Consider the following 262,677-nt stretch of genomic DNA (forward strand, 5'->3'; position numbering starts at 1 on the left):
TTGATACCTCTGCTTCGTTGAGAATTATTTCCCCTTTTTACCGCACTTCATCTGGCACCCGAAGTGCTGGGGAAGATCCTTTCAAAAGGGAGGCCCCCTTCTTGTCTAATCGACTGTAGCTTTATTTAGACATCACACAGGCCGTTCCCATTGACCTGTATGTGTGAGAGAGACAGGGAGTAGGAAAACAACCGGCACTGACACAATGACGCCTCTGTGGCCCTCACTGTACCACGCTGACGACAATGCTGGCAGGTGATGACTGGAATCCCCAACAAACCCAAGCTACCAAAAAAAAAGTGGGGGCACAGAGATGTACCACAACCAGCAACAGTGTTTCTGAGGCCTAGCAATTAGGCTTGGTGCTGGTAATTCATTGTAGTTCGAAATCTAGCCATGCCCCCATTTTCATTTTGTTTACAGACTCTCTATAGCATGGAAGCACAGTGTCACTAATGCAAAGCACAGCTCTTACATAACCCTCTTGCTGATTTGGTGCTCATCCACATTAGCACAAGGATGTTAACTTTGAAGAAAAACTTTTTACTACATAAGATTTACTCACAGTTTGCAGGAGAATCAAGGCTTTTTTTTCTTGACACACATGCACATATTTTGACTGATATATAACAGCTTACTGTGATAGCCTGAGAATTTCTTGTAGGAAGAACTCCCACAGGGTGATTTCTTCTGGCTTTATCAGGCCCTAGAGAGTGCTTGTATTCTCTGAAATTAATAAGAGGCCAATGTAGCTTTTGTACTGAACCATAATTTGTAAACCAGTCATTTTTAACCAAAACAAATGTGCTCTTTTGTGATGCAAAATAGCATAAAATGTGTAAAAATATACTTCCATTATCATCTCAGCCAGTGAGCTCAACAGAAAGAACAACCGGCTTTAAGTAAATTAATTTCTAATATATTCCATCAAAGGCCATAAATGTTCACATTTCTAGCCTGGAAACAGAGAACCTGGGTAGTATTCATTTATTAATTAATTGCCTGTAACTGCTTATCCAGTCCACAGTGGGTCCACACCCCTCATCAGAATCACTGGACGCAAGGCGGGAATACACCCTGGAGGGGGCGCCAGTTCTTCACAGGGCAACACAGACACATACATTCACTCACACACTCACACCTACGGACACTTTTGAGTCGCCAATCCACCTACCAACGTGTGTTTTTGGACTGTGGGAGGAAACCCACACAGACACAGGGAGAACACACCACACTCCTCACAGACGGTCACCCGGAGGAAATCCACGCTGACACGGGGAGAACACAACACACTCCTCACAGATAGTCACCCGGAGGAACTCCACACAGACACAGGGAGAACACACCACACTCCTCACAGACAGTCACCCAGAGGAAACCCACGCAGACACAGAGAGAACACACCACACTCCTCACAGACAGTCACCCGGAGAAAACCCACGCTGACACAGGGAGAACACACCACACTCCTCACAGACAGTCACCCAGAGGAAACCCACGCAGACACAGGGAGAACACACCACACTCCTCACAGACAGTCACCCGGAGGAAACCCACGCAGACACAGGGAGAACACACCACACTCCTCACAGACAGTCACCCGGAGCGGGAATCGAACCCACAACCTCCAGGTCCCTGAAGCTGTGTGACTGCGACACTACCTGCTGTGCCACCCCCCAGGTAGAATGTTTACCATAAAATTACAGCTTTAAAATCACTGGGATGCTTCACGTACCTGTAGTAGGGAGAATAGAGCCTCTGTCACTGCTACTCAGAGCTCAGCCCTAAAGAATCTGCAGAGGAGGGTTCTAATTTCCTCAGAACTTTGGAGAATAGATTTGCTCTGATGACTTGAAATGACTAGGTGCTCAGTGCTAGCCATTAGCAAGTGCAGCAGGCTAGTTTGTCTTCAGCCTTAAGGTTAGTTTGCTCTTCATGTCAGATTTGAAAACACAATTTGCAGTCATGTAAGACAGTACATTTTGTATGCTTAATATACATCTGATATAAGTCTGAAACACAATTTGACACTTATCCCACAGTTCTTTTGAAATTCAAGGTATTTTTCGGTAGTTGAAACTTAATTAGGAGGTACAAAAAAAGGTTTATAAGTTCTGGTCTGCGTGTGGAATGTCTTTGGGCAATAACGCAATAATTACCCATGTAACCGTCCTTTGGGATTAAAAGTTAAATAACAGCATGCTCATTGTTTTGATTAGACTGAAATCTTACACCCTCTAGTGGTCACAAAAAGACCTGCTTGCTTATGACACACAAAAAAAATAAATAAAAAAACATTTAAAAATTTACAGCAAAAATGCAACAAATAAGTTTTGAATGGAAACTGGGTTTAATGTCCTTCCCGTGGAGAAAACATTTTGCATCTGTTATGTTTTTGTTTTTTTAATTTCAAATTAAAGTTAATTACAACAGATAAAGAAGAAACATGTTCTAACTTTTAAGATAGGCTTTATTTACACCATCTTCACCATTAATGATGTTCTGAGTGGTGAACCCATACAGACGAAAGCAGTGATGCAGTACTGTGGTTTGTACACGTTAGAGGATGTGCCAGGAATGAAATAAACAGTCAAACCCTTGGCTGAGCATTATGTCACTATCACACAGCTCTAGGGTTTGGAGCTGGTTCAAACTATGCCTTTGGTCATTTTCTGAGGATTTTTGTTTGTTCTCCCCATGCCGAGTGGGTTCTTCCCCCAACCCAGGTGTTCCAGTTTTGTCTCACTGTCAAAAGAGCATTTACTGGCAGGTGGTGTGACTGATATTGTCCACAGGTGTGAATGTGAGAACGTGTGATGGACTAGTGCACCGAGGGTGTGTTCTTGTCTGGCGCCCAGTGATTCTCGGCAGGCTCCTGAACCATCGCAAACTTGATCAGGATGAAGAGGTTACAGTAGCTTGCTTCTGCTAATTGTAGAATTCTGTGCAAATACAACTGCATTTCCTAGCGGTGGACCTTAAGGTGCTGTTCAACAGACCACTCCCTTAAAAAAGGTACAGTCAAAAAGGTCAAGGGGGCGGCGGTGGGTCATCAGTAAGTTTAATCACCCCAGCTTTAAACCTGAATATTTGAAATCAGAAACCTGGAGTAACATTTTCCCAACCTCCAACTTCAGTCTTAAATGTTGGTTGCTTGTTGTGTTTTCACAATCAAAGTAAATAAAAACACTGGCTTGTGTTTAGGTCTGGGCTCTGTGGCGGCAAGTCCATTGTTAAGAGCACCAGCTGCCTCTCAGTTTGATTTATTACATGCCATTTGTCCCCACCCTTTTTTGACACATCCAGGAGTGAAGCTTGACTTCCAACTCTCATTTTCCACTCAACTTTTTCCAAACTCTTGATCTTCTTTAAAACATACTGATTGGAAAACAAGCATGACTTCTGCACACTGTAAATAGCCATAATAGAAAGAATGGGGTACACAAAGTTTGAATAGCTCAGAACCTTTATTCAGAGGGCAAAAGGAGTTCAATATAAAACTTGTGGGTTCTCTTTTTGCGATGACAACTTTGGAGCCAACAAAGGAGAACTGTTTCCCTTTTAACGTGGCAAACCCCACTGCGTAACAAAGCATTTAATGCTTCAATTTCCTTAAAATTAACCTCTCCCAAAGTCCTCCACAGCATGTCCCACCCTCCTCAAACACTCTCAGCAACGTCTTGTCCTCCATTTCCCTCAAAAGTTTTCCTATTTGCTACATCTTTGCCGTTTTTAAAAAGTAAACAAACGCAAAACATCCTTCAAAAAATAAAACTGAGCGACCACAATTTTCGGCTTTTTTTTTTTTTTAACATTTACAGTATATATAAATACTTACATTAATATTTTACAAGAAAAACCGAATTTAGTAGAGAAAGAAAATTAAGCAGAGGAAAACTTTGGAGGGGGTCAGGGAGGGTAGGGAGAAATTGAGTGAGAGAAAATGTGTGTGTTTGTGTGTGTGTATATATTTATATATATATATATAATAAAATATTTTTCAGGCCAGCTGCAGGGCTGAAGTATGAGAAATGTACTGTCCACATTTCCAGTTTCTGGTCAGTTGGCCCAATAGGGAGAGCTGCTGTAACTGGACTTGCCCTGGTTTTTCTGCATGCTGCTGGACTGACTGCGCTGGCCCTGAGGAGAGAAAAACATCCAATACCAACATCTTAGACTTCTGGGATGTAATATTTAGCTGTAGCATACCACTGCTAAAATTCTCATAAGCAACGTTCAGTTATCAGACAAATATATACCTATTCTAGTAACAGAAATCAATCATCACTAACGAGCAAAAAGACTGTCCACCTCATTAACCACAAATTGTCAAAAGATTAAACTGTGTCCGTACGTCCCCAACTTTCCCCCCAATATACTGACAAAGTGTAGACTCAAAAATGACAATACCAAATTTAAAATTACTCAAGTAATATCTTGACTTCTCAATTAGAAATTTAACGAAAGGTCAGCATATGCTTTCCTCCACTGTAAAAGTACATCCCACAAGGTTATATGTGTGTATACCTGTGTGTCCTGGGCCATATGGTGGTGTAACAGCTGAGAGGGGGGTTGCTGATGGGGGGGCAGGATGTGGAGGAAGGGGGCTGGTGCGTAGCCGGGGGCTCCTCCAGGGTTCAGGGGGCCAGTTCCTCCCAGAGCAGACGGCAGGCTGAATGTTGGAGGGGTCGCCGCAGGGAAGCCCTGCTTATCAAATGACTGGGACACAAAGCCAAAAAGGATTACAATAGGTTGATCCCCTCACCCTACAGTCATCCGAATGTATAATTTATTTATTTACACATTTCTGTGTGTTATTGCTTCCCACTACATTAAACTGCTGTGGATGTGCTCTTCAAAAGCTTCGCACCCTTACCTGGGTCTTGCTGTACACTGCTGCACTGAGATCAGAGTTGGCTGACCCTGATAATCCAGGTGCTGTGGAGAGACAGGTTTAAAATCAGCTTTGCTTTTATTCCAATTCCTCATATTTAATCGACTGTACCATTACATCATTTCAAAAGTACAGGATATGATATTCTCAGGAAAGCATATCGGTTAAATTAATGCCTAGGAGCAACATGTAGGACCTTTCACTGTGTTGTTGCATGGCTTGGCCTGTGACTGAGCGTTGCCCCCATATCCGCCTTTCCCATAATCTGCACCTGCATGAGCCTGTGACAGGTCATCAAAACCTGCAGACAGGGAAAGCAATTTTTAAAAACCAGTCTGTGATCAACATTCAGCTACAATGTATGCCTTCTAAAATAATTAATTTCTGTGCATATACATATTAAAAGTCAACAACAGTAAATTCTCTTGAATTGCAGTGAGTGGCAGCTGACCTGAGGCATATGCATGCTGGCTGTAACTGGCCTGGTGCTGGTACTGGGCAGATGGCCCCAGGCCATGCTGCTTTGCCGAGGCTTGGGGCATGAAGACAGTGGGACCATACTGGAAGGCACTGGGCATGCCAGGCATTCCAGTATAGTAGGGCAGGCTTGTGTACCCATAACCGGGGGGCAGAGGCGGGTTCAGGAAAGCCTGGCCGGGGTTCTGTGGGGCCTGCGTCTGGGGCGGAACAGTGCCTTGCTCGGCTTGGGATGGAACGACAGAGGAGAGGCTGGTGGTGGGTGCTGGAGAAGCCGCTTCACCACGGGCAAATTTGTTGGGTTCACCTTCAAGACACACGGGTTATGACAGAGAGAGCGTAGACGTTATTCCCTTAGCACAAAGGCTAACATAAGCATGAGATGAAAACAGTTTTAGGAGTAATACAAGAAATCACACAAACCACGGCACTCCAATATAAAATCGGTATTTACCTGAGTAAGGGTTGTTGGCTAATCCCCCATCTCGGGCAGCGAGGGGGTTGGTGCCAGGGAACGTTGTCATCCCATAATAATCCTGCAGACAAGTGCAGAAGTCACAAAAGCACTGGGGCTAACACAAAAGCTTCAATCCAAACCAGTTCTCTCTCTCTCTCTCACACACATACTATGGGTGGTAACTTCCAAGGACTCCACAGTTGAAGTTCTGATTCAACTGCATCTCAGTTTTATAAATTCAAGTTTCTATTATGTTCATCCCACTAGTCTTTATAAGTGAGGTATGGAGTACATTTAATACTCACCATGGGCAGACGTGACTGCATCATCTGCAAGTCTTCATAACCATAAATCTGCTTTAGAGCAAGAGACACACAAATAATTGGGAAATTAAAATGATCTTTAATATATTTCATGGTATTATGACAAGAATAATTTGACATGGCCAGGACAATATTACACAGCATATGTTCATCATGAGATGAGATGAAAAATGTGTGATTCGTTCACTAACAGCTGACTTACTGGATATGCAGGGAGCAGTCCCCCAGGACCCATGATGTATTGATTAGCCAAGAGGGGAGGTACACCTTGGGCCAGATTGGGAGGGGCTTTTGCTGTGAAGTGAAAAAGTAACAACCACTGATTGCAGTCCAGCTTATTGCACATTTAAGTAAACATGCATTTCTAATGCTAGTTTTTAGTAGCGGCGTACCAGTGGTGGTGTTCTGTAGTGGTGCGGAGCGACCAGTGGAGGGAGCAGAGGGACCGTTGGTGGTGAGGCCAGGTGCACCAGTGCTTAGGCCATTGGAGCTGACAACTGAGCTTACAGAGCTGACCACTGATCCCGAGGAGTAAGCTGAAGAATTTCCACTGACATCACTGGCCATCTGAGACTGAGGAAGAGATTTCACTTTCACCATTTGTTTGAATTCACAAACTTCAATAAGAGCACACACTTACTGAAAAAGGGAGACCAGGAGGACAAGAGAGAGAGGGAGAAAGACTTACGCCAAGGGATGAGCTGGTGGAGGGAGCAGAGCCCAATGTTGTTCCACTGCTCACATGACTAAGAAGAGAAAAAGATTAACAACATAAGGCAGACATACAATCTCTTTTGTATTACGCACACTGGATCATTTGCGACAATGTTACTATCTATGGTGAACGTTACCTGCTGAGTGAAGGAAGAGCAGTGGTGGGAGCAGGCGCTGGTGCAGAAGATGAGGACGATGGTAAAGTTGCAGAGGCCAGGCCATTCTCAGAGGGCAGAGTTGTGGACACGGATTGTGGAGTGCTTGATGGAACAGCTACAGAAAAAACAGCAACTTGTATAAACTTCAAAAGACACTCGTGTCTTTGAGATATACAATAAATTCTTAGCAGTGCTCAAATACCAGAAACGTACCTTCCTGTGCACTGGAGGGCCGTACATCTTCAAATCCATTCTGCGGGAAAATACAAGCAGAGTTTGAAATCTGTAAATTGATGTGTGAGGAATAGGAGCCCTATTCAACACTGCTAGATCTGAGCTAGCTATGTTTTAAGAGGCTCAGCAACAAAAAGGCAGTACAACTTGCTGATTATGAAAAGCAGTCATGCTCCTGGCACATACTGTGAGAGATGTGGCAGAAGTGGTGGTGGTATCCTTGTTAAGGCTGGAGGGTTCTGTCCTAGACAAGGTGGGGGCAGTAGCCGTAACAGCGGGTAAGCCCAGAGAAGGAGATGGATATCTAGGTTCCACTGCTGCTGTAGACAGAGCAGGAGGAAGACCACCCAAGGGCTCACTGAAGAGAAGAGAATAAACTGAGTAAATGCATCTTTTAATCAGCTGATGAGTTTATACACTTTTCCCCCCCACATTGACCATTAGCTGGTACCCAAATATCACCACCTTGTATTAAGTACTTAAATAAAAAAAAAACCCACATCCATCTTCTCACAGGCTCACATGATCCCTACCTGACAGTGCTGCTGAGTTTAGAGTACAAGCTGCTTTGAGGCTGTTGACAAGTTGGAGCGTTTTCAAGACTACTTGCTTCTGACTGGCTGGGGCTATCCACAGCAGCCTCTGAGGCAAAATCCAGGGCACCAAACTGGACATTCAGTCCAGACACATCAGCAGATCCAGGCATCTCCACTGCTGAAGCAGGGATCTGAAAACAAGGAAATTACTGTAAATTTCCACTCCACTTATATTGCATATCATTTCATAAAACAATCCAATGTGTTACATAAACAATACAGGGGATTAACACCAGGTGTTCGACATAGGAGTGTGTAGATTTACATTACAGTCTTGGGTCTTGGAAGTACAGAATTAATTGCTCGTTTGCTGCTTTACTGTTCATAGTTACAAGCCGCTAACTACACTAGAACAAAGCATGTCCTTACCTTAGAGGGAGGAGGCAGCCTGCGTCTCTGTGGTCTGATGTGCTTGGGCTGAGAGGGTTCTGCCATGGTAGGGGCACTGAGCTCCCCCAAAGGTTTTGGGGCAGGGGAAGGAATATTGCGAGAGGGTAGTGGAGGGGAGGGGTCTCGTCCCTGAGCCAGCAGGTCCGATTGGAGAGTAGGGTTCTGGTGCTGGGTCAGTTGACTGAGAATAGGAGAGGGGTCCGGCTGGGCCTTCAAATCCACTTCAAGAAGCACAGAAAAGATTTGACAGGGCGTTCAATACAGTTTTACAATACAGCTTCATGTAATATGGCGTCATACTATTTGTGAACAAACCAGAAGTGTGACCAACTGATTCATACAGTAAGACTGTAACAGAACTGTGCATGTGTCAAACCATTTATCTGGCAACTCACAGTGACTCGCTGTAACAGGAATCTCCAGCTTGGCTTCGCTCACAGCCATGGGCGCAGGTGCAGGTGGGGAGGGAGCACTGGAATCCCCAGCAGAGTTGCTGTTGTTCAGGGCAACTGGCGTCTGATTGGGCAGAGGGGCGAATCGAGGGGTATTGATAGGCTCAGCTTTCTGAAAATCAGGTTGGGGCATTCGGGATGATCCCAAGGACTAAAAAGTAAAAAAGGATATTTTTGAAAAATGTATGTGTACTTTTTTCAAAAGAGAAAAAAAACAAACAAACAGGGCTGTCTGAGCACTGATTGTGCATTTTACAGTTAACTGGTCAGATACAACAAACAATGCTGTGTAACTTTAGGCTTTGTGCTATTGTTGCTATGCATCATGCAACAAGCTCTGTCTTGCTCCAAGGTAGAAATGCTGCTTCCTCTCCACTGTATATCGCCTTACATGTTATGTTAAAATATAAACCTATAGAACAAGAGATAGCCAACCTAATCTTACATTTCACAAATCAAACTTATGCTTGTCTGTGGCAACTGGATCAATATGAAGATGGCTACTATTAAAATTCTCGTTAATTCAATGGAAGTCCCACTTAGAATCAGCAAACCTAAAACCAACAAACAGTACCAGCAATAGTAAAAACAGCTGAACAGAGATGTGTGTATTTTACATAAACACACACACAAATTTAACAACTGTCATTCTCAGCTTTGCACCGATCAACAGTAATTAACATTTATATTCGTTGTGTTTTTAAATGTTCTCACCGACGCAGCATGAGCATAAGTGCCGGCAGCAGCAGAGGCATAGCTGTTGGCAGCAGCCGAGGCATAGCTGTGAGTGCTTGTGCGGCTTGTCTGCTGCTGAGAGTTGGTAAACACCAGGCTCTGTGTGAGCGGCTCCGGGGATGCCAGCTCCAACTCAGAGTCCACCTCTGCTGCTTTGGGCAACAAAGAACTCAGATCCACCCTGGGGGGAAAGGAATAAAAAGAAGGGGGAAGGAAAAAAAAAAAAAAAAAAAAAAAAAAAAAAGATTTTAAGTGGTATTTCAGTCAGGTAGCACAGTTAATTCCTTAATCTATTACTTTTAGCAACAAACCTCTTGAAATACACTTTACATTTAGATTATTTTACATTTAAATAGCAGCTTAGGTTTTAGTTAAAAACAACAACAACAATAATAGACAGGTGTGAATAAGATAGTGGAGCAGAGCTCTTACCCTTGTCCAGGGGATATGCGGTTCTCTGGTGCAAGTGCAAAGGAGGCAGTGAACACTTTGGTCTCAGTAAGCTATAAAATGGAGGAAATATCACATTTGGAAATATGCCGAGAACTATGCAAATTTAAAAATATTTAAAAGCCACCACAGAATCTAGGATAAGCAAAACATGTGCTTTAATGGGGAATTAAGTATTCAAAGATAGTAACTCACATCTTCATTCCAGTCTTCTACCCATTCGTCCAGATTTTTCCAAGCTCCTAAAATGGCAGAGCAACACACACTGAAAACAAACCCACTAGACTCTTTTCAAGCAGACTAAACAAAAATAAATAAATAAATAAAATACTAAAATATATTAAAGTTTACTTTACTTATTTTTTGTCTTTTGGTATGACCCATAATCACAAGAGCACATATAATACCTGCAGCATCAGTAGTGTCATTGACCGCCTCTCCTACTTCACCAGAGCCAGTGTATTCAGCAGGGTTAAACGTCCTGAACATCAAAGAGTAAGTGATGAGACGAAAGATAACACTACAACTCTTTCACCTTAAGCAGTTTATATTGGAAAAAATAAAGCCAGGAGCATGTGATCTCAATAACCAATGGCTCCAAGACCAAAACTGGTCCAAGACCTCATTTCAGATCTCTTGAGAAAACGTTCCCTCGACACAGAGTCAAGGGAACAGAAGAAGAATTAGCTCCATATTCACCCCATTCCCTGAGAGAACCTATTCACACCAGTTCCTCTTCCTCTCCCTCTGCTTCCAGCTCCTACCACACATAAAAAGAAGGGAGGGAAAAAAAAAATGTTATACATAGGCATTTCAGAACAATTACATGAACATTAGAGACAATTCAATGATTAAAATGTCCCAGATTGGAGCAAATTCTGGTAAATGTTGAATGGCATACATCAATATTGTGTTTCCCAAGAATTTGCTCACTTTTTTGGGAAATTCTCAAGTTATCAAAATCACATATCACACCCCCCACCCCCCCAATGCAGTAATAGCTGCCTGCTCTGTGCCTCCAGCTAACCTTCAACTGTAAATGAGCCCATTTGCTCCAACATGTTTTGAGCATTCACTTAATATTAACAATATAGTTATGAGGTGCATTTATTTAAGAATTAGAGTGTTTCTGAGCAAAGAAAACATCAGCTGCAAGTGCAACATGGTCCTCTGGGTTAAGTTCTGTGGAAAGGTCACAGTGAATCTTTCCCCTAGCTTGTTAAATTTGCCCAAAGTAGATTAATTATGTTTACAAGGAGCAGCATGACATGCCCTGCTGATAAGCTCCCATTGATAAAGCAATTTTAGTTTTAAACAGAGACAGCACATACAAATATGAGGAAAGAAAACTAATTATGCTAACTAATTTAATTAAATAAAAACTTAAACCACTTCAGATTGTGTATCATTTTGCAACAAACAGAATCCAAGAAAGCTGCAGTATCTATGAACACAGGAACATCAAACCAGATCACCCCTGATCCTGATAAAGCATGACCTCCAATTTAAGGAAGCAAAAATATAATATGCACCAAGTTTAGGGGTAAAACAAAACATCAACCCCTATTAATACAGGCTCAATCTGAATCACACCTATAATAGTAATCTTGAGGAAAACAAAGTGAAAAAATTTATTTACATTTCAACTGCTGTAGCCTGCTTCTCACACATATATGAAAACATTAAATGAATGCATTAAATGAAGCCATTTATTTTTCTTTGCCTAGATTTCTCTCTTTTTCTTCCTTTGGCATCAACTCAAACTCCATACATTCCTCTTATCTAGTGTCCTACCAACGACAGTTACAGGGCAACATAAATAGTAACATAGCAACCAGCTCCTTTCCACAACTTAGGGCACCAACGGCGAAATTCTAGAAGAGGGCTCCTGCCATCTAGACATGACAGAGTTAGTTTTGTTTGAAACTGTACAAGTTCAAGTCAGAACAGAAAGAACCTTTCAAAAGGTTAAAAATTAACAGGGGTCCACTAAGGTAATTCAGAATAAACATAGGTACGAGGCACACTAGAGTAAGTCAAGTGAAGTGTGTATGTACTGACCTCTCCCTCTTCCTCTACGTCCGCGCTCTCCTCCTCTTTCTCCAAGAGCAGTGTCAGTGCCGTTCTCGTCTGAGCGACCTGAACAAAAATAATTTATTAATCTTCAGCTCAAAAATAGTCAGGTAGTCGAGACAATGTCAAGCACTAATACACCACAATATATATATAAAAATAAATTATATAACAGATATTGAAGAAAAGGAGCTTGTGTTGATATTTCAAAGAAAGCAAGGTGTATAATCCAGTCACCATGACTAACTCAATCCATTTTGCTTGATTAGCCTGTTCAATCATCTCTTTCACAAGCCTGAGTAGAGCAGTTCGTCATTTCTGGGCAAGTTTGAGTCAGATGTTCACTCATCTCTGGTCTTTATAGAGTGGTGGCAGTCACTGAATTTATAACCAACAGAATCTGAACTGTAACCGCCAATTAACCCAAATAAACAGTGGAGATGAACTTATACTATAAGTAATTGTTACTTAACAATTGTAATTGTTAGCTGAAACCCTACTCAGGTACTGGTCAGTTCTTACTCCAGCTGCAGAAAGTGTGAAAACTTCCGGTGGGCATTTATATAGCAGAACTCTTTAACAGGACCATTCCTTAAACAACACATACCTTCCTGGATGCGAGTGGCTCCACGGCCACGTCTGTTTGGCCCCCCACGGCCTCTCCCCTCCTTGTCCATCCTTTTCTCTTTGTTCTCTGCTGGAACCACTTCTTTTACTACACTCTTCTTTTTCCCCACCGTTTCCCATGAGTCCTGACCAAACACAGACGAAGAGGAAATAACGTGTTATAATTCATCATCATTACATTATTATAGCATTCCATCTATGCTTACGTTTCTTTACCGGTCAAAGTTAATGCTTACGAAACATGTCATGTCTGGCCCCTGAACTTTAAAAGAGGCTCTTTCATCCATGTTCAATTTAATAGAGATATCTTGGAATAGCTCTCCCAATGAAATTATGAAGTAAATATTGTTATTTCATAAAATGACCAAACCTAATAAACCTCAGACAGAAACATGTGGCATTTACCTTGACAGTGACCTCCTCTAACAGGAAGTTGATGGCCCTGTTGACATCCCCGTTGCAATCGTGAAGAGCTACCATGCACTCATCCTGATTTCGGCCTGTGACCTCAATGAGCTACAGAAACAGAGGACAGAAAGAATGGATAGACAGCACTCGTCAATCAGATGAATGGAGGAATAGTTTTGCCAGAAAAAACAACATTTACGGCAAAACCAATGAATGTTCAAAAAGAGAGCTTTAGTTTTAAGGAGGACACAATCTTTTAAAAAGATCAACAACAATAGTGCTGTAGTAATAATGTATATAGCCCCTTTTTGACCAAATGAACTTGGATTAGAAATTTTATCTTAAATTTGATCCATTCTGAATTCTTAGAAACTTTTTAAAATCCATTGAACCAGCTCACATTTGTACCCGTTTTGAGTGGAACCAAGGCTGCACAGAGATGCTGTGTTTTCAACAAGACACTGTCAGAGCTGTAGATAAATGGATAATCAAAAAAGATCTCATGGGTTCCCTAGTGTTTACAGCAATTCCAGATAAATATTCCTTGATTGGAGGGGGGAGTATTTTCCTGTTTTTATTTTTAAATTTCTTTTTGAAAGCAGATACAGACACCAACAACCTACTATTCTTTGGTTCTAGCTAGAAACAAACCTTTCGTGCTCTGGAACCTATTTATGTTGGTCGAAATGTTCAAAATAGGGTATGTGAACCCATTCCATGTTGGTGTGAAAAAAAAAAAAAACACTTATAGGCTGTGAAGCTACTGTAATTACAACATCTTGATGTAAATCAGATAACATTCTTTAAGTGATTTAAACAAATTTAAAAACCCAAAAACAAACAAAGGAGGATCTATGATGTCAGACAGGCAGCTTTAACACAATCTGTCAGCTCTCAAATCCATTAGCAATCAAAGTAGTTTTTAAAAATCAAGAGACTGATTTGTCTGATCAAACAGTTTTGTTAACAGGGGAAAAATGAAAACAACACTGGTCACTTCAGCTACAATTCCTGTTCTTTCAGTGGCCATAAAATGTTGTTCCCAGCAGGACCAGGCAGAAGGCGATTTCCATTGCTGATATGAAAAGTGGGGTTTTATGACAACATCTGTAGTTTTGCTCACCTGTTTAATCTTCCCTTCAAAGTCTGCATCATTTTTGTCATAAATCATCTGCGCAAGACGAATCTGTTCTGCTGTGGCCTGTACAGAATCACAGGGGAGAAAATTTAAGCCTTGCTTTACAATATAGTCCAGCTGAACTACTGATGTAGATGCTTGTAGCATATCTGGAACCACTCTTGGGTTTGTGAGGCGTGTCTACATGCAATTAGTATGCATAAACAATACATACCTGAATCTGTTTCTGTGGCTGTGTGGTGTGTGTGGTCTGTGGCTGCACTCGGTCCCGATTGCCTCGGGCAGCATCAGCAACCACTGAAGTCATCATAAACAGTATATACAAAATAATGTATGTACAAAGTAGAAAAGTCTGGGGTGGGAGGGGGGAAAAAAAGAGACACAGAATGAGTGCCAGGCAAATCCCCCGTCACCTCTTTTTAAACAGAAACAATGTGAGAAATGCCCGCAAGACGTTTTGTAAATAGAAGTCAGCAACAGGTGCAAAAGCAGCAGTCGGGCTGGTGGTCTGCTCTGACACTGCTGGGGTCACTGTAAGACTATCATCTAAGCTATTGGGCTTCTGCTTAAATATAGCCATCCAAACATGGCCAAAGGATGGTGTTCGCTTACATCAAGCTCCAGCACATCAGCACCACTAGTTTACTCCTCCCTCAGAGTTAATCTCTGTCAAAAACAACAGGTTGACTTCCAGAAGAACAGAGGTTCATAAATGTATTCCAATTAACATTACATATTGTACTGTACTATGAAAAAAAACAGCTTAGCTATATCCAGATAGTCCAGTGTAGGTCTAATATAAAGACTAATACCTTCAGCAATGAGGTGCACACTTCGGTATTTACAATTTGGTGCATTATTTGGGTGTAGCAGCTACCATTTAATGACTCACATAATGCACTAAATAAGGAGTAGTTTAAGACTCTGCCGTACTCTCATGGCATACGTAATTAGCCTAGAAAGCTTTTATTAGAACCTATAGTTCTGGTTTCATTTTTACTTTGACAAATAAGGAGGGGGGTGGGGTTCATCTATAAAAGAAGTCAGGCAAATGCGAACCCGACTGCATATATCACATAAAACCCCAAACTAAACAATCCTACCTAAGCGCAGAAAGCGACACAAAGAAAAGTTAACGCTTGGTAGCTACATGGGTAGGTCTGGAACAGCATACTCACTATGTAGTGTACTAAATACGTAGCTAGCTATTGAAGCTGGATTTTACACAATGCGATAAATAGTTCAAAACCGGGTGGTACAGTTTGCGGATTAATAGAAAACGATTTCGATTCGAACACATACTTTTACTCGTAAATCAGTAGCTTACACTCAGGCATAGTGCACTGCATAGGGAGTAGGAATCCGATTGAGACTCACCCTAAATTTAACGGTCAATAATTATACGTAGCATCTTAATTCACTTCTTTAAACAAACGACGTTGGTTTATTACAGTTAAACGTGGTCTAACATTGGTCACCTCACATACATATGATGTGAAAGTTAAATATCAACAGCTGGTATATGGCTAACGTTAACTTCACAAGTGACGAACCTAAAGTTGTCGTCTTATATTAATATTTCAGCAGGGTTTTAACGGTCAGATTTATCCGTTGGGTGTAAAGGTTTAAATTCGCCGTGAACGTACAGGTACCTGCTGAACCAGTTAAGGTGGTACGACAACTAGATTAAGAAGCTAACGCCAGCTTTAAAGCTGAGCAACAGAAAGCAACACCCGTTGACCCAACTCGGCTTTATGCTAAAGCTAGGCTAAATAAGCTAGCAGCTTTGCTAACGTTAGCCGGTTCGCAAACTTGGCACAGAAGTTTCAGTTACTCTCAAACCGTTTGCGTCGTTCGAACAAAACCAAAGTTTTCGACTAAAAACAACTAAATACCCACACATCTTTTATCATTTGACAGTGAAAACAGACAAACTTGGTATCCGCTGGCGACACGAGGCTGAAAGTTGCTTCGAATTTTCCGTTCCACCTTAAATGGACATAATGGGACTAATGGCAACATTTAAGGTGGAACGTTGGAATTGTGTTAAGAAGCCAGTTTCAGCACCACGCTAGAACCAAAATCTCGCCGACAACAACGCTTAGGTCCGGTCCTGTATCTCCGTGTTGGACGGAATGTATTCCGAATGACTTCGATTCGTTCTCCGTAGCAGGAATGGCGACATAATCCCGCAGTTTTAAATAAATAAGCGAATTGTTGGAAATTGTTATTTCTCTTCGAAGAGCATACACGTACCCTCTCCGCTCCCTCCGCGTTATGTGGACGTGAACGTGTGAGTGCGTGTATTAATATGTGTGTGTGTGTGTTTACCTGAACACACTCCTCTCACACACACGAGTGCACTGACTCACACACAGCAGGAAACCCCCCTCTTCACGGTCAAAATAAAAGACCTGGGAGAATGAAAATAAGGCAGGTCTAATTGGATATTAAAGAGCCAATAACGTATATTTTTCATCGTAATTTTCACTCTGGTGTCGACTTATGGTGGCATTTGGGGTATTAAAGTCCCAAAACATTAATATTGATTTTCTTAAAATTAAAATAATCTTCACAAATTAAACTGAAATGTTTGTTTTCCTCACTGCATATTTAAGATTCATATGTTAATGATCTCTATTCTGATTGGTCAAAATTAATTTTTTTGCAAAATATATCCACTTCATGTAAGCACACAAATTTATGTTGTGGCATATCAAAAATATGTGCCCCAAAATAAATAAATAAATAAATAAATATAAATGGGGTTTGGGTGGGAGCAAACCATCTCAGCAAACAGCTTGATTAGCACCATGCGGAGGGTGTTTTGATGATATTCAGTTCTGCTGGGGTATACCCTAAAGCAGGATTACTCAGTTTAGCTAAACAACTTGAGTCCAATGTGAAGTCAGTCCAAAAGGAAGAGAGCTGAGGGATATTCCTACTGGAAAACCCCCAATCTGTGTTTTAAGCTGGACTAGGTGATTGTCTTAAAAACTCTTTTTGTTATATTTCTTGAAATTCTCTTTACATCCTGATAGCAAGTGATAGTAATTGAAACGCTCTGACTGCACAAATTAAAAACGCACCTTTTCTGCATAAGCCACAGGGCCATACAAGTGATATCCAACCATTTCATTCAAAACAAATGAAATTATTTGATGGCTTACCTGCCTGTCTTCTACAGAAACATTTGGACTGAGAAAAAACTATGGAGGGAGAAGGCTTTCTAATAACAGTGGTGGGATGTAGCCAGAGGCCAAACCAGAGGGAACACTGGTATAGATGTTTGGGGTTTTCTCACATGTGAAAGAGTCATGAGGTAGGTGCATTGTGATTGAAGGCAAGGCGTTGTGCTCCTCTCTCTGAGGGACTTGGGGTGTCTACCCACCAGAGGCTAACAGGGAGTCATGAAACGTATTCCCAAAATGTATTTCAGTTGGGACACTACGGCTTCTCTGTCAGACTACAAATGTGCCTGAAATTATGTTCCGTCAAGGGTCAAAAAGTTCAAAACATTTTAGCTTTTGCTGCAACGGACTCTGACGTCAAAGGCACATCAACCAATAGAAACAAGGAATTTCAGGCACAGGTCGACGACAGATGAAAATCCAAAATGGAGGCTTGGTGTTCAAACTGCCATCTTACTTCAGAGTAGTTAGATTTCGGCTTTTTAAAATGGTGGTTGTGGTGTATTAGATTGTTTAGCCATTTAAAGCCACTGACCAACACACCTTTACCAACACACTCGTGGTGTCAGTTAGCACTACTCTGGGTCTGTTTGGATCTACTTTCTTATTTCATGGCCCTATATTCAATTTCAGAATACTATATGGCACTGTATGTAGCAAAATAAACAAAGATTTGTTTGTTATGCTTCACTGTAATGGAATGCTATAAAACGAGTTTTTTGACAGCAGCAGCTTCATCCATTTATCCAAACAAAACACAGACCAATCAACTGGTCATTGCTTATCAGCAGAGAGCCTGTTGTATTGCACCATCTTTTTATTTTCCCCTCCTACTGAAAGCACTGTGTCAACAGAAATGTTGGTCAGATATCAGTTTGAGTTCACTTGGTGACTTTTTTGGGGCCCCTGACCAGTTCAGATATTCAGTTTCTGCTGTTTATGACCAGGGTTTCAAAGAAGAACTGACCTCAGAGCAGTGTAAAAACTATGAAATCCTATTCCGGTAACACTTTGGGTCATTTTCTATACGGGACTCATACTTGTGGTCTCAAATTTTGGTCAACCATGGTAGTACTTGGGTCGCTCTTTCTAGCTTCAATCCTGGTGGATGCCGTAATGTTGACCCCTCAGTTTTCCATGGAAAAGGTAAGTGAATGTAAAAGTAGGTTAAGCTTATTATTTTCTTGTGTTTTTGCCACTGAAAGAAGTATTAACTTACACTGTAACATTAAATCCATCAGGTTGTTTCTAAGCTCACCATCCATTCTCTCACCATACAGAAGCACTTTGTAGTTCTACAATTACAGACTGTAGTGCATCTGTTGTTATGCATACTTTATTTGCCCCTTTCAACCTGTTCTTCAATGATCAGGACTTGCACAGGACCACCACAGAGCAGGTATTATTTGGGGTGTGAGTAATTCTCAGCGCTGCACTGACACTGACATAGTATTTGTTGTATGAGTGGATCAGACTCAGCAATTCTGATGGAGTGGTGGCCCAGTGCTGGTCCTGACTATTTAAGTACTAATTATGCAGAGCAACATGGACCAAAATCTGCAGTCTAAGAACTACAAAGTGGTGTTGTATGCTCTGAAACAAGTTTTGTGTAAATGTGTCCATCTTAAATTTTGCAGGAATTTTTAAAGTCACTGGTACCTCAGGATGTATTCTACTACTTTAATACTATTTCAATGGCACCAGGTAAGACCACTGTCATTCTAAACATATTTAAACATATTAAATGCTACGCATAAGTTACTAGGCTATACCTAAACATACAGTTTAATACAATGCTACTCTTTTCCTCAGGTTCTGACTTTGAACTAGTGTGGGTGAGATGCACCAGTAGAAAGCCCTGGCAGTGCTCATTTCAAGCCCAGAGAAAGCACTTCCAAATTGGCCAGAGCAAGGAGGAGCAGTCCCTCTCCTGTCCTTCCAGCATGGAGACGGCCATTAATTCCACACTCAGTGTAGTACAGAAGAGAGAGAACGTGTGTTGTGAGCGACTTCACCTGCTGAAACCAGAAAGCACTAGAACTCTCCTCTCCATGTGCAATGGAAAGATTGTGAGATGTTTACATTTTTCCTTTTTCCATGACTAAACAAGATGCTAGCCAATTAAAAAAGGAATATCGCTTAAGTTACAGAGTCAGGCATTCATGTCTCTTATTCCAGGATGTTGAGATCCAATTAAACAAGACCTAGATTAGTGGAACTGGCAATGAATTTGGTTTAAAACATTCCTCACTGAAGCTTTTTTTTGTTCATCGGATCATTGTTTTTGAGCTTCTATACCAAGGATCTCATGCTCTCTTGTAACCTTGTGTTTGGTTTACATATACAATCTGTCCAGTTATGGCGGGTTCTCTTCTTTCCAGCAAGGTATGTTTCTCTTCCAACCTGGTAACAGGAAGCTATATATTCGTCCACTGCTCCAAATACACTTGGACCACTTGAGAAGCTCTGTGGTCCCACCTCCAGGCGTTCCACATCTGGTGATTCCCTCACCTGTTAGGACACGGTATAGACGTGCAGAAAGTGAGTGAGCTTCTTACTTCAGATCTGTAGACCAAACATACCAGTCAATTACACTATATGGATTATTTGATAATAACTTAAGGTAATTTAACACAATGCATAGTATTCATTTTTGGAACATAACATGAATCTTCTCCCATTTAGGTCACCACCGGGTTCCAAGGTCATTTCCAAGGGCAGAGATCAGTCATTTGGAGCTGCTGGTTGTTGTGGGTCCTGATGTTCATGAGGTGCACAAGCAGGACACAGAGAGATACATCCTCACCAACCTGAACATTGTAAGTGCAGAGAGTTTGTTATGGAGTATTTTGTTGGTGCGTTATAACCCAGCACATAATAAGTACATTTAGCACATAGAAATAAAACCTGACAAATGTCCTAAGATCATCATGTTCTATGTCAAGCATCAGTTAGATGAGTTTAGAGTCTCATACCACTGGGCTGTGGAGCAGTGAAACTCCATACCATTCTTGTAGCCAAATCTTGCATCAAATCCTCACTGAAATGTTCTTTAATATTGTGTCTGTTTGTTTCTGCAGGCCTCAGAGTTGTTAAGAGACGTCACTCTGGGGGCAAATTTAAGAGTTCACCTGGTCCGTATGATCATTCTCACTGAACCAGAGGTAACTTCACTGTGACTACACGTTCAAACACTGAATAAACCATTTCCACAGTGCGGGACTTAACCAATGGCAAGATTTCTCTTATTTACAGCCAGAGATTCAGATCTCTGACAACATCACCTCCTCTATCAGGAGTGTGTGCGCGTGGGGTCGTAAAGTCAACCCACCGACGGATACGGAACCTCTGCATGCAGATCTGCTTCTGTATATCACCAGGTAAGGACCCTGGACTTGGCCTATGACTCACTCACTCAATCATGTAGCTTTTGTTTGTTTGTAAAAGCTTTGCATCAGTTACACTGCACCTTTTGTTATTGTTTATTTCTATTTACCGAGTTACTCACTCCTCAGTATTCCCCACAAGGTTTGATCTAGTGCTGCCCAGTGGAAATAAACAGGTGAGGGGCGTAACCCAACTGGGCGGAGTATGTTCTAGCCAATGGAATTGTGTCATTACGGAAGATACAGGCTTTGACCTTGGTATTACCATTGCACATGAGATTGGACATAGGTAAGAAACTTTGGTTTATGCATGAACTCTGACTGAAATTCATACGATGTAAGCTTAACTAACTAATAAGCTAACAATATATGTGAAAAAAGATATTTGTTATTTTTCTTATTTCTAAAATGAATTCACATAAATGGAAGGAAGAATCACATTCATTTAAAAAAACCCTGATTGAACCCCCATTTTATGCTTGGGGTTGGCCATGTTTAAAATGTTTAATACTCAATCTCTGACACATCCAGGCCAATAGGTGTCAGTGTGATGACTGGTTAAAACACTGTGTTTTTGTTGTTGTTTATTTCTATTTATTGGTTTTCTCACTTCTCAGTATTCCCCACAAGGTGAAGAAGAAGAATTTTTTAAAGAAAATCACTGGTGTGATTTTACAGAATTTTACATATAGTATCAATATATTTATCCGTTTTTTAAGCGTTCTCAAAATAAAGTTTTATTTGAAAATGGCATTTACGCAATGTTAAAAAATTTAAATAGAAAATCATTGTTGCCATTTATTGCTGACATAATTAAAGTGGTAAGTGGTGGTAACTTGGATTTTTTTTATTTGTTTTATTTTAACACAGTTTTGGCGTAAACCATGATGGAATAGGTAACACATGCAGCAGTGGTGGGTTCATAATGGCATCTGATGGTGGTTACAACAGCGTGGATCTTACCTGGTCCCAATGTAGCAGAGACCAGCTTTTTAACTTTTACAGGTACAAGATTTATTAGTGATATAATATATATAACTTACTATAATAATTATGATAATAAAATATCACTTGCTGTAGTGCAGGTAAAGCCGACTGTGTGAAGGATGTCCCAGTGCTGGGAGGTTCTCTACAGGAGTGGAGGCCTGGGCTTTATTATGGAGTGGACGATCAATGTCGCATTGCATTTGGAAGCACAGCCACTGCCTGCTCTTTCACTAACAATGACATGGTGAGAGGAAGCCATGATCTGATATGACTAATATGACTATGTCATGGCTATAAATCAGCAGTAGGATTATTGATTGCTGAAAGTATGCAATTTGGCAAAGAACTGCCTTGTCAGTTTTTTTGTTTATTTCTATATGTATAATTTTATAATATTTTTCTAACAATTTAGGCTACGTGTCGAGTTCTGTCCTGCCACATCATCCCTGGTGACCGCAGCTCTTGTACTCGACTTCTTGTACCTCTGTTGGATGGAACTGAATGTGGACCAAACCAGGTAAAAGCAATGCCAGTGAGAGTAAAATTGATCATGATTTTTATTACCCATTAATGGATTATTCTCATTAGACATTGGGAATGAATGCTAATTAGCCATTAGCTTTCATTAGTGTTAGCGCTGTTTTCCATGTAGCTCCTTTTGCAAAACTAAATAATATCTAGTAAGAATTTGGTCACATGTTCAGAACTTTGCTTGTGCGCCAGTAATATATATAATGTGCCCTGTGTTTTGTCTCAGTGGTGTCTGAAAGGTCGCTGTGTGTCTCCATCCAAACTGAGCTCGCCTGTGGTAGTTCATGGCTCCTGGTCGTCCTGGTCTGAATTCTCCCTTTGCTCACGCTCCTGTGGAGGAGGAGTCACATACCGCAAGAGGGAATGCAACAATCCTAGGTGTGTGTTTGTATGTTAATTGGTTGTTGTGTGTATTTCTTCACTGTTGGGATAAAACGTTATACCTCTGAAATAGTAACTTTCAAAAGAAGGAAAACCCCTTCGTAGATCTTAATGAACATTTAAAACGATTGTTTTGATTGGCAAGCAATGTGTTGTTAATCTTCATTAATCACACAGCCATCAAAGCGTTAATTCTTTTGCTAAATGTGTGTTAAATTGCAGACCAGCATTTGGAGGGAGAGACTGCGAGGGAGAGGGCATAGCAGCTGAACTTTGTCATCGAGAGGTACAGTTCCACTGGTCATGTTTACATGAGGACTCTATAGGTCAGTTAATTTTAATGGCACATAGTTTGCTTTTAATTTTTTGCAGGTGTTTTGCTTACATTAAAAGCAATAGACTCATTGTGGTAGTTGATTGTAGCATAGTATTGGAAGTATACAAAAATTATTAATAATTTCAAGCTTATATTTGAATGCTTGAGTTTGATTTAAAGGCCCTATTAATATACATATAAGTTATTTTACTAAGAGTGCAAATAGTGACTTAATTTTATAACCAGTATGTGGGGCAGCACAGTGGTGGAACAGGTAGTGTTACAGTCATAGAGTTCCAAGGTCCGGGGGCTGTGGGGACCCTGAGATTAGGGAAATGACTGAATAAATGATTAAATGAAAGAATGAATGAACCATTATATGGGTCAAGCATTGAGTTACAGAGTTTGCTGTGAATTCAAGTCATGTTCCGAGTTCGTTTTGGCTGATGACTCAATGACAGAATTGTTTCAATGTTTTTCAGCCCTGTGAGAGAACTCAGTTTGAGTTCATGGCCCAGCAGTGCTCAGATACAGATCACCAGCCTCTCTCGCTATCTGCAACTTCACATACAGTCTACTCCTGGATGCCTGCAGTTGGTTTCAGCTCAGGTCAGATAAACAGTAAAATACTTACCAAATATAATCTATTATCTTAGACTAAAGAATTATTCCAGCAGGTAGTATCACAGTCAGAAAGCTCCAGGGACCTGGAGGTTGTGGGTTAAAGTTCCTCCGGGTGACTGTCTGTGAGGAGTTGGTGTGTTCTCCCTGTGTCTGTGTGGGTTTCCTCCGGGTGACTGTCTATGAGGAGTTGGTGTGTTCTCCCTGTGTCTACGTGGGTTTCCTCCGGGTGACTCTCTGTGAGGAGCGTGGTGTGTTCTCCCTGTGTCTGCGTGGGTTTCCTCCGGGTGACTGTCTGTGAGGAGCGTGGTGTGTTCTCCCTGTGTCTGCGTGGGTTTCCTCCGGGTGACTGTCTGTGAGGTGTGTGGTGTGTTCTCTCTGTGTCTGCATGGGTTTCCTCCGAGTGACTTTCTGTGAGGAGTGTGGTGTGTTCTCCCTGTGTCTGCATAGGTTTCCTCCAGGTGCTCTGGGTCCACCCATGTTCCAAAAGCACACGCTGTTAGGTGGATTGGCGACACAAGTGTCCATAGGTGTGAGTGAATATTTGTATGTGTGTGTGTCGCCCTGTGAAGGACTGGCGCCCCCTCCAGGGTGTGTTCCTGCCTTGCACCCAGTGATTCCGGGTAGGCTCAGGACCCACCGTGACCCTGAACTGGATAAGTGGTTACAGACAATGAATGAATGAATGAATGAATATTTACACTGGGCTTTGTGATTCCTATTACAAAACATCTCTGTCTGTCTTTCTGTCACTCTGTCTCTCAGGTGACGCTCAGTGTAAGCTGGTATGTCGCTCACGTGAGCAAGACTTCATGGTCAGTCGTGGCACTCAGTTCGTTGATGGGACACGTTGTGAACCAGATGACGTTGTACCTAGTGGCTCAGTTACTGCCTGCCTCAGGGGGAAGTGCCAGGTAACACTGTGAAAGCCTGTGTCGAATAATACAAAGGCATCAAGCTTGTCAAGTGGGCTTGTAATTTGCTCACTCACTCATTCAGATTTAACAAAATGTTACACAAGGCCATATAATGTGTATTCAGTGCTTTATAATGTATTAAGATACTTTTAATCACTTATATCTATAAAAAATGGTTTATTTTGTTGGTGTCCAGACTGTTATTAAACAATAGTGTTTATGGATTTGTAAATTCTAGTAAAAAATGTATGATATCTGTTCAGGTGTTTGGCTGCGATGGAGTGCTGCACTCTGGGAAGGTGGAGGATGTGTGTGGAGTTTGTGGAGGAAATGGCTCCTCCTGTCAATTTATCTCTGGCTCCTTTACAGGTGGAGAAGCCCAAGGTATGGCACTGAATTCTGAAAATGTCTCATGTACAGTTAATTTTCTTTTACACCAAGTAATTTCTTTTTCTTTTCTTTCCTTTCTTTCCAGAATATGTTACTTTTTTCATAGTGCCAGCGAATGCCTCATATGTACGTGTGATTAACTCAAAGCCAGTTTTCACACATTTGGGTAAGTCTGGGAATAAGCATCAGAAGCAAAGTTTTTTTTTGCTTCTAAAAATGAAAGAAAATTGTGTTAAGAAACATAAAAAATACATCAAAGTGGTTTGTGATGATTTTGTGTAGCGGTGCTGGTGAATGGTGAATATATATTGGCTGGACACGGGGATATTGCATTAAACACCACCCACCCCTCACCTCTGGAAGAGAGCCACATGAACTACCATCTCTACCTCACACCTGACCAGCTTCCCAATATAGAGCAGCTCATTTTCTCTGGACCAATAACAGACAAAATCCACATACAGGTGGGTGTGTCAGTACATACTTTTTATATTAATGAATTTATTAGCAGTCACACAGCTCCAGGGACTTGGAGGTTGTGGGTTCGAGTCCCATTCAGGGTGACTGTCTGTGAGGAGTTTGGTGTGTTCTTCCTGTGTCCGCGTGGGTTTCCTCCGGGTGACTGTCTGTGAAGAGTGTGGTGTGTTCTCCCTGAGTCCGTGTGGGTTTCCTCCCAGGGTCCAAAAACACACGTTGGTTGGTGGATTGGCATCTTAAAAGTGTCCATAGGTGTGAGTGACTGTGTAAGTGTGTGTCGCCCTGTGAAGGACTGGCGCCCCCTCCAGGGTGTGTTCCCTCCTCGCGCACAATGATTCCTGGTAGGCGCCAGACCCACAGTGACCCTGAACTGGATAACTGGTTACAGACAATGAATGAATAGTTTGCTGGATATTTCAGGGTTAGAAATGCATCTGTTTGCCTCATTGTATTAATAAAAGCTGTAATGACATGTATACTCAGTGTCTTATACTCTCGGTTATTTGTTTTCCCAGGTCTATAGAAAATATGGGAAGGAGTATGGAGATGTCACAAGTCCAGACATCACCTATCAATACTATGTGCCTGATACGGTTCCCATAGAGAAGGTCATTGAAGGGCAATGGTCCACCATAATATCACCCTGTTCTGTTACCTGTGGTACAGGTAAAAATGAATAAATAAAGAATCTAATTAATTATTTTACAAATTTCAAAAACCTACAAGAATATCTGAGTGGCAGTATGTATGATTCATTGTATAGAAAGCTGCCTTTTACCCCACACGTGTTTAGGCAGATCGCAGATATACCAGAATGGAACAAATAACCATTACTTTTTTTAAATCTATTGTTTCTAAAATTATATATTTGTATTAAGCATTCAAATCTGATCACGTAAACAATGCTAGCTAATAAGATACTAGCTGCTGAGACCTAGCTGAAGTCTTTCCTACTGCACTAGTGCCTCTTCATATATCAGAAGAATATTTAGAAGTCGACTTTCTTACCTCATTGTTATACTACATACCATAACATATGTCTGCACATAGGGATCCAGAGAGTTAGTCAGGAGTGTGTTGACGTGAACACTCAGGAACATCTGGAGGATCAGCTTTGTGGCTCACGTCCTCCACGCCCACCTCCACTCCAGCCTTGCTTCCAAACTGACTGCCCGCCTAGGTACAGTCCACCAAAAATCTCACTTAAACATGTCTGAGGTGTTAAACAAGCCTTGGAGCTTAATTTCTCCAGTGCTGAGGGGTTTTATGCCCCTCTAGCCAACCCTTGCCACTGAGACTGGTGACCTTTAACTCATGTACCTTTGCTCCACATTGTAACATTACATTTAATACTTTTCTGTGAATTGCCTGTATCAGCATAGCTGATTTCACTGATTAAAATGGATGTATATAAGCATTTATATTAGCACAATTGGACAAGCCATATCTTGTAGACAATCTTTGCTCTATGTAAGTGCCACTGTACATTTTTGCAGTTGGGTGCTAGGTGAGTTTGGGCCCTGCAGTGTCCCCTGTGGTCTTGGGGAGCGAGTCCGGACTGTGGCCTGCATGCAGAAGCAAGGGACAGAAACAGTGTCACTGCCAGATTCTGAATGTTATCAGTCTAAACCCCCAGCAACAGAAACCTGCAACACTCATCTCTGTCCCGTCAGGTAACTGTCTGAATGGTGTTTCAACAAACTCTCAGTGATGAACAGTGTGCAAATCTAATAAACAAGCTGCTGGAGTTCACAGAACATTGGAGTGACTATTGCATACACTACATTCGTGTGTGTCGCAGATGGCTGGTATCAAAGCCGGGTGAATGTTCAGCGATATGTGGTCCAGGTGAGGCTCAGAGAGCAGTATCCTGTGTCCGTTCTCACAGTGGAGCTGATTTAGAGGTGGAAGAAAGCCTCTGCCCACAACCCAAACCTTCTGAACATGTGCCCTGTGTGGTGGATGTATGCCCTATTGGCTGGGAGACTCATAGGGAGGTATAGCAAAGAATAAAAAATAACAACACCTTGTGACATTACCTGTGTTCTCATTAAATGGTCAAACTGTAAATATAATGTATATAAATCTATCTTCCTCCAGAATCGTAGTGGGTCACTTCTTATTAAGCCACGTTCCAAAATGATTCCAGTATATGTGTGGAGCCCAGTGATTAGCCGCTGCACTAAAACATGTGGGAGTGGTATGTAAATCAAAATCTAATGTTCTTTGCTCATTGTAAAAGCGTGTTTGTCCTTGTTTATTATAAGTATCTAAGTAGGGTTCAAAATGTACCAGTCAATTCCCAGTCCATACTTTATAGCACCACTTGTGGTTTTGTTAAATGTGAGTGAGTGAAGGAGTGAGTTAGCGACATTGCAACACCATACTGAGTCTGGGTTCTAGATGATTGTTCATAATTTTTGATGCACTTCTTTGCAGGAACACAGCAGGTTTGGTTCTCCTGTGTGGACCACCAGTCACGGCTAGAAGTTCCAGAGTTCCTATGTGACCGTTTCAGCAAGCCAAAGCCATATACACAACCCTGTGCCCAGTCACCATGCCCTGCTATGTGCGTGTACCTGAACCAATATATAATGCTTGGAGTGTTAGCATTGTTAGCTATAATGCCTTCACATTTGTTTTGTGAAAGATTTTACTCATAGAAAGTTGTAGAATGTTTTTGGTCAACTCATGATGCGCAAACACTTATACAGAGCAACAAACAACTTCAGTTGTGTTACAGATGTTCAAATATGCAGTGTTAGGTGTCTTACCCAAAGACTCAAGTTTGTTTACCTGGATGGGGGAGCACCTGTTATGTGTTACCCACTTTGCTGTGCCAACAGTTGTTCACAATAGTGTTATTAATCTCCAAATGTAACTAAATTGGCCCTGCAGAAACACTCCACGTGCAAAAGATTTGTGTCATTGCGTTGACGTGATCCTCCCATGCCATTTTTCCTTTGCCCGCTAGGTGGCGGTACATACAGGGAGTGTGCAGTGTGTCGTGTGGAGGTGGGGTGGCTAGGAGAGTGCTCTACTGTGCTGAGCAGAACCCAGAAGCAGATATGGCCACAGAAGCTATGCTGGCAGACTCAGCCTGTCTGGGTGCCCCTAGACCCCTAGAGGTTGTGGCCTGTAACACTGAGCCCTGTCCAGCAAGGTGAGACCACATCTGGACAAACATGTGTCCCAAACTGGAATGATTACAATATTAGACAAAAACTGGTTGTTGGATATTTCTTCAAAAACAGGAACCAAGTGTTAAGAAAAGGATTAAAACTGTGATAAAGGAAATCATGAACATTTGAATTTGTGTGTAGAGGCTGAGGCTTTTTAAAAAGAATTAGATTACTTGTATTTAATGGTCATTTTGAATACTTTTAGGTTCTTTTACTTTTAGGCATTCTTTTAGGTGGTCCTACATAAACAATGTGGTACATTGATGAGAACAGTTTATTTTAATAGGACATATTCATATGACAATTCACAATGAATGTCTGTACAATCCTATTGGGAATTTTGTGCTGCAGGTGGCAGGTGGGGGAGCAGAGTCCGTGTTCAGTGTCCTGTGGTCTGGGTGTGGCACTGAGGAGGGTGTGGTGTGTACAGTTTGTTGGAGGAGTGGAGACAGAGGTGGAGGAAGAGAGGTGTGATGCAGGAAAGAAGCCTCCACTCTCTGTGCCCTGCATCACCCAGGCTTGCTCCTTCCACTGGGATGTACAGGAGTGGAGCGAGGTACAAAGCTACCAAACTCTATACGTCCCTGTCACAACAATCCATTTATTTTCCATTTATTTTCATTTTCTCACATGCTACTAATAAAAAAAACAGCTCTAATTTACATTGTGTAAAAGAGAACATCTAGGATTGTGTGGAAACTTGGTTTTAAGCTCCTTTTTTTTTAAAGTGGAACGGTGTATTCGAGGGGAAGTGTTTAACGTGGATGAAGTTTAACTTGTCTGACAGTCCAGACAGAGAGCATGTATCAGTCCACTGGCATAAAAAGGCTAGCACACCACTGACTGTAGACCACTGCTAATTTTTAATCTCCTCAGATTTTAAATTCACAGGGACTTTTATTCTGGAAAACAAACTAACACAAATATTACCAACTGTGAGAGATACAATAATGAGTATAAATCTGATATAAAATGATTATGATAAAATGTTGACACTGTGCTGGATTAAAAATATTTACTGATCTTATTTATAAAGAATAACAAAAAGAACCTAATGAATGAAAAAAATATATAAATTGGACTGTGAATGGAAAAGTGCTAAAATGTAGCATTTTGTCTAAAATTCTGTTTAATCAGCAGTGGTCCATCCAGAAAAATATGTGCAAAACACTAGTGGACCTCCAACTTTGCCCTCAGTGGGACAGCAGTGGTCCGCCATCTCCTTGCTGTCAAGGAGTGTTAATTCATTGTTTTTATCGCCACAGAAACGCATTTGTAACTTGAGTTGTTTAGTTTTGTAGCACTTTCGCTAATGCAGTTAGCCATCTCCAAACGAGAGAGAGAGAGAGGTTTATTTTACAATCGTGAACTACATGGTTAAAGTTTAATGATGAATGTAACAACATTTATCTTGAATGTAAATTTGTACTTGAACCTGTAAAGTGCTGTTTTATAGATACAAGGTTATTTCCTGACAGTGGTATTTTGTTGGGGTCCAATCCCATGTCTGAAATTTCTCTTGCAGCTCTATTCCTCATAGCTTATCTCTTTCTCCTGTAGTGTTCTGTGTCCTGTGGTTATGGGATCCAATCCCGGACAGTGTCATGCCTCGGTCCGTCTAGCCCTCTGCCCCTCAGCCCACTGCTCTGCATCCACCTGCCCAAGCCGATCACCATCCAGGCCTGCTTTAGTTCTGACTGCTCCACACCATCCAGCCCCACCCAAGGGCAGAGCAGCGCTGTCACCCAAGCCCCAAAGCTCCAGCAGAGGAAGGTGGACCTGAGGAAGAGAATCAAACCCACACCTTCTGGAGGAACTGCGATAAGCAGGATCTCTGATGTTATACCTACAGTTCCAGTGTCAAAGAGTGCCACACTACCGACAACACAAACCCCAAAGAGCAGTTAAGTGGAAGAACACCTGTACCATGCTTTATTAGGATTACTTAAAGAACAGAACAGAATGCCAAACCTACACAATGACTAAAGGTTGGGGGGGAAATGTGGTGAAAATAAATGGAATATAACGGTAGGTAGGTGACAGAACTTGTCAGTTCTCTATTAAAAACAAACACATTGTCTTCATGTCCAGGTGTGTGTGGACAGCTCTTTGTTCAGGACTCAGCAACCATTGACTTAAGGAATGTTACTGAGAGAAGGTGTTTCTTCGCCATTGGTCGTCCTCTTGATGAAGTCATCAGAATCACTATAGAGTCCAGTTCTCTTAACTGCAGACAGAGTGAGTGACTTACTAGGTTCAATTTAAAAATATTAGGCTGGGGTTTGGTTTAAAAGTGAATGTTGTGTGTGTGTGTGTGTGTGTTTAGGGGAAAACCTGGCCCTTTATGAGAGACGATCTCTGAGGCGTTTCTGTGAAAGGATGGCAGGGAAATTGGTGACATCATTTTCTAACGTTCTGCTGGTTCGTCAAAGCCGTTTAAACCCTGGGAATGGAGTGGTTCTGTCCTATCAGAGTGAGAAGAACACTAAGAAAAGTCATGAAGGTTTGGCTGACAAAAATACTCACAATAATCAAAAATATATCTGGTGTCTGAAGTATGCTTTGTTCAAAAATGGGACATAATTAGAGACCACCCTTCATTTACTGAATTCCATTTTCATGCTGTAAAAGCTTCCATTAGCTTTTAACTTTTGTTTTATCTTCAGTTTTTATTTAAGGAATGGTAATCCTTTTTCTCGTAACTATTTATTAAATGTGGAGAGGACCTTGTGTTTTGTCAGGGATAGTACTCATTACTACTCCAATCCTCCAGATTGCGACGTCCAGCTGTTCTCAATGTCGGGACTGATTGAGAATCCAGTTAGAAATGTGTCATCCTCGTTCTCCAGCAGTCAGTCCTGTCGAGTGTTCATCGATGCACCCCCTGCTTTGAAGATAAACATCAGAGCACTGTCTGTGTTCAATAGAACCTCCTCAGACTCTACATATGTTCTGGTAAGAGATTCTGTGGCTCGTTTATATTGCATGGTAATTGGTAAGCACTCATCTAGATAAACTTACGATTTTAGTTATTTTACAGATGTAGACGATTGTAGTGTTGGGAGTCTTGCCCAAGGACTCTGACTGGTGTAATGCAGCTGCCTGATTCAGGAACTGAACCTCAACTTGTCACATGTTGGACATCAGTGTTATATACTACACTGTATAAAATGTTTCTGTCCCAACATGAACATTCCTAGTTCATACGCATGCCTGCCTATTTCTTTACCATTTATAAGTCTACAGTTCTATAAGTCTATAGTTAAATGAACAGGAGTAAAACAGGCAGAAGCATAACACAACAGGGAGGGCATTGCTGATGTTTGTGGCCACAGTGAAGCACGAGTTTGCCAAAAAAGTCACGCTACGTCTGTTTTTGATTTCCCAGATCCGGGATGTGGACGCTGTTAAAACCACAGTTTTCAAAGGGACCCAGCTTTTCCAGTGGAGCTCAACAGGGAGCAGAGCTGAAGTGGAATTCCATGGGGAATATCAGACTATGAAGGGAACATTTCGAGCAGAGTATTCCTATGTTCAACCAGAGGAAGCTAAACTCATGTAACCCTTTCATGTAACGCCCATACTTACTCTAAATTGATGAGAACCCACACATTTCGTCATCTTATGGACAAAAAAAGTGTTCATTAACGTTTAGCAATAGTTTTGGCTGTTTTTATTAAGTACAATCATCCTGTATAAGGCCCACACTCAGTTGCATAAAAACAAAAGCAAACAGATTGAATTATACAATTTCTTTGTATTCACATAGACCCTGTAAATGTATCTTTTTTTTCGCATTTTGTAAAAACATTATAGATTATGTGCATTGTGTTCAAAGGTTATCTCAATAAATACATAGAAATAGATGTACATACAGCAGACCTTTTAAAGAAGATTTAATGCTAAAATCAGAAAAATACAAGTGCAATAAGGAATCAAAAGACATGGTGTAGACTTACAGCAAACCTTCAGCCAAAAATCAGGAAACTCAACCAAAATGGAAAATACCGAGGGCGTATTTTCAATGGGTTTTCAACGTTCTACTAGTGAATTTTCCACCAACCCTTAGGTAAAATGGGACAAATGTTGTGGGACAAACACTTCAGTACTGGCAGCCTGTTTAGAGAAATAAGGGAAAGAGAAGAGTCTGTTCTTGTGCGTTCTGTGTCTGATGACACCATGCAGGTGCAGTAAATATCATTGTATAGAACCTTCTTCAGTCTGGAGAGCTTTTATTCAGGTCTTTATTGGCTTGTTCCTTTCTCCAGTACAAAGCTTCACTCTTTGGGCTTGGGTGTCTGAATTAGAAGATCCTTCATGTCAAGCAATGCCTCCTCCAGGGACCGGGCTAGTTTGGTGGCATTGGTTTCCTCGCAGCTGTTAAAAGCTGTAACAGCAACATTGATGTGGTCATCCATTGGGTTGTAGCAGACCCCATAACCATCTGGTACCATGGGCCCAATACTCATAACACAGTCTGTCTTAGATCCAACCTGGAAAGGACATAACAGCACCACCTTGAGTTTCTTGTAATCATGTGCAGATAAGTCTTCATACTGGGGAGTCATACTGATTGAGATTTAGCTACTGGGTGGAACTGGCAGTGACTGAAAACTGGTGAGGTCATTTTAATGAACAAAAATTAAATAGCGTATTGCTTTGAAGCTTCATGACTGAGATTTCAGAACACAATAACATGCAGTAGCTTTCAGATCTTCATCTAAAAACAGAGACAAGAAAGTCATACCTGGCTGGTGAAGAGGTTAAAATGCATGGCCACAGCATAGGATGTATCCATGAAGATTTCAGGTAGAGAAGTGAGGTCCTCAATGGCTTGCATCTTCAGCCCCAGCAGATGTCTGTCTATCGCCTGCCCATGTATAGCCTGAATACAGATTAATAGAAAGAGAAGAGATAACTGCTTTGCATTTTCTATGGGATCTTGCTCTCTTTGTTATATAAATAAATAAAGAGAATGAGCTGTTTTATCATAAAACGCTCACCATGTGTGTGTAATCCCGATGGACTTTGATGGCCTTCTGCAAAAGTGCAAGCTTCTCTGTATTCTGCCAAAAAAAATGAACTGTTTAATTTTTCTCACTAAAAGGAGGAACCTGAAAGTGTCACAATCAGTTAAAGCATTTGCAATGCTATAATTCATACAGTAAATGTGCACAAGTCAGCCACCCTGCATTTTTAAAGCAAGGGAAACACAAATCTGTGAAAGAAAACAACATTTAAAGGCTAAGCACCAGTTAATGGACCTCCATGAATATTTCACATTATTTTAGTTCCTGACATATATAAGTATGAATTAAAATGAAAATAGCAGCTTAATTTGCTTTAAAACTGACAATTTTATTAAATTGACGGAAAAACCCGAGCTCGCTACGGAAATTCTTGAACCCAACCGTGACGTCACTGGTGGACAACAGCTGAACAACGCCGCGGTAAAACACCGTTATGACTGACTGTTATGACAGTATCTAGCTAAATAACCAACATTATTCATGACAATAGCCTAGCAATAAGCTAAACTCAAATTTAGAGGTACCGTTATTCTTGTAAATGTGATCGAAGTCGAACTCGAATTCATCCGACACCATAAACCTCCGTAATGCAACTACGTAGCCGAGTGTAATCTGAGCCACCGAGTTTAGCAAGTCAAGCTAATGCCTATTCGAGTTTCCGAACACCGTTGGGGGTGGGGACCAACGGTCTTTTAAACCTTATTCCTTGAATTAGTAAGAAATACTGACTATCAATAAACACAAGTTAGGAACTCAAATTCCACTGCATTTATTTGTTTGACACATTCATATAGCTTGTGCTTAGCCTTTAAAAAAAATGAGATAAAGGGACATTTACTGACACCTACTGGCCTGGCTGTGTCTTGAGATTCTGTACTAGGCCTATTTCAAACATGGCCGCCCCCATGTGGGCCTTGTTTACATGGAGCATAAACTTGTTCATTCAGGGATGACAAATCAGATTGATTATTTATCTCATGTGAGTTGCATTTTAAGGAAAAGAAAATGTATAAATTAATGAATAAACAGTTGCAGAAGTATTCATTGTTCATTTTTGTTGTAAGAAGGACTTTAGACATTTGTGTGTCAATTACACAAATGAAGGGCGGTTGCTGACATTTGCTCATTCCTCTACGTTAGAACATTTTACACATAACTGACCTGTTTGGACTGGTCATCCATAGCTTGTACAAATTTGAGAGACTCGCTGGACGTTGTGCGGATGGCCTCAGTTCTGCCCAGTTTAAACATTCGTAAAGAAGCGCTCTCATATGTAGGGCAGCACACCTTGTACATCCTAACACAACACAACACAACAAGCTAATGACTAGTGAATGGGTTGATAAAGGTCTTCAAAGAACAATTAAGTCCTACAGGACTGGGGTTGCTACAGTGCTTGAATTTAATCTCTCAATTATACAATTAAGTTCATGGTTAGTTATGCCCGACAAAACACTTATTCCTATCTGTAAAATTGTACGATTTAAATAGGGTGACCAGATCTGAGATGGTGAAAAAGAGGACGCGTCTTGGTGGGGGGGTCTCGCCCCTCGCTGCCGTTGTATGCTTAGCTGAACCTATGTGTGCTTTTAGGTCCTTTACACCTTTATTTGCTACACAAAACATGGGAATTTGTTTCTTGATTCATCCGAGAACTTACATTTATGTTTCGGCATAGCTGCTCGAGATGAGTACATGAGCTTTGCCTGACGTAAACAAGGACTACTGACGTGCAGACTGACCAATTAAATGTTTACAGAGAAGGTTATCGACCAATAACGGTAGCGCTACAGTCAGACCGTCCAATCAGAAGATTTTAAGCTACTTCACCACGCCCCCTTCTCACTCAAGTGAATCAATCGGAGTAGGGGAGGGCGGGACTAGTTTGTGAACGAAACTTCTCGAAGTTCTATGTAAGCTCTAGAAAAACTAAATCCCGGATGTTTGTGAAAGTCTAAAAAAGAGGATATGTCCGGGTAAAAGAGGACGTCTGGTCACCCTAGATTTAAATAACAAATCTTTTCACATATCAAATGGATTTAAAGTTAAGAATCAAACTCCTTTAAAAAAGCTATGAATGTGAAATGACTCTAAAAAATGATTCTTTTGTTAGAGGTGACAATGATACAGAGTAAATGATAACCTAATGTTAAAAAACGGTCCAGTCCTAGCAGTCATTCACCAATTACATTGCTAATAATGAAGGAAGGCTAACAGTGGCTACTTCCCATTAGCCAAATGAGAGCATGCTTGCTAACATCCCATTCACTGCCAGACAGTAAACAAGCTGTTACTGATAAAAGAAATAGATAGAAAAGAAGATAATTTGCCAATCAGATTATTTAGCTGCTAGTATTTTCATATAACCCCCCAATGGCTTTAGCTAGGCTAAAATGTCTGGATGAGACATTTATGAGGCACATAGATCTTTCTCTAGAAGCACAATAGTGTGAAACCATGTAACTGCAAACACATGCAAGAACAGGCTTTTCTGATTTTCCATGATGCCCGTGCTCACGAACCATGTGGTGAATATTTCCAAATGCATCATTAACTCTTACTATTTGCAATCTATGCACACCTGTAGTACGCCAGCTGCAGAGCCATTTGGATGAAGGCGTCTGGACTTGTTTTACAGGACTTGAGGTATTTTCTTCCATAGTGACAGAAGTTGAGCACCCGAACATCCAGGTCATGAACCATTCTGCACAGCAGGACGACTCCAGTTACAACTCATCAATCTTTCATGGGGAAGTAAATGCCACACTCTCCCTTACATTAATTCACTGTTATTGTTCTGTAGATATTAAACCCAAGAAGCTAAATATAATGGCATAAGGAAAATATAAGGAATGTACTTTTCCCCACAATGACACACATGACATTCATCCATCCAATTATAAACATTTTAAAAACATTAAGCAACTGTAGTGGTGTATTGCCCACAGTTTCTCATTGGTATAACAGTGTGCTTGCCTGAGTGGGGAAATGAACCCTGTTCTGCCTTATGGTGCCCTTTGCCATACCAACTTCATTTAAATTTTATGAGTGAGGAATTATTGCTATCAAACTGCACCATGCATTTGTTATGAATCCTAAGGTTTACCTCTAATTTTATGAATTGTGAGAAACAGATTTGAAAGGTGCTCACATGTTCATGTTCTGCTTGGCTTTCTCAATGTCCTTCTTGGTTTCAGGTGTTATGTTGAAGCGCAGTTTTCGTGGCATAGGCAATGGAATCATTGGAGCACGCACCCTGTCTGTTTTGTTCCTGTTGGGAACATGCTAAAGGGATTATTATGAAAATAACTTTTTTGATAAAAGAAAAAGAAGATGAACCAAGTCAAAACCAAAGCTAAACACAAGAGCTTGATATTCATTCATTCATTGTCTGTATCCGCTTATCCAGTTCAGGGTCAAGGTGGGTCCGGAGTCTTCCCGGAATCATTGGGCGCAACGCGGGAACACACCCTGGAGGGGACGCCAGTCCTTCACCGGACGACACACACACACACACCTGTGGACACTTTTGAGTTGCCAATCCACCTTTTTGGACCGTGGGAAGAAACCCACGCAGACACGGAGAGAACACACCAAACTCCTCACAGACAGTCACCCAGAGTGGGACTCGAACCCACAACCTCCAGGTCCCTGGAGCTGTGTGACTGTGACACCTACCTGCTGTGACTGCGATACTTCTCTGTGTTCTCATTCTCATCTGTGATCACTGAACACATGAACCTATAAACCTGAGCACATGGACATCTTTAAAAAAAATAATAATAAACTGTGACTATACAGAAGACTCTTACATATACTCCACCACATGGTCCACTAGGTACACGATAGGTGGCCCCTCAGCTGGAGCGTGTTCATAGGTCAGTCCACACGATCCATCCTCCCCCACTATAAACTACAGAGAATTTGAAAGAGACTCACAAAATAAACAAAATAAAGCAGCATTTCACAGTTAAACCCCAAACGTACGATTACCCAACGGGATTGTTCCTCAGCTGTTTTCTTATTGGACCAGCTTCACACAAGACTTAGTTTATCAAGCCAAACTGAGAAATCCAAAAATAAAAGCCTATAAAAAACACCACCACCATCAACCTTTATAAGAAACAACAGATGGAAGGCTAACTTTAGCCTAATATTTACAGATTTAGCCTTCCTTCCTATATATAATGAGCTATGCATGATAAATATGTAACTGCTGCTCTGTTTAAGGTGGAATTGTGGTAAAAATGTAATTGCTACATTATTTGCTTTGGTGTAAAATTCCATTAAGAAGTTAACTTCGGCTTTGTTAGTAAATATGTCATTGCCTTGAATTACTGTCATCATTGTATTTGTTTATTGCTATGTTTTTCAGTTTTTGGCTCAAATGTGGTTTAGATTTTGCCACAGATTCTCCTTTCTCTCTCTTGTTGTGGCACTGACCTGCAGTGTTTTATCAAACCAGCGATTTCCACTGTTCCAGCGACTCCCTCCTCCATGCAGCATCTGAGCAGCCACTTTACTGTAATAAATATCCTCTGACACTCTGGGCATCGGGGCATCCAGACATACCAAAAAGATACTCTTCTGAATGGCCCGCACTGACTCCTTATTCGTCTTATCTGTAATAAACACACACACACACAGTGTTTAGAATCACCAGTACCATCAGTGAGGTCCAGCAGTGACTCAAGCTCCCTTTGCGGATGACCTTTGATGAGGTTGTTGTAGGCCTTTCCCCAGGTGTTGCGGTGGTTTGATGTGAGGATCCCAATGGGCTCTTTATTGGTTTGTAAAGAAGAGTTCCAGATCTTCTCCAATTGCATATGGATCTGATCCACCGTCAAAGGAGTGCCATCACTGTTGTACACGTCCAGAACAAAAAACTGAGTAAGGGAGAAGGAGAAATACCTTGTATCTCTGAAATGGTACATTTTTAGGAGAAGGAAAAGCACATTTATAACGATAGTAATATAAAACAGTTGTGCTCCAAGACATTTTAACACATTTCCTTCATCATAAACCTTTCCCAAATTCCAAACGGCAGCTGGAGTTTTTAGATTTAAAATAATTATAAGTGGAAATAAATAAACACATCTTCTATAAGAAAATACTATGGCTTTTTGAACATTGTGAATGCACTATATCTATTTATACATAATATTCCCAAAAGTCAACTGAAGTAACAAAATGAATTAATTAATTCAGTGTCTGTAATCGCTTATCAAGTTCAAGGTCGCATATGCAGGGTCGCGTTCAGGGACACATTAATTGGAATTAATTAAACAATAAATGTTCCTTAATGTGTACAAGCTACAGTTCATGTTTTATTTTATTTTTTTTATTTGTATTTTGACTTCCCAGCCTTGTCATTCAGAATAACCAGGGTCACACTTTCTGCTGGAGCTCACCTGGAAGTTGTGAACTACCGTGATGTGTGTTGAAGGACCTTTTCCAGAGCCGTAGTTCATCACCGTGTCTTTTTTTGGGGCTGGAATTCGACATGATGAAAGCACCTGGTAATACTGGTCCATACATAGAGGCTTTCCTCCCAGGTATTCAGCAGGCAGAGTTTCACTGTAAACAAGGCTCATGCAAATCAGTGGACCATAATAAAATTAAAAATAGTAATAATAAAAATGAAAATCAGCTGTGTGAATAACAAATGTTAAGGACTCACCTGTCAATCATTCTTTTAAAGTCCAAAACCCCAGCGATCAGTTTGGCAGCAAACCTGTTTAAACAAAGCCTTCAGTTTGTTGCATTATATGACTTTCACTTTAACCTCTTAAGAATCTTCTATTACACACATGTTTATGTTTACACAGGCTTATGTTTGTGTACATATGAATGACTTAATTACATATCACTAATTGCTTTGAGGAATTTGGAAAAATCTGTGTAATTCCTTTAATGCCAGTCAGTTTCAATTTTAGTACATTTTAAATAAGAATTAGGATATAAAAAGCATGAGATTATAAAGTGTTAATTAAGTCTAAAACCCTCATAGTGGCAGTGTAAAAATATATGAAGTATTGGAGGTAATTCTAGTCATGTGTAAAATATTAATAACCTGACTACTGTTAAACACTAAATCAAACAGCAAAAATACTCTTAGAATTAGAAATGCTTGGGCCCCGTAATTGCTGATATTGGCAATTCACACAACTTCCTATGTGTCAACAACACAACCCCAAGGGACAAGGTACACAAACAGATTTAGGGTCAAGTGGAAAGGAGGGTCATGGTTGAAATGGAGGTTTAACACCCTTCTCTGTTCCCTATCTGAAGCCTGGCACAGATCTTGACCACAGATCATTCAGCAAAACTGCTACGTGCAATGAACGGTGCTTAAAATAACCATAGGTAAAGGATAAGCGTGTTTAAAGGTCAACATGCAACTTAAACCCCATCAAATCTCTATATCAACATACAGCAGTACATTTCCGCTCTTGCAGTACAGAAGAGAGTAATAAACCTCTTTTCAGGAAACTGTAAACCATGCTTTCTGAAAGATCAGCAAAATTAAAATGTCAGTGCTATTAAACCCTATGCCATCCTGTCAGAGATAAAATGTCCTGTACAGGTACATTGTGATCAAGGGATTATCTACATAATGAGTGTACCTCATCTGTCCCTGCTGGTCTTGGAAGTGCATAGGGGGCAAGACCACCCCTGGGCTGGTGTACACAGCTACGGGCATGTGGGAGTCCAGGTAGGCTGACTGCATCCACCACTCAGAAAGCTGCAGCAGACAATAAATGCATTTTGTACAACATTAATGACATGTGAATATAGGTAAAGCTATGTGATATAGACATAAATCATGGACAAAAACCAAGCTCAGGGATGCCACACTGTTGAAACAAGAAGTGATGAATTCTAAAGAAAACCTGTCCTGCTCAAATAGCCACGAAATAATTTTTTTTCTGTATTTTCGAGGCTGTTAAAAAGTCCTTTGAATACATTTTACAGATTATGTAGATCTTAAAGAGACATTTAAAATGATGTTTAACTTCATTATGATGATAGAAGTGCTCAGTAGCTGTACACTAAACATCTTAAGCATTTGTGTTTTTAATAGCTGGCAGTGAAGACCTTTCTATGCGTCGTGATTTATTTTCTTCGCTGAATAGTTATGGATGTCAGGCGCAGATGTGCATACCCAGTTCTCAGTTTTACGAGCCCTTCGCTCCAGGCCCCTCTGCAGCCTCTCTCCCACACCTCCGCAGCGCAGGAATTCAGACACGAGAGCTCGTGTGTGCTCCAGCTCTTCTTCAGTGACGAGCGGCTCCAGCACGGCCAGGTAACGCTCACAGGTCTGCCGGAGTGGGGGGACAGGGAGCTTGGGAAGACCCTCCTGATGAGAAATGGAGCGAATGGAGAGCTGGACCCCCACCACAGGCCTCACTAAGCAAGTGGGCACCCCACCACCTGCCCTGGCCTAGGAACAGGAAAAGGAGTTCACATTTCTCTTTTTTAAAGGAGAGTAATGATTTATTTTTTTTTTAAAGTCAGTATCCTAGATACAGAAATCACAATAATTCCAATATTCATATTAAAATAATATTTCTGTGTAACTTAAGTACCTTTTATTAGTGAAAATAAATAATTATCAGAGTCAGAAAATACAACATGTAAAATTATGAGATTTCACAATTGAAAAATAAATCACTTTAAAGAAGTGGTATGTCAGGACCATTTTGATTTGATTCCCAGTGATACTCCTCTCAGGCTGGATGTTTTAGTGAGTACATTAGCCTCTGCATGTGTTGGCTGGGCCTCTCTCCACTCTGCAGTTCCATCTCTTTGATCACAATCCTAGCCAGTGCAAGAATATGCCAGCTGATGTGACAGATGTGGACAGTTGCCATTCTCCTTTGGTGCATTAAGCTGTTAAGTGGCCTTTCATTAGCCACAGTTTGAAAATAAGAGGTTGGTAGGTCTCCTCCCTCCATCCCACCCTCCTGAGGCTCACTGATGTGTGGATTGGGAAATGATTACTTTAGTAAACAATTCTAAAGCAAAAAGGGGGATAATCAAAATATTTCAATGTGTCTTGTTTTAATAATAACATATCATCACTGTTTTTAATTCTACAATATTTTTATAAGATTGGTATGGTGATTTTTTTAATGATGTATATTTTAAAGGAGGTTTTGATGTGATAGCTGCTAATAACAAAGCATTAGATACAAGTTGTTAGCAGAGTATCCCAAACTACAGTACAAGCAGTTGTATTTTAACGTTACTTCACTGGTTGTCCTCAATTTGTCAGATCAAATTTGCTCCCCTTCACGTCACAAAAACAATTCAATGTGAACTGCTTTACCAGCTTAGCTTCCATATATGGCTAATATGACCCGAGGATACCTGTGAACTGTACATTTGGATACTCTAACAAGCAGGTTCACGTCCCACAGCAAAGTCAGTCATTGAAAATAAGGACTTATTGCTGGGTATACAATGTCTTAAGCCCTTTAAGTGTGGTTTATATAAATCTCTCCAGGATTAAACTCTGACTTTATTCAGTAGCTGGAGGGTCTAGATTGTGTTGACACGTATTGACAGAAATGTACAAAGAAAGGGTTTATTTATAATTGAAACCAGTGAGTCAGTCTATCAGACAAGACAAAAAGACTGTTGCAGACCAGCCCACTAGACAGACCGACAACAATATGACACAGTCTGAAGAGCTAAGCTAAGCTACAGTAGTTAACCACTTTAAATGGGACCTGTTTGTGTCTGGAGGCTATAACAGTATTCAGAAGCTAAGTAAAGATCCAGGATGTTTGGAGACCTCTGACCTCTGATGTCAAGTGTCAAATGCTGGTAAAAATTCTGACACCAATATCAGTCTGTAAAGCATATAATTAAGCCATTCAAGGGGAGTTAACCAGTTAAAAGACAGTCTGAGAGCAAACTGAAAGAAAAAAACAGTTTTCAGTAGTTGAGTAGAGGCAAGTCCAGGATTTGTTTGGAGTCAGTGTGCCAAACTGTCTCACGCCTCTCTGCTGGTAATGTGATATCAGAGCTTCAGAAAAACTCTGTCATACTCTCAGTGAGTCTGACTTACTTTAGAAAGGTCAGTCCACAGCTTCACACTCTCTGTTCTTTGATTCCCAAAGTATAAACACAGGAGAAATCAGACTTTTCCATCTTATTCACTGCTGAGGCACCCAAACAACAGAAAAAAACAGACAAAACATCGACCAAAACCCGACTGTTGACTGTAAACAGATTCTATATGTCAATAAACACAGGTTAAAGGACTAAAACACATTTCATTGCTCCTTATCCGAGGCTCACACTGGTCTAAGTCAGTAGGCGAGGGTGGAGCAGGGAGAACTCTAGCCTCGACTCCCAGGCTCGTTTGTGCTGTCTGCAGAGTGCGGAGGGTCGTGTTCACTCACCGCGGCTCTCGCCAGGACGCTCAGCATGATTTCAGCCGCAGATCCGCTGAGTTTAAACACGGACTGTGGGGGAAAAGTCGCTCTGACATTCTGCGGTCCAAGGACGAGCTCTGAACTAAGTTTGAGTCAAAGTTTTGCGCACACTCGCGCCCTCCTCAGGCCAACATTGAGTACTGCATCTGTGCCCAACTGTTTGTGGAACACCTGTTCATACAACAGTTCTTCTGAAATGAAGGGCAGGCCTATTGTGCTGCGGTAACAAGACTTTTCGATAGCTTTCTGGAACATGGCTGTGAGGAGTTGTGTGCTTTAAGCCACAAGAGCATTATTGGTTAGTTCTGGATCACAAACTTCAATTTAACTCATCCCAGAGGTACTGGATGTTGCTCCCTCTGTCTAAACTAAAACTCCTGTTCCACTTTCCAAGGCTAGAGAGATTTATATCACCTGACATTAAACATGGGGGTCTTTTTTCCCCAATATGTTATGTTCAGCAAATAAACAATAATTGTGCAGTGTGTACATCTGTGTTCTCTGTATAATTACAAATATTAATTTTACAAATTAAACAGAACCTGTCATTTGGCCAATTGTCAAATATTTTGCACACAAAACACACCAGCATCCTCAAGTGGATTAAAACCAGCATAGTCAATTTAACTGCAGTTGCCTATCTGTGTGTGTTATTGCACTTCATCCATAATCCCAAACAGTGCCCTTAGGCATTGAGCCACCAATCCACCTACCAATGTGTGTTTTAGGGCCGTGGGAGGAAACCGGAGCACCCGGAGGAAACCCACGCGGACACAGGGAGAACACACCACACTCCTCACAGACAGTCACCCGGAGGAAACCCACGCAGACACAGAGAGAACACACCACACTCCTCACAGACAGTCACCCGGCGGAAACCCACGCAGACACAGGGAGAACACACCACACTCCTCACAGACAGTCACCCGGAGGAAACCCACACAGACACAGAGAGAACACACCACACTCCTCACAGACAGTCACCCGGAGGAAACCCACACAGACACAGAGAGAACACACCAAACTCCTCACAGACAGTCACCCGGAGGAAACCCACGCAGACACAGAGAGAACACACCAAACTCCTCACAGACAGTCACCCCAAGACTCTTGAGCTGTTTGACAGCAACACTACCTGTTATGCCAGGATGCCACCCCTGTTGCGTTACCTTAACACCTTTATTTTGTTCAGCTACAATTTATTAATAGAATGCTTTTTATATTATTGTTGTCTCAAGACATTTGACAGAATTCTGGATATTTATCCTCAGCGAGGATAAAAACAACAATTCTAGCCCAGAGTGCCATTTTATAAGTCAGTTTCCAAGACAGAATACACTGATGATTAAATATTTTAAAATAATTTTCTGCATAATGTACATTTAATTTGTGCTACTTTGAAGAAAAAAAACGCCTACCGCACCTTTAACGCCTCCCCACTCTGACTCAAGTGGCTCCCTATGTAGTGCGCACTAACATATTTATATGAACAAAAACAGTACGCAACATATCTTACAAATAAGTTTTAAGGGATTTACACATGTGTACACAGTTCTGTGCCGGCCAAACAGAGCACTGTTTTGGACGAAAAGGCCAAAATGCCAGAACAAACATAGTTAGCTACGTAGGGTTTAGAAGGTTATTTGGAATATACCCTCAGACTGATGTCATCAGCGCGCGCCCGTAAACAACACGCCGCTCACATGGCTAAACTCCTACTTGTCGTAGCTTCATATTTTTAACAATGTTTCTGATATTAACCCAGATTTAAACTTAGGAAGTTTCCTTTTTTCTCCGTGGCTTTGAGAGTCCAGGTGCAGTCTAGGGCACTGCATACTGTTTATTCTTTGTCTGGAGTAGACTTATATTGCAGTAATGGCACTGTTCACCATTAACCGGTAAGTACTGTAAATCTGATCAGCGATTGTTTATTGATTGTACACTTAGTAAGTCATACTGAAAATTTTCTCATAACAGTTAACGCCTGTCCTAATTATGACGTACTAATCTAATCTCAATTACCAGATGCTGTCTCAATGATATTGTATCTCGTACTATCTCATAATTAGGTCCTAATCTCACTCTAAATTAATTTTGACTTGCTGTTGCATTATAGTGGGCCAATAATTGTCATTCTATGTCAAGATAAACTGTCATGACTTAGTATCTCATGATTATAATGTACCTCATGAGATATGAGATTCTGACAAAGTATCTTGTTTTTAATCTCATTTAGTTATTTAGAAATTATATATATATACAGGGGTTGGACAATAAAACTGAAACACCTGTCATTTTAGTCTGGGAGGTTTCATGGCTAAATTGGAGCAGCCTAGTGGCCAATTTTCATTAATTGCACATTGCACCAGTAAGAGCAGAGTGTGAAAATTCAGTTAGCAGAGGGTAAGAGCACATTTTTGCTCACAGCATTGCAATGCACACAACATTATGGGTGACATACCAGAGTTCAAAAGAGGACAAATTGTTGGTGCACATCTTGCTGGCGAATCTGTGACCAAGACAGCAAGTCTTTGTGATGTATCAAGAGCCACGGTATCAAGGGTAATGTCAGCGTACCACCAAGAAGGACGAAACACATCCAACAGGATTAACTGTGGACGCAAGAGGAAGCTGTCTGAAAGGGATGTTCGGGTGCTGACCCGGATTGTATCCAAAAAACATAAAACCACGGCTGCCCAAATCACGGCAGAATTAAATGTGCACCTCAACTCTCCTGTTTCCACCAGAACTGTCCGTCGGGAGCTCCGCAGGGTCAATATACACGGCCGGGCTGCTGTAGCCAAACCTTTGGTCACTCATGCCAATGACAGACGTCGGTTTCAATGGTGCAAGGAGCGCAAGTCTTGGGCTGTGGACAATGTGAAGCATGCATTGTTCTTTGATGAGTCCACCTTTACTGTTTTCCCCACATCCGGGATAGTTACGGTGTGGAGAAGCCCAAAAGAAGTGTACCACCCAGACTGTTGCATGCCCAGAGTGAAGCATGGGGGTGGATCAGTGCTGGTTTGGGCTGCCATATCATGGCATTCCCTTGGCACATACTTGTGCTAGATGGGTGCGTCACTGCCAAGGACTCCAGAACCGTTGTGGAGGACCATGTGCATCCAATGATTCAAACATTGTATCCTGAAGGCGGTGCCGTGTATCAGGACGACAATGCACCAATACACACAGCAAGACTGGTGAAAGATTGGTCTCATCTCATGATCCTGAAATACTGCCACATATATCAGTTGCATCATGCTTTTTCCTCAAGATATTCTATTTAATACGCATGTATGTTATATCTCCTCATGATTTATTGTGTTTCTACCTACTATCTCTTAACTGTGAAATGTTTCTCACGTATGTGATCCTAACTCTGACTTACTATGTCATTACTGTGGGATCATATTTCATGATTATGATTTCCTTTGCCATTTTATGGACACAAATGATAAAATATGGAAATTAGTTGTGTGTGTTCTGTAGTAGCTATGTCTCAATTACATGCTTCACACATTTGTTGTTAAATTTTCTCAGGTATCTGGGAGAAGAGGAGGAAAATGAATCAACCACAGAGTCACGATCCAAAGCCCTGCTGGCCGAGCTCCAGAAACAAGCCAAAGCCAGAGAACGGCACAGTCTGATAGCTAAAGACACTATCACAGGTCAGGAAGACATAAAAACCAATAAAAGATCACATGAACAAGGAGAGAAAAAGGAGAAACAGCACAAAAAGAAGAGGAAGGGATGCAGTGAGCAACTGGATGATGCAGAAGACACATTTGTCGCTGAGGAACACAATGTGTTATTCACAAATGACACTACAACAAAGAAAAAGAAGAAAAAAGAAAAAAAGACCACAGCTGTCGAAATGGAGGGAGAAGGTATTATTTGTGTTTGGATGTTTGTATAAAACTCTGTCCTAAATCTTAATTTTTCAGATTATTCAGTGTCCAGCATTATTTAAATCAGTGATTTCTTACCCAGATACACAGCATTAATTATGCATCTACATCAAACTATCATTGATAATCCCTGTGATGTAAACCAGTGATGACTACTAGCATACCCACAGATCTAGCCGCTAATAGATTCAGTCTAACATTATTCTTACCTAATATAATCCTTACTACAGTTGTTAAATATTACAAAGGAAACGTAAAGGTTTTTCTGTCTTTGCTCAGCTCTAAGTGGATGCCAGTATTATACCCATGTGGCCAGAGTAAAGAAGCTAATCTCAAGCATCTATATTTCATGCTAATGTTAGCAATTAGCTCATTGTTCTTTGTTTATTCATATAATTTGAGAAACCAATTCTTTCCATGATACTGATGATTTGATGATAGTTAGTTATAGGGCAACAGACATATTTTCTAGCAATACAATTAGCTAGCTTCCTTTCTTCTGAAGTCCCAAATAAATAAATACAAATTCAGAAGAGCTGATCCACTATAATTCACCCAAAAATCTCTCCCAGCTTTAAGATATGTCATGAGCAGGTGGTCCTCCTAGTTTTGAAAAAGGAATGTTTTACTCTAGACACTAATGTGGCATAATTGTATTTTTTTAAATAAGCTTGTTATAGCAGCAATTAAAAGTTTTGGTTTGTCCACAGTGTTATCTCAGGACATAACTTTACTTCTCTTTGATATATTTCAGTAGATCCTCAGTCTGATGTGTGTGTTGAAGCGGTGAAAGAGCCTGAGATTGAAAGTGAAAGAGGAGACATTGAAGAAGCCCAAAAACCTTCCAACGGTGAGCCTGATCAGCCAATCACAGGGTCAGGAAAGAGCTCCTCAGACACCAGCTTTCATGTCCTGGGGGACTTTGAGAATAAGATCGTTTCGAAGGTATGTATAAAAAAAATAACCTATTGATAATTGTGAGGGGCGGCACGGTGGCACAGCAGGTAGTGTCGCAGTAACACAGCTCCAGGGACCTGGAGGTTGTTGGTTCGATTCCCGCTCCGGGTGACTGTCTGTGAGGAGTGTGGTGTGTTCTCCCTGTGTCTGCATGGGTTTCCTCCGGGTGACTGTCTGTGAGGAGTGTGGTGTGTTCTCCCTGTGTCTGCATGGGTTTCCTCCGGGTGACTGTCTGTGAGGAGTGTGGTGTGTTCTCCCTGTGTCTGTGTGGGTTTCCTCCAGGTGACTGTCTGTGAGGAGTGTGGTGTGTTCTCCCTGTCTGCGTGGGTTTCCTCCGGGTGACTGTCTGTGAGGAGTTGGTGTGTTCTCCCCATGTCCGCGTGGGTTTCCTCCGGGTGACTGTCTGTGAGGAGTGTGGTGTGTTCTCCCTGTCTGCGTGGGTTTCCTCCGGGTGACTGTCTGTGAGGAGTGTGGTGTGTTCTCCCTGTCTGCGTGGGTTTCCTCCGGGTGACTGTCTGTGAGGAGTGTGGTGTGTTCTCCCTGTCTGCGTGGGTTTCCTCCGGGTGACTGTCTGTGAGGAGTGTGGTGTGTTCTCCCTGTCTGCGTGGGTTTCCTCCGGGTGACTGTCTGTGAGGAGTGTGGTGTGTTCTCCCTGTCTGCGTGGGTTTCCTCTGGGTGACTGTCTGTGAGGAGTTGGTGTGTTCTCCCCGTGTCCGCGTGGGTTTCCTCTGGGTGACTGTCTGTGAGGAGTTGGTGTGTTCTCCCGTGTCCTCGTGGGTTTCCTCCGGGTGCTCTGGTTTCCTCCCACAGTCCAAACGTGGGACAGAAATGAGTGTTGTGTATTGTTTACATTTATTACATTTGACAGATGGTCTTCTTCAGGACAACTTATATTCATGTGTTAGGACCCTAACCCTAACCCCAGTTTTTGTCCCATGTTCTTTTTAAGCTTACAGAATGATACACATTTGTGAAATAGACACACATGAACACTTTGCACTCACTTTTGTGTTAAAGTCAGATAAAATGGACAGAATGTATTTCAGTATTTTACATACTAGGAGGACGGGTGGTGTGTAACCAATTATTTAAAAAAAAAAATCATGCACGGGACTTCTTTTTGTTCCTGAAATTGATTATCTCTATCTATATTGGCCAATGTTTATTCACTATAAAGTAGTATCATGCCTGTTTTTGTTTTCTTGTAGGTCCACAGGGTCTTACCAAAGTGGCTGGCTGAGCCAGATGTGATTGAGAGAGATATTAAGAGTAACCTGGTCCCTATCTGTGAAGTGGTGTGTATCTGTCCCCTGCTACAGAAGAAACTGGAGGCCAATGGGATTAAGAATTTTTTCCCAGGTGAGAGAAAGGGGCAGGGGCAGGGAGAATGAGTGATTGAGGGATAGACAAATAGAGAGAGACAAAAGTAGAAAAAGACAGAGACCCATATGAAACATTACCTGAATAAAACATTAATTTAATCTATATAGTATAATAATCGATATAGATATCCTCCTCAGGATCTTTACATTAAAAGACATTTTGCCTATTTATTGATTTAAAAAATATGTTCTCCTGTTCATGTTCAGTTCAAGCTGAGGTTATTCCTGCTGTGTTAGAGACTGTGAATTCGGGGCTGCTGATTGGTCGTGGCGGCTACAGGCCCAGAGACTTCTGTGTGTCAGCTCCTACAGGAAGTGGAAAAACACTTGCTTTTGTTATACCTGTAATACAGGTGAGAACTTTCTTATTTAAACACTGTCAGTCAGAACAAAAGCATATATATATGCAGAACGGTAATATAGCAAAATTCTATTCTGAATAATTTTGGCGCAATTTTGGAGGTCTTTTTATTTTTATTTGCATAATATATACAAAGACTTGAGGGGAAAAAAAACACCCCACTGAGGTCTCCAGTGTTAAACCCTTTCTGCATCAAACTAGAACTTGATTCTTCAGATAATGAATGGTAAACAGATAATATGTAAATATAGCTAAGATTATATAAACATATTCAATTGTACAAATAAAAGGCAAAAGGTAAAAGCAACCCAAGATAATTAAATGAGTCATCCTTAGTGTATTAGATATTGACATAGTTTCCAAACTGCTGACTAATCCACAGTGTCCATATTATCTATATAAATCAAAACAGGTTGCCAGATACTATTAAATTTACCACTTCACCCTGCCAAAGTGTATCAAATTTTTTCTAAAACCAAAAACTGCATTATGTCATTCACCCAATTTTTCTAAGTAGGAGGGTTTTTCTTTTTCCACTTGAGTAATATAAGACGTCTTGCCACTAATGTGGCAAATGCTACCACCTTTGAGTCTGATTTCTTCAAATGAAGCTCTTTAGGGGTCACCCCAAATATTGCTGCTATAGGAGAAGGTTGGAATAGCTGTTCAAACACCCCTGAGAAAAAGTCAAAGATATAATTTCAAAAGACAGCTAGTTTTGGACAAAACGAGAACATGTGTCGCTATTCCTGTTTGACATCTGTCACATGTTGGAATCATATTTTGAACAAATTTGGCCAGCCTAGCCTTAATCCAATGTAATTTTAGCGCAGCCTTGTGGAGAATTTTCTTCCTGCTGAACATGAGTGAGTGAGTGAATCACAAGCCAGGTTCATGATGTGGTTTGTGTGTCCCTGCTTTGCACCCTGTGATTGCAATTGGGCTCCGGACCCAACACGATCCTGACCCTGACCCTGACCCTGAACAAGTTGTTACAGAAGATTTTTGTTCCATTCAGCACTTAAAAAACATCAAAAATTGTAATAGCTAGGTAATTGTTGCAAATTTGATATAGAATGATTTTACAAACACAGAATGATTAATCTGTGTGACTCAATAGCTTTGAGTAGCATTTTGTACATGAAGCTAAGTAAATCAAATGCAAACTACCTCTGTTTATTCTCCATTTTAATGATTTCTGCAGGCTCTGTTGACGCGGGTGGTTTGTGAAGTTCGAGCCTTGGTTGTGTTACCCACTAAAGAGCTGGCTCAGCAGGTTCCCTTCACCATCTACACGCATTTCTGATGTTATTCATTTTTTAGATGTCTATTTTAGACCTCATCTCACTGTGTTGTGTTAATCGTAGTATGGTTCTCACATGCAGGTGTATAAAGTTTTCTGCTCCTATGCTGAAGGAACTGGGCTGAAAGTGGTGCTTGTCGCAGGGCAGAAAGCATTTGCCGCAGAACAGGCAGCACTCTCAGAAACCAAGTGAGAATCTATGAATGAGTTTTAATGTAGTAGTTTCCCAAGTTGGCCTTATACTTTTATTCACTGTTGTCTTCTCTCTGTCACCAGAGAAGGCCTGTGGCGCAGCCTGGCAGATATCGTTGTGGCGACGCCAGGTCGTCTTGTGGATCACATAAACAAAAACAACGATTTTAGCCTCCAGCATCTTCGCTTTCTGGTGAGAATATTCTGATCCATGTAACATAAGCTATGATGCATTATTGTCTTAGTAAAGGCAAATGGGAGTCTTACATATAAGTTTAAGTCATGCAGGATGTCATACAGCATGGGTGGATATTGCTGGCCTTATTTGAACAGTATTAATTTTAAACCTGGATGTGAGGTTTTGTAGTTGTCACCAGACATCCTTGGTTATTTTAGTCCTGAATGCATAAACATATGTAGTCAAACACTGAGCTTTAAATCTATGTCCTTCAGATCATTGACGAGGCAGACCGAATGATTGACAGCATGCACCAGGCCTGGCTCAATCAGGTCATCAAAGCAGTGTACAAATGTGGGAGTGGCTCACATACGTCAATCTTCAAGAGGGTGGAGCCAGGACCCATAACAGTGGCAAGGTGTGATCTTGTAAATGAATAAAATAATGAATAAATTAATAATATCTTTATTTAGGGGCGGCACGGTGGTGCAGCAGGTAGTGTCGCAGTCACACAGCTCCAGGGACCTGGAGGTTGTGGGTTTGATTCCCGCTCCGGGTGACTGTCTGTGAGGAGTTGGGGTGTTCTCCCTGTGTGCGTGTTGCCTCCAGGGTGTGTTCCCCGCCTTGCGCCAAATGATTCCATGTAGGCTCTGGACCTACGGCGACCCTGAACTGGATAAGGGTTACAGATAATGAATGAATGAATGAATATCTTTATTTAAACAACAGTAAATAATATGTATTGGTAACATTATAAATACATGTTGCCAGCTCCTGAAAGGAACCGTGGATTTAGCGCTAGCGCTAGTTAATATTTGTGTGTCTCTGTCAGTCTGTCTCCTCCTCAGATGCCTTTGCAGAAGCTTCTGTTCTCTGCGACTTTGACCCAGAATCCAGAGAAACTGCAGCAGCTGGGGCTCCATCAGCCACGACTATTCAGCTCCACACACACCTCCGCACAGCATGGCACACACACTGAGGAGAAATTCAACTTCCCCCAGGGCCTCACAGTGAGCATTAAACAATTAAACCTGTATAAAAAAAAAAACTTTTCAACAGAGCAGTGCGCTTGTGGTACAAGAGTGTCCAGAATTACAGTAATTACACGTTATTTTTGATAATTCGTAGGTGCCTCCTACTTTAAATATGGTCGCTTTCAGAATCTCTATGTCCTATACTTCCCTCGAAGCACAGGCAGACACTAGTGGTTTCCACCGTGAAAAGTAAAAACGTATTTTTTACGTAAGAACTGAGCTTGCACACACATTCAAAATTGTGATTAGTGAATTTTACATTAAATTATGTATAATATTCAAACTTCAATACTTTCAGTCTTACAAAGTAAACAATATGCAAACTTAAACATATCTTACATGTATACTATATGATTGCAGTTACACATCCAGTCCTCTGTGTGTCAGCACAAAGGCTTTAAAGGAAATGACAGAATGCACCTTTAAATTCATATAAAAATCACTGTATCACCTAACCCTGGCTGAAGTCCTGTTGTGTGACTGCAGGAGTACTACGTCTGCTGCACTATGAGTAAGAAGCCCCTCCTCATCCTCCACTTTCTGCTCAGACTCAAGTTTCATCCAGCTTTATGCTTCACAAACTCCAGAGAAGCAGCGCACAGGTGATATCTGCTCCAGATGTTTATTTGTTACAGTTAATGCTCATTAGTATGAAATATTTAGCTGTGTTAGCTTTGATGTAAAATATCAAAAATACTCAGTGAGCCTCCCGTACTGTTTACAGTGTTGGAAAAGGTTTTGGGGGTTTGTTGTTTGCAAATTTAAGTTCAAATATTCAATTTATATTCACTCTTCTACTGACTATAATGAGTGTAGAATCAGTTTTTAGAAAAACTGAAAGAATTTCTACTTTTTTTTTTTTTTTTTTAAACAGAGGAATTGTTAAAAGCAAATTATATTTTTATGATAAGGTTTTTTCCTTCTCCTGTAAAGTTACTCCTTTTGGAGATGTTTTTCATTGGACAGTGATGATATGTAATAATTAATCTGAAATGTGCCTTTTTACTGTTGTTTTTTTGTTTTTTTTTAGGGAAGAGAAGGAACTGCCTCAATGTTTCTCAAGTGTTTCTCTTTCTTATTTCCTCTCAGGCTCTTCTTGCTGGTGAAGCTCTTTGGAGGAGTGGAAGTGGCAGAATTTTCCTCCAGACTCAGTCCCGGTGAGAGGCAGAAAACCCTAAGGAGTTTTGAACAGGGGAAGATTGCACTGTATGTATGATTTCACCAGTAAACACAACCTAGGTTTCGATAAGCAATTTGCAACTGTAGTACAGTGAAATTCTCTGTCTCTTTCTTTCTCTCTTTCTCTTTCTTTCTTTCTTTCTCTCTCTCTGTTTCTTTCTTTCTTTCTCTCTTTCTCTCTCTCTCTCTCTCTCTCTCTCTAGGTTGATCAGCACTGATGCTGCTGCCAGAGGAATCGACATCAGTGGAGTTAAATGTGTGATTAATTATGATGCACCGCAGTACATCAGGACATATATCCACAGGCATGTCTCCTCAATTATTTATCTTCTTGAATTATAACTGGAACCATAAGTAGACATCTAAGAATTATGCTAAAACCAACTGCTCAATATATGAAACTCTCAGAACATCTTGCAGATTATTAAGGGACGCTGTAACCAAGACAAAAAAAAGTATAACAATGCCTAGACTAGCAGTCAGCATTTTATAACTCCGCAGGGATTTCTTGTGGTTGTATGATGTATTTGTATACTGGGTATCATTAGGAAAGTACAAAACAATATTGGGTCATTATCTGTGAGGTTTGGATGTGTCCTCCCTGTGTCTGCATTGGTTTCCTCTGATTTCCTGCCACAGTTTTAGGTTGACATGCCCATTTATGGGAGGTTTAGAAACAAAACTCCAGACAATTCTCTATGGATTTTTATACTTATATGGCGTTTGATCATTGTATTGTACCATTTTAAATTGTTTTAATCATTTTTAATCATTTAACTCTTTATGTATTTCCTTTTACAGCAATATTTTAATTGTGTTATTGTACTTCTATGATTTTATTCTGGCTTTTAATTTAACTGTTTCTTCTGTAAAGCACTTTGAATTGCTTTTGTATGAAAGGTGCCCTATAAATAAACTTGCCTTGTTTCAGAGTGGGAAGAACAGCAAGAGCAGGGAAAGCTGGAGTGGCTTTCACATTTCTTTTAGGAATTCAGGTAAGACTTAATTTGGGCTACATGGCTGTCACCATTTATTCCAATGAGTTTTGTTCATTCTTTGGTGCATATTTGGCTTCTTGTATGTTTGTGTGTGGTTTTGTGCTTGAGTGTAGGAGAAAAGCTTTAAAGAAATGGTGCTGAACGCTGGGAGTCCTGGTCTACTCAAACAAACTATTAAACCTGAGAGTCTGAAGGTCATGGAAAGCCGCTATGAAGAAGTATTAGTTGAACTTGGCAAAGCCATAAAGGTAAATACTTTAAAATCTCGATCTCAAAGTTATTTTTACCACTTTATTTATAAAATATATAGTTTGACATTTTTCTATGAATTGCTTTGGAGTCTCTGAATGAACCAGTTTACCCTCCAGAGCAGGGCTAACACATCCAGGTCAGTAGGTGTCAGATTAATGGCTGCTTCATAAGATCAATAGCAATCATTTGAGAAAGAAGTAAATATTGCTTTTAAAATCCTTATACGGTCACTGACCTCTGACCATTTTACACACTCATAATTAACTTTCAAAACCTTTTGAAAAGAAAGATAAACAGTATATAGAGTATAGAATACACAGGAAGTAAGGCTAAGACGTATTACACAATAGGTGTGTCAATAGACAGCTCTGAAAAGATCTTGAGTGTAAATCTGCATTGTTTGAATGTCTTTGTTTTCTCAAGGAGGAGAAAGCCCTGAAGCGTTTCTAAGAGGATGGTGACCAAGAGCTGACTAGCAAAAATACATTTGTCTGTTAAGTTTTTTTATTTTGAATAAAATACTATAATACCAGAAAATGAGTTTCTTGCCTTAAATGTGAAAAAAAATTTTTACCAAATAAATGTAAGTAATAAACAAAATTTAAGTTTAATTTTTAACACAAATACTATTTACAAATAATTCATTCATTCATTCATTCATTATCTGTAAGTGCTTATGCAGTTCAGGGTCGCGGTGGGTCCAGAGCCTACCTGGAATCATTGGGCGCAAGGCGGGAATACACCCTGGAGGGGGCGCCAGTCCTTCACAGGGCAACACACGCATTCACTCACACCTACGGACACTTTTAAGTCACCAATCCACCTACCAACGTGTGTTTTTGGACTGTGGGAGGAAACCGGAGCACCCAGAGGAAACCCACGCAGATACAGGGAGAACACACCACACTCCTCACAGACAGTCACCCGGAGGAAACCCACACAGACACAGAGAGAACACACCACACTCTTCACAGACAGTCACCTGGAGAAAACCCATGCAGACACAGGAGAACACACCACTCTCCTCACAGACAGTCACCTGGAGGAAACCCACAGGGAGAACACGCCACACTCCTCACAGACAGTCACCCGGAGGAAACCCACGCAGACACACGGAGAACACACAACACTCCTCACAGACAGTCACCCGGAGGAAACCCACGCGGACACGGGGAGAACAGGTTCAATAAACTCCTCACAGACAGTTACCCGGAGCGGGAATGGAACCCACAACCTCCAGGTCCCTGGAGCTGTGTGACTGCGACACCTACCTCCTGCGCCACCATGCCACCCCTATTTACAAATAATTGCGCTTTTAATTTGTAATGCAAAATTAGAGAACAACTCTAATACACAATAACCATTAAGTAATCGTAATGAATAAATTAATGCAGGGAGAGAGGTATATTCATATATACATTTGTGTTTAGCTCATCTAAAATGCAGCGCTCCCTAACATCCCAAATATAAATATATTTGGTTTTCACATATGCGTGGTGGTGAACACACAGACACACTAATTATTAGTGGAAATGAACACACACCTGGAGAGGCAGGCAGCCACCTCAGCACCTGGGGAGCAATTAGGGGTTAGTTGCCTTGCCTAGGGCACTCCATCTGTGATTGTTGGCGGATAAGAATGAGCTGTTCTTTCACTCCCCATCCCTGTTTTTTTCCCCTGGCTGTCTAGGAGATCAAACCAGTGACCTTTAAAGCCCATATTGAACTTTTATCTGGCTCTAGAAATATCACTCTAGGAAATGATTAATTGCTTTTACATGTGAATGTTAGCTCTGAACATACTATTATAGTGTTAATGTGGTGCTTAAGTCAATACATTTCTATGCTTTATCAGAGATTGACTGAAGTAGATATAGCCTGTAGACATTTCAGTTTAAATGGTGAAATGGCTGACTTTCGAGAGGGCAGGGGTGATACAGAAACCACATCCCCTTTGCCTAGTTTATCAAAGCTATAGGTATACCACATTCCCCATCAGATAACCAATGAATCATGTAACCACAGAACAGCCACAGAAATGACTACATTTCAAAACTAACCAGTGAGATGAATCACAGAGTGCCTGCATTGAACTGTAAAGTAGTTATGCCAAACATCACTTAATCCTAATCCCTGCCGCTATCATTCTGCTTCACAAACAAGCCAAAGGTTAACTTACAGAAAATTCTGTTGTTGTTGTTTTTTTTGGAATTTAAGGGGTTTAAGAAGCCCTAGATTTACTTATCAGATAATGCACAGTTGTTTGTATCCATCCATTGATTCAGTTGTAGTGTGATTCGTTCAAAAGAATCGATACGGTGCGAGTCGACTCTCTGCTGTTGTTTCTGATGCGAATCAAATCAGAAGCGATCAGTAACGGACGGAGAGACCTGAGAGAAAGCGGATTATCGATTATGTTGACGTTTGTGGGGTTTAGCTGACCTAACTCCTCGGTGATATACAGTGTTAAGGTAAATTACGTGATAATATCTCGATATTTATTGATAAAGCTGAGATTAGATAGCCCCCCTGATTGATTAGCTCGATGGGTAGCGTTAACGTTACATGAATCGTACTGTTAGTTCGCTAACGTTATAGATGTATTTAAACGAGATGTATTTGAGGTTAGCGTCGTTTTCAGTTTGTTTTTATAACTTTAGCAGCGCGTATGGGCTCAGGTAATGTTTCAACAGCGCCTTTATTTTATGCTTGTTTCGTGGAAGCAGCATTAGCACAGTCCGCTAGCGATGAATTGTTGACGTGTTGCCTCCGAGGAAGTTGCTCTTGCTTTTGTACGAAATTTAAGTTCCACCTTAAATGGTGCAGCTGCTCCATTCAGTGCATAAAGGAGCCATTGGAACTGATGCGCTGTTTAAGGTGGAACGTAGCATTCGGAACGTAGCCAAAATTTTGTAGTCTCCCCATTTAATGTTTCTTTTCAGCCCAATTTAATGTGTACCCATTTCTGAATTTCAGTTGCGCTCACGGAGTTTGTACACTTCATAGAACAGCCTGAAAGGGAAGGGGATAATCTGGAGTAGCTGCACATGAGCTTAAAGTCACAATTCTTAATGCCAAGAGTCGGCCTGGGGGGTATGAAAACACTGTGATGTGAAGCAGTGGAAGTGTAATTGATAAATCCCCGGGGGTGTCTTTGGCCTAAACAAATTCTTCTGTGTTATCACTTTGTGTTTTTAAATTAAATTTTTTTACTGAGGCTTTTAATAGGTCAGTGAATGTACTACTCTTCATTTATTGAAATGCAAAGTGCTGCAGGTTTGAACCATGTTATTATAATGTCCTGTAATATCACAATCCTACACAGGGATATTTTGGGCTGGGTCTCTTGCACTTGTGTTGAAAAATGCAGTAACCCAGTTTTTGTGGTTTTTCCAAGCAGGCTGTAGATCCATTTACTCTCATGCAAATCAGTGAACCTCCACCTAATTCTCTAAATAAAGCTGGCCACAGTAGCGTTCAAGGGCAGCGACAAAGGCTGCTTCAGTTTGGTATTTGCTAAGGCTTTCAGACACTAACAATAGAACCTTTAAGTGCCAAGGACGTGATGTGCTTTCTTCTTTGACCAAGAGAAAGTCTCTCTGTATCTATTGCTTTGCTTGTAGGGCCCTCTCTGATTGTGTGTTTCTTGGATCTCTGCGATGATGGGGGCTCTGGTAAATGGACGTCGTGGAGGACGTTCTCCGTCGTTGCTCATGGCTGCTCTCATTGCCTGTGTCCTTCTGCTCGGCTTTAACTACTGGGTCTCCAGCTCAAGAAACGTGGAGCTACAGGTTGTCACCCCATCCCATCCCATCACATCACTCTCTCTGTGGAATGGTCTTAGATTTCACTTTCATTGTGTTGTGGAAGAGCACTCGGCCTGTTCTAGTTGTGGGAATTAGAATGGCATGCAATCTGAGGGAAATTGGTTGTAAAAAGGTTGATTTTGCAGTGGCTAAGTGTCCTATTTGCCACAGGGAGTCTACCTCTTGTAACAGTTAGAACGTTGACTACATTCCTATTGCCTCTTTTACACATGAACTACAGAGAATCTCTCGAGAGGTCCCAGAGTATCTGATCCAAACATGTCTCAGAGTGGTTCTTCCACACATGCAACTCACAGTGGGAGGGGTTTCTGTGTCAGACGTGCTCTTGTGTCGGCAAATGTGCTGATTGAAGTGTAGATCTGCACCTGTGCAGGGGAAACTCAGGAGAATTAGCAGATGTGTTCACTTTCCTTGGAATCATTACTAGGGGGAATAGTGGGGCAAAGTCAGCGGAATGTCTAGAACCCTTCTGGGATACCATGCACAGTGTACTTATGAGATACGTGGTAGGAAAGCAGCTAAGAAAACACACTATAATGAACATACAGTGATGAGATATTAATTATTTGTATTTGGTGTAGACTGAATAGATTTATATTATTCCAACTCACAGGTTTTAATCCGAATCACACGTATGTGCTTAAATAATAAATGAATAGTTCATCTGGCTTAGAGATCATATGGAAAATGACTGAAAAACAAAAGGATGCTTGTGCAACATCACCAATATATACATTCCACAAATTGAAAGGTTTTTTACTGAAGACATATTGGGCCTTAAACCTGAAGGAATTCATAGCATTGCCAGCTAATCATAGAGGAAGTATGTTAAGATCTGAAGTGGAAAAAATACACATTCTCTTTTATCAGGAGTGGCACAAAGCTGGTTATTCACACTCAGCCCAGTTACGTTACATAGCTTTGCCCTTTTTTGCATGGGTTTGTTAATTTGCTGCTCGTTGAATTACCTGTAGGTTACCAAAAACACTGTCTGGTCGTACAACTCAGGCTTTACTGATATAACACAGGGTGCTATTATCAATGGAGTGTTTTAGTTACAAAGATAACATTCAGGAGTCGAACTGGAGTGGAAAAGGAAGATGTAGAACCAAAAAAAGGATTTAAAGGTCAAATTAGGGAAATATATTACATTTTACTAGTAATTAATCACATTAACATACTACTTTTACTTCGCTATCATACTCATCTCTACCTGGGTATGGGTGTGTGTGTGTATTCATGTGTGTTTAGGCTAAGTTGTTGGAGCTGGAGGAGCATGTACGACAGACATCTGCTGAGAGAGAGAGGGAGGAGCTGGGGAGGAGCGAAGCAGAAAAACAGCTCAGACAACAAGCAGAGCAAATTAACCTATTGAAAAATAACCACCAGCAACAACAAGTGAGTACCCAGAGTGTGTGGAATCAAGAGAAGGTATACGCACACCAGTGTTATGAGTTAGGTACCGTCAAACACATGCATACAAATACCCTAGAGGCCTAGAGGAGTAAACAACACCATATGGTGACTACATAACTAGTTTATTCTTGATGGAAAGATAGTCCCAGAAGAAAAGACTCCCTGAGGCCAGATCTAAGCCAAATCAAACACATCTGAACGTGTTACAGAAGCTTTGTTGTGTGGTTTATTCTCTTAATCAGATATGCAAAGCATCATTTGACTATGTCAGTGCTGACTATTAATACTATCGCATTGTAGGGGAATCTGCTACTCAACATTTCCAGTAGTGCCAAGAGTGTTCAGGAGATGAAAAGTAAGTATAATAGTAATCTGACCTGAGCTAGATGTCAACAGGAGTGTGTTGCAAGAGATGTATGCAAATCATTCAATTAAATGCAAAATTAAACCCTACTGATGTGTGAATTATACTAGTAGGAGGATAGCTTGAAGGTAACTACTGATTTAAAAAATACTCTCACAGGAAACATTTCTCTAGAGATTATCAGACCGCCTCATACATCTTTAATGATGTTGTGCTCACAAGATTTCAAACTGCAAACGAGGGTATGACGACGGTGATATAAATAATTTATAAACATATAGAATGGTTAATTTCAGTGTTACAGAATGTTAATTTGCATGTACTTATTTTCACCAGTTATATGAAAAACATATAACATTCCTATTTAAAAAAACAAACAAACAAACAAAATAATACTTGTGACCACTGCAGTTTAATCTGAAATCTTATTTGAAGTGGTATTGAAAAATGACTTAAAAGATATAAACAACGATTTCTACAGATGACCTTTGAATAACCTTTTGTATTTGTGTTATTTATTTATCTTTTCCCTTCCTAGTCCAGATGAAAAGTCTGCTGGAAGAACTCGGTAAAGTGCAGAAGGATCTGCAGTTCTGTGAGAATAACATGAACACACTGAATAAGAAGCTCACTTATGACATGTAGGTTTCAGAATATTAATATGTAGCTAAACTGATAACATTACAGTAACAGTAACGAACAAAGGTTTTCTGAACACAAGGACTGTAGTAAGACAAAGTAATGTCTTACAGAATGTCCACTGCTTTGGTATTTTAGATTTTGTGTGCATCTGTGTTCGCAGGACTCAGTGCAATACCCAGATCTTGGCCGCAAAGGAGGAATGCAGTGAAAAGATAGCAGCAGCTAAACAAGAGATGCAGAAAAAGTATGAAAATCAGATTTCACAACCATCAGTTCAGGTAACTTTACAGCTTTCTCACAATAGCTTTTGCTTCCTTGCAGATTAAAATGTTAATGCAACACTAGGTAGTATTTGTACCTTAAAATTACAGCTTCAATAGAGAAGTAATAAGGAGAGTAGTGTCTTTATTTAAGGACAGTGGTTTTAAAAGGAAATGCCCTCAGCAACTGTAGGGGGAGCCCTGGAGCAAAAATACCAAATACTATGTTGTGTTACTTTAAATAGGGAGTCCATCAGTTTTTTGCTAGTATGGGCCACGCCCTATAGTATGGAACGGGGGGGGGGCGAACTCAGAGGAATTTGGGATGGAGTTCGGAGCGGTTTTGAGTGTGTGTAGAACCAGGCCCCCCGTTAGAAGATTACATTTAGAAGAGGGAGGAGATGGGGAGGAGGTGGGAGCGACTTGATTGTCATGGAGATTACGTGAGGTTGAAGGGTATAAATAGGCCTGGGGGGAGGAGCATGGGCGTGGCCCAACTCCCAAAATTCTGTTATAGTATAACTTCAATTTGCTAGTATGGGCCATGCTCTATAGTATGGAACGGGGTGGCGAACTCAGAGGAATTTGGGATGGAGTTCGGAGCGGTTTTGAGCGTGTGTAGAACCAGGCCCCCAAAAGTTACAGGGAAGCGATACGTTTGTGAGCTTCGAAAAGATCACGGATATGGGTGCGGATGTATAGATGATGTGCTTGGGAGGTCCATCGGCCGAGTAACCATGCCTAATAATCATGTTTGCAGTGACTTAGTGTGAAATAATCCTTTGTAGGAAGCAGTCAGAAATGTTCACAGTGGTGATAATGGGGACCAGATATCAGGAATAATGTAGAAACCTGTAAATATATATTTTATTGCAAGTTTTTTTTTGTCCACAATATTGAAGAGACACTGTATAAAAATTGTTGATGTTGTTTCCTACAAGATACGTTAATTCAACTGTACTTAAAAATAATAATAAAATGGCTGTGTTTGTGTTGTTGGCACCTCCTGATTCCATTGAGAACCAATGTAAATAAATCAGAATTGTTTTGTTTGTGTGTAACCTTGTTTCCATTTCAACAATCGATTGTTCAGTTTTAAAATCTTTCATTGGCTGTTGTATTTGCGCATGAAAATACATGTTTAACTCTGTGTTTCTCGTCCAGCTACAGGACACTGCACCCTCAGTTCAGAAAGACACCGTCTCAAGGCCTGTATCTGAACTTGCAGCTGGAAATGACTTGGACAAAAGTGAAGGAAAAGTCTTGAACACACAACCAGCTCTGGATTTGAAGCCCAAAATGAATGACGACATCAAAACCACAGAGGCACTAGCAGATAATGGTACATATCAGTGGTACATATTTGATTATAAATGAAGATAGGGTGTAATCAGATATCCATTAAGTACTGATTCTGTATCATTTCAGCTTGGCTCTGCTTTTAGGTTAAAACTGGGCAGAGCAGAATGTCCAGTTCCTGTGATAATATACAGAGCACATTGTGTTTATTACTGTTCAAATATACTTAGAACAGGTAGCGATGTGTTTCAAAAGTACCCAAGATCAGAACCTGTTTTGTTCCAGCAGGGTAAACACTAAAATGTATTGCGAACATTTGTGTGTAGCTTTAAGGCAGGGCATATATACGTGGCAGTTAAATATAATTGAAAACAAATACTACACTATCTTATGCCTCTCACAGTGATTTCCAAATCTCCTTAATGCAAATATTTGAGTTGTTTTAATTCACAATAATGTTTTTATCACAAAAAACAACAGTATTTTGGGTGCCTTTTCAATAGTTGGAGTTAAATGGATTCACGTAAAGCAGCTAACAGACGTCTGACTTATTACTGTAACATAGTTAGAGGGCAGTAATGAGCATTGTTTTTTTTGCTTGAGTTAGAGACCTCAGTTGCAGCAGATAATTTTGATTTTTATCTGAAGATTAATGTAGGAGTCTCAGATATTTAAAAAGATCCATTTTGATTATTAAGCACAATTAATAGTGATTGCAGTTGTTTTTTTTTCTCACATTTGACTCAATTATTATTATTTAATATTAATTAATGTAATCACTGGTTGTTGTTCAGGAGGGTCACTGTTTTTAGCAGTTTACAGCTATATATTATCTGTGTCGTGGAAGTGCTTACAGCTTAAAAGTTACTACTCTGACCTCTCTAATTCTATGCAAAACATATTTGCGGGCATGAAAAGAACACTATCTCTTTCATCTGCTTCATCAAAAGCTTTGGAGAAGCTCAAGTCACCGTCGATTTCCAAGCCCTCCAATCAGAACATGACCCTAAACAACCTGGGCAATGAGGAGGCCCTAGAAGGAGTAATGGACATCAAAGGAGGAGACCTGAAAGCTGCCGGTAAGCATTAATTTGTGTAGCCACATTTTTTATTTTTATTTTCGATTTACACACAGACACCACCCACACACCTGACACACTCTTCCTTCTGCAGATGCTCTGTTGGATGCTGCAGTGAACAAAGTGGGGAAGGAAGATGAGGCCGTAGAGTACAACAATGAAGGTGAAATTGAGGAACGACTATCTCAAGGGAAAGGTGCAGATCTTTTCACTTATTAAAATCACTTTTTACAGTTTTTTGGGTGGAAAACTACGACAGAAGTCGACAGAATGGAACCGTCCGCAACGAGAGTACATTAAAGCAGCTGAATTCAGTGAATTCTGTTATCACTAAATGAGATGTATAGAAGTCTTCGGACATAGTGTAACGTCACATCATTTGTAATGATGTGTTTGTGATGTTCCGAGAGTGGACTGTATTATTGGTTGTTTTGTGTTTGTGTAGATGACAAAGCAGATGCACAGGAGGAGGAGCTGCAAGACTACATCGGTGACGACGAGAACGAGCCAGAGTCTGAAGCTGAGAAACAAGCAGAGCTTGCACAAGAGTAACACACACACACACACACACCCTCGTGCCTGGTGACAGAGGATACACTCCATTCAGCTCGGAGCTCTGTGCTCCAGCTGGTCAGTCAGTGAGTGACCGCTCCACCCTGTCATTAAACCAACATTAATCTGTGTACATGGGTGTGCGTCAAAGGCTGAACTTGTCCGACATTTCTCTTAACGACCCAGTTGTGACCCAGCACAGTTTCATCATTGTTTTATTTTCCAGTCTGTATATATTTGACACAACAGAAAGCTTTGTAACTCCAGCCTTGATCATTCCAGGCCAGTCCGAAATGAATGAATGTACAAACTCTACATGTATGCCTTTAAAATGCTTACTTGAAATTTTGACTCACTGTGCTACTGTTTTTTACACTGTGCTGTTTTTCCTCCCAAAAAAAAATCAGCAAATCAGTGCAACATTTCAGTTCATGGCTTTCTTGTTAGAAATGCATCCTTTAAAAGTGCCGAATTGTTGGTCAGTAGCTGAATCCAGGTTTTAAAAGCTTTGAAGAGCTATCACTCTCCTTGTTAGTATAAAGAAAAAAAAATCTTTTTACATTTAACACAACTTAGTAAACCAATCAAACGGAAGGACTGTTCAATTTCAGATAAACTAGTAAAACCAAGTAAAACATGTAATTATTTTAAGTATTTTAGCAAGATCCTATAATTGTTCGTCTGCTCTTTGAGACAGATAATTGTATTTTTTTTGTTCCGGAAGATATTCTGGCTTGTGTGTTGTTTTTTTCCCCTAATATTTTTTAATAATTTTTATTTGAATTCTCTTTGCAGTGTATATGTTGTATTTGTGCATTTTCCAGCCTTAGTTTCAGAAGACATTTTTAAGCTGTGATTTATCATTCAATAAAATCTAACAAATCAGACAAGTTTCATGATTTCATTTTTCATGATCTGTATTATCAAAAATAAGAGGCTGATTTAAAAAAACCAAAAAAAAAAACCACCTCAAACAGTTTTAATGGAAAACACAAAAAGCTCTGAAAAAGAATTTATCAAGATTTGCTTTTGCATTTTGGAACTCAGCACTTCACACTCCGTGATAATTTCATGATGAATGGACTATAAGAACTGCTCCAAAATTAATTAAAAAAAATTAAGTAAATATTAAAAAATTATTATAAATTAAGTAAAAAGGTTAAGCAGGTTATTTTCTTCTCTTGTAAAGTTATTTTGGGAGGTACATGTTTTTGATAGGTGAGATATGCAACTTAGTCCCTGCCACTCGCCTGAGCTGGAAGCACAATCGTCTAAGTTGATTATATTCATTCCTTAGAGTATGTTGTAAAAAAAAAAAAAAAAATCATTGCCTGTCTGATTTAAGGGAGATAGTGTCACACAGCTCCAGGGTCGTGAGGTTGTGGGTTCGAGTCCCGCTCCGGATGACTGTGAGGAGTTTTGTGTGTTCTCCCTGTGTCTGCATGGGTTTCCTCCCACAGTTCAAAAACACACGTTGGTAGGTGGATTGGCGACTCAAGTGTCAGAGTGTGTGAGTGAATGTGAATGAGTGGTGCCCCCTCCAGGGTGTATTCCTGCCTTGCGCCCAATGATTCCAGGTAGGCTCTGGACCCACCGCGACCCTGAACTGGATAAGCGGTTACAGATAATGATTAACAAATGGATGAAATCAGACATTCATTGTTTTTTTGGGAAAAATAAAAAACTTAAAAGCACCGCGACCCTGAAATGGAAAAGAAAATGTATGCATGTATGTAAAAAACTTAAAAGCTCAAATGCTCAGTCATGGCATTGGCTGCTTATTTCCCTCATGATAGTAAACAACAGCACATAGACAATTTAACAATCGATTGATTTTTTAAAAAAAAATAATCCAAGAAATCAGTCCAGAGTGGCATTTGTCATTTAAAAACTAAAACATCCCAAAGAGAAGTTGTGAAGTCTGAGATGAACTTTTAATTCAAAAGTAACAAATGACACATTTATACACATGCAAATCACAGATCTCTTTCAGGTTGGATAAACCGCAATGCGCGACTGAGTAGAAAACTGGTATTTTAATATGAAATTACAATTATTAAGTAACAGAAGCCTTGATCTATAGTTACTTCTACCATTTTGTAATTATCATTCATTCTTTTGACAAAAGAGCTGTTCTCAGAAAGGAACAGAGTTGAGACGTGGGACCAGGCAGAGTTGTAACCTTAAACGAATGGCTGAAGTCCAGCTTGAAGAAAAATGGCCCAGTTTACTCGTGCGACATTACAGCCGTAGAATACAGAGAAGAATGATTTCAGACTGTCGGGACACTGAGTTCTTGAAGTTAAATAATTTTAACTATAGGGAAATACTTGTGTGCGGAGAAGTCAAACTCAGGAAGGGCCTGTAAGAAAAGAAATGAGAATGGAGTTAAAACTACTGCATTGTTTATGGGCATCAAAAGAGCAGTGAACGATTCTTTTTATTTATTTTTATATTTTTTACTTTTCAACTAACTGCTGAGATGAAGTATAAATTTGCTTTACACTGCCAGGTTATTCTCCACAGAGTAGGACAGATCCCACACATGAGAGAATCAATTTTTAAAATAGAATTAGAAGAGAATCTCTGTACATTCAGGTCACAAGTTGTCAATATAATTAAGCAATACTGCAAATTTTATCAAGGTTGGTTTTGGCATGACACGAAGTGGACTCGAGTGGCTTATTGCCTTTATAAAATGGCATTCAACATAAAATACAAAAAAAAAAACGTAAATGTTGAGTTCATAAATGTATTTGTTCATGAACAAACATTCACAATAAAGTATTCTTCCGCCACACAGTGTAGTCCATTAATGGTGAACACTGTTGCTAAGCAATATGAGGGTGATGCATAGCCACTCAATTGAACAAAATATGTTCACGTATATTCTGGTTTTTTTTAGTTGAGTAGAAATACGTACATTTCTGTCCTCTTTCTTAAGGGACTCTTATTCTAAAGGAGATGCTGCAGGAAGTATGGGTCTAGCCTTGGAATGTATTTTTAGCCTTTAGCTCATGAAATTGGCTATGTAGCATTAGCTTTACCAAGCACTGTAATGTCTCCTGATTTCATACTGTTCTTGGATATTTGAATAAAACAGTGACAGGGAACTCCAGTGTTCATAAATCTCATGTGTGTCCCCCAATATATCAAGATTTAAAAGTGTCAATTTTTATAATACTGCAATCTAGCTCACAACCAAGGTTTAAAACAGTGGCGTGTTAATATGGAATTCAGATGTATATATCGTGTATTTTATGATGGATGCGGCTCGGCCAATCAGATTTTAGGACTGGAACTATCTGTTATATAATGATAAGAAGAATCATTGAAGGAAATTGCTTCTATAATACATTACGAAGTGGTTTTATTGATAAAGTGTATGGAAAGTGTAGCTATCTACCTTGGTGTCCTTCTTGTGTCCTCCTGCTAGGAGCTTCATCACCACAATGTTCGGTTTGGCCACTTTTAAAATACGGTTTACCTACAGGTTCCCACAAGAATAAACACAAGAACAATATTAGTGCTGTTTCTTACAGCTTTATGTTTGACAAAAATATTAAAACAAATGATAAGTCTCATTTTCCTTTGAATATTTGTCAATAGTTTGGGACTTACTATCTCATAATTACTGCTTACTGTCGTATAACTACAGTAAAATTGCTTTTTCAAAATTATAAACTAATATCAATAAATTATGATACAGTATCCATGTGAAAATAAGTGTGAACTACAAGATACGAGCTGCCTGTATACAGGTCCACACTGTATTAATTTCATTATATTTGGCAGCTGATTTAGAGCACTTACTGAACAATAAATAATAATAGATTGATAAACTGATGAATAACTGTATAAATCTCCCGCAGTGTAAGGGGTGAAGGTTGACATAATACAGCTGTTGTTCTTGCCTCTGCATCAGGGCTGGCAACGTTTTCCAGTATAAGTTTGGCCTGCTGGAAGTGTTTGCTGGCCGCCATATACAGGTCTGCTGACCGTGGAGGAGGACTGTACTTCTTCAGGTCTGACATTTCCTGCACAAACACAGCATAGAACAACCATACTCAGCCCTGAACCAGCATATTCAGTATTGGAAAACCATATTAGGCATTGAATAACTGTACGGAGCAGCCATTTAATAACCATAAATAATGCAGAAATGTCAACAGGTGTGAGATGGTCAGATTGGTCAGAATAAGATCCGGTACCTTAAACTGGATGTAGTGAACTGGAGGAGGGGTGACCACACTGTTGAAGGGAGCAAAGCGATGCTCGTAGCGAACCTGCTCACTGTCCAGCTCAAACTGAGGCTTCCGCACTTTCCCATCCATATCCAGAGCTATCATTGTCTAAAGAGTAAAGATTATAATCAATCATATCAAGAGGTCTGTATTATTAACTTTTAGACTTGACAGGATAGTGTGTGTGTGTGTGTGTGTATACACACATGTATATCTACAAGAATTTACCTTGTACATGCCAGCACACATGTTCTGATAGGCCTGGCTCATGGTGATCTCTTTCCCCAAAGGTCGAGCTGAAAAGAGAACCGCCAGACCATTACACTCACTAAACAAACACATTCATTCAATATATAAACACCCCCTAGTGCCGTTTCAGACAAAGTTCCCAAAGCCTGGTACAGGGCAGCTGCACCTTTCTTCTTCTTCTTGCTCTTCTTGCTGCTACGTCCTTTCTGCTGCTGCTCTTCCAGAATACGCTCCTCTGCCATCTGAGAACTGTCTGCCCGGCTCAGAGTGGACATCAGCCAGGCGTACAGGAACTCCGACAAGTACCTGGACAGGAGAATTTATAAAAACGTTTTTGACACTGAGTTAAAATTAAAAAATAATATACTTCTGAGTATCTTTACCCTCAGGAATCAAACCAATGCAACTGGATGCAACCAATCACAGTAAAGTGGGTGGGGCTTATACTCATTACCAAGCTCAAATTAATTAAAACATTCATTCATTATCTGTAACTGCTTATCCACTTCAGGGTTGCGGTGGGTCAGGAGCCTACTCTGAGTCACTGGGTGCAAGGCAGGAACACACCCTGAAGGGGGCGCCAGTCCTTCACAGGGTGACACAGTCACACACACCTACGGACACTTTTGAGTCGCCAATCCACCTACCAACGTGTGTTTTTGGACCGCGGGAGGAAACCAGAGCACCCGGAGGAAACCCACGCAGACACAGGGAGAACACACCACACTCCTCACACACAGTCACCCGGAGGAAACCCACGCAGACACAGGGAGAAAACACCACACTCCTCACAGACAGTCACCCGGAGCGGGACTCGAACCCACAACCTCCAGGTCCCTACATGCTGCGCCACCCTGCCACCCAGTAGATATAGTTGTTCACAAAAGAGTTGGTGTTTGTGTTATAGTGGTATATGGGACTGATTAATAAATGTATTAGTACTTTTGCAAAAGTATTGGTGATGCTATTAAGGTGGCACATGGGATCGACTAGTACTAATACTCATGCAGAATGCAACTGTCTGTGTTAAGGTAGTATTTAGACTGACCAGTAGAGGTAATAGTGCTCATGCAGAAGTGTTTGTGTTGGTGTTAAGGTGATCTGTGGTATTAACCAGTACATTTTTTTGTAGGTTTTGTGCAGAAGTGTTGGTGTTGATGTTAAGGCGGTGTGTGGGACTGACCAGTAGATATAGTAGTACTCGTGCATGCTGTAGAGCTCCAGTTCAAAGCCGCTGAGCAGGTACTGGATCATTATGCGCAGGTTGTGATAGAGAACCCAGGTTCCCAGACAAGCTAAGTGCTGCCTCTGAGGTTCCAGTTTCATCAGCAGACCATGAAGAGCAGCATCTACTTTCTCAGCCTATACACATAAAAACAAACAAACACAGAACCACATGAATTTCACTAAACTGCAAACATGACACCAACGGTACCATGTTAAATCATCATTTACTGGTTGTCACTTGAATAACATATAACCAGCTAAACATTTGAAATATTAGATATTTATTAGTAGATTCAAGATGGAGTCTACTGTCAAGAAATATTTTTTAAATGTAAAACAGCATAATTTACATTCTACTGGACACACACACACCTCATCCTGGAGAGTGGCAAACTCCTCTAAGATGTGTCCCAGCTTGTCTCTTTGTCGTGCTCTGTTGTGGCCGTGAATCTGGATCAGACTGCAGAACGGCTGTGAGGAGATCTACCATATTAGCGCATTGCAATTCATAGTTTTCACAAAATTACGTAGTAAACTCAGACTTATAATTGCAGATATTTCACAGTTTTAAAGGTGATAAAGAGTGTTGTAATGTTTCATACCCTAGAGCAGTGCGTTACGAAGGAGTCAATGAAGTCTTTGGCTTGGTGGTTGTTGTACAGACTGCACCTGTAGACATAACACCACTTAGCACCAGACATAGAAACCAAAACATCTGTGGAATACTCTCAGTACACCAGCCAGAAACGGATGTTTGTTGCTCACAAGCCATCAGCAATAAGCCAAAAAAATTATTTAGCTTGAGGTCTTTTAAGGCAAGTGAACTCATATTGAATTTAGATGCTACTGCTACATCTGTACCAACATTATATAAAAGCATTAGTATATGAAACACTACAAAATCTACAGGTGCCTATTACTTTTGTTGTTGCACAGTTTATTCATGATATTTTAATATCGGATAGTTTAAGAAATTGGAATTCCAGTTTCACAAATACAAAAGCAGATGCCATTTATGTGGTTAATAGGACTTTGGCTGATAGAAAGCACTCATATTAGGCGTGGGCAATTAATCTAAAACTAATCGAAACTAATCTAATTGACAATCTTGTCTATAAATCAATTATATGCATTTTTTTTTTTACATTTTTTTTATTCTGTTATGTCCCCAATGTGTTTATGCACTGTCCCTTTAAAACCACACTACAACACTGTAGTCAAGTGATTCTGCCACATGGAAGCAACAGGGAAGAGAGCCTAAACACAGAGGCCAACTGAGCGACTCGAGCAGCTCGTACCAAAGAAAAACATAGCATCTGTGTTTTAGATGTGTTTTGCTTTGCCTTTAAGACGGCACTGAACAAAAAGAAGTCAGATGTAAACATTGTGAAAACACAGTTTCAGCGACCAAATCACACACCAAATATGAACAGTGCTCAAAAAACAAGAGAGGAACAAGCTCCCAGCAACATTAGGAAAAATAACCCAGATTTGATACTGGAGCATACTGGAGTCACTGAACTGAGGGTCAAAAATACAAAAACAAAATAATCGTGCATTAATCGTAATCGTGATATCGATTTGCACTAACTCATATTAATATGTCTTTAGTCCGTATTTACATGATCATGAATTCTGCACTTACTGAAATAGCTTGAATTTTATTGAAAGATACTGAATTACTATGAAGGCGGCACGGTGGTGCCCGCTCCAGGTGACTGTCTGTGAGAAGTTTGGTGTGTTCTCCCTGTGTCCGGGTGGGTTTCCTCCAGGTGACTGTCTGTGAGGAGTGTGGTGTGTTCTCTCTGTGACCGGGTGGGTTTCCTCCGGGTGACTGTCTGTGAGGAGTGTGGTGTGTTCTCCCCGTGTCTGCGTGGGTTTCCTCCAGGTGACTGTCTGTGAGGAGTGTGGTGTGTTCTCCCCGTGTCCGGGTGGGTTTCCTCCAGGTGACTGTCTGTGAGGAGTGTGGTGTGTTCTCTCTGTGTCCGGGTGGGTTTCCTCCAGGTGACTGTCTGTGAGGAGTGTGGTGTGTTCTCCCCGTGTCCGGGTGGGTTTCCTCCAGGTGACTGTCTGTGAGGAGTTGGTGTGTTCTCCCTGTGTCAGTGTGGGTTTCCTCCGGGTGCTCCGCTTTCCTCCCACAGTCCAAAAACACACGTTGGTAGGTAGATTGGCGACTCAAAAGTGTTTGAATGTGTGAGTGTGTTGCCCTGTGAAGGACTGGCGCCCCCTCCAGGGTGTATTCCCGCCTTGCGCCCAATGATTCCAGGTAGGCTCTGGACCCACCACGACCCTGAACTGGATAAGTGCTTACAGATAATGAATGAATATATCCTTCCCAAATACACTTGGTATATTTATTTTGTTTTTCTGTCTTTTTCGGTTACAGCACTGAGTGTTTTTAGCTGTAATTGTTGTCTGAGTAAGATGACAAAGCAGTTTTGTAAGACACTCTGGATAAGATCATTAGCTGTAAATATAATTTGAATAATTCCACTTAGTCCACTTCCACTTTAAAAAAGAGTAATTTTTGAAAGATATCGGACCCAGCCATAAAAGATTCCTGATTGGTGCACTTCAAATCTCTATACATATGCAAATACACTCTGTGGTCATGTTTTACCACCATAGGAAAAAAGGTGTCAAATTCCCAGTGAATACCTGGTTAAAAAGTAAATTAATGGTGTAAAAAAAATTTGGAAGAGCATGTGGCTAAAAACTTTTGTATATGAAATGCAGTTAGGGTTATATGACTATGTACTCAGCCAGACTCACTTTGGGGACAGGACAGGGGGACTGACAAAATAGCGGAGAGCATCTTTGATCATGTCCTGCATCAGGTGAGTCCCAAACACCTTTTTGTTGTCAATCAGAAACGTGGTCTAAACAAATAGACAAACAAATCAACAATCAATAAATAGAGGTGCCTTGACTATGCTGCAAACAGTGAGATGAAACTGTATTAATAGATTGTTATTGCATACCTGTAATAATGATCTGGAGAGTACACAAGGTGACTGCTCACTAAACTCACAAAAGAAATCCTGAGGAAACACACTCAGTTAACTAATGTGAAATCAATGTCTCAAGAGCAGGTGTAATGGTAATACTCTGTCCATTTTTAAGTTTGAAACTGCCTTACCAGGATGCTGTGCAGGTTGGTGGTGTTGATGACCTCGCACACTGTCTTTATGCGGTCGATGAGTTTGCTGAAGTAGTTGACCATCTCCTCACGTTTGATGATCTTGGCGTAGCGGGGGAAAGTGGGCGGCAGCAGGCGCTGATTCACCAGCGGCTCAAAGCCCATCATGATTGGATGATCTAGAAGAGACAAAGAGAAGCAGACCTGTGTTGTCTATGGTTTGTTCTTTAAATAAGTCCAGGTTTCTGTATTTGAATGCTGTATGAGAGAATCTCCATGACTAAAAGTTGTGTTGAATAATTGTGCATGTGTATATCACCTCCTTTAGTGGTGTCGTTCTGAGACTGAATGCCGTACTGGATGGTAGAGTGTATCGCAGGCAGGAGGTCGGCTGCTTGGGTCATCAGCTTCTGAGCTTCACTCACTGCACTTGTCTGAAAAGTTGACAGTTAATCAATCAATCACTATAGACCACCCAAGTCATGCTTACTTGTTTTCAGTCGGCTTTACACCCATATTAAGATTTCTGGGTCTATGAGGGGTGTTAAATAAGTTGTTGATATGAAGCTAATCTACTATTCCTGCAGGTAAATGTATAAAGGTTCTGGGAAGTGGCACTCTCTGAGAGGCTATAAAGAAAATATTAACTTGGTTTTAAATAGATCTATGGGCTATACAAACATGTTCATGCTTCACTGTTTACGGTATTTAACAAAAACGTAAAATATGCCGGTGGTAGTGTTATTGTGTGAACATAGTGGCAGCATTTAAAATGGAACTGAAATGTTGAAGAACTCAACTTAGCACTTGGAAATAACTACGTCATTTTTTAAGGTGGTATGAAATAGTAAGCAACTTTTAGACTGTACTGTATATCAGTATATTTTCACTTTTCAGCTTCAAAGTATATGACACTGTGGCACTGCAAGGCCATGAAGAGCCACCTTTAAATATACACCCGCAGTTTGACCTCTGTTTCACCTCACTGCTGTTCCCACAGCACAGTCTTATGGAGTGTTTTTTTTTCCTCTTTTAATTTCCTGAAGGATAGTTTCCCTTCATCTTCTGATGATACACAAACTCTCTCTAACTCGAGACGAGGGGGGCCTTCGTTAACTTGCAGGGCCGTACACAACGTATAGGGCGGTCCGGCTCCGCCTGTACAAACACCTTCACGAATGCCAGGGTGGAGCTATGCTAATTTCCCAAGTGTGACGTTACAATAAGGGAGCCATCCAAAAGGCTCATAGAAGCATATGATTCCTGACACCAAACTCTTTCAACTGACTCACAGAAAACAGATGGATGTTTTTTTTTTTTGAGTGTTTATAGGAGCAGTAGAGTCCCAAGTGGAAATACAAAAGCATTCAAAAAGTGAATTTTGCATATGTTCCCTTTGTAATTCAGAGGATGCAATAAAATTCATTCAAAGTCAAAATACGAATAACACTGCTCTGAAATCAATTTGCATAAGTCTATTTTTAACATTAGATTCTCAGATAAAACCAGAGCAATTTACATACTACATATGACAACGCTGGAGGCTTTGGGGCGTTTCATAGAGGTTGCCAGTGTTTTTGATGTCAATACATGCCACAGCATTGCAAACTCACATACAGCAAAACTGATATAACCTCATAATTCAGAGGATCCATCTACGTTCAATGTTCCAGTACGTAACAGTGGTAAAAATGCCCTAACGTACTCATGAATGACACAATTCATACCTCTTTCTTTGTAAAGGATATGAGAGCTGTGAGGAGGAGGCGGGTAAATTTAATTCTGCTGAATAAAGCCAGACACTGTTGATGCTGGGAGGAGACACAAGGATGTTTAGGTGTTATTATAGTGCATGGAATAGTAGTGTACCTTAATAAGTGAATAGCCAGCATTACAATGGAAATCTTACATCCAGCTCCACCTCAGGGTCCCGCTGCTCCCCCTGTCGAATGCGTGTGCTCTAGGAAAGACAGAGATGAAATGTAAGATATATATCAGTTTATAATCATTATGCAAGGGATGTTCTATTGTTCTGTTCAGTGTGTGTTAATTGAGCCTCATGTTGTACCTTCACTTTCCTCTGTAGCTCATCTTCAACATCCTTTAGCATTCCTATAGCAAATAAAAAGAGGAGGGATAAAATGTGCATAAGGGAACTAGATGACAAGTTCTGGTGCTAAAATAGCATATGCTACCTGTCACTCTCAGGTCTGTCACATTGTTGGCCATTTTGAAGCCATACGTCATGGCCTGGAAATCCTCCTGAATTCAGAAAAATAAGAACGTGTGTCCATTCAGTCTTCTCCCTTATAACATTTCTGGTACAACTCACACCTCTAAAATAAGGCAAATAAAATGGCAAAAAATAATAATAATGAGTAACTGTCACCTCCTCAAAGACTGCTGCCTTGTTGACTTTCTCACGGGCAATGTCGCACACTTTGAGGATACCGAGGGCAAAGGCTTTCAGGGCTGGGTCCTGGATCAGCTCAGGGTTATGAACATACAGACATGTAAAAACAGTCTGTGCCAGAGAATGCCCCTCCAGCCATGTGATCTATAGATTTACAGAGAGAACCAATCAAAAACGTCATGAAAATAATATAAATAATAATCTAAATGATAACTTTATGATAAATATTCAGGCTAAGCTTAAGTGTTGCTAACCAAGCAGCAGAAACATGTGTCCACTATTCCAATCAGCTCAGGTAGAGACAGGTCCTTCACTCGGATCGCTTCGTCCTACAGACCCAGGGACGCAGTCATGAATATAACAAATTAACTGATAAAACAACAACACAAATTGTGTAGTTATGGAAGAACATCTGATGCTGAACCTTCACAGCCTGTTCAAAATTCAGAACTTTCCGGTTCACTTGGTTCCCGATCATGCCAGCATCCATTTTAGGGTCCATCATCTCAATGGCAGACATGGCCTCAAAGAGGCCAAACCTGAAAACAAATGGAGTATTCGATAATATTGATACAGCAGCTTATAGTTGGACCTAAAGGCCCATATTCATAGATAAAATGTTCAACATCCCTGGTCCAATGACAAGAGGTTATAAGTTAACATCTAAGGAGAATAGTGAATACTCACAATTTGTCATGAAGCAGCTCCCCTAGCTTGAGTTCTGTATAAATGAAGAAAAATGATAATTTTAAATAAAACCTATAAAGGTTTATATGGGAACAAGTGCCCTGAAAAGTCTCTGCATAATATAACTTGCAAATAATATCAATATGATGACGCTTTTTATTTCATCACTTAGGGTTTACACGTGTATAATGAAGGATGTATCTCTGGAGGATTGTATCTGGAGCCGACCAACCCACAAACCGTGAAACAAGACTCTCCCGTACGTTTTTTGTGGGCCGCCAAATATGGGATAAAATGTGCCTTTCTGATTTTGCTGTCTTCTGTCGCCAAATGTGGATACTTCATAATTGTACCTCCCCCTCATCTAAGTATCTCCGATCTATGTGCCGAGCCCGTGTTTACGTGAGAGCACAAGACAAGTTTCGATTTATTAAATAGACACAGTGAGAGTGGAGAAATGAAACAAAAAAAAAAAACCAGCAAAGAATGAAGAGTAGTTGCATCAATCACAAAACAATGAATACTAGATAAAAAAAAGACAACAGAGTTAAAACAGGTAAATCTAGAGCATGTGAACACTACTGCTTGTTTGTGGCCTATGTGTGGCTCATTTTTAATTAAAGAAACAGGTGCTGAAACTGGTCATCCTGGGGAGGTCTGTTTAGACAGGGGAAAACAGTATTGTGAGGTTTGATTGTTGCATTTTGACCAAAACATGTCCAAAATATTAAATTAAGAAACTGTGTTGACTTGTGGAAAACAGGGAGAATATATCAGCTTTAAAGACCATGCAATTAGTTGTTAAATCCTGTCCAATGGCTTTTATTACAGCCTATTTCAAGACAAGTTCTTCTGTTATGTACACAGAAGAGTAGAAAAACGATTGTCTGTGGTAAGTGGCCCTGCTCTACATATGAGTTTAGGTTGAAAAAATGCTGCACTATTTCAGTGACATCCCTTTTAAGTCATATCCCCTACACTGACTGGCCCAGATTACAAAATCTGATTACTGTGACAAACATAAGCATAATAAATAATGTTCTCAAGGTTTCTCAGAGCTCAGTGGAAAAAAAAGGCTATTCTGGGAGAGATCTTATGTCCTGAGAGAGTCCTGTGGTATCACAGCTGCCTCTGGTGGTTCCAATAACAACAGAAAGCTTGGAAACTGGTCAGGTTCTGGGTCTCGGTCTGTTGAGTAAAAATGGTCTTTCTGCCAGGGGTCCAGGAGAGAGTTAGGATGGCTCTCCCACTTCCCCTTTATGATAGTGTGATACTAGCGAATGTGTGTTAGCTGTTAGCTAACAGCTCCATGTTACATCCAGAACTAGGAGGAAAAACATTTTCCCCACACACCTTTACAGGACCCTTTGAAGTCCTGGGTGATGTCCACCCAGTTGGCATTGTTCCTCATCTTCTCTGGGATGCCAAGACCCCACCCGCCTTCATCCTCCTCAACTGACGACTTCATCACCATGGAGGCGGCTGCCAACACAACAATCAAGCACAGCTTCACGTTAACCAGAGGTCTAGAGACACCTGTTAGCACAGAGACATTAGTAGAGCTGTAAATACAAGAGAATCATGCATTTTCTCCCCAATTATTTGTATCAAATCCCACCCTTTCAGCAAATCTCCCTTCATCACACACAGCAGCAACAGCCCATGGAAGGTGGAGGAAAAATCTCCTCCAAAGACACAAGGCCATTGCTTCTTTGCAAACTACAGCTAATGGAATGTCACTGAAGAGTTTAGAGCATCTGAGGCATCTGCAAACTGTCCCGATTTGCCACATCAGCTGAGAGACACCCTTTCTTGCTAGTACCCAGGGCAATGGTGGGGAGAGGAAGCCACCCTGTTCTGCCAGACAGCAAAGTGTAATTCATGTTCTGTAACACTCACATATGGTTCTTCAGAATTGAATGTTGATTGCAACACTTTCATTTATAATATTAATTCTGCAGGAGCTGTATACATTTAGTTTACAAGCGTATTTATCACATAAAAAATGAAAAGCCATAAAGCAATATTTGAAGTTTTAAGTTCTGAAATGCTGTCATTTGAACATTTGAGGGCTTTAAGCCAAAGTGTCTTTAAATAGCTTGAGGTAGAACTGAAAATAGCCAAATTTGGAGTGGACTGTGGGTAGTGGGAAAGCTCAGTGTGTGCTCAGAGGGTCCCAGAAAGGAAACATATCTTAACTTAATTTTCTTTGATTTTGCTATGGCAAATCTCCATAATATTTAATCTGTCATTATTTTTGGAATGCTCTCTACATTTACAGATGCCAGCTCTCCAGATGTGGTCATGTTGTTGTAAGGTACTAACAGATCAACTTTTCTGAATAGTTTTTAAGGCCTGATCAGTGCTACTGTAGAGGACATTAGCTTTATTTGTTGCTCGATTCCTGCTCTGGGTGACTGTTTGTGAGGAGTTGGTGTGTTCTCCCTGTGTCTGCGTGGGTTTCCTCCGGGTGACTATCTGTGAGGAGTGTGGTGTGTTCTCCCCGTGTCCGCGTGGGTTTCCTCCGGGTGCTCCGGTTTCCTCCCACAGCCCAAAAACACACGTTGGTAGGTGGATTGGCGACTCAAAAGTGTCCGTAGGTGTGAGTCAATGTGTGTGAGTGAATGTGCGTGTTGCCCTGTGAAGGACTGGCGCCCCCTCCAGGGTGTATTCCCGTCTTGCGCCCAGTGATTCCAGGTAGGCCCTGGACCCGCCGTGACACTGAACTGGATAAGCGGTTACAGATAATGAATGAATGAATGATATTAACATTCCATTCAAACATGTTATTGTAGATAAAACATAAAAACAAAATATCTGTATAGAATTGATCCTTGTAAACAACATCTTACTGATTACTTTAGAATGTAAACTACTGTATAGGGACATAGCCTAAACTGTGGAAAAGGTACAGCACATAGTTTAAGTTCAGTTTAGAAAGGAAGCTGAAATAGTGTACTAGAAATTTGCAGGAAAAATGTTATATTTCAACGTGATCCCTGTAATAGATGTGTTACTTTAATTAAGAAAATGAACAAACCATGTCATTTGAATTAAGTGTCTATAGAGGCCTGATCCTTCCAGCTTTACTTGACATCTTTAAGAAATTGAATGAAAATATGAGACAGAACTGAGTCTAAAACAGAAAATTATTACTCAGCGCCGTACAAGAATCCCCTGACATACACTGATCAGCCAGTAGATTAAAGTGGCCTCCTTGTTTCTTAATTCATTATCCAGTTCATCACCTCAGCAGACCACTTTGGAGTCCTACAATCACAGAATGTTGCTCTACATTGTTAGGGCCCTTTCACTGTGTTCTTTAAATGGTCCTGACCCCCACAAGACATTATTAGACCAGCAGTGACAAAGACATGGTGGTGGTTGTGTGAGTGAATCAGACACAGCAGTGCTGCTGGAGTTTGAAACCCCACAGTGTCTTTGCTGAATAATCCACCAACCAAAACTAACCAGACAACTGAGGAAGGACAAGAGAACAACTAAGACAAGCTGTCAACTGATGACTTTCTGTCTGAGCTGTGTCTAATAGAGTGGACAGTGAGTGAGCACGTTTTTTAAATGGACAGCAGCACTGCTGTATCTGAGACAACTGTATTAACACAACAAAACCATGTTAGTGTGACTGCAGTCCTCAGAATGATCCATGATCCACTATTCAAATCATACCTGCTCTGTGGGGTGCCTGACTTTTGAAAGAACAGAATACAAGGTGTCTCATAAATTATGCAGAGAAATATAAATAGAAGGATTACATTATGTAATTGCAGAAATGCAAACTACATTTCTATGATCAGTGGAGCTGATAAACTGGACAATAAACTTTGAAACAATGATCATTTGAATGCTTTGGTTAATAAGTGAATATCTACAATATTACAATGAATTTAAAAAGCTGGGGGCTTCGAAAAAAAATATTTTCTGTTCATTTAAATAAAAAGCACAATATCAAGTGACAGGGGCGCGCCATTTAAAGGGAAGAAACCCAAAGGTAGGTGTAATGTAAAATGGCTGTGTTTGTTTGTATGCCTGTATATCTACAGTGTGTCTGACATTCAGTGACTAGCATCTCGCAGCTAACAACCAAACTACAGCCACAATTACAGCCCAAATCCACGAGTTATAGCCACACTCTTCATCCCAGACTCCGACATATAAACCGCACGTTTCTTTACCAGTTACCAACAGCGAAATCTATGAAGAAAATAGAATAAATACCTTATAATCTAGTGGCTAACTCCGTTACAACCACTCATCACCGCTTCTAATGGGCACTAGTGAACAGCGTCAAACACGAACTGCATCATGGGATTTGTAGTCCCACGCAGGTCAAAATTTAAAGGCAGTATTTCTCATCCAGTAAAGGCAAGAAATTATGTCACTGTGTTGTTCATAGTAAGTTACCAAGTTGTTCATGCCCCAAAGTATCTACTATCACGCTGAATAGTATGTAAATAAATAGTGCACCACTAATGTGTTCATTAGTGTAGAACATAAAGTACAGAAGTGTGTTGATTAACACACAGCCTTTGGCTATTTTGCATATTATAAGCACAGTGAGTTTTATATATATTGCCAACTTGTAAATTACTAATACAATAATATATATACCAATAACTTTAATATATTTATTATAATGCAATTTCCAAATTAATCCACGAGGAAGTCCAATATCAACCTGTGGGTAACTCCACTAAAGCATGATGTAGGATTTAGCTAAATTAACCCAGAGCTGAGTACAGACCAAAGGCTTAAAGATCCTGTCTAGTGCTAGAAGACACATGATGAGCAAAAAGCTGTCAATGCCTTAGCTGAGTGTTTCCAATTTGAAACTGCAGTGTTGCAAAGACAATCTCAGACAGCCTGGGTTTCTGATGTCATAAACCTAAGGAACCAATCCAGTCAGCTTCTAGGGCAGGGCTGAGCTGCACACAAATGGAAGACCAGTAGATTGACTAGAGGAGGATGGGTCACCCCTTGTGAGCCTTGGTTCCTCCCAAGGTGTCTTCCTCAGCTGGGGGAGTTTTTCCTTGCCACTGTTGCCCCTGGTTTGCTCACTTGAGGGTTTTACATTTTGTTTTTACATTTCATGTCAAATCTTTGTCTTACTGGAATTCTGTGAAGCCGCTTTGTGACAATATCAGTTGTGAAAAGCGCTATATAAATAAATTTGATTTGATTTGAAGAGGGGTGGGTGGAGAGGAATAATAGAAAATGTATAAATTACAGAACAACAAAGAATTTGTTCAGTTATCTAAGGATATTGAGAAGAATCTGGTACCAACCTCTGTTGTTCAAACCAGCTTACAATAAAACAATTTGTTCCCTTTTATTGTGTTTATGTTTATTAACATTTATTCTAATGATATGTGGTGTTTTTACAATCACAAACTCATTTAATATGAAGATACATGTTTTAATGTGTTTAATAATTATTTATAGCCTAGCGCAATCTGCTTCTCAGTCAAGAAAAATCTAACAATATCCAGGCGACATTACATTTAATTTATGGTAGATTTTTAAGTCATGTCTCACACAGTGTCGGTTCGTAGTTGTTTCCTAGATCGTCATACACATGGGATGGCTTTCCGAATCCAGATATTCTGGAGTCGACTCCAATTCTGATTCAGTTCTGGATGAATCATTAGAGTCGATTCCAAGTGTGGAAGTTTTTTCCCCCCAGTCCTTAATACCCAAAACCAAGACGTACAGAAGTGATCCATCAGTGCAAAAATACAGCATTAATTCATGTTTCATTACGTTTTATTGTTGAATTATACAAGGGCTGCATGTTGGTGGAAAAGGTAGTGTCTTTGCCACACAATTCCAGGGTCTTTGGGTCCGGGGTTCCATCCTCGCTCAGTCAGTTTTTGAGGAATTTGGTGTCTTTTTTCATGGGTTTCCTCCAGGTGTGAAGGGGTTTGCTGTCACAACATAAAAACATATTGTTGCTGTTCAACTAAAAACATTTATCTGCCAAAATAGTGGCTTTACAGTAGAAGGAACAAAAAACAACACTTCTTAACTTTCAGTGGAAATCAGTGTAAAAATGGACTCATCCATTCACCATGACATTTTCACAGTGTGAAGGATAGCTGCTGTGTTCAAATGAGTTAAAACTATGTGTTAAAAAAAATGGAGATACTGTACATGTTTTTAATTGGACAACAACTGTTGGTAGGTCAAGTGTTTGTGGGAAATTGTCCAAAGATGTGAGGGTGTGAGTGAAGGGGTGAATGTTGGCTTGTGTCCAGTGAGTCCAGGAAGGCCCTGGACCTACTTTAACTCAGATCAGGATCCAGATGACGCGGTTACAAAAAATGAATGAATAACACAAAAGGAAGCACAATGGTGCTACAATAAACAGCTACAAACCTCCTGGGTCTCGGGTTCAATCCTTGTCTCCCGGGTCACTCTTTGTGAGGAGTTTGATGTTTTCTCTGTGTGTGGGATTGAGTTTTTTCTCCAAGTGCTTCAGTTTCCTCCCAAACCAAACACACAGGTTGTACAAAGCTGTCTGCAGTTGTGGGTGAGTCGAAGTATAGGCTCACAAACACGAGAATCGAAACATTTGTGGAGTCGACTCCCGGCCCTAACAGATGGATTGCCTTGAAATAATAACAACAGGGCGTTGCAAGCAGCTGCTTGAGATAACAGAGGGAAAGGGCCGTTGCACTGAAATGGAGAAGCGTTTTAATGCCTTACAGGTCGGTATATACGCCTCTGTTGTTATACTTTATTCCAAGCTTTTAATGATTGTTGCCTCAGTGTTATATTTTCGGGCTAGTTTGTTAGCAACTGGCTAAAGCAGGTGCAAATGACACATAGAGTTAGCTTCGTTTTCGACAGCTTCTTAGAGCAAATTTTCGTTCCACCTTAAGTGGTGCAGCAGTTACGTTTATGCGCCTTGGGCACCGTGAGCGTCTGAAAGTAACCTGCACTATTTAAGGTGGAACGTAGAATTCCGGTAAGAAGCTGAAGAAAAGGAAGCCAACTTATGGCTTGACATAGCAACCAGCTTTTATGACTATGACAGCAGTCGGGATAAATTAAAAAGCGCTGGAATTGTTTAGTTTGTCGAAGTTATTGCTGTATTTTTTTAATCTATTACTCAGATTTTGTGTTCAAACTGCCTGACACGGCTATCCTTGCCTTATTACACGAGCTATCTATATAACAAGAGGATTGTCTGATTTACTTTAATATCATTAACATATATTTTTGCCTGCACTTTATAAAATTACCTTTAGTAACATCAAGAAATCTTTACAACCAAGGTCGGATAGTTTTGTATGATTTTTTGCATCATATACGATACACTATGGCTGTGTCTCAAATGTCTCCATGCTCCCTATGAAGTGCACTATTAGTCGCCATGTAACCATGGTTACTGTTCCCAAACAGTTCACTAATTGTTAGGTGGCGATAAAAGGTGAATATGATGCCCTCTTGGGCCGTGAAAACCATTATTTAATAACCCACATTATGCACTGCATAGTAGGGACGGAAGCTGTTCGAGATATAGCACATAATTCTGAATTATATAAGATAGACGTTTTTGTAACAAGCTATAACATGTTTTGTTTGGTCATATTTTGTCTTTTGCAGTGTGAATGATTTCTGTGTGGGTGGTGAGACATGAATAAAACCAAAATGACTACAGAAAAAGGGTTGGTGACCACTTACATACACAGTACAGATAATTACTAGGCTATTTAAACACAAAAGACCCATATCCTTTATTATGTATGTACTTTATTATTGTCCCCTGAGGTGAACTTAGGAGGATTCCTCAGTTAGAGCATGAAAAAAAAGCCACAATTCTTTATAAGACCATTGTATGAGCTCTCTATATCACTTGCAATTCAACAGGCTGTTTCTTTAAAACAGTTTATATGTAAATGATCTATCTTATGATTGGCCACCCAGATTGTAAACATACATAGGTTAAGATGTAAAATATCCCATGCCATTCCATTAGAGTTTCACATAGGTCCCACACCACTCGTTTCCTACCTGCAACCACAACGTTCCTATAATCATCTGCCTTTGGCCATTTAAATCCCTACCCCGTACCAGTAGGGTTGCTGTGCCCATTTATGATATGATCAGCAACCAAGTACACCAAACGCCAAAGCCTACTCATTGGGCCTGGCCCCTGTGTATTCACCTCAACCACTGCATTGCTAGCTCTTCACAGGGGTTATCACCTCTCCTCCTCAGTGTTTTGCTGAATTACGCCCCCAACACGTCCAGAAGGCTCAACACTGAAGTCTGGTGTCCCAGACCAACCCTGCTGACTAATCCACACTGGTGACTAAGGCCTAGCCCCACTGGCACCGTTAATGCATGCTCAATGTCATCAGTTTTATGTGGTCTTAACATTCGATCAACTAACTGCACTATCACAAACAGTAAATCCACACTGGCCTCTCAGGTGCCAAAGGCTGTATTGTGTTTCATTCATAGAGTCCAGGCTGAACAACGTGTTCTTGAGCTGTTGGCTCAATAGACATCTGAAAGTTTCATTAATTTGCATTAATTTTTCTCATAGTGAAAGCCAGCTTAAGCCTGTATTATATAATGTAGGAATTATGGTGGCCACAGAAATGTGATAGCTTTTGTGACAATTAATTAGTTATAAATCATGAAGCTTTCCTTACCTGTTATTGTTGTGTATCTGTGCAGTATTCCCAGCAGTTCCCGGGTGCTGATGTTGCTGGGACAGCTGGAGAGGTTGAATGGAGAGGCTGTGGTCACTGACACTGAGGCTATCAGACAGGTCACAGGCAAAATCCTGCACCTCATTCAGACTCAAGGTGAGACCCACACCTCACAAAACACATTCCAGGTACAGAGAGTTTTATGACTGGGGGACATTGGTTATTTACAAATGCTGGACATAACTTGGCCCACTAAATACTCTGCAGATTTTATGTGAAAACGTGTTTGTATAATTCTTAATTTTACCATTGTTTTGGTCAGACACCAGGTGTTTATTGCATTCTGTTTAAAGTACAATGTAAATGTAAGCATTGTGTTGAACATCTTGTATTCTGTTCATCTCTCTCTCTTTGCTGTGTTTTGCAACGTTGGACTTAAAATAACTAACAAACGGCACCCAAGGCTATATTTGGCACTTTGTCCTTGAAGTATGTTATGTCTTAGAACAGCACAAAAACATCAATTAATAAACACCTTAGTTTAGACTGATCCTTAAAGCCTATACCAGATGATGCTCATGGGGATACATTAGACCTCTGTCTATCTCCAGTTCTCTCTCTGACACACACACACACACACACACACACAATCCTAAATAAAAGTAACAAAGAGCATGAAGATATTTAATTTGTGCTTTTCTGACATCACTTTGATTTAGCATTGGTCTGGTCTGCAACCAAATCTGCTGAGCTCTGATAGGTCAGGCTAACTTTAAATTCATCTCTTTCATCAAGATTTCATTGCTTGTTAGCTACATCATTTTAGACAATCAACTTTTCTTGGTCGAGCTTGAAGAAAATTGTGCTCCACTCTTGCATTAAAAACCATAAAAACACTCTTTTGTTCTGTATAGAGTCCATTTTGACATATTTACATTTAATAAGCATATATCAGTTGTTTAACTCAAATTTACTCTAATTAAACTGCAGCTGCTCAAAAGGCCCATTGGCCACCTTCTCCAGCCAAGACCCCTACTGGGATCAGTTAAGACGTCCAGCTGATGATGACCCAGCTAACTGTAACTGTATATGTTTCATAACCCCCATGGCTTCACTGTCTGTGGACAGAAGACCAACCCCCGCCTCATCTTCCCACCCCCAAAACTGCAGGGTGGAGGATTTAGAAATGTTCCATATGCCTATATACTTTCCTCCCTTGCCCTCTTAATACTTTGACCTCTTTTTCTCAGTAACCATCTCCTCTCTTGTTCTGTCACACACACTCCGCTCTGTCCGGCATGTCCGTCATTACTGTGACCTGTCAACATAGCTGCAAAAATTAGTACAGTGGGCGGGGCTGCGGCCAGAGGAAAGGTTTTTGAGTTCCAGTTTTGTGAGCATTAATCTGGTGGGCTTCGGTGGGTAAAAGCTAGAGATGGACTACAGCAGAAATAGAAGGATGGACAAACAAAACTGGCTTCCTTCCAGCCCCGGTAAGCTCAGAGACCGTGGGTTTCAGAATAATATACACCTCATTGCTGCAGGAAATGGACATTAACCATGTTACTGTACCATGCATCTGTTTGACTTTGAAAGAAATCAATAGCTCTGCTATGTAATGCTTGGCTGCTCTTATTGACTGCATGTAAAAGGATTGTTTTTTAAGACCATACATACATTGTTATGCGGGTAATGTAATGTTGTTTGGGTTTGCATCTGAATTAGTCCCACATGTTATATGTGAAGCACAGCATTTAACAGGCTGAATGTTCTCTGCTTGCTTATCAATACGTATATCTTCTGGATCTTCCCAAAAATCTAGTTTTCTATCATTGATATTTCTGGCTTTGTTTACCCTGAAAGTTATATCAGTTGTTTTTTTAGACACAGCATAGACATTGAAATTTGCAAGTGGTAAAATGCAATTTGCATGGTCAGTCTAGAGTCACAATAACTTGCATAGCCATATTTGTAGTCACAGTAATAAGGTGTGAGTTCACTGAGGACAGGAAGTCAAGAAGCTCCAATCCAGAATTCTGAAAATACACTTAAAATCTGATCCAACTGGTCACCACTTAAAAAAGCCTTTGTGTACTGGCAACTAAATGTTTTGTCTAGTTGTACACAATCCCAGACAAAACAGCCACCTTTATTTGAGCTTAGTTAACTTTACTGCCTTCTGAAACGTGATAACATTTTCAGATTATTTTTCAGATATTGCAGATGTTTGAAAACTGTGCAAAGTTCACTTCACTATTGCAAGACTATTAGTAAACTACTACTAATAAGGCAAATTACTTCCTTACATTGCAAATTACAACACAAATATATAATGGAAAATATATGTATATCATGGTAACATGTTTGCATTTAGTGCTGGTAATTTTGTGCCTGGGAAGGTCGCGTGTAGGGTAAGTGCAGGTCAGGGAGGATTGAATGGTCTCCAGAAACAGCTCACGTTCTTGTGTTCTCGGTATTTCAATTGCACAGCATGTTTTTATTTATGTCTTCAAATCAGCAGCTTAGGCTTGTAACATGTTCATATCTATCTATCTCTCGCTCTCTCTCTCTCTCTCTCTCTCTCAGTATATGTATATACACTGTCACTTACTATTAATCAATATATATTATTTAGTTTTGTCTAAGTTTTGTCTAGTTTGTCTTATTCTCTTTATCTCTCTCTTGCTAATTTTCACTCATTTTTTACTGACTCCTTTTTAACATCTTTTTTTTTTTTTTTTTTTTTTACATCTTTCTCATTAGCTATGTCTCTGTCTTCTCTTTCCCTCTTTTAGGTTTACCTTTATTGCTGTTTCTCTCTTTTTTATTTCTCTATTTCCTAAGTCTCTGAAGTTTGAATTAATGAATGTTACGCCTCTCTGTGGTGGGCATCTTGATTGCATTTAATCTAGACGTTCAGTAGTCTGTATGTTTTCTTTATAGTGTTCCCTTTTTGATATTTCTGAAGTTGTTTTGAAGCTGCGCACTGTTATGGAGATTCTGTTGTGGTGTTGTGTCTGTGGAGATGTGATGAAATGGAGTATGTTTCCATTGTGGTCCTCATACTATTTATAGTTCTTGTCATCGCTTGCTTGCAATGTCAACAAACTCAAATCAAAAGGACACATGGCTAACATCTAGTTTATTCTTAATACACTCAAGGGAAGGTCTAGTTATGTCAATAAAATAATTCCTCAGGCACGTGTAAAAGTGGTTACTTAAAATGCTGCTTCAGAGTCATTGACTAAATTGCAGTAAAACTTCATAGTTCATCCAGCATCTGTCAGTATAAAAGCTAAAATGGGTTAGGGCCTATTCTTCTCATTTTATAGATACTCAGATATACATAAAATCTTTAATGTTCTTTAGTGAGCAACAGATAATCAGGAGGGTCATGTTTCAGTATCAAAAAAAGAAAGAAACATGCATTTAAAAAAAATTATTATAATTGTCAACAATACAAATCAGTACTTGTTGTGGCTACTGTATGTTTTAATAAGTTTTTAAAATCTAATATTTTTGCATATCTCCAAAGTTCATTCAGTGAAGTCGGTTGTATTTCCTGTACATACAAAAAATCTCAAATATATTCACTGATATTGGGACCTCGTTTGTGGGCAGTCTATTGTTTAGCGAATGCTAGATAAAAAGATGCCTTATTTTTGTTTATATTCTTTTCTCTCTAATGGATCTTTGGCACCTTCATTCAGACTTCATACCGTTTAGTTGGTTTTTCGCAAAGAAGCACGGACAGGCACCTGTTGTTGTGGGGCTTGATGTTATTGCACTAACTCTCAAGTATTAAATATATAATTACTGTTTATTTGTTACAGGAATTTTTTTAGTGGTCTACTTGGTCTTTCCATATCAGCTGTTAGGAGTCTCTTGGAGAAGCCATTAACTTAATACCAATTTGGAATATGAAACGTAAATAAATGAAAACAGTCTTTAGCAATGTTTATCTAATGGAAAGCTATTTAGCATTGCTGTTCTTCTTATCCCACTTGTCTGTTATAACCCTCTTCATACTTTGCTCTAACCTTGTTCGGAGGACATTTTGTTTTGTGCTGTTTTAAGCACTAATGTCCAAAATGAAATGCATGACTTGAAAATTGTTTACTTGTTCCATTGGCTTGTGGCTAGCAAAAAAAATGTCACCCCCCTCTGGTCTTAGAACTCACTCTAGAATGGCTCATATGATTGAGAAAGGCTTTGCAAGCATGTCAGTGAACTCTTGGGTTTCAAAGACAGTTCCCTAAGCACATTTCTTGAATGAAACTCAAACTACAAACTGAAATGTTCAACATTAAAAGAAAGTGACAGCCAGAAAAACGATACATTTAAGAGCAAATGTTAATATTTTATGCAAAACAAATTTGCCCAATTTTCTCTTTATCCTATAACCTGTAATTAGGTATCTGAGGTTAGCTTCTTTAGTTGTGCACTAAAGCTACAAGGTGGATGTAGCTAACAAGTAACAGGAGCCACATTAATGAACATCACCATGTTCCAGTAGCATTGTTATCTCAAGCCGTGTCGAGTTGTTAAGCAGTATCAAATAGACCTGCTCCTGTTGTGTCTGACACTGTGGCCTTGTTTACACTTGGCATTAACAACTAATCACTGTGATCAGGAGTGGAAGGTGATCTGATCATCATCCCCTCAACATACTGGAGGTTTGCACTTGTAGTTTCTGATTATAGAGTTTTATTGGAAGCAATTTTTATCTAAAAGGAATTAAGTAAATTAAATTACATGACTCAAAGAGGCTGAAGACAAGCACATGCTTCCTCTGTGAAGCCCACCCCTGTTTGTTTTCAAATGGTTACAAGTGCAACATTGTTGGACACCTTAAAACGCGTTGCCCAGTTCTGCAATGATAGTTAACAGATGTCCAAATTGGCTTGCACTATGCCAAGTGATGAGGGCAGAAGTAGTTTTGAAAACATTTATTTGGTCTTTACTACGTTACACAAGAGCTCATCTGTGCAGTTATGCTGGGCCATCATTTTCATATTTGCTCCTAGACATTTCTATATGAAATGAAATACATAAGTCTTGCAGTCTCACATTGCAGTTAAATTGTTGGATTAATCCCTGGCACAATTTTTATTTTGTGGTCCAAGTGTCAATCATCGATCTACCCATGCTCATATTAGGCCTGTCCTAGATACTGCTTTCATACCCTAGCATGATTACATGATTTCAGGACCTGTTTAAGACATTTATAGTCTACATTTGTCCAGTCAAATCCTTACTGGACTCTGTATTTGGCCTCAGTTTCTAAATTAATTGTGTTATTACAAAAACAATTAAGTTAATATGCATTAACATTGAATATTTATCTTGTAACTTATTTGTTAAACTTCCAGGGTGTATTTTCTCCCTGTTTTTACCTACTCTCCCAGCTTTTTAACAATTGGATCAGTTATTTCTGATCATAGCTGTTATTTCCCTGCTGTCGTTTCAGAGAAGACCCGTAAAGAGATCATGACTAAAGGCTCCAGTGGGATGGAGGTCATTCTGTCTTCTCTAGAGGTAAACTCCTCGCCCTAAGAAAAGACTCTGACATGACTTTGTCTTTCTTTGATTCATTGTCGGTACAGGCTCGTGTTGTAACGCTTAACTCATGTAATCTCTTACAGAACACACGGGACTTGCACACAATCCTAAACATCCTGTGTATTTTGAATGAGCTGCTGACAGTGGGTGAGTACAGTGAGACAGTTTTATCTCTTGTCTATGAATGACTTTGTTGTCTGCATGTGGTGTGTTTTTTGAAGCATGCGGATATATTTACTTCAAATTTTCACGTTGTGTTTGACTTCATTCTAATCTCTATGAAGTGCAATGAAAAGTGATGTGGCTGACAGTAAGTAAGAAAGAAAGGTGAATTCTGTTCTGGGTTTAGTTTGGTTTCTTAGCTTTTCATAAGTGTGCACAGAACCTTGCAATGACTTTTAAGTAAGTTTTACTTGGAAATGTAAGATATCTCAACAGCAGTGAGATATAGGATGATGAAAGAATATATTACAGCTGTAAAAAAAAACCTTCACATATTGTAAAATAAGATAAGAAAAAACACACAAGTCACGTCTGTGGTGTGTTGTGTTTGGGACTGTAGGTGGGGGTCGCAGGATTGGAGTGTTTGTGTCTAAAGGAGGAACAGCCGTTCTCCTGCAGTTACTTGTCCACTCTGGCAGAGAACCCACTCCCAGTGAAGAGCTCATGCTGCAGTTACACTCTCTAGTGGCCAAAGTTGGACCTAAAGGTATAAGAGCTAGATGTCAACATGTGCTTCACTGTGCTACTCACCAACCAGACAGACACAGACAGACAGACAGACAGACACAGACAGACAGACAGACACACACACACACACACACACACACAGACAGACAGACAGACACACACAGACAGACACACAGACACACAGACAGACAGACACAGACACACAGACAGACACACACACAGACAGACACACACACAGACAGACACACACACAGACAGACACACACACACAGACAGACACACACACACACACACACACAGACAGACAGACACACAGACACAGACACAGACACACACACACAGACACAGACACACACACACAGACACACACAGACACACACACACACACAGACAGACACACACACACACACACACAGACACACACACACACTGACAGACACACTGACAGACACAGACACAGACACACACAGACAGACACAGACACACACAGACAGACACACACACACACAGACAGACACACACACACACAGACAGACACACACACACACTGACAGACACACACACACACTGACAGACACACACACACACACACACAGACACACACACACACAGACACACACACAGACACACACACAGACACAGACACAGACACACACACAGACACAGACACACACACAGACACAGACAGACACACACACACACACACACACAGACAGACACACACACACACACACAGACACAGACAGACACACACACACAGACAGACACACACACACAGACACAGACAAAGACACACACACAGACAGACAGACACACACAGACACACAGACACACAGACACACACACAGACAGACAGACACACAGACAGACAGACACACACACAGACAGACAGACACACACACACACATACATACATACATACATTATTGATCCCCAGGGGAAATTTACTCTTAGCCCTGATATACCAGTGTCTTCTTTTTAACTGACAAGTGGCTTTTCTTAGTTCTCAAGAGCCCATGTTATTGATAGTGGTACTTTGAGGTTTTTTTATATATATATATATATATGACTCTCAAAATGTTTTACTTCTGTTTTTAAAGTGAGCTTATACCTAAAAAACTCTATACTGTAACAATAAATTGTTGTTGTTGTGGTTATTATCCTAATTATATTGTCACATTTTAGACAGGAAGTTTGGAATAAAAGCGCGCCTGAATGGGGCTCTGAATGTGACTGTGAATCTACTGAAGCAAAATCTGCAGAACCACAAACTCCTGCTGCCGTGTTTGCAGGTGCTCCGTGTCTACTCCAGCAACTGTGAGTGCAAGAATTAAATCAGAGAGTTTGATAACACATGCAACATTATTTTAGTTACTGACATAAGTATGAATTAAAATGAAAATAGCAGCTTAATTTGCTTTAAAACTGACAATTTTATTAAACTCAAATGTAGAGGTACCGTTATTCTTGTAAATGTGATCGAAGTCGAACTCGAATTCATCCGACACTATAAACCTCCGTAATGCAGCTACGTAGCCGAGTATAATCTGAGCCACCGAGTTAAGCAAGTCAAGCTAATGTTAACTAAGGCTCTTGAACACCTTTCGTTGGTGTCCTTACATGCCCATATTGTTGGAAAAGCGCCAGTGAAATGAGCTACAGATAACGGAGTGAGCGGATGGTCCTTTCCAAAGTGCCCGTTTAAAGTTGACAAATTTAGTCCATTTTCTGGATATTTTGGGATCTTTGGGTCATTTGTTCACAGATGTCCCACTGTACATTGAATGATTGCAGCCAAAAACAACACACCTTTTCATCATTTTGCATTAAATAAAGTGCAGCTTCTAGAGTTGTTGTCCACCATCTACGTCACAGGCAAGACGCCTATTAGAGTTTCCGAACACCGTTGGGGGGAGGGGGGGCAACAGTCTTTTAAACCTTATTCCTTGAATTAGTAAGAAATAACATGTTTTCTGACTATCAATAAACACAAAATTAGGAACTCAAATTCCACTGTATTTATTTGTTTGACACTTTCACAGAGCTGGAGCTTAGCCTTAAATAGGAGATTGCGAGTTCTGTGTGTCTTACCCTCTTGATGGCCCCGCACCTCCCCATCATTCAGCACAATGCAAGCCAGTGTGGGCATTTGTAAGCTTACCTTGTAGAATAGGGCATTTAGTATTCTGTTCCTAGCATGTTGGAGGAGAACAAGTGGAATGGGTGGTAACTATATTGGCCAGAAAATAACAAAACTAAAAATGTAAATTAGGGACTTAAATTTGATGTACTTTCGAATGTTTCATAAAATTCATAATAATGTTATGGGTATTGCATTTGATCAAAAATGCATTTGGCATAAAACCATGCCATATATTTCCAATAATGTAGTAAAGATTTACATTATTTGTAAACATTTTTTTACATTACTTAATGTTTCTAAACGATTAAAACTGAATTGTAAATGTTACTGGTTTCTAATTTTTTTTCTGGGTTATTTTCCTGGGTTTGTTTTTATAGCTGTAAATGCTGTTTCACTGGGAAAGAGTGGAGTTGTAGAGCTACTGTTCAGAGTCATTGGACCCTACAGCAAAAAGAACACCACTCTGCTGAAGTATGTATTGACTTATATAATAATGTGATTGGTAAAAATATAAAATATAAAAAAACAAGCCAGATACTATAGTGTTTTCATTATTGTTAATACTATGCAGCACTCAAAAGCTGGATTTATTTATGACCTTGCTTTGTTTGCAGGGTGGCCCTTGATACATTGGCAGCATTGCTGAAATCAAGTAAGACCATGATGTATTGACTGTTAATATAGAATATCTTAAAGGTATTGTGTAGATAAGGCATTCATTTATGGGATATGAATAAATGAGTGTAGTTACTAACTAATGTTTTTGCTAACTATGTTTATTACATGGATATTCTATTGTTATGAATTGTAATTTATACATTTTGCCTGTCTTGTTTATTTGAGATAAATGTGTAATTTGACTTCTTGATAGATTTGTGTAGGATGTAAAAGACAACTTTTGAGATTTGGCATTGGTTTAAACTCCATGTATTGATTGTATTCTTGAATTTATAAGCTAATGATCTGTTACATGTGAGCGTCATGATTATGAAAATCACAGTATCGCTTAGGCCTTCGTTTTTCTACTCTTTTTATAGAGATGAATGCCCGGCGGGCAGTGGACAGGGCATATGTGCCCTCTTTGCTTGCCATCTTTCAGGACTGGCACCGTAATGACACCCGCCACAGACACATGTTGATCCGCAAGAGCATTCTGGGATGCATCAAAAACATCACCAATATTAAACTGGGCAGAAAAGCTTTTATTGATGCAGATGGAATGAAAATTCTCTACAGCACCTCGACAGTAAGAAATTGCAGCATTCCTTTCAATATTATGTACTGTATTTAAATCCATTTTAACAATATTCTGAATGGGAAACAAAGTAATGTCATTCTTCATCGTATGTTAGCTGCCCTTTTTAGAAAAACAGACAATACACACAAATTTGACACGGCTTTGTCTGTTCTGGTAGAAATATTTGCCCATTGAATTTTATTTTAATGTAGTATTTATTTAATATAATAACACAGATCATCAAAGAAAAGAGGGAAATGTTCTCAAATGCCATTAAAATAAATGTCTATCACAGATTACACTGTTTTTTTTTTTGTTGAGCAGGAGTGTCTTCCTGTTCGGACACTGGATCCTTTAGTAAACACCTCAAGTCTGATAATGAGAAAATGCTTCCCAAAGAACCGCTTGCCTCTGCCCACCATTAAGTGTGTCTTTCATTACCCGCTACCACACGTTCCAGCTAGTGGACCAGTGGCTCAACTCTACAGCCAGCCACCAGGAGGTAGTCAGTTCTACTAGTTTGATTTGACTTTTTCATTAAAATGTTGCTACGTAAAGTTCCTTATAATAAAGCTTTATATGTATGGAGTATGTGCTGTTTATATAAAGAATCTAGAAACATTGAAGCTAATGAATTGAATATCTTCGTGAAACAAAAACCAACACGTTTACATATAGTTGTCTATTCAGTGTTAACACTTTTTAAGTTAGGCATAGTGTAGACAGCCTAATACAACAGAGGTTTGATACATAAACGTAAGTCCTAAAGACACAAAATAACCAAAATTTGGGTCATAAATCCACACAAAATAGACCCCAGGAGGCAAACGAAACACTATAAATATTTTGACCCTGGCCAAATAGCTGTGTGTGATAGGTCTTTTCTTTAATGTTTCAGTGGATGATGTTGTAGATGAAAGTGACGACAACGAGGACACAGAGGTTGACACTGAAAATGATACTGAGAATGAGGAAGATGAGAAGGACTATAAAGGACAGGTGATTTCTTCTCTAATACAGCAGCACCTGCAGTTACAGTTCAAAGGACACTTGATCTTGCTTGTATTGATCAAACTATAACTCTGCTGATTGCTGTTTTTATTAACACCAAATGTTTCTGTCACTAAGAATTTCACCACTAAATAAAAGTATTTTAATGACAAAATATAGCAAAAATATTTAAAAAAAAAAAATAAAAGCTGTATTATTTTCTACAGAACGATGACATCGAGACAGATCTCAACAAACTGAGACCCAGGCAGGTCTTATCACGGCCATTTGAAGAACTGAGAGTTTATGAGCGCTTTTTTAAGGAATTCTCAGAAGATTTTCAGGTAAATGCTTTGTTGTCCATTTGTATTGTCCCCATACATATTTGCCATATCGAAATGATGAGTATTTAATGTGCTCATTATTTACTTTTCATGCAACATACTGATGATTTAAATATTCACTCAGTCTTAAAACCAACTAGTTATAGCTATGTCCTCAACCAGAAAAAGGTTCCCAAAGGCATCACATAAAATTACGTTAATTTTTAAAGAAACACTAACATTGGGATTCTTGCCCAAGGACTCTTGTGGGTATAGTGTTGACCCCAGTCTGCAGTCAGTGTGAAGGCCAGCTGCTATAGTTCTGACTAAAATTAGTGTGTTTTTTTTTTTTGGTACAGGAATATGATTTTGAGAGCAGTAGACCTACATCTCATTCTGCTGCTAATGCCCCCAAGCCCCACCGATCTATCATCATCCCCACAGCTCAACCCACTGCCGGACCTTGGGCTGAAAATCCCAGGAACCAAGCCCTGCAGCCAATTAAAGATGAACCACCCCAGATAAAAGACACTCCAGTAAGCCTGGACAGTATCTCCGTCTCCAAAGCCCCAGAGAGTAAACTAGAGCTGGAGCTGGTGCAGGGTTTGAGTCAGCTGCTTATGGATGGTCCTGAGTCCGTGAATGGAGGCTGCGGGATTGGGGGGTCTCAGGAGGATGGTGTGGAGCAGGCGGTGTTGGAGGTGCCAGACACAGCCGCCCTTCTGCCTCTGCATGATCCTGACATGTACCTGGAGATGGTGAAGGGAACCCACTCTGTGCCTGGCTACACTGAGGTGGCCTACCCAGATTACTTTGGCCATGTGGCGCCTAACTTCAGGGAGCCTATGTTAGAGAGAGTTTATGGAGTGCAGAGGTGAGTAAACAACAGCATACATTCATTCATGTTAAGCATATTGAGTTTGTGCTGCTTTCACCATTCCAGAGCATTTAGCATCTTGTTATTTGGGGAGGCCTAAGATGTTACATTGGGACTGACTGAGAAAAATATAGTTTAAAAAAATTGTCCTGTGTAATTTTTGTTCTTCAGTGTTTGTCAGAAGACCAAAAGCAAAGAAAGACAAGGCAAAACAAGGAAAGGCAGGCCAGGCAGAGGCAAAACAAGGAAAGGCAGGCTAGACAAAGGCAACACAAGGAAAGGCAGGCCAGGCAAAGGCAAAACAAGGAAAGGCAGGCCAGGCAAAGGCAAAACAAGGAAAGGCAGGCCAGGCAAAGGCAAAACAAGGAAAGGCAGGCCAGGCAAAGGCAAAACAAGGAAAGGCAGGCCAGGCAAAGGCAAAACAAGGAAAGGCAGTCCAGGCAAAGGCAAAACAAGGAAAGGCAGGCCAGGCAAAGGCAAAACAAGGAAAGGCAGGCCAGGCAAAGGCAAAACAAGGAAAGGCAGGCCAGGCAAAGGCAAAACAAGGAAAGGCAGGCCAGGCAAAGGCAAAACAAGGAAAGGCAGGCCAGGCAAAGGCAAAACAAGGAAAGGCAGGCCAGGCAAAGGCAAAACAAGGAAAGGCAGGCCAGGCAAAGGCAAGCCAGGGCCAGGAAAGTCAAGGTAAGGCAATTCAACTTATTTATATAGCAAACTTCATACACAAAGGCAAGTCAAAGTGCACATATATTAAATATATTTTGCTTAAGTAGAATAAAATTTGTAGCATCATGTGATTTGGGGTGTTCTCCCTGTGTCCGCGTGGGTTTCCTCCCACAGTGCAAAAACACACGTTGGTAGGTGGATTGGCATCTCAAGAGTGTCCATAGGTGTGTGTGCGCGAGTGTGTGTATTTCCCTGTGAAAAACTGGCGCCCCCTCCAGGGTGTATTCCCGCCTTGCACCCAATGATTCCAGGTAGGCTCTGGACCCACCACAACCCTGAACTGGATAAGCGCTTACAGATAATGAATGAATGAATGTGATTTGGGGAGTTCTAGCTAAGATGTGGAATTAGGACGGACTAAACTAGGTTTAAAAAGTAGGAAACCAAAAACACCCTGCGTAATTTATGATTTTCAGTATTTGGCAGAAGGGCCAGAGCAAGGAAAAGCCAGGCCAAACAAAGAAAGGCAAGGCAAGGAAAAAAGTTAGTAATATAACACATTTCATACACAAAGACTATACAAGAGAATAAAGACAGTGTTTTAGTTAAATTAAAATAGAAAAAAGTCTATAAAGACTTGATTAAGATTAACGCTGGTATGTGGCCTGAAACCTGACTGAAAACTGCCAAAGCAGCTACTGGATCTTAAATTATTTAGCTGATCGAACACAACATTTTTATTGACTTTACCTAAGAAAAGGAGGTTTGAAATGAGTTTGTTCAGCACAGATACATCCACATTCTGTTATAAGAAGTGCTTGAACACTGTGGTTTTCTGGGAGCATGTGAAGAAACCTGAATTGAGGGAACCGTTTGCACTTTTTGCCTTTTTTTCTTTGAGAAAACTTTCCTGGTAATGGGTCAAGCAAGTCGACAGTGAGGAACTGAGTGTAGGAGTTATTAATATATTCTTTTAACGTATTATAGTTTGGTCTTTGTGTCATTGTTATGTTCAGATGCTACTAGATCTTAAATGAACACAGGAGCAGTACTAAGATGTCTTGCTGACTTCAATCAGGTCTAGTGTGTGATCTTGATTGTAGGTGGGCCCATTTATATGCCCATATATGGAGATGGTGAAAGCAAATTGTAGTGTTTTGAAAGCATTTTGGAGTCTGTAAGGAGTTAGCCAACTGCGTTTAAGGTTTAACTTTCTGTTCAATCCAAGGAACTCCCCTAGTGTTACGTATGCACTGGTGTTTCTCTTTAAAAAAGACTAACTACTCTACTACTTTTCCATGGTGTTTATTGCCCATGTGCTTTGTCTGGTGGGGCTTGAATAGCCCTTTTTTTTAGTGAAAAACTGGCAGTGAATGAGGTACAGAACTCAGTCCCGGCACATACAAGGTTCTCCACCTGCTCTGAGAAGCCTATATCGGGTGACAGTCAGGAGTGAAGTTAAGCTTATGTTCAGTTCTGGTGAATCTGGGAAATGCTGAGGGCGCTGGGCTGTGGGGAGTACAGGCTGGACCCTCCTTGTCTATGTGCATTTGCTCAACATGGTTGTTTGTCATGGAGAAGTGAAATCAACCACTCTACTTGCAACTAGGGCTGGACAATAATTCAGTATCAATATATATCACAATATAAAATGTTTCAACAACTGATGATCTTCACATTTCCAATTTTTCACACCTTTTCAGTATTTCATTATACGTCTTTTACAGCATCTGTCACTGACTGATATTAATTACAGGGCACTGTTGTCAGTTCAGTGCACTCAATTTTAAATTTAGTTTAAAAACATAAATTGTTTGAGAAAGTCATTAGGTTTATGTTTCATGGTGATGTCATGTTTCTTGTTTGTTTTTGAACGTTTTTCAGGCGATTTAATAACGGTGATATCGTTATCAGAATTATATCGTATCGACCGGGATTAAGAAATATATTGTGATATAAATCTTGGCCGTATCGTCCAGCCCTACCTGCAACCAAAATCTCAAAACTTAACCTGAGGGATGAGCATGGTAGGCAGTTGCGCTGAGGCTGCATTTGAGCAGGGGGAGTTTCCTCATTCCCTCTTGGAGTTGCTTTCCCGTTGCTAAAGCTGGGTCATGGCACTACTGTTACATGCATGCGCCTGGGTTTTTATTTATGTGCAAGCTTTGGAACTATATAAACACTAAAAGGTGTGTATATATCTTTTTTTTTTTTTTCCCCAAAAGGACAAAGATTTTCCAGGACATTGAGAGGCTCATTCACCCTGCTGATATAGTGGACAAACTTGTATATGACCTTGACATGCAGAGGTCAGTTAATACTTTAAATAATAATTGACATTTTATGTGTCGAAAAAGAATTAGCACCGTATATTCACTGTCTTAAGAAAGCCAAAAGACTCTTGTTTTTGTTTTTTTTAAGGTGCCCGGTTATAGATGATGGAGATTGCCTCAAGTTCAACTCGCAGTTTGAATCTGGCAACCTACGGAAAGCTATTCAAGTCAGAAAGTAAGAATGATTAGTTAATCATACCTTCAGTTTATGTTAATTACATTTGTGTGTCATAATGATATTTGTATTTGAAAGAAATGGCATGGCCAAGGATTAATAATCTGAAGTATTTTACATGTCACCGTTTATTAATAAAAAAAACCTGTGCACCAATAAAATTGATTAGAATTAAACTGTATATACTGTAAAAATAGCATGAACTATTCTTTTTCACTCTGTGGTATTATTTAATCTCTTTTGTAGGTTCGAGTATGACTTGGTGCTGAACTCAGACATCAACAGTAATCACTATCACCAGTGGTTCTACTTTGAAGTAAGCAGTATGCGTGTGGGAGTGCCCTATCGTTTCAACATCATCAACTGTGAGAAATCCAACAGCCAGTTCAACTATGGTAAGCCACTGAACAAATGACATTAAGCTGGGGTTATACTGCATGATTTCTAGATGTAACCCCTGTTCTCAGTCAAGCTGCCTCTATTCTGGCTGGCTCTAGACTGCAGATTAGTCTAGTGTGTGTCTATACGGTCTGTATGTTGCCTTCTAATCACCTCTAACTCCCTCTGAAGTCTGTACATCCACGCTAATGCCATCTGTCCATATGCAACCTCACCTGAAGAGTTTTTGTCCTTTTTTGTTTTTATTTTTTTTGTGTGTCAGTGCAAATGGTGGAGTGGACATTAACTGCAGCGAGCTATTGAACTTCCATGTTTTGTTTCCAACATAAAATGTGTTTGGGGGTTATTCTGTTCAACAGAAATTTGAATTTGGTTCATATATTATCAATCACTGGTCATTTCTGAGTGATACACATTTTTAAAATCAGAACAAATTAATGTAGTACAAATGTACTGTACCCAAGTCTTTCAAGCACATCTTAGCACTTAGTACTTTTTTGGGAAAATAAAACATAGTTTATTGCTTTACAGCAAATGTAGTCAGCCAAGATGCTTAGCCTATGTTGGGTGTTCCCCCAATTTTGCTCCTGTTTGTCTTGGCTGATAGTGAAACATTGTGTACATTATTTTTAGATGCAAAGCACCTTGTGGACTTAGCTGGACATGTATGCACTCACATTTATCAAAATGTTCCATAAGCAGTGCTTTAAGAGCCTTGCATCAGTGACAATCTGACCCTTGCTAGCAAGAGGATCACTAAAAAACATGAAATTATGGATTTTAACAAACCTGTTAATATGCTTTTCCAACTGGTTTTCAAGAACCTCATCAGTGTGTATAGATACACATGTGTGCCCTCTTGTGGCAGGCATGCAGGTGCTGATGTACTCTGTTCAGGATGCCATCAGTGGAAGCCCTCGTTGGGTTCGTACTGGATATGACATCTGCTACTACAAGTAAGTGCTGAATTTTGCTTAAAAAAATGAAATCTTAAAGTGGATACAGTCCTTTTAAATATTTATGCAGCTATCGGCATCAGCCCAGAACAGAAAGTGCATCTCTAGTGATTCATAGTACGCAAGGTTGTAACATAAGGATGGCATTAGCTAAATTCTGCCTGTTGTTGTGTGTTAATGCTGCTATTTACTCTTTTCCTCATAGGAACCATTTTTCACGAAGCTCCATTGCAGCTGGTGGTCAAAAGGGCAAATCCTACTACACCATGACTTTTACTGTGACCTTCCGGCACAAGGATGACGTCTGTTACTTCGCCTACCATTATCCATACACCTACTCTACTCTGAAGGTATTACCTCCAGTTTTTTACGCTTTTAGACAGTTTTTGACACAGAATGTATCAAGATATACATATTTTCTATTGAACTGATTCTGTTAAAAATCATTCATTCATTCATTATCTGTAACCCGGTGCGGTGGGTCCAGAGCCTACCTGGAATCATTGGGCGCAAGGCGGGAATACACCCTGGAGGGGGCGCTAGTCCTTCACAGGGCAACACAGACACACACACATTCGCTCACACACTCACACCTACTGACACTTTTGAGTCGCCAATCCACCTACCAACGTGTGTTTTTGGACTGTGGGGGGAAACCGGAGCACCCAGAGGAAACCCACGCAGACAGAGAGAACACACCACACTCCTCACAGACAGTCACCCGGAGGAAACCCACGCAGACACAGGGAGAACACACCACACTCCTCACAGACAGTCACCCGGAGCGGGAATCGAACCCACAACCTCCAGGCCCCTGGAGCTGTGTGTGACTGCGCCCTTGTTAAAAATCATTGAAAATAAATAATGACAAACAAACACCCCAGGATGTACCCTACTTTAACAAGAAAGTGTAGTGTGTGCTATTTTTTAGGGCTATGGTTGATGTAATGTTTGTGTGATTGTGTGTCTTAGATGCACCTCCAGAAGCTGAGTGGTTTGCGCACTCCTCAGATCTACTATAGACAGGATCAACTGTGTGAGACACTGGGAGGAAACGGCTGCCCTCTGCTGACTATCACCGCCATGCCAGAGTCCACCAGCAATGACCACATCTGCCAGTTCAGTACGTCTCTGAGTCCTGCTCGCGCAGATGCATTTTTGCTATTTAGTTCAGAATTTTCACAGCATGACTCTACTATTTTTAACATTTCAGATTAAATAAATATTTGTACCCTTTGCATGAAACTTTACAAATTCACAAATCTTTTAAATTACCGCTTAAAGCATTTGTCCTGAAAGGTACAAAAACAACCAGCTGTTCCCATCATACTGACCACAAATGAATAAACACATCTGCCATAGAACTTATCCCTGGGTTTTTTTCCGTTCTTTTTAGGAAACCGGCCGGTGGTGTTCCTGTCAGCAAGAGTTCACCCAGGAGAGACCAACGCCAGCTGGGTGATGAAGGGCACTCTGGAGTTCCTCATGAGCTCCAGCCCTCTGGCACAGAGCCTGAGAGAGAGCTACATCTTCAAAGTCGTCCCCATGCTCAACCCAGACGGAGTCATCAACGGCAAGTATGTCCACACACACACACACGTAAAGAGCCAACAAGACACAGACAGACACACCCAATCACAGTTGGTTAGAATTCTCTCTCTTTTTACAAAGATGTTTTGGTCAGTTCCTATATTTGTTCTAATCATATTTGTTATTATTTAATCATTATTTTGTTATGTATTTGTTTCTTTCTCTCATGACCCCCACCACCTCTCTGTAGTCACAGGTGTTCTCTGAGTGGTGAGGATTTGAACAGACAGTGGTTGATCCCCAGTGTAGAATTGCACCCCACCATCTACCACACCAAGAGTCTGCTGCAGTACCTCACTGCGATAGGAAGAACTCCACTGGTGAGATACTGTTTATGCCTGATTTTTTTTTTTTTTTCTTGTTTTATGTTCTCGCACTATGTGGACCTTGATCGTTTCACACAATGTAGGCGTTCAGACAAACATTTCAAGTTTTGGGCACTTGCTAACCAGCAAAGACAGTAGTTTGCTTCTGTTAAGGCCTTTTCACACCGAGTTCGGTATTTATGCAAGAAAAAAACACGTCATTTTGAAAACCAACACACGTATATTAACAGTGTCCTTCACAGTCAGAGTCTGAAGCTGATGGGCATCGACGCTGCATCAGAGTTTGAATTAGAACCTGTTTATTTTCTGCTTTTGAAGGATGAATGCGTTAATCGGACGACCAATCAGAGCGCCGTTGTCATGGTTACAGACCAAACAAACGAGCAGGATGGCAGTGGCGGTACAGCTCGTCTTGTCCGTAGCAGAACACGAAAACTTAAAACATAACCAACGCGCCGAGAGCTAAAAGGTGGAGGTTAAAAGAAAATATAATTCCTTTTAATGAGAAGAGCAACAAGCAGAGCCTCAAACTCCCCCAGTGACCTTCGGAAACACTGCTGAGCTCCCCGTGTTGTTCTGGAGACTGGGGCAGATTCAGCTTGGCGTTTAGTTGCAGTGTTTATAGTAAAATGACAAATTCATCATTGTTGTTACTCAATAAATCTACTTCTTCCTCCTCTTCCAGCGTCTTCCCCTGGTTTCAGAGCGCTGAGGGAAAAAACACACCAGATGTGGTGTGAAGGTTCCACTGCGTTAAAAATTGCATCTGTTTTTTACGTGCAAAAAAACTTACTTGGTGTGGAAAATTCTTTTGTCCTAACAGAACTTCTCATATGAACTCCTCTGATGATTTGTAAGAAGGAAACATTGTTTTCATACTACATGTATGTTAGAGGGTTTAAGTGTGTGCATCCGTTACGTGTCCGTATGTTGCTGTACGTTAACACCGTATATATCCTGCTTATTAATTATCTGTGTGTAGGTTTTCTGTGATTACCATGGTCATTCACGCAAGAAGAATGTGTTCATGTATGGGTGCAGCATAAAGGAGACAGTGTGGCAGACCAGCGTCAACACTAGCTCCTGTGACCTGCAGGAGGACCTGGGCTACAGGGTAAAACACAAGCACACAAACACATTCACACACAAAACCTCTCATAATGACAAAACATAGAGTATAGAGATCCAAACAGGTACTACATTAAAGGCTAAACACCACTTAATGGACCTCCTTGAATATTTCACATTATTTTAGTTACTGACATATATAAGTATGAATTAAAATGAAAATAGCAGCTTAATTTGCTTTAAAACCCCCGAAAATCCCGAGCTCGCTACGGAAATTCTTGAACGCAACTGTGACGTCACTGGTGGACAACAGCTGAACAACGCCACGGTAAAACACTGTTATGACTGACTGTTATGACAGTATCTAGCTAGCTAAATAACCAACATTATTCATGACAATAGCCTAGCAATAAGCTAAAGTCAAATTTAGAGGTACCGTTATTCTTGTAAATGTGATCGAAGTCGAACCCGAATTCATCCGACACTATAAACCTCCGTAATGCAGCTACGTAGCCGAGTATAATCTGAGCCACCGAGTTTAGCGAGTCAAGCTAACGTTAACTAACACCAACTAAAACAGGCGAAGTGAGTGTCCTTACCCTGTTTACCTCCATGTTACAGAGGCTCTTGAACACCTTTCGTTGGTGTCCTTACATGCCCATATTGTTGGAAAAGCGTTAAATTAAGTGCAGCTTCTAGAGTTGTTGTCCACCATCTACGTCACAGGCGAGACGCCTATTAGAGTTTCCGAACACCTTTTGGGGGGGGGACCAACGGTCTTTTAAACCTTATTCCTTGAATTAGTAAGAAATAACATGTTTTCTGACTATCAATAAACACAAGTTAGGAACTCAAATTCCACTGTATTTATTTGTTTGACACTTTCATAGAGCTGGTGCTTAGCCTTTTAAAGGAAAAGGCTTTTCACTGTTTCAGTAGGAACAGTGATTATTAGGACATTATTAGGACCACTGGAAAGGTACTGTTTTTAAGTGGATGTGATTTCTTGGTGTTTGTTAGACTTTGCCGAAGCTGCTGTCTCAGTTGGCACCTGCCTTCAGCCTGGCCAGCTGCAGCTTTGTGGTGGAACGCTCTAAAGAGTCCACGGCTCGTGTGGTAGTGTGGAGGGAAATCGGCGTCCAGCGCAGCTACACCATGGAAAGCACGCTTTGTGGCTGTGACCAGGGCAAATACAAGGTACAAGTTAGTGTTTGTTGAAAACATTTCATCAACATTACATGCCAGAAGTGTTGTTTTTGTTGTTTTGTCCAAATGAAACTCCAATAAAAATATTCAGAGGAGTGACACACACATATCTGGGCCCATATTTATGATATTTGTCAAAGTAATAATGCTAGTTTGGAATAATTTCTGCCTGGTGGAAACAGACAGCTGGTCTAAGATCTTGACAGATACAAACCCACTTATATATGTGTTCCTAATATGAATATATGGCAATGCACCTAATATATATTACATATCCATATATATCATAGTGTTGCTGCCCAGTTAAAAAAATGTATCTCACAAAATAGTAACTTTACAGGAGAAGGGATATACCTCCTTAACATTCAATGGAAGTCAATGTAAAAAGATTTTTATTCCAAGATGTTTTGGAGCATTTCTATTGGTGCAACACAGCTCCAGGGTCGTGGGGTTGTGGGTTCGGGTCCCATTCAGGGTGACTGTCTGTGAAGAGCTTGCTGTGTTCTCCCTGTGTCTGCGTGGGTTTCCTCTGGGTGACTGTCTGTGAGGAGTGTGGTGTGTTCTCCCTGTGTCTGCGTGGGTTTCCTCCGGGTGACTGTCTGTGAGGAGTGTGGTGTGTTCTCCCTGTGTCTGCGTGGGTTTCCTCCGGGTGACTGTCTGTGAGAAGCTTAGTGTGTTCTCCCTGTGTCTGCGTGGGTTTGCTCCGGGTGCTTCAGGCCAAAAACGCGGATTGGCAATGCAAATGTGTCCATATGTGTGAGTGTCTGTCGCCATGTGAAGGATTGGCGTTCCCTCCAGGGTGTGTTTCCGCCTTGTGTCCAATGTTTCCTGGTAGGCTCCGGACCCAACACGAGCCTGAACTTGGTAAACGCTTGCAGATGATGGATGAATGCATGAATTAGTTCTATTGGTTTATTAATAATTTATTCATTATTCATACATGGGCTGTGAGAATCATGGGATTAGAATTATTGTGTTAGTTTTTGTTCTTGTTCTGTTGTTATACCACACTGAAAAGTCTTGAAAGGTCAGTGTATGTTCAAACTAATGACTGATGTGCGTCATTTACAAATCGGTACCTAAACCTTTGAGGCAGAAACACTGGATAATGATAATAAACTCTTTTAGTGTAGAAAAACTTTAGTACTGTTCATAATTCTGCGTAAATTTTCTAAAAAGACATTTACAGCCCTAAGTAAATTTAATACTGCGCCTTTTAGAGCTGATATACATATACCAGTGCCTTGAGACCTATCTACTCAAAATTGCTTCCTGGTGCTGGGTTTCAGTTCATGGAAATTTATGTGGCTACTATTATATTTGCCCTGTATGAAATAGGTTTCTGTTAGGAATATTCTCCATGGCCCTAATTTCCGATGTCCATAAGGCTAGTCCAGGATTTGTGATGAATTTCATATGTGCTTTGGACACTGGGGTCAGAAGGAAGAGGAAAACGAAGGATAGCAAACCAGGAGTGGAGAGAAAGAAAAGGAAAGATGTTCTCCACTAGATGGGGCCGAAGGAGAGTAAATGAAGGCGACTATGATGATGCTGTTGAAATCCCTGGTGTGTAAAGCGGTGACTCATTCTCGGTGTTTCTCTCGACAGGGCACATAATGGCTCCCCAAGAGAGAGTAAAGCAACATGGCTGAAGCATTGGCTTTCTAGAGTGATTGTATATTTTCTCTCTATGACGCTTTCCTCGCACTGTAGAGGTTTGACCGTAGGTCTCAGGGGGACGGGCATTGCGCAAATTGCACACAAACCCCTGGAGGAAGCAAGGGTCAAGTGCTTCAGATCAAAGCACGCAGCCCTTCTGCTGCCTGTTAGTTCATCCTTTCCTCCAGCAATTTGAACCAACGTATGGTCCTCAAGTGGATTTCAGTAACTGCCACATGTTCCAGATGACCATAATTTTCCAGGTTTCAGCATACAGAATGAAACTGGTCATTTTACCCTGTTGTTTCGTCCAAAAAAAAAAAAAAAGATTTTTTATGATCAAAGGTTTTATTGTATTTATAAAACAAGGAACAGTGTTATAGTCCAATAAATTGTTTGGAAAATGATTTAAATAATATTCCCCATGATTTTTTTTACTTTCTAGGAAAAGAAATATAGAAAGATTAGAAGAAAAGAGAAAATAAGATTTAAAAAAGGGGGGGGGGCAATTGAACATCCATCCATCCATTCATTATCTGTAACTCTTATCCAGTTCAGGGTCACGGTGGGTCCAGAGCCTACCTGGAGTCATTGGGCGCAAGGCAGGAATACACCCTGGAGGGGGTGCCAGTCCTTCACAGGGCAACACACACACACACACATTCACTCACACACTCACACCTACGGACACTTTTGAGTCGCCAATCCACCTACCAACGTGTGTTTTTGGACCGTGGGAGGAAACCAGAGCACCCGGAGGAAACCCACACAGACACAGGGAGAACACACCACACTCCTCACAGTCACCCGGAGGAAACCCACACAGACACAGAGAGAACACACCACACTCCTCACAGACAGTCACCCGAAGGAAACCCATGCAGACACAGAGAGAACACACCACACTCCTCACAGACAGTCACCCGGAGGAAACCCACACAGACACAGAGAGAACACACCACACTCCTCACAGACAGTCACCCGAAGGAAACCCATGCAGACACAGAGAGAACACACCACACTCCTCACAGACAGTCACCCGGAGGAAACCCACGCAGACACAGAGAGAACACACCACACTCCTCACAGACAGTCACCCGAAGGAAACCCACGCAGACACAGGTCCCTGGAGCTGTGTGACTGAGACACTACCTGCTGCGCCACCGTGCTGCCTGCAATTTAACATTTTGTAAAATAATTTCTTATCAAAGTCTGTACTTACTTAGGTCATGTTTATTCAGTCAAGCAGTTGTACTTCCTGGATTTGTTGTTTTATATTAAGAAAGTTTGCTTGAAGAGTATAAGGAAAGTTTAGAAGTGTACCATAGTTGGGCTGAAAAACCTGCAAATACTAATCTGTGCTGGTTAAGTGTATAACTTATCATTGCAAAGGCACAGCCATGGATCATATTTATAACAAAGCCTATTAACCACATTTGCCCTCGTTTTTAAAAACCTTTGTGGCTATTGCTGAAAGATTAACTGTATTTATATCACAATTTTAATGAGGATTTGCCGTTTTTAATACATCCTACATTATCTTATGATGACCTGATTAAAAGTTTTAGACACTATGCTCAGTTTTCAGTTCTCAAGCCTGAAAATAATGCATGTGCTTAATTTATGAAAATATTCACATTTGAGTCACACTATTGCAGTTAAATATTTCCCCTTTTACATCGCGTGACTGTTGCACCCCAAATGGTTCCGTACAATGTGGTTACAGCATGAGTATTAGATTGTTTTATTGGTTTGTGTGTGTGTGTTTGTAGGGTCTCCAGATCGGCACGAGGGAGCTGGAGGAGATGGGATCTCAGTTCTGTGTGGCTCTGCTCAGACTCAGGCGTCTCACCTCTCCCCTAGAGCTTCGCAACCACCACACACACCTGCTGGACATGGAGAGTGACCTGATAGAAACACGCTGCAATGTCACCTGGTATATACACACAAATGCACACACATGTTGTTTTTTTTAATACCAGACATGAGGTCATGCTGATGTCTCTCACATGGGGCATTATGCCAAAAAATAAAGTAAAAGATCACAGTCCATGCGGCCATTGGTGCCAAACAACAAAAAGCAGACTCTCTAATAAACTCGGAGCCTGAAGCAGAAATAGAATGAATGTTGATGTACAAACTGTTAGATCTTTAATTGGAAAAAAAACAACACACACACACACACACAAACATTACATCAGCCCTGTCATGCTTTTGCCACTGAGTGGTAAAGAGCTAGGTTGGAAAACATTGAGCCCAGGTGAGAGTCTTATATTTGAAACCCACACAAACATTGCTGCAGTTTTTAAAGCAGTAAATGATTAAGACGGCGCATTCTTTAACTCCATTATTACATTTTCTTACTTTGAACCACCTAACCATTTCTAGTTCCAGTTTGGAGCCCTGCTGTTGCCTCAGCTCTGCATCTGTAGCCTTCTTATGCGAGTAATTGTGGCTAATCATTTTCAAATCATCCCTTTAAAAATGGCCAATATTATTTATAGTTCCCTGGTTTGGTTGGAGGGTGGCACGGTGGCGCAGCAGGTAGTGTCGCAGTCACACAGGGTTCGATTCCCGCTCGGGGTGACTGTCTATGAGAAGTTGGTGTGTTCTCCCTGTGTCCGCGTGGGTTTTCTCCGGGTGCTCCGGTTTCCTCCCACAGTCCAAAAAACACACAGGGGTAGGGGGATTGGCGACTCAAAAGTGTCCGTAGGTGTGAGTGTGTGTGTGTGTGTGTGTGTGTGTTGCCCTGTGAAGGTCTGGCGCCCCCTCCAGGGTGTATTCCCGCCTTGCGCCCAATGATTCCAGGTAGGCTCTGGACCCACCGCGACCCTGAATTGGATAAGCGCTCACAGGTAATGAATGAATGAATGAATGGTTTGGTTGGGATATTTATTATTATTATTATTATTATTATTATTATTATTATTGTTGTTGTTGTTGTCCTTTTTACATTATAATAGTTATTATCAATGTTTTTATTTCTGCTTTAAATTAAACAGTTTTTAATGGAAGCAGACAAATATGTGCTATTGGTCTAATCAGCTCATAATATAATACCTACTTAAAAAAAACCCCCAAAAAAACAAGAACACTACCTATGGCATAAGCCAGTGGTTCCCCAAGTGTAGGGCGCAGAGCTATTGCAGGGGGGCACAGCGAGGCAAAGGAGCTACGCATGTTTGAGCACAGCTAGTAAAACATAAACATGTTTGTGAGAGCTAAACGTGCAGCAGATGATGAGTTTTCTCAAGTAGTTGCAGTTTGTTATGAATGTATAAATAAATTCCAGCAGAGCTTGGAAGCAAAAGATGTGTACATGTGTCAATATTAGGGTGACCAGATCTGAGATGGTGAAAAAGAGGACACGTGGACACGGGTTGGATGACTACTGACGTGCAGACTGACCGATTAAATGTTCACAGAGAAGGTTATCGACCAATAACGGTAGCGCTACAGTCAGACCGTCCAATCAGAAGATTTTAGGCTACTTCATCACGCCCCCTTCTCACTCAAGCGAACCAATCGGAGTAGGGGAGGGCGGGACTAGTTTGTGAACGAAACTTCTCGAAGTTCTATGTAAACTCTAGAAAAACAAAATCCCGGACGTTTGTGAAATTCCGCCCGGACATTTTTTTAAGTCTAAAGAAGAGGACATGTCCGGGTAAAAGAGGATGTCTGGTCACAATAGTCAGTATTGAAGGTGGGGTGGGGGCACAAAAGTATTCTCATCTACAAAATGGGGGGCACAGCAAAAAAAAAGTTTGGGAACCATTGGCATACGCAATCTTATTTTGCGGTTATTTATACAAATGCTTTGGGATATTGTTGGGATATTGTTGGGATGTCTCACTATGGAAAATTCTGTGTTCTTAGACAGGAGGAGCATGCAGCTACCAGGAATCAATGACATTAAAAACACTGCAAGCGATCATGACTGTAATAGCTGTGATGATGTCAGAGTCTAGAAGCTTCTTGAGAACATACCTCTGCCCCACCCTGGTTGTTTACTTTTTAATGGATGAACACACACACACACAGATCTTTCTTCTCTCTTTTAATGGGCAGTACTTGAGGAGCTTTCAGTCACACTGGGCGCTCCACACTTGAGTGAAGTAAGCGAAGCACTCTAGCCACTCTCCTCATTATAGCCGTCTAATCACCTGATCCGAAAGGCCGCTAATCCGGTTTGAGGCAGCCCCTAGCGTCTGACCCCCTCCTTCCCTCCCCATGTCTCGCTGGGATCCAGTTTCTCACCCCCTCACACCATTAAAACCATTAAAAAGCCACTGAAACCAGCCAAACCACCAGACCACGGAGAACACACAAAAACATAAAACCATTTAACTGCTTAACAAGAGAGCCATAAAACCATCATCACATTATTGTATTAGAGAGAAAGAGAGAGAGATAGAGAGGGAAAGAGGGAAAGAGAGAGAGGGGGACAAGAGAAATGTATTGCTTTGTGATGGTTTTAAAGCTCCAAAAGATTTCTGGCCACTTTAGTGGAGAGCATGTGTGTAATGTTGTGGTTAGTTAAACAACAAGACCTTATTAACTGAAAACATCGTAACTCTTGTCAACACATAATTATGAGATTATGAGGATACGCTAACGTTATTTAACTTGTTTCTATACAATTAGCTGTACTTCTGATTTTTTTGAGTCTTTTGAGCACCTTTCCTAGAATTCCTCAGTTATTTATTCTGAATAATATTAAGATATGAATATTAATATTAATATTAATAATATTGAGAAACAATATTATTAAACAATATTTATACATTTTAAAATATTTGGAATTTATTTGATCATCATTTCATTTTACACATCATTTTTTTCCAAAATTATAATTAATTTCTAGATTTACATTTGTAAAAATTCCAGAACAACACACACAAAACGATTCAGATATAAATCATATCTGCTGCTGCGTCTTGCGCTGTTCACAGCTGATGAATTGATTCACACGGTGCCAATGATTTGTCTTTGTGTGCGTCGTGTACCCTGCAGCCCCACCACATACGTGATGCAGGAAGACGAACCTACGTTTCTAGAGGAAGTGGACTACAGTGCAGAGAGCGATGAGGAGAATGACCCAGACCTGGAAGCCGCCCACCAGGACCCCAGCTCTGACCCAGAGTTCAACCACCAAGACTCTCTGACCTGATGTAGCTAACTTAGCTAAAGCTTACCAACCTCTGCTTACTTCCTCAGCCCTGCCTCCGCTATACCAAACTTCTGTCTGTAAACCAAAATCACTTTAGACACTAAGGTAGAACTCTTAAACACAATACTTTCATTTTAAACTAAAGTACCTGAATCAAACTTGCTCTTAAACAGCAAACTAAACTGCAAATGTGATATCTTAGTAAGAGAAATCATCTTCAGTTATTGTATCTAATATTTTTCATTACAAGAGTGTTGTAAAGGTATTATGAGTTTATTCGACCTATTTCTAGCGTTATTTCATTTGCGTTAACGTCAGAAACAAGCAAAGTGACCTGCCAATGGGAAAAAGGCATGTTCTGTGGATGAAGTTCTCTAGAAATAGGTTAAATAATCTAATACTCATGGGAAATATTAGTTATAATGGCTTAAGCAGATTTATCTTTTTATAAAGATATATTCGCTTAATAAAATCTCATTTTCTGCAATGTAGGTACAGTTTATTTATTGTTAAATTAATACTAAACTAATGGTACAACGTAAGGTTCGTAGATTTAAATCCAGTATATAAGTATAATCTAACCGTAGCTAGTAATTTTACTAAATGTCAAAGTTGCTGAACACTTAAAGTTTGGAAAAGGATCAAATTGACACTTTTCCTCTTTATCCCAAATGTTGCTGATTAGCTAAAGCACATTTGTGTCTGAACTCTCCTTCTTTTTTTTTGCACTAGAACTATGACGCTAATGTTGCTAAATAATTAAAACTTCCCATTCACAAGTTAGCATCTTGAAAAACTTCCATTTATTGTTCTATCACATTGTAAAACAGTGCTCAACTAAAGAAGAAAACTTCAGATGACGAGTGTAAGCTGCACGTTTGGAGTAAAGAACGAAACCAGTGTAAAACCATGCGATTTTTGGGGAAGATTCGCTTTAAAATACCTAAACACCAAAACTTTAGTCTTTAGTCTCGCTCACAGTCCTTAAAGAGGAATCAATGGTGCTACATGTGGATGCTTCACCCACCAGGATGTTCACTTCACAGCAAAGCTGCCTTTCTCTTAAACCAGTGTGACGTGTTATACACAAAAAGTATTATCATTCTGTCAGTGTTTTAAATACATAGTACTGTGCAGAAGTCAGAGACCACCTTTCATTTAGTTCCTGTCTATTCAAAGCAGCCATTGTTCCAAAAGTGGATTTCAAAAGGATATAAAGAAAATGAGACTCCTGCAAACCACGCAAGACCTGGAGAATTTTAAAAAGACGTGGAAGGTCATATACTGAATATTTGGATTGAATTCCAGTCATTTCTTTATAAGGAAACAGTTTCTCTTTTCATTCCTCGAAGTCGAAATCTGAACAACTCAACGGATTAATGGCCATTTTGACAGGAAATGAAATACCAGAAGGGTGGTCTCTTTCTCCCAGTCCTGTAAAACATCTCACAGTGGCACATGGTACAGGGTAAGAACAACACGAATGTCACTCAAACTTATATTCTCAAATGTTTCACCGTGAAAGCCAGTGTAAGGAATGTATTCACTCTGTACCTCCATATCCCCTGTGTGTGTATTTGGTGTCTGATACAAGCGTGTAGGTCATGGTCCTGAATCAGTGTCGCTGGGGTGTGTCTGTGCTTAAGGCACTATGTGGATGTATTTGCACTGTTTGCATTTTTATTCTTTTTTTTTTTTTTTTTAAGACATTGACACTTGAATTGGGAGCGCTCCCCTGTTTTAATTTCCGTGCAGAACCTTCTCTGTTGCGTTTGTATAGTTAGTGCATGAGTGAACGTTGCCTTCCTAATTTATTTTACTTGTTTTATGGATTGTTTTGGAGGAGAATGTTAGTCTCTGTGTGTGTAAGAGTGTATGTTCTTGTTGTTGGGTTATGCGTATATATATGTGTATGAGAGATAAACCTACCAAAATTGTTTTGGTTTTGGCTGAATGTAGAAAAAATGCAATGTGATGTCCAACCTTTAATTGAAGTGATGGGAAATAAACACTTAAGCTGTCCACTTGATTTCTGTGCTTAAAATTTTAAAACATTCTTGGCAAAACCTCAAGGCTTCGTTTTGGCTCACAGACCGAGTGCTGACCATTTGAATGGGAACTTCTTCGTTAATAAAATGAGTTTGGGCAGACAAAGAAAACACAGTGAACTATAAATGAATGGCAGCCTGTAGGGTAAGTAGACCCGAGTTACCGAAAGTGCAGAAGAAAAGGAATAGGTGGACTTGATGATGCATAAACAGTTAGGGTTTTGGACTTGTGAGTGATGAGACGGGCGTCGGAAGATCCGGCAGAGTGAGGGAGTGAAGGAGTGAGGCTAGTGCTGCAGAGCGATGATGGAATGTTAATCCCTAGTCAGAATGCTAAATGAAAGCTCCATTCTTCCCCTCTCCATCACTTCCTCTCCCTTTTTCTTCCCATTCCTCCGTTCTTTACAGCACGAGAACAAAAGCCTCCAACCCAGCTGGCCCTCAAAGACAGCTGCATTTACATCAGACCCCTAATTACCCACTCTCGCACACATATGAACACAAATCCAGTTTATATTCATATATATGTTAAAAAACAATCTGATGCCAAATTATATATCATCGCTGTCCAATTAAAAACATGTATTTTTGTCGATTCTTATGTTACTACATCATTTGAACACAGCAGCTGTGAAACTGAATTGTTAATTGGGAAAATTTCAGGATGTATGGAGCAATAGAAATGCTCCAAAATTCATTCATTCATTATCTGTAAGCCTTATCCAGTTCAGGGTCGCGGTAGGTCCAGAGCCTACCCGGAATCATTGGGCGCAAGGCGAGAGCACAACCTGGAGGGGGCGCCAATCCTTCACAGGGTGACACACACTCACACCTACGGACACTTTTGAGTCACCATTTCACCTACCAACGTGTATTTTTGGACCGTGGGAGGAAACCCATGCAGACACAGGGAGAACACAAACTCCTCACAAACAGTCACCCAGAGCATACTTGGAATAAAACATATTTTATATTCACTTCCTTAGAAAGCTAAGAAGGCTTATTATTATAATAATATTCGCTCACATTTTGGTCTGGTTCTGGCAGTTGTTTTGTTTAAAGTCAAGACATACAGCCAGAATTTGAGAACAGTCTAGTGACCTAAACTCAGACTGTGGAATGTCAAGGGGTGTACAGTCAGAATATAAGGACAATCTGTAGGACTACACAGTCAGACTGTAACATTCAGAATAAAAATAATTCTAAAGACATACCAGTCAAAAACAAAGAAAATCTAGAGATCTACAAATTCTAAGAAAATTCTAGAGACCTCTAGATTATGAAAACTCTGGTGACCTAAAGTCAGAATCCATGAAAAGGCTAGAGACTTACAGTCTTAAATTTATACTTACAGATTAATTAAAAATCATGAGGCCTACAGTTGAACTACACTAAGACTTCTGAAAAACATATTTTAATACATACAGGGGTTAGACAATGAAACTGAAACACCTGTCATTTCAGTGTGGGAGGTGTCATGGCTAAATTGGAGCAGACTGGTGGCCAATCTTCATTAATTGCACATTGCACCAGTAAGACCATGTGCATCCAATGGTTCAAACACTGTGTCCTGAAGGCGGTGCCGTGTATCAGGACGACAATGCACCAACACACACAGCAAGACTGGTGAAAGATTGGTTTGATGAACATGAAAGTGAAGTTGAACATCTCCCATGGCCTGCACAGTCACCAGATCTAAATATTATTGAGCCACTTTGGGGTGTTTTGGAGGAGCGAGTCAGGAACCGTTTTCCTCCACCAGCATCACGTAGAGACCTGGCCACTATCCTGCAAGAAGAATGGCTTCAAATCCCTCTGTCCACTGTGCAGGACTTGTGTATGTCATTCCCAAGACGAATTGACGCTGTATTGGCCGCAAAAGGAGGCCCTACACCATACTAATAAATTATTGTGGTCTAAAACCAGGTGTTTCACTTTCATTGTCCAACCCCTGTATATTTGTGTTTAATAAAAAGTTTGAAAACATACAGGCAGATTTCATGTATAGTCTAGAGTCCCACAACCAGAAGCTAAGAACAAACTGAAGGCCTACAGCCAAAATCTGTAAATAAATAAATAAAAACTAAAGACCTCCAGAACACAATCTGAGAAACAAATCTGGAGACTGTAGTCAGGCTGTAAGAAAGCTTGAAAGATCTACAGTATAACAATATGCCTCTGTTTATGAACCAGTCATTACAGTAGCATTTCAGTAATCAAGAACACTGGAAACAGGCACCTAACTACCTCTCTCAGCAAAGACTTAGGCCTACATTTCACACACACACACACACACACACACACACACGGACACAAGCACTCAATCCCTTGTTAAAAGAAGCCACCACTCTGGGCTGAAAATTGGTCATTCAGGACCCAAGCCATGACCCCACGGCTTCACACACAAACATCTCTGTAGTCTTTATGGATGATTGAATTATTTAGTTGTCCAAGAAAGAGAGTTATTGACTGATTATCTGTATTCTGAATTATTAATATGCAGAGATGCCAGTTGAAGGGGGAGGGGCTGAATATATGTGTGTGTGGTGGAGGGTTTGGCCTTGAGGAATGGAGAACTGAAGAGATGAATGCTGAGTAGAATTAAGGCAGGAGGATATGTAGAGGTCAGCTACAGGAAATGAAATCTGGTACCATGGCCTGTGGATAAAAGGACAAGCTATATCTTTAACAGTAGTCACCATATCGACAATGGACACTGGATAGTCCTATAGAAAGAAAAGCCTAACACAGCTTTTTTTTACATTACCAAGAAGCTGAGTCTATAGGATATCACCACTCATAGCATAGTCATTGCCAGAGAAATTATTATATACATGGAGTGGGGTCATATAAAAAATCTATGCTCTATAAATGTATTAAAATTTCAAGCAGTTTCCTAATGTTTATCTACATGCCCAATTTGCTTAGTTCAAGGCCATGTACTGATGTTGGACTATTACGTCTGGGTCACAAACATGACTTCAACTCATCCCAATGTATTAAATAGTGTTCTATCATTCTAGAAAACACAGTTCCACTGCTTCACAGGCCGGTGCTACAGAGGTTTTTAACCTTCCAGCTTTAGCATGGTGACGGGATGAACTGGGAAAATTGGTAATAGGATTTAGTATTCAGAGTTTTTATCTTAACATGACGTTTAATTCATTTTATTTTTCAATATTTTTTTTGTGTGTGGTTTCCAGGCTCGTGTCTGTATTTATCACACTCTAATGTCTAAGAATTCCTCACCTGAAGCTAGCTGCCAGCAGCCATTTACTCTCATAAACCCTGATGCTGAGCAGCAGTGAATGTGGTCAGTCTGATGAATAGATGCTACATGCTAATAGCGCTAATGCCCTCTAGGTGCTTTTTTTCATGGACCAAAGCCCTGGAGTTTTTTTAAGCATTCAATCTTTATTTACTGCTCAACAGTATTTACCACTGACCACAACCTTCTTGTTGCCCGCAGCACTGCCTCAGGTCCTCAGCTGCCTCTGAGCTGCCCAACTCTAAAAACCTGAGGAAGCGATATGGGACTTATCAGCAGTAAGAGCAGCTCCCTGCTGAAATTTTGATGAGCTAGTCTCTTTTTCAGAAGGTTTCAGAGGGGGGAAAAGGCTTTTTATGGTCTCCTCAGCTTCCTTTCAGCTTGCTTGCTCTCTCCGCCTCACCCACAAACACACTGACCCGGTTCACCTCCTGCACTCCTAACACATTTTGTTTTACAGTTTAATCACACTCCTAAAAGGCCTTGAATCACATTCCTCAGCATTAGCATTTTAATGAGCGCTAGGTGCTAATATGCCACTACTGCAACTGAAATCTCATTAGGGCAGGAATAGCATTGCTATAGAAACAGCTACAGCTGACAGCTACAGTACTGTTTCTTCTTCTTCTTTTATAAAGACTTACTTTTAATCTACAGGAAACATCTGAAACCACCTATCAAATCAGGTCTGGAGCCTAACACATGGAAACCCAGATGGGACTTGAGCTAAAGATCACAGCGTTGCGAGATGAACATGTAGATTTGGAGCTCCATCCACTCCTCATCCTGGATGAGTCTGAGTGGCATTTGTAATCCAGAACTAGTCATTCGATTTCAGTACCTGACTTTGTATGAATGCAATTGCATCCTCACAGAAATGTTCTATAGCTAGTTTAAAGCCTTCTCCGAAGAGTAGAGGCTCTTACAGCAGCAAAATGTGGACATATTTATATTGACAGCTCTTTGACTTCAGAAGAACTGTTGGATAAACTGTTGTCCAAACATTTTAGGACACACAGTGAACTTAATAAAGTGGTGGGTGAGTGTTTATTCCCACACAGGCTCGCACACATTTACAAGGTCCACAGAGAATTCTGTTTTGCACTGAGTGAAAACAGGGATTGCTTTGAGGGTTGTTGGCTGTGTTTTTAAAAGCATTTAGCCCTCTGGCAATTACTTAGAGCTTAATGTACAGTGTCAAAACAACCTCATTGATCCACTGATTGATCAGTACTCTCATTCCCTTTGCCCCTCTCCTCTCCACATTCTCCATATCTATTTTATTGTACACAGTGATTTACATAATGTAATAATATTGAAGTTTTATTTTGAATGGCCAATTACTGTTATAACCAATTACTATATAGACAACACGGATCAGCCACAAGATTAAAACCACTGACAGGTGAAGTGAATAACATTGATATATTATTACAGTGGGACCTGCCAACTGGTAGGATACATTAAGCAGTGAATCAGATGTTGGAAGCAGGAAAAATGCACCAGTGTAGTTATCTGACTGACTTTGACAAGGGCCAGTTTATGATGGTCATACTGAACTTATGTGGTGTTTCCTTATACAGTGGTTAGTACCCACCGACTGTGGTCCAAGGCAGGACAACCAGGGAACTGGTGACAAGGTCATGGGTGCTTGAGTCTCACTGATGCGCAAATAGAGCGAAGGCTAGCCCATGTGGTCCAATATACTATTGAAGACCTACTGTAACTAAAATTGCAATACACTGTGTTCTAACAGCTTTCTATCATAGACTACATGGCTCTTTTGCGGGACCAGACCAGATGTTTTCTAAGCTAAATCCAAACAAATCTTCACAGAAATGTTTTAATATCTCACGTAAAGCCTTCCTAGGAGAGAAGACGCTGTTACCACAGCAAAGAGGACTTACTCTCTATTAAAACACTCAATATCAGAAGAACTATTAGACTGGGCAGTTTCCTTTCGGATATACTGTAGCTTAGTTCTTACATTACACTTGAATCCCAAAGGGCTGCCAGACATCTCTAAACCAGAACCTCTCACTGTATCATTTGATCATAAGACATATACAAATAATGCTGTCAAATATACATAAATATTGTGTCGTTTCAAACAAATTTCAGAATATTTGGTGGATTTGTACTTCAAAATTGTGCTGAGGTGAACAGCTGGTCACTTCAAAGTCTTTCATTCTTCATCATCTGTTTTGGCAAGCTTTCAGTCAAACGGTCAATAACACACAAAGAACAAAGCTGTAAATCTAGCTGTTATGTGGCCGTAAGTCAATAAACCCCTGCCATGTCATTTAGGCCTTCAGTATGTACTAGTATTGACTGCTCTATAAATGTGAAGCCATACAATGTTCACTGTAAATCACATAATACACAGGCACACACTGTTTAATATGGTAAGACATGAAACTTTTATTAAATACAATGTATCACCACTGCCTCAAGGTCATTGAAAGTGTCTGATCATATGGATAATTATATTGTACCACTATTGTCATCATTTCGTGTCCGTGGAGTTTTTGCTTGAGTGTGTAACCACATATAATATAAATAAACCTGCTAAAATAAGAGAGCTTTAAATCTCTTTACATGTACAAAGTTACGCAAAAGGTTGGATGCCCCTGGTCAAATGACATGTTTAAGTACACACTCTACAGTAAACACACTTCTTATGTTAGATTTCACTTATGATTTCAAAGGTAAAATGTGACTTTGGGGCATAAACATCTCTCTCCCCATTTAAAGAGATATGAGTCTAGAGTTTTATGAGTGAAAATTACTGCCAAGATTCCTAAAGAGTTGGTAGACCTTCTTAGAAATACACAAAAATTTGCAGTTAATAATCAATAAAAATGTGTCAGCCAGGGGTGCTCAAACTTTTGTGAATGTATGTTTGTATGTACCAACTGAAACTCCTGTTAGGTCCTTATCTGCTAAATTCAGGCCTTCGAGCACTGCTTTCCATAACGCCTGGACAGGTGAAGGCAATTTGGCAGCAGTTTCCTCTAAGCTACTGTCATTTGTCCAGTCTTCTGCTTCACCAACATTAATGATGCATTCAGAAGATACGGCCTCGGGGCTGGAGACAAAAAGTCCCACAGCTTGTAGCCAGACGGTCTGATTGTGGACAGTGGAGTAGCTCTTAAAAAGAAACTTTGGAGTAGAATGGTTTTAAATTTCCAGTCAGAACAGGCAGATTGGTTGATATGAACTCACAGTTCTGTTCCAATATAATTTATAAGTGAAAAGTTAATTTTAACATAAGGCAAGACTGACTCTTGCAATACAGCATTAACATCATTGTTTTATATTCAAACATCACCTGCTTCAGTTGACTTTTCACTCAGTATGTACCCTATTCCAGCATGCCTACAGGAATCAATTGACCAGAAATGCTAACGTGGCTAAACAAGGTGAAATCTCTTAGCTTATACTTTTAAGCAAATAAATATATATAAGGGTACAACAAGAGTGAGATAATTAAGCCAAATATTTGACCAGAAAATGGCAAACATTAGCATTTTTAGCTCTATACATGTTAGGTCATGCTAAAGTGCCTTATCAAATGTATTTGTTGTTAGCATTGATAGCATTCATGGCTAACATGGCTAAAATTGAGGTCAAACCTTGAAGCAAATATCAACAGTAGAAATATTCAGCCAAAAATTGAACCAATGTATTAGCAATTGGCCATTTTTTGTTCGCACATTGAAAGCAGTAGACAATGAAAACAATAACAATTGCAAAAAATGAATGAATGAATTAATACATGTTCATTAATTACATTGTAGAATTTCATGCTATTGAGCCTGCAAAAAAAAAAAAAGTTATATGTTGTTAGCATTTTTAGCATTGTTTTTGGTCAAAAGATTCTTTTCAAGTTTGCGTACTGTTTTGTCCCCATAATGTCCACTATGGGAGCTCATACATTCAGTCTGCTAAATACATACACTAGCCTACAGACACTATACCTCCAAAAAATATAAATGTGCATCATGTTAAATCAATAAATAAATACATAAATAAATAAAGAATGCAACTAACAAATCTCCAACAAATATTGAGGCATTTGACTTAGGAAAAGTAATCTGACAGAGTTTGTGTCTTTAGTTTGATTAGAGTTGTGTTTTAGGGGAAAATTTATATCCAATTGTTCAGTAGCTGATAAGAAGAAAAGAAAAACATCCCAAAACTCAGGAGTTTTCATTTTATGTGGTTATTTGTAGCTATTAAAAAGTGCATTACCGAAGGGAAAGCGTGTGGCTTGTATAATGACGACAATAAATACAACTTATACAGTTTGAGTGTTTTGGGATGGAATTATTACAAACTCCCATTTTTGTCTTTTTGCCCTTTTTAACTCTCCGTCCCTCTTCATTCTGTAAGGGTCTTTGGGGAATAGGTGCTAATAGCAGACATTAGTACTGTAATGAAATATATATTACACCAGAACAGCTGCGTAACCCCTGGCAGGAGCACTAGATCACTGCTTGAGTTGAGTGGTAAATCGAGAGAGAGAGAAAGAGAGAGAGAGACGGAGAGAGAAAGAAAGACCATAATTTAGCCTACCCCATCATAATCAGCCACTCAGGGTAATTGGGCTCCTGTCCTAAATGCACACTAACAGTATTGAAACATGGGCATGGCCTCATCTCAAATGACTCCATATCCCCTTCAGTTGTGTGCTATTAGGGAAGCTGCTGCTTAGAAGGCTCCTGGTGCTGTTCTGAGAAAGAGTTTGCCATTTGCCATGTGACATTTGGTCAACAGCTAATGCGTACATTTCCATAAAAGTCACTAAAGTGGGAAACCCTATTGGTCCCATTTGTTTCCTCAAAAGTCTGATGTGGCCATACATCATCACGCTACTGTCACTCTTCACAATTCTTCATGTTTATGTATGTGAATGGGTGGAAATAGGACAAGTAGGAGGTGTTAAAGACATTAAGACTTTCTGCACCACTTTAATTGTTCGTAGTATGTCCTTTTACCTTGTTTTTTTTTCCAGTTCCAGAGAATGGACAGTGCGTTTTTTAAAACCCTGGACCCAAGTTTTGCTTCTTAAAAGCGCGATATTTACAGCGACACTGATATCCTGGTGACTGTACAGCAGCTCCTTCCAAGTGGGGAATTCATCCGATGGCACGAAAAAGAAAAAAGCAAGCTCCAGAACCTGTCATATTTCAGTGTCCTTTTTCACTTCCCGCTCCTAATACTGATTAACGAGACTCCTGCTGCGTAACACGCTACACATTTACTGTGATTTTTAATGACAGGAGCAGGACGAGGTGGAGAGGCAGGGTCAGGGAGGACGTGAAGAAGAACAAAACAGTGGCAGGGTAAGAGAGGCAGTTTTAGGATCTACATATCCAGTCGTGTGCAAACTGACCATGTCAAATGTCACGTTTTGTTGATTTTCTATGTGAAAATAAGTGAACACAAAAAAGGAAACAGGCCGTAACATTAGCACATGTTCTATGTTTAATTTTCTTTTATCGCAATATCAGCCAATAAACAGGAAGTTATCAACGTTGGAACAAAACCTCGTATCTCCAGTTTCTATATCATTCCAAAACTCCTATTATTTACACTGTGGCCAGATTTCATAACAAACAGACCCAATGAAATGGTCCAAAATGACTTCTCTCTGCAAATCTCATCACATTGATTTCCATCGAAAGTTAAGAAGGTGCTTGCTTTCTTCTGTAAAGTTAAGGTTTTGTTCCAACGTGACAAACTTCTCTGTAGACCATGTTTACTTATTCTTTTTCCACTTGGAAAGTCAACACAACGTGATTTGACCAAAACTTTTGCACAGGACCCTCTTTCTCTCCGTCTCAGCCCAGGATGTCCAGGTAGACGGGCGAGGCCTTGGCCAGGTTGAGCAGCAGGCTGTGGATCTCTTTGATGTTGAGGCGAGTGTGCGGCTCTCGCTGCCAGCAGCCCAGCATCAGGTCGTACACTTCCTTAGGGCAGGTCCTGGGTCTCTGCAGCACACGGCCCTGAGTGATACACTCTATCACCTGTGAAGGGGAGGGGCGGGGGGTAAACCATCAGGCAGCGCTCAAATGAGTCCGAGTTATTATTAATGATGAGGACGAGTACTACAAAGAGGAGCAGTGGAAAAAAAAGTAGTTAACTGTAACCTGTAGATATTCTCTAGAATTACTTGGAATAATATCATTCCTGTTTTGGAAATACATGTGTTTCTTTGGACAGCGACGATATAAACACAAACTATCAACTGTACAACTGTAGTGTTCTTTATTGTGTGCCCCGTACAGCACTCAGTAGATACAGACAATACATTGATCCCAATCCATTCAACAGAGTTTATAGAGTTGTGTCAGAGGGTTTGTGTTTTGTGTTGTGTGTGAGTGTGTGTGTGTGTGTGTGTGTGTGTGTGTGTGTGTACCTCATTGTTGGAGAGCTGATACCAGGGCTGTTTCCCGTAGGTGAATATCTCCCACAGCACCACTCCCAGACTCCACACATCACTCTCTGTGGTGAACTTCCTGTACATAATGCTTTCTGGGGGCATCCAGCGGATTGGCAGCATGGTGTGACCTCCCACCTTAATACAGCAAGACAGATGTGTCAAATGTTAAAATGATGGATGAGCAGATGTCCAACAAAATGTTGCTGTATAGTGTTGCTTTAAATAAAGTGAATAAAATAAACACTTTCCTTAAAGGGGACTTATTATCAAAAATATTACTATCTAAGTGAATTCCATCCATTCATTATCTGTAAGCGCTTATCCAGTTCAGGGTCACTGTGGGTCTGGAGCCTACCTGGAATCAATGGGTGCAAGGTGGGAATACACCCTGGAGGGGGCGCCAGTCCTTCACAGGGCAACAAACACACTCACACATTCAATCACACACTCACACCTATGGACACTTTTGAGTTGCCAATCCACCTACCAACGTGTGTTTTTGGACTGTGGGAGGAAACCCACGCGGACACAGGGAGAACACACCACACTCCTCACAGACAGTCACCCGGAGGAAACCCACGCAGACACAGGGAGAACACACCACACTCCTCACAGACAGTCACCCGGAGGAAACCCACGCAGACACGGAGAACACACCACACTCCTCACAGACAGTCACCCGGAGGAAACCCACGCAGACACAGGGAGAACACACCACACTCCTCACAGACATTCACCTGGAGGAAACCCACGCAGATACAGTGAGAACACACCACACTCCTCACAGTCACCTGGAGTGGGACTCAAACCCACAACCTCCAGGACCCTGGAGCTGTGTGACTGCGACACTACCTGATGCGCCACCGTGCCGCCCTATCTAAGTGAATTGCCATATTAATTTGTGGATCTAGAGCCTACCAACCCACAACGTGAAACAAGACAAAACAGTTTTTGTGGGATGCTTATGTCAGTAAACATGGGATAAACAATCCATTCTAAGTTTGTGCTGCTCTTTAACTCTGTGCAGGAAAATAAGAGTTATATCACACCATGTAAAGGAGATGTGACCAGAGTGGGGACGTGAGAAAGCAAAGCCAAAACAAGAGCGGAGAAATTAGAGAACTGGCAAAACTGGCAGAAATGAGCAAACACAGATGAAGAACTGAGCTGTGGGTGAACTGTGTCTCATTTCTCATTTAAAGGAACAAGCGCTGAAATGTGGCTCTATAGACAGGGGAAGAATCTATGGTTTGATTTGTGTGGTGTTTTTGCCCAAAGCATGTAACTGACGTTTAATAAACACTCCAGGGAGCTGTGGAACTTGTGGAAAATGGGTATAATACGTTGCTTTTCACACACAAATCACACTTTATGATGTATGATGATTGTCTTGAAATTAGAGCAACTGGAACAACCGTAGGAAAGTACAGTGAAAGCCAAATAATGAACAAGGCTCATTTTGAAGTCATTTCCAACTTTTTCTCTGTGTACGTACCAATGAAAACATTGCCCAAACACACACGACCTTGAAGATAAAATTCCATTGTATTTAAAAAGCGATACGGTAACTTTCTGATCACTATGGACTCCAAGGGAATTGGACTGACCTAAGCCTCAACCCCAAACCCCATCGCTTCATTTATTAGCTTTTCCATAATGCGCTCACACTAAAATATTAATTACGTATTTGCAGTGCAGTATGTGGATTGGTCTCATATTAATTGTTTTAACATACTGGACTCATCAAATATTAAGGGGCCAAAGCTTTTAGGCTTCTTCAGCCTGTCCCACTGAGGCTAGAAGCTCTATTAAGTGGGAGAATCTTCAAAACAGAAGTCTATAAGACCACTACTACGAGTCTCTCTGTCTGACACATAAACACCCACAAAGATACCTGCCAAGGCTTTTAATGTTACACTGATAAAGCTTATAGACCTTCTCAACAATATGGATTGGTTTTGTTAGGCACTGCTTTACGTGAGCATGCTGACCACACAATAACTGGCCACTTTATTAGAAATGCCTACCTTATAGGTCTGTAATATAGAAATATATTTACAGACTGTAGCTCATCTGCTGACCTAGAACAGAGGTCTTCAAATCCAGATCTTGGATCCAGGCCAGGATTTTAAATTGGCTCGCTGGTATGACACTACTTCTTCAACTGCTAATGTACATGACTGACCAGCTATAGTGTCATGCCAGCTGGACATTTTAAAAATCTGGCCTGGAACCTGAGATATGACCTAGAATTTGTGGACCAACTTCAACCCCTCAGCTTAGTTGCTGACTATTTACACTTTAAACACGTTATAGCATTTAAAGCTAACTTCTACAATTGTGGGCAACTGCACTTCCCTCTGGTTGTTTACATCCCGAAGCTAAGCGTCTTTTATAGTGGAATGGTGTGTGTGAGGGGGGAAAAATAAACAACTGATATTTTGTACATGGATGACGTTTAACTTGTTTGTAGGTGTTTATTCACTGTTTGAATTACCACAGAAACTCATCTGTAACTTGAGTTGTTTAGCTTTGTATCACTGTGGTTTATGCAGTTAGCCCTCTCCTGGATTTGGAGACATTTCCATATTAACAGCAAAAATAGGTCTATATTACCCACCTATCGAGCAATATCCTCATTTTAGTTCATGCTTTTCAACATTTGGAGTTCTCTCCGTTGTCTAAAAATACTCTGGATGCCATGAGCAGAGAGAGAAAGACCGAACAGAGCCAGTTTATTTTCCTACTCATTTACAGACACCAGGGCTTTGTAAACACATCAGACTGCTTTCCATCATGCAAACAGAGTGCTCTTTGATTAGAATTGTGAACTACGACTTTATACTATTTTCCAGAGCAACATTCAGTTTAATCTTGCTGATAATTGGTTGAGAGTCATGCCCAAGGACACTCAGTACAGTGTGATATTATGTGGTATTCCTGGGGACTCGAAAAGCTAGCTAATTCGTTGTAGTACTTAGCTACTACACTACACCAAGTATTAGCGTCTGTTTGCTGAACCAGAAGCTGGCCATTGATGAAGGCCTAGAATATGACTAAGGCTGGGTTTATCATTGCAGCATACTTGCTTTAAATGTGTTTTTTTTTAGCTGCAGGTAAGAGATCTTGCAACTAATGAGCAGATGCAGCTGATCAAAATGCAGATGACATGTGGTGTAGTTTAAGCAGATGTCTACAAACCTTTTGGTAATATTATGATGGCAGCCATGTTGCCTTTAGTCATATCGACATATGAGAGGAGTGTTCAGGTAAACTCAGTAAATTAACAGTGTGCAATTCATCAAATGAATCGAGCCTCCTCCATTTGTTATCAGTGAACACCATCACTATATGCAGACTCAGCAAGTGTGTCCTCCAGCATTCCAGCGCAGTGTTTACAAACCCCACTGCTCAGCTTATAAAGCTGCATGAGGTTTATTACTTCTGAAAACACCATGCTGAACGTTGCACAAAGATACTGCCTGCTAGCCGAGGCTTTAAACCTGTAAATCTCCGTTGTGCCCATAATAAGAGCATAAAGAGATTCACTGCATCAGTGCTGGTGTTTTATAAGGCTTCATAAACTCACTTACGAATATCTATGAAGTTTCATAAGGTCAGCGACAAAGCTCTATAAAAGTGCCATTGAGAGCCAGATTTCTGCATTACACAACCGCCTTTCACAACAAGACACCCCCCCCCTCCTGGCCGCTGGTTTTTCACAGCAGCTGTTTCTATGGAAACTGATGTTCTATAGGGCTAATCAATTCTGCGCCTGAGGACGAAACACACACACACACACTTCTGACTTGCATTTTAATCACAAAAGGGTCTGGGTTCGGCTCTTGACTCATGAGTTGAAGCATGTGATCACGTGATTCACTCGAGAAATGCCTGAACGTCAGGAAACTTACTGACAAGATGGCTAACATAGCACATCATCTTATGAAACTTTAAAGGAACAATAGGTAAGATTGGGTATTTTTGCTCCTGGGCTCCCTCTACTGTTGCAGAGTACAATTCCTTCAAATGTTACATAGTGCAGTTTCTGCAGTGCTGAGCCCAGAGTGGCAAGGACAGAGGCTCTGTTCTCACTATTACAGCTCAGTGGAGTGTCACAATGATTTTGAAACTGCATTCATAAGGTAAAAATACTACCTGCGTTCCTTTAAAAGGTACATATTCCACATTTAATTGTATATTTTCTTAAAATTGTATTTGTAAAAAAGTACAGTATTTTGGCCAAAAGTATTTGTAAGGCCTATGTACCAAAAATGTTTTTTTTTCTTGTTGTGCAAGGAATATCCTAAGCTGTGTGGCACTGCATTGTGTATTATGACATCACAATGCACATAGCCAGTGTAGACTAGGGTTCGATTCCCAGCTTAGGCAGGAAAGCCACACTATACCAATAAGTCCTTGGTAACATGATTCCAACATGAGTTTTGTAGATCAGCGGTCTTCAAATCTGGAACTCGGATCCAGGTTCCAGGCCAGGATTTTAAATTGCCTTGTTGCTATGGCTGGCCGGTAGAGTGAAATACTGGTCTGGATTTGAAGACCTCAGACAACCAGGAGCAGCACGATATTTAATCTGTTTTCGTTCATCTACCTCTCTAGTCACTCCACTTCAGTCACAACACTTTATATCACTTAAACATGAACAGGGCTAAATCACAAATCAGCAAATAATACATTCCATTCATCTTCTGTGACTGCTTTATTCTGTCCAGGGTCCTGGTGGGTCAGGAGCCCACACAGAATCAGTAAGCACAAGGCAGGAACGCACACACTGGCATTCCACTTTCACTCACACACTCAAACCAGTGGACAATTTCATACACTCACCCGGTCACTCACACAATTCCACACAGCTAATCCACTGACAAAGGTGTGTTTTTGGAATGTCAGAGGAAAGCCCAGCGCCCGGAGGAAACCCTCACACACAGAAACTCCTCACAGGCAGAGATCCAAAGCAAGGATCGAGGTACTTCAAGAAACTGAAATAAAATTAATATACAATTTCTTTCATTATATGAACCCTTAAAATGTGAAAAAATCTATGAATTTGAAGGCTCTACAGCAGAGAAAATACTTAAGACTCTCAAAATGTGTTTCTTTCCCCTCCATCTTTTTTTGTTTCCCTCTCTCTTCCCTTTCTAGTGCCTCTACTTCTCCACATGCAATCCCCTTTCTCTCTCTCTCTCTCTCTCTGCACTGTGGATGGCGGATGGGGAGGTGAATGTTAATCACAGTTCTTTAATGACTTTTTCAGTTTTCTGTCTGTCGGCGCCGGCGCTCTTGTCCTTTTCCTTCTTCGTCGCCATGGAAACCCCCTTTTCCTGTTCCCATGTCCACCCCTCTACTCCCCCTCAACCCTACACCCCCAGCCCGTTAATCTGAGAGAGACTTACTGACGGTGAATGTAAGGGCCACACACACACACACACACACACACACACACGCACACATACATACAATGATGCTCACACACATAAACGCTGCTGACATCACAGTGGACTGGGTACAGTCACGATGCTTTCTCCAGCCACTTCACCCTGCTCAATAAATGTAGGGAATAGAATATGTAGAGCGTATTGATCCGGACTTATTTTCAGAGCTTCTTGATCTTATGTTCCAGAACTCATTCTCTATGCGAAGGCTATAGCTTCCTTCTGTGTGGCAACAATCTACACACATCAAGTCTAAAATGCCTCAAGTTTCTCAACTTCTTCACCATGACGTTTATCTTTATGGCATTTTGCCGATGCTCTTATCCAGGACAATTTAGAGTTATAACCATGTTTACAGTCTTTCCTAATGAGTCTGAAAGGTGTGGAACAGTGTGCTTACACAAGCAGGGGTCTGAAATCAGACAGTGGGTGCAATGTGCAGTGCGTGGTGATGTGCCATGTACAATATATTAATCATGACCCTTAGTTTAGTTTCTAACACAAAGGCCTTTCATATTTCACATGTTACACTTTAGTCCAGTGGTAGAGATGGAGACTATACTATGTCCACTTATATTTGAACACTCCTTCTAACCAATCGATTGAATCAAGGTGCTGGCACAGGCATTGAATCCAACATAAAACAATGACTAATAGATTGGGAGGCATGGAGAAGCTGCACATGAGCCTAATTTTACCATGCTCAATGCCAGGTGTTGAGTTAAGGTGTATTAAACCCTCCAGTGTTCATGGGGCCCTGTCCAATACCTGTGTGTTAAGCTGGAGTGGCTTTTGTGATCCCAAACAAACACCAGCATCTGACTTCACAAATCCTCTTGTGGGTAAACACTATCAAATCCTCACAGCAATGTTCCAACATGGTTAAATGATGTGCTTTGTAAGGGTGATGTGTACGTGTGTCATCATGTTTAATCAAGTAACTCTACTTATGTTATGAATTAAGGCTCAGTAAGTTTCTCTACAACACTCTACAAGTGGCACTGTTTACACCTGAGATTGAATAATCCAGACATTTTGATGAATTTGTAAATACTCCACTTTAAAGTTGTCCAGCAAAGAATAAACCAAATATATCAATGTTGAGAAATAATTACATCTTCACTGCTATCTTGAGTTCAACTGATCTGAGGACCATGTGAAGCATAAAGGGCAACAGGAAGTGCCACAGGGGGAAGTGGGGAGCCCTCACCCGGTAGTAGTCTGTGCTGTAGACGTCGCGTGACATGCCAAAGTCTCCGATTTTCACCAGCAGGTTCTCGCCCACCAGGCAGTTTCTCGTGGCCAGATCTCTGTGTACGAAGTGCTGTGAAGCCAGATACACCATCCCTGCTGCGATCTGCTGAGCAATGTGCAGCATCTGAGACTGAGTCAACTCCACCTGCTGCTGCACCTGACTGTCTGCCATCAACACCGCATCAGGACCATGAGCCCTGCAGAGAGAGAGAGAGAGAGAGAGAGAGAAATGAAACAGAGGGAGAGGGAAGGTAAAGAGAAGCGATTACATCTAATGACTCTACAGTGAAATGAAAGATCATTGACCATCAGTTTGGGACTTTGCTATTTTTACTTATCATCACTATCCAAAGGAAAACATTGTTGTGTTCATATGAAGTAGTGATCTAAATATGCACAAAAATGGAGATAAATTTCTTTGGCCAATGATGATATGCTCTCAAATGATCCCAAATAACTGAGAAAGATTTTCAATGTCAGACATAAATTCAGACTAATATTTTGGGCTGTAGAAACTAAATATGCTCAATAATACTTTAATTGAATTCAGTAGAGTCAGATATACAAGACTCAGTAATCAGCATTTGTGCTGAAGGAAATAGTGCTTAGTCCTACCGAATGAGCAGGTGTGTGTGTGTGTGAGTGAGTGAAAGAGGGTATAGAATTGAGAGACTCAGGCATTTCTCATGTGTCCTGTGGATTTGTTACAGGCTTCAAAATGGAGACTCTGGCTTGTATCATTTAACAGATCACGGAAGCTACAAGGACAAAGTGTAAGGCGGTGAGTAAGCACTATTGGAAAACACACACACACACACACACACATTTTTGTAATTTGTCACTCATTTATCCAGATTAACTCACAATTTTTAGTCATGTTTCAGGTAATGCAGCATTAGGAGTTTTGCCAAAGGACTCTTATTAACATTGTGTAATTATCGTACCTGAGATGCGCATCGAACCCCAGTCTCCAGCATAAAGTGAAGCATTGTTATCCACCGTGTTACAACATGAGCGCACACACACACACACACACATACCTGAGGAATTTGTTAAGGTCTCCATGCTTCATGTACTCGAACACCATGATGAGGGGGTCACTCTCAACACACACACCGTAAAATGTGACGATGTGTTCATGCTGCAGGTTAGTCAGCAGCTCGGCCTCACGGTGGAAGTCTTTACGTGCATTCTCGCTGGCTTCTTTTAGGGTCTACACACACACACAAATATATATGCATTTACATTCAAATAAATGCCATATTACCAATCATTACCACCACACAGCTCTCCACATTTAGACAATGGCTACTTTGGTATAAAATTAGATAAATTAGTGTGAATTTCCAATTATGGGTGGTTATAGTACCTTTACAGCCACAAGGATTTTCTCCTGGTCCGGTGAGAGGTTATAACATTCAGCTAAGAACACTTTTCCAAAGGCTCCTTCACCCAGTTCCCTCTTCAGGACGATGTTGTGCCTTTTAATGTGCTGGACAACTGAAATCATACACACATAACACACACCTTTAATGTGGAAGAAGAGAAAATTAACAGTTTATTTAATGCTAATTTAAAAACAGACACGTCACTGACATCCTAACACTTCTGCTCATTTGAAAATGAAAAGGAAGAGCAAAATGGAGTGTTTTGTTTGATCTAAAATGCATTTTAAATGCTTTTCAAATGTGCTAATATATGAGTAATACCAATTCTCAGAGCGGGACAAATGAAGATGCCTCACAGTATTAACTGAAGTCAGATGTCCCCTAACAGAGTGAGGACAGTGTGGAGATAAGAGGAGATTAATCAGTCGTTTAGTGTGCTGTGCTAGGGAGGGAGAAAGAGACAGAGACAGGAGAGAGAGAGAAAGATAGAGAGAGAAAGAGACAGAGAGAGAGAGAGAGAAACGCAGCTCTCAGAGATTTATCCCTGATGTGATTAAGAAATGCTTTTGAAGAAAAACTAGCCAGTCAGCCGATTACATTAGCGAGGCTGAGATGATGAGGCTACATCGATCTCCAGTAACTCACTGCATACCATAACCCAATATTAAAAGGAACCAGAGTGGGGAAGAAAGTACAGCAAGACAGGAGGAGGAGCAGGGAGGAGAGTAAAGAGGGATATGATATATGAGGGTGTAAAGAGGGAGAGAAAGAGTGTGTGTGTCTGCAGGCAGATATGCATTACTCTGTGGATATTTGCAGGCTATCTATAGACTCAGACATGAATATCAAAACACTGACACATATAGATTGTGTGGAGAGAGGTAAACACTATCATCCTTGAAAAAGATGTCATCTAGATGGCAGCTTATGTTACATTTATCTGAAAATTTGCATAAACATCTGTATAATGAACACTCCAGAACAAAACATGCTTTCACAATGTGCGTGTCCATTTCAGAAGAACTGGAGACCAGGGAAGCTAGCAGTATTTCTGGATTTTTTGGACACTTTTTGTGTATGCAGCAATGCAGAGTATTTAAATGGTTAATGAAATACCCGTATCTACTCACAGGTGTCTGATTTAAGGAGGCTGCTGGTGCTGCGGAAGTACTGCGGGTTCTCGATGACTGGGATTTTGGTCATTCCGATGATGACAGCATCTGTGTTCATGTCTGACGATGACGGTGTGTTTGAGCCATTGGAGACATGGTGGAGAGGACTAGCCGAGTCGTCATCATTGCTAATGACGGATGAAGGCCCTGAGGAGAGTGAGTAAATAACAGAGAGAAAATAAATGTTTTGAGAGGCTCGTAAATGTCCTATAAAACTAAATGGCTTGAGTTTCTTTGTCATACTCTCATGCTACAGCTGTTTACATTCACTGAAGTGAGGTGGACTGGCCCTGAGGGAAAGTTGCTGCTGATTTTTTTTTTTTAATTTTTTTTTTTTTTTTTTAACCACAGGTAGAGATATGAACGCTAGTCATGAAGAATGCTAGCCATTTGCATGTCATTATAGAAGCTAGCCATTGTAAAAACTACTGATTGTGAGTGCTAGTCATTGTGTATGCTAATAATCATGAATACTAATCATTATGAAAGCTACTCATCAAACTACTCATAATTATCTTATAAATCAAATTTAGGGTTTCTCTTACAAAAGCAAAAAGCTAGGGATAGTGTCTGCTTCACTTCAAAAACTTGCTTGCTAGGAAAATGCTAATAAATTAAACAAAATAAAACATGTAGGTATTAGATCATTTGTACAAACTGGCTCATGCTAGCTTTCATTTATTTGACTATATTTTGAGTTTGAGGACGACCCTTATGAGAAAATTCAGACTTGTCCACACATATTCAGTGGTGCATACAGTTTGTATAATCTCCATAGAAAACCATACTCCAAAGAGGGGCCTATCTCCCTTTTGCCATAGCTTATACTGTAATTGATGGTGTTCCAGATCTGTTTCTGGCTTTAGTCAATAATTAATCTCACAGTTTTCTGTTGTTTCTTCCTCGCCCTCAAGGGATTTTTCTGTCAGTCCTGCCCTTCACTTGTCCGTTAGCTATTTAACAAAGTCTACTTTTATGCTATAAAAAGTGCTATACAAATAACATTTTATTTAATTTAATAAGAAGAATTGTCTAACGATTTGTCAGGAGAAGTGGGTTAGCTGAAAAGAAGGTCAGTGCTCTTTGTGGGACCTCCCTTCTTTCTGTCCCAAGACAAACTATTCACTTGCCTGATAACATCTCAGAGAACTAAAAGAGGGAGATCATTCCTAATTTTCTTTCTTGGTGACCTAATGAACCTTCCTGGAATGGACTTTTAATGCCTTGCACATTGCCTGGGCCATCTGATAAATCCAGTTTTCCACATTGGTTGGAAATGTTGCCGAACGGTAGCAGAATCAGTGGCCTATCTTTTCTAATTGCTGTTTTTAACAATCATGAAAACACACACACACACACACACACACACACAGAATGTTGAGTAACTGAAATCCCACGCTTAGTATCCTCTGCGTATTGTATTGGACGGAAGGAATGAATTATGGCAGTAATCACTCAGTGAGTCTCGCTTCTCAAAGCTCATTTCGCAAAGAGGATTCCCAAATGATTTTCAATACTACAGTCAGGTCAGTTCAGTTCTGTAGCTGTCTACAAGTTCAGTTCTTTACTTAAATGATTCATATCATAAAAATGTCACCTCTGGAGCCTACCAACATAACCAACAAGTGTGAAACAAAACAACCCAGTCAGGTTTTATAGTTTAAAACGCTAAAAAAGATGAATTCTGATTTTCTCATTTTACACAGAGTACAGGCACTTTAGAGCTGTCCTGCCTCCTCGTCTCCAGTCATAGCACTGGACGCATGTTTAGGTGAGAGTGCAAAGATGAGGTTAAACACAGCAAAACAAACACAGCTAAATAAGTTTACTTATTTAATTAGTAAAAATTGAGAACAGGGAAGAAAGAGAACAGAATGAAAATGGTTAAAATCCACAGCTTTTGCTCATCTCTCCGGGGCTGAGCTCTACCTCATTAGCATTTAAAAGAACAGGTGCTGAAACCAGTCATTGTGAGCAGGACTGTTTAGACAATGGGGGATAGTTCCTGTGGTGTTTGATCCTTGTGTTATTTTTAAAGTGTGTCACTGACATTTCTTTAAGACTCCAGTGATTGTTAAATTGTGCAAAACTAGTCAAATATTTCCCTTATCATATGTTCTATCTGTAATTGTTCATACGTACCTATTGTAAACACGTCCTATCGGGTGAACATTTTCATGTTGAATTGACCAAAATAACAGCTGCCACAGCACTGTTTTGGTTTCATGCTACTTCACTTGGGGTCTGTTTCAGTGTCATAATTTTCAGTGTCAAAAGACTAGAACTGTGCTGAATGAACTCTGGCTTCACAAACATTCCTCAGGGTTTCCTTCATCTCATTTCCTCTCTTTGGGTATTTTGGAACACATGAATTCAACTGGGTGTTGGTCCTTAATAGGTCATTTTTAGCAAGAACACCAACTAGCTATAACCCAACACTACAGTCTGAATTAGTGAGTCATTCATTCATAGCTCAGTAGGAAGAAAAGAGTGATCTTGAGAGAAAATCTTCAATATTTCAGTAATAGATCTTCTGTTTCTGTGACTGGAACTGGTCGTGACCGAAGGAGTGAAATATTGTGAGACATGCTTTCAGCTGTTCTTGGAACAGTGGAACAGCAACAATACAGTAACTGTCTTCCACACACAGTAAAGTAATACTACACTTGTGAGGTCTTACTTGCTGAGGGGTCTGTTAAGAAAATAACATTAAACCTAGGCCCTGCTTTTAACTGTAAACACTGAAAAGACATGTTTGTATGTCATTTATGTTTTTTAAATGCTTCAGAGGCTTGTAAATATGTGATAGCAAAAGTCCTAACTAGTTGTTTTTCAGAGGACAGAACACTTGGCACACACACACACGCTATGCTTTGCATGATGTCTTGATTATTTTCGTTGATTTTTAAATTCCATGCTATTTACTTGGTCTATGCAGTTTTTATTCAAAAAAATAAAATAAATAAATATATATATATATATTTGATTCACAGAAATCAGCCAATGTCCCAATATCCTCAAAATATTTGTGATTTTTATGACTCTGAGGACACTTCACACACACACACACACACACACAGCCAGTACTGGCAGTACTCAAGTGAGCTTACAGTGTTTGAATGCAGATTGTTGATTATGGCTATTATGACCACATGCATATCGTGCTGCACAACCTGAACCAAATGACCTCTCAAAACCACTCAACACTTGTTACAAAACAGCAGACACAAAAGAATGATTGTGAAAAACTATGTAGCGCTAATAGAGGTCTGCATTAGCACAAAAAAAAAATCTAAGTCCTTATCTGAGCTCTGATCTGATTAGAACTGACTGGTATTGCTGCCATGGTGTTGATGTGTTTTATTTTGTAACATAGCACTTCAAATACAGATAGTGTAACTGATTTGTAACTGATTTCTCTTTGTGGAAAATCTTCATCCTGCTAAACATGAGTGAGTGAGAAATTAGGTGAGTGAAGGAGTAATTTTAAGCCAAATCCATGCAGTGTATTCCACTTCATCTATAAGATGAGCTTTCATTATCGACCGGCTACATTCACAAGCAAATATATGTATTGCCAGTCGTCCTGCTGTTACAGCTTACAATATATAGTCACAAGCTTCACCTGTGAGTGCCAGCACATTTGTTAGGTTTAAAAAAGAAACAGCCATTTAGTGTTTTCCTCCAAGCTGAGATGTCCAACGACACAGTGGAAATGGTGATTTGAAAAGACTTGGTTTTACTCTTATGAAACACAAAAAGGCTTTTGCCGGAAGGCAGAAAGGCAGTGGCCATTTGCTTGGGGTTGAACTTATGACCTCGTGTCCCAGGCTAGTTCTGTGGATGCTAAGTTAACACTTAAACTAAAGCAGGAAGCCCTCAGCAATAAACATTTAGCAGCACTCCTAAAATCCCTCAATAACCCCAAAACAACCTCCTCAAGATGGCCTACGCATCAACCCCTCTTTAAGGGCGTGATGACAGTGACAGTAACAAGAAAACATTCCTCGGGCTCCAGTCAGTGATAATCCGAAGAGCATGTTTTGCCTGAGATTCCCTTGGGAGCAACCTGTCATCAGGTAAAAACACAACATCACAGTAAACACTAACTGCCGGCAGTCCTGGCCTCTGTAATTCACTGCAGCCAACGGCAAGTTCCATCCAGCTTTAATGGCTAATCTGATGTGAAAATTATGTACTTCAGTGGAGATTTAAATGCTTTCTTGAAACACTAGCAAAAGCCATAGGTATTAACAGTAACAGACTGAACAGTGGTTTAACCAGTTTAGATGATATATATATTTGCTTTCTTAAGCCTGATTGTCAGTTTTGACTCAGCCCCCAAAAGTTGGATGACCAGATCTGAGATGGTGAAAAAGAGGACACGTCTCGGGGGGGGTGATGAGCTCTCTGCCGTTGTATTCTTAGCTGAACCTATGTGTGCTTTTAGGTCCTCTACACCTCTGTTTGTTACACAAAACATGGGAATTCACCCGAAAACGTACATTTACGTTTCGGCATAGCTGCTCGAGATGAGGGTGGGTACATGAGCTTTGCCTGACGTAAACAAGAACTACTGACGTGCAGACTGACCAATTAAATGTTTACAGAGAAGGTTATCGACCAATAACGGTTGCTCTACACTCAGACCGTCCAATCAGAAGATTTTAGGCTACTTCACCACGCCCCCTTCTCACTCAAGCGAACCAATCGGAGTAGGGGAGGGCGGGACTAGTTTGTTAACGAAATGTCTCAAATCTAATATATATAACCTATGTAAGCTCTAAAAAAACAAAAACAAGATGTTTGTGAAATTCATTCATTCATTCATTCATTATCTGTAACCGCTTGTCCAGTTCAGGGTCCAAAGCCTACCTGGAATCATTGGGCGCAAGGCAGGAATACACCCTGGAGGGGGCGCCAGTCCTTCACAGGGCAACACAGACACACATTCACTCACTCACACCTACGGACACTTTTTGAGTCACCAATCCACCTACCAACATGTGTTTTTGGACTGTGGGAGGAAACCGGAGCACCCGGAGGAAACCCACGCGGACACAGGGAGAACCCCCAACCTCCAGGCCCCTGGAGCTGTGTGACTGCGACACTACCTGCTGCGCCACCACGCCGCCCATGTTTGTGAAATTCCGCCTGGACATTTTTTTAAGTCTAAAAAAGAGGACATGTCCGGGTAAAAGAGGACGTCTGGTCACCCTACCCAAAGTTGATTTTTCAAAAATTGATTAATTTTTTTTAATCTGATATCAACTGCAATTTTTTTAATCATGTTTCAAGCATGTAGCAACTCAGTGAGATGCAGTGAGTGCTGAGGGTCCTAGTTAATCTGATAATGTTACTGGGAAATATATTTTATTTGAATATCTTCATTACAAAAAATATAATATAATTAACATCAGAGGCCTGATTTTGTTGACATATTTTAAGTTACCATTTACATTTACTACATTTAGCATACAGTCTTATCCAGACTAACCTATAAAAGTGATATTTCACAGTCTTTAGGAAATAGAAGTAGGATTAGAGTCCAAATAAAACTCACTATATACAGGAGTCAAAGCTGGGGTCTAATGAGAAGAATGCGAAAAACATAAATGCAATACAATACAACATTATTGCTGTAGTAAAAGCAGCCCATATTTTTGTCTATTATTTAATAAAACAGCATGCCAGCATGTGTCATATAATTGGTGGTCCTATATAGGAAATGAGGTATGTGTAGGGTGACCAGACGTCCTCTTTTTGCCGGATATGTCTTTTCGGGACCTAAGAAATGCGTCAGGCCGGGACTTCTAAACCTCAAAAACTCTCCGGGACTTTGCCGTCCACAGTCTTAACCCTGTCCCAATTCGTACAACAAGCCCTAATCCCTTTATTGAATGTGCACTTCGATGACGTTTGATGACGTTGTTGTAGGTGAGTAAAAGGTGCGCGCCGGGATCAAGTATTCAAGGGGTTGAAGCTCAGAGCAGAAATGGGACACACTTCGCCGAGCTCCGCTCTACATCAGTGTTTTACTGGAGCCTCGAACAGAAATGTGTTCAAAGTTGTTAAGGTTATTTATCATAGTCTCTTCTTCGTATTTGGAAGCGTTTCTGTGTCACACGAGCCTTTCACTTTCTGCTGTAATTTTATAAAACCGAAAGTCGTCACTTCTGTCCCTATAACGACACAAACACACGGACACACCTGACCGTTACTGACTTTCTGACGAGTTAATCAACTTACTTCTGCGCAGTTTTTCTGTTTAACATTAACTTTAGAAGAAAACAAGCTAACTTCGGATCATTAAACTAGAACAGGAGAGAAACTAAATTAAATCTAGCACGTTTTATCAACTAGAACTTATAAAATATGAAATATAAGTGTTTTTACATAATGTCTAGATCCCAGCAATGTTCTGATCATTTATCAAGTCTTTATTACTTCTGTTTGATAAAATGTGGTGCTTGCTTTTCGTAACGTTTAAAAAACACAGTTAAAAAGTAAACTTGTCAGTTTCTGTCATGATCATGAGTTTTCCGGTGTAAACAAGTCATTAAAACACAGGGCTTCAGTTTTGAAGTTTGGTGTGAACAGAAAATAAGTTTAAATTATAATAAACTGTCAAGAATTGACAAAAAATATTATTTTATTATTTTTTCTTAGGGCCAAATGTTGAATGGAACGGAATCTGTCCAAAAAGTAATTTGTTATATATTTTGTTAAAGAGTATCCATCCATCCATCCATTATCTGTAACCGCTTATCCAATTTTAGGGTCGCGGGGGGTCCAGAGCCTACCTGGAATCATTTGGGCGCAAGGCGGGAATACACCCTGGAAGGGAAGCCAGTCCTTCACAGGGCAACACAGACACACACACATTCACTCACACACTCACACCTACGGTCACTGTCGAGTTGCCAATCCACCTACCAACGTGTGTTTTTGGACTGTGGGAGGAAACCGGAGCTCCCGGAGGAAACCCACGCAGACACGGGGAGTTAAAGAGTATCTGTTTATATATTAAAATTCAGCAGAGGTTTAGTTAAATTATTATGGAAGCATTTCTGCTGCCTACCTGCCCCATGTGTCTTCTTTTTTGAAAACTCAAATATGGTCACCCTTGATATGTGCCATGATTGAGACAGTGCTAGTGATAAATGGTAGGTACAAGCTAAGCTACACTAGCCATGTAGCTGCAGTGCAAAACCAAAGAAGCAAATTATACTTTTAGCTTAACAACGACTCTCTCAGACCTCCAACAACTGTGACTTATCTCAAAAACGCAGTTATTTGTTTGATTAAAAATACAGCTCGAATGTAGACACATTAGCCTTAGTGACATGTGAGGAAATAGAGCCAGGAATTGGAGCTTTGTTTTGTTGTCCAATCCAGTTACCAGAAAACCATGCTCCTCATGGCGAAACAAGAAATGACCATCACTGAAAATGGAAGGACAGCTTTACAGTTCATGCTAAGACACTCAGTGTATTTCAGAGGCCATTAGGGTATCATCAAGAGCAGTGAATGATTCAGTGCTAGTAAACAGGTCTTTTCACTTCGGCTTACTGTAAGTTCTTCTGTTTTTTTAATGGCTGTGATTTCTTCGCTATTTTACAGTAACATCAAAAATAGATCTGCGTACTTGGCGGACAAATCATGGGTCGCATTTCAACAAAAAACTGACTTTGAAGCTGGCCTTGGGCAACCTTGTTGATTATCTATCTATGGCCTCGTCCAATTTTTTTTCATTAATCACTAAGCCCTTCTTTGAAGTGGACAATTACTTCAAAGGACAAGAGTTCTCAGGGTGCTGGAAGGTTGAAAAACAGAATTTGGAGTTCATCATGAAATCATATAAAATATTGAAACATTGAAAGCATGAAAAATCCACCTGCACATGTTTTGTTTCTTCAATACTCTGAGCCTTTTTTGTAATTTGTGTGTTGTTACAGGATCACAGTGGTTATAATTTTTTACGAATTAAGATGAGAGACTTCTGAGAGGAGCACATAGAGGGCACTCATGAGCAGTCCTATTCGGGAATAAAAAAATGGTAGATGTACAGGACTTGCACTCCTAAATTAGCATGTGTAAACAAGGGTGCATGTATGAGGAATGGGACAAGGTTAAAGCAGATCACCTCACATGCTCATACATTTTTAGGAGGGATTAAAACCTTTTTTCGCCTCCAATTATAATAATTATTGCTAGTTAAACACATAGCTAGGACTCCACAAATCACACAGTGCTTCCAAGGCGTTTAAAGGCTTTTTCTAAGACATTCTTTTCAATCAGCGCTGCTTCAAATAACCAGCTCAGTGTGCTTGGAGGAGGACACTAACTACGCCGATAAGTGACACCTAACAACCACTCAGCTAGAATCATGTTGAGGAGGGGAGTTGTAGGGCTATCCCACCTACCCAAAAAGAGTGAGGTCAATATGGCTCTCGGACTTTGTCTGAAACCCTGAAGTCGCCAGGGAAATCTCTCTCTCTCTCTATTACAAACGAAAGGGCAGGACACCATTTGACATATGCTATAAGTCTATGTCTGCAGTGAAAATCATTGTAAATGCAGTTAAACCTCAGGGGTCAGATTGCAGTCTGCCATAAGGGTGAGGAAGGTGAAAGGTACAGAGAGAAAAGGAGAAAGAAACAGAGTCAAAGAGGCAGATCAAGTGCTTAGCGGGTGAACAGGGGTCAGGACCTAACACAGTCCAGATCCCTGAGGCTGAATGGAGGTCAGGCGTTTGTATTGATCCACTCTGGTGCTCAGGAGCTAATTGAATGTTGAGGGTCTTCAAAGGTTAACCGTGCTACGTTACTGAATGCCAAGTCTTGCAAGATTCACAAAAGTCACATATGGTAACTCTGTATTAGCACAGTAAGCTAATTTCACTGTGTGCTAATAGGTTCCCCTCAGCTCCTAAAACCCATAATCCACTCAAATTATTTGAGTTTATTGTACTACAACTGGCTGATTAGTAAGGCTAGCTATTGCCAGCTAGCTTACAGTAAGACATCCATCAGGATTTGATACATCACTTAGGATGGACACAACTATTTGATCAAGAAAGTTTTGAAAATCAATGAGTACATTAGGACAATGGAAAAGACATTTCTATACTCTACCCGAGGGCACTGTAAAATGTATTCATTGACAGAAGCTCTGGTTTAGTCTGTACCGAAACCAAGCTAATGCAGATTAGCAGCTCCACAGTCATGCTTCAAACTGGAGCACATTGACTATTTCTAAATGTTAACATGCGAAAAAGAATCATTGGAGATAATGACTGACTGTACCTTTAAACTTTTAAAATGGACAAATTGTATCAAATGCCAATTGCCCTTAGTTTCACGAAACGAGTCAAATCAGGACACAAAACATCAAAAAATACTGTAATTTTTGTGCATTCAGTGAATTTATTGACTGTTCAGCTGGGTACACACAGCTTGTTTAATCTTCCAAAAGTATTAGCGGGGGGACATTTATTATGAAATGTTGAATAAGCAGGCATCTATTGCTACGTTCAAGTGATGTTGGAAACTGGGAAATACCATTTTTTCGACATGTAAATTGCACCCGAATGGCGGCCAAAGTCGTGTTTACAACTGGTACAACTCAGGATCCTAGATGATACACAAGTTTAAAAGATGTGACATATATCGCGAACTTTTACCTCTTCTCCAGGAGAAAAGGGCAAATATGCATTTAAATAGGTTTATTACGCATGTGTTCTGTAATTAAAAGACTAATATTTTGATCCGATTTGTTATTACTCAAGTATTTAATGATAAATCACTTTTTGGGGACATGTTGTGTACAGTGGGTGGATATTCAGCCAAGCTCCTGAACGCAGTGAAGTCATATTTATTACTTAACCATCCGGTATATACAACCCTAAAGCAGCATTTCATTTATATTATAATTACATTATAGTTAAATGATTGGAGTTACCACTAAGGCCTAGGGCAATTTTGCTGTGAATATCCATGCAATGATATTTAACTAATTCCCTCCATAATAACCATCATGTATACTTTGTGTGTGTGTGTGTGTGTGTGTGTGTGTGTGTGTGTATATATATATATATATATTTCTACAAGGAACACATTTATGTAAGACAATGTGTGTCAAGATTTGAATGTAGCATTTTCTCATTCCATAAGTACTGCTTTTCTCTGGAGAACATACACACTGTGAGTGCAATCATTGTGTGTGTATCCTAAAGCAGCAAAATTCACTTTTGTGTTTGTGGTGTCCAGATACACACACACATATATATAATCCACTGTCAAGCTAAAAGTGTATACAACCACCAAGTCTTGGGATTTATACACAGCACATGTGCGAATTTTCAGACAGGTTGAAAATAAAACAGGTGCGTTTGAACATTTTATCCGTGTGTGTGTGTGGTTGGCCGTATCTGCATCCGGTAAGGAAACACGACCACCACCGTCTTGAAACTCTTGTTTTTCTTCGAGCAAGTTGAGAGGAAGTGATCTATTGATCTGAGGAGCTAATGAGGGAAGAAGGATGGAGGGATGGATGGAGGAGGGGAGTGGACGAACTGTCTTCCGGATTGGATTTCGGTTACACAGCAATACTGAGACTGGGGCCCTGAACCGAGGGCTCCCAAACACATCCAGGCCAGTGCGTGCCGATATCATATTCTCAAAAATAACACTCCCATTAAAAAAAAAAAAAGAAATCTCCATTAATGCATGGTGCTATTTTTTGGAAACAGCTCTTACTTTCTCACATGACAACTCCCTTCATTCTTCTGAAAAGAGGAGGGTACAGCAAATGGGACAAGGGCACGATGATGGTGATAGAGAAGTGTATTTATAACCCTTAGAAGTCGGAGTGACTGCAGTTTCTTTAGAGAAATGATTTCTCAGTCCAATGAGGAAATTCCATTAAAAATGTGGATTTAATGTTTGCATAAACATTAGAAATCAGAAACTTAACACATAAGTGTACTATTCTCAGTATGTACATATCTATTAAACTAATTTTATGTACTATTTCTGTACAGTCTTGCTAAAATGACTTGGGCTGGGTTTGCCAAAGGCTTTGTAGAAATGAGTTCATTGTTAAATGGTAGAGTGAGCATCACATTAAACAGTCTCTGTATGAGTTTAGATTAATGCTACAAATCTATTGAACAAAGCTATAAAATTGATTCTACAAGGAAAACATTCATATAAGACACTATTTGTCAAGATTTGAATGTAGCATATTGAGAAATTTCAGCATAAAAGACCCAAACTATAAAAACCTCATACACTTTTGCACAGGCCTGAGACTGTAAATGGGTGAATACAAAAGGTAAGGAATGGTTTTTTTGACCGAGAGAAGCTTAATCACACATATACTGTGCTAGTGAATTACTCTTAAATAGTTAACAACTCTTCACATCTAAAGATTAAGAATTCACCAGGCTCTGAAGAGCTCATCTAATCCTGTGCTCTTGAACAGTACATTAGGGCAAATACCTTTATAAACAAGCCACCCCCAGATCTAATGTCCTACACAGCCTGAAAGCCTGAAGTCCAGCAGTCGTACAGCTTAACTTTCAGCCAGGAATCTACCCAGGAGCAAATCTGGTAAAGCCAACAACAACCTATTGGGTTTCAACATAAACAGACAAATTGCAATGTCACTCTTGAGCCCTTCAGCAAAGACGTTCTAAATTCAAGGCCAGGAACAGGGCATGTTTTTTTTTGTCTCCATCAAGTCTCCATCATCGCCTCAGGGGTCAGGTGGGTCTGTCCAGAGCTCATCACTCTTACGAGGCCTATTATTTACCAAAGTGCTGAGGTGAAAAGTGACAAGAGTAAAGTTCTCTTAGTCCTAGCCTGAAAAACAAATGTTTCCAAATCCAAAACAAACTCATTAAAGCAGCACCATGACCCCAAGTCTAGAGTTCAGGACAAACCATGAGAACACATTATTGGTAGATGTCTTTAACCAAATGATTCTGCTTCTAATTATATTACAGAAGGATTCTCATTGGTATAATCTAGGATTATAATCTCTAAATCTGTTATGTGAACAAAGTCCACTCATTTTAAGAATATATATCATTCCTTTAAATGTCCTCAGAAAAATCAGAGGAATTGAAGACTTCCCGAATGAGGAAACACACCTGAATGTACATGGAAAATGTTATTGTTGCAGCATAAGATTTTAGTGCAGTGGTACAATTCACCACGTTCTCCCTTCGCTTTTTAAAAATGTATTTATTTAGTTTCCTGGTGTGTGTGTTTGACTGGTGTCCACCTGCCATGTCTGATCCACTCGCACCAGCACAACACACCACCAGCACAACGACAGTGTCATCGCACCTTGAGAATGATCCCTGGTCTTGACCACTGAAGAACAGGGTGAAAGTGAGGAAAGACAAAGTATGCAGAGCAACAGCTGGACCACATTCTGTAAATGTTGAACTACAAAGTTCTCTTGTATGGTCAGTGGAGCTGAGAGAAGTTTCACTTTCTTCTCTTTTACAAAAGATAATTATTTAAAATACATCCTGAAAGGTTCTTTAGGGAGTCAAATTGGCTTTTACAGCACTGCTATAATTATTTGTGAATGACAAGAATAAATGTGCTGTCAGCCATTTTCTTTAGTGATTCTTCCTCTTGATATGAGTCAGTGATTATAATGACACCTATTCGCCTAGCTGTGTCAGAGATTCTATATTAAACATGGCCTCCAAGGACTGGCGCCCCCTCCAGGGTGTGATCTTGCCTTGCGCCCAGGGATTCTGGGTAGGCTCCTGACCCACCGCGACCCTGAACTGGAAAAGCGGTTACAGACAATTAATTTATGAATAAACATGGCCTCCCCCATGTTGGAGATCTGCACTATGGAGCAGAAAGTAGTTCACAGAGTGACTGCAAACTAATTTGATTAATCTGGTGTGATTTGCATTGAAAAATGTAAAAAATAAACATAACTAAATAGTTTCAACTTTTTTTTATGGTAAAAATTACTTTTTTAAGGGATGTGTTCTCATCTTTTCACTTCAGCAGAACATGTCACTTGATGAATCTTTTGCACTTCGCCGTACAGTGGAGTGAAATCTAAGGAGGTAGTGATGGAAGCACTGAGAGTGGTCACTGAACCGGTCAGTCTTTACAGCATCACCATGCTGCCCAAAGAAACATTCCATGCGTTTTCCATACTCATTTCCACACCATATAAACCCTCCACTGCCACTTTGAGTTTCTCAGTTTCAGACATCGGAACTCAAGTCGCGCATTCACTATGCAGAGGGCTTTATTTAGAATGGAGCTTCCACACACACAATATATATATATGGTTTATAGTCACGGTTTAGTTTACTACATTACTTGAACACAGCTGAGCAGCAGTCCTTCATTGTATGAAAATTGCATGATGAATGGACCAATAGAAATGCTCTAATGTGACTTGCAATAAGACCTCATATAATTTTATTTCAATATCTGAAGTATAAAATGTTCATTATTATTACACAGAGCTCACTTCAGACAAAAACAAAAGCAGTAACAGAGTATCTCTACATTTTTATTTTTTTTGCAGAGAATATTCTAATTTTCACTTCTATGTCTGGTCAGATTCATTGCAACTTATATGTAGGAAAAACAAGGTACGCTGTTGGAAGAATGTCTTACTAGATTTTCTGGTCTTTTGCAAATAATATAGTGGAGTGGATGAGAGAGGGGAAAAAAGAAACATAGGAAAGAACAAGCCAAGTCACTCAAACTCCCAACACAGTGTGTGTGTGTGCATGCGTGTGTGTGCATGCGCGTTTGTCTCTCTTGGCGGGATGGACGGAATAGGGAAAAGGGGAAAGAGGAAATTCTTCCACCTCCACAGTGGAACAGAGGAGAGAAACGGCTCCTTTGCTCACAGTTCACTTCAGTTACAGCTGGAGAGAGAATATCCCACAAACCCCACAGCAGTGAGGTTTAAAACACTTATCTTTCAGAGCAGATCTGGGGCCTCCTTTTTATAACGGCAACTGACTTTCATACAAAATTAGGTCTTAGGAGAAGTTCCCATCATTTGCAAACAAAGGATGTTTAAAACAAATGTGTTCACTCGTCGGCATTCAGTTGTTTTTATCTCCTCAGATTTATTTTTAACCTTTAAATGCTATTACGTTTAAATCTGTGAGTGCTGAAGTTTAATAATTGACTTTAATTGTTGACTTGTCTTTGACAGAATAACAAAAAATACATGAAAGCAGCTCATGTGAAAAAATAAAGTCATATGTCAACAAAAGGCAGAAATGAATTAATCCCTTTTAATGTGTAATTTTACAGTTCAAAACACTACATTGCAGTTTATCTATAATAAAGTTATGTAAAAATAATTCCATATACAAATACAGGTCGTCTATGGTTAAAATTCTGGATTCTGAATTAGCTTTTATACATGACCCCACAAAAATAACAGCTATAACAAATTTTTATTTGTGGTGAATACTGGAGACCAGCTTACTGCTGCAATAAAGAATCTCCTGCAACTGAGATATGAACTGTCCTTATCTTGCATTTCTTTGAAAATATACATTAGGAGGAAACTGTTTATGTGTGTGTAGGTGCGTGTGTGTGTGTTTATTTATTTAATTTCTACTTATTTGTAGTACGAGTAAAACTAATTGAGCATACAAAAGAAAAACAACAAAAATGAAACAACAGGAATTCCCCAAAACAAAAAAATGCACACATAACAACCATGTGCAAGAACTGGTAGACTGCCACAGCTCAGACCTCAACATCACTGAATGTGTTTGGGATTACGTGGAATGTAAAAAATTGAACCAACTTCTAAGACTGAACAGGTGTTGCTGAAAATGTATTTGAGAAACAGTAAGCAGTTCTATGAAAAATATTGAACACTGAATATTGAAAGGTTTAAACTTATCTTTTAAAGCATCTGTGTAATTTTCTTTTAAAGGCAACCTCTAAAATGTGGGGAAAGCTGTTCTTTGTTTTAGAATCAGTTACATCTACAGCAAAAATAAGTCAATATTACCCACCTATGGAGCAGAAATTGAGCAATATTCTCATCTCAGTTCATGCTTTTCAGCATTTGGAGGTCTATTAGATGTCTAAAAACCTCCAGATGCCTTCTGCTGTGAGCAGAGAGAGAGAAAGCCTAGCATACCAGACTGTGACCCTTTGTTTTGTTTTTTTAACCATTTCCATGTTCCTATAAAATTCCCTAAAGCTGAAAAATAGTAACATTTCCTCACAATAAATAAATGAAAGGGTGGTCTCTAAACTCTGTATGAGACCACCTATGCTGAGCATTGGAAGTATATGGAGGGCTTAGCCTGTCAGCAACTGTGTGCATCTTTGACTATTTTTGTCTGGTGTTTGTAACACTGTGTAAAAAAAAATAATAAACTTTATTTTAAACGTTGTATGTGGTGTAAAAAGGATATAAATGAAGTATTCTCTATTAAGACCTTTTACACTGTTGTGTTGTGTTTCTACTGTTAACTCACTATCGGCTCTTTCAATGTGCAAACAGGCTGAAGAAAAAGAACACATCAGCTATGATTCATTTATGAAGACATCCATTAAGACTGAAAAGCTAGAGCTCCATCACTATCTCTGAGGCTCTCCAAGCATCAGGGGTCCATTTATCCACTGACAAACATTCTACTACCCCTCACCATGTCCTGGTGACCCCCTCCACATAGTAGAAAGCGTCTAAGCCCCCCCACCAAAAAAAAAAATCTTCTCAACAAGTAAAATATCTCCCAAAAGGTTGTTTTAGCATACACTGGCTGCTAATTGGCTCTTGCAGTAGCAGCTGGGCTTCAATCCCAGTAAGGTCCATTTCAGTCCAGTTTGTGCCAGTATGTATTATACAGGGGTCAACCTATAACCCCGCCATTTTTGAACATTAGAAAAACTCAGTGTATTTACACTAATGATCCATTTCAGTCCAGTTTGTACCAGCATGTATTAAACTGAGGTCATTCTTACAATGCCACCATTTTAGAACATAGAAACCTCAGTATGTGGTCCATTTGGTCCAGTTTTTACTGGAATGTACTGTACCAGGGTCATTTTACTGGCCTGCTGCCTCCACTGGAACATTTTGAAATAAAACGAAACCTAAAACAAACAAAGAAACAAACGAAAAAGACTCAACACAAAAATAACTGACAGCAATAAAAGGCAACAATCAACTGTTAAAATTACCATCAACAAAAGCAAAACACCACTTTTCAAAAGCTTGGTATCCCTCCATATCAATGAATGCTTTATCATTTTAAACACAAAAATATTTGGTAGCATTCAGCCACTAGAACATTAGTGAGACGATTAGTTCTAGATCACAGAAATAACCCCAAATCATTCCAGATATACAGGATGCTGTAAAGAATACAAATCTATTGCTCTACAACCCAGTGGAATGAGTTAACACTTCTTTTGCTGACACTTGGCATTGAGAACGGCGACCTTAGGCTCATGTGCAGCTGCTCCAGAGCGCTCCAATTTTACTTTGTTTATATGTGAAACCTGAGAATCTGCACAAGAGAAAAACAATAAAATATTTTAATAGATTTTTCTGCAACAAACTGCTTTTAAATTAATTATAATAACTGTACTTTTTTTGAACAAAGATTCCAAACTTTTGAAAAAGAGTGTTAAAAAAAATTGAATATATATTCATCATACATATATATATAAATAAATATTAAACAGAATTAAAAAAATAACTAAACAACAACTGAAGTAATAAGAAGAAGTAGAAAAAACATTAAGCCATCAAAATGTATCCAGTATCAGTAAAAATGACCCCAAAATGTAAGGTTGTTGTGTGTTATTAATGCTGTGTTAGAGCAATAATTAAAGCAAAGGCTTAGCAAAATCAAGGACACATATTTACATTTTTGCAAAGCACTCAATAGCCCCTTTTGTGTAGCATTTTGTTAAACGTGCATGAGTGGCTGTATGTGTGAGTGAGTTACGAGCCAGGTGCTTCAGTTTAAAAAAATGGTAAAAGCAGCAGCTACAGCAGCCACCTTTTGTTTGCTAGCTACATTAGCCTTGTAGCTGCAATGCAAACCGAAAAAATAACATTTGCAATAAGTGGAATATTACAAACTATTACCTTTATATATATTTAGTGCATTAGTAGTGAACTGAGAGTGTTAGGAAACTGTTAGGAAAAGAGTAGTGCTGTTACACTGACCGTGGGAGGGTGCAGTTCCTTTGGGGGGTGAACACCCGCGGGTTTATGAGCCACCAGATATAAGCCATTTCTCATAGAAACAACCTGGTAACACCCATGGTCATTACAAATCAACAAACACAACCGGTCAAATCAGAACATCTAAACACAACCTGGAGTTTGGAGACCTCAGTGGATAACATCTATTCAAGCAAATATTTGGCAACCGGAGCCAGAAAAGAAAAGGCTTCTGGGACATTAAACGGAGCCAAAGAACAGAAGATGAACGCAACATTACTGCCCATCTCAAGCTCATAATGCATCCCAGATGTAGCAAAACAAGGTCCAACGTGAATGATTCTTTCTGTTTATGCCGCGAGCTGTAAACTAACCCTACTCAAAATAACTGAACTAATTTTTTGTTTGGAAATATTTAGGAGTGAGGTAGGAACACACCGTGGACAGGGAACCAATCCATCCCAGGACACCACACACTCAACCAGTCTCTCGCTCACTCACATCCATGAACCAGTTTACGGTCAGTCCACTTACCAACAGGTGTTTTTGGATTGTGGGTGGAAAGAGATGCACTAGGAGTAAGCCCATGCAAACACAAGGAGAACACACCAAACTCCTCACAGACACTGACAAAGGGAATAGCTAGAAACCAGGATTTTGAGACCCTCACAGAAAAAAAAAAAGACTATTTGAATTTAATTTGAGAATGTAACTCAAAGTATATCTCTAGATGCAGATTATTTATTTTCATGAAACTCTTTAACTTAAAAAGTAGGTAAACTCAGAGTCGTTGTGTGACATCACTATTGTCACTGTGCATCTCAATTCAACTATTTTGCCTATTTATTCATATTTTATGAATTAAAACTCACATGAGATTTGTAGTCCCTGAATGAACCAGTTTATGTTCCAGGAAGTGGAACAAGAGGGCAGACTGGATTGAAACATATTCAGTAAATAATCTTTGATACTTCCACAGCCACTAGGTCTCAGTGTAACGGCAGCATCATAACGTGAAAAAGAATCATTGGGGAAAATAACTCGTTCAACATTATAGTATTTTTGCCATAAAATCTATTTGTATTACATAATTTGTATCAGTTTATAAGTCATCAGCAGTTAGCAATTAACCAGGTCTCCATCAATCATTCAATGCTCTCTTTCTAATACATGTAAAGCCAGACACAACTTCTTTTTGAACTGCTGCTAACGCAATGTCATTGGAGCTTAACATGCTCAGAGGAGAACGCTAACTGCGATGTTATGTCACCCAACATATGTCTGCATAGAGCAATATCACAGTAAATCATGGGGAGAGAGAAAGGGCAAAAGATCTTACACAGTGTAAGATTTAAAATCTTTGGTTATGCTTTTCAAAGTTGCTATTGGCCCATTCATCAAGACATTCTGCTTCATATAAATGCCAAAACATTTCAAACAGTTCAAAAAAATAAAAAGTGAAACATTTTCCCTCTGATCTGCATGAGACTGTTAACCACAGGGATAAATACATCATGAGAAGCAGAAATAAAATACACCAAATAAAAGTCAAGCCGAAAACATCTAAATCTTGTCGATGTGAACTGACAGGAACGCAGCATTTATGAGATTCACACTAATGACCACGGGGCTGTTGGTCCAGATCCTCCACGGTGGATTAAAGAAAGAGCTGTTTCTAATAAGCCTCCTGTCAAAGAGCCCTGAGAAATACCAAAAGCAAAATAAATATTCTTTTGATTTGATTCACATCTGAGTTTAGATACTCAGTACTTTATCAGCAGGTAGAATGAGGAGATAGAGTGAGTAGATAGATAGATAGATAGAGAGGAGAGGAGAGAAACAGGGATGGAAAGATGAAGTGACAGAGAAAGAGGGAAGAAAAGATGAAGTAACAGAATGATAAATCAATGGAAGCAGACAAATGGAGGAAGAAGGACAATGTAAGAGAATAAGGCTGAGAAAAAGATACAGTGAGCATTGGGGGAGGAGAAACAGCAAGGTGCAAATAAAGAAAACAAGAAAGTGGGAGAGAGAGACATTGACAGGGAGAGAGAGACATTGACAGAGAGTGTGAGAGGGGAAAGAGAGGGAGAGTTATAGAGAAAGCGTGAGCGTGTGTCTTTGCTCCCTGCAGTTTGTGATTCATTCCTTTGTGGGAATGATTCATTTTTCGAGAGCTAGCAATGACGCTCGTTTCTATGGCAACAGTGCATGTGGTGGGCAGACAGGACCACCCCCCAACATCTCTCTCTCTCTCACTGACACACACACACAGTTTTTGAAATGGAAGAGTGAGCTGTGAATGGCTGTGAAGTAGCAATTTAGATGATAACAGCTTTTAGCCAGTGATTCATTGTTAGCTGCACGCCTGGTGCTTAGAACTGACCAACTAACCAGTTACTGATTTAGCCAGATGAATTTCATCACAAGAGTGTGTACCAGGAGCATTGAGGATCATCATAGTCTTTCAAAATAGTTAAGAAATGTTATAAACTCAAAAAATATGTAGTGCTGCAAAACATAACATATGCTAGTCGCTAACAGGGTACTGGTGCTAGCTTTGTAGCAAAAACTGCCATGAGGGTAAACTTTCTCACTTCTTTTCTGACATAATTGACTAGAATTAGCTTTAAAAAAGATAACTGGACAAGACCATAATTAGATATGAAGTACTTCATATAACTGGCTTGTGTCCCACTCAATTTTTACTCATATGTTCACTCATTCACTCGCAAACTAAATCAAGTGTCATTGTGAGTAGATGGAAAAACACTCAACTGAAATATGTTAACATTTTAATAAGTGACTTAATCGTAGTAAAGTATGTGCAAGATTAGCGAAACATTCTGGACCCCTCAGGACCCTCTGTACAATTCCTGTTGCTAATGATGCAAATGATGATATTTCCAAGCTCCACAGACACGAGTGAGGTCAAGTACTTTTACTGGAGATACCCCCGCAAGCATCAACGACCGTGAATTGCCCTGCGTTACACACCAGTGACCATCAGTGACCTCTGAACCACTCAGATAGTGGAGGCCTGCTGTGCTCCTGGGAAGCTGAGTTAAACGCAATAGGTTTCACTGCAGTGGTCTGTCAAACAGATTAGTCTTCCTTTTACCCATAATTTACACTGACATATGACGCTATTTCAAGATGATTTACAATAGGGCTGTACGAAATTGGAAAAAACTTCATATTGCAGTTCTTCTTCTGCAATATATTCTGTGATGTAAAGAAATAAAATTTGAAAACTAACACTTAATTAGTTTAAATACACCAAGGAAAATACAAAAGCAGCTCAGAGAGCTGTGACTACTTATTTGAAGTGATTTTGGAGGAGCAAATGAGGCAGTATTATACAATGTTTAAATCAACATAACTCAACATATACTGCTCTTCTATCAGTCCAGGTTGAAGCCAGCTAATCGATAGTAATTGTGGGTAAGGAGCCTGCATGTCAATCACTAGCAACAAACTTTGTGTATCCTTGAACGCTTAAATCACGTGTCAAACTCAAGGCCCGCGGGCCAAATGTGGCGCGCCGTGTCATTTGATGTGGCCCGCAAAAGCTTAAAAGATCTGACTGACTGCAATCTAGTGGCTTAATGCCGTTGCTTCACAGGTAACATAATCGGCATGAACTGTGGGAAATGGAGTTTATGGTCAATGCACGCTTTTAGGCTTATTAATTATTCCGTCACTAATTCTAAAACGTGCATTGACCTTAAACTACATTTCCCACAATGCATGCTGATTATGTTGCCCGCCAAGTGACGGCATTCCACCACTAGATTTCAGTACATCCTCTTCAAGGTAATTTTTTCAACAAGTGGAATTAAGAAATAGCTACAAATATTGATCCCAAAATGTCCAGGAAAAGAAAATTTGATGCTGATGGAAGACAGTTTCAAGAGAGATGGGAAGGCGAATACATGTTTGTGCTTCAAGGAGAAAAACCTTGTGTTATGAGGCGGTGGCAATTGTCAAGGAGTACAATTTAGGTCGGCACTTTGATACCAAACACGGAGCTGAGTATGCCAAAGTTAGCCTTTAAGAAAAGCAACAAATTGTACAAGAATTAAAAGGCAAACTGCGATCACAGCAGAATGTGTTCACAAGATTTGCACGTCTAAGTCTTTTTCAGGGGGTGAATTTTTGAAGCAGTGTATACTGAAGGTCATAACTTGTGTTTGATGATATTTTTCTTTATTCACTTGGATAGTTTGATTGTTGATTGATGGAGTAATATGAGTTTCTTAACCTCACAAATTAGCAGGATTTATGTTAACAGCGCAACAAGCAAACATTTTTATATCTATGCAAATATTTATGAGTTGAATAAGTAATAAATTCAGAGTTATTTAACATTAAGGAGTACTTACATTTATTCTACATTACATTTGGTTATATTTAGTTACATTTATACTGTCATACATCTGGCCCTTTGAGGGCAACTATTATGCTGATGTGGCCCTCTGTGAAAATGAGTTTGACACCCCTGGCTTAAATCATAGTAACTGATATTTATCACACCCAATGCTCTTGTAGTTCTTGAAAATGAGAACTGTGTGAGTTTTACTTTTGTATCATGCAATAAAAATGCTGTAGCGTTATGTGTTTGATTATTAAATCTCAAGTGGGCTCTTAAAAGTGGGGATTTGTTTTATTTGAGGAATCTGATTCTCAGTGTCTCAGAACTTTCTAAACAAAATAGTTCTCTTATCAACTGATATCATGTGAAGGACTAAAGAATAAATATAAAGCTGTAAGTCAAAATGTATCTCTTACAGCTTTCAAATGCTGTAAGTGCTGAAGCTTACATTTATGGCCTAAATCTCAGTTTAAGTTTTTAGGGATACTAGTGCTAGTATTTTCAGCATTAAAGACTGAATTTGGTACCTTCGTCTGTTTATACCAAATGTCAACACTGATAAAAACCTATATTCATACCTGAATCTACGACATGCTGGAATATGCTGGTTTCTCTAGCAGGGAGAAATTAATTCAAGTGGTTATTTTTAATTATGAGGGTTTTTTTATAATTCAAGCAGGTCTATTTGAAATTACACAACCCTAGAGTTTGACCGTTGAACTTTGGAATACAATTTTTATGCTAAATGACTTCCACTGACTTTAGTTCCAGTGCAAACCTAAAAAAACACCAAATATAGGTCTATCCTGATTATATGTTGGTGTAAAGGGTAAATTTCACTGTTTGCCATTCCCTAGCCAATGGCCCTGAGGGTGAGAGGAAGAGAGGAGGAAGAAAGGTGGAAGTGGTTTTAGCGCTGTGGCCTGAGTGCTGAGCCAGGGGATGACAGATACTTCTGACCTTGAAGAACTCCATTGATTTTTAGACCAAAAAAAACAAGAAAACTGATATCTGCCCGTGAATCATTGATAAGCCCAAGGTTGCTGACTCTGAATCTCTCTCTCTCTTTCTCTCTCTCTCAGACACCCACACTTCCTGAACTCAGAGCTACGGTTTCACTCGTACACTTCCCTCATTTCCACTCTTTTGCCTGAAGAGGCTACTTGTGTGTGTGTGTGTGTGTGTGTGTGTTTCCGAGTCATAGCAAGGTCAGCATAAAAGCTAAGCTAAAGAGCAACAAACTCATAAAAATAAGCCTCAAGTAAACATTTATATTCATTAGCACATGAATTTTGTCCTTATTGGAACACAAGGACATTTACACACACACACACACACACACACACGTTGGCCAGGGATGTATAGTTTACTCAGGGAGACTTGACCAGCTCATTTAGTAAACAGTTCCCCCCGCTCCCTAAGATTATTTAACTGTTCAAAAGTAAAAGGCCAATGACATTGCTCTTACAGAACTGTGACTGTAGTTCCACCTCTCCTTAGATCATCATGTATATTATGTAGTGATGCAAATAATATAATTAAGTTGACTGCAAATTTGCTAGCTTTTTATTAGGACATTCTACCTTAAAAGGTGCAACAGTTACATTCATCTGGCATCTGTAAGAAATACGTTAAGGGTAAGTAAGTTCTGACAAAGACAATTCCTGTCTTCAGGTTCTTGCCCGAAACACCCATTGTTTTGTGATGTCCACAGTAACGGTAACCAGTAACAGTGGGCAATTAAACACATGGTCAGCAAAGTTATGTTGTGTTAAAAATGTCTGTTTATTTTTCTGATACAATACTAGTTTTTGGGACATATCTGGTCCCCCAAGCTGTAACCAAGACTCTTAAAATTCAGTTCTGTCTACGCCAATTACACAAACCACACACACACACACACACATATGCATAGCACACAATGTAAACCAGACCACAGTGTGAAAATGAGCCCCTCAGGCCATCTAACCCAGCACGTCCATACAGAAAATACAAGAAACAATTGCACACTCTCATTCATAAACTAACCCCATGCCCCAACGCCCCCCCAAACCTCCACTTAAACAAACACATATCCCTCACACACACTAAGAAGAGATTTCCAGAATCCCTCTACTCTTGCACCACTGAAGTATTTGCACATCAAGTCCTCAGCTTCGTTGTCTAACTATAAACAACAAAACTCTTAAAACTGCCAAACATGGTTGATTCACCCCATCAGCTTGAGTTTTAAACATCACAACACCATCCCAACTCACCCTTCACACACCCAGATGCTGGGCTGAGAAATGTGGCCATCTCAAACAGGATGGACAGACTATTTTGACTAAAATACCATGTAAAAATAATATTCTGCGCCCCCCTCACAAAAAAAAAAATAATAATAATAAAAAGTACATATCAGCCTACGGCGACCCTGAAATGGATTAAGCAGCAAAGAAGATGATGATGATGAGGAGGATGACATATCAGCCTCTTTAGACCCTGACACCACAAGACTGTCTGATACATTGTTTTGCTGTATTTCTTCGTACTTGTGAACACCCTCAACAACAACAACCTGGATTTCTAATTGTAACTGATACACCATCATAATGAAAGCGAATTACCCTGTCTATAGCACTGTGCCCTTATTAGCAATATAAGTTATTAGCTACAGAGGGCATGACAAAATGCCTACAATTAATACTGTCCATATGTCTATGAAGCTATAGGGTTCACGTTTCTATTACTTTTTAGCATTGGTACTGTATTTGTTCCAGAAACTAACCATGTCTTGGGTAACTGACATCATTTGGCATGTGGGGAAAACACCAAACTATTCCTTAAATCCTTAAATGTTATTAGCAATATTAGCTTAGCAAAGCACAGCTAGAGAAAAAGCAGGAGAGAAGCACAAAATCGAGACACAAAGCTCTGAGAGACAGGCTGGTTAAAGAAGAATGGTGGAGTGTTAAGCGATTAGTGAAGCACAGAGAACAAGACGAGGAACAGCCTCCCATTGCATCCCCCCTATTGAAGCTTTACTGAGGCTTTCATTACGCTGTTCCAGCTTCCTCCACAATGTCTCCCCGCAGAGCCCAGGCCCTTAACAAGGCTCTGGCATAGATGACGGCCCGGCTGAGAGGTACTTACCTTTAATTCCGAACTTTGAGTTGCGGCCAAACTTCAGGACGACCAGCATCAGCACAAAGCCAGCGAATGTGACTGCAGCGATTCCCACGACCACGTACACCTACAGACACAAGAAAGGGAATTGACACAGGATTCCCACACTCCAACACACAGAAAGACTGAGTGACCACGGTGATGGAGATGGCCTTAGGAAGCAGTGTTTGTTAAAGGACCCTTATCGTGGATCAACTTATGGTCCACCATTTCCTTGTAAATAAAATATTCCGCTTAATCATGGATCTGCAACAATATAAGGAGCGTTTCAGCATGAACTGCTTTTTAAATTAACAACAATAGAAAGCTGAAAATCAGAACACAAGTCATTTACTTATACATTATATAACCAAATGTTGGTTTCATGCAGCATGTTGGAACATTTCTGTGAGAATCTGATGGCATTCAGCCACAGAAACATCTGTGAAGTCAGGAAAACCTGTGGGATAAATAGCTAGATATCGCTCCAGCTCTCCCCAAAACATATTGGATGGATGTCCATCACTCCAGAGAATGCAGTTCCACTGCCCAACAACCCAATGCTTGGAGGCTATAGCAGTTTCTAAATGATGCTAGTCATCTAGCACACATACACCTCCAGTATAACGGTCTCCAGTATATATAGGTCTCACTCACAGCAACTCGATCCTCAGGTGGTCCAACAGGTGTGTCATCTGTTTAGACAAAAAAAACAGAGAATGGGTGGAAAGAGTGGAAAGAGGAAACTGAGTGTGAAAAAGAAACTCTGCTTTGATTTCACTTCATACCTGTGGTGGGATCTTGAACAAAGGCAGTAACCCAAAAGGGGAAAGAAAAACTGAATTTAATACGAGTAATAACTAGGTCCATTTGTTCATATTTGTGAAAGAGAGAAAAGGTGACTCACCGTAGTACACCAAATCCGGCGTGGTTGTATCTTTATATTTGATACGATGAGGAAAAAAAAACAAGAACGTATATTTTAGTTATTTATTCATTCATTCATTTTCTTTAACTGCTACATCCTGTTCAGAGATGAAGCAATAGGTCTGGAGCCCACCCAGAATCACTGACACACAACACAAACCTGGTCACGGGCCAACACAATCACAGAGAATCATACTCCCACACAGTCACCCACACACTCATAGCCAAGGGCATATTTACACAGCCAACCTACCAACACGTGTTTTTGGACTGTATAAAGAAAATCGGACCACCTGGAGGAAACCCACGTGGACACAGAGAAAACACACCAAAATCGTCACAGACAGTGACTGAACTCTGAAGCTTACTGTGCTAGAATACTGTCCAACATTTCAGTGAATACCAAATTTATTTTTGCCCAATTTATTTAGTCACATGGAAAATGTTGAGAGTAAACCTGCTGATGACTTCCTCAAAATACTATTCAGTAAGTAGATTCACGATACTTCCGAAAACTTTTGACACCTCTTACAATAAGTGAGTTCAGATACTTTAGGAAACACCTATTGTGGACAAAGGTGATCAGTGCTTTTTTACTGATGGCTCTTTTGTAATTAAAGAACAATAGGTAGTACTTCGATCTTAAATTTACAGCTTCAAAGTTACTGTGATGCTTAACTGATCAATATTAGACAGAACTCAGCTTCTGTTGTTGCTATTCTGGGTTCAGCACTGCAGAAACTTCACTAGGTAAATTGTGAATGAGGGTAGGATACCACTACCCCCTCTGAAAAGTATGGTGCTCTAAAAATGAATTACACTCTGCAGTTGTTTGGTGAGCCTTGGAGCAAAAATTCCAAATTACAATTTAATCATGTTAGAGTAGTAGAGGTAAATTGAGTTAGGAGTCTTGCCCAAGAACTTGTCCCATAGTGTGTGCATAATGTAAATAATGTGCTTGTCTGAACAGAGACCTGTGCCCTCTGTCAGGCAGCCGTGTTATCTACTAAGCTTTCCAAAACAAGAATAAGAGAGATGGACCTCAGCGTTAGCAGACTAGCTTTCAGAACATGAATGGAGGTTGTGAGATTTCAAAGTAGAAGTAGGGGCACAACTCACCATTCCAGGGGTTGAGCATGAAGTGGGCCATTATGGACTTCCGGTCCTCTCCGTATATGTTTGTGGCAAGCAGTATGTACTCTCCGTTATTGATGTGAGTGGGATTGTCCAGGTGCAGACAGCCATGGTACTCGTGCTCTGAATAGTCATGGATGCGAGTGTTGATGAAAGCTCCCTCCTTCACCAACTCGCCTTGGAACAGCCAGCTCAGGTGAGGCTTTGGGTTGCCAGATACGCTGAAGGGGATGCACCAGTGGTGGTCTGGAATTGCGTCCAGGAGCTTGCTGATAACTGGGGGGACTGGAAAAAATGAGGAAAGAAGAAAGTAAAGATCTTGGAGTGGGCTTTACACATACAAAACAATGCTGCCTACCCACACAGCTCTCTATACAGGCAGTAGGGAGCAAAGCAGGATTTTGAACTCACAAAGCACATCAAGTTGTATAGAGGCTTCACCCTCTCCTGCAATGTTCTCAGAGATGCAGCTGATTTTACACTCATTGTCCAGTGAGGAGAGATTGAGAAGTGTGAGCTCAGAGGACAGTTCTGAGGAAACAGTGAGCTGGAGAGAGTGAGAAAGAGAACGAGAGAGAAAGGTCAGTCAAAACTCTCACAATCATGGAACTTATGGTATTTAAAACTTTCATTAAGCCATTAACCTCCTGTCTCACTTATCTCCTGTCACTATAAAAAGACATTATATTTCTAGAACTACCTTGTAGCTGGAAGTGAGCTGGCAGGGGTTCCATTTGAGGTTAGGTGTGGGCATTCCCGAGGTGTTACAGGTCAGTGTCACATTTGAGCCTTCCAGGAGGGTCACTCTTTGGGGGCTCATGTTAACCGTCGGGACAACTGCCAACAAGAATGTCTGAATTAAAACCAAATGCATACTAGTGCTGCCTTATATGTGCTTTTCATTTCCTGAAGAATTTGGATGCATGACTAACATCAGATCAGCATGAAGACCCAATAAAACCTTGGATACACTCTAAGCCCAAAATGCGTAGACAAAGCTTAAATTAGCAAATACAGCTAATTATGTTACATATTTACATATTACATATGAGCCTAAGGGCATCATGCTCTATGCCAAGAAGTGACTGGAAAGGTATTAGCCCCCAGCATCAGGCTGCATTCTCTGGAGTGGTGGAGCTTCAGGATCTGAAGGGATTCAGCCACAAGTTACTGTTTTAGGATTATTATTAATGGAACACTAAAGCCATTACATTTCATCCCAAAGCTGCTATAAACTACTCCACCACTCCACAGAATGCAGTTCCCAAGGGGCATCATAACCCTTGAGCTTAAGTTTGGTACTGAACATGAAGACATTAGGCTCATAACTAGCAGTTCCAAAGCATCCCAGATGATAATCTATATTCTTTAGATTTTATACAGGCTGTAATATGTGTAATAGGACATTTTGATGTATGCAAAGCCTAGTATAAACTTAAGCCAAGATGAAGTGAATAAAAACATGGGGGCTGGTGTTCATTTTTCATTCTGAACTGAGAAAAGTTGAAAAACAAGATTTGGCTTCAAGCCAGCAGATGCCCATAGTACAACGTCATTGCTAAATTCTGCGTATCTTCTTGCCATTTCCCTTTCTCTCAGACTCTAAAAATGCAACCTAAATTTGTGCCTGGAGTTAAAAAGGTGACATCTAAATGTTATTGTTTTCTATAACTTACGCTCCAGACCTTTTCCTGTTTTATAGTAAATTAAGAAAGTCAAGACCATCCATTATCTTGGGATTTAGGCTTGAATACTGTTTGTTAACAGTGTCAGGCATTGCATTAAAGTTGCATTAGGTTACATTTCTTTAATTAAATGACAGTATTATACAATGTAGAATACAACATTCAAATTACAACACTCATATATTAACTGTAAACTGTTTCAGACTCAGCACCAGTAAAGAAAACTGAGTGGTTACATCTGCATTCTTCGTGCAGCAGAATGGGGTTTGGTACCCTGCAGGAACACCTCACTCCACCAATAATAGTAGCCCACCAGTCCTTGGGCAAGACTCCTAATGCTACATTAGCCTCTATAACATCTGTAACACTGTATCTGCCAAATGATGTAAGTGTTAATGTAAATGTCAACTGGGACACTGATATCTGTCTTTAACTCAGCTCCTTGGTTAAAATCTGGACAGCTCATTTATCATAGTGTTGTCATACCACAACGAGCCAGACTGAGGCTGGACAGACGCCTCCTCTTCCCTCCATCCTCCAAACACTGCAGCTCGGCATCGGACTCCTCCCCTCTCCACTGTTTCATCCACATGTTCTCACAGGAGCACTGCAGAGGGTTCCCCGACAGCATCCTGACAAACACACAGACACACACGACCGGCTTTTTTTAAGCTGTTGGTACTTTGCTATGAGAAGTTGATAACATTCTGACAAGGTCTTGGCGAAGGATGATGGTAAATTTAAAGGAGCAATCACTAATTTTCATGTCATGAGCCATTATACTGACTCCTAGTGGTCAGGACAGATCGGATTCAGTACTAATTTCAAACATGGCCGCCCCAATGTGGGAGACCTGCTCCATGGATTCATTCTGTGACTACAAAGAAAATATGATGATTTTTGTGATTAAATTTGTGAGAAGCGCTTCATAGAAAACAGATAATCATAATAAATACCTTTTCATAAATATACTGATTGTTACATTTCGGTGGTAAAAATGACAGGTCTTTAAAGAACACAAGCTTTAAACCAAGAGCCGTTACTTACAGGTAGGAAACGTTCAGATGGCGAAACGTCTTCCAGGACAGAGACGACAGATTGTTGTCCTTCAGATTCCTGCACATCACAGTTAGTCATCACTAACACTGTCCAAACCTTTTACACCTCTCATTCTGTGACAAACGACTAGAGATTGGACTCTTGCTGGCGGACTGACTGGTTTTATAAAACTATTGCATATTTGTACAACAAATATTATTATTCACAACTTAAAAGAAGTTATGCAATAATACCAACACTGTCCAAAGAAACCCCACAGAATCTCATGTAACTCAAGCTGGATGTGTGCTTTACATTGTGCAAAATGTTCAGGAATATCAGCCCATTAGAGATGCTTCATGCACTAGAGACAGTAGTAAATAACTTATTTTTAACATGTAATATTATAAAGTAACTCTTTTTTTGCAAAATATTATATTTACGAGACCACCTCAGGTTTTTAATAAATGATACTCCTAATAAAGTGATTGTGTTCATCAGTCACATTTACATGTGGGAACTGACAAACATGGGCTGGGATTCCCAAATGCATCTCTCTCTCCCTTTTATGATGATCATAACATTAAGATGTTTTGAAGAACACTGCCATGCTTTAGAAGAAAGTTAATGTAGGGTTAGGAGTCCTGTCCAAGGACTCTTACTGGTGAAGCATGGCGTGGTTACGAGGGCAGGGAATCAAACCCCACTCTGTTGCAGGGAGAGTAGCAGTGTTATTCATTACACTACAACAACCCAATGTCTGATAGAGTGTATATAATGTAATAAAGGAAAATTAAATGGCAAAATGTTGTGCAAAAATAAAGAGATAAAGACACAAAAGTTTACTCACAGATACTGTAGCTTGAGATTGTTCTGGAAAGCCTGCTGTGAAACATTCATCAGCTTTGTGTTGGTCACTGTCCTGTTGAAGAAAAAATAAGACCCAGATATGAGCTTCTGTCTAACTGTCTGTATATAACCTTTGCCACTCTTGTAAGCCACAATTATTGGAAGGTTTCCATTTTTATGGATTAGAATTAGCATATTATTCTTATCACAAGCATCGTATACGTATCACAAGATTGCTTATTATAATGATATTTTATGCCAATATTATAACTCATCTCATAATTATGATTTAGAATGAAAATGCTAGCTGCTCAATAAACTGGTTTCAAATTCCTAAATGAATGGAACATTAGACAAGGTCCAAAAATACCTGGAGTAAACAATTCCATCAACTTTCATTAAATGTAATGAGCATTTTTCCTCTTCCATTTTGCAGATACATGTTTTTGTTCAAAGATAAAGTTATGAATGTATATCTGCTTTTGATACTCACAGATTCCTGAGGTTGCGGTACAAGATCAGGTCCTTGTCATTAATAGAATAGAACTTGCTCTGATTAGCAATATATCTGTCAACAAAAGACCAGAAAAGATATTGGGCTATCACTCTAATGTGATTAGTTCTTCACAGTTGCACCTGTCAAGAAATGGTATATATTAGGAAGCAAGTGAACAGTCTTAAGATTGACATATTGAAGCTAAAAAACTTGGCAAGTTAAGAATCTGAGCCACTGTGACAAATATCATGATAGTTGTATGGATTAAGTGAAGAAGAAGATGATGACGATGATAATGTCTGGTCAAAACAGCAGATTTTGTGGTGTGTTCCTGGCATGCATTGTTCAGTACCTTCCAAAAGCGGTCCAAGAACAACAACAATGAACTGCCGACAGGGTCATGGGCGCCTAAGGCCCATTGACGTGCAAGCCAGTCTGGTCCGACCTCACAGAAGAGCTACTGTAGCCCTCACTGCTGAAAAAGTTAAAGCTGGCTCTGATAGAAAGTTTTAGAACACACGTCGCTATTTGTGCTACAGTAGCTCTTCTGTGGGACCGCAGTAGACATTTTTGGACTCAGAAACATGCAATTTTTATAAAGATACTGATGGTAGATTGTATGGTCAATACTTTTTGGACACTTGCTTATCCAAACTTTCTTGTGTTTCAAGCTCTAGTTCAATGGATTACGATCGACATTAGGTTCAGAACATCGTTATCCTTATTCCTTGTTCCTCAGTTAAAGTATTTTGGGAATGAGTGGTTGTACATGATTAAGAAGTCATTTTCATTTCATCACATAACAAATGATGTACAGCTATAGAGGTGAATGTTCATATGGAGAGTCACAGTGATGAATGTGATGTAATAAAGCTTTATTAACCACGCATAGAGAAACAGTTATGAACTACTCAGTGAAAAAGACTGAAATAATTTGGAGTAGAGGAGCGAACAAGACCAGGATATATGACCACCACTTTGAGGGGCATTGGTTCTTATAGAAGGTGTCATTTTGCCCTACAAATGGGTGTGCATTTTGCCTTATAAATGCAATCATTTTGTCCTACGAAGTCATCATAATGTATTGCCTGTGAAAAGCTGTGAGCACACCCTTGGCCATCGTTAATAATTTTATGGAGGAAAGATGTGTGTGTGTGTGGTTATAACCCCTGACAAATAACATATAAAACACTCACCCTCCAGAAATTCATTAAGATAATTATTTTAAAAACAACACAGCTATTTTAATAGTTTCAGAGACAAGAAACTCCACCATAATCAAATGTAACTGATGTAATAAAAGCTGTTTGTTTCTGTATGGCGTGTACCCAGACCTGCAGGGCTTTTACTTATTTTCATGTTTTTTGGATTTTATATTAAAATATTTTGTTCAGAATAATTAATTATCCTGAAATAATGACATTTTTTTAAACCTGGTTTTGGGTATAAAACAAGAATTTTCAGGAGGATAATATTTATTTTCCATGACCTATACATAAAAATCAAAAACTCATATTTTGCCCTGTGAGAACGCAAAGTCTCTGTTTGACCCCATAATGTTTAATGTTCATTGTCTTGTGACTTTTATTTTAGGAGTGTGGGAGGGGGCTCACTTTGTTTAAAGGGTTTTTTAAAAGAAAAAATGTATACCCTCAAAGTGTTTAAACTGTAGGCCTATGCGCAAATTTGCTTTTTTGAAAGTAAATGACCCCAGACCCTTAGTGGACACTGGACACTAGTCTATGTGGAAGCTTTATCCATTCAATTTCCAGCAGAGATTTGATCAGCAGAGGGTTTAACTCAATTAAATTCAGCTCATAAGCTGAACGCAAGCAGGTAACAATACTCAAGTCAACAGCAGGCCTTAAGCAGCACGTATAACAACACTGACTTTCTTAACACAAACAGGGATTCAATTTCTTATTCAGAACACTGTATTATATTATTAAGGTTCACTGGGAAAGACCCACAGCACTACACTAGCCTAGCCCTGTAAAACTGTAAACTGTTCTAGTAAAAGTTGTAAATGTAAATAAAAAGTAACGTGCATTTTCAGTGGTGTTTAAAAGTACTTTTAAAACATCTAAAACACCTTTTCTCCTGAAGAATTTCCACACATAATGTTCAATATCTGCACTAGTATCAACAAGTTGTTTTTTTAATAAGTTTGTTCCATATTTGAACGTAAGCCAAGGCACAAGTTGAGTGTTTTTAAAGCAGTTGGATAGCACAGTGGCTAACAAGATGAGTGTTTTTTAAAGTGGCTGTATAGCATAGAGGCTAAAAAAGGTGAGTGTTTTTAAACTGGCTGTATGGCATAGAGGCTAAAAAGATGATTGTTTTTAAAGTGGCTCTATAGCATAGAGGCTAACAAGGTGAGTGTTTTTAAACTGGCTATATAGCATAGTGGCTAAAAATGTGAGTGTTTTTAAACTGGATGTATGACATAATGGCTAAAAAACATGAGTGTTTTTAAACTGGCTATATAGCATAGTGGCTAAAAATGTGAGTGTTTTTAAACTGGTTGGATAGCATAGTGGCTAACAAGGTGAGTGTTTTTAAACTGGTTGGATAGCATAGTGGCTAGCAAGGTGAATGTTTCAAAGCTGCTGAATAGCATATAGTCTGTTTCCTCTCCATACAGGAAACAAAAAACTATTTGTCTTAAAAAAATCACTTTTCCCAACAATTTGAACTTTTACAGATTTTTTTCCCCAGAACTTATAATACTTATAAAACACTTATTTTTCACAGTGTTGTCTTACTTAAAATATAGGTTTTCCTCAGAAATGTCCAGGACCCCCAGAGGACTACCAAAGAGCAGGTATTGTTTGAATGGTGGATCATTTGGTGACACTGACATATTGGTCGAGTATTAGTGTGTTTTGAGCTAATACGTAGATCAGACACAGCAATTCACTGCTGGACTGAAAATAGTCCACCATCCAAAAATATCCAGCCATCAGTGTCCTGTAGGCAGCAACACGAATTTTGCAGCAACAGATGAGCTTCAGTGTCTTATTTTACACCTACAAGGTGATCCAAAAAAGTTGGTGTGTTTAACAGAGTGGACAGTAAATGGACACAGCTTTTAAGAACTTCCAGCATCACTGCTGTATCTGATCCCCTTCTACTAGCACCACATAAACTAACACACCATCACCATGTCAGTGTCACTTAATAGCAATAACAATAATAATTATAATATGTTAACTTCATAAAGTGCTTTTCAATAGCCCAAAGACCCTTACAAGTTATAGTCAACATAGACAACGTAACACAGTAAACATGACAAGAAACATTTATGGTACTGGGAGGGAGAATGCAAGGGAGAAAAAAGTGAGTTTTAAGCTGAGACCTGAAAGAAGACTTCAGTGCTGAGAATTATGCACCACCCAAATTATACCTTTTCAGTGGGGGTTGTTTGAATGTCCTGACTGTTGAAGAACAGCTGGGTAAGGGGGCTAACAAAGTATGCACAAAAGTCCCCCTGTATGGTACATAGAGCAGAGAGAAAGAAAACTGAGTGCAGACAAATTGTTTTAATGTTATGGACGATTGGTGAATATATAGTAACCACTTATTTAGGGAGAATGTGTCAGCACCTTGGGATCATTGCAGATAAGCAAAAAAATATAAGATTTTCAAATTAAATGTCCAAGATTTAACATGTTGGCAGAAACATCTGGATATTTTTCTTCCACCTGCTGAAAATGCCGCAGTTCAGAAGCAACGGCTTTCTCTGTGTTCATGAAGTTAACATTTAATTCCTAAAACAGACAGAAATACTGTTGTTATCCCAGTTCGAATACCAGAAAACCAGCAATGGCCAGCAGAACACCAGGAAAACTAGTGTGTATAGTGCTCTGGACCCTGCAGAGTGCGTATAGCTAAACTACGGCACCAGACCTTCATAAAACCGCAAAAATCAGCAAGGAATTCCTCATCATTTTTTTCGCTTTGGAATTGTGCACAAACAAATAAGAGTCGCTGGAGAACACTGCCAACCCTGTGCAAAAGTTTGGGCACCCCTTTAGAGAGAGAGAGAGAGAGACACAGACAGACAGAACCCGCGCGCACTCACTCACATGTCTGTGATGTTCTCCATCTCGTGCTCGGTGAGCGCTGGGAACGCAACGAGGCCCCGCTCGGGGTCCGTGCACCACAGCCTGGAGCCCGCGCACGTGCAAGCCGCGGGGCACGGCGAGCTCGGCCTCGAGAGCGCGGCGAGCACGCAGCACAGCGTCCACGCCGCACCGCGCGAGCCCCGCCACAGCCGTAACGCCGCCGTCGCCGCCGCGAGCTGCTGCATCACCGCGCGCGCGCCTCCGCGAGAAATAACCGTCAACAACTGGTCGCTCGCGGCTGTCCTCTCGCCCGCGAGAATGGGGAAAAAAAAACAAGCGGGGGCGTCAAAACCCACGGAAATTAGTCCGTTACTCGCTAGTCCGTCCCGGGTGTAGAGTTGGTGGTCTTAACGCCGCGTAAAAAAAAACACCCCTGAATACTGTCTCCGCCAGGAGAGAGGGCTGAGAGTGTGTGCGCTTCAGTGTGCGACAGAGACGAGTGAGAGCGCGCGCGCGCGTGTGTATATGTGTGTGTTTGGAAAGGAGCGCGAGGGGAGGAGTGCGTGCGTTATCGATCGTGGACGGCGCGCGCGTGACGCTATACAAATGCTTAGTGAAGTAGTGCACAGATAAATGCTGGCCGGTTACATTAGGGGGCCATAAATTTGTGGACACCTGTCCCTCCAAGGGTCTTCTGTTTGTCCATCTTTCCTGACGTCACACCTAGACTGGCGGCTGCTGGAATTTGCTGTGATGATTCGATGGCAGATCAGCGAGCCCAGGTGCTGATGATGAATGATTAGCTCTGGATCACAAGCCTCACTCTATCTCATGCCAAAGGTGCTCGATGGAGCTAAATCAGGGAACACAGTTCCACTGCTCCAGAGCCCAAAAGGGACTTCATATACCCCTGTAGCCGACGCTTGGCATTGAACAGTTGTGAATTTGGGCTTATGTGCAGCTGCTCCCGGGGGTTCCACTTACTGTGGAGATCACAGACCTACGTGTACAGAATCCCTACGTGTATCAGCTCATCGTGAGGGGCGTCTACAAACTTTTGGACACAGAGTGTTTTAATATCGCCCTGGAAACAGACGACGCCTATATGGCGCGCACAGGACCGCGAGAGCTGGGGTGCACGCTCACCGTCGGTACAACGCGCCGTGCACGCGCAGACGCACGCTCCGCCACCGCAGACCCGGCGTGACGTAGGTTATGACGCACAAACGGGGGATATGGGGAATGTGTGTGTGCTTGGGGGGGTCGCCTGTTATAAAAGCAGGTGTTTTGTAAGGGGTGGTAACTATAGCACACAGTTCTTTCTTTTCTCAAAACTCTTACAGTGGTCACCTGTGCATTAGTGTGTATCAGAATGTGTAGTACTGTGCAAAAGTTTTAGGCATCAGAGACTGAGATTTAAAAAGCTATTTATCTATTTAAAAGCTATTTGAACGCCCAACATTAGAATAAAAACAAATAACATTGTTCCAGTGTGATACTCTGTGTGTGAATGTGTTGGCTTAACTTTTTCCCAATCTCTCCTCGTGGCAGTCCATATGATGAGGTTATCATTACAATACCTACTTTTACTGTTTAATAAATACTGATTTTAAACAATGTGTGCTGTTGATTTAACAAATTCATGCAAATCAAGGAGAATCTGAACAAAACATTGTTCTTCAAACTCACACCTACTACTTTATAGAAAAAATATATATTTGTTTGATTTATATTATTTTGTATTTACTGTGATTATATATAATATATATTATATAACTTTATACAAGCACCACACTTACACGTTTTTTATATCTTTATATATGTTTTCTTTATTTTTCTTACTCTATATTAAGAGTATGAAAATTTAGGTGCCTAAGATTTCTGTACACTACTGTATATAAACACTCACACAACAATATATACATTAATAGTGCAATACATTATAAAAAATTCATGTTCACTAAATCTCTTTTGGAAAATCTACAAGACATCCAACCCAGTAAACAAAGAACGTCCCTGGACGTTCAAAATAGGTCTAAAAGTAGTCTGTCCGTCAAGGACATCTTTTAAACGTCAATGGACGTCCAAAATCCATCTTAATAAGTTAGTTAAGTGGTGACCAATCGATAACGTCAGTGGACGTCCAAAACGCGTTTTATACAAGTAATTTATTTCGGGACCAATCGATAACGTCAATGGACGTCCAAAATACGTCTAATAGTCGTCTTTTCAATGTCTGTGTTTGGACGTCTTTTCAACTTTCATTTTCAACCTTAAGAGAACGTTGATTAGACGGCAGTCATTACGTTATTTCAACGTTGAATCAACGGCTAAATGTTTACTGGGAAAGCTTTTCACATTCACAGCATTTGGGAGCGACTTAAAATTCTAATCATGGTACAGAGGCAGGTGAGTGTAGTGTTAGGATTCTTGCGCATTGACTTTTACTGGTGTAGCATGGTGCAAAAATCGAACCTTGGTCTGCTGCAGTGTTACCCACTACACTCCATCTGACCACAAGAACATAATCTAACGGACAAAAAAAAGCCCACATAAGCTACGTAACTTATAAATGGCTCTCAGTGAACCGGAAACTGACAGCAACTCCTCGGTGTGAAGAGAAAGGGGACTGAGTGCGTGGAACTGTTTTACTGAGCACTTTAGACGTGCTTTGAGTCCGATTGGAAAAAGCCAAAACCACGAGTTTCTGCTGCCCCCTACTGGTGACTGGTGAATAAAACACTGCTAAAAAAAAATAATCAATTAATCCCCTAAGGTACTGACTGCTTGTTTTGCTCACGATACGTTTACTAGTGTGTTAAGACATATCTAACGGATATATTATCAGAACACAAACCTTGATTTTCATTTTATGCCTCTTCTATTAAATGATTTTTCTTTTTCTAACATCTGCGTCAGTGTCTAAGTTAGCAGTCGTCTTTCTTTACGGCTGTGAGGAATTCTTAATGTTATTTGTGGTGCAAGGACCCCAAGAGACCACAGTGTGACCTGTGTAATAAAATAATGTTAATACTGAAGAATATTAGGTAACATTGGCCTATTAAATACAAGATTTAGACCAGCTTGGCGTAGTAACCAGTCTAGATAGGACTTTAAACTCATAAGCAGCTGATTCTAAATCAGTTTTACAACTTTATTCAAGTAACATTTCAATCATATCAACAGTAATAAGTAAAACAATATAAACACATGGGAATGCCAAAGGTCTTCTGGCAAATACCTGCCAAACAATGATCTTAAAGGATAAACACACTTAATTAAAGTTAGAAAAATTATTGAAGATGGAACTTTAAAAAACAGTCAATTCTTTCATCAATTCAAGGGTGTTTCTGTCCATTCTTTCACAGTGAAAAGTAAATTCAATAGCATGGTCCTGAAAGGATGTGGACTTGGCTGCCACTGATACCAGCACCTAGGAACACCTGGAATGTCAGAATTGGAAAATGCAACTATAAAAGCTTGTATTTCTTAACTTTTCCTTTCAGTTACCCTCCTCTGTAGCTCAAAGCACTCTCTGTCTGTCAAAGGATCAGCTTTCAGTAGCACGCTTTTCCCTGATGGCTCTAACCGTACACTCATCACACAGCACATATCTACCAGCTCCCTCTGACAGTTCTGTACCCCAGCATCTACCACTCCACGCTTTGCTGGGTCCTTCCTTAGAGCTCTGGATTCCGTCGCTGAGAAGCCAATCAGATTCGACAGCAAAGTGTCACACAGGTCCACATCTAGGTATCCGGTGCCGTCCGAAATGGTGGCCCCGAGTTTCCATTCCCCACCGCTACTGCTCAGTCTTCCAAGTAGGGTGACAATAAAGGCCTGAAGACGCACAATTTGAACAGTAGGGGGAGGCCAAAAATCATCCTTCAAAACGCACAGGTAGTTGAGGACTGACCTGTCAGCGTTAGCTTTATCTCTGTGGTTATGTGCCGTAATCTGTGCTCCATTATTAGTGCTAGAGGATGCAGGCTCATATCTAGCCATCTTTGGTTCTGGGGAGGAGAAGGAATCGTCTGAAGCCCCAGTAACGGGAATGTGGTCTGAGAATCCTCGAAGCAAGGGCAGCTGGCTGGTCTGATCGCATGGCCTTGCAGAGTCAAAGCTTGAAACAGCCAGTCGTTCCCCACTGCCATTCCTGGGTGAAATCTCCTGATCTGTAGGTGTCATAATGTCGTCCAGCTCTTCCATCGGAATGTCATCAAAGTCCTCTGTGACATGGTCATTGTTCTCTGGAACGTGGTCAAAATTCTCGGGAATGTCTTCAAAGTCATCTGGAACATAGTCGAAATTATCAGGAATGTCATCAAAGTTTTCATCCGCAAGTTCAACTACGTCCCGGCCTCTAGAAGTAGGTGGAACTTGAACAGAAGGCACAGAGTGACGGCTTTGATTGGTTTGGTTTTGGTTGGTTATGACAGAGGCTTGCGAGACTAGGCTGCCACCATTACTGTCATAACCACTGTCCAGTGTACGCCCACCTACCTGAGCCTCACCAGCTGCTTCTAGACCAGCAAGAAGCTCCTGATCATCTGGTTCTGCTGCTTGCACCTGGTCATCCTCAGGCAACCCAAGGGTCCTGCACAACACTTTGGCCTGGGAATGTCTCTCTACCAACAGCTCCACCTCCCCACCTAGAACCCTCACATTCTCCGGTTTCAGTAGCAGAACCCCAAGACGTACCGCCACTTTTCCCACAACCTGGAGTTTGGTGCCGGGCGGAAGACTGGCATTAAGGGCTGGGATGGGTTGGTACTCCATGCCCTCCAGACTCTGCACCCCATCAGTAAGTTGAAGCATTAGCATGCGTGTTGGCTTGGCCTCCCATGGCTTCTGAGTGGCCTGTGTGACGGCAGTGACCTGTTCGTTGGTACAGTCAGTACCTCGGACACGCTGCAGCTGAGAGTAAACTGGTTGACTCACATCAAGCAGGGAGTCCATCTGGAGGCAGTAGCAGCTATTCAACTCCGTCTTCTCGACCTCTGAAACTCCTGCAGGCAGGACTGGATGGGCAAGATCTCGAAGGTCTGTGAGTAACCACTGGTCCAGAACCTGTTGGTTTAGTTGGGCTTGTGAGACGACCGAACCTCCAGCTTCCTCCTGTACCCATTCCACACAAGCCTCCAGCCAAGTCTGAGGAACCTGCACTTGATATGTGGAGCGCAGCCAAGCCTGGGTAACCTGAGCATCACCTGCTGCTGGCATCCTTTTTGCTGTCCAATAGATCAGCTCCCTACACCTATTGGGGTATCACAAAAATGAAGACATTTGGTAACAGATAATTGATTTTAATAAGGGATTTTTTTCCCTAAAGAGTTCATTTCAGATGTCATGTTTGCAATAAGGTGAGCATAGAAGGCAAAGCATCTTTGTACTCTACTACCGGCTCTAGCATACTTTGAGAGATTCCAAAACATTCCCAGGCCTGCCAGGATGTATAATAACCCCAGTGAGCCATGGGTCTACCTCATGTCCAACTTCCAATGTGCCATGCCTGGTATATCTCTTGAGGGGAGGGTATTATTCACCATACAATTTGAATAATAATTCTGCATACGCCTTATGATTTTAAAAGTTTGAAACTAGGTTTCCTAGGAACACCTAAATGCCCTCTGGGTGCTCGGGATGGACTGTCTTCTGCTCTGCTCGTTTGTCTTCTTCCCTAAAAGCATTAATATCCCACCTTCCCACATATACATAACCTTTACTGGAAAAAAAAACAATCAACAACGGGTTAAAATACATGGGCAGTAACAGAGCAGCAAAAGAACAAAACATACTCACTATGTCAACCTAATTCCCTCAGGCTTGTTTAAGTTTCGAAGCGATCCTCAAAGAGGTAAATCACTTCATACAGTTTTGACGCCACGATTTAGTTCTAAAAGCATTGCATGAGTCTCTGAAAAATATCTTTACGTAAAGGTGTGCAACTATCTGCACCAAAACATTTTCGCGGCTAGTACGTTACCAAGCAGCCGAACTGACATAGAGGCGTGGAGAGTCGACTCCCAAATAATCAATTCCTCGACTCCGAGTTGTCGTGGAGTCCGTATCTATTTTTGCCCACAGACTCTGAGGGTCTAAGCAAATATTTAAATGTACATTGTGTAATATGACTTAAATTGTGATGGTACTTTCTTTTTATCTATCGCTTTGTTACTGTATTGGTTACAAATAAGTGGAGCCGCAGAGCCGACTCCATGAATTCCAACGACATGACTCGAGCAGAACAATTGCGTAGGAGGCGGGAAAACTAAGATTGGCAGCTAATTTAACAAATTAATGCTCATTTGCCCGCCCTTAACTGAGTTTTGACCAATACGAATGTGACTTGTTATGGAGGGACGAACTCTGATTGGCTGACTCTGCGGCGGCTTTTTCTTTCTTCCTCAGGCTTTTGGGCCTCATCTGTTTGTTGGAGGCTAGACGCGGAGAAGGTTGGTTGCCATGTTTTTCGTTGTGAAATAAATATACAGGTTCACCATGTTTGTTTGCCGTTTCTTTTATGTTTTTAACTCCGTATTCTGTTTTCGGTGCGTTTGCGCTTGAATTTCTAGCTTGACGTTCTATGTAATATCTGAACTGGGAAGCGGCGTTTATGCTATTGTTGTTGCTGGGTGTTTGGTGGTGCTTCCGCTTGGTGGTTAGCCTAACATATGCTAATGTTTTAAGCTTGTCTTTCATTTTCGTCTTACTCCGTTTTTATTCGGTCCTATTAAAACAACTGATTTCGATAGTGTTGTGCATTATCTGTAGAATAGGTCAAACTAGGTGCAAAACACAACGGTAAAGTATTTATGAAAGCAGTTACAAGCGCCCAGCGTTCTCGGCGATTCGACTTCACCGCCAGCTTCTTGTTCGACTTCCCCAGTCCACCTTAAACGGCGCTGCGGTTTGAATGTAACTGATGCGTCGTTTAAGGTGGAACGAAAAATGGGAACGAGCAAAGAGTAAGAGGAAATTAGCTTGGCTAGGTGGCCTCTTTCACCTATTGTTTGAGTCGGGGCTGCTGCTCAGCAACCGAAAGGTTATGTTGTGGAGAAAAGACGTTTAAGATTGAAAGATGATTTTTTTTTGTTTTAGTTTGCTCGACAGCTGAGGTAGTTACTGGACGGGTGATATATCTGGAATTATCTTGTATATCTACGTAGCCTTTGATGGCAGCAATCCTTCATAATAAAATTAAGGCGTATACACGACTTAATGTTGCATGGGAACGACTTGTCTCATAAAGATATAACATTGGTCTTGTAATCTCAATTTTGTTTTCGAAGGAGGCCTGCAGCTGACATTGTTTCATAACAAATTTAAGACGTGCAAACGCGACGTATAACGTGTGGGAACAAGATATGTAATGCTTGGGAACGACCTAAGTGTCTTTTTCCTGGGTATTTTCCCTTTTTAGGTTAATCCTATGAAATGTCTTTTTGTCCCCTACGGTTTTTAAGCAGTTTAAGCCCTCCCCTCTGTGAAATTTAGTTTTATCTAGTGATAGATAAATCAGTTTGCCTACGGTCCTAGGAGAGTTTACAGTTAACGGGCCAATATAGGGAAAATATCTTGCTGGCTGTTTTATTGAGTGAATGTGATGTGGACCATTTTAAAACTTACCAATGTCTGTAGACACTAAGTGTCGTTAACAACCCGTTTTGAGTTCTGGGTAATATCCAGATCAGTAACAACTGCTTCAGCCTACAACACTTTAGCCCTGCCTTTTATACTGAAATTAAGAGACGAGCATCTCATTTGAAAGAGTTGGTACCTCAGACGTTTTATATGGAAGTGTCGGGGATATGTAGGTTATTGGACCTTTTAAAACAGCCTGATTGTGAATTGATAAATGGGGTTAAAAAGCAGGTTTCTTAAGTATTTCTCTCTAGTCATGTGAAAAACAGTGAGCTTTGTTTCCTTGTTTTGTGGTTTGCCCTTAGTTATGAATGTCTTTCATATTTTTCATATCTTTCATATTTGTATCTACTTGAAGGCTGTTTTGGGGTTGTTGTGTGATGATACTGATAAGTTGTGTTTGTTTATATTATTTATAAAAATGTTTTCTTAAAGGCAGTGTAAGAAAAGATGTGTTGCTTTTTGAGTATCTAAGTCTCATCTGATCAGAGATCAGTGGTGATTTCACAGTAGGATTGCTTACTGGCCAGTGCCCAAGGGCCTCTGGGCCTCATTTCATAGGACTGAGGAAGCTTTAAAACTCAACAACAGCCACCACAGGTTTAAACATTAATAATGTTTGGCTCATTCAGCAGTGGTTCTACTAACTAAATGAATCATGGAATGAAGAGAACCCATTTAAACAATTATTTAAATTAGTTATTTGATAAGACTAACAGATGTCCTGTATTGTATTAAATTTTTATTTTTATTATAACATGTGCTATTAGCTACAATACAGATACAGTGTGTGTTATATTTGTGAGTACCACACTTGGCAACATATTTGACTGTGTAAAAAAGATAAGTGGTCTGTAATATGTGACACACACACCCCTATGGACACTTTCGAGTCACCAATCCACCTACCAATTTGTGTTTTTGGACAGTTGGAGGACACTGGAAGATCGCAACAATGTCCTCACAGATAGTCACCTGGAGTGGGACTTGAACCTCCTTGGAAAATCTGATTCAAGTCTTAATTCAAGATACACAATAGTATACAGCACACTACTGTGTCTCATTTTGGTCATAATCTTCCAGCAGGGTCCCAGAAATGCCCAAACACTGTTTATTTATATATATATATTTGTGTGCATGTTGCTACATGTTATAATGGTGTGGAGGGGTGTTCCAAAATGTACTTAAGAGTGTGGGGTTTCAGCTCTCTTCTGGTTTTTGACATCTAAAACAATTTTTTTTAACACAATTTAATAAGTGAATGATCTAATTCTTTAAGGATATGAACTCACATGACTCTTCCCCCCGCCCCCCTTGCCTTTATTTACAGACCTTGTGGGTTTAACCACTGCCAGACATTGAAAACCACACTGGGCTTATAAATCTTTGGTAAGTTTTCAAGGCTAAAGGTTAGTTTTTTAACATTTTTTGAAAATCATGTTTATAATATAGGCTTCTCGTCCTTATTAGGTTATTAGGTCTTTCAGGTTTGCAGGAAAGGCAGTGTAAATAATGGACACAGAAAACGAACAACAGGAAGAGGAGACCACATTCAGCACAGAGAGCAATGGTAAGATATAGATATAGTTGATTGGTACCATGTCCTGTGAGAGTGAGCTTCAGTTTATTTTACATATTTCTACGTTAAATAACATGTTTTTATATATTGCGGACTATGCATTGGGGCGGCTGCTTATGGTTATACATGTCTTCCCAGGCAAGCGTCCTGCAGAGGACGGTGATGATGAACCTACATATAAACGTTCCCGAAAGTCAGAGGAAGTAGTGGAGCTGCGTGTATTGCTGCAGAGCAAAGTGAGCGTCTTTTTAATACATCAAAGGATCGTCGTAATTCAAGACACGTGTTGTGGCTAACTGCTTTTATTTTTCATCTAGAATGCAGGAGCAGTGATTGGGAAGGCAGGCAAGAATATTAAAGCTCTGCGCACAGACGTGAGTACATGGCGATCTAGTTTTTCAGCCTAGTACACACACGCAAACCTACATGCATGTGTATAGAGGGACTGTAAACTGTGATAAGCAGAGCAGACTTTTGTGTGCAGTAGAGTAATGTTACCATGTTAGTGTCTTTGAAAACAAACACAACATCTTGTAGACTTTGTCGCCTTTTTTGCATAATTGAAGTAAGTAAACAGATTATGAAGAGATTTAAAATCTCTGGAGTTCTGGTAAAAAGTCTTGTGTTATCTTTAAGTAACTTTAAATGTATTTAGCAGCAAGCATAGCCCAGTAGTATTTTGTACAGGCCAAAACACATGCTCATTGCTCTTTTCTTCTTGTCCTGTCCTCCATTCTCCTCCAACATTATGAGAGTATGAAATCGCAGTGAAGTTTTTTACAATTAAAAATGTACTCCTCTTCCACTCCCTCTCCCCTTTTCCTTGTTTTTGTTTTTATTTATTTATTTTTGGCCAATTCCCATATTCTGGATCGACTTGTCCCGCCCACCTGCGTTGCCGCCTGACCTCCTGACTCCCCGGTTGGCCCCGCCCATAATCGTGCCCTCCCTATTGGGCGCCTTACTTGATTGACATCTGTGTGCTTGATTGCTCTGGGTGGTTGGCCCCGCCCCTGCAGTACAATGCCACTGTGTCAGTCCCAGACAGCAGTGGGCCCGAGCGGTACGTGCCACTCAGATACTCCAACCTCCAAGTACTGTCAGCACTGTTACTGCCAATATCAGTACTGTTAATGATGTCCTTGTACCAGAATACTCCCTATTGCCATAAACGGCCACTCATGTGTTATATATGATTACAATACTGTCAGTTATAATGCTGTAATGATATGTTAAATGCCTGTTCTGCCATCTGTCATTTAATGACTCCCTCCCTTTCAAAGGTGCTATCTCTCTTCGTCCTCACCCAAGAAAAGACCAAAAATACACTATTATAATATAGTCTGTCTTGCTTGAGCTTTTTTTAAAGCATATTTGCACTGTTGATCAATGTTTTACTCTTCTGTTAACATTTCTTGCTAATGAAAAGATCATTTATATAAGGGTGAGGGGGCAGTGCAAAATTCAGTAATTACTCTTCTCATGTTCTGTTTGTATTGTTGATGTGTTTCTGTGGTATTTGGCTTATTTGGAGAGCCCAAAGACTGATTGCTGCCAGTGATCCTTGCTGTGCATCTCTTCTCCTCAACATTTTCCCTGTTTGTCCCCAATCTGTCCATCTATCCTCTAACGGTGAAGGAGTTCTTGCTTCACTTACTCATTCCACACCTTAGATTCTTCTCCTCTGTTTCCCCTTCTCTTGCCCATTGAGTTTCCTCCCCTCCATCCTGTGTCATCAGAGCTAACGTGTGCTAAAGCTCTTGACCACTCCTTTACTACACAAAGTGCATCTCCTCCTCTTCTCCATCCTGCCTTTTCAGGGACCGGATGGAGCTTCACCTTATTTTTGTTTCCTCTTTTGCTGCGCCTCATCACTCCTTTTCTGTGCAGTCAAAAAGCATGAGGGAGTGCATGACCACACAGCTAGCCTGTGGATAATTCATTCAGACACAGTACAGCAGACAGGCTCTGACAAGAGTGAAATGTTGCAGGGGTACATTACACTACTCTAATAGTTGTTTTTACTCTCATCTTTCCCTGCGTGACACAATTCATTCACACGCTTAAAGGATCCTCAGTATCAGTGCCGACATCCCAACTGTGGCTGATATTCTGCTGAAAATCATCCCCACGTTGGAGGAGGTGAGAGCGCTGTTCTTTGTGTTTAACGTGTTATACCTTTTTAGTACACTTTAATTGATCTGTTTGGAAACATTGTATTGTAAAATCTGCCTCTCCTGATTGGTTTCTACAGTACCAGCATCATAAAGGGACAGACTTTGACTGTGAGTTGAGGCTGCTGATCCATCAGAGCTTAGCAGGCAGCATAATTGGTGTAAAGGGGGCAAAAATCAAAGAGCTGCGTGAGGTGAGGCTTGCTGGAATCTCTAACTAAAAGGCCTGCCCTTGTTGGATTGGTTCTTCTATAAAACAGTTGGTGGAAATTGGTGAATACCGCACTAGAGTGCATTGTAATGTCACTGAATTATTTATTATTCCAGAGCACTCAGACAACAATCAAGCTGTTCCAGGAGTGCTGCCCTCAGTCGACTGACCGTGTGGTGCTAGTCGGAGGCAAAGCTGAAAAGGTTGTCGAGTGTATTAAGACCATGCTGGAACTCATTGTTGAGGTAAAGTATAATCATGCTTTCTGCTCTTGTAATCATTATATTTCTGCTGAATGATAAAGGTTTTACAAATTCTAGACTCCAACAAAAAGAAAAATATTAAGAGCTTGTAAATAATTAGCTCATCATTTGACCAATCAGCAGAAAACCTGATCCCTTAAATAGTTTCAGCCACAGATGCTTTGCCCACTACTTGATGGAGAGTCTGATGCTTTTTAGTATGTTAAGCTGGTCTCACTGTCTGGGTTCTGCCAGTTGCGTTCTAAATGGGCATCTGCCTCCTCCTACACATCAAGCTAAAAATAACAGACTTTAGATTGGTCTTTTTGTATGTCAGTCAAATTTCTTCTCTTGCAGTAGTAGGCTGTTCTACTATGTTAATTGAAGAAAGGTACTAGACTCTCCCTAGAGAGCCTGTCAATGTGACACTATCCCCTAGGTGCTCGTGTTGTCTTTGTGGTGTTATTTGTATTGTTTTGTGAATTTGCAATGAGGTGTTGTATATTGTTTTTATTAATTTTATTTTTCTTTTACATTAATGTTTTTCTAGGCACCTATTAAAGGTCGCGCCCAGCCATACGACCCCAATTTTTACGATGAAACTTATGACTATGGTGGCTACACCATGTATGAGGAACGAGGCCGCCGTCCAATGGGAGGCTTCCCTTCAAGGGATCGTGGCAGTGGTGGTGGATTTGAACGCATGCCGCCCCGTGGCGGACGTGGAGGTCACCATGTGCCACACAGCAGGAGAGACTACGACGAAATGAGCCCACGCAGGGGCCCCCCTCCACCCCGTGGAGGCGGCAGGGGAGGTGGACGCCCTCCACGGAGCATGCACATGGGACCGCCCCACCACCGCAGAGGGTGAGCCGACTGAATGATACATAATGCTATATTTTACAGTTGATGTCTGATTCTCTTTATATCACCTTATTTATGGTCTTTTTCATTAGTTAATCTTAGTTGCAATCCAACTAAGATTTGAGTAATTTTATTATATATTCACTTATGGAAATGAATTAACTATGTAACAGCGGCTAAATGTTGAAAAGTGCATTATTGACGTTTCCATGCTGGCGACTGACAAGCTTTGTGTGTTTATAGGGACGAGCAGTACTACAGCTCCCACCGCAGCCACTCAGATGACAGACAGTAAGTTCACCCTATCAATTCAGCATGTCCTTTTTAGTTTTGAGGTTTAACTTAAGACCTCTATACATTCAGAGGTAGATTAATCTCTACAGATGAATTTATAAATGAACACATTTTATTTGCTCTGTTTTTCCAGTGGGGAAAGGAGAGGCAGACCCCGGGACCGTTACAGTAGTAACATGGTGAGTACGTCTTTATATTTTGATATATTGAAATGCAATTATACAATTTATTAATCAATTAGAAAGAGAAAACGAGATGTAATCTTCAGTGGTAACTTTGGCTTTGACTTTGGCCTAAACTAGAGTGAAACTATGCAAACTCAAACCGGCCTAAACTAGAGAGTGAAGCTATGCAAACTCAAAACGGTGTCCATGCCAAGTGTCCTCCCACACTTTAATGGCAGATGGTCGGCAGAGAGACACAGCAGCTGCCCACTGTTACCTGGCAACAGATACTCTTGAATTGCTAGTTTCCATAGAAACAGAAGGGCGACTGAAGGCAGGCATTGGTTTATTGTTAGTTTCCTAAAAACGGTGTGCGTTTGGGGTTCTTAGTTTTTTCTTTTTCTTTTCCCTCCCCTGTTTATCCTCCTCTGCAGAATGATGGTGGTTATGGTAAGTCTTAATTACATCATTTATACAGTGATAAGAATGTTTTAATGTTCAAAATGCAAAATATGTCAATTTTATTAATCTCCACCCCCTCCCCCCCAGACAACAACTCGTCATGGGACAACTATCAAGCTGGTAAGATTTATTTCCTGTATGCTGGTGAACTGGAAATAAATGAAATACTGTCAGCTTTTTATGGTAACCTTGGCTCTTGTCGATTTGTTTTGGGTTTTGTTCAGGTGGAAGGGGCAACTATGGTGATATGGGAGGCCCTGTCATCACAACACAAGTGACCATTCCCAAAGATGTGAGCATGACCAATAGAATCCATATACAGTCCAGGCCTCCATAAATTGCTTCAGGAACTGTGCAAGCATTTGTACATTATGCACATTATTTTCATATCCCCACCACCACAGTTGGCGGGCTCAATCATTGGAAAGGGTGGCCAGAGGATTAAGCAGATACGCCATGAATCCGGAGCTTCAATCAAAATTGACGAGCCCCTGCAGGGCTCAGAAGATCGCATCATCACTATCACAGGCACCCAGGACCAGATTCAGAACGCACAGTACCTGTTGCAGAACAGGTAACTCCCACAGTGTCTTAAGACTGGTCTTTCTTTGCCCCCCTTTTCCAAATACTTGGTTTGGTTTGGGCATTCATTTTACTTTCCTTGAATTCTTTGTATTTTAATTCAGTTACCATACAGCAAGAAACTGCTCTGCTGCTGTGTGGCCAGAGGGCACGCTTTGTGTGATCATTTTCAGTCCAGTAACCTTTATTTGCATTCCGTTGTTTGCTTTTTGACTAGATCTAGTGTTGACACGTTTTGTGAAGCCTGTTGAACCACTGCTGAGGACTTTTCATGTGTATATTTGTGTATGTATTAATCCATATTTTGCCCACAAGTCAATTCTTTATCATGGCGCTTTCTTTGGTGGTGGTAAGCTCCATACCGAAGGATTCATGAAATGTTTAAAAGCTAAATAACCTTTGAATCATCATCATAATGACACTGTCCATGGATGGGACTGAAGCCAAAAATAGGTGAGACTAGCTCTTGAGCTTTCTGTAGGTTGTTTGCATGAATGAACACAAATTTACTCCAGTGTCAGGAGGAAAATCACCACACTCCTGAAGTGCAAGGGTTGGCCTGAATGTACTCACTCGAGAAATGGCTTGAAAAGACTCTTTGGTTTTAGACTTAATGCTTTTTCCAGTGGTGATTGACCCTTGTCATTTTCCTCCCTACAGTGCTCTCCACCTTCTGGGACACCATGACTAACCGGCCCGTCTCCACCTCTCTCAGGACCTCCAGTCCACTGCAGCTCCACTCCAGCTCTTTGCTTCCAGCAGTGCTGTCTGACTCCAGGCACACGCACGTCTGTGAAAACCTCCCTCGATCACCTTGTAAACAACAGACGTTTCTATTTTCTGGTTGAGTACTTTCAATCCTGTGTAGGGATATGTTCACATTTTCTGGTCTTTGAGAGATAATGTTTAGCTTGGCCGTTTTTATCTTTCATTTTGTTACAAGCGGCACACTTCCAGTGCCTCACACAAACACCCAACACAGCTATGTAAGGGTTTGTTTTTTTTTGTTTATTGTTTGCTAATGTCGGTTGTCTTTTTTGCTCCAAGCAAGTTGGTGTGAGCATTTGTCTTTGCTTTTCTTCTCAACCAACCATCCAAATCAGACCAGAATGTACTCAGATACTTAGATTTTGTATAATTTTTTTTTTTAATAACCTTTTTTTCTTTTACTGAGCTGAAGAAAACTTTATTGTGGCTGTATGGAGAAAATTCTATGTAAATATCCAATGATTTATATGGAAAGAATGTCTGTATATTCAACATAGTTCCCGTACATGTTCTGTCAGTGTGTTGGTCTCTCCTCTGCCGTAGAACTCCAGGATTTGCTGTGGCTCTTCTGCAGAATGCCGTAAAATGTGGAGATATTATCTAAATGTTGGTGGTTGTTTCCTTCCCTTTCTCCAGTTTTTGCTGGGCTTTTAAAACCCAGTATTTATTCAGTCTGCTCTACCTCTGGAATTTTATAGGCTTGCCACTCTAAAATGACCCCCACAGTAATTTTGTTTTTTTATTTTTACACGGAGAAAGTGCATATAAAGTTATAAATTAGATTGTATTGTTAGGGCAGAGCAGTAATTTGAGTTTGCGCCCTCTATTTGCTTTTTCATATTTTTATTTTATTTTTTTACTCAACTTGTCTTCTTCTCCCAGACACATTTGTAGAAATTTGTCCTGTTGTCTGAAATAAAAGAAATGGCAGTTTTTATGAAATCTGGGTGAACTCTGCAGTGTTTCTTTGTAAAATTGACAATCTTTACATGTTACAGTGGAATCCTTTCACTGACATACGTCTCAGAGAGGTCTAAATGTGAGTTTGAACAAATAAATGATTAATTTCCAAGTTATTCTTAATTAGTTTCAGTTTCTTTAAAATTGTAGTGATTGTACAGAAGGAACCAGGGCTCAGAAGCATGTAACTTTACATCCAAACAGTGAGCCCTTCACATCTATAGTTTTGAAAGCAGCAACATTGGAAATGTAAATTTAATAGAATACATTTTAAAATCAGTTTAAAATAAAATGGTAAACTTAAAGGTTTAAGTGTAAATTTTTGAACATTAGTAAATTCACTGATAACTATTTCAACTCATTAAAACCGTCTTTGAATCAATATTGTCCATTAAATCAAGATTCACAGTCCTGAAACTTGTAGTTGAATATACATTGTTTTGTATCAAAAATAGTGTACTTGGTGGCGATTCAGTTATTTTAGTCCACACTGTGCTCTACCTAGGGAGCATGGAGCGTATTGGGATTGACCCATTATCTCTCCGTTTCACTGGGTGGCGCTGTTGATCTTGTTGAATCCTATTCCAGACGAGAAGAAATGGGTGTATATTGCGCCTTGAATGTACTTTAGTCTTTATTATCTCGTTCTCTCTTCAGACTTTCCTCAGAGTTGTCCTCATTTTCTCTTTCAGAAGGTTGTTTTGTGGAAGTCCCGACATCTTGAATTCTGGTGTGTATTCTCTAAAATTAACTTTCCTGAACAGATTTGAGACGCGCATTAAAGTCCCTGAAACGTGAAGTTTGCGGTTGTATATCAAACGACTCCCAACTCCCTATGTAGTGCACTATGTAGGGCGTTAAGGTGTATACACGCAAGTAGTGCACTTTAATCGAATGGACAATGCCATCTATATTCAGCCGTAAGTTGCACGAGTCACGGGATATAACGTCAGTACCAACAATTTAGTTCACTCTTGATTCCTGGCCTAGGACGTGCACTATGTAGGGAGCAGAGAGCCATTTGAGACTCACCCCAGTTCTGCTGAAGTAAAAAAACAGAAGTTTATCTCAAAGTTTATCTCAAACAAACTGTTTTTGCCACTTAATGTGAGTGCAGTGATACATGTGTTTTCATATTCGATTAGATATTTGTTTTGGGATAAAGAATAAATTCAGATTTTGACATTTTTTGTTTTAAATATCAGGACGGTGGGTGGACGACTACTGACGTGCAGACTGACCAATTAAATGTTTACAGAGAAGGTTATTGACCAATAACGGTAGCTCTACAGTCAGACCGTCCAATTCAGAAGAGTTTAGGCTACTTCACCACGCCCCCTTCTCACTCAAGCGAACCAATCGGAGTAGGGGAGGGCGGGACTAGTTTGTGAACGAAACTTCTCGAAGTTCTATGTAAGCTCTAGAAAAACAAAATCCCGGACGTTTGTGAAATTCCGCCCGGACATATTTTTAAGTCTAAAGAAGAGGACATGTCCGGGTAAAAGAGGACGTCTGGTCACCCTATGTAATTGTCACTCTGCAGATGTTGTTATCCCCCTTTCATTCTTTTTTTCAATATTCACATTCTCCACAGGGCAACATCAGAGCTGGAATTATTTGGGATTTAGATCCGTCTCTCACTGTAATGACACTGATTTTGTTATGGCATGTTAGTCTGTGTTGTGCTGGTAAATGCTGTACCCACTCACTGACCACTTTACTAGACGCAGAAGTGAAACTGGAGTGTTTAAAACTCCAGCAGCCCTCGTATCACTCATACCACCACAACACACACTAACACATCACCACGATCTACACCCAGATTATACCAGTCCTTTGGTGGAACTGTAGGGTGTCCTGACCATTGAAGAACAAGAGTAAAATGGAGCTCACAAAATATATAGAGCAACAGGATGTACTTTAGAACATAGTGTATCTTTATGGTAGGGGAGCATACAAGGAAGTGGTATATATTTTGCCTAACCTACTAGTGCATGGTGATATAATCAAATATCGGAAGACATTTTAAGAGCAGAGTCAAGGTCATTATGATTTGATGGAAAAAGGTGGGAAAATAAGAGTCTTATAAATTACGCCATGTGGTGAATATTGCTTAACGGGAACCAACAGGAACAGAGATATGGACTAATAAGTCAAAGAAAGGTCAGTGCCAGGTTCGCTTAAAACATGGATGTAAATATGATTCTAAAAATCTTATGTTTGGTGCAGAATGGAGCCTCTGAGTCCTCGGGAGTCTGGCCGGTTTGTGGCAGAGAGGAGCAAGGATGTATTCGTAGATGAGAAGGGAGTCCAGAGAGTAGCAGAGATGTTGTACCAGTTAAAGGACAGTGAAGAGTTCACGGCCAGCGGCTGGAAGAAGATGAACCAGCTTGCTCCCTCTCTAGACACAGAGCAGGCCATTAACTGGGTCTTTGTGACGGACACCATGAACTTCTCCTTCTGGCCAGACAGACAGGACCAGCAGTGTGAAGTCGTTTACAAGGGAAACACCTACAGAGGATACATGTCTCTGTGTGCAGCCATCACCAGGGCTGTGGACGAGGGTAAATATGCACAACATACATGTCCTAATATTTGCAGACTTCCTTTATTAATTATTAATTGTTGCACAGGGATTCATATTTTTTAAAATATTGTTATTTACATTAAAAGGCATTTTTAAATCTGGATCCACGTTTTCTTGTAGTAATTAGAATTTATACATTCATTCATTGTCTCTAACCGCTTTTCTAGTTCAGGGTTGCGGTGGGACAGGAGCCGACCCGGAATCACTGGGTGCAAGGCAGTTACACACCCAGGAGCAGGCGCCAGTCACACATACACTCACACCTATGGACACTTGAGTAGCCATGTGTGTTTTTGGGCCGTGGGAGGAAACCGGAGCACCAGGAGGAAACCCACACGGACACAGGGAGAACACACCAAACTCCTCACCGACAGTCACCTTTAGCGGGGCATAAACCCACAACCCCAGGTCTCTGGAGCTGTGTGAGAGAGACACTACCTGTTGTGCCACCGTGCCGCCACAGTCATGATTATTTTATTTAAATTTTCATATTTAAACACACAAGAGTGCATAGGAGGATATAAACATATATTCCATATGACTTCAATATTTCCATGCACCAACCTAAGGTTACCATGCGCTATGTCAAATGTTGACTATAGACATATAAAACCCACAGCTTTGGGATGTGGAGCAGTAAAACTATGGTCTCTGGGGTGATGGAAGTCCAACCAGTACCTTTAGGATGAATTGGAAGTGGGTTTATAATCCAAAACTTAAGGCTGAATGCCATCAAAGCCTCACAATTTTGTCTCAGACGGGGAACACATTAATATACCAGTTGGTGTTCCTGGGCAAGACTCTTAAAGATGGCTAAGCCTACATCTGACATATTTAACATTTTGTTTTTTCTATTGAAAAGTGTCCATAAATACATGGGTTTGAGTGAATGTTGGTGTGAGATGCCCTGGCGCACATTGTGGCATGTTTTTGTCTGGTCCTGGGTGGGTTCTGGACCCAGTGTGACACTGAATGGTACGGAACGGCTACAGAAAATGAATGAATGAATGCACAAATTAATGATTTTTGAATGTGATCCAGTTGATTTCTCTTCTTTGTAGGTGTGCCCATCTTAGACCCGGTTTATTTCTCTCAGATGAGTGAGGAAGAGCTGGGGCATGTTCTTCGTTCCGACAGTGCCACACCCATGCCCATGCTGAGGGAGCGCCACCAGGCCCTCATCGAGGCGGGACGAGTGCTCCTGCAGCATGGAGGATCCTTCCGGAACTTCATGAGCCAAGGACACAATGACGCTGAGAAGATGGTCAAGTACGTCGTGGATAACATTCCTTCCTACAGGGATGAAGCCACCTATGAGGTAAACATAAATATGATCACTGATTAATTAACATGATTAGGACAACATGGAAAACTGATCCACATAGTGACATCACAAACACAGAGCATCACTTTATAGAAAACCACACAGTTTCAGTGTCTCTGCCGTTGATGTGCTTTCAATTTATATTCCATGGCTTTCGCTGGTGTCGATATCCCAGGGCCAGAGGATTTCCTTCTATAAACGCGCTCAGATCCTGGTTGCAGATTTCTGGGGGATCATGGAGGCCCAAGGGGAGGGAAACATACCCAACCTGGACTACCTGACTATGTTTGCCGATTACAGAGTACCACAGGCCCTCGTCTATTTAGGGGTACTGCGCTACTCAGACGCGCTAATGGAGGCACTGAAAAATGGTGAGTTAAGTCCTTCTCCTAATTTTTACAGAACTGTTATCAACTAGACTTCAAACAATGATCGTATAAAGGAAATGGGACTCCTAACAAATATGCAAGAACTTGTAGAGGCACCAAAGCTCTCTCCTCTTTGGAAAGTTAAACTCTTTCAAGCTAAAATGATATGTTACAGGCCTTTTGCCTCTCAGACACTATGTGACACTGTGGCTTGGGGCTTGGAGTTATTCCCTGGCTCTGACAATCCTCTTAAACCTGTTACTAACTGATGAGTTGAATCAAATGTCTATGAGGACGGAAAACCCTATGGACGATGTATTAGTGTACATACACAGACATTTATTGTTATCAATTCTTCTGGTTCTAGGTGAGCTGTTGCATTCAGGGGAGAGGAGAGAAGTGGAAATTCGAGGGTGCTCTATCTGGGGTGTGGAGAGAATCAAGACTTGCCTCTGGGAGCTTGTGAAGGAGAGAGACGGAAAGAGCTGCAACATTAACTCAGCTCTAATTGACTTCTACCTGTGGCCTTATGCCAAACAGCATCACAAAGAAATGGCTCACATCCCCATACACCATACACGCTGCATTTACTACTGACACCGAGGGCCAATGTGGAGAAAATCAACAGAAGGGAACAGGAAGGCAGTGGCTCAACATCAGAAGATGTCTTTGGACCAAAAATAATCATTTGGATTAAATAATTTCTACATTAAAAGAACCCTCCAGTGAAAATCAAGTTGTTAGCATGGTTAACCTGTCAGTGTGGTGTTTATAAGGTAGAAGACATACCATGAATGAAATAAGCAGTCAATGGGTGAGCTTTGTACCAAATCGGCCTCAAAAAGGGCAGATTCAGACAGCCATGATTCTTACATCACAAATCTAAGGTACCAGTTCCATCAACTTTCAGAGTCAGGCTTTTGAGTTGCAAGTGAGTGGCAGAGAGTTGGATAGAGATAGAGGCAACTACTAATTCCATATTTGTAGGTGTGGAGTTGCATCTAAGCCACTTTTAAAATGTAGGGGATTTTTTTTTTTTTTGAAATAACATAAATCTGTAATTTGGATGAACAGCGATGAGTTTTTTAGGGATATAATTGATGAGCGGAGAGAGAATTCAGGATTTTTGTCCCATGATAATGTAATTTTTTTTAACCTTGTTTTTTTTTTTGGATTACCTAAGTTCTGCCACACTGGACAATATTATCTATTGTTTTCTATTATAATTTAGTCTGCTAAATAATCCCAGTATCTGGCATTTTTTAAATAAAATGTATGAACATCACAAGAGATCGTTAGCCCCCGTCTCATAGTGCAGTACTTTGGTCAAGAAACTGATATACGCACGGTAAGAGCTGACTATTAAATAGACAGCCAACTATATATAATTAATAATATATATTATGATATTAATTATATCATATTCTATTAATCCTGAGCCTGACCTTCCTAGGGCACTACATTGGTGAGCATTGGGATCGAGCCCGACTCGAATTTAGCAGTGAGTTTCAAAGAGGCTGTCTCCTGCTGTGTGTCTGTTCGGGCCGACGTAGGGTTTGCGTTTTGTGTGTGTCTGCAACAAATATCGACTTTTGAAGATATTCACAGGTGAATGTTTATCATTTAAGGTCCACTAAAATGTACCAGTTTACGTTTTGCCTTTTTATCACCGTGATGTGTTCATATGAGACAGAAATATGAAACGCCTGCGTTGTTCAGAAGTGTCTGGAAGAGTGCAGCGCGGCTAACAATGACCAACCGTTTAAGGCTAACAGCTAAATTTCGAAGAAAAAAAAAACAATTATTTAGAGATGCGTTTAAATTACACCATAAAACATACAGCTTAAGGACTTTCTGCCATGTTTCCGGCGTCTCCGGAAAGGCATGACACTGCCCAGAAAGTTAAATCAACGGATCTGAAGTTAGCGTCATATTGAACAGGGTGAAATTTTCTTTCCACCTTAAATGATGCCCCGGTTACGCTCTTTAAAGGTTCAGCTGTTCGATTACAGATTGTAACCTGATGCACCATTTAAGGTGGAACGAAAATTTTACCTCAAAAGCTAACTTATCAGACCCAATGAGAATACTGTGATTTTGTTTCTTACAGCTTTAAGGAAGATAACCTTCGCGCAGCCTCTGTTTATTCATTTTGTATATGTGGTTTATTTAATAAGACTTGGACGGATTTTTGCGAATTTTAACGTATTATTCATGTACTACATTTACATTTGTTCAGCTGTATGGCACTTTTTAAACAGGACCTAGGCAAGCAGGACCGATATCGGCTGCATTTGTCACACAGGTGACACTGATATTTCATTAATGTGGGTCCAGAATATACATATTATAATTCATAATGTTTTAAACAGTGGCATAAAATATGATATGTTATAATTATTGTTAAATGTATTTATTTTTTAATTTTAATAAAGAATGCAAGGCTTTTCCTCAGAATGTTGACCGTTTAAATTACAGCACTTCACAATTGAAGCTGTGGTTCAGCATAACACGATTTGGAAAATGCAGTTGTAATATTTCTCGAATAAACACACTGTTTCAAGAATAATATGGTTATATCTTCAGAAATAAAATTCAGATATGTGAATAATATCACTGTATTATTAGACTCATACTAGTTTTGAGTGCTGTGGGCATGTCATTTGCTCTTTGTAAAAAATTAAAAAGCACAAATATTGAATATCCAAACAACAGGCTTATAACACAATTGTGCTTTTTTACTGAGGTTTATTCTGAAAAGCTGACTGGTTGAAAAAAAGTGTCAGCTACAAGTTACAAGGGATGGAAAAGTCCAAAATATGCAGGGAATTCAGTTGTCCTGTCATTAAAATTTTTTATAAAAAGATCAGTATTTTCATATATGAATATAATAGAATTTATATATATTCATGATGTCTTTATTATTTGTAAAAAATAATAAAAAATATCTATTAGCATAGAGTAAGGCAGGTCAGATAAAATGAGAGACGATATACTCAGGTTTAATACAAAATAGAAGCAAGTTTCACCCATAAAACACATCTCCTGGCACGGCTTTGAATCACAGTGAGTTTTAAAATTCACTGTGTTTTGGATGCTTTTTTTTTTTTGTAGTTGTGTGTAAACGGAACATATATTTCTTATTTTCCCTTTTTCCACAAGTTTACACAGTTCTTGGGACCTAATAAAACATGCTTTGGTCAAAATACCACAAGGAACAAACACAGCAGTGTTCTCCTCCTGACTAAACGGCCCTAAACAGAAGAGTGAAGAGCATAAGCTTGCTGAGATAAGAGAGACTGAGATGCAGCACAAAATCAGTTTTATACCACGTTTTCAGACTTGGGCAGATCACAAAACACTGGTTGGGCTGTTTTGGTTCACTGTGTGTAATGTCATATTTTTGTGCATTTCTTCTCATGGGATGGGAAAGTGGAGTGGTCTTGACACTTATTTAAGTGAAGGGCTTAAATAAGACTTAAACTGAGTGAGCTCAGTTTAAGTAGCAGCCCAAAAAAGCGTTTTTTACAGTGTGACACTGTTTATTTAGAGTAAAAACTATTTTGCAGCCTCTCAACTCATTTAACTCACTACTGTAGACTGACAGCACTAAGAACAGTACACTTGTCAGCATCTGACCACATGACATTTTCTGTATTCTGTTTGTACTATGTTTTTTTGTAGAACCACAACATGGAGCCATTTTTACAAATATCATTCAACCCAATATTTTTGACTGATCAAAACCTGTCAATTATTTAGTTTGTCTTCTTTTGCTTCTTTATTCTATTCTCAGTTACATCATGACGTCTACAGTCATTTCAGTGCCCACCACAGCATCTCGCTTCGCCCTCCTGCAGGTGGACTCTGACTCAGACACAGACTCTGATGGAGGCAAGCCTAAAGGTGGTCGTGCATCTGGAAAATCACGCTCCGGGAAGTCTCCCAGTGGCAAAACCAACCAAAACACGGAGAAAAAGAAGGAGAAGAAGAAACGAAAGAAGGAGCAGCAGCAGAGTGAAACTAATGAGGTGAATGAAGGAGAAAGGCCAGGGAGTTGTCCTACAATGAAAGATTTCTTGTTTAGCCAGTTAGGTTTTGATATTTGTTTAATTGTCTCAACTACTCTTAATGCTTCATTGACCTGTAATAGGGAGAGTAGGGCTTTTATCTGGGTTCAGCACTGCAGAAAATGCACATTGTAAATTTTGGAGGAGGGTAGGAACCATCTTCCGCACTCTCTATCCCTCCCCCTTGTTTTAATTACAGTCTGCAACTGTGTGGGAACCCAGGAGCAAAACAAGCCCAATCCTACCTAGTGTTCCTTTTATTGGGGAATTCTGCCAACTTACCAAAATAATTCTGATAGTGTGTTTCTCTATAGTACATCAGTCTACTCTGAATTAATTTGGAATTGATATATATTATAAATATGTTTATTATCTTTGAGAAATCAATGTACAAAGAAGTAAGTAGAGCTTGGTGGATGCATACATTTTCATTGAAGCAAAATCCAGCACCTCAGAACATTGTTTCAATGGTTTATGAGAAAGACGCTTGTTGTTCAATTCCCAACCATGACTGTGTATGCATGTAAGTTATTGCAAGCCTATTCCATGAGGTGTTTTTCATCTTTAAAAAGAAAAAAACACCCTCAGACATATTTACAGCCTGGTTTGTTTTTGGTGGACCTTCACAGCTCAGGAGCCTTGCCTTTAAGAAGCTGCCCCAGAAGTCAGCTGCACCTCTGACACTGCAGAGTTTAGCCAATGATCTGTTGCAGCCCACCACCAAGGATCGCACTTCAGCCCCAGCTCCAGCCCCAGCCCCACAGGAGAGATGGCAGGAGTGGAAACAGAGAGATGAGCAGGTAGAAATGTCTGCTGAGAAGCTGACCCTGTGGTTTCTTCTCATTTTTTTTTCCGTCTGGTGCACATGCATTTGACTGTTGCCTACTTGCGACTGACTCTATACACTGTGAGTATTTGTGGTTTATTTTTTTGTAGCTGACCAGTGACTTGTATGAGGCAGACCTGGAAAAGGCTTTAATGCTGAGTAAACTAGAGTTTGAGCAGCAGAAAAAGGTAAACTCTGCAGTTCTGTCATTAAATACACCCTGTCCTGCATATTTGCAAGTGAAGTGAGGGCAACATACTGGGCAGAAATAAATGTGTGTTAAAACTGAATAATTAGGTATTTAAGTCAACAGACATTTTTAAAAAAGTATGTGCAACCACACACTGAGACAAGCACTTATCTATCAAAGTAAATACAAGTTTGTCACCAGCTCAGGACAACACACTCTTCAAACTCTTTAGTGAGACCCGGCTTTCGACACTCATTACTTTACTTTGATTTGAGGAAGCAGGGTTTTTTAATCTTGTGCAAAAAAACCTTTATACAACAGTCCAATCCAAAATGTGGTCACGCCTTCATTTTTGCTAGCAACCTCTTCACTGGACAGAGTCATTGCTGTTATATATCACATTAATATGTCTTCATGACCTGATAGTATTTGTGTTTCATAATTGTGCTCTTGTTGTGTGTCTGTAGGACACTGCAAGTGTGGAGACACCATCACCAAAGTCCAAAGGAGGGGGAAAGAAAGAGAAGAAGAAAAGCCAACAAGGAAAGGAAAAACGTACAGTGTCCTTGAAGGATTTTCAGCAGGATGGAAGCATGGGTGTGAATCCTTTTTGTATTAGCTTTTGTGTCTGTATGAAAGAGAGAGATATGAGAAATGCTAACTGAAGCTTTCTATTCCAGATCCGCTGAGTAAGAAGCCAGAAAAAGAGGTCAGTATCTATGTAGTGAGATAAAAACTAGGGATTTTTTTTATTTTTATTTATTGTACTCCCCCAATTGAAAGATATGTTCTTGCAGTTGAGACTGCCTCCTCGTAGAGATAGGAAATGTGGTCAAATTTTTTGATCAGTTTTGCAAAAGAATGGGTTCAGTTTAAGTTAAATAAACAGCTGAAATGGATTTTAGAGCGTGTTTCAGCTGAGGAGTGAAGAACCCTCGTTTAAGATTTGGGTGACTGTAAGGATAAGTCTGAATTTTTCAAATAATGCAAAAGTCACGAAATTTAAAACGTTCAGTGCTTTATTAGGATGTTTGATATGCATATTAACTTAAGATATTTTGGAGTCCTTCGTCTTATATTTGGGTCAGAATGGGTCTGTTTAGTCCAAAGAAAAATGCATGGAGAAACTTCTACAACTGGCACACAGCTTAAAGTCACAAGGAGCACTCAACCTAAGAAGGATCACAATGTTCTGAGCCCATTTATCATTATGTATGGGTTTAATAGAGTTAAACCTTTAATATTCATTCATTATCTGTAAGCGCTTATCCAGTTCAGGGTCGCGGTGGGTCCAGAGCCTACCTGGAATCATTGGGCCCAAAACGGGAATACACACCGGAGGGCACGCCAGTCCTTCACAGGGCAACGCAGACACACACACACATTCACTCACGCCTACAGACACTTTTGAGTCGCCAATCCACCTACCAACGTGTGTTTTTGGACTGTGGGAGGAAACCCACGCAGACACAGGGAGAACACACCACACTCCTCTCAGACAGTCACCTGGAGGAAACCCACGCAGACACTGGGAGAACACACCACACTCCTCACAGACAGTCACCCGGAGGAAACCCACGCAGACACACGGGAAAAACACCACACTCCTCACAGACAGTCACCCGGAGGAAACCCACGCAGACACAGGGAGAACACACCACACTCCTCACAGACAGTCACGCGGAGGAAACCCACGCAGACACAGGGAGAACACACCACACTCCTCACAGACAGTCACCCGGAGGAAACCCACGCAGACACAGGGAGAACACACCACAATCCTCACAGACAGTCACCCGGAGGAAACCCACGCAGACACAGGGAGAAGACACCACACTCCTCACAGACAGTCACCCGGAGTGGGAATCGAACCCACAACCTCCAGGCCGCTGGAGCTGTGTGACTGCGACACTACCTGCTGCTCCACCGTGCCGCCAACCTTTAATATAATTTAGTGAATTTTGTTGTATTTGGTCAGCAGTTGACAAACCTTTCACAGTCTGGGTTGAGTATAATATGAATATAGTAATACACCAGGTATAAAGTGAGAAATGGTGTGCAGTAGCTTAGGCTTTGCTTTTTGTGGAATGGACATAATTTCATTCTAGCTCTATCTTTCCTCATATTGTAACACAGTACAAGACTTCAGTTAAAAGTTATGTTGTCTATACAGTGCTACTAATTTGCAAGGATTCTTTAGTGACTAATATTTTAAAGGAGTTAAATGAGAATTAGTCATTAGCAGTTTTCTTCTCCCATTCTCTCTCACTCCACATCAGGAGCCAAAGCCCCTGAACCCAGCAGCCCATGAAGAGAAGTTCTTTAACCAGCTGGAGGACGACGTGAGTCGGATCATGCAGCGAGACAAGCGCAGAGAGCAGTACAGCACCAGCGCTGGCCACGAGGTCAACACCTCCTCTGAACAAGAGCAGGTGAGAGCCAAGGCCAACCAGTTCCACATGTTCCTTCTAATCTTATGGTCTGTAAGCTTTAATGTCCAGCTGAGACAAGTCTACTGAAAAATATTCATACATTGAGATGTGGCCCTTGACCTTAGGATTTAAAATATTATGACCTTCAGTGTTCAACTTTAGGAATAATACTATATCTCTCTTTCTCTCAAAGGATGTTAGAACTGAACAGTTAAAGTTTGAGCTGGAAAAGAAGGACAGAGAAATTGAAAAACTGAAGAAGACTATTTCACAGTGGGAGGTAGGTTATCTCACAGTATGTTACTGTCTCAGGCGTACACCAGGGCTGTGTATTCTTCTCCTTAAAGGACTGGTGTGTCCTCAGAGACCAGTTTCACAACAAATATGCTCCCGTGTGTCTCTGCTTGATTGGAATAAAGATGGAACACCCCTGATATGTATAATGTATCACAGCTATGTCCAAACACCACTGTTTTATCTTGTATTTTGGACATTAAATTACTGACCATGTCCATTGAAGAGAAGTGTATCAACATATTTGTTCTTCTCAGGAAAGATATAAAGAAGTGAAGGCAAGAAATGGCCAGTTACTTAAGATGCTTCAACAAGGAGAGAGTGAGTACAAAACAAAACCTATTAAATCACCCTGTATCGACACAGGGAGCCAACATTTTCTAATAGATTTATGGTATAATGTCTCATTCAGTGAAGGACAAAGCAGAAATCCTCCAGCAAGTGGAAGAGCTTCTGAACATCAAAGAGGAGCTCACGTCACAGGTGTGACTGACACATTTTAAATTATGGTTTTGCTGTTGTCTGTAATCAAGCTGGACATAGAAGTTGGATAATTGTTGGTGGAAATTTGAAACGGCATTGCCTGATTTGTAATGAAGTAAAACCCAAGTGTGTCCTCTCCCCAGGTGACGTTACTACATGCCTCGTTAGAACAAGAGAGATCGAAGGTGAAGGGCTTACAGTCTGAACAACCAAAACATCAGGTAAGAACACTCCCTTAAGTAGCCAACTCAGTTCTTCAATGTCCTGTCGAGTTGATAATAAAGGGACTTTTGTTTATTTAACAGTTCAATGCAGTCTGTGTCACTTCTGGATACTTTAAAAGCATGTTCTTTCTATATAAAGCTTGTGCTTTTGTTTCCTCATTAGAACAGGCATGCAGGCAGTGGCAGGGCAGTGAAGGTATGGCTACTTTTTAGAGCAAATGAAGAATAAAATGAGTAGAAAGGACAGGGAAACTGACTACAGATAGACTTCAGATAGATGATAATACTGTTAGAAAGTTGAATTATCTTTTTTGCAACTGTAGAACAATGGGTAAATGTTTCCCAATCCCAGTGAAGAGAACGGATTACTCAAGTGACTTGTCATGTGAAGTGACTCTCAAACTTAAAGCTACTGTTAACAACGGGCCTGGCTGTCGAGATATCTTACAGCAGTTTTGCGTAATTTTTCCTAAAATGATAAAATGATTTAAAACCATATTGTCCATTCTGTGCTGAATCAAGATAAAACTAATTATAAACATCAGATTCATCCACTCATGGAAGGCATTCAGTGTTTCAAAATGGTGGATGAGTTACAAACTGCTTTGGCTTGTTCCGTGCAATTACTCATTTCTACCTGAGGGGTCTCCAAATCCCCAAATTTTACATATTGCAGCTTTTAAACCTGGATGTATGCTGTATGTTCTGGCTTTGCCTTGTGGACTAACCCTTTCCTTTAATGCTTGTACAGGCCAACCGGAAAGGCAAAAAAGGACCAGAAGGAGATTTATGAAGACAGAACGTGCAAGTAAAGGAACAGCTTCAGTGTTCAAACCTTTGCCTCTTGCTGTCTTCATTACTGACACTCAAACACACTCCACACATTCTTCCCACCTCCTCTCTGAAACTCTGACAAGTCCCAGAAACACTGACTGTCTCACGTCTTCAGTCTGCCTTCTCCTGGGAGCACTCGTTTGTTTCGTGAAGGCTGCCCGTAGAAACTGTCTTTGTGTGCTGCTGATTTGAAGACTTAAGTCTTAAAGGGGAACTCAAAATTGTGTAATTTAGTTGTTGACGAAGTGATTCTGATTGATTTGTTGTCAAACATTTGACTATAGTGTACCTTGCAGAACTGACCAGTTGTGGTGATAGAAACAAAGGGTTGTTATATATCCTATTTATTTACTGTTCACAATGATCAGTGAACCTTCATGAAACCATTGTCATTGTGTTTTTATTTTACACCATGCCAGTACCCATTGACATGAGTGGATTAAAAAAAAGAAAGAAGGAAGACATTTTAGTCTAAAGAGTTTTCTCAGAGCAGGGTTTAACATCAGCCACTATGTTCATAATCATTTCAGGCTTTAAAGGAGACATCCCAGTCTAAACAAACCTGTTCAGAACAGCAACTGTTCCTTTAAAGCAACACCTAGATGTTTTTACTGCCCTAACATTACAGCTTTGAAATCGTGATGCTTCATTGACCTGTAATAGGGAGAATTGGAGCCTCTGTCATTGCTACCCCAGGCATTATACTCTGCAGCTCTAGGGGAGGCCCAGAACGAAAACTACCAAAGCTTACTTTGTGTTCCTTTAAATGAGAGTGTGTGTGAAACAGCTGCACGCAGATGTTCTTTGAACTTTTTCCATTTGTGTTTTGGCGGTGCTCAGAGGTGGGAGGGCAGTATAATTCTAATTTGCCTGCACTCTGTAAGAAGCAGCACAAAATCACAACAGCTTATTTTATCCCTTGTTTACTGACATAAGCAAACCACAAACAAACAAAAAAGAACAGGGTTGTTTTGTTTTCAAACCTTGTGAGGTCTCCAAGTGATTGTACACATGCATTAAGCCAGTGATTTGTTTTCGTCTTATGCCACCATTATGGTTTTTGAATGCCTGGTTCCTATCACCACTGTTGTTAAATTTCTCCAGGATTGTGCATTTCAGTGTCAAACAACGTAACCATTTAACTGAGAATTAATTTTTATTTGTTTTTGAAAGTGGGTTTTAGGGGGTTTTGGACTTGAGTTTGTTCAGTTCTCGTCTGCATCATGCATTCACGCTTGTATTCAGATTCTATATACATTTTGTATTGGCACTACTTTGGGAGAAATGATGACTGACTGTTTTGCGTTGGGTACATGCTATAGGTGCTTCTTTCCCAGTGATAATGACATGACCAGACTATTTGAATATGTGCAGTGCTTGATGGGTAAATTTGAGTGCAATAGGATATAATTATCCATAACTGATTTTGCCAAAAGCATTGCAAGAGTTAATTCATATTTTATGGGAGAATCTCATTACTGTGCATTCCTCCTGAAGCAAACTCCGTAATAAGGGAACTACACCGTGGTCAATTCAGTGTTCATCTGCAGTTTAAACCAACACCGTCTTGATGAAGAAGTTTCTTGTCTTCGTTACTGGAATGTGCTGCCTCCTTCTGGGGAGAACGTGCCACTTCACCTCCACTCCAGAACAAACTTGCACTGAAAGGGGTGTAATTTTGAGTTCTTTTTAATAAATAGACTAATCTACTTTTTGAAAGTACACCTGACCTCTGTCTGATTTACTAAAACCCTCATTGAACGAATCTCCTGAAATGTTTGTAGTACTTGTCCCAGCATGGGAATACAGCCACATTTGACTGGTTTAGGGAAACTGCATTCAAACCTACTCTGAAGACTATACAAGTTACAAAAAGTAAAAAGAAACTGATACCCACAAACAATGCTGTGTTTTGGTATTGGTGAAAACCATAAGCTATCCTAGGTAGTCCTGCACAACAACATTTGACTAGAATGTAAAATTACGAAAGGAAAAACAAAAGAAAAATGAAGTAAACCACCAATAAATACTTAACAAGACACTCATTTACCTCTTGCTTGAGTGGCTTTTACACATAAAATTTGTTTAAAATCAAGTTATGTATTTGATTTCCCTGAATGGTTAATGAAATGTTCACTGACTGACTTAAAATGTTTATATGATGCGGAAGCAGAGAGTTGAGTGCAGTTGAAGAATCAGCTTGAAATCCTGCACAAGTACAAGAGTGTCATTTACATATTGCTTACATGCAGCCAATGAAAAGATGGAATTCACAAGCTCCCGAGCCAATGGCTGCTCAGAGGTGGAGTTCAATTTGATCAGTGAGAAAACTGCTCCCACTGCTGCGCAAACGACGTAGTGCTAACATTACAGATATTACGTTATAGATTGATGGTGGAATGTGAATAGTTTAATAAAATAATATATTGAAACAGCACGTTGTTGCAGTGGATTGTTGACCATGAAAGCCATGTACAGTTGCTTCGAGATTATGGCATGTGTCCGTCTTACATAAGGTATTTGCTCAGTATTTTGTTAATTGTAGGTCCTGTAATCAGTGTTCAAACCCGATATATCGTTCCAATCTTGTTTGCTGTGCTCAGAGAGGAGAGGAAAAGAGGGAGGGCCAGGGGGAAGGTGAAGGAGAAGGAGGGAGAGAGGGAGGGGAAAATAAAGGGGAGGGAACTGCTCCCCACGCTGTATAGCAGCAGCAGCATCAGCTCCTCTCTCTCTTTCCATCTCTCCATCTTTCTCCATGGAGTCATGAAAATGAAGATGCTTCGCCTGCGGAGCCCCAGCGTGTGTTCTCTCGGTGCCGAGTTCCACTGCACCGTGCGGCTGCTGGACGACTCTGAGATCTGCTGCAGCATCCAGGTACAGCAAAGAGAAACCTTGCTCCAGCTCCATATTTTCTCTATCACTCGCTTTCACCCGTACTGCTCCTGCTCCTCGTGTTCACAGATGATAGCACCATAATAGTGATAGGAACGTCGATTCATTCTTACTGAACCGATTCATTCGAATGATTCATGAGCCGATTCGTTTAGCTATAATGTCCACACGCTAGTATGGTAGTTCATTAACTTTTGATAAAGTGATACTTGGAATCATTTCTAATGTTTATGCGTCTACGAATAAAGTAAACCGACTCGGCATGATTCATGAATCATTTTCGCAGACAGGAATTTGGATCAAATAATTAAGGAACTTATATGAATATTCTGGCTTGCTTCATTTTCACTTATTTTTGTCATATGCCTGATGTTATTACAATGAAACTGAAATTGACGGAGACTTTAAGACGAACCGAAAATTTACTTGAATGATTCATTCTGATACAACTACAGAAAAGTGGGCTTCACTTTTGAATCGGTTCGCCTTGTTCATTGAAAAGAGTCGGTTCCGATAAACGATTCCTCCACGAATCGTACATCACTACAACGGACTCCAAATACAAACGCATTTACCTTGCGTTAGCCCCGTGTGTTCGGTAATGGTGCAGACACACACACAGCCATGGTCCCAGGGTTTCTGTAGGTCTAAACCGACAAAAACGCGTTCAAATTCCTACTTCACGTGCGCTTTTGAGAGCTGTTCAGTTATTATGGGGGGTGGAGGAGGAGCTGTGTTCGTCATGTTTATCTCAGCACTTATTTTTCTATCATGGTTTTGTCAGTAAGGGACGCTTCCCCATCCGCAGGGTGCCAGGTCCGGCTTGAAACCCTACTGCTGGATCCATTATCCATTAACAACAGGAACTGGTTTTAAATTTAGTTTGAACAGATGAAAAAAGTGCACATTTCCATACTGTACTGCTGTTCTAGTCAATATATTATTGACTTTTTTTAAAACAATAATTTCTCACATTTAGCTGATGTTTAATTGTATCTTTTTAATAGAATAGGGGGAATTACCAGGACAGTAATTAAGCCTAGTCATGGACTATCATTTTCTTATAAAAATTTAAATCCCCATTCAAAACCCTGCATACTCTTAAACTAACCTCTGTCTGGGAAACTGACTATAGCTTTTCTTCCCAAAATCTTACATACTCTTTATGAGGATGCACAGCAAAATCTGATAATTAAAGTAGTACTTTAAAAGTAGCCCAAAAACGCACACATGATTATTAACTTTCACCCAATACTGCATTTTCATACAAGCCTGGTTTGGCAGGAAAACTGAGAACCTGCCGGGGTTTAGGTGGGGGCTGGTCTCGGCCAATTTATATCAACGATTAGAAGACTTCATATAACGTTACTGCATTCTCATTCTTCTTCATTGTCTCATTTTTGAACTCGATTGAGTTTTTTATTTATCTTTTTCTTGTTGTTGTTATTGTTTCCCTTCTTCTTCTTCTTTTTCTTTGCACAGTTCCTGAACTGTTCAGTCCTTTTTTAAACATCAGTACCTCCCTTCCATTCCTGAGTTTACCCAATTTTCCATTAAAAAGGTTTTGTTTTGGACTAATGAATTTTTTAGACCATCAGAAGGCTGTAATGGCTTCTTGTTCTGTGATGGATTTCTGCTGCATATTTCATGACAATCCACATGGCCCTTGCTTTCCCCTCGATTAACTGCACTTTTGTAGGGTCTGACTGTCACCCCTTTTGCACTTCATCATCTACAGGACAGAGACCAGAGATTATCCCTTCTTAAAACTGGGTAGAGCATGTTAGTGACACAAATAATGACTTTTATTTAGGGTTCATTAAATGCCAAGCTGGGAATGGTTACTTTTGTTTGCTTTAATACTTTACTGTATACAATTGTATATTACAGAACTTTATCTTCTTTAGCCCCTTTATCTTCTGTTTGTAGATTGGCTCAAGTCTGTTCTACAGATTTGTTCTGTTTGTTTTGATGCTAAAAATGACAAAATAAGTTTAACAGGTTTTTAATTTGAAACATAACACAGCGCAACAATCATTTGTCAGAAATGATAATAGATAATCTCTAGACAATAAGGCAGAGAAAGAGAATGTATTAAAGCAGCTCTTATCCAAACCAGTGTTTTCTGACATGTAAATGAACACAAAACTGGGATAAACATGTGATAGAGAAACACAGATTTATCTGAATTACAGTACTTTAATAAACTGCCATGCTTTTCTTGGTCTGAGCTTTTGGGCTGACGTGTTTGGTAAAGGACAGTGGGTAAAATAATTGCCCTCAAAGCAGTAGACTGGGGTTGGATTCCCTGCTTAGGTAATCCTATACAGACACATTCCTATCCACTAGAGCATATAGTGTAATATAATCTAATTTATTATTGGCCAAACTAATGAAACATCCTTCAGTCTTGTATTTGGGCCAAAAATCATCCAACTGCAGTCAATAGTCATTCAATTTCCCATCCCCAGCTATGCATGTTGCTTGCTTTTTTTTTCCCATGATGCAACTCCTGTAAACATGAGGTTGAATAAAGTGACACGCTTCTTCATGCCCTAGTTATTTTGCAATAGGGTGAAATGATCAACCCAAATAGAAATAACAGGCACGTGTCTTCTAAACACACACCCTTTGTGATGTCTTTTTTTTTTCTTAAATTAATCAGAATAATCTCCTTCTGAGAATGTCATGGAGCAGCTCTTGAATATAACCCCTGCCAAAGTGTGAGTGCTCAGGGGCCTTCTGCTTACATAAGCTGAAAAAAGGCAAAATACCTGGAAGGCAATTAAACAAACACTTACATAAGGGATGTGTGTGGAGCTGTTATCCTGTGACATGTTCGCCACATTCAAGACCAAAGAAAAATTGGGAGAGCAACTTAGATGTGTCCATAGGCCTACAGTTGGACTTTGGAGAAGGTATATGGAAATTCCTACTTGGACAAAGTTGGCAGAGAGATGCGTGTTACTGGAATTTGGTTTTGAATGGGCTACTTATTCTACCCTTCTCAAATATCTCAGGTGTTGGTGTTAGGTCTTTTGAGTTTGTCTTTATCTCCAGATTCATGAGCAGTTATTCAATACCCTGTTTTTATCAGCTATAACTCAGGCATATTTACATCTACTCGATGTCCAAACGTAAGACACTTTTCCTAGTGATTTCTGTCACAGACGCTCAGTTATGTATATAACACTGTGATTAATCATCATAGAAATCCATTTCCAATAGAATGACATGCTCTGGAGAAGCAACACATCAAGCATCAAGTACTGGGCTCTTTTAAGTGATGGAGCACCACTCAGCATTTCTGAGATCAATTGGAGTGGCATTAAAACTAATCGTTCAATATCAGTATATGACCTCATTTATGCTTATGTGGCTGCAGTAAGATCCGCACTGCAATGTTCCAGAAAATTCAGCAGCAAAAAGGAACAAACTCCTTTTTATTAGGTTTGATTTCAGAAAAATAGCTGGATGAGCTGTGGTAATATAATGTGTGCGCATGCAGAACTAAAAAGGAATCATAGACCTTTTAATACATAGTCTTCCAGTTCCAGGGGACCAAAAATAAATGACTTAATTAACATAATCTTAAGTAAAATTATGCGTAGTACTCGAGAGGATGTCCTCTGCGGTTGATGACTGCTTGAAGTCAGTGACCCAGATGCTGGGTGTCTTCCCTGGCTAAGCTCTGCCAGACCTTTGTTTGTAACTGAAAATCAAGCTCAGTGGGATTGGGGTCAGATAATTGACTTGGACATTAAAGATTATTCAATTTTTTCGGCTTGGAATAACTTGAGCACTATGCTTGAGATCACTGTCTTATTGGAAGGTCAAGCAACATTTACTGGTTTGCTTTGCCATTCACATCAGCAATCATCAATAAACAAATGAGCCAGTGTCCCTGGCAGCTATGTGCGCCTCCGCCACCATGTTTCATAGAGGGTGATTTGCCTTAAATCATGAGAATTTCCTTCTTTTCATCACATATCTCTATCCTTCACTCGTATTCCTCATCTGTTGATCATGATATTTTGTGTGTGACCTACTTGCAGGTTCTCTAAATGTACTGTTTATCAGATGTTGACAGTTTTGGTGGGCTACAAGGTCTTGAAAGTGCACCAGACACATACAGCCAAAATTATAAACAGAAACAGTCCAAAGAATATTGGGATTATTTAAAAACAAATGCCAAGTATACGCAACTTTATCCTAAATGTATTGAATGGAGCGCCAGCAGTTCAGAAAACACAGTCCCACTGCTCTCTAGCCCAATGTCAGGGAGCTTTCCACCTCAAGTTCGACTGGTCCATATTGTCTCATTTTATTGGTCAGTGCTTTTCTTTGGGAATAGTACAAAATTCCCAATTTTGTGCACAGTTGGACATATGTGTTAGCAGTGTGTCAAAATTATAGTAGCTGAAATCTCTGTATTAAAAATCTTGGTGGATTTAGATATCTGCATATGGATGCAGTTCTATAAATAGCTGATAAATATTTAGATGTATAATAATTCTTTATATTCAAAGTCAATGTTCTTGGCTAAAATTCCAACACTAAAAAAATCACCTCACTGTCCCATTACACCGCACTGTATTTCTTCAAATAAGTTCTATGTCACATTGTATTTATGGAGTATGTCTGACTCATTGTATGATTCAGCTTCAGTGTTCTTAACTCTTTATCATAATGGACCGTGTTGCTTTCACTGGGATAATAAATCATTCAGGGTTCTTTGATTCTTATCCCAACAACTTCACCAGAAACACCCTGTTCTTTTGTGTCTGTCGTTAGGCCGCATGCCTTTCCTTAGATCAGCATTAACTGAAGCCTGTCCCAGTCCTGTAACTGACCCAGCTAATATCAAGCAAACACTAGTTTTGCTGTTTGTGTTTGACCTGGCTAACTTTATGCTGTAACCCTCCACAGGCATCCAACCTTGAACAAGACACAATATGACCACAAGACTAAATTATGTACGCTTGCTCACTCAGCTGTACTTCAGAGAATTCACTGAAAAACAGATCAAAACGCTAACACAACTAGCCTCCACTTGTTTTTCTCGACCTTTTCCCCTCCACACTTGAAGGAGCTAAGCACAGAAGTGTATAATGTCAGCATCTGGGTAGTGTTTTAAATCTGAGTTGATATGCTTGAATTCTCCTGCACTTTGTGGGCTGTGTCTACACTGCTGAATGCTAGCCGTGGCTAATGCTTGCCGTCAGACCCAGGGGCTTCTCAGTGTCTGAGAGACAGACAGCTCCTGCATTATTAAAACAGATCATAGTCTCCTGTGCCACTGCTACATCCGTCATGTGGTACCTATGCTTTTCCCAGCTGCTTCTGCTTAAGTGTCAATATGATTATTTATGAATAAAAACAAATGGGCAGTTAGCAAGGTTTATTTTTTTTCGATGCTAATTCGTACCTATTAATACACTGTCTAAGACAATTCTGAAATGTCACACTGGACCCACGTATGGTAATTTAGAAAACCACACTGCTTTAAGTTTAAAAACGCTAAATGACTGAGAGTGAATCCTAGAATGGACATCATAATTTCATTTCCAAATTGCTAACTGAAGAAAAGTTTCTTATAGCTGCTTTAGTGTTTTTGGTCAAACTGCTGTGTTTGAGAAACCATTGAATTCATACTTTACAGTCCCTGTAATTTAACTAAAAACAATTAGTAATACTTGATGATTAGTGCTTAATAAGTCTTAATAATAATTATTAGTGCTTTGTAATTGGCTCAAATTGTAATTTGACCAATTCAGATACAAATAGGTTTTTGCAGTTCAGATTTAGATATCTTTCTAATGCAGGAATAAAAGCAAACGCGAACACAATGAACAATTAGCATGACGTCTCAAATTTTACATGCTTCTCACATTAACTCATGGGTTTAAATGTGAGGTTTTTTTAAATTTCTCTCTGTCTGAAAATAATCAGCCACAGATTGGAATCATATATGTCTATTTTTTGTACTCATCTTTTTTTCCTCTATTTAGTCACCACTAATTCTGCCTGTTACATAGGGCACCTGCTACTAAGCTGGGAGGGAGATTGAAGCATATGGTTCCTCCACAACCCGGTCTCACACCTATTCATGATATATTCACATATATAGGGGACTGCAATTCGTGACATAGTCGCATATTTGCGACATTTTATGCGACAATATCATGATCATAAGTGTATGGGTAATTACCATAGAAACCGTCATATCCGTGTGCCGTGTTATGCGACAATAACACGACAACCCTTCCTCATTAAGGCGTCAATACCATTCGTTAATACCACAGTCTTATTTTTATTTACGGAAAATATAACTGAACCAATTCATTATTTGATAAAGTATCAAAGCAAATAATGGCTAGAGAAATGTCCTTTTCACTATTAACCTTTTGAAAATTACTCAAAATAACGTTAAGTGAAAGAAATTTTCTCGTTAGAGTTATAGCTAAAGTAGGAAATCAATAATAAACATTGCTCAGGAGAAATATTATGAAAAAATACTATGCCTTTGTTGGAATAAGAACCTTTGTTATGTAATTCACATTATGCCCTTTTCTATGTTATGAGTAATGACGCCTGTAATGAGGAAGAGTTTTGGTGTTACTGTCGCATAGTGTATCTATGGTAATTACCCATTCACTTATAATTGTGATACTGTCGCATAAAATGACGAAAATATGCGAGTATGTCACGAATTGCAGTCTCCTATATATGTGACTATATCACAAATTCGTGTAAGACTGTGTTGTCCTCCAAGACATGTGAAGCCACCTACAGATTTTTTGAACTGCTAAAACTCCACTGGATAGCCTAATATGCTTGAAGGAGAACTCTAAGTGTCCAGATCTGTAATGCCAGCAAACAGACACTGCAGTGGCTTGCTTTGGGCCACTTTGACTTAGGCCACTACCCACCCTGTGGAGTGTGTGCTTTGAATGGCATCACAGGGATTAAACAATGACCTTGGACAAGTGCTTAAAGCCTTAACTAATGGGCAGCTAGTAAGATGTATTATTAGTAATGTTAACTGATGCTTAATAATCTTCATACATTTTGAAGGACAATATCTGGTACTGGATCACATATGTCCTTGTAGTTTAGAAAAGCAGCCACTGGGTTTGTGGACAGTTATCACAATTCATTTTCAAACGTTCTAACAAATGACTTTCGCTACTAATGAAAGTTAGGTCTGATTTCATGTAAAATTCACAATGTATGAAGGGGAAAAGAGGTAAAAAATATTATAGCTATGTTTCTTAATGCGTATTGCCGATTAGCCCATTACAGAGTTAAATGCCTCAAAAAATAGTAGGAAAAACTAAGCCGTTGTTTGGATTCATGATCTTTGTAGTTTAGAAAAGCAGCTGTAGGCGCTAAAACAGATTAGCTGCTTGACATTCATTAGGACGGTTAAATAAACACATGAAAAAAATCGAATTCTCATTTAAACTCAAATGAATGAAGTATTTTTTTTATACTTTTTTCACCCGCTGTATTTTTAAGTGTAGATTTAATGGTCAGTTAGCAGTAATTCACATTGATTATAAACGTTACCTGACTAGCTCAGAAATACCAAGGCTAAAAAGCATCTAGCATTATGTTTAAGGCAAATGGCTTTATTTTCCTATGAAGTTCCTTTTGGACTGAAAGTGTTCAGTCAGCAGTGTATCAGCACACTGCCCCAACCTTCTTATTCATGAAAGAAAAATGAAGCAGATCTCCTATCAAAGTGGAATCATTGACTAAACATTTCTATTTTTGCACTGTGCCAAGCACAAATCACCTCATCTGCAGAAATATAACCCTCTCCCTTTTCTCTAGTTCTCTCATTACTCGTCCTGAACATATCCAAGGTGGTGGAAGAGGGGTAAAGGAGGGGTGGATATTATGTTTTGTTCGAGGCATTCTTTCATTAGGCTATAAATAGAAGTTAATGCTATTCTTATCCTCCACTGTGTCCTTTGATGGTTTCTGCCAAGATGACTGAAGGGAGAAAAAGAGGGATCAAGAGATGGAGAAGGAGAGGCAGGATGAAGTGGAGGACGACTGAGAGAGAGAGAAAGAGGGAGGGAGCGAGTGATGTTGGGGGGTGTTGTGTGGAATGATTCGTCACCGATGTGCCGTGCATACTGACGAGGGTACAGATCGCAGGCTGGAGGTTTTTGCTGCTGTTTGAGCAACTGTGTACTTTCAGCGCTGATGGATTGGCTCTTGGACTTTGTGCAGTGCTCACGTTTTTCTACTTGATTAGGCACCTAAATATCTGACCTTCAGTTAATTTTGTTGGAATGGTGTATGTAAGCTGTTTTTCTTTGGTCTGTTTTAAAGGACACGTATTACACTTATTTAAAATTAACTTTGAAGTAGCATATCACTCAAGGCCCAGGCTGCGGCCTCAGAAGGTCGGGTTCTCTATAGGACAGTCCTCTGAAGGCTCCTCCTGAGGGAACAACAGCTCTCAAATAGAGTGAGCTAAAGTCTTTTAAGCTTGATTTAATCCCTGATATGACCTTTATGAAACATTCACACTAACACTTTCTTCAGGTTGGAAGATTGATCTAAACGTGATTGACACCACTGGTAAATCTGGTATTGTGTGAAAAAACCTCTAACCATTTTATCTAGCATCAACCTTCTAAAATTTTGCTTGTGTCTTAAAACTCAAAACATATCCAGTTCCTGTACTGTTAAATGATCTGAGATGCAACTGGAAACTGATTGAGTTAATGGCCAAAGAGAATAGGACGATACATTTAAATGCATAAATAGGAAAACAAGCAAGATGCAACACATCCAACTTCATCTTTGTCTGGTTACTTGTGATTGCACCAATTCTCTTGAGAGATTTGTAGTTGTTGCCTTGATGACAATCACTGCGTGTGATAACCAGTCTTGGTATTTGTCTTTGTGTGTGTGTGTGTGTGTGTGTGTGTGTGATTTTACAACAGAAAGACAAGTGTGACATGCTGCCTATTTTCAAAACCAATTGGGATTTTAAAAGTCAGTTTTAGTTTAACAATGATGCATGGTAATGTCACTGAAACATTCAGCCTCTCCCAGTTGCAGCACAAAACTATTCAAAATTGGAAAGACATTTTGATCTCTTTACAGAAACGAGAGAACAGTTTCATAAAGTGAGCTCTACACCAATAGAGAATATTTACTGAAACAAACCCCAATCTGGACATTTTGGTTTCCACCATTCCACCATTTTGTTTTTCTTCCGTGACGTATGTGCGCACTGAATAGAACTGTGTGTAACAGTTTTAAACCTCTCTGAAAGAAGGCTGGATATATGGATAATTAGTTCATTTTTAATTCTCTGTTGTTGTGATGTCACAAAGTTCACAAAGTAAAATCTCTATTCCGTTTACAACCTAATAATAAAGAACCAGTTTTATTAAAACTGGATTCTAAGCAAATCCCTGCTCAAATACGTAAAACGTTTAGCGCCCTACGACGCTTTAAGCCATTTACAATTTTTCACACACTAAAGGGCCAATCACAAGTCTCCTTCCTTCATGTCGGAGCAGTACCCGAGCCAGTACAAAACGATACACGGACACACGTGGCTGTACAGAGAGACAAACAGAATGCAGAAATGTGGGCGGAGCATCTGTGGTTGAGATTATTTTAGCTGCAATCAGATTCTCACAGCAATATACCAACATCTAGTGTAAAGTCTTCTCAGAAGAGTATTTACGACTGTTATTTACGAAACAGGAACAGACTACGTATTAATATGCTTTATTTCAAAAGATATGATGGCGATGCAGTTTTCCATAAATGTATTGCCACTTAACAACGAGGATACGTTCAGTCTCAAACTCATTGCTGTTTGTAAATCTCCAATTTTTTTTTTATTTGTATGTGTGTGGGTGTGTGTGTGTGTGTGTTTAGCCACTCTGTTTGTACATCAGTAGCCCAGGGCACTTCAGTGGCAGTGTGTGATGGATATTTTAAGAGACGACAGCATGCTCAGCCAGTGGGGACGACTGACCTGATGACCACACACACAAATTCTCTTACTGAGGAACGTCCATCAGCCTCAGCGGCCTTTCTTCCTTTGGGCTGTGGTCATAAGTACAACATGAATTCTCCTTGAGAAAAGACTCGAGCACACCAGGGTGTTACATTGTCCACAGGGCTGAGAGCTTGTGTTTTCCTCACCCACTTGTTTGATTAGTCTCATTTTGAGCTTGACAACGAGCTAATAGGCTGAATTAAGTCATGGACACAGGGAAAGCTTATAAAGCAGTGGCCTCTCAGTGATACGTTTTATTATTTCCACTGATTTTCCTTTTATTAAAACACTTCAAGACTTGAAGTAGTATGTAAACAGGCTTATAATTACATACAGTTCACTCAAGAAAAGTGTATGATGTGGCCTCTTAACTGGAAACTGGTAACTTTATGGATGTTCTCGCAGGTGTTTTGCTGGACTGACTCATCATTACCTCACCTACTGATTAAGTGCTCTACAAGGGTCGCCGTCAGTGTGCTTTTGTTCATTCATTTCATTATCTGTAACCTTCTGATCTTCACACGCTCACTCTTTATCTGCACATCCTGAAAAAGAAATGTAAAAATATACTGTACATTATGAAACAGAATATATATATATATATATATATATATATATATACAGGGGTTGGACAATGAAACTGAAACACCTGGTTTTAGACCACAATAATTTATTAGTATGGTGTAGGGCCTCCTTTTGCGGCCAATACAGCGTCAATTCGTCTTGGGAATGACATGTACAAGTCCTGCACAGTGGTCAGAGGGATTTTAAGCCATTCTTCTTGCAGGATAGTGGCCAGGTCACTACGTGATGCTGGTGGAGGAGAACGTTTCCTGACTCGCTCCTCCAAAACACCCCAAAGTAGCTCAATAATATTTAGATCTGGTGACTGTGCAGGCCATGGGAGATGTTCAACTTCACTTTCATGTTCATCAAACCAGTCTTTCACCAGTCTTGCTGTGTGTATTGGTGCATTGTCGTCCTGATACACGGCACCGCCTTCAGGATACAATGTTTGAACCATTGGATGCACATGGTTTTACTGGTGCAATGTGCAATTAATAAAGAGTGGCCACCAGGCTGCTTCAATTTAACCATGAAACCTCCCACACTACAATGACAGGTGTTTCAGTGTCATTGACCAACCCCTGTATGTACAGTACTGTGCAGAAGTCTCAGCCACCTAAGATTAATATATATATTTAAACTAATGCCTTCTCTGTAAGCGTGGTGCTTGTATAAAGTTATATATAATCACAGTAAATACAAATAAATAATAATGTAAATCAAATAAGATATATATATATATAAAGTAGTAGGTGTGAGTTTGAAGAACAATGTTTTGTTCAGATTCTCCTTGATTTGCATGAATTTGTTAAATCAACAGCACACATTGTTTAAAATCATTATTTATTAAACAGTAAAAGTAGGTATAGGATGAAAACCTTACATACGGACTGCCACGAGGAGAGATTTGGAAAGATTTAAACCGACACATTCACACACAGAGTAACACACTGGAATAATGTGATTTGGTTTTATTCTAATGTTGGGCATTATTTGTTTGTTTTTAGCAAACAGACATTTACTGCTCTAATAGCTTTTTAAATGTCATAATAATCTCATCTCTAGTGCCTAAAACTTTTGCACAGATGAGTTTTACAGACAAATGCATGTTTGTTTCATTGTGAATGAGTCTGCATGTGTGTATGAGCACATTCAATTGCATTAGCATGTGTTACATCATTGTAATCAAATCAGCATTGTGATAGGATCTTCATGTCAGTTTAGATCAGTGTGTGTGTACATTGTGATCAGATCTGCCTGTGTGTATAAACATGTTGTGATTACATCTGCGTCTGTACATAAACATGATGTGGCATTTCTGCATTCACAGCCTGACAACATGTAGCTCCACCCGCTTCCCATCGTCCGCTTTCTCTCTTGCTCTTATCAAGTAGATAGAGAAGAATGGCCTGTGGAGCACAAGGCTGCATCTAAAAAGGTCAAGTGTAAGTGCATCTTAACTGAATGATGGTTTAATCACCAAGATCAGATCCCAGTAATGAGATGTTAATGCCAGGTGTAAACATGAGCTTAAGTGAAATTTTACCCTTAAACCTACCTTCCCATAAATAAGTGAGCCACGTTGGAACGTCTCAGATATCTTTAAATACAAGCGTTTAACCTGTGTGCCCACTTTCTCTCAATAAATCTAGAAAATTACATTATTTACCTCCACCCACTAGCCAAGGTCCACTGCAGATCTCCAGGTTGTTAACACTGACCGGTCCTCATGATGTATCTGGAGCAAGGACAGCTTAAATCACTTCCCTAAGACAAAGGGTTGGGGGTGTTGGTGTGTGGTTTGTCTTTCACACATGGTCAACTGTGCAGAGAGGTCAATGAAGCCATGAGCAAGAGCACACTCCTGTTATGTCTAATATATATATATATATATATATATTCAAGATGGGTGGTGACCATGGTGGCCATTTTCAAGTCGGCCATTTTGGATCCAACTTTTGTTTTTTCAATGGGAAGAGGGTCATGTGACACATCAAAATTATTGGGAAAAACAATGTGTGCTTGGTTTTAACATTACGTTATTCTTTCATTAGTTATTTACAAGTTTCTGACCACTTATAAAATGTGTTCAAAGTGCTGCCCATTGTGTTGGATTGTCACTCTCCCACTCTTCACACATTGATAGCAACACCACAGGAGAAATGCTAGGTTGGTGTCATCTCAAATCAAACAGATATTTACTATTTGGAAGACCTGAAAGCATGATTTTATAGCCACTGCCGTGCCCTCTTTCCCCAGATAAAAAACAAATAAAAACCTCCAAAAATCAGGTCTTTCCTATTCTGTCTCAGACCCTTATTCCATTATTCATGGAAGCAAATTGCCATGAGCCAAAGGCTTTTTCTTCCTAAACACAAATGTTGCTCAAGTTTTTAAAAGACAGGACCTGAAAAATTCATCAGACGTTGAGTGTTGTGGCCTTCCGTCTGATCTCAGCCTCAGACTGGAAGCTTTCTTTTTTTATTATTATTATTTTTTGCACCCCCATATGCGGGTTTTGGAGACCTTCATTAAAAAAGAAAGGCTTCCTTCTGTTATGCTTTTGGACTGAACCTTAGAACACATCTGGATTATTACCAAAGCTAGGATTTTTTTTTAATAAACTTCAAGATATATTTTATTCCATCCAACCATGGCTACTTGCTTAGGGATTGGCTTGTTTTTTCCTGTGCTAAGATTGTCTCATTTCATGCTTCTTGCACCAGCATTGGATAGCAAGCCACATATCCTCTGTTAATTAAGTCTCCTGGCCATTCACAGCGCAGTAGGCGGAGTTTGTCAAAATCCAGACCTTGAACACGACTTCTGGATCATTTTTTATTTTTTTTCCCTGTGATAATGAAAAATCTGCTGCGCTGTCTGTTCTTTTTTTAAAACGTCCAAGAGGCCGAATAGGATGGAGAGAGCGAGATCCTATTTAAGGGCTCTCTCCTCTCCCAGCTTTAATTATGCATTAAGAGCGGGACGGCTGAAGAACAAAAGGCCGAACAGCGTGTAAGCCGAACCTCAGAGAATAGCATCGTCTTACCGCAGTACTCTAGTTTCACTTCGGGCAACTTAGAATTAGAATCCTCTTCACTCTGTTAAACGCTTCTGAGGGTTGACGATGAAGCATGTTCATGGCTGCCATATTGGTTTAGATAAGTCAGTAGTACCCCTGTTCTAATCAGTACCTTCACTAATACTTGTGTCTGCTGTCAGATACTCACAGCAATGTTTCAAGGCTCTACAACTGGGCTTTGTCTTCTCGCTGTATAAGAGAAATGGCAGAGCTGAGACATTGCCGAAAGATTATATCTGCTATGACCATACATCATTTGTCTACACCAGTCAAACACCATCACCATCGCACCCCCAGGTGTTTAACACTGAACAGTCCTTACGATGTATCTGGAGCAAGGACGGATTAGACAAAGGAGGAGAGGGGTGTTGATGAGGGGTTTGCCTTTCACACATGGTTAACTAAGAGGATAAAGCCAGCCATGAGCAAGGCTGCACACTACTGCTGGGTTTTAATGGTTAGGTCTCAATTTGCACATTCTACATTGCATTTTAGTGTGCTAGGAGGCAAAAGAATGAGACAGAGCCAGTACTGTTTGGTGCCTTTATTCAAGTGCCCTAACAAGGGCATAATGCTGAGAGGAGCAAGTGGAGCAATTCGTGGAGACTCTTATCCACACTCCACCCCAAACTCAGGATGTTGAGTAATGCTTCAGGCTGCAGAGACCACCACACACCAAGTTCAACAACATAAACACACATCCCCCCAGCCACAAAAAAACACACATACACAAACCCCCCTAAATAACTCCACGGAAATAGCCAGAGAACATGTTGAGAGCTTCACCATGAGCTCCTCAACAGCTCCAACAATCTGCACTGTGACCTCAGTGGAATGCACATAGTAAGAACATGGATTTTGGAATCATATTTGTAGTTGAATCATATTCGCCGTATTGTGCAGATGGTTTTATATGTTTGACATCTCAATGTTAATATTTGATGATCCATTTATTGTACTGACACACAAAAAATGAACTTATCAACTTTGGCTGATAGTTACCATACCGGGGAATCCCAGGCCTGTAGAAGTTGAAAGTGAAACACGATGCCTACAGTTACAGATCCAAAACCACAGTTCAGTAGGGTGTTGTGTGTAGGGTATGGTAGAATGAGACAATGCATCAGTGACTCCTCCCCTCTGCAATACAGGGAAACATTCTGAACGTTCTCCACTTGTTCACTACATTTCATTTCACTGTCCAGTCTGAATAAACCCCATGGACTAAAAGTGGCCAGTACACGGTTTGTGTTGCTCTTCTGTTTTAACAATTTAGCTCAGTTTTTTCAAAAACATAATTCTCATCTGTTTCCACCAGCCTCACATTTCCTTTATGCTTCATCTCTGTCATCTGTCTCAGTTCTTCCCCACCCTTCCTGTTTTAATTGCAGGCCTGTCATACCACACCCATTTCAGTGTCAGCAAAATCAATATCACTTCCAGCCTCCCCCACCTTCTCTCTCTCTCTCTCTCTCTCTCTCTCTCCCTTTATCTCTATCTCTCAGACACACACACACACACACACACATATATATATATATATATATATATATATATATATATATATATATAGTTTCTCTTAATTAACACACCCCCCCACCCCCCGCCCCCCCGTCCTGTTAATGACTGGGACATTAACAGGTTCCACTTGCTGCTCCACTTCACCACACACACAACACACACACACCCTAATTAAGAGACGGCTTCTGCCTTTGCTCCTTCAATTTGGCCAAGGCCCTCATAATTGATATGGCATGTGTGTATTAATTAAGGCAGGAAGATTTAACTGGGACATGGATGCCTTGGTCCTAGATTCCAACACATACAGAGTGAGGATGATGATGATGAAGTGAAGGAGAGGGTAAGAGAGAGAGGAAAGTGATAACTGGAATGATAGAGGATTATCACTGATGTCAGTAAACCTGAAAATTAAATTCAGTCTATAAACCGTGCAGATACCCATTAGAGATCAATGCTTCTATTACATTAATGCCATACATGCCATAGACAATGATACAAATTATGTCATACAACATTTTATGTCCAAAATTGTGTGAACACTAGGGGTGGGCGATATGACCCTAAAATAATATCACAATATTTCAGGGTATTTTTGGCAATAACGATATTCTCAAACGCTGAAAAATACTTTTATTAATTTCAAGAACACACTATTGAAACAAAGTCAATGTTATACTAATATTAATTATAGTAAATTAAATATATTTAATATATATGAATAGTATTACATGGTTATATTTATTAAAAATTGTTGTTTTACTACAAATGTAACAAACATTAAAAAAAAAAATCAATAAACATTTGCTTATTTTGTAAACTGTAACTTACCAAGGTTCTGATTTTGTATAAAACAATAATGTAGCATCTAAATCCACCACACAACCGAAGTGCAGAAAATTTTGTGTTCATATAAACAGAAAACGTAAACAATTATACAAAAAGTAATCTTAAAAGAGGGGTATAAAGCCAGTGGACAGTGGAATTCCGTTCTCTTGAATGATGGAGTATCCTCCAATACATTTGGGATGAGTTTTAATGGCATCTAAATCAGTGTCTCATTGATCTTGTGACTGCATGGCATCAAATCATTACAAAACCATTCTTTATGTTCTGTAATGCAACAGAATGTCTGATGTTAACTGACTAAAGTTTAAAGGAAATTGTGAATAAATACATTTTACACAGGTAAACTGTAAGGACGGACACTTATTGTATTAGCATGGTTAATGATTCAATGACAGACATGCTAAAGCTAAAGCTCAAATAAAAAATTCATATTCTCCTTCTGCATAGTTTTTCATATGCCCACTTCCGACAGCAAATGGCACACCATACCTCACACTACAAAGTGCATACATGAGCACTCTTTTAGGTGTAAATCTGTTTCATGCCCCATAGCTCTTGTTAGCATCATCAGGTCTTTAAATTCAAACGTTGCTATATTCTCTGCATGTGAATGAGTCTGATAATATCATTACTCTCTGTAAAGGCTGAGAAACACAAGGACAGTGTTCTTATGTTCTTAGGTCGATGGTGAGTGCAGTGTTATGTGAATGATGGCATTAGCTAATTTTCTGGCTCCATTTGGCAGTTCAGGGTCACAGGTTAGCAGGTTAGCATCAATACTGCAACAGCAAAATTCAACGGCCTATGGGTGTGAGGGCTGTTCCAGGCTGTGCCCTGAAGTGGGAACAGCCTTCTACGTCAGCAGAATGAAGCTGGAACTAAAGGACAACACTTATTAGTTTAGATACAACAGTTACTGTATGAAGGGATATCAAATAAATGGCCTTGTTCTCGTAGTCTTGGTTCACTGACAACAATGATCCAGTCAAACTCTGATGGGCAAAAGCCAGTCCTGACTGTAGATTATTTTCCACCTTAGTGTGCCTTGTGACCAAACTATAATATAATTTCTACTGTGGATACTAATAGTTCTGTATCTGGTTTTTGTTCCCCACAGAGAGACACAAAAGGGCAGTTTCTGCTGGACCATGTATGCAACCACTACAGTCTACTGGAGAAGGACTACTTTGGCATCAGATATGTGGACCCAGAAAAGCAGAGGGTATACTCACATACACACACACACGCACACACATATATACAACAACGCACCAATTGTTGTACCTGCAGTCACCATGCTCAATACCAAACATGGGCTAGAGATTTATAAAGCCATTAGCACTGGGCTGTAGAACACTAAAACCGCATTCTCTGGAGTGAAGGCGCACCATCCAATATCTTTGTGAATAGTTTGAGTGGTGTTTGTGATCCTTGTGAGAACCTATCATCAAACCTCAGTACCTGACCTCACTGTGGGTATTATACTGTATCTGTGTGAATATATAGTTGAGATACAGTGTACAGAGTAGACCCATAAAGTTGCGATTAAGTGGAAGCTTTAAGCAGATGCTTCTAAGAATCAGATGCTGTATCTATAAGCACCATTTCCATACACTTGTTGTAGTCATGAACACATTCTGAAAAATAAGTCCTTGTCTGATGTAATTAGTTTGGTGTACAGTAAACACCATAAGGAAGACTTCACCACTGAGTTATTAATGCCCTCGTAAACTCTATTAGGGGAGCTTTTAATGGAGTTATCGCAGTGGGTCTCTGCAAGCTCTCAAACTTCATGTCAGAACCCCGTACCCATTTCTGAAGTTCTGCGTAATGTTACCATGACAACAACCCTGCGTTTGTACTTCCGTTTGTACGACAGTGTTTTCTCAGTCGAGCAGAAAATCTCTCAGTGGTGTGCTGAATAATTTACGTCCATTTATGTTGTAATATTAATGCGCATATGCATTAGAGGGAATGGGAGCAGTAGTATTGTATCTGACAGCTCACTACAAAAAGACACAAGTTTGAGTTTCAGTAGTGTATGAAATGACACATGCTCAGGATTTCACTCTGTCTCTGTTCTCTTTTGTCCTTTGTTACACAGCACTGGCTGGACCCCAGCAAGCCTGTGGTCAAACAGATGAAATGTAAGTTTTGCCGTAAGAAAGTATTGTACACAAATAGATTAAATCACAGAACATGGAATAACAGAATTTTGTACACTGAATTTAAAGAATGTAGAAGTAAATATTATTATTATTATGTTATTAGTATTAGGAATAATAGAATGTGCTACACATAACTATCAAATGTAGCACACTGAGTAAAAGAATGTAATAAATGTATTTACATACAGTAAAACAGAGAAATATACAAAGTGGTACACTGAACAGTAAGAACAGTAGGATGTAGTACATGCAGCTGTATAATATACCGTTATAGTACAGTAATGGAACATAGTATGCAAAAAATAGAATGTAGTGTATGGATCAAAGCACACGCATTAGACAGTAATAGAATATATTACTGAGTAAGAGAGTGTATTATAATACAGAAAAGTAAGAGAGTATAGTACACAGAGTAGGAGAATATAGTACACAGAGAAAAAGTATAGTTCACAGAGCAAGATAGTATAGTGCAGAGTATAGTTCACAGAGCAAAAGAGTTCAGTACACAGAATTTAGTTCATAGTAAGATCGTACAGAGTATACTACACAGAGAAAGAGTATAGTACACAGAGCATGAGAGTGTAGTGCACAGAGAGTATAGTTCAGAGTAAGATAGTACAGAGTATAATACACAGAGAAAGAAAGTATAGTACACAGAGCATGGGGGTGTAGTACACAGAGAGTATAGTTCAAAGTAAGATAGCACAGAGTATAATACACAGAGAAAGAAAGTATAGTACACAGAGCATGGGGTGTGTAGTACACAGAGAGTATAGTTCAAAGTAAGATAGCACAGAGTATAATACACAGAGAACGAAAGTATAGTACACAGAGCATGAGAGTGTAGTGCACAGAGAGTATAGTTCAGAGTAAGATAGTACAGAGTATAATACACAGAGAAAGAAATTATAGTACACATAGCATGGGGGTGTAGTACACAGAGAGTATAGTTCAAAGTAAGATAGCACAGAGTATAATACACAGAGAAAGAAAGTATAGTACACAGAGCATGAAAGTGTGGTACACAGAGTATAGTGTAGAAGTTTTTTCTTAATGTAACATGTAACTTCATATTCCATATGTGTATATCATAGGCACATGATAAATATACATTCCCAGTCCTTATAAACACATTACTCAATCTCTGGCTAAATATGAATGCTTTTAGAGTGTGAAGTGTAAGCAGTGTGGGATGGAGAGAGAGAGGCAGATGGAGAGATGGACAGGAAGAGCAAAGACAGCAGAGCTGGAGCTTAATTAATGGCAGTGTGTGAATGGGACTGAGGTGTGTGTGAATGTGTGTGACGTAGGGATGATGGAGTGTGTGTGTGTGTGAGAGAGAGAGAGAGAGAGAGAGATCTGTATCTATGAAAGAGGCATGAATGTGTACAGACTTGCAGTGGCTATTGAGGCACTATATATTTTACTCTCTCTTTCAAAACTTTGTTTCCACTAGAGGGATTTTCTTCATCTGTTTATGACAGTCTTGGCTTAATTTAATCATTTTAGTCTCACTTTATTCCCAGTCATGCCCCCACTTATTGCTCTCAGCATAATCTGTCTCACTTTTATTGGCTTATGCTCAATGTTCCTTCTTCTTTCTCTCTCTCTCTCTCGCTCGCTCTCTTTCTCAGGTCAGCAGCCATATACCATGTGCTTTCGGGTGAAGTTCTACCCCCAGGAGCCCATTAAGATCAAAGAGGAATTGACAAGGTAACAAAACTATAAGGACAACACTGACACATGCTCCCAAGCAGTGCGCAATGTCTCAGCGTTCAGTATCGTCAAGAGACGGCGAGTTCAATAGCGCATAATTGGCCTTGATTCTTCTTGATGGGTTGGAGGGTCCTCCTTCCTCCACATCTGTCACTCAGCACATTGCTAGCCAGTAGAAGTGACCGATAGTCAATGTACAACAATTGGCAATTAGTATTCTCCTTATAGTGTTCCCATATTGAAGCGGTCTAATGACGTCTCGTTAGTTCAGTTTTATTCATGTCATACACCTGTGATTTTAACATCCATAAAGAACTTACTGAATTAGAAAATGGCACTGTAGTTTCCTACCACCATCCAGAAACATGTGTTTGTAGGTGGATTGGCGGTGTAAAAAATGCCAGAGTGTGTGAGTGACTGTGTTAAAACGAGGGATTGGTGTCCTGTCCAGGGTGACATTATCACACTTATTGCCATCAAATAAGACAAATTACTTAGTTTCAAAGTCTAAACAGTAAGTGAACCAGGACCATAATAAAACAATGGATAATTTACAACAGAACCGAACTACAAATATAAAGGTCCACATAATATCACTTTAGTAATGATCAAAAGACTTTTCCCAGAGTAGACGACTTGGAAATGAGAGTGCTGTTTACTTGAAAGCTTGGCTAGGGCAGGATGGGTACGCTGGCCAGAAAGTACTTCATTGTATTTTAAATCTGTGTTTTTCTTTATTGTAATGTATCAGCTCTTGGAACTCTGATCAATATCTAAGAGGGTGAAATGGAAGTTTTCATTTATTTCTCTTTGCAATTGATTTTGGAGACTCAAATATAAACCATCGATTTAGTTTAATAATAATTTACCAACACATACTCAGTTAGTGTGTAGAATTTGTGTGTGTGTGTGTTTTGAGTGTGTGAGTGATGCTCTCTCAGCATGCCCTGAGATGTGTGTTCACCATCTGAGCTGTGAAGATTAGTCTCTCTCTCTCTCTCTCTCTCTCTCTCTGTCAGGCTGCGGGTCCAGTGTGTTGGTCAGTGCGCTGTGTGTGGATGTGTGGGTTGTTGTCTGGGTGGAAGTTTAAGTGTTGGACATTCTGTAGAGCAGTTACAGCAGCTTTACTGAGGCAAAGGTTATGTTCCATGCTTTTAAAAGCCCCTAAGACACAGAAAACAGCTCTGCTTCGTTCCTTCTCTTCAATATTTCATATGTAGAACTAGTGGAACAGTAGAGGAAAAGGCTGAAGAATAAAAGACACACAGGGACTCTGTGCCATATACAAGATACAGGATAAGGTACAGCCTAAGGTTGTTCTCTCACAATCATAAAATATTAGCAGATTAATTGATTAATAAATAACTGATTAAAACAAAAACAAAAAATTACAAGCTTAAAATGGACAAATTGGCTGATTGTCTCCAAGATTTCTAGGTGTTAATACTTAAAACTAGACAGACTCAGGGCATTTCAGACTCAAATAAACCAATAGTACACACCATTGCCTTCAAAATGTGTTTTTACAAAATATCGAATAATATAATTTCAAAATGTAAAATTGTGTTTTTTTTTATATTATATTGTTAATGTTTACAAAGGTAGCACTGCATTCCACTGCATAGTATAGTATTAGTGAACATGAACTGTATTCATAACTGTAAAAAAATATCAAATGTATCATAAAATTATGTTTTTCACATTTCCAAATATGTTTAGGTTTGGACTCATTTGTCGGCCAGTAACAAAAACAAAAAATGCCAGAGTGAATATTTGTCCTGTAAGTGACTAAACGTCAATGAAAATCAATAAGCTGAATGTCACCCGTGTCAGTATGACAGAGCCAGAGCATTTGTTATAGCGCAATGGAGTTAATTTAGCGGTACAGAATGTGAGTCAACAGTGCTGATGTATTTCCCCAATTGGGCCAAGGACAGGTCACCATGGTAACCGGTTCGTGGGGTAGGGTTCTCATGGCAACAGCTTTTTTACAGTAGACCTGGTCGCTATGGAAGCCTGAGTTGTTTGTTTGATGATTTTGTTTCATGTATTAGAACTAAAATGTACTGTGAGCAGTTTGTCTTTTTTAGTCTGAACACCTTCTGCAGTGGCTTTATTTATTACACTGTTTCTCTTTCTTGTCAGATACCTGTTGTACCTGCAGCTGAAGAGAGACCTGTATCATGGCAGGCTCCTGTGTCCGTTTGCAGATGCTGCATACCTTGGCGCCTGCATAGTTCAAGGTGAAGCTACATCATTATTAGTGACAGGGATGCATGAAAAGGAGTCCATAAACCAAAACGTCTAGCATGTATAGCAGGGAATTGTGTGCCAAATGATTTAATGACATTGCATTAAATATTCCTTCAAGTTGAGTGGAGAACTTAGGAATGTAGCTACAACAGTGAGTCAGTATGGCTAGCAGTGCCTGATGTGCTTAGCAATGCTACAACATTGCTCTAATGTGACTAACAATGTAACAACACTGTTTAAAGCCTTTCATTCCAAAATTAAATGAAAGGCAATGCTTAGCAATGATATAACATTACTTTAACATGACCAAAATGCTACAACACTGCAGCAAAAAACCACTAGCATGGCTAGCAATCATGAATAAAGTATGTAGCAATGCTACGATATTGCTTAATGTGGCCAAAATTACTTTAGAGGATTCCTTCAACAAAAAATGCTTACGTAGCAACGGATGACAACCAGTGGGAACATATTAACAGAAGTTTTGCCCCCATTTTCTTCAGTAATAGCCTCTGCTCTTCAATGAAAGCTTTACACTACATATTGGTACTGATGTTAAACCATTATTTCTGGACCATGGAATCCTTCAAACCCATCTCAGATGTATTGGATAGAGCTCCATCACTCCACAGAATGCAGTTCCACTGTTCCACAGCCCATAGAAGAGTGATTTTACCCCCATGTTTGGGATTGGACAGGGTAACCTTATGCTAATGCTATTTCTGTGCATTGGTTATGTTTTTCCGTCATTAGCAATGCTTGTCAAAAGATTAGACAATAATCTCATCGCATAACTTTAGCATTCCACTGTAAAAGTGTATTACAGCAAGGTGCCATGAACATGAGGTGAGACATTTAACAAGCCATTACTGGGTTTGTGAGTCATGTCTGACCTAGCGCAAATGCCTTCCTCATTTTATGTCACATAACATGTTGGAACAGAGAGTTCTAGAGGCCTTGAACTCTCTATCTTTAGATACATACATTTGTGTTAATTATACACAGGACAGAAAAGATACAACACTAAGAGACATGAAATGAATATTAAGTTTTGACCTAGTACATAAATGGATGAACGCCATAGACTGGAATTAACATTGAACACTGGTTAATGATGGCCAACACTCATTTTTTCCAGCTGAGCTTGGAGACTTTGATGCAGATGAGCACCCTGCCGACTACATCAGCGACTTCAAACTCTTCCCCAAACAGAGCCTCAAACTGGAGAGGAAGATCATGGAGATTCACCACAATGAGCTGAGGTGAGGATAATGTAATAATTATTTTAGCCTGCAAATGTTATGGCATCTTGTTACAGTTGTATGCAAAAGTTTGGTCAAATGACATGTTGGGTTTTTGTTAAAAAAATAAAAAAACATTGTACACTTTCAATTCTGTTTAATCAAAAAGATAAATAAAGATAAATAAATAAATAAAATAAAATATTCACAGCAATGTTTATTATTCAATTAGACACTATTAAAAGAGCAATCAGCCATTTTTACAACCAGGAAGTAGCTAACATAATTAGTGACATTTTTATTTAATTTTTTTTATTATTATTATTTTTTTGTAATTGTTTTTTCTATTAAGTTAACTTCACATTCAATGAAAAACAAAACTGCTTTGTCGTCCCTGACTGAACCAGTTTATACTCCACAGAGAGGGTCTCCCACATGGGGACATCCATGCTTATAAGAGGTTTAACACAGAATCTCTGACACATTCCTGTCACTGTAATGGTGGTATCATAATTTTAGGCTTAATCTTTGGATTACATGACTGATTGCTCTTTTAAAATACTACAGCCCCGTAAAAATGTTTTTATATCAGCTGCTCTATAATGTGTGATGATGTATTAGTATCAGATATGAGGGTGTAGTGTAAGTTATTATAATCTGGATCCTCTAGTACTTCTAGTATTGGCTTTCTTTTATTCTTGCTCTGTTCTGTCACTCTGTAGGGGTCAGTGTCCAGCCTTGGCTGAACTGAATCTGCTTCAGAGAGCTCATACACTGGACACATATGGGGTGGATCCACATCCCTGCAAGGTACAGACTATATTGGTTTCTATGCTATTTTTATCTACAATATATTCTATCTGTACTGTTACTATATTTATAAGGAGACAAACCAAAGAGACGAGAAAGTGTGACCCAGACTAAGAGGGCACAATAACGCTGATAAAGTAGAACTTGGGCAACACCTGCAGAAGAGTTACCCCCCTCTCTCTCCCCATCTCCCCATAATGTCGGTCTGTCTCTCCTCTGTTCCACAAACACTGCAAGATGGCAGTCAGTGCAGTCAGGCGGTTTGTATTGAATTTGAAGTTGATGGCATTCAGCCACAAGCTCATTAAAGCAGACATTAGATGATCAGACTTTGATTGAAGAAGCTACTCTTAACTAATCCCAAAAATTGGTTGGAGCACTATTACTCCACTGGAGCACTATTACTCACTGCTCATGGCTGTGTACCCCTCTCACTGACTTCTGGAAACTGTGCGGTGGCTCCCAACTGTTCCATTCTGGTTTTTTTTATTTAGATACTGTACACACTGTGCCCTAAATTGAACTCCTTTCTTGTTTTAAAGGAGCTCTGTTGCACCACGCTGTTTGTAATGTGCATTTGAGGCTGTGGCCTTGTTGAGCAAGTTGCCTTATTGCATCAAGATCAACGTGTGTGGCTTTGATTGTGCAGTAGTGTGTGTTCCTGATAATGACACAGAGTCTGGGATAAGTCCAATCTCAGCACTCAGACCCGGTGGCAAATCTGATTTCTCATGCATATTCAAACCAATCTAACTTTCAGCTTAGGCCTTGGTGCCTGGGATCCATTTTAATTTCAAGTCCCAGCAGAACCTAGGGGGTTTAGTTGGATCCATGGCTTATTGGGGAGGTTGGCCTGAACTTGGTAGAGCTTTACGGAGGCTAATTATGGAGTAATTTTAGAGATAACAAAGTTGTCTCTCGCTGAAACCACATGAGCCTAGATTTCCCCCAAGGTTTATGTGGAAATAATTGTTAGGGCTCATGAAGGGCACTTGTTTTGTGAAATCAAAACCTAATTGACTGCTATGTAGCTTATTTGTACTGTGTGTAACATATTCTTGTATGATACAGTTTGTCGTTCATTTACTATAAAACAGTATTTCTTACAGCTTCCAATAATTTCAGATGTCTTGCTTATATATGTATGTTATTTTTACTCAGTAATGACTAATGAGGACTGGACTGTGGCACAGCAGGTAGTGTTGCAGTCACACAGCTCCAGGGACCTGGAGGTTGTGGGTTCGATTCCCGCTCCGGGTGACTGTCTGTGAGGAGTGTGGTGTGCTCTCCCTGTGTCTGCGTGGGTTTCCGCCGGGTGACTGTCTGTGAGGAGTTGGTGTGTTCTCCCCGTGTCCGCGTGGGTTTCCTCCGGGTGACTGTCTGTGAGGAGTTGGTGTGTTCTCCCTGTGTCTGCGTGGGTTTCCTCCGGGTGACTGTCTGTGAGGAGTTGGTGTGTTCTCCCCGTGTCCACATGGGTTTCCTCTGTGTGCTATGGTTTCCTCCCACAGTCCAAAAACACAAGTTGGTAGGTTGATTGGCAACTCAAAAGTGTGAGTGTGTGAGTGAATGTGTGTGTGAGTGTGTGTTGCTCTGTGAAGGACTGGCGCCCCCTCCAGGGTGTATTCCTGCCTTGCACCCAATGATTCCAAGTAGGCTCTGGACCCACCGTGACCCTGAATTGGATAAGCGGTTACAGGTAATGAATGGATGGATGGCTAATGGGCGGCTTCAAATTTAAATGTGGTTTCAATTTTATCTGAGAGAAGAAAAAAGTATTATTTCAGCAAATAAAGCATAGGATACAGCACATGAATCCAACTGATGGCTTGATGTTTATTCCCTACTACAGGACTTCACAGGGGCAACGGCATTTCTGGGATTCACTGCCCGGGGGTTCATGGTTTTCCAGGGAAACAAGCGGATCCACTTGCTAAAATGGTACCCATGTTTGTGGCATCTTTTAAATGTGTCCTGCTTATCTCATTCTCACTGTCTTCAGCTTCCCACTTTTTTTTTTATCTCTCTCTCTATTCCTTAACTTTATTTACAGGGATATGTCATCTTGAAAATGGTAAATGTAGCCAATATAAGCAGTAAACAATGGCATGTAGCATTTGACATTGTTGTAAATACCACAATTAGCATTTTTTGGGCAAAATATTCCTTTAAAATATTATGACATGCATCAGAAAGGAAGGAGATTTAGATTTAGGGACATCAAACCAACTTTCTACAGACCACACCAAGCCTAAACCTCATGCTACTATAAGACTGAGAGGAAAAACATAATGAGAGTCATGAACTCAATCTTTTACCAGAATGCCATAACACTAAATCCAGTGATCTCTCACTCTCTCAGGGCTGATGTCAGCAAATTTAAGTTTGAAGGGAAAACATTTTACGTGATTGGAGTACAGAGAGAGGTAAGTTACACGAGTTTGCCTTTTCAATGTCACTTGCAAAGTTTTATACACCACTTTTTTTTCCAATGAGACACACAACAGCCAAAACACAGTCCTGTTACTACATACAATACTGTACAGAAATCAGCGACCACTGTTTTGTTCTAAAGCTAATTAATATAGAAGCTTTTTTTCAGCCTCAGAAAAGAACATATATTTAACTAAAATTACAAAAACCTTCAATTTAAATCTTCCATTCTTACAGTCCTAAAACCAGTAGAGTTACAGATGTGCTCTCGCAATAAACGTTATCTACAGCAGACTTGAATAGTATAATTTCAAAATGATTCAAAGAAAACTGGACTACAACTCTTGAAAACACGCCAGACCATAAATCGGTAAAACAGAAACTGAACACCTGAGATATGGATAGGGGAATGATATACCTAATTTTGTAAATATTATTTGGATCATGAGAAGCTGAAAGTGCAAAATTGAACTTGGGAGGAATAGAACAATACCCCTGCAATACCCCTGTGAAGGCAAGTCTTCTGAAAAGGTTGAAAGCTGTTATAGTGAGTGGAGCCTAATAACAACGCACACACACTGAAAAAAATATTACACTCAGTTTTTGAGACTTCTGCATAAATTTGGGACAGATATATTTTCTGCTTTAATTCTGATGCTGAAAAAGTCACACAGTAATAGGATTAACAATGATACATGTAAACTATTTATAAACAAGTTTTTTTCCCATTTATAACTACTGATGAAATGTTTGTATGAATGTGACTCCTGACATAAAATAACCACATTTTTTAGTTTCATTTTATCATTTCATGCAAGTCATATAAAATGGTTATCTTTCTAAAAACATGTGAATATTTGAGATATGTTCAGCTTGTCATGCTCATCATTCTGTTTGTGTCTTGCTACTTAAAATCCAGTTTTACATGTGCTTCTGTCTTCTTTTCTCTGTGTACTTTTCCATTGCTGGTGAGTAAACGCACATGTCATGAACATTACCTTTATGTAGCACCTATATATACTGGTTAAAAGCCTTTAAACATGTAACAAACTCATAAAATCCACTATTTCAATACTCCACACTTTCCTTACATGGCTCTCATTCTCCGCAATTTAAAACACACTTTATTTGTTATGCCCAACTGGTGAGTTTCACAGCCATCTACAAGTGAAATGGTCATTTAAGAACAGAAGTCTTTTTATTATCATTTTTTGCAATGCTATTAAATACAACTACATCGTTACATTTTTTTAAATAAAACAATTTTGTAATTTCAATAGTACCAAATGTAATTTTGAATTACTGCAACACTTGGTATTGCATTTATGATTTTTATGATTTTTTACATGTTAAATAGCAATTTGTAACTTTGTGTTGTAATTTTCTGTGTAAAAAATGAAGACATGTCCAGTGCAGGGAAAGTTAACATACAACTGGATATTGTCCCAATGTTCAGAATGTTGAAGTTTTAAATTAAACTTTGGTTTGTTTGTACTTTGTTTCCCATTTAATATCAGCGCAGCATGTTATTAGACTATAGGTGTTCAAAGTTTTGCAGATGACAGTGATGTTGGGCATTAAACTAAAGTGTTTCTTAATCTGAAAAAGTTCTCTGAAGGATTCTACAGCTACATAATGGAGCCAGTGTGTTCTCCATCCCTGTGAACCTAGGAATTGACCTTATAATCTACGCTTATAATTTTATAAGGAGTGTGACTGAGTGTATAAAAGGAATACTTCAGCATTTTTCAATTACCTTTTTAAAAAAACTTACTCTGAAAATGTTGGGACATTATCAGCAATACTAATAAAATAGGCTCAGAATCCTTTGATGATATTATGAAATATCGTGCATGAAATACCTCAATTTCTCCTTTCTCATAAAAGACTAGAGCTGTTCTAGTTGCTCCGTTTGTATCTGAACCTGACTTGATCAGCTGTATAAGATATTTCTTGATCATTTCATAAGTTTCCTGCTCTTTAATTGTCCTTACATTTTTAGAAACAATTCGATTACCAAAAACAATCATTTCAATAATAGAACTTTAAAAAAATAAAAAAATAAAAACACTGCACCTACCAATGTCTACTATTTTTAAAAATATATATGTTTTTTAGAATGACATGGAAGTGCCTGCCCATCACAAGTCAGCCGGAAAACACTGGAGTATCCCTTTCATTTCTGTATACTCTTGCTATGCTTTTTCTCCACATGTAACTGCATGTAAAAACACACACATTGGAACAGATAATGTGTGAGTGCTGAAAGTGTTCATACATGTGTGTGTATGTTAACACACATACATGTATGCCTTATTGTGTTACACAGATTTTCCCCCAAAATATGGAGAATGATCACTATACAAAGTCTGAACAATAGCTGACCTATTAACACAACCCTTCTCATCACTTCATACAACAACTTGGTTTTTGCATAATTCTATTATCAAATTGTTTAGGATAATGTTGGGCTCTCTCTGTGTTTAAAATGTTTTGCCTATGTGTTGAGCTGCTAGCGAGCAATGAGGTGTGAATTCATAGTAGTGAGAACCTCCTGCTCTGAAAACAATTCACATCTCCAGGACAACAGCACCTTTCTTGATATGGAAAATGGTGTACAAATGTATTTGTCTTAAAGTAGAATTTAAGACAAATAAATAAGTCATTCAGTCAGCATCTGTAACTTCTTCGCTCTGAACGGGTTCGTGGTTGGTCCGGAGCCTACATGAAAATGTTGAGTGCAAGGCATTTAACACAGTAATAATTAACAATATTAAACATTCATAAAACTATATTAAAAAGATAGGAATGTTGATAGTTGTAGTTAATTTGACTATACATGTACCAGACCATATCTAGTAGATTAGTATTGTATAAGATTTTTTCACTCACTTGAGCTGCACTTGTACTAGACATGCCTTACAGAAGATTAGGTTTATACATTGATATAGGGATTCACCTTGTAACTGGCTAAATCCCAACTAAAACCAAATGTGCTAGGCCTGGAATCCCACCGAAATCTCCCACTGGTGTTTTGCTGAGGGCTATGCTCTAATGCTAAGCTGCGTGGAAGTCGCTATTGATTTCTGTGGGGCTTCAGGCTGCTGCTTAGACATACATTTATCGATCCTCTGTCTCATATTACACAACGTAAGTGGGTAATGGAACAAATTCTCTTGACAGTTCCATTTTTCAGCTCTTCCAGAGCCCATGCTGAGCCTAGGCTAATCCAGCACATATACTTACCTCTTATCAGTGTGGCACACATGCATGGTCCAATACTTAGACTCACCACTGTCCTGTCACACTTAATGTATAACATATATCACTCTTATATCCTCCAGAATGTATTATCCAATCCATGCACCGGGTTAACCCCTATTCAGTTCAGTGCAGGTGTGCACTGAATACCTTTTTAGCATCTCATTGAAGAAGACATTAAGCTACACTACAAGGGCAAATGTGAAATATAGGGAATTAAATTCATTTTTCCTCCTTTGCCTCATTAACAGCATATCATCTCTGTCCAATTTAATCAATTTAATCTTGTAAAATTATACTCTAGATGTTGGTACATTTTTGTAAGGATTTGATAGCATTCCGCATATCCACAGAGCATTTATGAGGTTCGATACTGATGTTAGATGATTAGGTCTGGATCAAACAAGTTAGAATCCCTCTAATTTATCCCAGCAGTACTGGGTAATGCTCCATCACTTCAGAAAATTCAGTTCTTCTGCTTCAGATCCCAGGATGGTGGGGATTATGTCCATTTTAGCTAATATGCACCTGTCCCAGAACATCCAGTTTTCTATGGATATTAAATCAATTGTAGATTCGACATCTTAATGTACGTGTACGTATGGATGCCTCTTAACAAAAGCTGTATTTACTAATTATAAGAGACACCTGCAAACATTTGCACATATAATATCACCCAGTTTTGACCGGCTCTGCTCAACATTGCTGTTTCAATGTACTTTCAGTAGGATCAAGACTGAGGTCCTCAGGGACCATTAGATCCTCTATGGTTTCTCTGTGAAACTGAGTTGGGTAGAGTCTGATCTGATTGTCTGATTAGCCCTGACTAACACAGACATGTAACAATATCTATAAGTAATATATAAATAAATAAATAAATAAATCTGCAAACGTTCCCTCAGCTAACACATCTAGTCAAAAATATTTGACTATTAATCACTAAGTGTATAATTTTTCTTTGGCAGTCTGTTCCAAGTATGGAATCTGAGAGCCACAGCCACGAGATAAGACATATCTGATGTCTGCACTTTGCTTATTAAATTTTGGATCTGCACGACGAATTTAACTGACACATAAATGGACAAAAGTGCATCGCAGTCACTAAAACCTTAGTTTTAGCTGGGCTGCAGCCTGGACGGCTATTTCTTTTGCCATACGCCGTATCTGAAGTGACTTACACATTCTAATCATGTTACAGCGGCTAATGTTGCATTAGATGACTTGCTCGGGGGCTATTATTGCAAGGATCCCTGTCTGAGTTGGAAATTAAATGTTCATGCTACCGCTCATGCTAACTATACTAAGGATATTTTGAAAGGTCAAACTAGGGAATTTTGCTAATGGCATTAAAAATGTGTGTTAATTTGTGCCCATTAAACACAACAGTAATTGGGTAGTTTTGACAGTACATCAGTTTTGTAAATTAAATTTTTATTAACTGTGTGAAATATATAAAATTAGGTATTAGTCATACAGTCACCAAGTCTTATTGAGGGTGCACTGCTTTGTACTGCAGTATTGATCACACTCTCACATTCTACTCCTCCTTCCCATAAAAGCTTTTGAGCTTCCAGTAAATAACACTCAACACTTGTCATTCCAGCACCCATTTCTCTCTCTCTCTCTGTCATCCCTCTTGCTCTCTTTGTCATCCCTCTTGCTCTCTCTCTCTCTCTCTCTCTCTCTGTCATCCCTCTTGCTCTCTCTCTCTCAACAAAAATTTAGGTTAAGCGCTTTGTTCAGCTCTCATCAGATTCCATCACAGTGTAGTTTATTGACCTCCTTGCCATATCTTAAAAAATAGTCCTTTTTCTTCTTACTCTCCCAGTCTCCCTCCCTTTTTGCCATTTCCTTTTTGTCATTGTGCAAATGCTTCATGTTTTCATCTTTTTTCTCTCTGCAGAAGAAACTTGTTTTGACATTCCACACCTCCACACCAGCAGCCTGTAAACACCTTTGGAAATGTGCTGTGGAAAATCAGGCATTTTACAAGTGAGAGCAACTATAACTCTCCATGTGTTATTTGTGTACAGTAGGCCTTCACAAAATATTGTGAATAGATAGATAAATATTGTTTAATAATGTAGTATTGGCGTTGCAATATTTATAACAACAAATAAGTCCACTCAGGTTAATGACAGTGTTGAGTCCAGACCAAAATATTTTTTTAATCAAATGCAATGGCAAAAGTTTTTTCCTGGTGCTGAATTTTTTAGCGTACTAATACCAGCGCACTCATTTTGTTATTATTAATTTTATGATACTTTAGTACTAACCAAACACCATGTTTAGATTTTCATGGTTAACTTGTCCATTAACTCTTCCTAAGACTTAAATGTTTAAATTTGTCTTGTCATATCTTGTCACATAATTTTCACTTATATGATTTAATGTTTTGGTATACCTCTATTTATAACAATTGTATAGTGTCTATAAAATGTATAGTGTCTCTCATTGTTTCCCTCACAACTATTTTACACTCTCTCGTTCTCTCTCCCCTCTTGGTGTTCATCTTATTTACAAATACACACACACACACACAGAGAGAGAGAGAGACACATAAACACACTCTGGTATCTAGTTGCTTCATATTCTGAGTGTAAGCAAGATCACATTTCTGATTAAAGCTGTTTAATTAATAGCTGAAATGCCATGGAGTGAACATGCCTCAGTGTGTCCACTAATATCAGCCTTGAACAGTTAGCATTTCACTGAAAACAACACACAGACACATTCATGTTTTACATATTTCAACTTAATTTAAGAGCCATTTATCATTACCTTAAATAAGTGATGAATTAATTAATTAATTGTGTTTAAAACACTAATGACATGACTCCTACTGCACCGTTGTGGCTTTCCTAATTCCTGTTTCCCAAACGTCCACACAGATGTGCAAAATCCAGTCAGATTAAGACTGTCTCCAGCAGCAATATATTTTTCAAAGGGACCAGATTTCGCTACAGGTGAGATCATTGCTCTAATAATTGTATTATTATTATTATTGTTATTATTTTAACTAAATCGAAACATTCTCCACTCTTTTGCTCATAATTATTTAATGTAGCATATAGTGTAGGTATTTAAAATAATTATTACTTTATTAATTGCATTTCTGTCAGCCAGTGATGACTGGACCAACACAAATCCTCCATATGAACTGAAAATACAATCTTGTTTCATCAGTTTACATTAAAGTTAACCATGTTTCAATCTATAAAAGTTTTTTAAATGTTGCACATGGGTTTTTCTGTGTTTGGATGGATTCCAGCGGCCGTGTGGCCAAAGAGGTGATTGAAGCCAGTTCAAAGATCCAGAGGGACCCACCGGCTGTTCAGAGGTCAGAGCTTCAGCTTTTTATTTACAGCTGGTTGTGTTTTAAACACAGTGATGATTACAGTTATTTCACTAATTCAATGACTGAGGTGTCTCTATCATTTACAGTTCTATGTTTTCTACTGGTTGACTATAGGGTGTCAGTGAGAGTATTCATATCCGTCTTTGAAACTTTAAATCTTAACATCTGTTTTAACCACCAATATGTAGCTAAAATATTCACGATAGTGTACAGAAACGTTGATATATCCCAGCCACTAGGTGTCAATATTATGTCTGTTTTATATTGTGAAAAACAATCATTGAAGAAAAGGATTGAAACTCTGGACTCTCCCAGGCTTTGACTGATCTTTCTTTGTTTCTCTTCTCAGGTGAAAGGGGTTGGTTTGTTGTGTCTGGGGCTGAGTTGTTGATGATTTTATGTTGTGCGTTGGCCTGATTGTTTGGTGTTGATAATTGTTTTGTTGTGCGACCGTCTGATTATTTTGTGTTTGTTTTGGCTGTTCCAGGTCTCAGTTGGGTCAGAGCAGGAGCTATAACTCCCTCAGTCATAAACAACTCATAATGAACATGGAGCCTCTACTGCCAGCTCTGAGCTCAACCAAAGAGCACAGAGACACCTCGGCAGATAATGGTATACACACCACACCACATCAGCTCAGCTATTCCAGAGAAGCCCAATCTATAGGCAGTGCTTTTGGTAGGAGATTATACAAAATGTTTGTCCATAGTTTTGTCTTCACCTCATGGTGGGCACTTTACTTATAATAAGGGAGAAAATCTATTCCCAGATTGTGTCATATAAATTCACACAGTCAACCTTGTGTAACATATTACAGAAAAAAACACCTATTACTAATATGGCAAATGAGCTCAAACTTCTACATACATATGCTCTCTTGTGTACAGTACATAAACACACACTCAGAGTGTTGACAGGTGTGAGGTGCTTTGCTCTCAGGGGCTCAGTGGAAATTGAGCAGCTGATGCTCCAGTCTCCGCAGAGACACCAATCAGAGAGTTAAAAATACCCGGACGATTATCTCACTGGACGGCCCGTTAGCTCTGATTAATAGAGCCGTGCTTGGGCTTGTAGTGGGTGTGCATATTAAGCTACATGCTAATTTAGAGCTGCTCAACTGGATGCTCCAGCAAGAGGCTGACAGGCAACTTCAAGAGTACGTGCTGCTCACAACAAAGTACAATAGATTCTAAATTTAACTGAAGACTATAAGCGTGGTTTTAATGTAGAGTTAAGGCAGATATTCAGGGGAAAAACAATGTAATAATCGACAAAAGATAAAACAGACATCAGTTCAGAATGAGTGTAGTACTCAATTCTTTGCAAACACTCCCAAAATATAGGACAGATAAATCAGTGCGATTATTGTATTGAACAACCTCCTCATGTGAACCTACAGTGGTAGATAAACATAGTACTGGATTTGTTGAGTTTTTCTCAGAGGGTTAATATAGAGTAGAAGCCCAAGTGTGTGCACTCTGAGACAAAAAATAGCACAGGAATGTGTAAGCCTACGGGGACCAGACATATGGTGTGAAGGGATATGCTTTTAAATAAGATTTCATTAGACATTGCTTAAAGTAATGTTTGCATTGTGCAAATCTCAGAGGAGTCTGCTTCCCATATTCTGTACTAACAAAGTGAAAACAAAAAATGCTCTGGAAATACCAGCTCTGCTAAATGGTACATTCATTTGTTTATATAATGACTGTTAGCTAGCTTTGTTATTCAGAAATTACTGTTACACATATATTCAAAAGCCTTTTTAGGAAAACCTTGCACCTCTCAAGATTAGAAGGGAAAAAAGTAGCTTTAAATGTGCATTAATTAATGCATATATTATTAATTCACTCTTTCATTGTCTAACTGTTTATCCAGTTCAAGGTTGCAGTAGGTCCGGAGCCTACCCCGGAATCACCGGGCGCAAGGCTTAATGCATATATTCATTTTTATTTATTTTAAACAACGTATATTCATCTATTTCTCATGAAATGTGCACATTACATTTACGTATCACTTACTCAGACTTTAGTTATAAGGCGACTGTATTGTTGGTCGCAGTTTGGTTGTCCTCAGCACTTCAGCAAGAATTTATGTGTGCCTTCAAAACAGGCCATTTAATCCAGGCTCATTTCCAAAGACCTGTCTTGACACTTTATCTGTCTGCGCATGTCCTCCACTTCAAAAAAGACTCTGGGGATATGGAGGGATCTTAAGGCCCCTGCGATGTGTAGGGCTTACTCGCCCTGATGAATTGGATCGCGTACCCTGCAGGCCTTTGAAACATGAACATCAGTGTAAATGCTTCATGTCAAGTTAAGCCATTTAGATGTAAAACTGATATGTGGGCTTAAATTTATGGCAAACCGTTGGAGCTATTTGCCAAAATACTGTGCATAACAACATAACTCACATAGACATTTGCTTATTCACTCATGTTTAAGAAAATGCTACACAATCAGAAAGCTAACAAGATCACTTCAGAGATTTTCTTTATGTGTGGAGCCAGTTCTGAGGCCTGTAGGTACAAAAGACTTCGTCCTCCAATGGCAGGCGTTGCCAGACTGATATTGTAGAGATGAACAAAATGCAGTGTCACAGCTTTCAGGTTCTGGCTTAGGTTTTAATGTATACATTACCAGTGGAGATCTTCTGTACTTGCCCTGGAACATAATGACTGATTTTGGCTAACTCAGGTTTCCTTTGGCAGGCTTCCTTTGCATCTTCAATTAATCTGCAACCAATAAGCTAATAAGCTGTGGCACTATTTGGACAAAACCAGTGACTCAACACAGTGTAATAGCTTTTGATAAAATAATGCATTTTTGGCACTCAGGTTTGATATATCAGAGCTCTGTCTGCTTTTGTCTGGAGCTTTGATGTGTATGTGTATGTGTTGTGTATGTGTGTGTGTGTGTGTATGCGGCCTATCAGCAATCATCCCAAGTGTTCCTTGTCTCCATAATTGTCCACTGAGATTTGTACCACCATGTGCCATGGCTAATGTTGTAAAAATAGCCCCATCCCGCATTTGGGATGATCCAGTCCCTAATACCCTGTCTTTGTTAACACTGCTGACATCTCAGCCATCCTGTGAATATAGGGGGGCTGGCTGGACCCTGCGTATGGGTGTGTGTTTGTGTGTGTGTGAGACAGTGCTAAACCTCATCGGAAAGCCAGAGCGTGGGATCCTATATTAAAGTGGACTGGAGAACAGCGGAAGGTCATTGTGAGGCAGGGTTAGGGTTGGAGCTCTGGGGTAGAGAAGCTAAAAGGTGGTAATGGAAGTTGTGGGCGAGCATAGGGAAGTAATAGACGAGGTTCTTGATGAGCTGGATGAGCGGCCGGATGCCATGCGCTGCCAGTTGAAGATCACCACCCGACACAGTCTACAGCTTCGCATGGCCAATCACACGGATCGGGACGTTTATGTGAGGCTCTTGGGTCATGGTGAACGGATTTCAGGAAGTGGTATGGCAGCACCATTATTTTTCCTCTAATTAATGGATATTTCGTTACTCCATTTATATCACCATTTGTCCTAATAGGAGACTGTTGTGTATTGCATTAAACAAGATTGCAGCCTTCAGATTCTGGTCAGGAGACTCTATTTCCCAACTGTGTACAGCTTTTTATCTAACCTTGGTCTGATATTTGGGATGCACCAACTTTGAAATTATGGGCTGATGCAGATATTCTGACACATAAACATTGTGAAATGTAGCAAGTCACTCTTGCTCAATGTAGTTCAACACACTTAGAGGAGGAATGTACCTGCAAGTTCTCTATCATTAAGTACCATATGACCACAATAGATAGCATTGTGCTGAGTAATGGGGAAAGAGACCACTGAGACAGAGAGTGAAGCAAGCTATGCTCTCTAGAAATCCAGAGCATGGATGGCTTGGGCAACTTGCAGACGTCTGATGATAAGGCCTAACTATTAGGTAGTCGTGCCAGTTGGGAGCTCCACCAAATGCACGCACGTCTATGACTTAATTGGTAACTACAAAATAAAGCATTTGGAAAAATGGGTAAAGTTTTCTAACATTTTTTTTCTGAGCAACTGTAAGGTCACAAACTTTGGCTACATTCACATTACCAGGCTGAAGTGACTCAAATATGATTTTTTGCCTCGATATGGTCCTATCTTTTTCAGAGCAATGTGGACATGTCAAATCAGATGTGAGTCCATTTCACGTGGTCCTAGATCCGATACATATCCGATTCGTGGAAATGCGACATGAAAGTGAACGCCACACTGGATTTCATGTGTTTTTTTCGCCTCAGCAAGCACCAACAGCGCAGAAAAACAACAACAGAGGACAGACTCGAGCTGACACCCAAATACCACAAAGCTCCCTACATAGTGCACTTCACAATTATAAAAACTACTACACAGACAGGCCACTAGATCGACTGGAAAATGCAAGCAAGAAGCTGAATATAAACGGTTTTCTTATTCAACCTACAACACACTTATATGGGCAGAAACTGTTATTATATGACCTACAGGAGAGACACCTGGGTTTCAGCTGGTCTCATTCATTCTCATTAAAGACAGATACAGGCCACTTATGATTATGAATATGAACCGTCAAGACAGCTAAATCTGATCTGAGCAGAAAATCAAAATCGATGAATGAGGATTGTAATATAAATGTAACCTTTAATGAGAGCACAAGCACAACTCAATTCTGTTTGCCAAAAATCCTCAGTAATGTGGATTAGCCATATAGCCAGGTGACTTAAATTAATATACAAAAGCTATTGATTGTTGGGGTTGATGGGTTTATGTAAGAAAATGCTTAAATGAACAGTGATTACACAAGAGCTGTGGTTGTGTTTTGTCTGGCTTCTAACCTCGCTGCATTCTTCAGCGATACTGCATGAGTGGGCGGCCGTGGAATGACGCCAGCTTCAACTTTTAGATACTTTTAAAGCAGCAGTGACGTCTCCGTCTTTTCTGCTCCGGTCCATTCACATCCTTAAAGAAGTCGCCCACACGCTTGGTCTTTGTTGATGCTGCTGGTTGCCATGGCAGCCATCCCTGATGGCCTGTTGCCGGTGCCCACTCTCTCCTCCTTCTGTGCTAAACGGCTCTCTGTATGTGTCACTATGGTGACAGGTTTCTACTGGAGCTACCTTCATCTACCCTGAGCTTTCCTGCCATGTAATGCTCGATATGACAAGAATGATCCAATTTAGTGGGATTAAAATTGCATTTCCAGTCTTGTTAGCCATCTAACACAGCTGACAAACTAGAATTCAATATGATCTTTAATGACTGGCTTATTACATTTGCTTCAACCATGGAGAACTGATTCCTCCATTCATACAGAATGACACTTTACTAAGTCTTTTAAGCACTTTAAATGCCAATGTTTTTTTTTTAATATAGAAATATGAACTAAAATGCAACCAGTTTCTGGTATAATTTATCAGAGTTACACAAATGTATGTTCAAGTAGGAGTTTGGAATAGTGTGGACGTCAGTGGTGGTGACTTAGCCCGGAGACTTGTCTTAATCCACACTGCCCAGGCAGCTGGGTCTATATTTAGCCTGGGCTTACCCAAAGAGTACAAGCTAAAGCCATCCCTCTCTACTGTTATATGGGAATGTTCATGCACTTACATTTAAGTACACATTGAGATAGAGTGATAGCAAAATTTGCACTGGATATTTTGGCAAGCAAGCTAATGAATATTGTGGTAAAAATTAAGAATTCGTGGTCAGAGTAATGAAAACATATTGGATGTACTTTGTACTTTGGGTTACAAAAAAACCCCAAAAAACAAATAAAAAACAACAACAAAAACAGTTCAGAGTTGCTTTAAAAATGGTTATATTTACATAAAAAACATTTGTGAAAAACCACATTATTTGGTTGTCGATGGCATGCCCAAATTAACTCAAGGCTATGCAGGTTTCTCCATGTGAAATGTCATTGGCATTTTTCAAAACCTCATGCATTCAGCAACAGTAATATTTGACTCCTCAAAGATGTTGTAAATCAGCGATAAATAGTGGTTACATTAGTGGAACATTTTTGTTTATAACAAATTTGCTAGTACGGACCATGCCCGTAGAGGCTGAAACGGGGAGGTGAACTCAGAAGTCTTTGGGGTGGAGTTGAGGGTGGCTTATGAATGCGTATAAAGTCGGACCCCACCGTTGGATACATGAATATTACGAAAGGGTGGAGACAGGGTGGAGGTGGGAGCAAGTTTTTTAAAACAGGAGGCTCGGTGGGTTTGATAATGGCCGAACACAGCTCCGAATATGAGGATCAGCATGAATGACCGAGCGCAGAGGAGTGAGCTGACGTAGTGAAGCAGTCAAATAGAGATCCATCTCCTGAGTTTGTCCGACACTGAAATGACGTGAATTTGCGGGTTATATTTAGGGCTGAGAGGAGGAGTTTGGGCGTGGTCCTACTCCCAAAATTATGTTATTACATAACTTCAATTATGGTGACATTTCTCCTATAGACAACATCAACTCAAGTCTGACTTCCCAATATTTGCAGATAGACCACAACTCTATACTTTTCTCAAGAGAACAGATTAAAGTTTTCACATTAAATGTTGTCTTTCTCTGTCTGAAGGCCTGCTGGCTCTGAAAGATTCGGTTCACCTGTCCCCGCTGAAGCCGTCTGTCACACCAGAAGAGGTGGAGCTGGAGGAGAGGGACAGCCATGCCCAGGATCTGAGAGAAGAGGAGTCAGCAGCTTCTGGCATGGAGATGGAGAGGAGAGAGCAGGACGAAGAGGAGGATGAGCAGACGGGATCTCTCACCATCTCTGACATGGCCTACAGCCCGTGTGCCAGCATGCTGCCCACACCTGTGGACGAAGGGCAGGGCGGAGTGGACTTTCTGTTCCAAAGCCCTGGCCGTTTGCTAAAAGACCTCCACGCTGACCCTGAGATGCAGGCGGAGCTCCAGGCGGAGAGGGAACGGGAACTGGCCAGAGAGGCCTTCCGTCAGTCGCTGTGCAGTCCATCCAGCGGCCGGCAGCAACTTCGCGCCTGCATCCGCAGTGCGGCCCGCCTGGTTGCCGTTGCGATCGTCATCCTCCTGATCTTACTGCCTCTGCTGTTGGTGCTGCTGGAGTCCGACCTGGATGTGTCCTTCCTGCAGGACATCCGTCAGACGCCTGAATTTGAGCAGTTCCATTATGAATACTACTGCCCCCTGCGCAGGTGGCTCCTTTGCAAGCTTGAGCTCCTGATGGAGCAGCTGTGGGGTGACTGAGGCTAATGTCTACCGACCTCCATCAGCAGGGATAAACTAGTGGGACATAGGGAGGGGTGGGATGAACTGAAGAGGAAGGAAGGTTTGATCTCATCTGTCATGCTGTTAGTTCCGTCTCACACCTCAAGCAAGGATTTACCTGCACTTATAACCGGATGCAAAGCCATGAATGGGTAACCAACAATGTTTAGGTAAGTTTTGAGTTGTGGTAGCAGCGTAGAGTAGAACATATTTGTAGCAGAAATCCACAATTAAGCTTCAGATGTCAAAGTCTTATCAAAGCAAGTGGTGATAGGAGTCAGTGGTGCATCATATTAATGAAAGACTGTCTAGTTCTGAATAACCTTTTGACCAGTAGCTATATCCATGTTATGAAGAACTAGCTGCATTCTCATGCTTTCCATCCATTGACTTGTGCTGCCGTTCACAACTAATGTACATATTCCTACATCAGCTCTTTATTTAGGTTTCAAATCCACTGTCATTTCAACAGCTTAGTTTGCCAAATAGAATGTGGCTCACGAGTCTGAGACAAACCTTCCCTTCCTCCATAAAGCCACAGCCTTTAGACTCATCTGTGTTATAAAAATGAGAGTAAGGGCAAGAGAGATATACTGAAACTTAATCTGTTTTTAAAATTTTATACATTTTTATGTAAAGCTTACTATTACAGGTATTTTTCAGCAAAGAAGCCTAAGTTATCTTATTTAAACAGATCTATTCTGGCCGGGTGTTTGGAGAAAAGTGAAATATTTTTATTGACGATTACACTTCTATGACCTCAGTGCGTCCGGATGTGGGTTTTCTTATACAAAATAGCACAATATTTAAAATAAAAGGCATCTTTTTTCAGATTACTTGATGTCATATGCAGATATCGCTTGACTAAGAGTGAGAGCATGTTGGTACAGTTGAATGAATATCAGGTTCCATGAGGTCAAAAGCATAAAGCTATGCTTGAGATGGAGTCTTAGTTCACAGATGGATCACTATACATTACGTTTAAATGAAAAAAAGTGCGCCCCATCCAAGCAAATCTCTGATTAAAGGCTTGTAATGCAATGACTGAGGGCCATGTAGTAAGATAAATGGTAGAAAGACTTAAAGAGTCTATTGTAAATAAATGATCCAGACTGATAAACAAAATTTGATGTCCTTAATGTAGAGTGATTCATAGGAGAAATGGTAGAACAAGGGCTAATGACTTTTCCGCATAAACGGCATTATCTGGAGAGATCATTTACACCTTGGAATCACTGCATACGTGATCCCTAATCTCAAACAGTACTGTGCAAAAGTCAGAGATCACCCTTTCTTTATTTATTTCCGATCAATGCAGCCAAGTTAAAGTTATTTATTAGTAATTATTTAGATAATCCGTGTTTTCATTTGTCTTTATTACTTTGTTTTTATCACTTTTTAATAAACCTGCTGTCAGTTTCAAAAATTCTGTAGGGGTATTGTTCCACACCTCCAAAGTTGAGTCTCAGAAACTGGTTTCATTTTCTGCATCTCAGTTTGGCAGCATTTCTCTTTGATTTACAGATTTTTTTCCTTTTTATCATTATCCTTTTCTCAGTAATGGATTCCGGACAGATCCAAATCCTTTCAGACTCTGACAGGGCCTTTTTGGTGCTCTACCAGGTCTGGCATGTTTTTTTTTAGGAGTCTGTTCTCCACATTTTTTATTTTTCCAACTCCAGTTGTGATAACAGTACAGAAACTCGCAATTTCAATTCACTTCCTCATGCAAGTGGAATATTTTAAATCTACTCTCAGAAATATCTTTAGGCAAATGAATAACTTAATGGCCATTTGACATGAAATGAAAAAACAAGTGTGTTTTCTGGTTTTTCTAAGTGCTGTTCATTTCTGAATTATCCGATATTGAACAGCATTCTCAGGAACGTAAGAGACTTACTGAAGGATCTGCAAATAGAATCATGTATATTTTTTGTGCAGCAGGCATTAATGTCCATATACGCATTGTGCTAAATAGAATATGTTATTCATGGCTTTATCAGTCATGGGTCATCAGTGGTAGATAAGCCACCTGACGTCACCCTGATGCAGTATTATGTAAAACATAATACAAAATATACATAAAAAAAAAATCTAAATAACCTCAAACATTAACCACAACATAGCGCTGCATATTCATCGTGTAGTCCATTCTCGAACATATATAAATGTGTCATTTAGATTTACACTGTGTCTTTAACTTTTACATGATGTCACTAACATGTCAGGTTTGGCCTGGGTAAATAACTGCTGAACATGCGACCCTAACAACACTGTAAATGTATGTGGGCGTTCAATAATTTTAGTTTGCTAGATATGTATTGCCTTGTTGCACTAGTTTTGCATGCTCTTCTGTGTAAATACTGTGAAAAATCATATCACGCTCATATCAAACGTGTCTTTAGTCTGAAATCGTGTACTCATCAGCTGCATGCTATTCGTACATGAGCAGCACGTCGTTGCACCTCAGTGGATGACAGATTGCTTTTTTAATTTAACATGTATTGATTCTTAAAATAAGAATTTGTCTCTTATGTGGGTTTAAATGCAGATCAGGATGGAATTCATGTTCTAATGGGAGGTGGGATAATTTACATTTATGACAAGAATCTGCCAGTTTGCAATTGAGAAATCTGGATAAGAAATCTCAATATTTAAATAAAATCAGAGACAAGAGTGGAAACCATAAGTTATCTATGGCTGTCACACCAAAGAAAAGTGATTGATGCTCAAACAGCAACATCTTGTGATCAAAAATTCACCAATGATGAGGAACAACAAGATTAATATATTATTATATAACCCAAATCATCCTCAGGAATTGAGTATTGGACATTACTACAGGACTGTCTGCTTTAATTTATTTCATCATTTAAATAATTTAAAAAATTCACTGCTTCAGGGTTGCTGTATAAATACATTTATTTATAAAACGTATTAAAATTAAATTAAATTTCCCCGCCTCCTCATTCCATCTGAAAAGGACTTTTGAATTAACCTGAGAGCCAGAAAGAGACATCTAAGGTAAATTATTGTTCTTATAAGAAACTGCTGAATGTGTCATCCAGTCATTACCATCGTGGTTTCTTTCCAGTTGCTTCTCATCCGTGTATAAACAGTAGTAGCAGTAGTACTGTAGATAGTAGATTATCAATTAGCTTATGCTAGTGCTTTTGTGCGTGTTACCATGACCAGCAAACCAGAAAATCTAGGGCTAAATTCAATCAAACTGCACCTGGAACCGCCGGGTTATTTGTTATTATGCAGATTTTACACTGTAGCAAAAATATGTAATTAATATAAAATGAATTTAACCAATATTATCCTCTGGAATACATAGCAAATTTGTAATATTATAGCTGACATTTCATGGCGGTTTGTAGCAAATTGATTGTCTTTGGCTGTCAATGTGGTAGTTTCTTGTCATTGTAGTGTGGCAAAGTACAAGCTGTTCTGCCCAATTTAAAATGTTATACATTTGATTTTGATGCATTATTTATTATCTTTGTTGCATTGCTTTGTTAATGCATGATGGCACACCTGCAGATTGCTGTCATTCTGTAAAGCTGTGGGGTGTCATTTTTATTCGTCCTTATCTAGAAGAATTAAAAACTAAGATGGATTTATATATATATATATATATATATATATATATATATATATATATATATAAATGATGAACTTTAGCAAAATACAAAAAACTAAAGTGCTAATGCTATGGTTATGGGATAATTTGCACAAGTGGATCTTGTATAAACCAACAGTTCTGCCGACAGTTTTGTCCATTTGTTGGACATGAATTTAGAGGAAATGTTTAATTCAAATGAGAAAGTCATGTTTTTGTGTTATTTTGCAAGTTGCATATTAAAGGCTCACTGATGTTCATATGTCTCATCACAGCATAAAAACAGGCAGGTACAAAGCTGTCCCTCATCAGGGACTGTTAAAGGCCTTCACTTATCTTCACCATAAAACATTCCACATATATTTCCATCTAGATATATTAACAAACACTAAACATACATTTAAGTCACAGTTTTTGGCAACTTCACTGGAAGTGGTTAAAAGTAATATGTTGGTTCTTCTGTAGGTGGAATTTTATAAGCTATTGGCAAATGTTTCTGAGAGCTAGGCGATAGACGTTTGTCAAAATGAATGTATTGTTTTGAAATGACAGGTTTGGTTAGAGATTTGAAAGACCAGATATTTAGAATTTTGTGTTTACTTGTAATAAGTAAAAAACTAGCCGAATTGAATTATTTCATTCTACATTTGTAATCAGGACTCTGAGTTTCAGTGAAGTACTTGGTCAGAGGTCTAAAAGTAGTTGGCCTTGTAAGAAAAGGAGTCTATTACCCTTTAGAAATTCATGTTCAGTGTGACCAAAAAAATAAAAAAATATGCAACTTCGGAAAACATCTGGAATATGCTGGTATATGCAATTTTGGTTTTTACAATTACAATAGAGTTGCATTATTTAATTTATTTTTTTAGTTTCTTAGTTCTTCTAAGTTCTCAGATGGTGTGTGTACAATGCTGTCATTTGTTTGCATGGCTAATAAGATGGTTTCCATGTTTTTACTTTAAAAACTTGTCTGTCAGTTCTACAGTGCAACTCTGGGACTACCAAGATAAAAATAAATAAATAAATAAATAAATATATTTATCCCAGTCTGAGGAACACTGGGAGTTGAAGCCTTATGAAATTTGTAAAGTGAATTTTGATTGTTTATATGTTAAAATTATGGATTGTTTTATATGTTAGTACTGCCACAATAAAATTCCCAAATTAAAACATGAAAGTTTTTTTCTCCAAATATTTTTTCTACTTGCACGTATGCGTTTACTTTTTTATTTAAAAATATCTTTTTATTAATTAATTTTTTACAGGTACTTTTTCTATTAGTAAATTAGCAGTAAATAAGCCTTACTGAGACCAACATCTCAATAAGATCTGTGTTATCTCACCATGAGATCCATCAGCAACCTACAGAATTCAGCATTTATTTTGAAGATGAAACAATGTTGAACACACAAGGCATAAAGTACATAAAGTTAAAAAAAGTACATTATCTTTTAAATATAAGCCTGTGAGAAGGAACCAACAGTGGCCGGTATGGTCTTCAGATACAGATCATATGTCAGAATACAAGAAGGTGATCTTTTAATTTGACAAAAGCTGGATAAAAGTGAACAAGCTCAAAAAAGTTACATATTTCACTTGCTTCTGTTTAAAAATGTACACAACCAAACTCTTTAAAATGCTACAGTTATTTGCATAAATAATGAAAATGGAATATAATTGATCTAGGTTAAGATGTAGTTACAGAAAAACACAAGAGACTTCTGAAAGGTTGTCCATAGGAAATGGGAGCTGGAGTAGGAACATTTTTACAAAGTTCAATGGAGATGAATCATGAAACATTAAACAGAAGGGATGAGAGCAGAGATCATAAAAATGATCTGAAATCAGTATTCAGAAAAAATATAAATCAGTTGCAGCATTATGTTGATATTTAAAGGCTCAGTTTTATAATGTGAGGTTATTGGAGAAACCAAGAAAATGTTGTGAACAAAATAAAAACAAAAATATTGCAGCAGTTATATTTTTAATAACAACTGATTTTGAAATATATACTAAATTAGGTAGGTACTACATTAAGCGGGTATTACACTTATAAACCTGCACTTGATTACACTTAAAAGGAGACTTGGTAGAAGAAGCCTCTTTATTAAAGACATTTTCTTTATATGTAACAACAAATATTTTTGTTTTTACTCCAAATTTAATTAACAATCCAAGGCATGTCTAGTGTCAAAAATGGGGCTTCCTTAGTTTAGATTTGAACTATGAATATATTGGTGGGTCACAGTTAACAATAATAGATTCTGCAGATCTATTTCTAGAGTTTGGATTACACAGCTAATAACTAAATTAATTCATGCAACATGCTACATTAGGTTGAATGTATAAACAAAGTTCTCCCATGAGAAAAAGCGAAAGTGCCGTCTATGTGCATAAAGATTCATTTCCATTAGGAGAGGAGAAATAATATATTCCTAGCAAGCCTCTTATTTATTGCTATTATAGTTAATTAACATTCTTAAATATAGTGCACACTTACATTGTAATAATATATTAGAATGGCCACTAGCTCCACTGCTGGAGGGCCCTCTTCACTCAAAAGAAAAACGTTATAAAAAAAAAAATGAAAGCATAGATCTTTTTTACTTTCTTAGTTACCTGCCTGGCTGAACCATCAAAACACAGACTCCACTTTTATTCCAAAAGGGTTCAGGTACTTCCCTACTGTCTCTGCAGTGGAACGCTTATGGCATGAATCAAAAGATTGATCACGCTTATTTTCAGATATGTGTCATTTCAGGTTAATATTTTTGCTGCTGGATAAAAACCCTGTGTCTCCAAACTGTAAGTTTACAGCAGAAAATAAAAACATTCTAAACTTTGATGGAAGTGAATGTTCCTTATTTTGAAATAGTTCTAACTGACAGTGTAATTGTCTTGAAACATTCACACAGCCAGTAAACCACCAAAGCAGAGGTTAACCCTAAAAATTGGCAAACAAGGTTTAGTTCCAACATCTAGGATTTGTTAAGTCAGAGCATCACTAAGCAGAGGTAGACGACTGAAACATGCAGAGGCCTATGGTAAGGCATTAACAGTAATGCAGCCCAATACTCAAGCAATCATAAGCTGGCTTTGATATTTCCAGGACATAAAACTGAACTAGGACCAAATGCATATATCTTTAACCATTTTAGCCCTTGGACAACACTGAGATCCAGCATGTTTGTGGGTAACTTGTATATTATAACTCACAGACACTGGTGAAAAACATGAAACTTAACAGAAACCAACCAAATGGCTAAAGTTTCTGTGAAGTTTGTATACCTACATTATATTAGTTACTTAAATATATGAGAAAAATATATATAAATATATAGAAAGATATTTAAGCACATTTATATTATTATGGGCTGATTTCCTGGACAGAGATTAAGCCTACTTATTACTTGCATTCTTTTTTCTATGCTATAATCAAATAAGCTTAATCACTGTCCAGGAGACAAGCCCTCTACATTTGTGCTGTTTGAGTTTGAGAAATGTGACAATTTCGAACCAGTAATTTAATTAAACGTTCACATTTGTCAAATAAAAGCCATCAAATAATGTATCTTTACACTTATATAGCGCCTTTCTAGACACCCAAGGACGCTTTACAATCCACATGTTTTTCTGAAACGTTACATGTAATACAATTATACTGGGCAATATTAGCAGATATTAGAAACGTTAGTTCTTTTCATCAGAATTAGGCACAAAATGTTCACATTGGTCAGACCCATGTCAAAACAGGGAAAATCATCTGGACACAGATTTTAATGCTATTACCAGGTTCACAGGAACAGCTTAATTGATTCTGACCATAAACATAAACGTTTATTATTAAGTCACAGTGACAAGCTGACATGGCAGCACGAGCCTTGCTGGGTGTGTGTTGTGTCTTTTTGGTTTTACAAGAATGAAGTGTATTATACATTACACCATGCAGCAGTTTAAGCTGGAAATCTTTTTGTTGTGACTTCCAGAGAGTTTGGTCACTGATGCCGGCTCCTTGTGTTCATGTGCATATTTGATCACCTCTCTGTAAAGAAGAGAGAGAACCTTTAGAATGTGGAAGAGCCCCTGGGAACATTAAGCATGGCAAAAGAATAATACAAACAGAGTAGAAAATAAATACATTTTTAATGCATCAAGATTTTTTTGTGAAGACATCATGTTTGACCTATTTTGTGCACGTTAAGAAAATGGCCCGAAATTAAAAATAGACATGTATTTACTCTGGAATATGGCTATGGAGAAAAAACTCCTCAGGTAGAGATGTTTACTGAAAAAATACTGGAAAGTACTACATATCTTTGGAGGAATTTTCAGCATTTTCTGTGCTTAAACGTAAATGTTCCAGTGGCTAAAATGACTTCTAATATTCTTGAATTATAATATAATAAGTCTCCACAGGGATTTATAACTGCATTCCAGCAACAACAGAAAACAAAACTTCTTTATGCGGATGTATGAAGTTTCTCCAGCTGTTGCCCTGATGTGCCTCATTTAGAGAATAAACAACAACAAATGCAGTGTCGAAATCAAATCAAAATGTGAGTCACCTAGAGATTTCAACCCTAAATATAATGTCTTCAGTTTGGCCTACATCTGCAATAATGTGCTTTGTTAGAAAAAGGCAAGGGCAGTGAATAATTAAGTGACGATTTTAAAGTCAGGATGAAAAGCATAATTATTTCATATTTAACGTAGCAAAATAAGCTATATACTTCATAATGCATCACAGGAATTGCACCATGAGTCACCATTTACTCCTCAAGGGCTCTGCAGTCAGACACAATTTGAACGGATCTGCTGCCCCCAAGTGCTAAGCAAGTGGAACACACTCGTTTGATGTAGTGTGTGTGTGTGTGTTCAGTCTGGACTTTGAACTTCAGAACTTCATAGATAGTTTCATCAAATGCAGTCTCTTTTTTTGAAGTTATTTTAAGTTACTGAGTAATTTAATATTTTGGGGGGAAGGGGATGTTGGGTTTTAGCTGTGGATGTGTTTCCTTAATCTGACTGATGGAATATTTAAGTCCTCCCCCCCCTCCAGCTCCTTCACTTGACAATCTGAGTGACTCACCGTGCTAAATGGAGCACAGCCTCAACGATGTTGGAGCCATCCTTTGCACTTGTCTCACAGAAGAGTGAACTGTACGTCTGCCAAGAACAAAGCACAGGGGGATCATTCAGTAATATGTCTTAAGATTACTCATGCTTTTATAATCATCACAAAATGAGAATTAGCCATTATCATTAAGGGCTGTGAGGACAGAACGGATCCTTTGTACAACCTCAGCACAAAAGTGATATAAACAGATGAATTAGGTGAAATGTAGCATTAGAAGCCGTGTCAATGGCGATACAATATACTTGCATCACCATTGCCAGGCTTGTTATTGTGAAGAGTGAGGTTTGCATTGTGTTTATACAACAAAATCAAAGAGTGCACTTGTTGAACATCCAATCAGAGACACAGTATTTTAATAATAATCAATCACTTCTAATATGATCAGATATTTTTCAGCACTAGTGCAGCGATTCATTTAAATAATCCAGCCTTGGAATTCCCTAATATACTGTAATATATAGAGTAATATACTGACTCACAACTGAATCCATATGTCTGAACTAACCCCATGAAGTTGCAGTTATCATCAAAATAGCCTGTCAGATTCAAACTTGTCAGCACAGAATATAAATATAATATACATTTAATTCAACTACTAGCACTGATTAATCACTGGATTAGAAACACCTACCTTGTCTGACCTAGTCTACATGTTTCTCTGCATACTTTCTTATTCCCATTTCACCCTGCTCTTCAATGGCCAGGACCCCCTCAAGACCACCACAGAGCAGGTATGACACTTACGTGGTGTTGGTGTGTTGGTGTTTGCTTTGCTGGTACAAGCTCATTAGCTACAGCAGGCATGCTAGAGCCCTCAGTGTCACAGCTGGACTGAAAATAGTCCACCAAACAAAAATACGCAGCCAACAGCGTTCTGTAGGCAGTGTCCTGTGTCCACTAATGAACTAGAGGGTGACCAACAAAAACGGTCTCTGATTTACATCTACAAGGTAGGCCAACGAGGTGTGTCCAACAGATTGGCATTGTTTAAAACTCCAGCAGCACTGCTGTGTCTGATCCATTTGTACAGGGGTTGGATCATTCACATAGATAGATAGATAGATAGATAGATAGATACTTTATTGATCCCCAGGGGAAATTAAAGGTCTCAGTAGCTTACAGACTTAGACATCACATACACGAATCACTAAACAGCAATGGACTAATAGAGTTTTAAAAAAATAAAATAAAATCAAATACCCAAGAAGCTGACAGTGTGCTTAAGAATAATCAATCAATCGTCAGAGTAATCAAACATAGCCTGGCAAGAATCTGTGATACTGTGAGCAGCTGGGGATGATCTCTTTTGTGCAGCATATGATTTAAAAGTTGAAAAGGTGTGGATAATGCAATGGGTATGGAATGTGCAATATAAGTACAGTGCAATAACAGTGCAGTTATTGTACATTATTGTACAATACAACAACATTATTGTACATTATTGTACATTATTATACATCAGCGACAGAGGAAAAGTGCAATAATACAGAGCACCCTCACCATGGCTAACTTCTCTCCGTAGCTGGTTGGAATGCACGTGATTCCGTTCTGAAGAGCCTGCTGCCGCAGATCTGTCTTATTCCCCACCAGCATAATGGGCACATCATCCTGGGAAACATCCTGGAGTCAAAAAGAGCTTAAGTCAACATCTCCTTCCAAGTTATGTGTCACATGTAGTTGGTATTATAATGAAGAGTCTGAATTCAATTTGCATTCCAGCCCAGACACTGCACTGAATTAACTGTTTGACATCGTCACAAAATGAGAAACATACCTCTATGATGTCGACCCATTCACGCACATTGAGAAAACTCTTCTCGCAAGTGACGTCGTAAAGCAAAAGGACCCCATCTGCTCGTCTGAAGTAGGATTTCGCAATGCTTCTGAACCTGCAAAGAAGAAACATCTAATTCACATTCCAGCAACACCCATTAAACTAACACAGAAAGAGAAGACACCCATTAAAACCCTGTCTACACAAACAACAGAGACTGCCTTCGTTTACACAGTCTTCTCAGGTGACGATAAATGAGATGCAAAAGAGGCTAAAGCTTTGAGTAGGGGAAGTATTCAAAATAAAGACTTACAGCATACACTGATCAGCCATATCTTTATGACCACCTCCTTGTTTCTATACACACTGTTTATTCTCTGAGCTCACCTGACCATCTGTAGTCCATCTGTTGCCCTAATAATGTTTTTTGCCCCCTTTCAACCTGTTCTTTAATTGTCAGAACCCCCACAGGACCAACAGGACCACTACAGAGCAGGTATGATTTGGGTGATGGATCATTCTCAGAGCTGCAGTGATAATGCCATGGTGGTGGTGTGTTACTGTGTGTTGCATTGATATGAATGGTTCAGACTTACTAACCGTTAAAAAGCACGGTGAAAGGGGCAAACAAAGTATGCAGAGCAACAGGTGGAATACAGTCTGTAATTGTAGAACTACAAAGTGCTCCTTCATGGTCATTTGAGCTAAGAGAATAAACAGTGAGTGTACATCAAGGAGGTGGTCATAACATTATTGCTGATCTGTGTATGTTCTGGATTCATATTTCAGACTAAAGGAAAGGTTTAATATGATTGTAATACTGTTCTATTACCTTTCTATTAGGACTACCGTTATAATTATTAGGTTCATTATTACACTGGGTTTAAGTTAATTATTGTAATAATCATCTTATACTTTGGATATTGGCTTAGGGACATGTAAGCTTCATACAAAGGGGGTTCAAATGAACTATGGGCCAAAATATTACTCAGTACTAACCCTGGGTTTAGGGTTATAGTGTTAGGTTTTATAAAGTAGGATTTAGGAGAATTAGAATAAGGGTTTAACACTAGTTTTCTCACCTCTCCTGACCTGCTGTGTCCCAAAGCTGTAACACTGTTGGCACTCCATCCACCACAAGAGTCTTCATTTGAAAATCAACTCCTAAATAAACAAACAAGCCAAGACAAACACAATTAGCATTATCATATACTCTTATGTGTTCAGCCATACTGTGGCAAGAGTCTCTGGTTGTGGTAGAGTAGTGTTAAACATCTGTCCCTTACAGAGAAGATTAGGGTTTGAGTCACTATCTAGGTAAACACACCATGTTACACCAATAAGAGTCCTTGGGCAAGACTCCTAACATTACATATACATACATCTGTAATATGTTTATAATCCAGTGCTACAATCTAGTTAAAGGAACATTAGGTAAGATTTGTGTTTTTGCTACTGGGGCTCTCCCTAGTGCAGTACATTTTTAAAGCACTGTTACAGAGTGAAGTTTCTGCTGTCCTGAGCCCAGACTATCAATGGTCGCAGCCCTATTCTCCTTATTACAGGAAAGTGGAGCATCATACTTATTTTGAAGCTGTAATTTTAAGTAGTTTTTTTTTGTTCCTGTTTTGTACTTGGTCACTCTTACCAAGTGTGGCGCTAGTGGTGCCTTTGAACTCGTTCTTGCAGAGACGCAGGAGGAAGCTTGACTTGCCCACCGCAGCATCTCCTGCTAACACAATCTTGTATGTCTTATCAGATGCCCGCGGCTTCACCACTAACTCGTCCTTTTCTCTCTGTAGAAATAATCCTAATCTTTATGATGTGCATAGCATACATTCAAAATTTAAGGTTGTTTGTAATTCTGTTTTCTTTTATATTAATATGTTATAAAAGATGATTCATTATTTAAACAGTAATGCTTTTAACAGTAGTTTTAATTCACATTGTACAGGACCAAAAAAGCTTATAATGTTAAGTTATGATGAAGTAGTAATGTTTGGACTTTACAGTTATGATTTAAGAGTTAAACCAGGTAAAGGTTTAGGTGTCTGTGGGGCCTGTTACCTCAGTGAAGATGGCTGAAAGGCATTTCTTTTCTGGTACAAGGACCTCTGGCTTTACTGCAGTCCAACTCTGAACCGACTCACTGTCTGATTCACACAACATTTCCCCTCTCACCTCCAGCACCCGAGAAAACAAAAAGCTATTGTCAGAACTTATTTAAATACTCTTTCATCATATACAATAAGGCCAGCATGTAATTAAGCCTCTTTTCACTTATTAAGGATAGGTTTTTAAACCAATAAAACTAAAATATTTTCCACTTAAATTTTTGAAATGTAATTTGTACTAAACATTACCAGTTGAATATTACATAGTAAACTCTCTTTGTGTCTACATAACTGGCATTTTTATAATATAAAAATATGGTTTCTGACTCTAAACTGAACTGAGAGGCGCCAACATTAAAAAATGAAAACGAAAAAGAAAACAAAAAAAGAATGAAATGAAACTTTGAATAAAGCAACGAGATAAAACAGATCAATTTGACTAAATAAAATTAAACTGGACTAAACTCAAATGTATAATGTTGACGAAGTCCTTATTGCATTTCCCCAGAAAATACTATATTTTGCCTTGGATTCAAGAGAATTGTTAGCATTGGGGCATCTAGCATTATTCCCATTGAACTCTCCATTATAATTTAAGAATAAATCATGGCAATTCTATGCAAATCAAGTTTAAAAATGTCTTTAGCATATTAACTATAAATATACACCTCTGTGTCTGAAGTGTCTGCAGACAGAGTTGTGGAAGTATCTGTTTGGAGATCAGGGTTTTTGTAAATGCTCTCGTGCTCAGAGTCATAGCCATTGTTGGAGCGGAGAGTGGACATTCCACTGTCTACGCAGCTCTCAGGCAAACTATCCACCTCAAAGCTGTGTCTGCGCATGGGGTCACACAGTGCCAGGGCCAGAGTGTCACAGCTCTTTCTGCGCAGACACTCCATTATCTGCAGCTGACTGTAGTCATCTTCCGCGCATACATTACAGCATCTGTGGAAGCACAGAAACAAGAACAGCCATCTGAACTGTGTTGTATCTGTTGCAAACCTGTCAAATAACAACACCAACCTCTGACAGAGACTCACATTCATAGGACAAGGGGTTAAACCTTTTAATCATTATGTTTTCCTGATGAAATTATATATTTTGGATGTATTATATATCTGAGGAAACATGCCTCTGCATATTTAATGCACAACCACAGTGAATTTCAAGAGGACATGTTATGAATACCAATGTGGGGATCTGGAGTGCAGACCAACCCACAAACTGAAATAAAACAATCTCTTGTGTGGGTTGTCTGTCTGAAAACATGGGATAAAAGGAGTCATTCTGATTTGTGCTGCGTCTTACGTAAAGGAAGATTGCATTGATTTTGACCAAAGTATGTCACATTTCATTAAGACCCCAGGGAACTGTGTTAATGTGTGGAAAATCAGTTATAATATGTCTCCTGTAATATATCAGGGGGAAACATTTGGCCAAGGGGTCCCAAATTTTCAGTACATAAACTACTCAAGCACTTGACTTACCTTTCAAAATATGGCGCACACTTTCTGCTAGTCATAGTATTTCCAGGAGATAATCGCTGGAGGGATAAGAAAGTTTTGTCATTTCCACGGTATTAAACAAGTGCATGGTTACAATATTTGTTTGGACAAATACACACCTGTAACCATACATTGTACTCACTGAATCTTTGCCTCGTAAGTGACATTAGGAAATCTCATTGTTTGAGTTTAATCTTGAATTGTTTCTTGCACATACCTTAAACCTTATGCAAATTGTAGTTTGTGCTTATTGTAACTTGTTGGACAGAGAACCTGAAGCTCAAAATACGCAGTAGGAGTGCTTACCTGTCCCTTGTTTTTGGTCTGGCTGTTCTCCAGAGCTGTGCGTAAACCATCATTGCTGTCATGAAGCTTCCTGTTTGCTGACCTAAGAGAAAACAGCATATCATTGCTGTAAGAACATAACCTTGGCTGCAAAATGGCTGCGTTACAAGAGAACAAAATAAACCTTCCTAATGGTTAATGGGTGTTAACATAAAGTGATATTTCTCCAAGTAATTAGATCCTATTTGATGGTTTATCTGTTAAATCCTGACTACATGGAAAAGGTTATACAAAATAAATGCAAAGGAAGACACTGCTTTGCTCCAACAGTGACCGGTGAACTAAACCCCAACCAACAACTGAATCAGTTGTATTTGTTGCTTTAACAGCTATAAATATTTGGCAGTGTGTATCTTCAGTTCTAATGGATTACAGAACTGTCACTGTGACAGGACTCAAAGCTTGGCCTAGATATTTCTGTGTGTGTAACTTTGACAAACACAAGCTAAAACTGTCACAACTGGCACAACTTACTGTAGCATCTCTATCTGTCTCTCCAGGTTGTCCCTCTCCTCGGCAAAACACCTCATTAGAGCCTCGTCCCTGCATGTCGGATAGAAATATAATTATTAACAGCGGCATAGCATTTCTGTGAGGATTTGTTCCTGTTCAGCCATGCGAACATTAGTGAGCTCAGGTAATGATGTAGGACGATTAGATCAGGATCACAAACACCACTCCAACTCATCCAAAAGATAATGGATGGAGCTTCACGCTCCACAGCTCAATGCTGAAGGCATTTTTACTATTCTAGCTGGCATTTGTCACTGAGCTTGTTAAACAAAGGCTCACGTCCAGCTGCTCAACACTTACCAATTTCATTTTAGGGTTTTCTGTGGAGTTCATACAAAATGAGTGAGTGAAATGGAAGACTGGTGTTCACTATGAGGGTATCGTAGCTAGATTTATTAATTATAATTCTAAAAATAAAGTGTTATTAGACTTTGATTTAAGATACTTTGCTTGATGTAAGCTACTGATTAATAAATAACAGTTTCTAACATTTTACTTAGAATTTCTAATAAATTCATTCATTCATTCATTCATTATCTGTAACAGCTTATCCAGTACACGGTGGCGGTGGGTCCAGAGCTGACCTGTAATCATTGGGCGCAACGCTCTAATAAATTTATGATTATTAAAAATGACATCTCATCTCATATTTCAAGGACCACAATTTTACAGACTTTCATGAACCTTAAAGATAATAGTAACTGTCGCACACAGAGGGACAAAAAAGGACAGAGGCACAGAGTCAATATACGTAAAGACATTCGGGATTTTGTCTCTTGGACAGAGTTGCTAGGCAACAAGGTCACAGAATTCCTAAGGCGTGCAATGTCACTCCAGGATATCCTGCTCCTGTGACACCAGCACAGCAAACAGCTGAAGGAGTGGCCAGACAGAGACGGTGCGGCAGGGGATCACTCTCTGTGTGACTCACACACACACACACATTGAAACTAGACGTCTGTCACCAAGCCCTGACAGAACAGGCTAAAAAGCTCTGACAAATGATGGGTTTCTGAGTGGAAATAAGGTAATCCTCAACAAAAGTACAAACATGCATTAAATGTGACAGTTTTATACATATTTTATACATATTCCTTGGCTGAGTTTTTTTGTATTGTAGTTCATTAACAAAAAATATAATAATAATAATAATAATAATAATAATAATAATGTTAAACATGCCATAACTTTTGCCCTGGCAATATTTAGTGGTTGGTACAGCATAGTAACACCAGAGACTAGGGTTTAAGAGTCCAAGTTTGGATAGAACACTACACTATACCTATACCTACGGTATAGTAGTACAGAGTCCCTGGACAAAACTCCTAACACTGGGCTGGCCCACATCTGTAACATGATTAAAGTAGAAAACTGTAATAGGTCACTGTATAACAGCACCTGTCAAATGCCATAAATGCAAATGTACTGTTTTATTTCACCCCCTTAATTAGAAAATCAGTAAGACCAGCAAGTCTGCACTACAGTGTGTAATTGTTTTGTTCATAGATGATTTGTACTAAACAAAACATGTAATCTATCCAGTGATTTAATGTAAATATTCAATTGTTTACTAAAAACAGATACACAGATAAACAGAAGGCTTCTCACCGTTCACAGTTGATGCTCTGATCAGTTAGATCACTCTTAATGGAGTCCAGTTCACTCTGCAGGAAAGCTAGAGTGGTATGAGACTCCAGCAGCTCCTGCTTTAGCTTCTGGTTTTGCTGAGACAAAGAAAAAACACTGAGTACCCAGTTTTGTTGTTCTTTTTTTACGCCATTTTTTTTTTATCATTGCCAATTCCTATCATTAATAATGGCAAATTAGTGCTATTTATTACAGCACACCCCATTGCTCCAAACGCTCCCTTACAGAATTAACGATTAAAGTTGTCTTACCAATGTCAGCTCATTGTTCTTCCGCTTCAAATCTGCGTTCTCTTCTTTAATATTGGTGAACTTGTTCTGGTCTTCAATCTGTGTAAGAGTTAAAAAAGCAGTTAGTTGATAATTAAGAAAAATCTTAAAGATTGTTAAGTAAAACAGCAGTCACTAAATGTTAACTTGTATTTGTAACATGAAGAAAATGTATCACAAACAATGCTGACCGTATTTTCATTTTAGAAAAACATTTTTTAAAAAAAGGAATACACTGTCATTAGTTTTCACAGAGGTTTGGAATTAGAAGCTCAGTATTAGTTAAAACTGATTAATTATACTCTAGCTTTTGCAAACCACATCACACACTTAATAACATTCTTACAACTGGACTATTTCCACTGTTGAATTCAGTTAACTTATGCCCAAAACCAGGAATGTCAATCAGGTGGTAAGCTTAGCGATTTTCCATGTGGGCAATCCCAAACTTAAGGCTTAAGTAAAAGAGTGAAAAAAACCTCCAACCACATATTTGGTTGTAATGGAAATTAAAAACTGGACTCAGACACTCAGAGACCCATTATCATTTTAATTCCACTCTCAGAATTTGCGTAACTTGCCTATTAGTTTGATTTAGTCACATATGAATATACAGTCACTAGGTTCTCCTTTTTGAGACTGGTGTACTTGCTCTAGTCTTCATTCTGTGTATGACATGTTTAAGTGATTAATCTGAGGTCAATAAATGAACACTCACTGCCTGCAGGATGCAGATCTTTTGTTGTAACTCAGTCAGCTGAGTTTCATAGTGGTGTTTCAGGCTGCTCAGTGCTTCTTCAGCTTTCTTAGACTCCTGAGAAGAACAGAAACACAGCACATCTTTACACCCAAACTTTAGACCCTCAGAGCCTAAAGAAAGAAGAGTGATTTATCTACATAAAGACATTGGAGTTGTTATGATGAAGTGTCTATATAAATTAAATATTCATCCATATTCAAATGTATTTTGTGTCATTTTTAATGACCATGTTCATAAACGTTGTTTATTTTTACAAGTAAAATAATATGGAACCTTTTATTTTAACAGAAAATACTGATAAAAATCATAATAACGTGACATTTAAAAATGTATAACGACTGCTTTAAAAGATTAATTCTATTCTGTTTCTAACTCATTAGTAGATTCTTAGAAAACCACAAACTCCTCTTGAACCCAGCTCAGGACATAAAACCTTTATTATCAGTTGTTTGCTTGAACTTTTTCCCATGACGTACTGCATTCACTGTAGATTACGTGAGATTTATTGTTGAAAAGATTTCTTCCCCATATGTTAAACATTTTGTCTTACTCATGTTTTAGCTACAACCAACCTCTCCTGTTTAGTACAGACCAGCTTATTTATTTGCATCTGCTAAAAATACCAAAGCACACTAAACAGGCACAGTACAGTTGTTTAAATAAAAGCGGTGTAGGTTATATAACGAGACATGCTAAAGAATAGGAACACAAGTTAAAGATTAAGACCAGGGTTAAGGGCACGAACAGCCGCAAGACTTCCCAAGTTTCCCAGACCTAAAAACTTCAACAGCATGATTAAACAGAGCTCTGGAGCTGATCCAGTCCACTCACATGAGAAGGCTGATTACAGCTGTACAAATTCACCTGTGCTCAATCATGTTATTTTCTGCTGTTAATTCACCACAAAAGAACACTACAAATATTTCTGGGAGGTTACTCCACAAGCTTCAATTCAACCAATGAACAGAATATTATTTCTGTGTAAAAGAAACCACAGGAAATCAAAATGCTAAACTGATGATTTTGCAAATGCAAAAGCTGTATCTATAGTTTGGTCAATATTTTTTTTTGACAACTCAATAACTCCAGTGTTCCTTTACATTCTGTAAAAATAAATACTGATAGAACATTTTCTATTTGCAATTCTGAGTGGTCATCCCTTCACTATCATTCAGAATGTTGCAAGCCAAAACAGGAGCCTGTAGCTAAGGCAACAAAATGGGCAGCTAGCTGAGCTGCACAAATGTTTTACAGCATTAGAACATTAGAAATATGCATTACAAGCTGTGGTTGGTTTCAAATATTGCAGAGGAGGTCTAGCTAATGGATTGAACTGACAATGGCTAGAATTGAGAAGGAAAAAAAAAATAAAATAAAATAAATAAATATATATATAATCACTGAGAGTTCACATCTTCACCTGTATCCGTGTGTTTCTCTCCGTTGTTTGAATGCGCTGATCCATCTCATCTTCCATCTCACTTAGCTGAATGGCAGCCTGGTCCTGAGCCCTGAGGAGACACAAGCAGTATTATAAGAGACAGTCACATGTGCTGTACACAAATAGTAAAATTATGTATTAAACAACACATAAGCTATTTGTGTGGATATTTTCCTGTGTTCAAACCTTTTCACGGCCAGAGCCAAGTGCTCCATCTCTGTGTTCTGCAGTTTGATCTCTCTGATGAAGTTGAGTATGACTCTCTCATACTGAGGAATGATCCTGACCTCAGTCAGACTGATGTTCTGGTACAGCGTTGACACCTGGTCGATACTACACACACACACACACACACATAGTTACTTGTTTTTACTTTGTTATAACTGCAACACAAATACAGCCAAACAATTCTACACCATAATCCATAATCCTCTAGCAGTTAGACAATTTGGGGATTGGGAGAGGTATCAAACTCTCATTGGAAAATAAGTAACTGGATTTGTCCGATGGTGCACAGTGACAAAATCAAGAATCACAAGGTGTTGAAAATGTGGACAAAGTCATTATACATTTGGTCAAATATTTGGTAGGCTTTCTGGTTGAGTTTAAATAAACCCAACAAACATTAGATTAGGCTTAGATTTGTTAAGGTAAAGCCACAAATGAAGTAGAAGTTCTTTACCGTGAATTAGGTTTTAAATAATAACCTTGATCATTTTTATTTATTTGTTTACTTTAAACAGAAGTACCAATATTTAGATGGACTTTGTAATAGCACCCAACAAGTTCTTTAATGTTTTCCATATCAGAATTCAGCATTGTGCCGAGTCAGAGACTATAACACAGATTAAACATTGTTCTAGGCCAAGAGAATTTCAAGAGGAAGATCACAACTGGTAATACAGCTAGCTGAGCCACTGGCCTAACCAAGGACTATATTTACACAGCTGAGTTCACTTGAGCACTCCAGGCCTCTTAAACCCTAAAGTATACAGACTGACCATTTTACATACCATCATACATATATGCATTTGACATGTGACAATCGCATGACTAGACACCCTGAAAAAATTAACCATAGACTTCAGTGCAATAGTATATAATAAAATATTTTGTAAAAGTGTAAAGCATGGGGTTTACACATACTTTTAAAATAATCACGACATCTAAAAAAATTAGATTTAGTTCTAAGAAAGATTTTGTTTATTCCAAATATCAAATGTTTTCACATTATTTCAAATTTTGTAGATAAGTAGCAGTGGTGCAGTACTAAAAAAAACGCTGGATACTAAAGTATCTTGGTGGTTGGGTTAATGGGAAAACTGTGCACATTAGATTTTCAGCCTAACCATCATTTTAGGTACGGTTGGTCACTTCCCCTCTCTATGATATCGCTTTAATTCATGAGTAAACCAAAAGAAACAATATGATCATCACTTGCCATATGACCATGTTGTCTATTCCGCTGATATAACAAATTCTTGGAGTGGCTATTTTTGAAAGAATGCGTTTGATAAGCTTTGAGAAGAGGCACTAATCAATGTTCCCTCAGCTGGTGCATGGCAGAACCGTGGGCTGAGCTTTCCTCAGCTTTGGATCTGAAAAACTCATCTGTCCAGTCATAAGATTCAAGCCACATTCTCAAAGAAGCACCATGACTTTAAGGGGAATTCTACAGAGGTTAAACATTTCATAATTAGATATAAACACAGAGTGGTTTGTTAAGACCAGGCTGACACTTCATTAGTTTTTCAATGAAGACATGATCCAGAAATGGCAGTGTCTACAGTGCAAACATTGGCAATTTATTTAATGGCCAAAATGACCACTGCACATACATTTATCTCCTGAGTTTTTCCCCTTTAGACCAAGCTATTGACTCCATGTTAGATGAATCAACAAAGACCAGAATCTCTGAAGTCAATGGTGATATTAATGCTGAAAATACATTTTGTAAAGATAAAATATAGGTATTCATGATAATAATTAATCAAATAAATAGAAATTACCATCTAGAACTACCTGTTTTAAAAGGGCTTATGAAAGTGTTATATCAACATTTGAATATCTCATTTTTTTATGATTCACATCTGCCAGATAGGCCATGATGAAAGTATGTGTATTTTATTTTATTATTGTCTACTGGTAACAAACACTGGTTCCCCTCTGTCAGTTTCAGCAACTCATGATTTCAGTCTTTCATACTGCAAATGTTATCAAAGATATCTTATGTTTACTTGAACATTCTTTTTCCACTGCGTCTCTGTGCAATCATAAAGTTAAAGTCTAATCAAAACATAATTTTGAAATATGCCACTATGTCTTATACAATAACCCATTAAAAAAACATTACCACATTTATCTGCAGTGT

At 39.8% G+C, this 262,677-nt stretch overlaps 14 protein-coding genes across 26 annotated transcripts in view; 8 read left to right on the forward strand and 6 right to left on the reverse strand.

Annotated features, from left to right (window-relative positions):
* Positions 1-3,434: 3,434 nt before the first annotated feature.
* Positions 3,435-16,540, reverse strand: ubap2b (ubiquitin associated protein 2b). 4 transcript variants are annotated; one of them, XM_066644649.1, is made up of 27 exons: positions 16,458-16,540; positions 14,341-14,478; positions 14,112-14,189; positions 12,986-13,096; positions 12,561-12,705; positions 11,942-12,019; positions 10,580-10,640; positions 10,288-10,361; positions 10,076-10,122; positions 9,863-9,933; positions 9,410-9,611; positions 8,639-8,846; positions 8,223-8,464; positions 7,791-7,984; positions 7,444-7,615; positions 7,237-7,276; positions 7,003-7,138; positions 6,840-6,897; positions 6,544-6,724; positions 6,354-6,445; positions 6,134-6,184; positions 5,826-5,907; positions 5,346-5,678; positions 5,091-5,195; positions 4,877-4,938; positions 4,528-4,719; positions 3,435-4,140 (listed from the first exon to the last, which is right to left on the reverse strand). In XM_066644649.1, exons 2-27 carry the CDS (start codon positions 14,434-14,436, stop codon positions 4,060-4,062), a joined length of 3,192 nt encoding a protein of 1,063 aa, XP_066500746.1. In that variant the 5' UTR covers positions 14,437-14,478; positions 16,458-16,540; the 3' UTR covers positions 3,435-4,059. The 4 variants fall into 4 exon arrangements, with proteins under 4 accessions (XP_066500746.1, XP_066500747.1, XP_066500745.1 ...); XM_066644650.1 differs by having other exon boundaries at positions 16,383-16,462; XM_066644648.1 differs by lacking the exon at positions 16,458-16,540 and adding an exon at positions 16,062-16,163.
* A 437-nt stretch (positions 16,541-16,977) lies between these two features.
* adamts13 (ADAM metallopeptidase with thrombospondin type 1 motif, 13) lies at positions 16,978-32,188 on the forward strand. 2 transcript variants are annotated; one of them, XM_066644646.1, is made up of 32 exons: positions 16,978-17,107; positions 17,314-17,448; positions 18,955-19,021; positions 19,130-19,386; positions 19,699-19,858; positions 20,003-20,136; positions 20,398-20,481; positions 20,573-20,697; positions 20,846-20,992; positions 21,574-21,708; positions 21,784-21,934; positions 22,103-22,207; positions 22,448-22,599; positions 22,825-22,888; positions 23,401-23,527; positions 24,305-24,453; positions 24,720-24,840; positions 24,932-25,012; positions 25,129-25,310; positions 25,839-25,989; positions 26,374-26,503; positions 26,820-26,996; positions 27,125-27,320; positions 27,424-27,523; positions 27,763-27,892; positions 28,298-28,486; positions 28,857-29,061; positions 30,066-30,408; positions 30,597-30,743; positions 30,832-31,008; positions 31,279-31,460; positions 31,894-32,188. In XM_066644646.1, the coding sequence occupies exons 3-32, from the start codon at positions 19,012-19,014 to the stop codon at positions 32,065-32,067; spliced, it is 4,485 nt and encodes a 1,494-aa protein (XP_066500743.1). In that variant the 5' UTR covers positions 16,978-17,107; positions 17,314-17,448; positions 18,955-19,011; the 3' UTR covers positions 32,068-32,188. The 2 variants fall into 2 exon arrangements, with proteins under 2 accessions (XP_066500743.1, XP_066500742.1); XM_066644645.1 differs by lacking the exons at positions 16,978-17,107; positions 17,314-17,448 and adding an exon at positions 18,296-18,463.
* Positions 32,189-32,448: 260 nt separating this feature from the next.
* On the reverse strand, positions 32,449-43,143 carry zgc:154046 (Carnitine O-acetyltransferase-like). The gene is made up of 14 exons (XM_066644651.1): positions 42,949-43,143; positions 40,701-40,979; positions 40,162-40,280; positions 39,216-39,269; positions 38,947-39,112; positions 38,247-38,421; positions 37,979-38,157; positions 37,348-37,448; positions 36,687-36,806; positions 36,117-36,239; positions 34,697-34,832; positions 33,509-33,571; positions 33,253-33,390; positions 32,449-32,998 (listed from the first exon to the last, which is right to left on the reverse strand). The coding sequence occupies exons 1-14, from the start codon at positions 42,973-42,975 to the stop codon at positions 32,783-32,785; spliced, it is 1,896 nt and encodes a 631-aa protein (XP_066500748.1). The 5' UTR covers positions 42,976-43,143; the 3' UTR covers positions 32,449-32,782.
* Positions 43,144-44,642: 1,499 nt separating this feature from the next.
* ddx51 (DEAD (Asp-Glu-Ala-Asp) box polypeptide 51) lies at positions 44,643-55,284 on the forward strand. Of its 3 annotated transcripts, none has more exons than XM_066644222.1 (16): positions 44,643-44,879; positions 46,525-46,871; positions 47,647-47,837; positions 49,058-49,208; positions 49,439-49,584; positions 50,797-50,868; positions 50,978-51,084; positions 51,172-51,280; positions 51,541-51,683; positions 52,098-52,275; positions 52,786-52,901; positions 53,389-53,505; positions 53,682-53,783; positions 54,410-54,473; positions 54,590-54,724; positions 55,152-55,284. In XM_066644222.1, the coding sequence occupies exons 1-16, from the start codon at positions 44,857-44,859 to the stop codon at positions 55,176-55,178; spliced, it is 2,028 nt and encodes a 675-aa protein (XP_066500319.1). In that variant the 5' UTR covers positions 44,643-44,856; the 3' UTR covers positions 55,179-55,284. The 3 variants fall into 3 exon arrangements, with proteins under 3 accessions (XP_066500319.1, XP_066500321.1, XP_066500320.1); XM_066644224.1 differs by having other exon boundaries at positions 49,469-49,584; XM_066644223.1 differs by having other exon boundaries at positions 47,650-47,837.
* Positions 55,285-57,058: 1,774 nt separating this feature from the next.
* Positions 57,059-65,039, forward strand: golm1 (golgi membrane protein 1). The gene is made up of 10 exons (XM_066644035.1): positions 57,059-57,199; positions 58,352-58,519; positions 59,807-59,953; positions 60,272-60,326; positions 60,874-60,976; positions 61,138-61,255; positions 62,402-62,579; positions 63,487-63,615; positions 63,710-63,811; positions 64,061-65,039. Exons 2-10 carry the CDS (start codon positions 58,388-58,390, stop codon positions 64,165-64,167), a joined length of 1,071 nt encoding a protein of 356 aa, XP_066500132.1. The 5' UTR covers positions 57,059-57,199; positions 58,352-58,387; the 3' UTR covers positions 64,168-65,039.
* A 1,040-nt stretch (positions 65,040-66,079) lies between these two features.
* Positions 66,080-80,447, reverse strand: naa35 (N-alpha-acetyltransferase 35, NatC auxiliary subunit). Of its 2 annotated transcripts, none has more exons than XM_066644095.1 (23): positions 80,363-80,447; positions 77,480-77,608; positions 76,127-76,160; positions 75,864-75,978; positions 75,694-75,768; positions 75,416-75,583; positions 75,222-75,288; positions 75,095-75,138; positions 74,936-74,986; positions 74,754-74,837; positions 73,346-73,460; positions 73,027-73,205; positions 72,869-72,928; positions 72,660-72,766; positions 70,490-70,556; positions 70,260-70,358; positions 69,844-70,022; positions 68,827-68,966; positions 68,640-68,707; positions 68,379-68,519; positions 68,082-68,204; positions 67,574-67,654; positions 66,080-66,529 (listed from the first exon to the last, which is right to left on the reverse strand). In XM_066644095.1, the coding sequence occupies exons 2-23, from the start codon at positions 77,598-77,600 to the stop codon at positions 66,470-66,472; spliced, it is 2,178 nt and encodes a 725-aa protein (XP_066500192.1). In that variant the 5' UTR covers positions 77,601-77,608; positions 80,363-80,447; the 3' UTR covers positions 66,080-66,469. The 2 variants fall into 2 exon arrangements, with proteins under 2 accessions (XP_066500192.1, XP_066500193.1); XM_066644096.1 differs by having other exon boundaries at positions 77,480-77,662; positions 80,363-80,422.
* Positions 80,448-82,724: 2,277 nt separating this feature from the next.
* agtpbp1 (ATP/GTP binding carboxypeptidase 1) lies at positions 82,725-118,427 on the forward strand. Of its 3 annotated transcripts, none has more exons than XM_066643925.1 (27): positions 82,725-82,851; positions 83,753-83,814; positions 84,833-84,963; positions 90,278-90,345; positions 90,453-90,516; positions 90,932-91,078; positions 92,245-92,376; positions 93,580-93,673; positions 93,817-93,854; positions 94,240-94,448; positions 94,764-94,941; positions 95,338-95,438; positions 95,657-95,773; positions 96,112-96,626; positions 96,801-97,310; positions 99,518-99,601; positions 99,714-99,800; positions 100,047-100,195; positions 101,068-101,155; positions 101,361-101,505; positions 102,128-102,278; positions 102,552-102,732; positions 102,936-103,065; positions 104,054-104,185; positions 105,160-105,336; positions 108,777-108,940; positions 118,148-118,427. In XM_066643925.1, exons 2-27 carry the CDS (start codon positions 83,783-83,785, stop codon positions 118,218-118,220), a joined length of 3,897 nt encoding a protein of 1,298 aa, XP_066500022.1. In that variant the 5' UTR covers positions 82,725-82,851; positions 83,753-83,782; the 3' UTR covers positions 118,221-118,427. The 3 variants fall into 3 exon arrangements, with proteins under 3 accessions (XP_066500022.1, XP_066500021.1, XP_066500023.1); XM_066643924.1 differs by lacking the exon at positions 118,148-118,427 and adding an exon at positions 112,018-114,190; XM_066643926.1 differs by lacking the exons at positions 96,801-97,310; positions 118,148-118,427 and adding an exon at positions 112,018-114,190.
* Positions 118,428-119,901: 1,474 nt separating this feature from the next.
* On the reverse strand, positions 119,902-169,033 carry ntrk2a (neurotrophic tyrosine kinase, receptor, type 2a). The gene is made up of 17 exons (XM_066643927.1): positions 168,159-169,033; positions 164,068-164,142; positions 163,576-163,647; positions 162,735-162,803; positions 162,174-162,319; positions 160,703-160,839; positions 160,414-160,549; positions 159,988-160,287; positions 158,849-158,878; positions 158,599-158,636; positions 157,930-158,029; positions 133,164-133,352; positions 132,015-132,145; positions 131,686-131,858; positions 130,602-130,842; positions 123,915-124,073; positions 119,902-123,522 (listed from the first exon to the last, which is right to left on the reverse strand). Exons 1-17 carry the CDS (start codon positions 168,380-168,382, stop codon positions 123,337-123,339), a joined length of 2,406 nt encoding a protein of 801 aa, XP_066500024.1. The 5' UTR covers positions 168,383-169,033; the 3' UTR covers positions 119,902-123,336.
* A 2,280-nt stretch (positions 169,034-171,313) lies between these two features.
* On the reverse strand, positions 171,314-174,268 carry rmi1 (RMI1, RecQ mediated genome instability 1, homolog (S. cerevisiae)). Its single transcript, XM_066644427.1, has 2 exons — positions 173,940-174,268; positions 171,314-173,394 (listed from the first exon to the last, which is right to left on the reverse strand). Exon 2 carries the CDS (start codon positions 173,358-173,360, stop codon positions 171,627-171,629), a length of 1,734 nt encoding a protein of 577 aa, XP_066500524.1. The 5' UTR covers positions 173,361-173,394; positions 173,940-174,268; the 3' UTR covers positions 171,314-171,626.
* A 244-nt stretch (positions 174,269-174,512) lies between these two features.
* On the forward strand, positions 174,513-184,152 carry hnrnpk (heterogeneous nuclear ribonucleoprotein K). Its single transcript, XM_066644245.1, has 17 exons — positions 174,513-174,592; positions 177,112-177,170; positions 177,252-177,351; positions 177,499-177,596; positions 177,678-177,734; positions 178,380-178,423; positions 179,430-179,502; positions 179,615-179,728; positions 179,862-179,990; positions 180,538-180,854; positions 181,095-181,142; positions 181,279-181,324; positions 181,744-181,759; positions 181,859-181,891; positions 181,996-182,063; positions 182,176-182,345; positions 183,014-184,152. Exons 3-17 carry the CDS (start codon positions 177,294-177,296, stop codon positions 183,042-183,044), a joined length of 1,302 nt encoding a protein of 433 aa, XP_066500342.1. The 5' UTR covers positions 174,513-174,592; positions 177,112-177,170; positions 177,252-177,293; the 3' UTR covers positions 183,045-184,152.
* Positions 184,153-184,670: 518 nt separating this feature from the next.
* Positions 184,671-189,161, forward strand: qng1 (Q-nucleotide N-glycosylase 1). Of its 3 annotated transcripts, none has more exons than XM_066643134.1 (5): positions 184,671-184,811; positions 186,311-186,645; positions 187,730-187,986; positions 188,168-188,363; positions 188,728-189,161. In XM_066643134.1, exons 2-5 carry the CDS (start codon positions 186,312-186,314, stop codon positions 188,955-188,957), a joined length of 1,017 nt encoding a protein of 338 aa, XP_066499231.1. In that variant the 5' UTR covers positions 184,671-184,811; position 186,311; the 3' UTR covers positions 188,958-189,161. The 3 variants fall into 3 exon arrangements, with proteins under 3 accessions (XP_066499231.1, XP_066499230.1, XP_066499232.1); XM_066643133.1 differs by lacking the exon at positions 184,671-184,811 and adding an exon at positions 185,523-185,579; XM_066643135.1 differs by lacking the exon at positions 184,671-184,811 and adding an exon at positions 185,529-185,606.
* Positions 189,162-189,836: 675 nt separating this feature from the next.
* gkap1 (G kinase anchoring protein 1) lies at positions 189,837-199,471 on the forward strand. Of its 2 annotated transcripts, XM_066643130.1 has the most exons (13): positions 189,837-189,968; positions 192,157-192,391; positions 193,060-193,230; positions 193,367-193,444; positions 193,914-194,043; positions 194,127-194,155; positions 195,726-195,878; positions 196,072-196,158; positions 196,430-196,493; positions 196,585-196,655; positions 196,799-196,876; positions 197,043-197,075; positions 197,631-199,471. In XM_066643130.1, exons 2-13 carry the CDS (start codon positions 192,164-192,166, stop codon positions 197,670-197,672), a joined length of 1,164 nt encoding a protein of 387 aa, XP_066499227.1. In that variant the 5' UTR covers positions 189,837-189,968; positions 192,157-192,163; the 3' UTR covers positions 197,673-199,471. The 2 variants fall into 2 exon arrangements, with proteins under 2 accessions (XP_066499227.1, XP_066499229.1); XM_066643132.1 differs by lacking the exon at positions 197,043-197,075 and having other exon boundaries at positions 197,631-199,468.
* A 988-nt stretch (positions 199,472-200,459) lies between these two features.
* frmd3 (FERM domain containing 3) lies at positions 200,460-242,646 on the forward strand. The gene is made up of 14 exons (XM_066643129.1): positions 200,460-200,587; positions 217,781-217,885; positions 218,768-218,810; positions 220,466-220,544; positions 222,693-222,790; positions 223,939-224,062; positions 224,764-224,851; positions 226,701-226,789; positions 227,211-227,274; positions 232,446-232,534; positions 233,434-233,508; positions 233,814-233,882; positions 234,388-234,512; positions 240,509-242,646. The coding sequence occupies exons 1-14, from the start codon at positions 200,477-200,479 to the stop codon at positions 241,153-241,155; spliced, it is 1,806 nt and encodes a 601-aa protein (XP_066499226.1). The 5' UTR covers positions 200,460-200,476; the 3' UTR covers positions 241,156-242,646.
* Positions 242,647-246,187: 3,541 nt separating this feature from the next.
* The window catches only part of rasef (RAS and EF-hand domain containing), a 17,456-nt gene continuing 966 nt past the window's right edge, over positions 246,188-262,677 (reverse strand). Inside the window, exons 2-17 of the mRNA XM_066644912.1 lie at positions 260,493-260,639; positions 260,286-260,376; positions 258,824-258,919; positions 258,088-258,165; positions 257,798-257,913; positions 256,151-256,219; positions 255,638-255,719; positions 255,314-255,369; positions 254,495-254,771; positions 253,780-253,893; positions 253,361-253,508; positions 252,795-252,876; positions 251,713-251,827; positions 251,439-251,558; positions 249,891-249,967; positions 246,188-248,843 (exon numbers count right to left, since the gene is read on the reverse strand). Coding sequence (XP_066501009.1) covers positions 248,738-248,843; positions 249,891-249,967; positions 251,439-251,558; positions 251,713-251,827; positions 252,795-252,876; positions 253,361-253,508; positions 253,780-253,893; positions 254,495-254,771; positions 255,314-255,369; positions 255,638-255,719; positions 256,151-256,219; positions 257,798-257,913; positions 258,088-258,165; positions 258,824-258,919; positions 260,286-260,376; positions 260,493-260,639 — 1,774 coding nt within the window. The 3' untranslated portion in view covers positions 246,188-248,737. The remainder of the gene's footprint in view (positions 248,844-249,890; positions 249,968-251,438; positions 251,559-251,712; positions 251,828-252,794; positions 252,877-253,360; positions 253,509-253,779; positions 253,894-254,494; positions 254,772-255,313; positions 255,370-255,637; positions 255,720-256,150; positions 256,220-257,797; positions 257,914-258,087; positions 258,166-258,823; positions 258,920-260,285; positions 260,377-260,492; positions 260,640-262,677) is intronic.

Source organism: Hoplias malabaricus, chromosome 14, assembly GCF_029633855.1.
Source record: "Hoplias malabaricus isolate fHopMal1 chromosome 14, fHopMal1.hap1, whole genome shotgun sequence".
Classification (NCBI taxonomy): Eukaryota; Metazoa; Chordata; class Actinopteri; order Characiformes; family Erythrinidae; genus Hoplias; species Hoplias malabaricus.

Coding starts and splice junctions, on each gene's coding strand:
- qng1 (XM_066643133.1), top strand. Junction 187,987..188,167: donor GGGATGAAGCCACCTATGAG/GTAAACATAAAT, acceptor TCGATATCCCAG/GGCCAGAGGATTTCCTTCTA. Junction 188,364..188,727: donor AATGGAGGCACTGAAAAATG/GTGAGTTAAGTC, acceptor TTCTGGTTCTAG/GTGAGCTGTTGCATTCAGGG.
- ubap2b (XM_066644648.1), bottom strand. CDS start 16,148: ATGTTGCCATTAGTCCCATTATGTCCATTTAAGGTGGAACGGAAAATT. Junction 14,479..16,061: donor GTGTCGCCAGCGGATACCAA/GTTTGTCTGTTT, acceptor CTCCCACCCCAG/ACTTTTCTACTTTGTACATA. Junction 13,097..14,111: donor TTGAAGGGAAGATTAAACAG/GTGAGCAAAACT, acceptor CTGTTTCTGTAG/CTCATTGAGGTCACAGGCCG.
- rmi1 (XM_066644427.1), bottom strand. CDS start 173,360: ATGCCAGCAGCAGGTGATGCTCAGGTTACCCAGGCTTGGCTGCGCTCC.
- hnrnpk (XM_066644245.1), top strand. CDS start 177,294: ATGGACACAGAAAACGAACAACAGGAAGAGGAGACCACATTCAGCACA. Junction 179,729..179,861: donor AAATCAAAGAGCTGCGTGAG/GTGAGGCTTGCT, acceptor TTATTATTCCAG/AGCACTCAGACAACAATCAA. Junction 182,064..182,175: donor AAGTGACCATTCCCAAAGAT/GTGAGCATGACC, acceptor CCACCACCACAG/TTGGCGGGCTCAATCATTGG.
- gkap1 (XM_066643130.1), top strand. CDS start 192,164: ATGACGTCTACAGTCATTTCAGTGCCCACCACAGCATCTCGCTTCGCC. Junction 195,879..196,071: donor CCTCCTCTGAACAAGAGCAG/GTGAGAGCCAAG, acceptor TTTCTCTCAAAG/GATGTTAGAACTGAACAGTT. Junction 196,494..196,584: donor GATGCTTCAACAAGGAGAGA/GTGAGTACAAAA, acceptor TGTCTCATTCAG/TGAAGGACAAAGCAGAAATC.
- ntrk2a (XM_066643927.1), bottom strand. CDS start 168,382: ATGCAGCAGCTCGCGGCGGCGACGGCGGCGTTACGGCTGTGGCGGGGC. Junction 158,637..158,848: donor GCCGGATTTGGTGTACTACG/GTGAGTCACCTT, acceptor TTGTCTAAACAG/ATGACACACCTGTTGGACCA. Junction 130,843..131,685: donor GACCTTAACAAATTCCTCAG/GTATGTGTGTGT, acceptor CTCTCTCTGCAG/GGCTCATGGTCCTGATGCGG.
- ddx51 (XM_066644222.1), top strand. CDS start 44,857: ATGGCACTGTTCACCATTAACCG. Junction 46,872..47,646: donor TGTCGAAATGGAGGGAGAAG/GTATTATTTGTG, acceptor GATATATTTCAG/TAGATCCTCAGTCTGATGTG. Junction 54,474..54,589: donor CATTTCTTTTAGGAATTCAG/GTAAGACTTAAT, acceptor GCTTGAGTGTAG/GAGAAAAGCTTTAAAGAAAT.
- zgc:154046 (XM_066644651.1), bottom strand. CDS start 42,975: ATGCTGAGCGTCCTGGCGAGAGCCGCG. Junction 40,281..40,700: donor CTCGTAAAACTGAGAACTGG/GTATGCACATCT, acceptor TGTCTGCTGCAG/CTTTCTGAGTGGTGGATGCA. Junction 33,391..33,508: donor ATCGGGATTACACACACATG/GTGAGCGTTTTA, acceptor ATCTGTATTCAG/GCTATACATGGGCAGGCGAT.
- frmd3 (XM_066643129.1), top strand. CDS start 200,477: ATGAAAATGAAGATGCTTCGCCTGCGGAGCCCCAGCGTGTGTTCTCTC. Junction 200,588..217,780: donor AGATCTGCTGCAGCATCCAG/GTACAGCAAAGA, acceptor TGTTCCCCACAG/AGAGACACAAAAGGGCAGTT. Junction 233,883..234,387: donor GACCCACCGGCTGTTCAGAG/GTCAGAGCTTCA, acceptor TGGCTGTTCCAG/GTCTCAGTTGGGTCAGAGCA.
- naa35 (XM_066644095.1), bottom strand. CDS start 77,600: ATGGTGATGAAGTCGTCAGTTGAGGAGGATGAAGGCGGGTGGGGTCTT. Junction 74,987..75,094: donor AGCTACAGAGGAAAGTGAAG/GTACAACATGAG, acceptor TGTCTTTCCTAG/AGCACACGCATTCGACAGGG. Junction 73,206..73,345: donor GAACGACACCACTAAAGGAG/GTGATATACACA, acceptor TGTCTCTTCTAG/ATCATCCAATCATGATGGGC.
- adamts13 (XM_066644645.1), top strand. CDS start 18,305: ATGAAATCCTATTCCGGTAACACTTTGGGTCATTTTCTATACGGGACT. Junction 25,990..26,373: donor TTCTGTTACCTGTGGTACAG/GTAAAAATGAAT, acceptor GTCTGCACATAG/GGATCCAGAGAGTTAGTCAG. Junction 26,504..26,819: donor CAAACTGACTGCCCGCCTAG/GTACAGTCCACC, acceptor ACATTTTTGCAG/TTGGGTGCTAGGTGAGTTTG.
- agtpbp1 (XM_066643924.1), top strand. CDS start 83,783: ATGAATAAAACCAAAATGACTACAGAAAAAGG. Junction 83,815..84,832: donor AAAATGACTACAGAAAAAGG/GTTGGTGACCAC, acceptor GTATCTGTGCAG/TATTCCCAGCAGTTCCCGGG. Junction 105,337..108,776: donor GTGACCAGGGCAAATACAAG/GTACAAGTTAGT, acceptor GTGTGTTTGTAG/GGTCTCCAGATCGGCACGAG.
- golm1 (XM_066644035.1), top strand. CDS start 58,388: ATGATGGGGGCTCTGGTAAATGGACGTCGTGGAGGACGTTCTCCGTCG. Junction 60,977..61,137: donor AAGAAGCTCACTTATGACAT/GTAGGTTTCAGA, acceptor CTGTGTTCGCAG/GACTCAGTGCAATACCCAGA. Junction 62,580..63,486: donor AGAGGCACTAGCAGATAATG/GTACATATCAGT, acceptor CTTCATCAAAAG/CTTTGGAGAAGCTCAAGTCA.